This window comes from Cnephaeus nilssonii, assembly GCF_951640355.1.
Source record: "Cnephaeus nilssonii genome assembly, chromosome: 1".
Taxonomy (NCBI): domain Eukaryota; kingdom Metazoa; phylum Chordata; class Mammalia; order Chiroptera; family Vespertilionidae; genus Cnephaeus; species Cnephaeus nilssonii.
In genome coordinates this window covers 93,389,056-93,677,413 of record NC_137072.1, presented here as the reverse complement: position 1 = coordinate 93,677,413, position 288,358 = coordinate 93,389,056, and the positions used below count along the sequence as shown (strand labels likewise).

Here is a 288,358-nt window from a genome sequence, read left to right as displayed (position 1 = left end):
GTTGAGTGAGCCAGTTTGGCAACCTTGCTTTACTGCATCATTACATCATAGAACGGTTAGATATGCATGTATACCAGGTGTACCGGTTAATAATAGCGGAATTTGTAATCAAAGAAAACATGATAATTTCAAGAGAAACATCAAAAGTGCTTTATTCAAAGTATTTCCCCATCTTTCAGGCAATTTGTGGATACTGTCCCAATAGAACTTTTCTTGTTTTGAGGCACACCATTCAGAGACCCAATTTTCCACTTCTTCGTACGTTTTGAAGTGCTGCTCAGAAAGCTCGTGTGCCATTGATTGGAACAAGTGGTAATCTGAAGGAGCAAGGTCTGGTGAATACAACGGGTGGGTTAATACTTCCCAGGCAAGATCTTTTAACCTGTGTTTAACTGGTTTTGAAGTGTGTGATGGTGCGTCATCATGAAGCAAAATTACTTTGCCGTGTCTTCTGGAACATTCTGGTCGTTTCATGATCAAAGCGTGGTTCAATTTGATTATTTGTTGTCACTAGCGATCAGTATTAATGGTTTCACCTGGTTTTAGAAGCTCATAATACACCACACCTTCCTGATCCCACCAAATGCAGAGCATTGTCTTCTTTCTGAAGCGATTTGGCCTAGCAGTCGATGTTGATGATTGACCTGGATCAACCCATGATTTTGTGCATTTGGAATTCTCAAAATAAATCCACTTTTCATCACAAGTCACAATTCAATGCAAAAAACACTTTTTTTCCTGCCGTTGAAGCAACATTTTACTGATGACTTTACGGTTTTCCATTTGTCTTTAGTTCAGTTGATGTGGCACCCATTTTCCTTCCTTTAAAGCCTTTCCCATTGCTTGTAAATGATCGGAAATTGTTTGCTGAGCAACATTTAATCTTTCTGCAAGTTGTTTTTGAGTTTGACACGCATCTTCATCCAATAATGCTTGTAATTGTTGGTCTTCAAACTTTTTTGGTTGACCTGGACGTTCTTTGTCTTTCACATTGAAATCATCACTTTTAAAGCATTTAAACCAGCATTCACAAGTATCTTGAGATGGAACATGTTCACCATAAGCTTCCCGAAGTATTCAGCGGCACTTTTCTTCAAAATAAAGTAATGAATTAAAACTTCCCGCAAATGCTCTTTTTTTTGGCACGAAATTTGACATTTTTAAGTGTAAAAATATCTATGATGTTAACACCTTCAGCAAATTTGACATATGAAGTTTTGAAGCTTGTTGTCAATACAACAAAATAGCATACATATCTAATCGCATATATAGCAACATATGTGTAACTCCATCTATTGAAAAAAAATCCGCATTATCAACCAGTACACCTAGTATGCTTCTTTGCTCTCTTTCCTAAAACAATTCAGCTTGGGCCCCAAACATGCATAGCCAACTGAGAAAATATGAGTCCCTGGGTGAAGGAAATTCACATTCCTTAGCAAGAGGCTCAGAGACTACCTGACCCTTTTTTTGAACATGCCCCGTGCGGGCTGCACTCTTGACTCCAAGCAGTTTTTCAGAATATTCCTGCCATTACTTTGAGAGAAGCTATGGTAACTACTTTTCCCAATCACCTTAGTTTAGAGGTGAGGTTTTGGTGTCTCTCTTAAAAAAAAAAAGATTATCTTTATTATTGAAAGTATTACAAATGTCCCTCCTTTCTTCCCCATTGATCCTTACTGGCACCGGCGCAGTTGACTGACTGGCTGTCCATTGTTTTTGGCTCTGTACGTGGACAAGGTGAGAACTCTAGACCTTTTGGTGACAATGGATTCTTGTGCTCCTGGGAGTGGAAGGGACAGAGGGCAGGGTGGCTGGAACAGAGGAGGGGAAGGATGCCACCATCCCTGCTTGGCCTGGGGGTGGGAGGCACAGGGATCAAGCTCAGAGAGGCTTCAAGGGTGATAAATAGAAAGCTCAGGGCTTGGTGACTACGTTTTAATTAGACTATGATGGGTTAAATAGGCTTTAGGTTTAGGAATGTCAACATTGCTTAGATCTTTGACTCTGAAGAATATGTATTAAAAGTTGCAAACCAGCATCTTGCAAGCAGACTTTCAGAACAAAGTCAATTTAGAATTGGGATGATCTGTGCATAAAAAACAACAACTGATTGGAAAGTGATTTCCTTTTGTGATTTCGAGAGGAAACTTAATCATTATTTGTAGCAATTACAAACACTCTACGGAGGGTTTAAAGTAGGGTTGAGAATTAGTGAAATGAACTTTTGCAAGAGGAAACAAGATAAAACAATACTTGAGAAGATGTTCCTTGAAAAGGCAGTAACCTTATTTTTAAAAATACTTTTACTGGAGTTTGATCTACAGACAGAAAAGCGAACACGCCGTGGGTCCACAGCTTGATGAATTCTCGCACTAAACACACTTGTGGAACCAGCTTCCAGGTGAAGAAATAGCACAATTCTTGTAACAAATGAAGAAGTGGTTTATTTGTAGGAGCAGCAGGGACCTGGTTGGGAGGGATGGCTAAGAAAAAGTGTCTTGAAAATGGGTTTGCATAGGGAAGCGTAGCTTTATCTGAGATGCGCTGGGCAGGGCCGTGGGGAATTATGGTGTGTGGGTGACACAGGGACTCGCTGCAGCTTTGGAGTCAGACTCTGTTTAGAACTTTGCACTATGTGACTGTAGGCAAGATTCTCACCTCCTGAAGTCTGTAGTTGTGGAATGGTAATCTCCACGAGGAAAGCAGCTACCTCCTTCACTATTGTGCCTTAGGATCTGTTACAGTGGCCTGCCACGTGGGAAGCCCTAAACAAATGGTGTGTGTGTGTGTGTGTGTGTGTGTGTGTGTGTGTGTGTGTGTGTTTAAACAAATAAAACAACCAATGAATAATACATATGAAATATTTGGTACAACCCCTGGAAAATGCTCAGTAATGTAAATAAAAGTCACAGAATGACCCACTGGCCCTGTAATGCCACATTTGTGAATATGTTCCCTAAGAAAATTGTCCATATATGGCTTGCGTGTGTTTGTGTGTATAAAATGGCACAGTTGTTAATTATGATGAAATACCAGAACCAGCTCAAAGACGCTGCTAGCAATGGGGAATGGGCTGTGCAGTTGTGAATTTTTGAAACAACGGAAAGCTATTTGTCTCAAGCCTGGCAAGTGTGTAGACTATGTTGAAAATAATTTTTAAAAAATCTGAAGATGTGTTTAGAAGATGTATACAAGTGCATATTTATCAGAGAATAAAAACTGAGTAAGAGTTTGGAGTAATAACATTTAGAGACGGTTATTCTTTTTTAATGTTAAGTTGCATAGCATGATGATTCTCTTTCCTGGGAAGAAAAGAAACACAATGAAGCCCCTGACCCCCCCCCGCCCCCTTGCCAGATGGGGAGCTCCCTGGGTTCGCCCTCCCGAGCAAGGCCTGCTCCTGCTGTGGTGCTCCTGCCGGGCTGTGCAGGGGTCGCTGATGGCGGAGATGAGCTGCTGAGGAGCATGCCGATTTCCTAATCATCTAAATGCATTAGATTTATGACAGAATTACTTCAAAATATATATTTTTATTGATTCCAGAGAGAAGAAGGGAGAGGGAAAGAGAGAAACATCAATGATGAGAATCATTGATTGGCTGCCTCTTGCGCGCCCCCCCACTGGGGATCAAGCCTGCAACCTGGGCATGTGCCCTTGACTGGAATCGAACCCAGGACCCTTCAGTCTGAAGGCTGACGCTCTAGCCACTCAGCCAAACTGGTTAGAGCAGAATCACTTTCCTTAATGAATTGACTGCTGCCAGTGCAGGTCCTTTGCCCAAAGCGCTTTGGAGGAGCATGCATTTAGATGTACTCTCTGTATTGGACAGGCCACCCGTGGCCAATGGCTGCCATGGGCTCATATATATTTTTAAATAATATTTCTTTATTTCCATTTAAGATAAAAAGATTCTTAAATTTAAAGGAACACATTGACTTTATTTCTTTTTTATTGGGGAGACATCCTATATAATAAAAGGGTAATATGCAAATCAACCGAACGGCTGAATGACCAGTCGCTATGATGCGCACTGACCACCAGGAGGAGACGCTCAATGCAGGATCTGCCCCCTGGTGGTCAGTGCGCTCCCACAGGGGAGTGCCTCTAAGCCAGAAGCCGGGTGAGTGCAGCGGCCATGGCCGGAGCCTCTCCCACCTCCGAGGCAGCGCTAAGGAGCAGCGAGCAGGTGGGCGGTAAGGAGTGAGGACTCCCGGACTGTGAGAGGGATGTCTGACTGCCGGCAGGTGGACATCCCCCAAGGGGTCCCAGACTGCGAGAGGGTGCAGGCCGGGCTGAGGGACCCCCGCCCCTGAGTGCACAAATTTTCGTGCACCGGGCCTCTAGTTTGTTAATAAGATTATATAGCTTTCAAGTGTACATTTCCATGATATAAGATCTATACATTGCATGTGTGCCCACCACCCTAAGTCAAATCATCCTCCATCACCATATATTTAGCCTCCTTTATCCTTTACTACCCCTCAGTAACCACCATACTGTTGTCTGTTATCTATAAGTTTCAGTTTTATATTCCACATATAAGTGAAATCATATGATTCTTAGCTTTTTCTGACTTGCATAGCGTAATATTCTCACGGTCCATCCATGTTGTTGCAAATGGCAGTATTTCATATTTTTTTATGGCTGAGTAGTATTTCATTGTAAACATGTGCCACATCTTCTTTACCCAATCCTCTATCACTGGACACTTTGGTGATCTCCATGTCTTGGTCACCATGAATAATGATGCAATGAACATAGGGGTGCATATATCTTTGCTAATAAATGATTTCAAAATTTTGGGGTAGATACCCAGGAGAGGGATTGCTGGGACATATGGTAACTCTATTCTTAATTTTTTGAGGACCCTCCATACTGTTTTCCATAGTGGCTGTACCAGTTTACATTCCCACCAGCAGTAAATGACGGTTCCTTTTTCTCCACAACCCCTGCAACACTTGTTATTGCTTGTCTTGTTGATAATAGCCATTCTAACAGGTATGAGGTGGTATCTCATTGTAGTTTTGACTTGCATTTTCATAATGGCTAGTGAAGTTCAGCATCTTTTCATATATCTGTTGGTCATTTGTATGTCATCTTGGGAGAAGTGCCTTTTTAGGTACTCTGCCCATTTTTAAATTGGATTGTTTGTTTGGTGTTGAGTTGTATGAGTTTTTTAAAAATATATATATATTTTGGATATTAATCCCTTGTCAAAGCTGTTTGCAAATATCTTCTCCCATTTGGTTGGCTGCCTTTTTGTTTTGCTGTGCAGAAGCTTTCTAGTTTGATATAGTCCCATTCATTTATTTTTGCCTTTACTTCTCTTGTTTTTGAGGTCAAATTCATAAAACCTTATCTAAGACCATGGTCTATAAGCTTAGTACCTATGTTTTCGTCTATGTAATTTTTTGTTTCAGGTCATACACTTAGGTCTTTGATCCATTTTGAACTAATTTTTACATGTGGGGACAAACCACGGGTTCATACTTTTGAAAAAAGAAAACAGCTGAGGATTCCATCAGCATTATGAAGTAAGCCACCTCATAAAATCCAGATAACCTAAAAACTACTATAATAATTTTTGGTTAGTAATAGTCATAATTTCACCTTAGTTTTATATTGTGCTCTATTGTTCTAAAGGGGCTTTCTTACATAACAAATAAGAGAGTATTTCCAAATGTACAAAGTCTTGTGAGAGTCCAAGCACAAATTATTGCCATTTGTTATATATTTCCACTGAACCTTAGGAGCGCCCTGTGAGGAAGGTGGGTAGATCTAATTCCATTTTCACAGATGAGGGATAAACACAAGAGGACCAACATTTCAGCAGAGTGCGATGATGATGATGATGTTAGAGGTACGAGGAGTGGGGGTTAGTATGGCCACACAGAGGGGGCACCTGGTCTACCAGTGGGTTAGGTGATCAAAGAAGATTTTTCGAGACGAGATGAGAGTTGGCGGGTGGTGAGTGAAGGGCAGGTCTTTCCAGGCAAATAGAGAGGCACAGAGTGTATCTGAAGAAAGAGGGATAGTGAAGAGTGGGTATCTGTTAGTTGGGATGAAGATTGAGCGTTTCCTACTGGACAGCCCTCAGCTCTCCAGCAGATGAAATGGACGAGAGCTCATCCCTAAGCCCTCCCTGTCCTCTGCCTTTGGGCCTTCACTACACCTCTGCCTTTGCAGGATGAAGCTTCCTTTCTGTCCTCTCTCTGTGAACCACAGGGGCCTGTGAAGGCATCCTTTCTGTGAAAACGGTGAAAAGAGGAGAAAGGGACGAGAAATCAAGTTATTGAGACCTGAGAGGTGCCGGGGATGGGAGGTTCCTAAATTCCAGTCTGCTCTAAGTCCTACAAGGGTTGCTCATGGCGCTATCTGAAGTCACTCTCCGTAACTCTTCTGTTCTGAGAGACACATGATTGAGGCATCCCTCCAGGTAGCCACTTGTGAAATATCACTGAAATCCTGCTTCTGTTTCTCACTTGGTAACCCCTTTAGGAGAAATCCCACTGACATCAAGCTCATGAGCCTTCCACACTGATGATGTGACCCAGAGCGGCTCTATCTCGGGCACATGTGACACACCTTCTGAAGATGGTCTGTCATGTCTATATAGGGTATCGCTCTAGCCTGGGCCAGAGCTCCTCCCCGCCCTCCTCTCCCAGCTCCATATTTAGCATCTGCTAAAGGCTACGCATGTCATCGTATAGCTCTTCCGTCCTCCCTGCTACGGAATCATGCAGAGGTTTGTTCTTATAGCCACTGTGGCAGGCAATAAAGGTTTCTCCGTTGGCTTTAGTTTTCATTGAACCACAGAGAAAGCTAGTCTTGTTCAACCACTTTACTGTTTGGGAAACCGAGGCCCGGAGAGCTGACTTGATGAGCCTCTGAGTGCCAGATGGGCTGGGGGGGTGAAGTTCACTCGACTGAACAGAGTCTTTTTCTCCCGTCTGACTCTTTGGAGCTCTCTAGATGGCAAAGCTCAGACAGAATTTCTTTGTTCACGTATAGATATATTTTTATACTATAAAAATACCCCCCCTTTTTTGTAGTCATAACTGGATATAAGATATACAGAGTATCCTTTGCTGGAAAAATACCCTTTAGAGCTACTTCAAAGTTCCCACTTACTAATAATTATCATTATGTTTAGTAATTATTATCTAACAGTGATATTAATAAGGGCTACTTATTGTGTGTTTGCTATGTGTTGACTATGTACATATAGTATGTTTACATTATGCACTATGCTAAGGAATTTATACATCTAAGCACACAATACTCTCAACAACTGGTGATGTCGGTGCTATTACATTGATTTTACAGAGGAGGAAACTGAGGCTGAGGTGGGTTAAGGATGTCTCTTAAGGTTGTCACACAAGTCGTTTGGGCAGCCCAGATTCAACATCAAATCTACCCGACTTTGGAGCCCGTGTTCTTAACAATTTTGCCTCGTCAACTTCTTTTTGCAGATATTTAGTCAGGAAATTTGGCTTTTACTCAATCTTATTAGAGAGGTTTTATTTAATAACTAAAAGTCTGGCGCATGTCCATTTTTCCTAGTTCTGGTCCTGCTACATTGGGATCAGAATAAAGCTTAAAAATGTCTTAACAGGTCTTAGCTTTGAACTAGGTAACGGGTGTACGTGCATGCGCGCGCGCACACGCGCGTGGGTGCGTGCGTGTGTGTGTGTGTGTGTGTGTGTGTGTGTGTGTGTGACAAATGCATATATTTAAGTCATCAGTAAGTCTAAGGATCTGAAGTTTGAGACTGATGGAGCCCAAGGAGACTTTGCTTCAAGGTCTGGAGACAAAGATGTCCAGGACCATCCTGCATGACAGAGACCCACTATGAGTTTAGAGATAGAATCAGCTGAACCCTTGAGACCCTGGCCCAGGCGTCCTCAAACTATGGCCCGCGGGCCACATGTGGGTGTTTTTGCCGTTTTGTTTTTTTACTTCAAAATAAGATATGTGCAGTGTGCATAGGAATTTGTTCATAGTTTTTTTTAAAATATAGTCCGGCCCTCCAACGGTCTGAGGGACAGTGAACTGGCCCCCTGTTTAAAAAGTTTGAGGACCCCTGCCCTGGCCCCTGTGCTATGGACACTCAGTATTTGGTATTTTAAATAAATAGTAGTGGAAATTGGTAACATGATGGCTCTCTTTAGATCCTATATGCCTGGTTCTGTGCTGAGCCAGACTCTCCACATGCTGAATTCTTACAATAGTTACATGAAAAAGGCACTTTCTTGTTCTCATTTTTTTATGAAAAAACAAAACAAAACAAAAACAAGACTCAGAGAGGTTAAGTAACTTGGCTAAGTTACTTAAGTAACTTAGTAACCCAGCTTTTGTGTGGTTAAAAAAAATTGAATACATGAAAACCATGAGTTATTTATTTGATTAGCTCATTTGCAAAGGCTATTTTATCTAATTAAACCAACAGAGACCGTGGGTTGGCAAGGATAAAAACGTCTTGGAAGTGAATGGCAGGATTTAGAGGAGTGACCTTTAAAAGCTGAAGCAGACCTCTAGGTCGGCTTTACATTGCTTTGTGTGTGACCTGTCAGGAAGATCCCCGGTAGGGGAGTTTGTAAGCCCGGATTGTATTAATAAGCTGTACTCTGGATTTTGGTCTGAAAGACCTTCCCTTTGTCTGAAGCAGGGCTGGCCTTGTGATGATGTCCCTTGGCAAATAGGTCACTGTCTCCACCGCTGGTCTCATCGTCGGGGACTCGCTCACCTGCAGTGAATGAGAATTTATTTGCTCTTTTCATGAAATTCAGATTCTGTCCTATTTATGCAGTCCTGTTGAAGTGACAGGCACTAAATGTGGTTACTTTTAAGTTATTTTGTTTAACCAGGGGCCTACCAGAGTTCTGATATATAGTTAGCTATCCAAAAATGTTGAAAGCAATGAACTTGTGTGCATATATGCATAACCCGTGGACATAGACAATGGGGTGGTGAGGGCCTGGGGTTGGGATGGGGGCGCGAGTGGGCTGGAAGAGGTTAATGGTGGGGGGTGGGGGGGAAAGGAGGACCTATGTAATACTTTCAACAATAAAGTTAAAAAAAAAAAACCCCGCAAAAAACAACACACCACATTGAAAGAAAGAAATAATTTAACCCTCACATCTCTGAGGAGCAGTTCCTAAACTTATCATAACCCTGCAGATGTGCAAAATGAGGCTTGGAGACCAAGTAGCGCCTGTTCAAAGCCAGATTGCTGTGTAAGTGATGAGGTCTGAGCTCAGATGCAGAAATGCAAGGACAGTGCCCTTTCCATTAGATCAGTAGCCACTTTTTGAAAAAAAAAACCTCAAGGGAAAAAAAACGCCCCCAAAACAGCAAATTTTTAGAGTTCTGGTAATTTCTTTTCTCTGACCTCAACACACATTCCCACATAAACCAAGGACTGGCTGATTAATCAATAAATGAAAGGAGGTGCTTGTCATACGGTGGCTCAGTACAGGTCTCTCCCTTGCAGTTCCCAACGTGGCTGGGATCCATTAGAAACTGAAGCGAGAGAGCGCTGCCAGCTGCCTTCCCTGCTTCTTGGAGCGGAAGCCAGAGAGAGCTGTTTGAAAACGTCTCATTCACACACCAGGTTGCTATCGAGGTCTTTTTCATGTTATGATCAGAGCAGTTGCTTGTGTTTTTATCACTAGGCTGATTTTTTGAGATAAAATCAGCTTCTGCCTCTTGACTGGGTGGAGTTGTGGGTGCATGAGCTGGGGGATAGCAGACCCAAGCCCTCTTTGCTGGGGAAGAGTGGGTTAGATTAGTCGGGCAGGGCAACGACACTGAGGTGGGCCCCACGTTTAATCAGCTTGCCAGTGAGGAAGTGCCCAGTCATCCAAAAAGGAAAAAGAAAGACTCAATGTTCCCTCTTCTCTTTCTGTTCCAGCTGAAGACCAGACTTTGGAGCTTTTCAAAGTAGATCGAGATCTCCCTCGGATGCATGGAGAGAAGTAACGTTCTGCAGATTGCTGTTGGAGACCCTGGGACCACAGACCCATCTGGTTTTTATTCCCTGCGTTGAATGGCATTTGCTTCAGCCATTCAAGGATTCTGAACTTGTGACGAGGGATCCAGGCTGGGAAGATGCTGAGCTCCATCAAGTGTGTGCTGGTGGGAGACTCTGCTGTGGGGAAGACCTCCCTGTTGGTGCGCTTCACCTCAGAGACCTTCCCAGAGGCCTACAAGCCCACGGTGTACGAGAACACGGGCGTGGATGTCTTCATGGATGGCATGCAGATCAGCCTGGGTCTCTGGGACACAGCCGGCAATGACGCCTTCAAAAGCATCCGTCCCCTGTCCTACCAGCAGGCCGATGTGATACTGATGTGCTACTCTGTGGCCAACCATAACTCTTTCCTGAACCTGAAGAACAAGTGGATTGGTGAAATCAGGAGCCACTTGCCCTGTACCCCTGTGCTGGTGGTGGCCACCCAGACTGACCAGCGGGAGATGGGGACCCACAGGGCCTCCTGCATCGGTGCCATCGATGGGAAGAGACTGGCCCAGGATGTGAGAGCAAAGGGCTACCTGGAGTGCTCGGCCCTTAGCAATCGGGGGGTCCAGCAGGTGTTTGAGTGTGCCGTCCGAACTGCCGTCAACCAAGCCAGGAGACGCAACAGAAGGAAGCTCTTCTCCATTAATGAGTGCAAGATCTTCTAACCTCCCAGAGACGTCACCCAACACTCATTGACTCACCCACCTCAAAGACTAACGGGGACAGGGAGAGCAAACAGCAAGGGTTGATGCTCTTTCTGGGTACATCCCGGGCAGTGTTTGCTTTTGGATATAGTTCGTTGATGGGACTTGGGCGCTGGATGGTTTTATTAAGTACACTCTGCAAATGAACTCCTCGTCCTGTCCAACTAGGCAGTCTCTTGAGAAGCTGTAATGAATATTCTATCTCTGGTTAAAAAACTAAAAAGGTCTCCATAATTTTGGACAGTGAAGTGAGTTTTCCAAAAGAATTCTATATTTAAAGACATGTTTTATTTAAATGATAACAAAATTGTACATAGTTAGTTTTCATGCTTGGGAAGTCTTTTCCTACAGACTCACAAACACACCCTGGTGTATGCGTGAAATGACCTTGCAGGACTCCGCCATATGTTCGGAGGGTTATTTTCACCTGAAGTAGTAACTTTGTTGAAGCCACTTGCCTACCTGATTTTACTAGGTGATCAAATTTTAAAAGGACTGCCTACCAATCCTTGCTATTCATTTTCCACCCAGCTGTTAACCGATTTGTTTATAAAATACACCCGATAACATATGCTACTTTAATACTGCCTAATGATTTTAACAGTTATCCATCTGTTTGCCTGTAATTATACGTAAAAAAGCATTTCTTATTTATGATACTACCTTTCACTCAACGAACTCCCGTTATGCACTAAGTATTCCTCTTTCATTTACCAAAACAGATGAAAGGAAAACCTTTTGGGTAGGGAATCTGACTGCTCCAAGGAATAGCAGCAGAGCTCGGGACAGAATTGAAAAATCTCCCCTTCCTTTGGGAACCGCTGCACTTTGCCTGGGTTTCCCGACACTGCCCCCGCCTGGCTGCAGGCCTCGTGAATGAGAGCAGGCTCGGCATTCTGGGAATTGGTTACTTGAGCTCTTAACTGACCTGGAAGGGCAACTATAATTTATTAATTTTAGGATCTAATCAGAGTAATTACTAAGGTGTCTATGTACCTATGTGTGTGTGTGTAAGGGAACATGGGTACAACTTACAGCTTTTACTATTTCATCAATGTGAAGCACCAGAGTAAAAAAAACAAAAACAAAACAAAACCCCCCACAAATTCCAAGCACAGGGAACAGGAAAACTGTATAGCAAATTTTCAGATAAAATCTTATCAGGGAAAATACTGAATAATGACCCCCCTCCTCCCCTCAAACCGCATTCTATCTAAAAAGCTTCAAAACAATGGTATCAATCATCTGTTAAAGTTGAGAACAGAAGACCATGTAACTCAAGGAAGAAATTGCAAATGCTGGCACCGGGTACATCATTTACTCACCTACTCCAATAAAACTCAGAACCACTCTGGACCACGTTGTTAAAGTACATCATTGTTATGTTATAATGTGGCCGTTATATACAAATGGTAAGGCACTTGGCATAAATGACTATGATTAAACTTATGTTGACATAACCAAGCCAATTGTTGAGTTTCCTTATGTGGTCAAGTCTTGATAGCTATAATCAGTGTTAAAATCAAATGAGTGCTCATCTTCACACTCTTCTCTTCTCTCTCTAATCCACATCCAGTAAAAGGCCCAGAACCTGGATCTTAGTCTTTGGGGCCGAGATTCCCTCAGTTCCCGGGGCTGATGTATCTGCTTCTACCCAGCCTTCTCTAGTCCTCCAGTCCTGTGGCTTGTCCTCGCCTCTGTGTCACCTGTGTCCCTTGACTTGAGAACCCTTGTATCCAGCTCTCTGGATTGCACATCCAAGGGTTGGAGGGCTTACACCTGACCAGGCTGGGGAGGCGATGGGAGCTCACCTTCTTCAATATCCCTGTTGATCCTTGTCTTTTTCATCAACGGTCTTATATAACGCATACAGCTTCGCCTTCAGGACCAGTCGTTAGGGTGGAGACTGTTTAGCTTGTGAGCAGGAGTGAATTTGTATTCACTACGATGGGCTTTCCCCAAGCTTTTCTTCCTTTGTTGTTGAAGGGAGATGAGGGCAGAGGTATCTCTGAAATGGGAAAGCCCAGGTCCCTGATTCACAGTGAGGGACGAGGAGGTGATTCCATTCCAAAGGCGGAAGGGAAGGCCAGAGAGGGCATAGCCACCTGGACAGACACACCAGTGAGCCTTCGGCCTGCTGGCAGGAGCCACGCCTAAAGGTTCCCTCTGGGAACCCTCACACTGAGAACAAGAATCTGTGTGTAAACCTTCCTAGCGATGGGACCTGGTGGAAATCAAGGCTCATGGGTGTCTGTCTCCCGGACCAGACTGTAAGTTCTGGAAGGCAGAGCTACCTCCTATGTGTCTCGATGCCCCCAGGGCCAGCACAGAGAAGACACCGTAGCTCAACAAACTTGTGTTGGATTAGAGAGGGGAAAGGAACTGGGCTGCTGTGTCGCAAAGTGGGTCTGGGAAGGCAGCAGACCCCCGCAGGCCTTGCAGGGGTAAGAAGTGCAAGTAGGTCATTTTTGTTGGAAATCCATGTAATGTATGTTCTACATGCGTGTATATTTATGCTTGCCTGCCTAAACTCAGGCTCACGTTTCTTGCACTTCAAAACTTGCACGACCTTGTTGTAGGCTAGAGTATGTTGATTCTTAACTATTGCAATGTTAAATATGCTTTTAGTTTACATCAGTGATGGCGAACCTATGACACGCGTGCCAGCACTGACATGAGTAGCCATTTCTGATGACACGCGGCCGCCGAGGCGGCCGCATGCCGAGGATGAAACATTTGCTGCTCCTGAGGATGAAACATTTGCGAAATAGTGTTTTTTCCTCAGAGTGACACACTACCCGAGTTATGCTCAGTTTTTTGGCGAAGTTTGACACACCAAGCTCAAAAGGTTGCCCATCACTGGTTTACATTAAAGAGTTGATTGGAGTGGTGGAGTTAGTCATCCTCTTCTTTTTCCCTTTATACCGACTGTATAAATGGGAAGAGACTGTTGGAGTCTTCAGTGTGATGAAATCAGGCTGAATGACGAGAGACCTGAAAGCACCCTAACCATTACAGTTTGCCGAGCGCTTCGAGTGGGTCGGCGCTGTGCTCAGCACTAGAGTGCGCATCGTGTCACCCCGTGGTGTGTAGGTGGCCCTCTATAATGAGCATCACCCACTGAGGCCTGGCCCACTGACGTGACAAGTCCAGGCCGTACAGCAGCTGAGCGGCAGCAGCAGGACCGGAGCAGGTCTGTCTGTCTCCAAAGCCCTGCTCAGAGCCGCTGTGCCCCACTTCCTCCCAGAGCAACCCGACTGCACGGCTTTGCCACATCCGATCTCATGCAGCCTGTCGGCCTCACCCCCACCACTCAAGTGGCCTGTATTTTAAAATTACTTTTAATAACCGATTCCAAGTCTGAACTTAGTCCTCCCCTTTTCTTTCTGGCAATGAGAACAGGACCTCTCTGAGTCACAGAGCACCATATTGGCCAAGGTCCCTGATCCAGTCCTTGGCTTTTTACATTTTTATTTAAATATGTTTTTATTGATTTCAGAGAGGGAAGGAGAGAAGGAGATAGAAAATCAATGATGAGAGAATCATTGATTGGCTGCCTTCTGCACGCCCCACACTGGGGATCGAGTCCACAACCCGGGCATGTGCCCTGACCTGGAATCGAATGGTGACCTCCTGGCTCATAAGTTGATGCTCAACCACTGAGCCATGCTGGCCAGGCCAACCCTTGGCTTTTAAGTAAAACTTTGTAGGTTGATTACATGTGAATCGGCAGAGATGATATGCATCATGATTTGATGCTTTAAACAGCTTGGAAAATATTCTCTTTTTCTTCTCTCACTTTCCTACCCTCCGGGTTTCAGGTATTTCCTTTGGATAAGAGAGCGACAGGGAAGAGCAGAGCTGGGCTTTTTCTTTTAGGGGTTTGGTACCACAAAAGGGCATTTACCACCTAGCATGAGGTGTGAGAGGAGGACTCCAGTTTGGCACATTTGCAGGGTGATGATAAGACAGAGGGGACAGGGATTCTGTGAGTGTTCCACCTTCAACGCCAAGAAGGCAGTCGATCTTACGGGCTGAGTCAGATCAGAACAACTGAAGGGGAGGGACCTGTTTTTCCTTAAGCCGTCATTCTCCTGATAAAGCAAAGAAATGTCATCACTGGCTAAGATCTCAAGGAGTGTTTCACCAGAAAAGATAAAATAAACCATGGAAATTATTCGTGAGTTCATAAATAGTACTTGATTAAACCTAAAATCCACATTAGCTATTTTAGTCGGTTCTAAAATATATCCTGACAGCCCAGCCATCGTGGCTCAGTGGTTGAGCATCGGACCTATGAACCGGGAGGTCATGGTTGGATTCCCAGTCAGGGCGTGCAGGAGGCAGCCAATCAATGATTCTCTCTCATCATTGATTTTCTATCTCTCTTTTCCTCTCCCTTCCTCTCTGAAATCAATAAAAATATGTTTAAAAAATATATCCTGACATGGACTTAATACTTAATGGTAATTAGAGAGCCATGATGAGGGAGTAAAAGGCTACACAGTTGTGACACATTTTAGAGTCAGAAAGACTGGGTCTTGTGTCTTTCAGCCTCAGCTTCCCTATCTTAAGACAGAGACAATTCCTGGGTTACTCTAAGAATTAATTCAATAATGATTGTGAAAATGCCTTATACCTGTAAACTATTGTTCAAATGGTGGTGTTGACAAGTTTTTGGTGGATTCCTATGCAGATACATAGGCTGAATATACTAGATCAGATTAGAATATTCTAGAACTGTTGGGCCACATGACGGGATGCAGAAGCAAGCTCTGTTTGTGGCAAGGTTAGGTAGAGTGAGAGGAATAAAATGACACATGATAGCAGCAACAACTGCATTTGAATGTTCACTGGCTCCAGGTCCTGTACTAGGTTCTTTATATACATCATCTCTTTTTATCCTCAGAACACGTTCATGACGTAGAGAAGTAGAGGTAAAATTCCCTTGTGCAGTTACTTTTCAAAGTGTCCCGATTTTTCCATGTAATTTTGGCATAATTAAACTTGACGAGCTAAAAATCATATGATGAGTTGTATATGATGTCCATTACACTTGCTAATTTAGCTAAGAAGCGAGAATGACCCATTACACACCATAGGGGCTCGGCAGCCTTTTTGTGTGAGTTTTTTGTTTTTTGTTTTTTTTTGGTTATTGTTCCTGAGAAGTCTCAGGTGGGTCATAGACCCTAGTCCTGACTGGTCTCTGCTGGCTGTCCCCACTCCTCTCCTTTCCATTTTCCACCCTTACTGCCCCCCTCTGTGCCTGGAGGTTAACCCTAAGGACTGGAATCACTTCCTGGCTGCTGTCCACTTGTGTTCAGCTGTGTGCACTTGTTTCTGGAAGTCAAAGGTAGGAGGAGATAATGTTTTTTTGTTCTCATTTTTTAAAAAAATATATTTTTTATTGACTTCAGAGAGGAAGGGAGAGGGAGAGAGAGATAGAAACATCAATGATGAGAGAGAATCATTGATTGGCCGCCTCCTGCACGCCCCCTACTGGGGATTGAGCCTGCAATGCAGGCATGTGCCCTGACTGGGAACTGAACCATGACCTGTTTCATGGGTTGACGCTTTAACCACTGAGCCACACCGGCCAGGCCGTCCTACTCCTTTCCTGCTTTGGTGATGCATCTCTGTCAATAGCTGTGACTTGCTCCATGAGAAAAGCTACAGCTCCTGCTGGGCTGCTGCTCCTTTTTGGCTCTAATTTTCACTGGGCTCTAGGACAGTATTTCCTCACCTCTCCCATCAGCCCTGGAAGAGATAATGGCTTCCTGCTGGTGCTACAGCAACATCCCTCATGTGGTCCCTCGCCCAGACCTCTACCAGTAGTGCCTTCATTCAAATCTCTTCATCTGAACCATCTAGGATAAATTTGGTTTCCTACAGGATTCTGACTGATACACTCACTAAATATTAAAAGTAGTCTCTATGTTCTGGCATTAAGTGATTGTTCAAATTTCTACTGAAGGAATCGGCTTGCCAATCTGGGTAACTGCCTTGTTCTAGCTTCAAAACCCAGGAAATTTCACTCTCGATAGCTATTTGCTTGGAAGAAAAAGGAGGAGTATATTGATTAATTCTAATCTGAATAAGCAAAAGATTAGTTCTGGGATAGCAATGTTAAAAAACTGTGGGTCTTCTGTCTGGCTGGTGTGGTTCAATGGTTGAGCGTCAACCTATGAACCAGGAGGTCATGGTTGAATTCCTGGTCAGGGCACATGCCCGGGTTATGGACTCGATCCCCAGCAGGGGGTGTGCAGGAGGCAGCCGATCAATGATTCTCATCATTGATGTTTCTATCTTTCTCTCTCCTTCCTCTCTGAAATCAATAAAAATATATTTAAAAAAAGAAATTTCATGCTCAAGAGATACATTTGCATAGATTTCCTGGGAGACATATCTGAGAATGCTCTTAGTAGTATTGTGTGTAATAACAAGCACTAGAAACAATCCAACATCATCAATAAAGAATGGCTGAATAAATTTTGGTATATTCATATATGGAATACTATGCAACAATGAAAATGAATTGTGGCCATACATATCAATATAAGTGAATGTAGACAATGTTGAGGGAAAAAGTAGTAAATAATATATATAGTATTATTCCACTTATATGTAGTTCAAATACAAACAAAACTTTTTTTTTTATTGCAAATAAAAAATTTTTAAAGCATGAAAGTGATTAACACAGCATTTAAATAAGTGGTTACCTTTTCTGGGGAGGAAGGGAACGTGATTTAGCAGGGTCACCCCGGGTAGCACAGATATTGGTAATGTTCTATTTCTTGTTTGGGAAGTGGGTACATGAGTGACCATTTAATTTTTTTTCTGTTACTTATCCTTCAAAAATATTCTTACGTGTTTTATACACCACTTCCTGTGTCTGATATAATTTGTAATTTAAAAAGTTTTTTTAAAGTTCAGGTTCTACCGTCGAATTGCCTGGACTTGAAATCCAACCCTGCCACTCACTAGTGCAAAACAACTGACTTCTCTGTGCATCAGTCTTCTCATCTGTAGAATGGAGAAAATAATATCATGGGGTAGTGAAGATTAAAGGAATTAGTACGGGTAAAGGCTGTACTATGCCTGGTACATGGTATATGCCCAATAAATGGCAGCTGTGTTATTCAATTGTCATGTTATATACCTCAGAGCTGAGAGGACCCTCTGTGTTGTGTATGAGACACTAAAATTTTGGGACTATTAAATGACTTGTCCAAAGCTCTTGACCACCTCACCCTTCTTACCATTCTTTTAGGTGCTCTTTTCTCTAAGCTTCCTGAGTAGAGAGGTTTTTTTTAGTTTTTTTTAATCGGTTACTTTTCAGAAGTTCGTTTTCACTGCGGGTTTCCTGCACGTTGTAATTTGCAGTGTTGTTGCTTAGCACAAAGCAGGTGCCTTCAGTATCTTCCAGGGATCAACAGAGGCCAGTTCCTTAAGGAGAAACAGATCTCCACCTGCTTATTTACTCACTCAGCATTTATAAAGCTCCTGAGGTTCTCTATGGGGGTGATCCAAAGAGAGTAGAGGGCCCAGTCACGAAACAGATAATGACCCTCGCATACCTCCATCACTGGATTTACCAGCTTGCTTCACGAAATTTCTGTCTGTTTCCATTCCCCCATGGAACCATGACCATCTTAGCACTAAGACTGCAAATAGCCTTGGTGGAGTTGAGGATCTAGGTAGGTAGGGATGGGTGCGTGTGTGCAGATAATAATTAGGTAAACCAATCAGGTAAATGTGGATGGGTGATCAGAGCTATGAAGAAAATAAATTAAAAATAGGAAGAGAATATTTGGTAGTTTATTTTCCTAATTGAATGATGTAGACAGACTTCATTTAAAAATAAACAGGAAAAAAAATAGCAGGCTCAGCGTTTTCTCTGCTGGCCCCGAGAGACACACACACACACACACACACACATGCTTTTTACAATAATCAGCGTTCAATACCCAGGTCCCCCCAGAAGTGACTTCACTGGGGATTCCAGTCCACCTGCCTGTTGGGTTAGGGTTGTTCCAAGGAATGAGCTAGCGAATAGACTGGAAGAGAAAGGGGACATAATTAACAGAAGCAGAGTGGGGCTGGGGCTTACACAAGCAAGTGGTTTCCAACGGATTCTGAAAACGAGGAAGGAAATGACGAGGACTCAGGGTTAGCTGGGACTCAAAGTAGAGCCCAGCGCTTGCCTGCTGGGCACTGCGGAGCAGGTCCAAGGCCCTGTGGGCGTCTGTGGCCGCACGTGCCTGAGAAGCAGTGAGGTTGTGGCAGCTAGGGCCCGTCTGCCCATGCAGTTGGACGTGCTTGCCTTCTACAGCCGTGCTAACTAGAACATACTAAATGCCCCAGTCTGTGGAACTTTCACGCTGATAGAAACAGGCAGGGGTGCCATTTACAAGTGAGTCATCGGAATGAACCCAAGGGCAGTTGTTGGAGGCTACAGCTGCTGTCTCAGGGAACAGAAGATTTACTGAGGATTTTGACTAAAGGAATTTTTTTCTTTTTTTAAGTATATATATTTTTAAATTGATTTCAGAGTGGAAGGAAGGTGGAGAGGGAGAGAGAGATAGAAACATCAATGATAAGAGAGAATCATTGTTTGGCTGCCTCCTTGCATGCCCCTCACTGGGGACTGAGCCCGAAACCCGGGCATGTGTCCTGATTGGGAATCAAACTGTGACCTCCTCGCTCATAGGCTGATGCTCAAGCACTGAGCTAGACTGGCCTGGCTGAAGGCATTTTTTAAAAAGTCTTCAGAAAGCCCCAAACAAGTCACTGTCTGCATCTCTTCTGTCCTTCCTTTGCTCCTCTCCTCTTCATCATTTCCCTCTGCAGCCAGGTGCCCCCCTCACCCACCTGTGATTGTTCCAGTATCTGAAATGGTGCCCTGTGCACAGCAAAGGCTGGATTCTGTTTCTTGGGTGACTCAGTCCTCACGATCTTCATCTCAAACATTCATCCATGCCGCCTTTCAAACTGTCCAAAGCGCTTTTCCATGCCTCCTGGTAACCATTGCCAGGGTCTGCCTCGCATTCGCTAGTTTATCAAGGACTTTGTGCACATGGTCCCACATGACCTCACAACAATGGTGTGGATTGTTATTACCCGGCTTATTTTGCAGGCGAGGAAGCTAAGGCTTAGGAAGGCTACATGCCCCATGTATGTACCCTTAGCAAATGCTTGGCAGAACCAGGATCAGACTTGGATCTCTTAGTTCCAAACTCTCCTTTTTCCACTCCACCAGGCTTCCATCGGAGGTTCAAGATGACCCCGTGAAGTAGAAGTGAAAGGGGTAAGGCCCACAGAGGCGAGGCGATGGATGCAGGCCACACACCAGGAGTGAGGCCTCCATTTCCACGCCCTTATCATCTTTATTATCAGACACATATTTTTAAATGGGACCCACCACTGTGTGGTTGCCTGCAGAGCACTCATTAGGTGAGTTAAACAGACATAGATTATATCTCCGTTCAGTGAATAGAAAAGTCTGAAAGGAGGAAATTATCTGCTAATCCGGGCCCCAAACCATGTTTGCATTCATTCTCTGGATGCTGCCTATAGCCTCACACTAGTTTTTTCTCTCCTCTGTTAGTGTGTATACTTCCATCGAAGGTCTAATATCGAAATCAATATAACGGGAACATTTTCTTCTGCTTCTTTATTATTATTATTATTATTTTTAAAAAATATATTTTATTGATTTTTTACAGAGAGGAAGGGAGAGGGATAGAGAGTTAGAAACATCGATGAGAGAGAAACATCGATCAGCTGCCTCCTGCACACCCCCTACTGGGGATGTGCCTGCAACCAAGGTACATGCCCTTGACCGGAATCGAACCCGGGACCCTTGAGTCCGCAGGCCGACGCTCTATCCACTGAGCCAAACCGGTTTCGGCTCTTTATTATTTTTATTGTATTATTACTATACTATCTGGTATTATTACCTATAGTATGTAATAGTAATATAATATATTACTTATATTAGACTCACACTTTTGGAGTTGGAAGGTTATGTTAGATATAATATAAAATATAATTATAATATAATATAATATAACATAATATAATAATATAATATAAAGTAATACTCTTACTATTACCTGAGGACACACAACTGGCTTCAGGCAAAGCTGGAACTTGAGAGCCAGGTTTCAGCTCTTCCCTCAGGCCGCAGACTGTCAACCTCTACCTTTGAGCTACCGACTCTGTGTCTATTTGTTTCAGTTTCAATGATGAAAGTTTAAAGGTTTACCCTTTGCTTAAAATGTCAGCGCATTGGCAGATGATTAAATAACATAAGAAAATGTCAGAGGCAAAGGCCGGCATGTGAAACCAGCAACTGTAGTGGAGCAGAAAGACGCGGGACACAACAGCCAGCCAGCAGCGCTGCGCTGTTACTGACAAGCTCAACAGCCAGAGCCAGGAGCCCTGGACCACTCCGGGCTGGGGCCACGTGGTTCAGGGGGAACCTGAGGGATGCTCTCCTACCTCCTCCTACCTGCTCAGAAGGGAAATCTGCAAGCCAGCCTGGTTGGGGGAGGTTTAAGGAATCATAAAGGAAAGAGATTCTTGTGGGGCGTGGCTACAGTGTTTGGACAGGTTCAAGCCTTGGACTAATGAGAGGGCACAATCCTCTCATGGCCACGTGCAAGTCCCAGCCTGGAGGGCAGAGCCCTCCCAGCACAATTATAGCCAACAGCTGTAGTTGTCAGCTTGAACCTATGGTCTGAACATGTGGTCCCACGTGCCTGAGTGATGTGGGCTTGATAGAGTTCAGGTGTATGTAATTGAGTAGGATTGAAACCCACGAGAATGTTGTAAACATCTTGACCACGCCCTTACTTTGCCTTGTGGAACCTGGCTATAAAATAAAGACACGGCTTGTAGTCCGTGGCGCTGTCGCTAGCTCTCCATAAGAGAGGACAGCGTCCCACCGAGAACCCAGCTTTCTTTCTCTTGTCTGTCTTTTCTAAATCCTCCACCGGCCTCACTCAAAGTCACCGAACCTGGCTGAGCTGGCGCCGCACATAAGGCACCCTGGGGCTGAGTATGCCATGGCTGTGCCGGCTTGCCACAGATTCTTGATACAGATATATACTTGCATATCTGTTCCCCACCAAATCTTATAAATATTGCACACTTATTGTTGAAAAGATCAGAAAAAAAAACCCCCACAGCAATGCAAAATGACAATACTAAAAATCACCCTGATGTCACATCATTTTTTTTTGGTATTTATCCTTCCAGAATTTTCCTTGCACACATGTGTGTATTTTTACAAAAATAGGATCATATGGTACAATCTGATTTCCAATCTGCTTTCTTCGCTTACTATATTGTGAACAGCTTTCAGTGTCCGCGTGTTAATGAATATACATACGCCTACGCTGTTGAGTGTAAAGGCAGCATGCTAACTGCCCCAGATTTTCCCAACGAACCTGTAAGCACGCTTGTTAATTGCATCTAGAGGTACCTATTGAATTTCGTACTGAAAATGTATGTGCGTGTGCATGCTTGTGTGTCTGTATGTGTGTGTATGTGGCCTTGCTTAAAGCCATGGTAAAAACCACAGATATATCTAGCACCACGTGCTTTACTTGTAAGCACTCAAGAGAAAGGCACTATTATCCTCCCCATTTTACAGAGGTGGGAACTCACCCAAGGTCACACACCCTGAGTGTGTCAGAGTCAAGATTCAGTCCAGACACTCTGGCTCCAGCCTGGGTTCCTGACCACCACGCTTCCTATGATGCTTCGATCCGTTTGTTGCCACATGCTGGCTTCTCGGGTACATAACTGGGTGGGCCTGTGGGAGCATCCAGTCCCAGGAAGAAAAATCTTAGTATGACAGATGTGAAGTCCAACGATTTCTTTCCTTTCCTACCAAGTCACATGTAAGTTCATGACATAGTTTGAAAACCATCCACCCAGCTCTTCCATCTCTGGTCTTCTCTATCTTTCCGCAACTATCTCTCTCCCCCCCATAGCCCCCCATCTTTTTCTAGCTTTTCTGCCCTTCCCACAGGGCAGGGCTCCCTATAGAAGGTCCCTGGAGGAGGCTTACTAGTAAGCCCTTCAGAGGAAAACAGTTACGAAAAAACACACCTTGCTTTTGTTACTCTTGACACCTGTCAGAGAGAACAGTCACCTTCCTCCATCTCACCAGACTTCCTCCCAGGAAGGGCTGGGAGGGGGCCCTGAGGAGGAAGGACAGGAGGGGGTGAGGGGGGGGGAGAAACCCCCATCCTGCCACAACACAGAGCCCCGGATTTTGCCCTGCTTTGATGCTAACGTCTCTGATTCTCCCTGGTTCCTTCTGAAGTTGGGGGTGGGGTAGGCAGGAGTGTACGAGCGGTCCGGGCCTCCAAGCTACGGTGTGGCTCTAGAAGCTGAGGGCGAGGAGCCTTGGCCGGACACCTTCTCCCGCCCCCCACCCCCCGCCTCCCCCCAAAAACAAAACAAACAAAAAACAGGAGTAGTCATTTTGGGCAAGGCTCTTGTTAGCGCTGCTGGCTGAGGTCTGTGTAGGGCAGACTCGGGGTCTCTTTCTCTGTCCAAGTCTCTTTCTCTTTGAAATGGAATTTCTGATGTGATGGAGCCATCTGGCCGTTCCAATGGGTCTGTGATCACCTGATTAAACTGCTGTGGTAAGAGACCTTTCAAAAAAATTGTTTTCCAATCATTGCAGACCAATACTGTGTAAAAGCATAATGAATTCCTAGAAGAAGAAAAAAAGCAAAAGATAAATAGGAAAAAATGAGATGAAAAAAGGACATAAAAAATGCAAGTCCCATTTTTATTCTTAGATTCTTAGATTTAATAGACATTATCCAATTGCCGAAAACACATCTTTCTGAACGTACACTCCTGATGTCGGTGCTTATCTTGCTATGGCCGTTTTGCAGACCTACCCTGCCAGGTGTTTGGGCCGCACTTGGAGCAGCCTTGATATTATGATGCACTCATTGCTTCTCTGTTTGAGAAAGTTCATTTCTGTGACCATGATTATGTGCTATTGTTACATAATTCAGTTGCAATAGCCTCATAATACATTAGTATAATGTAATGTTCACCGTAAGTAGCATTAAAAAGAAAAACGGACCCAGACCTGGTCTGGAACAGACCCGCCTTTGTGTGGTGTAGTTCAAAACCTCTTTCTGGGAAGAAAATCCGTGCTTCTGTGGAAACGCCTCTGCAGTGTTCTGGTGGATTGTGATGGGATTAAGGCTTGTTCTGGGAAACTAGTCACCTACTCCCCCTCCAGTTGACTGTCAGATAACAGTTCAGTTGACCTTTAACCAGACATTCTTTTTTCATTTTTCCTGTGTCTAATCTACTAATAATTATCTGGCCATTCCTATCAAGTGTGAATCTTTGAGGTGGACTCCTCCAGGCCCCTGCCCCTGAAGAACGGCCGCAATACTGTTGGACACATGGTCACGTCTAAAGAGGAAGGAGGAGCGAATTCTGATGGGTTGGTGGAGTTGGTGGGAGCTGGTGACCCTGGGCAAGCTTTATGTTTCCTAGTCTCCATTTTTTTAAAAATTTTTATTAATTTATGTTTCCCCAACACCATGTATCCCTCTATGCCCTCTTCCACTTCCAGCCCCCCACCCTCCCAATCACCACACTGTTGTCCACGCCCATGAATTTTCTCTTTTTTTTTCTTTTTGGTTCAATCTCTCCTCTGCTCCCCAACACAATCCCCACCTCCACCAGAGCTGTCTGCCTGCTCTCTCTGAGTTTGTCTCTATCTGGCCAAGTCTCGTTTTTTTTTTTTTATTTTCATCTAGGAAATGAAAGAACAATACTTCAGGAAGAGGTTGTGAGAATTAGGTGAGGTATAGAATGGAAAGGCCGTGGGATAGAATCAAGTGCACCATCCATGCTCACCACTATTCAAACGATGCCTGGGGCCTGCTGGTCTCCTGGGAGTGACAAGCCCTTTTGCCATGTTCCTTCTTTGCTCTCACAGGAATGAGACTGTGAGGAGCAGGAGTCCAGGCCCTCAGGCAGGAGGGGGGCTGCCTGAAGCCCCTCAGTCAGCTGGGCTGGCATGTGGGGTAACACTGGTGTTTCCCACACTTTCAAAGCTGCCCCTAAGGCAGAGAGGAGGGGATCGGGCTAGAAGGAGCTTGGGGGTGACTCTGGCCGACAGACAGACTTCCCCGGGGCTGAGGCTGAGCCGCAGCAGGTGTGAGCTCTGGAAGCCAGCCAAACCCCAGCTCTCCCCACAGCAGCGGTGGGAGAAGGCGCGCTCGCCTGGGGCTCAGCTCTGCGGCTGCCACCCGGGCGGGCGCTGTTGATGGCCCTCCTTTCTCACAGCCTCTCTCTCCGCTAGGGCTTGGCAGGCAGGAGAGGGCGGCTGCTGTGTTCTGCTTGGGTCTCTTTTCTTCTTGCTGCTCGCAGCAGAAGCAGCCCACCTGCCATGGCGTGAGTCATATCTGCCCTTCACCCTCACTCCCCTTTCTCTGAGAAGGAAGCTCTGGGAGAGGCTGAGGGAGAGAGGGAGGAGGGGAGATGGGGGTCTGGCCAATGTTCCCAGCCCACATGAGATTGTGGAGACTACACACTCACCCTTCTCTGCATGGCCCCCTGTGGGGAGGGAAGGGGAGGAGGCAGGAGGAGGGAGAGCAGAGTGCTCACAGGTGGTGCAGGGCTGAGAATGAGAACAGGGCACCAGCTCTGGGGCACACGGCCGGCCGGGCCAGCCCAGAGCTTGGCAAGCGCAGCACAGGCCCGGCTCCCACCTCCTCTGTCCCCTCTGCCCAGAGCCTTGTTCAGGGAACAGCCTGAACGACTGGACCCGCAGCCCTGCCCGGGGGAAGGCCCGTCTCCAATGCTGCGGAAGGTGAGGGCTCGCAGGGAACGGCGATGGGTGAAGGGGTAAACCTGCCCTCGGTTACGGCTGCAGTGTCTGGGGAGCATGAAGGTGCAGACATTTCCAGAAAGAAAGCCTTGTCACTGGGCACTCGCTCTTGCTCATTCAGCGCAGCTCTGCCCTGCCTCCCTGGAGCCAGGGGTCAAAACCTGCAGAATCTGTTCCCCCCTCCTCTTCCACCGAATTTGGACTCTGGCCCTGTTTCCTCCCCTGCAGCATCGTCGTAGGGCTCCCCAGGCAGCTGCTTCCTGGACCTCAGAGTGAAATTCCTACCCCTAACCTTTCCGCTGCTGCTATTCACGTTTCTTATAGGAAAATGCCGGTGCCTTATTCTGCCGAAGGAATCCCTTGCCCCCCAATCAAATGACACCTTTTAGAAAGAAGGAGAAAAGAAGAGGTGAGGGTAAGAGAACACGAGAGTGGACAAAATCCTGCCTAGTCCAACACAATGTTTTTGCTTTAATTCACTCCCCGCCCCCCCCCCCTCTCCTAGGGGAGAATGTCTAAAACATTCATCAGATTCTCATAAGAGTACATGACCCTGAAATTTCAAGAGCTGGTGCTGTAAAATGAGTCAGACCATTCCAACAAAAAGGGCACAGAAAGTTCAGGGAGGGCTTATTAACTATATTTTATCTCACTGTCTTCTGTTCAGAGGATTATCTAATTTCTTTTAGACCATGGCCATGAACATGGCTGTGTATTTTGCTGCCTGGCTTGGATGACTTCCAGAATCCTATTATTCTAATTGCCAGCGAGCAGGTGCCCCGCTCTTCAGCCCCTCGCTCTCCCTTGTTTCCAGAGCTGTAACCCTAAAGCGTGCCTCAGCATATCTCCACCAAACTGCAAGCCGCTCGCTCATTGGGGTTAAACTTCTCCATTGTCTGACCCACCCAACCTGCCTGTCCTTACCTTGCTCTGTTCTCTAGCCAGCCCTCCATGCCAGCCAGGACTGCCCGCCACGAGGGCATCATGACCTTCTGCCTCCGGGTCATCACTCATAATATCCTGTCACCCCTTTCTACCTATCCTTCCCATTGTTTAAGGCTAGCTCTTCCGGAGTGGGGTGCCCTGCGTCTGCCCACAGCACCCTGTGTTCCCCATCACGGACCCCAGGGCTGTGTGCTGTAACTCTTGCCTGTCCTGTTTGTCCCTCCCACTGGCCTGTGAGTTTCTTCAGAATGGGCTTGTGTCTGGCCAGTGTCCTCAACATTGCCTGGAACTTAGTATGTGCTTGATAAATGCTGGGTAAACAAAGTCTTCTCTGACGATGGTAGTGCATCTCAATCCTGTATTTCCCCAAACTTCTATTATATTTATTGTTTTCACCAGTGACGGATGATTCTTTACTGGACAAGTTCTTAGGAAATAACAAATTCTCCGAGCCCCATTACAGCTCCACTGAATCAGAATCTGGAGGGGTGGGACTCAAAATCTGTATCTTTACAACGTTCCCCAGGTGATTCTGATCATCTAGAGTTGGCTTTGTATCTGCTGTTCTCAAACTTTTTGGTCTTGGTGTTACAGAGAACCGGAATAAATCAAGCAACGCTCGGAGAGTTTGGAGTCACACTTTATTCACCGCGGTGGGCTTAGGGAAAATGAGTTCAAATTCTAAGCAAAGCTGCAAGCAGAACTTCCCTTTTTATTAAAGAGCCAGCCCTGTGTGTGCTTAGTGGTTATCTCGCTGCTGGCCTTGAAAACAACACAGTACTATCCAATTAAAAAATATACCTGGCATGGCATTGAGAGTATGGGCATATCCAGTCTCTGGCCTACAAGGTCAGACAGCTAAGTTTATCTTCCTCATTATTCAAGCAGGCTAAAGCAGGCTAGAAAGCAGTTATTTTTTTTAGAATAAGAGGCTGTCTAAAAAATAGCAGAGAATTTTAAACAGTAGTTTTACAAAATAGGGGTTAGCCTTCTCGTTGGGACCACTTTACACTCTTAAAAATCATTGAAAAGCCTGGAGTTTTTGTTGATGTGAGTTTTAACTATTAATTTTAACCAAATTAAAATTATAACAGATAAATTATTCATAACAAAATATTTAGATATTAATTCATTTAAAATAACTATGATAAATTAATTTAATGTTAACATAAGTAACACATTCTTAATGAAAAAATAACTGTATTTTCCTAGCTAAAAATTTTTAGTGAGAAAATGCCATTGTTTTAGATTTTTGAAAATTGCTTTAACACCTAACGATAAATGATAGCTAGATCTCATATCTGCTTCTGCATTCAACCTGGCATAATTTGCAAAGTATAGTTTTGGATGCAATAGTTGAAGAAAATTTGGCTTCACACATATATGTACTTAGAACAAAGAGGAGTATATTTAATAGCCTTTTCAGATAACTGTGGATATTTTTCATTGATAGTACTCCAAAAATTGATATTGTGGTTTCTTAAAGGTTAGTTTCCATGTGGAATCTGGAAATCTTGTCAATCAACCATTTGAACTCTATACACTTGTAGAGACTGAGTGAAATAGACAAGTAAGGCCTTAGTATTATTATGAAAATAGTTTTGACCTCATGGTGTCCTGTAAGAGTTTTGGAGAGCCCAGGCGTTTCTGGATTACACTTTGAGAAAAGTTGCTGTATTCCACAATATTCATCACATCTTGTTCTCAGATTGTTTTATACTCATTCATTCTACAGATACTTGTTGAGTGCTACGCTAGGCAGCATTCTAGGCTTTGGGATCCTAAATGTCACTGATCCTACAACTAAATTATATTAAAGACCCAGGCCCCAATTTCAGGGCTGCCTCTCGAGAACCTAGTTCCCGGGTTGCTGCTAGGCATTTGGCGATTTTGTGTAAAATAGGAAAAAAATCCCTTCCTCCGAAGAGACGCATCTCGTGGGCACGCACTTCAGGTGGACATAACCTTGCCCTGGACACAGGGCTCGATGAGAGGAGTGTGGGCAAAACTGCACCCACCACTCACTCTCTGGCTGAGCACTTTTACGCAGTAAGTAACTTATACAACTGCTCACGGTAGCCTTGTGTGTTTTATATTTCTCTGGTTCTCTAAGCTGGTAAGCCTTGGAGCCAGAATTTCAAGCCAGACAGTGAGGCCTCAGAAGGCTCCAGTAAGTGTATGACCTTAATCTTTAGGCTCTGCAATTCCTGATGCATTGTGGGCTCTCAGCAAGAGGCAGGTATGTGGGTAGAAGTTGATGATAGTGTATCCTTTTAGGTTCAACAGATTTTCGTTAACAGATCTATACAGACTTTGTAAACTTAGTGCTTCCTAAGGACAACAAAAAAGCTAAGTTGACTATTTTGTGACTACTGGTTGGTGGTCACAAACTAGTCCTAGGGATGTGAAGTACAGCATCGGGAATATAGTCAATAATATTGTAATAACTATGGATGGTGCTAGGTGGGTACTTGAAATATCTGTACATTTGAAATGAATACAAAATAATATTGAATGTAAACTGCAATTGGAAAAAGAAGCTAAGTTAAGAAGAACTGAACTTATTTCATAAAGGGACCTATACATAGTTAACGTAAGCACACATATATAGGGTATCCCAAAAAATGTATACACACACTTTGAATAATTATAAAGGCAGTGTTTATTAAAATACATTTCATTTTTGCCCTAACCGGTTTGGCTCAGTGGATAGAGCGTTGGCCTGCAGACTGAAGGGTCCCAGGTTTGATTCCGGTCAAGGGCATATACCTTGGTTGAGGGCACATCCCCCATAGGGGGTGTGCAAGAGGCAGCTGATCGATATTTCTCTCTCATCGATGTTTCTAGCTCTCTATCCCTCTTCCTTCCTCTCTGTAAAAAATCAATAAAATATATTAAAATATATATATATATGTCTACCAATATATATATATAATATATATATATATAATATATATTATATATATATATTTCATTTTCAAAATTGAGCTGTCAGCTGTTGAAGTATGTATACATTTTTGGGGGGACACCCTGTATATTCAACAACTACAAAGAATGCTGGCCCGTTTTGGTGTTAAATGCCAAACCTTTGTCACTGGGGCACTGATGGGCCTCTCAGCCAAGTGACATCATTATCTGGACACTGACCCCATCTTCAGAGTATGGAGATGCAGTTCTGCAGATATCTCGGCTGCAGTCACCTTCAAATGTGGGGGGGGGGGGGGGGACGGGCACGCTCTGCAGTGGAGTGATGAGGCTACCTGGAGTGTGGTGACTAGCTGGGGTCTGGGGGAAGTCTCTCATCTTTGAACCAAAATTCACATCTGCAGCCCTTCCTGTGTGCAGAGCTCTGTGAAAGCGGAGGCCCAGCCAGACAGACAGCTTGACCATGACCCAAGGGCCCAAGGATGTGGTTGGCGGAGGTTGGGGGAGGGAGTGTGACAGGGAGGGAAAGGCAGGTGAATTTTTCAGTGCCTCCAAGAACCATCTGAACAGAGATTAAAGCTCCGTGGAAGGGGCCAGGAGGAAACTAAACGAGGCCTGGCAAAACCAGGCTTGGGCTGGAGCTCCGTGTGGCCTTGCCATGACCTCTGCTCTCCCTGGCACAGCGTGTTCCATTATGAAAGGAGGTGACTGGTCTCTACGACCGTGAAGATCCCTTTCTGGTGCCCTGAGCTGGTGTCACAGGACGGCAAGGTCCTTGGATTGAGAGCAATTTAAAAAACCCTTTTATTGTGTGTGCTTTTTCTCAACAAGCAGGGAAAAGTGCTTCAGAAACAACATTTATTTCGGAATCCAATACTACATACAAAGAATAATAAAATGAAACTGTCCTTTTGTTACTTTCCTAATATGTGTCTTTCCAGCCTTTTCAGATATTTAACATGCTTTCCTATGATGTTTTATAAATTTACATCAAGGCATATGGCATAAACGTTAAAAGCCTAGTTTTAACATCATTGGATGGATCTGTGTTTGAATTTTTTCATGGCTATTGGTTAGCTCTGTGACCAAAGGCAAATTATATAGCTTCTCCAAACTCCATTTTCTTAAATGTAAATTGGGGATAATACACATACCTTCCTCATGGGTTTTTGTGGGAATTGAGTGAGGTAAGTGTTAAGAGCTTAGCATTGGGTCTGGCACATAGTAGGCATTCATGAGCTGCTCTTACCCCCATCATCATCACCACCACCACCTGTGAAGTAGACAAGGGCAAAAAGAATCAGCCCATTTTACAGACAGGGAAAACAGAGTCCATGTTAACTGACAAGACACAGGAAGATACAGGAAGTCCCACCTCATTACCTAAGCTGTCTCCAGTCACTGACCCCCTTCCTCCATTCTTAATAAAAACCACAAAAGCATCCTAGCTCTCTTGGAAGAAACTCTGTGTTAGCATTCAGGAGAAGGAAGATATTCCTTTCCACATGCAACCAGAGGGGGATGTGCCGGAAGTTGAGTGTGACTGTGACCCAGTGGGTGAGAATGTTCCGTCACAGGGCATGGTGGGGGAGAGCTGGGGTCATGCTGTTCGTTCTGGTTGGCTGAACAAGCAACCTGCCCTCAGTGCAGAGTGACTGGTGAGGATAAACCTTTGTTTATTTCCCCTGATATAGTCTGATCTAGAGTGAGAAGTGTTGCAATTGTGTTTTGACTTGTTTGGTTTTCAATGACAAGGGGGATGAATGTAGGTTTGGGGTGGGAGTGAGGGACAGACTCTGAGTGAAAGTACTCAGATTGCTAGTTTTTTTTTTTTGTTTTTTTTAAAATATATTTTATTGATTTTTTACAGAGAGGAAGAGAGAGGGATAGAGAGTTAGAAACATCGATGAGAGAGAAACATCGATCAGCTGCCTCTTGCACACCCCCTACTGGGTATGTGCCCGCAACCAAGGTACATGCCCTTGACCGGAATCGAACCTGGGACCCTTGAGTCCGCAGGCCGACGCTCTATCCACTGAGCCAAACCGGTTTCGGCTCAGATTGCTAGTTTTAAGAGAAAAAAATTTGTTTGCTTATATAATACCTTGTTCTTATGTCTACCAATAAAACATGCTAATGCTCAATTACATTTATTGATGAATACCAATTAAATAAAATATTGTGATTTACTTTTAGAAATGACCTACAAATACTTAATCTTTTTTATGATAGTGTGATATTACAATCTATATTTTCCAAATTTTAAAATTATAGTATATTTGTTAATAATTTTATTAAAATCTCATAAACTTGTAATGGCAATAATTTGTATTATCTAATATTTTCTCCCAACCATTCTCAACATAGTTATAGTTTTTTAAAAATATATTTAAATATATAGTTTTACAGATATTTCCTAAAATATATAGTTTTACAGATATTTCCTATTTCAACATTGAGTTATAGTTTTATATAATTTCAATTAGTGTGTATATAGTATTTTGTGTATATATTTTTTCACTTAACATTATTTTCTGAACAAATTTCCATGTTTCTCGTGGTGCTATTGATTTTATGGCTAAATATTCCATTGTATGAATGGATGCTATAAATATCTATGTGCCTTTTGCCTTTACATAATTTCTCTGGGGTATTTTCACAAGGTGTTTATGCCTTGATCAGTAAGTATGAATATTTTATAATTCTTATAAAAGTTATTAAATACTTAGCAATTTGACATTAATTTAGTCCCTCTCAGTTCTTAAACATTTCTAAAATAATAATCTCCTTTAAAGCTAGCTTTGGTTGATAATAACTTACTAGCACAATGTAAAGATTAGAAATAATTCTTATAGGGGTAAAAGGCTAAATCACTTTATTGACCATCTGTTGAGGGCAGTTTGCATTTGTTCAGGCACTGTGCATGAATTTAGTTAGTAAATGGCAAATCTGGTTAAACTCTGGCAGTCCATGCTGTCCTGCTATACCTAACTCGATTCCTAAAAAATTATCTGTGGTATATACACTCCACCCCATGTTTCACAGAAAACTGAGACTGAGCAGGGATAAATCAAGAACTCAAACTGACTCACAAATGGAGTCAGTGTAAGAAGATATTTTGTTCCTTTACTTTCTTATTTTGCTTAAAATGTATGTATAGCTCTCTCAATCTCTATTGATAATAAAAACTATTTTTGATTACTCTTAGCCTGATGATGAGAAAAACAATAGCTCAAGAATAATGATTAATATAAACTATCACCCACCTAACCTGTAAAGAGACAACAGAGAACAATAGCAGGAACAGAGGGGAGCTGCAAAATTCATGCCTCATTTCAAGGAGCTGATCACCCCAGCTAAGTGTTGCCATGAGGGACAGACAGACAGCAGGCTCAACATGGCCAGGTGTATCAGTTAGCTATTGCTACATAACAAACCACCCCAAAACTCAGTGGCTTAAAGCAATAAGCATTTACTATTGTCCACAATCTGTGGATCAAGTGGGTGGTTCTACTAGACGTGACTGGATTCACTTATGCATGCATGTGCTCGGTCAGCTGGCAGGTGAGTTGTGGATTAGCTCTGCTAATCTTTCACAGGCCTTGGGCTTTGGCTTGTCTTTATCTGATACGATCTCTCCCTCCAGCAGGCTAACCCATGCTTGTTCACATGGGATTCTGGCAGGTTTCCAAGAAAGAAAGAAAAGTGTACAAGGCCTCTTAGCTACAGGATCAGAACCAGCACTCGGTCATTTCTGTCGCATTCTATTGGCCCAGGCAAGTCAAAAGGCCGACCCAGAGATAAAGGGTGGAGATATGGACTCCAACCCTTTATGGAAAGAACTGTAGAGTAACATTGCAAAGTGTGTGGGCAAAGGGAAGGGTGAAGAATTGAGGCCATTTTTGCAATCAGTCTACCATATCAGGTCTTCCGAGTTTTCAGAAAAAGCAGAAATTCAGATCTTTATGTGAAATTTCCCGAGTTTTAAGTATTGCCAACTAATTCACAAACTTTTAAGGCAGTGGTAGGCCAATACTCTGTGAGCCAAACAGATTATGTCTGAGCTGGATGTGGTCTGTGGGCCATCCGTCTGCAGCCTCTGGGTAAGTAATTTGTTCACGTTTTCACAGAAATTGGCCGAAAAGGAGATTTGAACTTAGGGCTGTCTGGTCTCTGGGTCCATATTCATTCAACAAATATTTGCATGCCTTCCAAGTACAAGGCTTTGGCAAACAATGATAAATAAAGCACAATTCCTCCCTTCAAGGAGTTTCTGGTCGTAAATGGGAGAAGATACATAAACAGTTAATTCATGTGATTAAACACTACAGGTGCTTCCTTCCTGTGAAGGGAACTTGATTAATATAACTCTAGGTCTCTCTCTCTCTCTCTCTCTCTCTTTCCCTCCCCTTTTGTATGTTCCACACCCTGCAGGAGGACTGCCTCATCTCATTTATAACTTTATGGAAAACAACTAGGTATGTTTACCTCACTTCTCTGTATTTTTGGGGCTGGACCTGGCCAGAATGTTCGCCCCTGATCCTTCATGCTAAAAGTCCTCCTAGAACTCTGGCTGATGTGGCTCAGTTGGTTGGGTATCCTCCCGTGCACAGAAGGGTTGCCAGTTCAATTCCCAGCCAGGGCACATGCCGGGTTGCCGACTCCATCCCTGGTGGGGGGCATGCAGGAGTCAGTGATCGATGTTACACTCTCACATTGATGTTTCTCTCTCTCCCTCTCCTTTCCTCTCTCTTTAAAAAGCAATAAAATATTTTTAAAAATTCTTTATTGATTAAGGTATTACATGTGTAATACCTTAATCAATACATAAATATTTAAAAATATTTTTTAAAAAATAGAATAAAAGTCCTCCCAGAGCAGGTTCCTCAGCCCTGGCCTCTCTCTGTCCGCGGCTCCCGGGGAGCACTGCTGAGAATGGGTGGGGAATCCACCTGATTCTGGGTTCAGGAAGCAAGCTCTCACACCAAGCTGTGGCTTCCTACTAGTTTTATCAGTAACAAAGGTGACATTGTGGCCTCCCGCTTTCCCTTCTATTTTATTTCTTAACTTGTTTAGGACCCAGAGAGTGAAGAAGAATGTTATTTGTTGGGGGACGGCTTCAGAGGCCTCCGTGGTGGTGTGATGATAATTCGAGTGCATGCGCATATCTTCTACAGGTGGGCCTGTATCTAGGCCTACACACATGCCCACGGGCCGCTGTGAGGGCTCTGACAGCTGTACCTTCAGCAGGCTGCCTCCCAGAGCTCAACCTTGACTTTGAGTTGTACCTAAGGGGGGATGTAAGTCTCGTATTCAAGCAAAGGAAACAGAAATGTTCTTAACTCACATAAAAGCTGGCGTTGACAACGTGGAGCGGCGCTTCCTATCACATCACAGAATTACCCGTTATATTGTGGCGCATACTTTGCCTTTGAGGCGCCTCCCTGAGGATCATCTGCTCCGGGCCCGCTCTGTTCCCAGGTTGCCGCACCTGTACTGTCATAAGCGGGGGGCCCATGTTTCTCAGGAGAAAATGGTTTGATTTCCAAGGACTCTTTAGGCTGCCTTCTGGGTCTCAGAACGTCACGAGTTTATTCACCAAAAGAGTCCTGAGCCCCCACCATCTGGTGGGCGCTGTGCTGGGTGCTGGGGGTCACGGCACAGGAAGCTACGAGGTCCCTGCCCTTGGGGAGCTGCCATCTCGGAGGGAAATGTGAAGCCGAGAGAGGGCAGCGAGTGACCTCATCCTGCTGGGCCCAGGCCCCCAGGAAGGCGCTAGATCCTGGGGTTCCCAGGAGGAGGCTGCGAAAGAAAACTCAGCCGGGGACCCTCTCATTTCTTCTGACAAGGCTCTTATTTCAGTGTTTCCTTCTTCCTGGTAGCGCTCCGGCCTGCTGTGCTGTGAAGGCAGCCTGCGGGGAACCGGCCAAGCTTCACATATGTTCCATCCGTGGAGCGTGAGTGGCAGCTGGTCAGGCTGCACAGGTTGGGGTCCCATCGCCCTCGCCAGCCGCAGCCAGGAGCCCACCCACGTGCTCACCCGCGTGCTCTCCTCCGTTCTCTCTGATGTTCTTCCTCCTCGGGGGCTGCGGCCAAGGGGAGTAGGAAGGAATTTCGTCCAGTGGAAGGAATTGTCTTTCTCTCGAGCAGCGTGGCAAGAGGAGCTGAGAGCAAAGCCACATCAAAGGAGGAGGCTGCTGTCACCGTTCGGCATCTGCCGCGCGTGCGCCCGTGGGAGCCCGGGTTTCCACGGGGCGCCTGCCGCCGGCTTGGGGACGGTTCAGAGTTTCCATTCGCGAGGGCAGCTGGGACCGTGCTACAGTATGTGTGTAATAATCCCCATGACACAACATGTTGACAAATTAATTCTGGGCCCCAAATAATTTGGGTCGAGTCTAGACCCAGGGCCAGTGTCTGGGGAAGGGCAAGCCATGGCCAGATGGCCCCAGTTTAAAGCCCGGCGTGACGGTGGGCAAGTTATGAAACCCCCTCTATGTCCGTTTTCTGTCTGTTAAAGAACAATAATGTGTTATCGGATGAGGGAGTAGCAGTACACACTTCCTAGAGTAATCAAGTTGAAGCGAGGTCATGCCCGCAGCACATGGGCGGGCAGAGGAGACTCAGTAAAACGTTCTCCCCTGTCAGTTCTGGGGTGTCCTCAGCCTTGCTGGTGCCGGTGACTGAGAGGGGTGGGAAGGCCTATAAGAAGGCTGCCCACGTGCCCAGGGTGCCGGGATGTGTCCCCCCCAGTGAAGGTCTTAGTGAACCGAGGGGAGGCCTAAGGGAGGCAGGGCACCCAGCTGCTGGGGTGTCTTCTCGTCCTGGAGGCGCAGGTGCGGGCAGGGCTCCTCCGGCCCCCACACACCTGGAGGAAGCGGGGAGAACCCGGGAGGCAGCCCCTGGGTTTTGAAGGTTTACGTCATGTCTCCAGTTCTACAAAAGGCCTGCATCAGGGCCTGTTTTAGCTAACCGAAAGAAACCCGAATTTGTAATTTTACGGAAAAAAGCAAAAAGCGAAAAACGGCGGTCAGCGTTTGTTTGGCAGCCGTCCTTACAGAGGCACCGAGCAGGTGGTGGCAGTGGCCCGGCCGAGCTCCTCCCCGCAACTACACCCGCATCTCAGCACCTGTGCTTTATCTACTTTGGGCGTCCCTCAGCAAGTTGTGTCCTAAGGCAACTGCTTCCTGGCCTTAGCCATTTCAGTTTTTAAAAAATATATATATATTTTGTTGAATTTTTACAGAGAGGAAGGGAGAGGGATAGAGAGAAACATCAATCAGCTGCCTCCTGCACACCCCATACTGGGGACGCGCCCGCAACCAAGGTACATGCCCTTGACCGGAATCGAACCTGGGACCCTTCAGTCTGCAGGCCGAGGCTCTATCCACTGAGCCAAACTGGTCAGGGCTCGCCATAACCATTTCAGTTAGGGAAGGTTCCATAGGAACCTCTGCTTTCAGTAACCGGGGAAACCTGTATTTCAAAGATTTTAGGCCCAAACCGCCCACCGGAAGGAGATTCCCCAGAGGCATCTTGAGGGGAAGGCTCCAAGGTCAAGTTGTTGGAGATGGTGCCAGGGAGAGAAGACCAAGAGCAAGAGTGGGAATAGAGAAGGGTTACCCCGATCCTCGCCCTCTGCCCATTCTCCTCTTTTTCTCGCCTCCTTGAAACTGGGCAGGAGACCACCTGGTGGGGGTGGGCTGTGTTAGGAAGGCGAGCCCAGTGAACGCCTGGCTCCTCCTTCAGACCCGAATCTCCTTGGGGAGAGAACCTCTCAGGAGGCGAGGGGCCCAAGAGTGCAGGGAAGTGCTTGCTGGAGCTTCTGCTCTTACGAAAGGATGAGGAGCAACCGAAGGACTTGTCTGCATGCGTATAAGCATAACCAATGGACGCAAGACACTGGGGGTGGGGGAGGCGAGGGCATGTGCGGGGGGGGGGGGGGGGGGGGGGGAGGGTAAGGGGAGGCCAGGGGAAAGTCAATGGGGGGAAAAAGGAGACATGTGTACTACTATTTGTAATACTTTAAACAAACAAAAAAAAAGGATGCGGAGTTTCTCACGGGCTGAAGGCCACCCTGCTGGGGGGTGGGGGCTGCTTTTAGCACCCCAGGGTGCTTGGTGAGGACAGAGCCAGCTGTGCTTGAGAGAATGAAACACCTCCTCACATTGATTCAGGCTGATTTTCACCGTTGGACTCTCTAATAGAAGCCCTGAGAGTGGGTTGCCATGGTGATGCCGCTTTGAACAGTTAGGGAATTAGGGATAAATGGCTTCCCCCAGGCCCTGCAGCTTTTAGCGGCTGTGTTTGGATTTTTAATTTCTCCTGGGCTGGTGGGGGTGGTGCGCACAGGCAGGCGTGGCAGGGGGAGGGGGGGGGGGCGGGGAGGGGTGCATTGGGAGGTGGGTGGATTTGATTGGAAAGAATTTAGGCTTTATCTATAGACCAGAGGTAGAAAAGGGTGGTGGTCAAGTGAAAGGCCTTTAGAGTCAGCATCTTCTGAGTCCCAGCTTTGTCAGATGCCACCTATGGGACCTTGAGCAAATGACTTACCCCACCTCTGGGAGAAGTGGGTCCTCACAGCATGCACTTCACCGGACAGCAGTGTGCCCTCAGGGGGTTAAATGAGATGACACGTGGCCCTTGGGAGGCTCTGAGGGTGTTGGTTCACCAAGCCTTCTCACTCACCTTCTCTCAAGGGCACAGAGCAGGGATGCTGGTGAGAATGCCATTCTAATTTTCAAGAGGAGGGAATGGAAGCAGGAGCTCAAGGACTTCCTATCCTGGCTTTTAGGATGGAGGTGTGCTCGCTTCTCTGACTTCATCTCCCTTCGCTGCCACGCCCAGGCCTGCCTGTCACTGTCCCCTCTCTTTACGCCACTCCCCTGGCTTTTCATGAGACCAGCTCCTTCTCTTCTTTTGGGTTTCAGCGGAGACCTTGGGAGGCCTTTTCTAATCACCTTAATTAACCACCCTAGTTACTGGTTAATCTCTATCACTTTATTTTTTTTAATGCTTTATTATTACCTAAAATTATTTTTTTATTGTCTTTCAACAAATCATGACAATCTGAATTATTGTGCTTATTATCAGTCCTCTTCAACTAGAACATAAGCTCCTGGGTTTTCTACCATAGTCCCCAGAGTTAACCTCATCTTGGGGACTCTCTGGAGTCTGTGGATAGAACTTGGGCTCTATGAATCTGCGTAGAAAAGAATTACATCTTTAGTTTTCACTACCCCCTAACTGAAATTTAGCATGTCCTTCCATCATGAACGTTGGCAACAAATCACAGTCCTTACAAAACAGGATATTCTCATTCTTACTGACTTCTTGGAATGTTGGTAGTTTGGTCTAGTTTGTAAGATAAATAAAACAAACATGCAGGGCAGTTCCTCTGAAATGGCTACTCCAGCTCTATTAAAAAAAATCTTAATCAGTTTCAGAGAGGAAGGGAGAGGGAGAGAGAGATAGAAACATCAATGATGAGAGAGAATCATTGATTGGCTGCCTCCTCCACGCCGCCTACTGGGGATCGAGCCCGCAACCGGGGCATGTGCCCAGACCGGGAATCAAACTGACCTCCTGGTTCATATGTCAACGCTCAACCACCACGGCCAGGCTCCATCTCTATTTTAATGTGGCTCTACTCATGCCATTTTTCACGACCATGGTGCTTGTGTTCTCCCTCTTGTCTGTGGTCCGGAGGCCCAGCGATGGACCCCATTGCTCTCCTTGATTTCTACCATGCCTCTTACTCACACAGGCCTTTATGTTTGTAACACATTTTTGCCAAAAGTCAAGCAATGAAGGACTTGCAGCACTGAAAAATACAAAAATAAAAAATTGAATAATAGTTATCTCTTTTTTTCAAAAGTGTGATTTGCCGTTGTATTAGTTAAGATTTAAGCTATGTCCCTGAAACAACAGAGACCCTCCCCGTGGCCCCCTGCTGAAAACCTGTGATTTTATCTCTCAGTCCAGGCTGAATGGCAGTTTTGTTCTTTACTGTCACGCCAACCAATATTCCTTCTATCTTGTTGCTTTGCCATCCCCTGGGCGTAGCTGTGTCTTCATCTGCATGGTCATAGCGGGATCAAACCACACCCACCAAAGGCCATGGAAAAGGGAAAAGAGGTGGGACTGGAGGCCAAGGATTTCCTTCTAAGCAATTAATTATACACATCACTTTCATTCTCATTCCTTTGGCAAGAATATAGTCATGTGATCACTCTGGCTGCAGTGAAGCCTGGGAAATGTAGTCTTTAACTGGGCAGTCATGTGCCCTGCTGAAACTCTATTATTATGCCAGAAAGGGAGAACAGAACAGGATTTTGAAGACCACTGGAGGTATCTGCTTCGACCAATCTGGTTTCCAGCCTCATACCTTGGATTAATCTTTTGCTCTTTCTTCTTTCCCTCTTTCCACTCTCCTTTAATCTCAGCTCTTTCTCCCTGCCTCCTGCCTGTGCCCCTTTTCTTATTTCTTTCTAATGCAAAACCATTTAGCCATCTCTCATTTACCCCCCAACCCCACCTGTTCTCTCATGTCTCAGGGACTCACTTCCAAGCACAAAAGACCTACAAAGCAATTGTCCTAAACAAAGACATTTTATATTCAAATTGGGAGTCTGGCACCACCTGTTAAGCCTCCCCGCCCCCCCCTCTTACTGCTCCATGGCAAAAAAAAAAAAAAAAAAAAAAAAAAAAAGACATCATTTAAAGACACTTTCCCCAAAAACACTGAGTTAAGATTCAAAAAGAAATCCATTGGTCTGTAATATAAACATCCCAAATCATAAGCGACTTCACAAACTCAAGAAACACAGGCTGCTCATTTCTTAAAATGAAACGATTTCACACTGCAGCAGAGCATAAAATCCAGACTTCCAAGAAAAAGTTTCCGAGCGGCAGCTGTTACTCTTATGACTTGGAAAGTCAAACAATCTTCGTGAGAGAGTTCTACACTCTTCTTCCCCATCTTCCTAGAGTCCACTGGCCCTCAGTTCAGCCAAACCACACAGCATTGGAAGTTTCTGGGAGCATGGGTAGATTTCACATCTGATTACATGTCATGGGGCAAAGCAAGTTATATGGACAAGCCCCAAGTCAACGAAGCAGGAATCGATCCTCTTCCTACGGGGAGACTGTAAGTCACAAGACAATGGATGTAGATGCACAACCTATTAGGAGATAGGGTGAGTACTGGTGCACATTGATCAATTTGTCCGTTGTAAGAGGTAGGGCTGGGAATGGATATTAAACCCAGGGCACAGAGAGCCCTGAACATTAGACCATGTAATTGGGGCTTTATTGGAAGGCTGCAGAGAATCAATGGAGATGTTGAGCAAGCTGGTGATGTTATCAGAGCATGCCTTAGGAATGACAATTAAGAGCATGACCTTCTTCTGCTTCTGAGCTCATCATCGTGGGAGGAACGGTGGTAAACTTGAATTAATAAATTATTACAAAAATAACTTTTTATTCCTGCTTCTATCCCCAGCTAGCTGGACAGTGTGGTGAGACATTGTATGAGTCAGAGTTCTCCAGAGAAACAGAAACTCTCCTCTTTCCAAAGCATAAATCTGAGCACAAACTTCTCAGACAAAACCCACTTGAGGTGCTTTATTACATTCCAAAAGGCTGAGTACATTAGGCTGTGCAAGACCCGGCCCCAGCCTGCTGCTACAGCAGGGTCACCCTCTCTGTCCTCTGTGCTACACCCAGTTCTACCCCCTACTGCACGCAGCCTTGGAGCCTTAGACCTTGTGAGGACACCTCTGAGGAGAGGTATCCACTGCTGCCCCTACACAGCTACCCTATTTTACCTGTTGTTTGAAGAAAGGAATCTGTGGGTGGTAACAAGTTTGAAGAGTACTCTTTTGGTAATACCAAACTGCTTGTACTTTACTGCATGTACCAAGTCATTGCACACTTCTGTTCCTTTATTTATGCTGTTCCTGCCTCTGGGAATGCCCATCTTTCTGTGCCTGGGACAGACTCTTCCTTTGCTATAAACAGAATGTTTGTGTTTATATATTGAATTTATATATTGAAGCCATAATTCCCAAGATAATGGCATTAGGAGATAGGGCTTTTGAGAGGTAATTAAATTTAGCTGAGGTCATGAGGGTGAGGTGGGGCCCCCATGATGGGATTAGTGCCCTTATAAGAACAACAGATCAGAGTCCCCTCTCCCCCACTACATGTGAGGATACAGGAAGAAGGCAGCCATGTTGAAGCTAGGAAGAGGACTCTCACCAGACACTGAATCTGCCGGCATCTTGACCTTGGACATTCCAGTTTCCAGAACTGTGAGAAATAAATGTCTGTTGTTTAAGGCTTAAACTTCAAGCCACCAGTCCATGGTATTTTCTTATAGCCTCCCAAGCTGATTAAGATATTTCTCAACTCTTAGCTCAAAAGCCAATCTGAACCCCAGAGTGTGTTAATGTCCTTTGTCTACTTTCCCATTGACACCTGTACATGTAGCTATGTTAGTATTTACTACATTAAATTGAAAGATTACTTGTTTTCGTGTATACTTCCATTATTAGGCAATAAACTCTTGAAGACAAGGATCATTTCTTTATTTCCTTAGCACTTCGTGTAGTTGGAGCTCAAAATTATGTGTGTGTGTGTGTGTGTGTGTGTGTGTGTGTGTGTGTGTGTGTTTGAATGGAACCAAGTCCTCTGGAAAAGATCCCCATTCTCCTATGTCTATCTTGATTCCCACCACTTCCAAGAAGCCTCCATGACTACTGCAGTCCTCATTGATCTCCATCTAACCATCTAAAGAAACTCTACAACAGGGGACAGCTTGCTGTTATATTACATGGCTGAGTATAAGTTCAGCCTCCATCTTCATTTTCCTAGCCCTAATAATTCCACTAATTAAGTCAATTTAAGAAAATTAGGTGGTGAACACACAGTGCAATGTATGGATGATGTGTTATAGGGTTGTATGCCTGAAGCTCACATGATTTTATTGGCCACTGTCACTCCAATAAATTCAATTTTAAAAATGCCCTAAATGTCCAGCCAGTGTGGCTCAGTGGTTGAACATTGACCATTAATCAAGAGGTCACTGGTTCAATTTCTGGTCAGAGCACATGCCCAGGTTGCCGGCTTGATCCCCAGTTGGGGGAGTGCAGGAAGCAGCTGATCAATTTCTTTATCTCTCTATCCCTCTTCCTTCTTCTCTCTCTAAAATAAATAAATAAATAAACAAACAAATAAATAAATAAAATCAACAACAACAAAAAATTTAAAACATTAAAAAAATTACCCACAATCCTACCATCCTTGCAGTAACCACCTCCATTTTTTTTACATTGTCCTTATAGTTCCTAGTGGAATGATGTTTTTAAAAAAATTAATAAAAGAAATAGAGGTTCTGCCCTGGCCGGTGTGCTCAGTGGTTAGAGTGTTGACAAATGCATTGAAGGGTCACAGGTTCCATTTCCAGTCAAGATCATGTACCTGGATTGTAGGTTCGAGTTCAGCACCTGGTCAAGGTATGTGTGGGAGTCAACCAATCTATGCGTCTCTCTCCCATTAATGTTTCTCTCTCTCTCCCCCCTCCCTCCTTTCTTTCCACTCTCAAAAAAGTAATAGAAAAAATATCCTTGCCCTAGCTGGTTTGGCTCAGTGGAAAGAGCGTTGGCCTGCGGACTGAAAGGTCCCAGGTAAGGTTCAGTTCAAGGGCATGTACTTCAGTGGCAAGCTTGATCCCTGGCCCTGGTGGGAGTGTGTGTGAAGGCAGCCTATTGATGTGTCTCTCTCACATCGATGTTTCTCTCTGTCTCTCTCTCTCCCTTCCACTTTCTATAAAAATCAATGAAAAAAATATCCTCAGGTGAGGATTAACAACAACAACCAAATATCCTTGGCCTGGCTGGTGTAGCTCAGTCATTAAGTATCAATCCATGAACCAGGAGGTCTCGGTTTGATTCCTGGTCAGGGCACATGCTGGGTTGTGAGCTCAATCCCCAGTAAGGGATGTGCAGGAGGCAGCTGATTAATGATTCTCTCTCATCATTGATGTTTCTTTCTCTCCCTTTCCCCTTCTTTCTCCAAAGTCAATAAAAACATTTTTAAAAAATCCTCAAATGAGGATTGGGGAGAAAAGAAAAGAAAAGAAAAGAAATGCAGATCAATTATAGGATGTTTTAAACATGTAAGTCAGTATAAAGGAAACAAAAGGCATCCATAATCCTTTCACCCAGAGATAAGCACAGCAACTCTTTGGGGCACTTTATTCCAGCCTCTTTCCATGTGTGCATGTACTTGTATAGGTTATTATAATCACTAATATTCATTGAGTATGCTCTATGCTAGTGCTCTAATCCTAGTATTCTAAACTCATTTACTTTTTAACAATCTATGAGGAAAGTATTATTATTATTTATTATTATTATCTCCATTATAGAGACAAACTGAGACAAGAGGGGTTAAGTAATTTGTTCACAATAGGCATGATAGTGGGGACTTGTGTATGTACTAGTATGTGTGTTTGTATGTGTATGTATGTATTAATATTCATAGATACCCATTTTTTTTGTAGCTGCAAATGGTTGGAAGTTTTATATACTAAGCGTTGAAGACACAGTTAACTTCTAGAAAACACTTGGCAGTTGGCTGATGCTTTGCAGAGAATCTCTGCATTGCTATTTCACAGCCTGATATGCTGGGCTGCCTAGGGATCATGGTTCTGCTTGTCTATTGGCTCTACTCCTGCTTCAAGGAGGACTTCAAGGGTCAATTTGTTCTACAGCACCCCCATTTCTTATGGCTTAGGGAGCTAACGAATCCTTCTGTTTTATTTGAGGGAAAGGCTACCTAGCTGCCTTTCAGGAGAACATATTAGCTGATTCACATTTCCCAGAGAACATACTGACTCATATTCCCAGTTCTTATTATAGAGTTACTTTTAAGTAAATTGATTAAAATTCTTACTGTGGATGATAAAAATAGTTGATACGTACCTAATAAAAATTATTATGCATCACGAAAATGTGCTAAACTACTAGTTTCTAAGAAACCACAACCCATCCTATCTAATAAAGAGGGAATATGCTAATTGATCATCACTCGGTCACAAAGATGGCTGCACCCACAGCTGAAGCCAAGTTCCCATAAGGAGCCTTAACAAGCAATCAGCAGGGACCTGAGGCTACGCCCTCTCCCACCCCCGTGGGGCTTGACAGGGGACCTCAAGGTGCGCTTCCTGTCCTGGTGATGGGCTGGGGGACCTCAAGCCGCACCCCCTGCCCAGCGGGGCTTGACAGGGGACCTCAGGCCGTGCCCCCCACCCAGCGGGGCTTGACAGGGGATCTCAGGCCATGCTCCCCACCTGGCAAGGCTTGACGGAGGACCTCAAGGCACGCCCCCCTGCCCCGGTCTGGGCTGGGGGACCTCAGGCCACGTCCCCCCGTCCTGGCGCTGGGCCAGGGGACCTGAGGCTATGCCCCCTGCCCGGCAGGGCTTGGCAAAGGTGGGACTGGCTGGGTCTGGATCTAGCCCAATGGGGGGGGGGCGTCAGCCGGGTCTGGGTCTCATGCGATTTTGAGGTGCATGTGGGTGGGCAGGGACTTGACTCTGGGTCCCGTGGTGAGCCCCAGACTCTGACAGGAGGAAAGTTTTCATATACATTTTATTAATTTCCTTTCATCTCTGACACTTCTATTATAGAGAAAGGGCAAATAGCAATATTAAATTATTTCCTCTAATCCCCTTTTAATGTGCATGAATTTCGTGCACCGGGTCACTAGTAGTAACATAAAGCTCATGGTAGCTACTGCTGACCCATAGGCAGAGCTTTGTGGAATGCATTGTAGTGCTCCAGTTATTTATTGCAGCACAAAAACCACTCCAGGTATAACAGCAATCATTTATTGTTGTCTGGGCTCAGGAGGCAGTTCTCACTTGGAGTCTCTCACGAGGTGGTGGTCAGGTGGTGACTGGGCTAGAGTCATCTCAAAGACTGTCGGTTCTCTGGGACTTCCCTTGGAGTTGAAGACAGGAACACCTATAGTTGGCCTCTACATGGTCCCTTGAGCTTCCTCATACCATGGCACAGCTGGGTTTGAAGATCAAGAATCCTGAGATAGAAGCAAGCTAAAACAACATTTACAACCTCGCTTTGGAAGTCACACAATGTCACTAGGTCCAGTCCATATTCAAGAGTAAGAGAATTAGCCTGGCTGGTGTAGCTCAGTGGTTGAGCATCATCCTATGAACCAGGAGGTCATGGTTTGATTCCTGGTCGGGGAGCATGCCTGGGTTGCAGGCTCGATCCCCAATGCAGGCCATGCAGAAGGTAACCGATCAATGATTCTCTCTCATCACTGACGTTTCTATCTCTATATCACTCTTTCTTCCTCTCTGAAAGCAATACAATTTTTTAAAAAAAGAGTAAGAGAATTAGACTCCACCTCTTGATGTGAAGCGTGTCAAAGAATTCACAGATATATTTAAAAACTGTCATATGTAGAAATTCTGCAAAATCTATGGTTCTCTTCAAAGAATGGTCATTCCTCGGTTCACTCTCACGGTGGACTCATTCTCTGAAATGTCCTGGAGCACACATAGATCTTTAGCACAGTTTGGCTTGTTTTCAGAAGCTCCCATATTAGGCACATTACCTTCTAAGACAAATAGCTCTATGATGCCATCTATCTCCTGGGTTTTGTCAGTGTTTTTAAAAACCCTAATGGTTCTGGAAGTGTTGTGTGGGGCCTGCCCTGACTCCCCGTAAGCAGCTCCAGAGGGGAAAGACTGTTGGAGGAGGATGGAGGAGTTTTTCTTTGTCTTATGGCTTCCCCTCCCCTGATTAGCCATTTGGGGTGGCTGCGGTAAAATGGAAGGCTCTGCTTTTGTCAACAGCTGGGAGAAACTAGAAAGAGGACAGGCATTAGAGAAGTAAAGAGGAAGTGATCAACCTTTCGAACCACCATTACGTTGCTAACAATACTCAACTTTTATCGAGCTCTACTAGCCTTAAGTAGGCACTTTATACATAAGAAAACAGTGGTCAGAGTGGTTAAATGATTTGCTCTAGATAGAGCCTGGATTTGAACTCAGGTATGTCTGACTCAAAAGGCGGCAGAGCATTTATGAGTTCAAACATTGGGGCCAGAGCCCTTGGGCTTGAATCCTTGGGTTGGGTGATCTTTGACAATTAACTTCTTTGTGTTTCAATTTTCTCATTGGCAGAGAGGGAACAATCAATCAGTTGATTAATCCCATAAGAGTTTTAGAATTAAATTGGATGTCAAGCACTGAACAAATGTTAATTATTCCTCCTCCTCCTCTATTACTTATGTCTGCTGGGGATGGTGATTTATTCAAAAGAATAATATGCCAAAAATCCGGAAGTCTGAGGAAGTACAGGATGAGGCATCTGCCATAGACTCACTATCAGACCTCAGCATTCAGTCACTCATTTCCGTTTCTAGTGACTCTGAATTCCCATCTACAAAGTGGACACAAGACTGGGATTTGGTGACAGTGAATGGAGGACCCGAAACTTCTGCACTATGGCATCCCGTCCTACCTCTATTCCAGGTCCAACTTAAATTTACCAGCCATTTACCAAATCAATACAGATGATAGGTGATGACTCAGGAACTCAGAGTCAAAAGGGAGGGCTAGTGACAAGCCTGCCACACCTCATTGCTGGGTTCAGAGCGCTGTCCAATCCACAGAGTGGCCAGATGCCAGGCTCTTCTTTCTGGGTTAAACCCCAGGGAGAGAAGAATGGGGGTATGGTTTCCTGACACGTGTTTACACTGTAGCAAAGGGGTGGGGTCTGTTACAGTAGGGTCTCACCCGTTGTCTCTGTGAGTAACATACAGTACATTATGTTATGGAGTATTGGGCTGGCATGGGCCCCGGGGAGAGCCCCACAGATGGTGTGGCCTGCCCGTCTCCATCCATGTTGCTTAGCTCTGGATCAGCACGGTCTTCCCCCGAAGAGGCTAGGAGGTTTTGACACAGAACCCACCTTGTCGCTGTGTGTGGTTCGGCCCCCTCCCAGGCAGGCTGATTTGTGAATGTGCTGAACTCGAGCGCGCTGGGTGGCCTAACCACAGAGCCGTGTTTTGTTTCTCTACCGGATACACCTGCCCAAAAAGCAGGGCTCACGCATGCTGCAGGCTCTGGCTGTTTTACTTTTGAAAGATTGCTCCCTCCAGATAAACCAGAGGGTACACTGTGTGCATTGAGGACCTGCGGAGGCTGAAAAGTAACTAAATTATTTTTTTTTGGGGGGGGGGCGGGGGAGCAAGGGACCATTATGAAAAATGGTTTATTCTTCACTTTCCAAATGAGCATTCTCCACTTTCACATCAGTCATTATTCCACAAAGCGTACCACCCAGGGACACACCACTAAAGAGCATCCAGTCACAGACTGAGATAGTCAGTCCCTTTTAAAATTTCTTCAACCTTTCTGGTTTCGTCAAGAAGAACAACCTTCATTTGAAGCTAGTGTGTCTTTAACATCTAACAGTTGCTAATCTCCCTTAAACACACACACACACAACTATAAATGAGTGCAGGCCTCAGATTTTATATCTTTAGTTATAGTATCTACTTAAATGTTATAATATTGTCCAGATAAAATTTGATAATACTGTTTTGTTTTTATTGTGGCAGTGTGTACATTATTTTTAGGATTGTCTTCAATTTACGGCAAGAGAGAGCAATTTACTATTTACTCTAGGACCGTGGTTGGCAAACGGCGGCTCGTGAGCCACATGCGGCTCTTTGGCCCCTTGAGTGTGGCTCTTCCACAAAATACCACGGCCTGGGCGAGTCTATTTTGAAGACGTGGCGTTAGAAGAAGTTTAAGTTTAAAAAATTTGGCTCTCAAAAGAAATTTCAATCGTTGTACTGTTGATATTTGGCTCTGTTGACTAATGAGTTTGCCGACCACTGCTCTAGGGATATTATGTTTTGTTTTTTTAAATAAATAAATATATTTTAAAATCGGTGGATTTAAAGAAAAATATTATATAAATAATTGTACAGGTACTGTTATTCATAAATAATGTAAGTTGTGAGGGTGGTTTGTGGTGATATTTGGATGCAGTAGAAATTGGGGAGGGATGATACAAATATCTGACATCAGAGCAACTGGGCTTTGGAGTAGGACAACCTTGGGTTTGAATCACTGTCCATCACCTACTAGTTGTATGACCTTGAGCAAATTATTTAATCTCATTCCACACCTGCAAAACCAAAACAACAGTTCACTACCTACCTTAGAATTCTTGTGAAGATTGCCTCGTCAGTGCTCAACAACGTTAGCTATTGTTATGGTTGCCAGGGAATCTATTTCTACTTCTCAGAACTGTGCTTGTGTAAGCGCAGGGCCTGGTACATAGCACACACAGTCAATTATAATTGCTTCCAGAATTGCTGTTGCTATTAGCACCATGTGTTAGTTCATGTCTGCTTTGAAGTAGATGTCAAGATGGGATTAGGCAAGGCGAGGGATTTATGATGGGGGGAGCCTGTGAAGGAGGAGGGAGGAGGGAGCAGAGAAAGTGGGGGAGAAGTTCTGCACCTGTGCAAGGAAGGGGGAGGGGCTGGAGGAGTCTCTGACCGCAGTACAACCACAAGAAAGGGTGGGCCAGGCGATGAGTAGTCCTGGAGCCCAAGTCAACCCTTGGAGAAGCGCCCCTCTGTGCTCACTCATTGGTTGGGAGCAACCACGGGACATGTGGTCTTCATGTGAACGTGGTGGTGGGTCCAGGAGGCGGCATCTGGGTTGACAGTCAACTATGCTCCCACAGCAGGAGCTCTGAGTGGCATACTGGGTGTGGCAAAAGTAGGTTTACAGTTATGAAACACAGTTTATTCTTGTGCTATTATTGATTAATTATTGTATTATTTTCCAGATGAACACCTGTAAACCCACGTTTGCCCCACCCTGTATTTTGTGGCTGCTGCACACGTCATCTCCATCTGACACGTGAAAAATGGAGCCTGAGCATTTCCTCCAATACGTTTACCTGGTTAACTAACTACCTGATTGTTGCAACCCAGAGAGAGATTAAAATGATTTCACACCGAAAAGTCAAATGTGATATTCGAAGGATGAAAATCAACTCATGATTTTCTTGTCTCAATGCCCAACTAACAAACCAAAGATATTATTAGCCTTATTTGTCTTTTAGGTCTAACTTTGGATTTCAAAAGTTTTGCATTTAAGGCAGAGAGTTAAGCACATTGGCACTTCCATGCAAATCATAGGGCTCCAAATGCGAGTCCACATATATGTTTGGCCCATAGAGGGTTTAAAGAAATTATTTTTGGTCAAAATTTTAAAATTGGGAGGTTGTATATATTTAATTGTTGATTTCTGGCTTCTCTTGAAAACCAAAGATCTGGAACATTGGGCATGAATTTCTGCATGACAGCACTGCTTGGGTAAAAGTGGCTGTGACTCAAAATGGGGCTCTCCTGTTTGCTTTAGGCTCCACCCCCCCCCCCAAATATGCATATGTCCTTGTACTCAGTAGACTTCACTGATTTATATTCCTGTTTGGTCCTTTGTGCAGAGAATGCTAACTGTCCCCCAATATTACATTCTCCCCTTGTTCTATAGCAGTGATGGGCAACCTTTTGAGCTTGGTGTGTCAAACTTCGCCAAAAAACTGAGCATAACTCGGGTAGTGTGTCACTTTGAGGAAAAAAACTAACTTCAAGACTCTAGTCGCAAATGTTTCATCCTCAGGAGCAGCAAATGTTTCATCCTCGGCATGCGGCCGCGTGTCATCAGAAATGGCTACGCGTGTCAGTGCTGACATGCGTGTCATAGGTTCGCCAACATTGTTCTATAGTAATGTTCCAGGTGGACTCATGACTACATTTCCCAGCCTCCCTTGCAGCTAGATGTCATCATGTGACTAGGTTCTGGCCAATGGTATGAAAGTGAAATTGATGTTTGGAACTTCCAGACTGTGCTTTTAAAGTAAAGCAGGGTGGCCTCTTTTACTCCCTTTCTTCTTCTTGACAGCTGGAATGTGGACATGGTGGTGGGAGCTGGAGCAGCCATCTGACATCACAAGATGGAAGCTATGTAATGAGAATAGCAGAGCATTAAAAAAAAAAAAAAATGGAGGAGGAAACTGGATCACCAACAAGGAGCCCCATACCTCCTCTGGAAAGCTTATGCTCGGACTGTTACATCAGAAAAATAAACTTCCACTTTTCTTTCTCTTTCTCACAGCAGCCTCAACTGTATCTTAATGAACATATCCTTCGTTAGTAGTTTTCCCTTGTAAATGGGACCCATGAAGGAAGTGTCAAATCAATTTGCACCAAGAGCTGAGATAAGGTATTGTTACAGAAAACCGGAGAAGAACCAAGCAATACTTAGAGAGATGGAGTTACATTTATTACACGTGGGTCCAGAGGAAAATGTCTCTCAAATTCTGGGCCCCAACATGGAGGAACTTTCCCTACTTATGTGTTTTTATCTTCTTTGTCTCCCAAATATGGGGTGTTTCCGGCCCCCTTTGCAAGTTCTTAAAGAGCCCCTGTGTGCTGGGGCCTTGAGACCTCAGCCAAAGGCCTGGCCTGGTGCCAACACTGATAACTTGCTCCGGGGAAGGTTTAATGGCCTCTCTGAAGTGGGAGTAGTCTCATTTTCCTTATTAAGCAAGCAAGCAAGCATTTACAGAAGCCAAATAGCAGCGTTAAAATTTCACACAGCAGTTTTTATCTAAGATGGATGCTTCAGTAGAACCCTCTTCACGGTACAAGCGTCATTGGAAAACCCTGCCCACGTCTCACAGGCTCCACTCGCAGGTGGTACCGCTTGGCGCTGTGGACGGGTTTGCACACTCGGCTCCTTAGGGGCCTCTGTTCCCCACAGCTGCACATCTCGGCTTCACCGGCCACTGTGCCCCATGCTCATCTCCACCTTGTCTTGGAAGGCCACGCTTGAGCAGTAGGCCCTCCCACCTTTGATCCGCAGTGCCCTCAGAGCGCAAGGCGAGGAGGAAGTTCTGGGTTGAGGTCGGTGCTGTTCTGGCTCCCAAGTGGCCGCCAGGGCTCCCTGGGCAAAGTGTGGAACCACAGAGGATCCTCCCAGTTTCGAAATGAGCAGCCACCGCTGCGTTCGGTGAGCCTGAATGACTGGTTCTGGAAATGACTTCTGACAAAAGAGATGTAACTACCCCCCCCTCCAGGGACAGCGCCCCAGACGACAGGTTACTGGGTTCCTTAGAATGATGCGTGAAAGCACTGAATGAGGGAGTCACGCGCCTGCCCAAGACGGCTGCACCCGTGCCCTCAGAGTGAAGGTTGCCTGAGCCTTAGGGCTGAGGAAGGCTGCAGGGAGAGCATAAGGCTCAAGAAGGAAAATCATGAATCAGATGATACTTTCAAGAAAGAACACATTGTGGACACCATAAAGAGGAAAATTAACCAACTTCCAGAAGCAGGAAGGAATCGACTTGAACATGGACCAACATATGTGGGGCTGCATGCTGCTCTCTGTGGCCTGATAGCAAACAGTCTTTTTTGACGCGTCTTGAATGTGACACAGGCTCGTGTAGCTGCTGGTTTACCAATGGCAGCGACCCCATTTTTGACAGCGGACGTATCTTACAAAAGTGTTGTAAGTTTACCATTGAACACAGGTGAATTGAATGGTGAAACCTGCACCGTAACCCGAGGTGGATTGGCTGGACTTGTTTTTGGTGGTCTGTACCCCGTTTTCTTGGCTATTCCGGTGAATGGTGGCCTAGCAGCCAGGTATGCCTCAGCCCTGCTACCAGAGAGAGGAAACATCTTAACCTACTGGATCAGAATTTCTCATCCTATCTTTAGAAAGATGTTATTCCCCATTTTGCTCCAGGCTGGGTTTTCAGCATATGGCAATGTAAACTACTTATAAAGGCTCTTCAATTACCTGAACCTGGCCTAAAAATTCAGTGGTTGTTAAGCAAATGTGTGCACAAAAATAAAACTGTAAGAATAAAAAGAAGAAAAAAAGAAGGTACTGATTGAAATTCAGGTAATAATAACGCCAGACTCTGTAGTATTGTCTGTGACAAAGAGTCCTCCAATCCAGGACTACTTTGGGGGAACAGACGTGGAAAGAGAAGAACTGCTGTTTAATAAGCACTTAAACCCTAGCTGGTTTGGCTCAGTGGCTAGAGCATTGGCCTATGGACCAAAGGGTCCTGGGTTCGATTCTGGTCAAGGCCACGTACTTTGGTTGTAGGCTCCTCCCTGGCCCGGGGCCCTGGTCAGGGCTCATGCAGGAGGCAACCAATTGATGTGTTTCTCTCACATTAATGTTTCTCTCTGTCTTTCCCTCTCTCTTCCACTCTTCTTAAAAATCAATGGAAAAATATCCTGGGGCAAGGATTTATTTATTTATTTATTTTTAAAATATATTTTTATTGATTTCAGAGAGGAAGGGAGAGGGAGAGAGAGAGAGGCAGAAATATCAATGATGTGAGAGAATCATTGATCAGCTGCCTCCTGCACGCTCCCTACTGGGGACCAAGCCCGCAACCTGGGCATGTGCCCTTGACTGGAACTGAACCTGGGACCCTTTAGTCCATGGGCTAATGTTCTATCCATTGAGCCAAACTGGCTAGGGCTTGGACGAGGATTTAGAAAAACAAATAAACACCACTTAATGTACCATAAATGTAATGTACATTTTCTCATTGAATCATCTCAGAAACCCTATGAGGAGGTATTATAACTATTCTTTCTTAAAGCTGAAATGCTAAATAAACGAACTTGTCAAAGATCACACAGCTTAGAAGCAAAAAGCCAGAATTTTGATGTTCTGGTGATTTATATTTAGTCCATATCACTCAGCCTCATGGACTCTAAGGTTAGCCTAATCAGAAGGTGGAGGCAAGCAAGATCATGGACAAATTGCTGGGGATGGAAGTATCTCGGTGAGGGGGCTAGTGTGTAATGGAGGCAGGAAAGCAAGAAAAGAAAGTGGGAGCCCGGCTGGCATGGCTCAGTGATTGAGAGCTGACCTATGAACCAGGAGGTCACAGTTTGATTCCAGGTCAGGGCACATGCCTGGGTTTCGGGCTTGATCATCAGTAGGGAGCATGCAGGAGGCAGCTGATCAATGGTTCTTTCTCATCACTGATGTTTCTATCTCTCCCTCCCTCTCCCTTCCTCTCTGAAATCAATTTTTAAAAATATTATGAAAAAAAAGGAAGTGGGAGACATGAAGAGACTGTATACCTGCATCCATCAGATCATCGTAAGGCCCCATAATTGAAAGAAGATACCAAAATAAGTGCAACTCTCTGATGCCTGAGGGAGGAGGGATTGTGGAAGAGGCAGGTGGCCGATATGCATGGGGAGAGCTGGCCTGGAGCAAGAGGAAATCACTCTGAAAACTAAATGTTACTGCCCTCTTTGCATATTGCAGGATACTGCTGTGTAATTGGTTGGTAGGATATGAAGTAGAGAAGGAATTACAGTTTAATAGGCAAGACAGAGGAGTTCATGTTTCTGCTTATTGAAATACGTGTGCTTTTCCCTTCCCTGGAAAATTCCTTTGCCGTATGTACCCAGGTTACTCTTTGATATGGAAGGCCTCTGTGTCCGTTCAGACTGTTCTGCAAGATCAAAAGGGAAAAAAGGTCCCAAAGCGCTCCCTGGGGCCCTGAAGGTCATCAAGCACCAGACAAAATCATGTCAACATTCCTTTCCTTATTATCACTTACCTTCTACCTCGTCAGAGAGGCAGTTCATCTTTACTTCCATTTAGTGCTCAGATGTTTTCTGACAGCATCAGCGAAAACCCACTCAAAGTCAAAGACCCGCTTTTTAGATACAAGACAAATATGAGCTCTGTTTGGCACAAAGTGGCTGCTAACAAATCTTTTAAGATATTTCTTTCTCTCTCAGCTATGGATGGGTGTCTGACAGCTCCAATTCCCTTAACTCTAAACCAATTTGTAAGACAGATAAAATCCTTAGCAATGGAGACGTTATCCAAGTTGCAGCTGTTTACACTTTAGTGGTGGTGGTGTTGGTGCGGGGAGGTGGGGGGTGGGGGACAAGCTGTGTCCCAGATATATTCCAGCTGCAACAAGAATGATGTCCTCTCCTCTGGGTCAGTCGAGCTCTATCTACAGAATGGGTCTCAGGTGAGTGAATAACATTCTCCAGACAGGCGCAGAAAAGGATATCAAATAGAAGCATCGGTGAGGCAGAGAGAATGATGCTCCCAAGGCTATCTGCAGTTCAACAAAGCTTATGCTTGTGCTGGCATGGCAGCAGGGTGGGGCTGGAGCTGAGATCTGCAGAGAGCTACGGGGGAGGGCAGGGGTCCTAAGAGGGATGGGGACATCTGGTTTTCAGAAGGCTTCTTGAGGATTTCATCGTGCAGAAGCTTTCCAGAGCTAGCATGTGGCTCCATGATGCTGGGGACCCTGTTCCCTTCTATCTTTTATTCTCTGCTATTTTCAATAGGTAGCTTCCTTCCAGTGAGGTCAGATGGTAGCTAGGTAGTAGTTAAAGGTTGCTTCACTCATCATTCTTTATGAACGTTGCTTTGTTTATGAGAACATGGACGCCTGCTAGACTTGGGGTCAGAGAAGGCGACAAAGGAATGTGATGAGGTACTAGTGCAGTTGGCAGCTTAAAATTCATTGCCTCAACTTGGGGAGGTGTAGGGGGATGGGTGGAGGTGGAGGAGGACACAGAAGGGATAAATGAGGATGGGAAAAATAAAATAAAACCAATTCAAAAAAGTTCATTGCCTCCCCAGGTTCTCTGAGTTAAGTCTCTTGCCTTCCTTGCTTTGATAAAATTAGAAATGCAGCCCTCAGCTCTCCATTGCTGTGACCTGGTTTGGTTGGGAGGAAGTGAAACTAATTTGGGCAAAGACACGTCCTGTCTGCGTATCCATGCTTCCTGTGAGGCCCTGAGGTAGAAGCAAGGGGTTACACATATTGGGCTAGAATATTAGGGAAAGAGGAAACAATGTATGAAGTAAGACTTTGAGGTCAAGGATCTCTATATATTAAAGCCTAATATGCAAATTGTCTATGGGAGTTTGACCAGGAGACCGATCACTCGCTATGATGTGTGCTGACCACCAGGGGCAGTGCAGAATGAAGGAAGGCCCTGGCCAGCAGCCGGAAGGCCTCGATCGGCCCTGATTGCCGGCCAGGCCTAGGGACCCTACCCATGCACGAATTTCATGCACCAGGCCTCTAGTAGTTCGATATTTAACCATTTCTTTTTGCTTTAGGAATTGCTCTTTTGTCTCAGTTTTTTTTTTTTTTTAAGTCAAGTTTCCAAGTAGAAAAGGCAATATTTGTCAAGTACTACAATTTGCTTTGAGCCAATTGGGTTCAGAACATGAAGGCCCTTTTTACTCCCATAGTAACTAAAAATAATAATAGTAATGGCATGTTTCTCCACTAATTTATAGGTTTCTCATTTAATGCTACAGTAACTCTCTGAGACAGTGATTGTTACTCTCTCTTATGGACAGGGAAAGTGAAGCTCAGAGAGGGTAAGTGGCTTCCGCAAGGCCACACAGCTGGCAAATGGCAGAGTGTAGGGTTTTCTCTTTCTATTATACCTGTTGCCATAATTCTCAGGTGTGAGCATCACTTCAGAGAAATGTTAAAGTTTCTATTCCCAGCAGCCCTCTGGGCTGGGATAAGTCCGCCTTACTGAGCTTCCCACAGGTGCTGTGAGACTCCCCCCAAACTCAGGCCTTCCTCTCTCCCACTGCACCCCAAACCACAAGCATGGATTTCTTTATCATCATTTTAGAAGTGACAAAATTACCAAAGGGAATTTTATTCCCAACATGGAGTTGGCAGCCTTTATACATAAGGAGTTCATACTAGAATGTTCTGTTTCGACGAGAGGGAAACATTCTTAGAAATTGAAGACAAAGAAGAAAAGGGAGGAACTGAGAGGGAGCCGAAGGGAAGATGTTCACATCATACTAGAAATCTTCGCTCTTTTTCTTCTTCTTTTTTTTCTTTATTTTTATTGTTGATACTATTACAGATGTCCTCATTCCTCCCCTCCCCCTTTGCCCACCTCCACCCAGTCCCCTCTGGCCATCACTACACTGTTGTCTATGTCTATGGGTTATGCATATACAGTATGTTCTTCAGCTAATTCCTTCACCTCCTTTCATCCAGTTCCCTCCTACTCCCTCCCCTCTGACAGCTGTCAGCCATGTATCTATGCTTCTGTTTCTATTTTTATTTTAAGTGCTTTTATTGATTTCAGAGAGAGAGGGAGAGTGAAAGAGAGATAGAAACATTAATGAGAGAGAAATATCAACATCAATTGGCTGCCTCTTGCATGCCCCCCCTCCCCCCACTGGGGATCAAGCCAGCAATCCAGGTATGTGCCCTCACCAGGAATCAAACCAGTGACCGCTTAGTGCATGGGTCAATGCTCAACCACTGAGCCACACTGGCAGAGTGCTTCTGTTTCTATTTTGTTCATCAGTTTATTTTGCTCATTAGATCACACAGATAAGTGAAATCATATGGTATTTGTCTTTCTCTGACTGGCTTATTTCACTTAGCATAGTACTCTCTAGGTCCATCCATGCTGTCTCAAAGGTTAAGAGATCCTTCTTTTTTACTGCTGCATAGTATTCCATGGTGTAAATGTACCACAGCTTTTTAATCCTCTCATCTACTGATGGGCACTTAGGCTGTTTCCAAATCTTAGCTATTGTAAATTGTGCTGCTATGAACATAGGGTTGCATATATTCTTTCTGACTGGTGTTTCAGGATTCTTAGGATATATTCCTAGAAGTGGGACCACTGGGTCAAATGGAAGTTCCATATTTAATTGTTTTGAGGAAACTCCATACTGTTTTCCACAGTGGCTGCACTAATCTGCATCTTCTAAACTTGGTAGAAATATAAATCTGGTGCAGCCATTATGGAAAACAGTATGGAAGATCCTCAAAAAATTAAAAATAGAACTACTATATGATCCAGGAAACTCACTTTTGGGCATACATATCTGAAGGAAATGAAATCATTAGCTTGAAAAGATATCTGTACTCCTATATTCATGCAAAATTTTTCACAATAGCCAACATAGGGAAACAACCTAAGTGTCTGTTGCTATATGAATAAACAAAATGTTTTGCGCGCATGCACACACACAGAGAAGAGTATTATTCAGCCTTAAAAAGAAGGCAATCATGCCATTTGCAACAATATGGATGAACCTGGAGGACATTATGTTAAGGGAAATAAGCCAGATAGAAGAACGAATACTGCATGGAATCACTATGTGGAGCAAATGGGGAGAGATTGGTGAAAGGGTATCAATTTGGTAAAACTTTCAGTCAAACCACAGAAAGAGAAAAGGTTTGGAGACCTCTAATTCTGATTCATTCCAGCCAGGTAAGGCTGCTGTTACCTTTGCCGCCATCTGTTTCCTCCTTCAGCAAAGGTGTTATGTGGATGGAGCAGTGTGGATTCAGACCCACTGAGGGAGTCCAGCTCACTGAATATGTATCAAGGGCATTAAGAAGTTCTGCCCAGGGCAGTATGTGATGATACATCATCTGATGGAATATTGTGCAATTTCTAAAAATAACAGATCAGTTTGGATTGATGTGGAAAGCTGTCCACGATCCAGTAAGTGAAAAAAGCAAGTGGGGTAGAATAATTATAGTGTCAAATAAAGAAATGATATAAATGTGTTTCTATATTCATAGAAAACTTCTGGTAGCAGTGGTGACCTATAGGAAATGATACTAGATAGAAATTTTACTTTTTAATGTACTGTTTAAATTTTAAAAAAATCATAAACATGAATTAGTTCATTTAAAAAATGGTTTAAAAATGTTCAGGCTTTTTGAAACTCCTTTTATGATTTTATCCTGAGGAAATAGAGATAAATAAATATTTTGTACTAAAATGATCATGACATTTATGAAGATGGTGTAAGATTGGAAATAACCTAAATGCCTAGCATTAGGAGAATGCTTAAGTAAATAAAGGAGAATGGACTGTAATATAATGTGGTCATTAAAAAAAAAAAATCAGGTTTCTGAAAAGTGTAGCCAGATGGGAGAAATGCTTACAATATGCTAAGTGGAAAAAACATAATCTATGTAAATTCAGTATTAATAGCAATGATATTTAAAATGCATAGAAAAAAAACTTGGAAGAAATATCCTCAAATGACAACAGTAGCTGCCTCTGACAGTGAGATTACAGGGAGTATTTTTCTTTCTAGACTCTTATTTTATTATATTCTTTTCAGAGAATATAAACATGCATGCATTATTATAAACATGCATGCATTATTTTGTAATGTGAAAGAAAACGAAAGTAAACCACTGAGAAAACCATGACATGCATTCCTGGCATGAGTCAGGAGCTGAATTTTCATGTTTAAATTAGTTTCAGAAACACGGAGTGGTTTCTAGGCAACCTGCTTGGGAAATCATGTTCCTTCCATTGTTCCTGGAGTGTGCGTGAGCCTCTCAAAGAAAATGTAAGAGATGAACCCTTGTGAAATGACTCCTGCTAAGGAAAAACAAGCTTTACCACCCAGTTTTGGTCATGGGGAACTGAGTTATTGTGACCTCACAGGCACAGTGGGGGCCTGAGGTTTGTGTTTTTTGTGTTTTGGTGTGTGTTTTTTTTTTTTTTTTTTGCAAATGAGTAATTGATTTTAACGAAGATTGCTGTAAGCAGGTAAAGTAGATAGATATTCAAGTATCTGCTTATGGTGTGGGAAACTGGGTGGGGGTGAGGGTGGGGAACAAGAGCCCAAAGCAACACCTCCAGGTGGCTGGCTTTGCCGAGAATCCAGGGCTGGGAATGCAGACAGTGGCAAGGATTTACAAGATGGATTGCAGCTCAAGATGTGAAAAAGATTGCCTCATCATCATGTGAGCCATTTACTATCATTACAGATCATCCTGCTGAGCCCAAGAGCTTTTAATCAGGAGGCAACGCTGAAAAATGGAATCAGAACTAAGAAACCCTGGCCCCCGCGTGATGGGCTGTGGGTGGAGGATGGGCTGGGTGAAGAATGCCTTTTAGCCTCCAGGGAGCCGTGTTCTGTACGAGGAGTTTGCAGAAGGTGCAGAAAGTATTGTTCTCGGCCCACTTGTGTGCTTTGTTGGCTTTGACTGCTGCATTTTCCAGCGAGGACCAGAGGCATTCTGCCTGATGAATGGGGTCAGAGCCAACACTCACTCCTAGGCCCCCTAGTGGTTCTCTTTCGCAATTAAAAAAAATAAGTGAGGCATAAACAGCGGGTTCCTGCCTTTGACCTTGACTCCCTCCAGGCCTCACTCAGCACAGTTCAAGGGAGAGACTGCATGTCAGGATCTCTGGCCTCTGGAACGATGTACCCTCTTCCTAATAGAAGGTGGCACAGGAGGCAGGAATTTTTCAAGGGGGAGAGTGAAGAAGAGCTTATTCTGCCTCCAAATAACTGACCCCATGCCCTGCATTCCACTGCTACCCTACTTTAAAACAATAGACACCTGGAGGGTAAAGGAAGAGGGGGAACCAATATTTACTGACCTCTCCTTATGTGGTAGCTCTTTAATATATACCGTATTTTCCGGCGTATAAGACGACTTTTTAACCCAGGAAAATCTTATACGCCCAGTCGTCTTATACGCTGAAAAATACGGTACTATCATCTCTCATCCATCAGTATAGCAAAAAAAAAAAAAAAAAACAAACAATTACCGTATTTTCCGGTGTATAAGACGACTGGGCGTATAAGATTTTCCTGGGTTAAAAAGTCGTCTTATATGCCAGAAAATACGGTATATATATATATATATATATATATATATATATATATCCAAATTCCAAAGCATCTGCTCATTTCTTTCCACCAAGATGCCCCACCCCCAATGCCTACCACCTTGCTGTCCAGCCTGTCAGGTAAGAGCCCCATGATCTCTGTATCCTTTGGGTCAGTCTGCCCTGGAGGCCAATGTCCTCTTACTTCTCTGAACCTCTCATTTGGCAGTGAGTCACCCCTTTAGGGCATATTCTTCTTATATTATTTGTTTAAATAGTTTTATATTATCATTCAACTTTTCTTAGAAGTTTGTCTTCAAATAGTTCATAAGCACCTTGAAGGAAGGGACAGTGTATTAATCCATAAACTCTCTGCCCAGCATTCAGTAAATATTTGCAGTTAGAGTGTAAGTCAGAACTTACCTCCCAGGGCCTGTTGGTACTAGGAAACTAGCAAACAGTTTTAATTTTTGTTTGAAAAATTTATTCTCATACAAACACACCTAGTCCTAGATGGTTTGGCTCAGTGGATAGAGCGTCGGCCTGCAGACTGAAGCGTCCCAGGTTCGATTCTGGTCAAGGGCACATGCCTGGGTTGCGGGCTCGATCCCCACTGGGGGCGTGCAGGAGGCAGCCGATCAATGATTCTCTTCCATCATTGATGTTTCTATCTCTCTCTCCCTCTCCCTTCTCCTCTAAAATCAATAAAGAAAAACATTTTAAAAAACAAAATAAAAAACCCCCACACACCTAACAAATGACATTTTCCCTGGATTGGGGGTGGGGGGCGGGGGTGGGCTTGCAACCTAACGTAAGTTAAATACAGATCTCTTTCTCCAGGAGCTTAGAACCTTGAGCACACATGTAGCTTGACTACTACGACACGGGATTTGGGCCACAGGGGGAATTCAGGTAGCTCCTTCTGTGCTGACTGGACTCTGTTGGTTCCCAGGCCAAACAGCACACCTTTCTGAAACCAGGTTCTGCTCCAACAAGCTGGAACCCGGATAGACCTGGGAACAAGTTGCTGGGTTGTCTCCCAGGAGCATTTACACCTGGGTTTGCTCATTTTGCTCTTAGGGCTGCCCTCCAGGGAGCCACACTCGGCGGCGCGGGGACATGCACAGTACGGTTAAGACCCTAAGCACTCAGCTCCCACCAGCCTCTCACAGTGGACAGCAGAGTGCTGCTCCTCAGGAGAGGCCGGCCGGCCGAGACTGCCTGGGGAGGTGTGGCGTGGGAGGAGGTTGACTGGCAGTCGGAGACCCCCCAACAGGCTCTGGCCACTACAGTCATGTATTTATTGGGCACCTCTTATGTGCCAGGTACCGGGGATACCAAGACAAATATAGCAATTGGGAGGTGTTTAGTCTGGTTGGGGGACAAACATGTCAACTATTAAACAATATGATAGATATTAGAATAGAAGCATGTAGGAGAGTACAGAGGGGGAAGTATAGAATTCTGCCCATGGAGGTTCAGAAAAAGTTTCATAGGTTAGGAGACTCTGCAAATGAATCTAGAAAGAGGAAAAATTCTTCACTGGTTGGGCAGGGTAGCACGAATATTTCCGGCTGAGGGAAAAACACGTGGAGGTGTGAAGGAGTGCAGCAAACCCACCTCGGCATTTATTTTTTTAAATTTTATTTATTTCAGAGAGGAAGGGAGGGGAGAGAGAGCTAGAAAGATCAATGACAAGAGAGAATCATTGATCGGCTGCCTCCTGCACACCCCACGCTGGGGATGGGGCCTGCAACCCGGGCATGTGCCCTGACCGGGAATTGAACCATGACCTCCTGTTTCATAGGTCAATGATCAACCACTGAGCCACGCCGGCCGGGCCCACCTCATTATCAAAGTGATGTGGAGATGGCAGGACATGAGTCTTATGGGGGAAGGCAGAGTTGAAAATATGAAGGGATGAGATGCTGTGTTTTAGAGTGTGACTCCATCCTGTGGACGGTGAAGGAACATGGGAGGATTTCAAAGGAGGAGGGGGGCGTGGCACAGTCAGATTTCCCAAAGATCAATGTCATGACAATGTGAAGGAGGTACTAGAAGAGGGAGAGATTGAAGAAGAGGGACCAGCCCTGAGGTGGTTTGCAATAGTCTGGTCACACTACCTTGATGTATGTCAGGGGAGATAAGAGAGGCTGTGTGGGTTTCAAAGATAGAACTGATCACGCCTGGTGAAAGATGAGATGTGATGCGTGAGGGCAATCTGGGATAACTCCAGATGGGAGATGGGAATGGTGGCTCCATTCAACCAACTCAGGAACAAATGGGATGGTCAGTGTGGAGGGGGAGTTAACTTTTGGCCATGTCTAAAGTGCATGTGGGCCATCCAAGTAGAGCTGTCTGGTAAGTGCTTGGTGTGTGGGAGTCTGAGCTCATGGAGGAGGCTGGTTTCTGATGGCAGAGGCTGGATCAGGCTTCCCTCTCTGTAGACATTCCATAAAGATTGTTTTGAGTGGCTAATTAATGATTACAAGGCACTGGGAAAACAGAACGATTTTGCAATGTAAATGTGGATGCTCTCCCGGTAATGGACTGATGGCTGCAGAAAAGCTCCAGCTAAATAACACTAATTTTTTCCAGCTATAAATAACCCTTCTGCTGCAGTCGGGTTTTCCATGACACAATGAAAAGAAATGCAGCAGGGGAAACGAGGAATGGGGCACAGGAGGGCACAGCATGCCTGCAGGGTACAAATGTGGGCAAATTCCAGCTAAAGGGGGCGAGGCAGTGATCTGATCTGGTAGAAAGAGATGAAAGTCTAACGTCAGGAGATGATTCCTTAGCTAACTACTTGGGTGTCCATAATAAATGGTCAGATGTGTAATAAACGGTTGCTGCCACTTTTACAGATACAGTAACAGTTTTAAGCTCTTTATATGTATTGCTTCATTCAGTTCTCAGAACAACTTCATGGTAATTCCTTTATTATGCCTCCTTTGATGATGAGTAAACTGAACACAGAGAGTATAAGTGACGTGCCCAAGGCCACTCAGCTAAACAGCAGCGGCAGATAGTCTGGGCCCAGAATCCTTATAGAGGCAATTAACGACTGTGCTTTCCTGCCTCTCCATGTAAAAAAAGCTAGGAAATATCACTTTACACGGCCTCTGATTTCTTATCAGTGCATGGATTCTGTAACAGGCAGGTGACATCATGTATAGTAAGGCCTACATTATAGCTGTATATTTTCATTACGTTCTCCCATGAGTGATCCTTCAAGGAAGCAGTGTTTAAAGATTTGTCCCAGTCTTTTTGGGGAAAGCTCTGGGAGTTTCTGTAATTGTGTGGCTTTGTGTTTGCAGACCGCAGCAGACTACTGAGCAGCATGATCATTCGGCGCTTGAGTCCCGTTGATTGGATTCAGCGCAATAATAATGATCAAGGGCTCGCGAGTAAGAGAAGCCTTGGTTCCATCCCAGCTCTGCTACTTCGACGTGCTACTCAAAACTCCCCAGGCTCCTTCCTCCTCGGTACATGGGATACCTTTTCAGGACTCTAAGGATTACAGTGGCAGAGAGTTCCGAGTCCAGGGTGAGAGAGCCGGGAAGCTAACTACGACGACACAAATAGACGTGCGAGCACTAGGGGAGCCCTCTCTAGGAAGAAGGGCCTGCAGGAGTCTTGCTCTGATGGGGAACTTGGGGTGTGGGTTACCCGCAAAGAAGGCCCACAGGGTGATCTCGTCAACTTATTCAACAATTAGCATTCTTTTAAATATCCAACAGTCAGCATCTCTCCCGTCACACAGTAATGTCTATAACTAATAAAGCAAAACTTACGATTTTAAGGAAAGAATTTTCTCCAAACATTTAAGCGTTGATTGCAAGCCTAAATTAAGTTCTTCTATTCATTTTTTTGCTACATAGACCAAGAGAAGAGGGCCTGAGACTGAAAGTGAGGAATCCAATATGGGAAGGGGGCAGACGAGGAGGAATTGCCCAGAAAGCTAGGAGAAAACCAGGGGAGCTTGACGGTCATGGAAACCCAGAGCAAAGACCTTTTAAGGACATCACATTTGTCAGGTCCCCTTACCACCCTGGCGAGCACGTGGTGAGCACTCCACGAACGCTAACCATTGACCCTGTTGTGGCCACTGTCAGCAGTAATTCAAAGATGAAGAGCGGGCACTCTTGGACAAGCTGGGGAAAGTCGAGAAGCATCATCACAGAGGTTTCCCACAAGAGTCACTTTCCCGGACCCTTGGAGGAAGTATCTATGGTCCTTCTTGGGTGTTGAATGAAAAGGGGCTGATTCGGAGAATAAACTCAGAAAAAAAATAAGGTCAGAGGAAGTAGTCTGTTCACTGTTTACACTTCCCTTTGAGGGTAGGGTGAGGTGGCGCGAAGGGAGGGGTTGAGAACACAACTAAGTAAACTTACTTGAAGGAATGAGACAGCTTTTCTACCACTTTGTTTTCTGGACCTTGACCATAGCTCTTCATGAGGTTTTTGTTTTTGTTGTGTGTGGTTTTTTTTTTAAAATTCCCTGCCTTGAAGGAGTAGAGCGATCAAACTAGGTGAAGATGGTTCCTCTGAGATGCCCCTGGGATGCTCTGTTTGGGTCTTGCAGGGTTGTGCTCTGTTAGAGATTAATCTGGTTGACGGATGAGGAAAGAATAATGCAGGAATATTCTAGAAAATATATTGACAAACTGACTCTAATAACCTATCTCAGAGATAGGTGAAGAGCTATTCTATTAAGCATTTAGCTATTAGCCAGAAATCCTGAGTAAATGGATGGATTCTGAAGTATTTGGTATTGGAGCCTGTTACATTTCAAATTGTTTTTGTGTGCCATCTCTTTAGAGCTGGTGACAAACCACAGATTTCACTTATGACGTCATCCTCAGCATCCTGTGCAGGGGCCTGCGGGGAGTTTACAGAGACACCTGGTGGCTGGTAAGGTGAAATACCCAGCTTTGTTAGAAAATAAAAGATGGGAATTATGTCTACAATTTGGTTTATGTTCGTGGCTGAGAATTTCATTCTGCCATTTATTTTCGTAGGACTGAAATTGTGTATTTAAAAATAGATTTTGATTCTTTTAGATTATTTTTTATAGCCTCCAGCCTTTCTTTCCTAAAGAAACCATCAACCAGGTGACCAGCAACATATGCTGGGCTCAATCTAACCAGGGCTAGGACTAGGGTGAGGCAAGCGTAAGCATAAGGAAGTGCCAACATTCGCAGTGATGAATATAGACAGTATGTAATGCACTATTTAAAAAAATCAAAATCCATGCAAAAATTTATGATAAACAAAAACATTAAAACTGTAAATACAGGACCAGTATTACTGATTTTCCCTTTTATCTCAGGCTCCAGTGTGGCTCCAGAAGGCACTGGAAGGAGCAAATGTAGCCAATGGCCTAGCGCCTCACCTGGCCCATTCATGGTCAGTGAATGTGTGTCTCCCCTCCCGCCCTCCCCTCCCCCCCCCGCACCCCGACATACACACCCCCACCTATGGTTTCCCTTGTCCTTGCTGTGGCTCTCTCAGTCTCCTCTCCAATTCAAGTGTAAGGAGTCTAGGTCAATGGCAATGATAGGTAAAAAGAGAAATAAAGAATAGAACATTTAAAAGTGGCCTTGAGGGGAAACATTGGGAATGAAATATTCGGGTTCTCCTGCTTTTCAGGACCCCCTTCCTCCCAAACATGCTTACTATTCCCACGGTGCTCTTTGCTCAGTGGGCCTGAGCCCATGAGACTCAGACACTAAGGACCAGTGGGAATGGGAGGTGGAGGAGGGTGTTGCTCTGGAGAGAGAGCCCCTTTCATTTCTTTCCTGTTTTAACACATCCCTTCAGTTCCCATTTACCAGGACCAGGGCAGGAGATGGGGCGGGATACGTGAGGATCTGAGACTAGGGGACATGTCACTTCTTGGGGTGGGGGACATTGGGGGGAGATGTCGGTAGCTGTATACCCCCAAAAGAGCCTGGGAAGGGTGTGCGTTTGGTCTGTGTGATGCTATCTCTGAATCTCCCCGTTCCTCTTCATGAGGATCAGCAACCCGGACGTTGAACTTCTGTGAACAGAAGAGGGTCCCCACCAGCCTCCTCCCTGAGTCTACAGGCTTGTCCTTCACCTAACTCATGCTTTGTCAATCGAACAGCAGGGAAATGTTGTGCAATGCAGTCCCACAAGCTGCTGTGAAAGAGGAAGTAAAGCCAGTGGGGTGAGAACAGATGGGGTTAGGAAGGATCAGGAACTCAAGAACAAAGGAAAATTTCAGAACAGCTTTAAGAAGCAAGTGGCTTAAGTACCAAAAGAATCTCATAGATGGGGGCTCCTCAGCACATGGCGAAGAAAGAACTCAGAAATAAGAGGAAGCCAGGAGGTACTTGCCTGTGCAACTGTGTAAACTTTTACGGCGTTCACATATATTCCCCTTGGGAGTTTTCAGGGAGAGTAGGGTGTACCCTCTGACAAGGCACAGACACCAGAGCCTGCCGCAGTCCCAGGATCACTCACCTGCACACATCGGATACCCCGTATCATGTATCAGCTGTTCTTCTGGCCCAGAAAATGGCATATCCCTTACCACCAGCTCATGACTCCGCATGAACTTGGCTCTTCTGTCGGCAACGGGTGAGTCTCTTTTTACCGATGGAGGTTGTGCTGGCCACTGGAGCCCATGTGGTTAGGTTGAGAGCCTGCTATATGCCAAGTATGTGCTTGGCACTTTAAGTTTTCTCTTTAATCCTCATAACACCCTTAATTGAAACCTGAAGAAATCTTGTGATTGCTGTAGCTCACATAATTACCGAGTGGTGGTTCCAGGACTTGAACCTGGATCATGGGACAACTCCTGAGTCTCTATGTTCTTTCTGTTGCATTGGGTCAGCAGAGATGTGGGGAGATGCCTCCACGCCCTCCTTCCGCAGCCATGGCAGGTGCTGCTAATTGAGCTTGGTACTTGTTCCCCTAGAGCTAGGACTGTGAATAAAGCACAGGCTACATACAGAGAAGTAGAAATTATGATCCATGTTCTCAAGGAATTTTGCTTTGACATGGGTGAAAATAGATACAGCAGTAGATTAGCAAGATAAGGCTATAAAAATCACCCCAGCCATGAGTGCTGAAAAGATCCCGGTAAGCTTATAAATCAGAGGAAATATATCTACCTTCTTTTGTCTGAAAGCTGGCCTTTCCGCACTTTTTGATTCCTTAGATTCCCCCACCTCCAACCCCCATTGGATATTACTCATTTATTCAACCAATAAAGATCTTCTCTACATCTGAGAGTACAGCCTGGAACAAGGCCAAGTTCCCATTCTCATGGAACTGAATTTCCATGGGGAGATTAGACAATAAGCAAGTAAGGGCACTCACGTGCACATACATCAGCTGGCCCTAAGTGTGATGAGAAGGTGAAGCAGGGAAGGTGGACAGAGGGAGTGAGGTGTTACTTTATGTAGGGTCAACAAGAAAGGTGGCATTTGAGCTGAACCAAGAAGGAAGAGAGAGGGGGAGCCAGCAGGATATGGCCAAGGGCACCCTGGCAGAGGGAACAGAAAGAGCAAAGGCCATGAGCAGAAGTGGTATAGTGTGTTTGTGGAATGCAAGGAGGCCAGTGTGGCTGGGGTGCAGTAAGCCAGAGGAGAGTGTTAGAGTCAGAATGTCCGGGGCCTTGTAGCTGTGGGTAGGATTTGGATTTTACTCCGAGGAACCTGGTATGGGCTCCTGGGAGCCTGTGCTTATTTAGTTCTCAAAACAACCCTAAGAGGCATTCACTGTTGTAATTGTCCCCATTTTATAGATAAAGAAACTGAAGCACAGAGAGGTTAAGTGATCTGCCCAAAGTTCCACAGCTAATGAGTGGCAGGTGGGCTTGAATTCAAGCAGTTTGACTCCAAAGTTTATGCTTTAAATGCAACATTATTCTGGTTTTCTTGGTGAAAACAGAGAAAGAAAGTTCTGCCTTAATGGGTAGTCCTTTGGGCATGACTTGGCATCCAGATACCAGCCCTTATCCCAAACTCAGGTGCATGGTGAAAGAATCGGGGGACTATTCCTTCAAAGAAACTTTAACTTTTTAATTTCGAGGCACATGCCCAGCACGAATCCAGCAAATTTAGAAAGCAGCGGTGAAGAGGTCCTCAGGCCCGGAGGCCAGAGATTTCCATGAGCTGGGAAGCAGTGGGAGCAGGTGTCCCAGCTCTGAGCACCTAGGACAGCTCCCCTTCGCCAAGAGCTCAGGCTCCTCTGGGGAACACTGAGGGTCTCTGACTTGGCTCTGGGTGGAATCAGAATCCTTTCCCATCTACGCACTCTCTGGGCCTCAGTTTTTCCATCTGTATAATGAGGGAGCTCAACTGGATGCTCTCCAAGAGCTCTTTATGGGTTAAACATATTCTGATTCTAGATTTAATGAAATGGAGAAAATATTCACACCATCTTTTTTTTTTTTTTTTGGGGGGGGGTGTCCTTTATTTAACATTACTAGAGGCCTGGTGCATGAAAATTCATGCACTGGAGCGGGGGTCCCTCAGCCCGCCTGTCCTCCTCTCACAGTCCAGGAGGCAGGAGGCGACCTGGCAATCAGGGGAAGGCAACGCCCCATCACACCTCTGCTGCTGCCACTGCCAGCAGCGCAAGCCTTGGCCTGCCCTGGTTACCTGAGCGTTGGGTGGCCCTGGGCAGCTGGGAAGCCGCCATGCTAAGCTTGCCTGTGTCTCAGGCTGGCCCTGGGTGACTGGGGGGGCTGAGGGGATTGGGGGACTCCGCACGCCTGCCGCCCCTGTGGGGCTGAGGAGACTGGGCGCTGCCATCTTATGGCTGTGGGCACTGCCATCTTTGAGGGCATGGCAGCCATTAGCATATTCCCTCCTTATTGGCTGTGGGTGCCACCATCTTTGAGGGCATGGTGGTAAATTAGCATATTCCCTTCTTATTGGCTGTGGGTGCTGCCATCTTGGTGATGGTGTGAGGGTCAATTAGCATATTCCCTCTTTATTAGATAGGATGTTTGAGTTTTGCAAGTTTTGTTAAAAAAAATTACAGGTAGCAGAATGAAGGTATTTGTCCTCTTCACCCCTTTGTCTTCTCCCTTTCCCCTCTGCTACTGGGAGAGGGCCTTTTAGCAGAAGAATTCACCAGGATTTTTTGTGGGGCAGGGGATCTCTCCCAAGGGACTGGAGTACAGCCTCCTGGAGTGGATCCAGGGGTGCTCCAGGAGGCATGACCCCAATGGCCAAGGGTTCTCAGCAGCTTCAACCCAGAAGGGTTGAGCAGGGACCCTGAGGGGAGGGGAGAGGGGCAGGAGAGGATGGGAGACCATTCAAGGTAGACCACGTAGGAGCTACAATCCAATCCCAGGAGAGCAGGAAAAAAATCCTCAGCACTTCCATGTGCTCATGATGGAGCAAGACAGAGATCTACTCATGATCTGTGAGCCTCCGGATCCCAAGGACACGGCAACACAGCCCATGAGCATTTTCAAAAGACAGCTGCCGCGTAAAACCTGTGTACCTCTGCCTGGTGGGACTCTTCCGGGTGACCCTTCTTTTCCTGCATTGCACTTTTTTTATACTTTCTAATATTCCTGCATGAGACATGCATTGCTTATGTAATAAAAATTGTGTTTAAAAATATTAAGAACTTACGAAATGTCTCTAATACCTCAATCTCATATTTGGCAATAGACAAGTGCCGATTGGTCCCCAGGGGAGGATTTGGCTCCCTGAAAATCTGAAATGGCTGGGCTATTTTACTGTGGCAGTAAGTGGTGCAGAGGTTGAAAGGATTATTGTGCTCTCTAGAAATTCTCTGAACTGCGCATCTCTTGTTTCTGGCCAGAGTATACTCCCTCGGGGGATGGTTTTGAGGTCAGATGCTGTTCAGAAGCTCTACCCATGAGCTGAGGAAAGGCAGCTGCTGGGATGAGGATCATGAACTTGCCAACTGGAAGAGTTCAGTGCTCTGTGAGCCTGAATTAACATGCCAGTACATAGGACCAGTCCTACATTCATGGGTGCTCAGGAAATGGGGTGTACTCAGGAGGTTCCATATTTCTGGATTGCTGACGTTTATTCAGATTCTTTTGGTTGTCTGAGCCCACATTTTAGAAAATCAGTCTAAAGCTTAGCTGCCTGATTTTCAGAAGCCTTATTGAACTCTAAATAGTAAATTCAACAGCTTTCTTCTTCCATTAGTGTCTTGCAAGCTATGGGATCACATTATAGGTCTCTCTCTCTCTCTCTCTCTCTCTCTCTCTCTTTCTCTCTCTCTCTCTCTCTCTCTCTCTCTCTCTCTCTCTCTGGAAGCTAAGGAAGAGCTAGTGACTGGGCATCTTTGGGCCTCAATTTCTCATGTGAAAAGGAGATGGTCAATTCAATTTCAACAGTGCCTTCAGCCCCTGAGATTGCAGAGCGGAGGTTTGCTGAGCGTGGGCATAAGGAATTGTGTCATTTGATGGGTGAGTCAGACTAGGGTGTCAGGAAAATAATGTCTTCACAATCAACACCACGGCCCAGGCAATTAAAAAACACATTTAGCTGATGGCTTGAGCGTCTGCTCCATTCGGAGGCTATATTCCTGAAGAGGGACAGGATGACTCATCGGCCGGCTGTCACCTGAGGAACGAGGTTATACCCAGTTTCCTTGCTTTGATTCCAGGCGACCGACGACAGAAAGATCCTAATTTGGGTTTCCAAGGCAGTTTCCCCAGGCAAGAGCAAGCATGGCGACTGAACATTGACATTCTTTTGTGGGAGCAAAATTAGATCACAGATGAGAAAAAGGCTTTAAAATTACATGAAGCAACATTCAATGCGAAGGGATAGATCATCCTTGGTAATGGCATCATTGCTTGTGAATCACTCTCATGAGGATGTGCTTAGTAGCCTTTGAGCCATTGTTTTTTAGAGCTAGCCAACCCTGGGTGACTTGGCAAATATGGAAATTCTGCATCTGCAAGGCTGATCCGAATGTAGTGCTTTACAGTTTTCCAAGTGCTTTTCCGTGCAGCATCCTGGGAGCTGGGAGAGAGGGCACGGTGTTTTCCCAGTGTCTGCCTCAGGAAGGCTCGGTATTATAGAGCTAGGAGGGGTTCAGGCTGGTCATCCAACCCAGGACCCCGTCACAGTCTGCTGCTTCTCCCACCCATCACCCCCTCACACATAAACTCACACATACCACCCCAGAGCCGTGCTCCAGGGGACAACCGAGGCAGGGAAGAGAAGCAGAAGGCAGAGAGGAAAGCCCATCTGTTCTGGAGATCACGGAACTGCTGCTCTTTCCGTCTCTACGTGCTGCTCAGAGCGCACATGGCCTTTCCAGATGGCTGCCCGTGGCTGGGTCTGTTCAGCTTCCCTTAGCCCCAGACACAGGCTGAGTCAGCCTGCTGCAGGGGTAGAAAGCACCCAGTCTTTTAAGACGGAATCGCTTCCCCTGAAAGTGTGGTCTGGATGTTCCTGCGAAGGCTGGGATGGCCCTCCCGGCCCTCCCAGAGCAGCACTGCCTGACCGAACCCTCCTGAGACTCCTGGCATTTCAGCTGCTGGCATTGCCCCTCTCCGATTACCAGAGGGGAGGGCTCTCAGGACCTGGGGCCCTCTGTGCAGTGCAAACCTGAACTCTCCGTCCGCTGCGGAGACTGCCTCAGAGCTGCGCCCAGACCTTTCCCACTCACGGCGGAAAGTGGAAGACAGCGCTGCCTGGCTGGGAATTTATAGAGGCTCAGAGAAAAGATGAACTGGCCCCATTCCTGCATCTCCTTTTGCTGGATTTGCTTTGCTGCCTCCAGACTGAGAGGTAAGAGACTGGTGGGTGGGTACCCACCTCTGCTCATCTGGGGCCACTTCTTTGGTGGGAGGTGGGGTGGGCCAGGACACAGAACCCGTGATCTAGCTCTAGGGAGGTGTCCCATGCTTCTTACTGACTTGCGCTGCCTGCTGTAGTGCAAGGTAGAAAAAACCTCATCCTCCAAACCTTGTCCTAGCTGGTGCTGTGTCATCCCCATTCCAGTCCTCCGACTGTTGTTCTTTGCCTTAGATACACACAGCGCTGAGTGTTGATCAGGTCCCTCTTTTTGAGCAGTTGTAGGAGCAGCAGATGGGAAATACGCTCAGAAGTTATTTAATGACCTTTTTGAAGATTATTCCAATGCTCTTCGTCCAGTAGAAGACACAGACAAGGTCCTGAATGTCACACTGCAGATTACACTTTCCCAGATTAAGGACATGGTGCGTACACAAAGTGGTGACTCTTCGGCATGTTGCTTAGAAGAAACTAACAGTACTTTCCAAAGAGATGTCTTCACCGGGGATTTGAGAGGGAAGGAGATCAGACAGCTCTGTGCGCAAGCTGGTGGGAGAGGGGGACCCCAGGGAAGGAAGCGTTCTACGAAATGAATTTTGCTAATTGTTACCTAACCCGGCCATTAACAGTAATAGTCTTAGATCATCTAAAGAAAGACGGTGTTACATATTGCACGATGGCATTTCTACAAAATGTCCAAAAGAGGCAAACCCACAGAGACAGAGCAGAGTATAGGTTGCCAGGGTTGGTGGGAAGGACAGAGGAGTAGAGAGTGTCTGCTTGACAGTCTTAGGGTTTCTTTTCTTTTTTAAAAAAATATATTTTATTGATTTTTTTACAGAGAGGAAGGGAGAGGGATAGACAGAAACATCGATGAGAGAGAAACATCGATCAGCTGCCTCTTGCACACCTCCTACTGGGGATGTGCCCGAAACCAAGGTACATGCCCTTGACCGGAATCGAACCTGGGACAGGCTGACGCTCTATCCACTGAGCCAAACTGGTCGGGGCTTAGGGTTTCATATAATGTTCTGGAATTAGATAGTGGTGATGGGTGCACAGCACTGCGAATATTCTGGAAGCCATCAAATGATTAAAATGTAGATCTCCTTTAAAGTGGTTAAAATGGTGAGTTTTATGTTATGTGCATATTATGTAATGTGCATTTTATTCCAATTTAAAAAACACAAAGGTAGTGTTTTAAGATGCCATACCTTATTTACTGCTTATATGTGTTTAATTACACAAAGTTATGAATCTTGATTTTTCTTCTGTCCATTGTAAATATTACCTGACTTTCTCATTCAAATGAATCACCTGATAATTATTTTTTGGAGAAAATTGGGCAGTGGATTCATGCAAAAATCTGATGTCTTAAATAGTTGCCCACTTAACATTCCAAACACTAAATAAAGCAGAAAAAATATGGCCTTGGCAGTCAGTCAAGGGGCTAGACTGAGAGAGCTCTCACTTACTGAAAACAGAGCAGTACTCTTGGAATTCCGCGTGAAGAACAAGTGTTCTAGAGATGGAGGGCGCCAGCCGAGGTGTCCACTGGACACAATTACATCTGGGTCAATTGTGCAGGACGAGAGAAACCAAATTCTGACCGCCTACTTATGGATCCGCCAAACCTGGCATGACGCCTACCTCACGTGGGATCGGGACCAGTATGATGGCCTGGACTCCATCAGGATCCCCAGCGACCTGGTGTGGAGGCCGGACATTGTCCTGTACAACAAGTAAGTGCAATTCAGTGCTTTCTCGGGAATGAACTTGTTGATGTAACTGGATTTAAACATAATGAAGAAGGAATATGTAAAACATGTGTAAGTCAGCTGGCCAGTGTAGCTCAGTGGTTGAGCATCGAGCCCGGAACCACGAGGCCATTGGTTCAATTCCCGGTCAGGACATATGCCCGGCGTAGGGGGCTCCATCCCCTGTGTGGGGCATGCAGGAGGCAGCGGATCAATGATTCTCTCTCATCACTGATGCTTCTATCTCTCTCCTCCTCTCCCTAACTCTCTGAAATCAATTAAGAAACGATGTTCCATCATTTAAAAACAAAACGAAACAAATCATGCGTAAGTCAAGTGTCAATTTCTGTTCCTAGGCCCTAAAATAATGGTCATAAAAATCTTAGATGATAAGATGATAGTTCATAAAAGCTTGGAGCTACATTCCCCTCTTCAGGTAAGAACTGTATTGAGGCTGTATTCGTTTTCTAGGGCTACTGAGACAAAGTACCTCAAACGGGGGGCGGGAGGCGGGGGCTTAAACAATAGAAATGTGTTGGCTCACAGTTCTGGAGGCTAGAAGTGCATGGTCAGGGTAAGGTGCCAGCCAGGTTGGTTCCTTCTGAGGGTCATGCGGGAGAATCTGTGCCCGGCCTCTCCCCTGGCCTCTGGCGGTTGGTACCAGTCTTTGTTGCTCTTTGACGTACAGAAGCATCACCCGATCTCTGCCTCATCTTCCCGTGGCATTTTCTCTGTACTGTCTGGGTCACATCTTCCCTTTTAATATGTTTTCTTCTTTAATTGATATCAGAGAGAGGAAGGCAGAGGGAGAGAAAGATAGAAACATCGATGAGAGAGAAACACTGGGGACTGAACCAGCAACCCAGGCATGTGCCCTGACTAGGAATCAAACCAGTGACCTCCCGGTGCCTGAGACGATGCTCAACCAACTGAGTCACAGGGGCCAGGCACACAAGTTTCCTTTCATAAGGACACCAGCGGTGCTGGATTAAGTATCCACCATACTCATCTTAACTAACTACATCTGTAATGACTCTATTCCGAATACGGTCACATTCTGAGGTGCTGAGGGCTAGGATTTCAACATATGAATATTGAGAGGGACACAATTCAACACATAATAGTGGTGTTCCCTTCTCCAAGGTCATGTTTCAATAACAAAGATGCTACTAAGATTAAATCGGATGGACCAGCTGGAAGCTGGCCTATGGATTTTGGACTTTGTATGGAGAGGAGGATGAACGAGGTTATAGGGTCACCAGTTGGCTGATCTCAGAGCAAGGGGCCTTGAGTAAACGTAGGTAAGGCTTATGTTTCTCAAACTGTAAAGCACACACAAGTCACCCGAGGAGCTTATCAAAATACAGATTCTGATTCAGTGGGTCTAGGGTAGAGTTTTTTATTCTGCATTTTTATAAGCTCCAGATGTTAGAGCTGCTGGCCCGTGGACCACATTTTGAGAAGGAGCCAGCTTGTTCTGTCACAATTCAGGCTCAGTTGCTCCACCTATTGTCGAAGGAGCTTCCATCTCTTTTTATTCTGGAACTCAAGTTTCTGTGGGCTGGGAAAGGCTCCTCCTGGGCTCAGAACAAGGTGAGTGGGGGGCAGCTCAGGGGATCTCTCCTAAGAGAGAGCTCAGCCTGCCAGTGGGCACGAGTGCCCCATCAGGAAGCCACTCTGGTGGGATGGATTGTGGGACTGAGTGAACAGACAAGTCTATGCTGAGGGTCCAGACACTCTGGTGACTGACAGAACTGGCTGACTCACTGCTCTCTCCTTCCCCAGCCCACTCCTCCGGTTCCGGGGCGGGAGTCTCACAGCCCCCACCGGGAAAGACCTGTGTGCACACGTGCACGATGACTAAGATCAGCTCAGTCTTTGATCAGCTCCAGAAGGGGACGAGGGGCTGCCGGAGGGCACTAAGGGGCTGAGGAAAGGGAAGAAAACAGGGAACCAAATGGCATATCCTCAGGGTCATCCTGTTCTGTCGACCTCCATTGTGAAAGCTGGTCCCTGTAATTTTTCATATTCTGGTTGAGAACATGGAGCCCAGGTAGAAACACAGGGAAGGGGAAGAGAAGAAAGTAACATACATTGGACACATACTATGGGTCAGGCAGAGTTGGGGCTTTACGAAGGGCGGTAGACAGAATAACCACCCCCAGAATGTCCACACCCTAATCCCGGAAACCTGTGAGTATGTTACCTTACGAGGCAGAGGGGACTTGGCAGGTGTGATTACAGGAAGGCTGTGAGTGAGGAGATTACCCGGCTGGGCCCAGTGTAAACAGGAGTTCTTATAAAAGAGGGACCGGAGGGTCAGAGTGGGAGATGCCATGAAGGAAGCAGAGGACAGACAGAGGGATGCCCTGCTCCATGGCATGCAGGCAGCCTCTAGGAGCCGGAAAAGACGAGGAAATGGATGGTCCTTCAGAGCCTCCACAGGAGTGCAGCCTTGTCTACATCTTGATTTTAGGATTTCTGACCTCTAAGAACTATAGAGATGTTAAATTTGTGTTGTTTTAAGATACTAGGTTTATGGAAATTTGTTACCATAGCAATAGAAATTAATACATACAATTTACTTAATATAATGTTTAAAAAGAAACTTTAAAGTATTATACTCCTTACTTTTATAGGTGAGATGTAACTTGCTCCAGGTTATAAAACCTGAGCCAGGTTTTGAACCAACATCTCTTGGTGATATTTCTGTGATGTCATGGCACTTTCTAAAGGAGAATGGGCCTCAATTATCCAAGCAACCCATTTACCTACTTACCTACCTCTCTTTGTCAAACCTTCCTTCTATGCAAGGCATTCTGTAGTGTGTTGAAGAACCAATTAGGATTTTAAACCTCAGTCTCTGGCCCGGCTGGCGTGGCTCAGTGGTTGAGAGTTGACCTATGAACCAGGAGGTCATGGTTCCATTTCCTGTCAGGGCACATGCAGGCTCAATCCCCAATGTGTGTGGGGGTATGTGTGCAGGAAGCAGCCGATCAATGACTCTTTCATCATTGATGTTTCTATCTCTCTCTCTCTATCTTTCTTCCTCTCTGAAATCAATTATATATATATATATATATATATATATATATATATATATATATATATATATATATATATCCCAAACGATGGACATTTTATCTGACAGGAGAGGCAGGGAAGGCTTCTCATAGGAGGTGAGTCTTTTTAAAAATTTATTTAAAAATTTTATTTATCTATTACAGTTGACATGAATAGTGTTTTAAGAGGTGGGTCTTGAACAATGTATTAGATTTGTTCATGCAAAATATTATAGATAGAAGAAAGCGTTTGAGTGAAGGAGGGAAACTCACAGGATGTGTTAGGGTTTTAGCCTTGGTTGGTGGAGTGTGAGTGAAGGAGACCGTGGGAGACATCAGGCTGGAAAGTGGGATGGGAGTAGATCATGGAACATCTGGGACATTAAACTAAGGAGGTTTGGGAGTATTTGGTGGACAATAAGAAACCATTGCAAGTTTTGAGCTATAAAACAAGATCAGAGAAACCAGGGAGATAAAACAATAAGATACTGGTCTTGAAGTAAATAAATAGGAATGCCTTTAAACTCTTCCCTCTGGCTTCTGGAGAGCACCAGTGGGCCATTAAAGGGAGAAAAGAAAGTGAGGTCAGAACATGCTGCCTTTCTATAGAGTTATCTTTGGCTGTCTGTCCCTGGACAGAAGGTCATAACTCCTATTATGACTTGATCAACAGTCAATGTGCCTTGCAATGGCGGTGGAGAAAGAGTTATCCCCTAAAGGAAAATAAAAATTCTGTACCCCAAAATGTCAGGCATAAATTTTGACAAAGCAAAAAGAACATTTATCCAGAATAAATTATTATATCTTAAATTATGGGTGAATAAAAATTTTTCCATGTTTTCCAAAAGTTCTACTACACATGTAAAACTTTCCCAACAGCAACAGAAAGTTGCCTTAATATTCTTGTGCCTAAAGTTAACAAAATCAGGTAAGCAGAACCTCCCTTTCAGATTTTAGCTTTGACAGGTTTACATTTTGTCTGGATTTATAAGTCATTATACCTGGACCAGCAGAGTGGCATTGAAAATAGAGAGGAAGAGACATAAAGCAGAGATGCTTTTGAGGAAGAGTCCAAGACAGCTTGCCCCTCACTAATCACAGGAGATGGAAGGAAAAGAGAAAATTCGAGTTGATTTCAGATTTTCATGCCAAAGTAACAGGGAGAATGGTGACCCACTGCCAAAGACATTAGAGTGATGGACACAGGGTGGGGGGCTGTCTGGAATAGGAAGTTGGTGAGTTATTCCAGCAAGCTGCTTTCATTTTCTTCCTCTAACTTTCAGGGCCGACGATGAATCTTCCGAGCCTGTGAACACCAATGTGGTCCTGCGGTATGATGGGCTGATCACCTGGGATGCACCAGCCATCACCAAAAGCTCCTGTGTGGTGGATGTCACCTACTTCCCCTTTGATAACCAGCAGTGCAACCTGACCTTTGGTTCCTGGACCTACAATGGCAATCAGGTGGACATATTCAACGCCCTGGACAGTGGGGACCTCTCTGACTTCATTGAAGATGTGGAGTGGGAGGTCCATGGCATGCCTGCGGTGAAGAACGTGATCTCCTATGGCTGCTGCTCTGAGCCTTACCCCGATGTGACATTCACTCTCCTTCTGAAGAGGAGGTCCTCCTTCTATATCGTCAACCTCCTCATCCCCTGCGTCCTCATATCTTTTCTGGCTCCCTTAAGTTTTTATCTCCCTGCAGCCTCTGGGGAAAAGGTCTCCCTGGGAGTGACCATCCTGTTGGCCATGACTGTATTTCAGCTCATGGTGGCAGAGATCATGCCGGCCTCAGAAAACGTCCCTCTGATAGGTGAGTTCAAGTGTCTTACACTTTGAGCCCAACTTTGTAGTGACTGTAGTGGTAGGTATGCCTTTAAACTTATAACAATTAGGCCAGCTTCACACTCAACACAGGCGCCACATACCTCATTTAGTGTCTTCCGTTGGCATCTTTGAATACAGGCGTGTCTGTTGCAAACAAAACTGGCCTTGTGGTCTCCAGATTGACCCAAAAGAAGATTGAGAGGCAATATAGTTTAGAGCAATGGTTCTCAAAGGGTGGTCCCCAGACCCACAGCATCAGCATATTTTTTAGAAACGCAAATTCTCAGGGTCCACCCTAGACCTAATGAATTAGAGACCATGGTGGTGAGGGCTGGCTTCTTTTTTAACAAGCCTTCTGGGTGATTTTGAATGTAAGGCCTTGATTTTTTTGAAGTCAAAGAAGTCCACATTTGAACTCTGACGTCACCATTCATTCCTTGATCAATCTTTGACAAGTTATTTAATCTTTGAGTCTCTGCTACCTCATTGGCAAAATTCATGGAACTGTTACCTCATGTGTCATTGCTTAGCTCAGAACCTGGCATATGATAAGTACCGAGTAAGGAGTGACTCTTTTTATCTTTTCACATCACAAGGGGTCTCTTCTTGGGAAGAATGGTAAACGTGTTAGAAATGAACTGGATTTTTAAGCCTGCCATCTACCCTTAAAAAAATAATTCTCAACCTTTATTGGGTATAATAGGTGTGGGAGGGCTAGTAAAAATGCAGGTTCCTATATCCAAAGAGTTTAATTTAGCAATCTTTGGCAAGATTTGAGAATCTGAGGTGATTCTAAAGTGGATCACATTTTTAAAAATCTGCAATAATGAACTATCGGCCTATGGGTAGAGTGTAGACTGAGACTACCATTCCTGTCTCCTGTATTTTTTTACCTATCTCATTCTGAGTTCCCTCCTAACACCTTTAATATCTACACCCTGCCACCAAAGATATCACTCAGCTTCAACACCTCTATGTCAATGCTGTGTTATTGTAAAAGATGCTTAACCTTCTCTAACTGGTTTGACTCAGTGGATAGAGTGTCAGCCTGTGGACTGAAGGTCCTGGGTTTGATTCCGGTCAACGGGAAATGCCTGGGTTGTGGGCTCGATCCCCACTAGGGGGTGTGCAGGAGGCAGCCTGATCATGATTCTCTCTTAATCATTGATGTTTCTATCTCTCTCTCTCTCTCCCTTCCCCTCTGAAATCAATAAAAATATATTTAAAAATAAATTTTAAAAAAGTTGCTTACCCAAATAAAAAACTAGACCTATTTTTTTTAGCTCCTTAAAGTAGGCAATGAGGAGAAATTTCAGAACAAGAGACTTACAGACCAATATCAAAGGGATATTGCATTGCCCTTTTACCCTCCACTGAATCCTGTATTATTTAATACTAGAGGCCCAGTGCACAAAATTTGTGCACTAGTAGGGTCCCTAGCAGCTGCTGGCTGCTGGCCAGGGCCTCCCTCTCTTTCCCCAGCCAGCCCTGCCCCCTGGTCGAACTCCTGGATGAACTCTCGGTGGAGGGGACAATTTGCATACTACGTTTTTATAGGATTCAGATGTTACTACATTGATTTCTCTGTTTGGAGGTTTGTTTCTTACATCTCTCCAAGCAAAACACAGAGGCAGACATACACACAACTTTTTAAGAAAAAAACACAGAAGGTTCTCTAATCCCAATCCCACCACTAAAGAGGAAGAGGTATATTGGCATTTTTTATGACCTCTTCTGAGAGGCAGAAATGATGGACAGTGATGACATCCAATCATAACCCTATTTGAGGCAGCACCAGTTGGTAGATCCCTCTCTCTTCTTTAGCAGTGACATTCAACAGCAAACTGGCTCAGTTCTGAAGAGCAATGTCTCAGGACATGTGTTGGAAATTTTGCAAGCATTACTTCTTCTATTTCTGTGATAGTATAAAAATGTATTTTTTTTAGGAAGGGTGCACACAGATCTGGAGAATATTTATTAACAATCACAATTTATTGTAGCACTCATGAAATGAACTTCTAGTCATAGAAACGTGTTCAAGTTTTCTTCATAAGTATAGCATTTGATCTGGGCATCTGGCCCTTAGCCTTTACCAAGTTCCATTTAGTTTTAGTTTACTCCGAGCTTTTAACAAATAATAAACAGACGATGAATATTATTAAATCTTATCTCCACCTGTTAAGATATGCATGTGAGTCTTCTCTTTTACTCTATTAATGTAGTGAATTAGGTTTTCTGATGTTGAACTAAACCCTCCTTTATCATGATGAATTATCATTTAAAGACACCAATTGAATTAGCTTGCTAATAATTTTTATAGGATTTTCTCAAATATGTCTGTAAGTGAAATGGCCTTAATATTTCCTTTCTTGTTACTTTTGGAATCAAGGTTAAATTGACTTCACAAAATGAACCAGGCAGTTTTTCCTCTTTTTCTATTTCTGGAACAACTTGAATAAAATAAATTATCTGTTCCTTAAAAGCTTGGCAAAACTCACCTACAAAATCTTTTGGCCCTAGAACACGCATGTCAGCGAACCTATGACACGCATGTCAGCACTGACACGTGTAGGCATTTCTGATGACACGCGGCCACTGAGGTTTATTAAATACAATTATATATAACAATTATACATTTATGTTATTTAAACTATAAATATCGCGAAATAATGTTTATTCCTCAAAGTGACACACTACCCGAGTTATGCTCAGTTTTTTGGCGAAGTTTGACACACCAAGCTCAAAAGGTTGCCCATCACTGCCCTAGAGTATTTGGGGGTTAGATATATTTGATTAATTCCACTTCTAATCAAGTGTTCTTTCTTCTTACACTACGTTTAACATCTGATATATTTCTAGAAATTTGATCTAGGTTTTCAAATGTAGTATCATGCAGCTATTTATAAGATGATTATATTGTTTTCTCATTTTTGATTCTCTTATTTCCTCTTTTGCATCCTCTCTCTCTCTCCCCACTACCACCTGCCTCTATTTTATGTGTGGTCTTACCAAAAGTTTATCGATTTCATTATTTTAAAAAATAGCTCCCTTTCAATTTTATTCATTTTCTTGGATTTTTTTTGTTCTATATTTTATAAATTTTTACCCTTATCTTTGTTTCCTTCCTTCATTTTTTTCAGGATTATCCACTTTATTATATGATCACATGTTAAAGAGATAGGGATACAGTGTCTCTTCTTATTCAATAGTAATGAGCTTTCACATTAGACAATGTGACAATTTGGAGACCTGGCTGAGATTGTTAATTGTTTGTTTGTTGAAAGTGAACATTTTTCACATCATGATCTCAGCAAACATTTACAAACCTTTTAGGTAGGTATAAGGGACAGTTTTGAGGATTTCACATGAGTCACCTCAATTAAGCTTCACTATATTCCTATGAATTAGATACTAGTATTATACTCATTTTGCAAAGAAAGAAGCTCAGGCTTAGCAACATTATATAATGCAGGCCACAAGTCTAGTAAGTGACAGAACTTGGATTTGAACCCAAAAAGTTTGATTCAAAAGTCTGTACTAGTACTCATCAGTGTATACACTGAGTGGTCAGATTATTATGATCTCTGAATGCATAATAATCTGGCCACTCAGTGTATGTATATATATTAGAGGCCCGGTGCATGAATTCGTGCATGGGTGGGGCCCGGCCAGCCTGGCCAGGGGGAAGGGACATGGGTGGTTGGCCGGCCTGCCTGCTGGTTTAACTCCTGGTCGAGGGGACAATTTGCATATTAGCCTTTTATTATATAGGATATACACTGAGTGGCCCGATTATTATGCGTTCAGAGATCATAATAATCTGGCCACTCAGTGTATAGCTTCCTTAGAAAAAGTGCTTGTTTTTTTAGCCAAACATGAGGACAGTTTTAAGCTGACTTGGTTGTTGATATTTTTCAGGCAAATACTACATAGCCACGATGGCCTTGATCACAGCCTCCACTGCCTTGACCATTATGGTGATGAATATCCACTTCTGTGGGGCTGAGGCCCGGCCAGTGCCACACTGGGCCAGGGTGGTTATACTGAAATACATGTCCAGGATCTTGTTCGTCTACGACGTGGGTGAGAGTTGCCTTAGCCCCCGCCACGACAGGGAGCGAGGCCGCCTCACGAAGGTTTATGGCAAACTTCCAGAGGCTAATCTGAAAACAGCCAGGAACAAAGACCTTCCCAGAAAGAAGGAAATGAACAAACTCTTAAAGAATGACTTGGGGTACCAAGGTGAGACCCCTCAGGATGCTGACAATTACTGTGCACGGTACAAAGTGCTGACGAGGAATATCCAATACATTGCCAAGTGCCTCAAAGACCACAAGGCCACCAATTCCAAGGGGAGTGAATGGAAGAAGGTTGCGAAAGTCATAGATCGATTCTTCATGTGGATTTTTTTCATTATGGTGTTTGTGATGACTGTTTTGATCATAGCAAGAGCAGATTAATGAGCATGTGGTATGTGGGAATAAAGTAATAGAATTCTCTGTGATCTACACTAATAATTCCTCCAAGTCTTCTCCATTTTAATTGCAGAAGTACTTTTACCAGTTCAGTTGCATTTGGCTGCAAATAACAGAAAACCCACAGGTTGAGAACCGCTAGCAGGGTCGCCTAAGACCATCGGAAAACACAGATATTTACATTACGATTCATTAACAGTAGCAAAATTACAGTTATGAAGTAGCAACGAAAATAATTTTATGGTTGGGGGTCACCACAACATGAGGAACTGTATTAAAGGGTCACGGCATTAAAAAGGTTGAGAACCACTGACTTAAACAGATAGAAACTACTCATCTATACAAAAATAAATCTAGTTACTAAGTCCAGGGATCTTTCCATTTTTCCTGTGTTGTTTTAAGGCATTAAATTTGTGGTAATTGGTTACAACAGTAATAGAAAACTAATATAGGAACCAGTGAGTAACTCTGTGTATATAGCTTTTCCCATATTTTAGATTATTTGTTTGGGATAGATTTGACTATAGCAAGATTGAAATGATTCTATTGAGCCATTTCTAGAAATTTCATCTAGGTTTTCAAATGTATTATCAAGCAGCTATTTATAAGATTATGATATTGTTTTCTAAAATTTGATTTCTAAAAATTGAACTTTATCCTGAAGGGATCCACAAAAGGATTAAACCAAGGGAATGATAGTGTCAGATTTGTGCTTCAGAAATAAGGCTGTGGTGGTGACTATGAGATTGTAGAGAGAAGATAGAAGAGGTAGAGAGATCTGTTGGAATGTGTTGTTTTTGTTTTATCAATTCAGGAAAGAGATAATGAAAGCTTGACCCAAGATGGGGGGAATAAGAAAATGAGTCACAATGTATTTATGACCTAGAATAGACAAAACTTGGTGACTGGTTGGATATCTGTTAGGGAGAGAGTGGTATTGAGAATAATTCTGAGCTTTCTATCTCAGACAACTGAGGTGAGGAATAAAGGAAGACGAGGTTTTGGAGGAAAGAATGCTGTTTAGGACATCTTGAGCTGGAAATGATTCTAGGACATGCTGGTAAAGATATCCAATAAGTAGCTGAATGTACATTTGGAACTTTGGATATAAGTGAAAGCTTAAAAAAAAAAGATTACACGCAAGTTCATTGTTAAAATATATATTAAGTGATTTCAGTGAGTAGGACACAGTGCTATAAACCATGAGAGAGTCAAAAGAATGAAAACACATTCTTTGCCAGAATTCCAGAAGCTTAGAACCATCATACATCATTAAAGCATTTGCCTTGTTAAACTGTCATTTCTCCATTCACATATCTGCTTCCCCAAGTATATTCAGTTCCTCCCCAGGCCTAGGGCCCAGCAGCTCTGTCATTATTCTCTCTCTCTTTTTAAAAATATATATTTATTGATTTCAGAGAGGAAGAGAGAGGGAGAGAGAGATAGAAACATCAATGAGAGAGAATCACTGATAGGCTGCCTCCTGTATGCCCCCCACTGGGGATGTGCCCTTGACTGGAATCAAACCTGGGACCCTTCAGTCCACAGGCTGATGCTCTATCCATTCAGCCAAACCAGCTAGGGCCATTATTCTCTTTTTAAATTTTTATTTTTTAAATTGTTGACAGTATTACAGATGTCTCCCATTTTCTCCCCCTTTACTCTCCTCCACTCAGCCCCTACTCCCCACTCCCTCCCCCCAAGGTCTTCATCACTCTATTGCCTGTGTCCATGGGCTATGCATATAAGTATATAATTTCTTTGGTTTATCTCTCTTCATCCCCCCCAAACCCACATCAAGGTATGTCAGTCTGTCACATGCCTCCATGCTTCTGGTCTTATTTTATTGGTCAACTAGAGGCTCGGTGCAAGAATTCATGCACTGGTGGGGGTCCCTTGACCTGGCCTGCGTCCTCTCGCAAACCGGGAACCCTCAGGGGATGTTGGACAGCCAGTATCAGCCCAATCCCCGCAGGCTATGCCGAGGGACCCCACTGGTGCACAAATCCATGCACCAGGCCTCTAGTATGCATATAAGATCTTTGGTTAATTTCTTCCCGCTCTCTCCCCTTCCCCCTTCCCTCTGAGATTCATCAGTCTGTTCCATGTTTCCATGCCTGTGCGTTGAGCATCTGCCCCCTGGTGGTCAGTGCATGTCATAGCTACTGGTAGAACAGTCACTTAGGCTTTTATATATATAGATTCATTTTGTTCAGTAGATTCCACAAAGAAGTGAGATCATGTGATATTTGTCTTTCTCAATTTGGCTTATTTCACTTAGCATAATAGTCTCCAAAAGGTAAGAGATTCCTCTTATTAGTCTCTTCTTATCCTTTGTGATAAGGATCTTCTCTTTTTATCCTTGTGTACAGTGAAGGGCATAGCACAAAGTCACTAGTCACTAAACAATCATTGAATGACTGAGTGAGGGAAAGGAAGAGCTGTAGGAGGGTCCAACAAAGAGCTAGAGAAGTGAGGACTGCAACAGGGTGCCTATTCTATCCCACATTAAAAACAAACAAAAAATAGCACACCAGATGGATTAAAGAGTTAGATGTAAAAATAAACAAAAAGCTTATAAGAAAATATAGGAGGATTTCTAAATAAAATTCTCCTCCTCGCCCAGCCAGTGTAGCTCAGTGGTTGAGTGTGGATCCATGAACCAAGAGGTTGCTGGTTCAATTCCAGGTCAGGGCACATGCCCAGGTTGCAGGCTGGATCCCAGGGGTGGGGGTCATGCAGAAGCAGCTGATCAATGATGTCTCGCTCTCATTGATCTTTTTATCTCTCCCTCTCCCTCTAAAAATCAATAATAAAAATAATAATAACAATAAATTTAAAAAATTTTTCCACCTCGCCCTAGCTGCTTTGGCTCAGTGGATAGAGCGCTGGCTTGTAGACAGAAGTGTCCTGGGTTTGATTCTGGTCAAAAGCACATGCCCAGGTTGCAGGCTTGATCCCCAGTAGGGGGCATGCAGGAGACAGCCAATCAATGATTCTCTCTCATCATTGATGTTTCTATCTTTCTCTCCCTCTCCCTTCCTCTTGGAAATCAATAAAAAAAAAAAAAAAAGTAAAATAATTCTCCACCTGAATAAATTTTGAGATGTGGCTGCTATGGAAGAGAAGTGCAGGGCCCTCTGGAGGAGATAGCAAAGGGGGACTGGTTGGTTGGGCAGTTGGCCTGCTGAGGAAGTGGTGCTCATATGAGATCTGAGGGGGAGGAGTTGGGAAACGCCAGGCTGCAAGCAGTGAGTGGGAAGGACAGAGTTCAAGCTTCAGTGCAGAGGAGAGCTTTTATTATTTGAGAAAGAGAAAGGAGGCCCGAGAGTCAGAGCAGTGTGATGAAATCGTGACCTGCAGAGACACAGAACAAGGCCGGGTCAGGCAGAGCCTTGCAAAGTTTCAAAAACATCAATGACTCTGTTTATTGTCTGACTGTCTTGGTCCACCGAGGTGTGCCAGGGTTTGTTGAGTTCCTGACCTTTGTTCTTTCTCCTTCGTCAGACTGTCTACTTTTCCATCAGCTCATTGCTCAAACCAACACTTGCCAAACCAGCCACAGGCAAACCTGGCAGATGGACTGTCTTGGTCAAACCAGAAACACAGGTTTTGGAATGTCTTGAGCAACAGTGGTGAGGCCACTTGTAATGTCATCAACTCCAGAGGCTCACAAAGAACTCTCTACCTGTGTCTTCCCTCCGCTTAGATCACACCTTTGAAGAAGGCTGTAGAAACCTCATAAGCGTGTGAATATAGTCAAGCCCCTCCAACCCTTAAAAAATAAACCCCATGATAAAACCACCCTGCCTTTCTCTTTACCGTCCCCAGCCAAGGTTTCTCCCCTTATTGTTCAGGGTTCCAGCAAGACATGGATGGTGTGTGCAGATTAGGATAATTCGTGGCAAGTTTAATAAAGAACTCTTTATAAAGGTGCGGGCAGTATGTAGCGAAACACAAAGGGTGATAGAAGACCCCAGAACTAGCAGAGCACTCTGAGGCCTGAAAGAAGGAGGAAGGTTGCCTGAACCCAGCTGGAGAGAGCTGTAACCTGGGGTTGAGTGAAGGAAGCAGACTCTGTAAGGAAGGAATTGGGGGGCTATATGTCCCCACCTCACTCTCCATCTTCCCTCTAATCTCCAGGGCTCACTGTTGGCCAAACTCAATGGAGTCATGGGAACCTTTTGATGTTGCCTTATATCTGGGACAGGGAGCAACTGAAACTGCTCTAGCCAAATTCACTATATGGTAATTGCCAAATCCACTGGATATGTCTGAGGCCTCTCTACTGCCTCCAACACAACTGACCACTTCCTCCTTCTTGAACCCTTTCTCTCTTACCTTCTGTGTTACTATTGTCTGCTTCTTAAATGGCTCATTCTCAGAAACCCTGGCTGGCTCCAGTTCCTCCTTTTCTGGCAAAGTTTGATGTCCCTCCGTGTTCCGTCCTCAGATCTTCTCCTCCATGCCTTTTACTATTACACTAGAGGCCCAATGCATGAAACTCGTGCAAGAGTTTCCCCCGGCTGCCGGCACCAGCTTCGCTGTGGCACCTGGGACCTGGGCTTCCCTTGCAGCCCCGGCTTCGTCTGAAAGGTCGTCTGGTCTAATTAGCATGTTACGCTTTTATTATTATAGATATATCCTGATGGTTCTCAGAACCATTGTGCAGTCTTGTGCTCTGCTTAGCTCCAAACCCAGTATAATCTTCATGCCAACTGAGTATCACACCTAAATGTCTCATAGACTTTCAAATTCAACATGTTCCAAACTAAGCGCATTATCTACGTTGCCATCCAAGTCTACTCTTCCTCCTGTGTTTCTGTGTTATTTAGCTGCACCAACACCAACTCTACACACCCAGGCTAAAAGCCAGGCAGTCATTCTGGATGCTTACCTAACCCAGCATAAAGCCTGTCACTGATCCTGTCAGTTCTACCTGCTAAGTGGTTTTCAAATCTGTCCTCTTCTTGCTATACCCTTTATTGCTTTATTTCAGGTCTCTGTCATTTTTTCCTGCGCTATTGCAGTAGCCCTTCAACTGAGCCTTCTGTCTCCAGTTTCTTCCCTTTCTATTCCATCTTCTTCCCCAATGCCAAACTGATCTTGTGACTCTCCCACCCAAAACTTTTAAATGGCTAATTAAATACCTACACGTTGGATAGAGTCCCACTTCCTTAATACGATATAGCAGAGATTAAAAATGTGTATACTTGTGCTTTCTTTTTTGCTGCTCTACTAAGAGGTGTTCCTTTGTTCATTCACTCCGAGGCTATAATTCATCTTTTTGGCATAGAAAGGAACCACCCTGCTATCTCTTGCAAGAGAAGTAATCAGACCTTTTCTGTTGTGAGAGTCTGAAACCTCTGGGAGCAATTGGGGTCTTCATCATGAGAAGATTGATAGAGATAAGACTTTGGGTGTTTGATGGTTCAAAAAGGAGGAGCGAAGCTGATTTCCCACCTTGGGCATGTGATTCAGGCTGAGCTAGACATAGACCCTCAACGGAGACCTTGAATCTTAAAGTTTATGTGGAAAAATGAATACTAAATACCAAAAGCCAAGAAAAATCTGCAAAAGAAAACTGTGAGAAATACTTGCCTGAGAAGATATTAGAGGCCATGATAAGCACATCAAATTAGGATTAGGCTAGAAATAGACAAAAGCAAGCAAGCAAACAAACAAACAAACAAACAAAAATAAGTGAAAAGGAGTTGAGAAGTCAGACATTCTCAGTGTAAGTGCGAATTGGATACATGATACTGAGGGTAGTTTGAATCAGTGGGGAAAGGCTATCTATTAAAAAATAAATGGGACCTCTATCTTAAATATTAATTCAAGATGGATTAAAGACTTAAATGTAAAGAGCAAAATCAGCCCTGGCCTGTGTAGCTCAGTTGGTTGAGCATTGTCCTGTGCACCAAAAGGTTGCAGGTTCAATTCCTGGTTGGGACACAATGACCAGGTTTCAGGTTCGGTCCCCAATTGAGGTGTGTGCAGGAAACAGCTGTTCAATGTTTCTCTCTCTCCCTCTCCCTTCCTCTCTCTAAAAAAATCAATTAAAAACATTATTTTAAAAATCAAACAATGTAAATCCTGTACGAAAACTAGGTTATCAGCAAGATGGTGGAATAAGAGATTCCCCTACACATGTCTCCCCTGAGCAACAATAATTTGGCAGCCATTCATAGTGCCTTTGTGGGAGTGCTGTGGGATCCAGATAGGAGACTGTAAAACCCTGGTGGAGCTGATGAGAGCCATTTTGAGATGGCAGGCACATGGCCAGATGGCAAACTCACCAACTGTGGTCCTGGCTACAGAATTGGAAACAGCTGGTTGGCCCTGCCACCAGCACCATCTGCCAAAGGACCCCACAGGAGACACCCATCTGGTAGGTGTGGCCTATCAACCTCAGACTGATTGCAGATCCTGAAATGGCCCATAACTGGGCTCCAGCCCCTCTCAGTCCAGGAGCAGTCCTGCCTGCCCAGGGATCCTGTGGGAGACATCCTCCTCTGTGTCCTCCAAGGCAGGCCCCCAACCTTGGTCTAAATACAGATTCTAAAACAGACCTATGATTTGGTTCCAGCTCCTCTCAGCCATGGTCTGGGGCCACTGTCTGCCCGGGAACTTTATGCCTCAAGGCACTAAAAAAGAACAGACAGAGCCCAAAGTTAGCAGAAGGAAGGAAATAACAAAGATTAGAGCAAAAATAAGTGAAATAGAGACTAGAAAGACAATAGGAAGGATCAACAAAACTGAAAATTGGTTTTTTGAAAAGATAAACAAAATAGACAGACCTTTATCTAGAATCTAGATTAACCAAGAAAAAAAGAAAGCAGACTCAAATAAATAAAATTACAAATGAAGGTGGAGACATTTCAGCTGATATTACAGAAATACAAAGGCTCATAGGAGACTGCTATGAATAATTATACAACCAACAAATTGGACAACCTATAAGAAATTCCTAGAAACATGCCGAAACCGGTTTGGCTCAGTGGATAGAGCGTCTGCCTGCGGACTCAAGGGTCCCAGGTTTGATTCCGGTCAAGGGCATGTACCTTGGTTGCGGGCACATCCCCAGTAGGAGGTGTGCAGGAGGCAGCAGATCGATGTTTCTCTCTCATCGATGTTTCTAGCTCTCTATCCCTCTCTCTTCCTCTCTGTATAAAATATATTTATTAAAAAAAAAGAAATTCCTATAAACATACAACCTACCAAGACTGAATCCTGAAGAAATAGATAATCTGAAATGACCAATAACAAATAAGGGGATTGAATTACTAATCAAAAACCTTCCAATGAAGGAAGTGCATGGCCAGATGTCTTCACTGTGAATTCTATCAAACGTTTAAAGAATTAATATCAATCCTTCTCAAACTCTTCGAAAAAGTAAAGAGGAGAGAACGCTTCCAAATTTATTTTACAAAGTAGGCATTACCTTTACATCAAAGCCAGATAAGAATGTAGCAGGAAAATTACAGGCCAATATCCCTGATGAACATAGATGCAAAATTCTTGGACAAAATCCTAGCAAAAATGGATTCAACAGTACTTTAAAATTATCATGCATCATGATCAAGTGGGATTTATTCCTAGGATGCAAAACAATAAACACGATACACCACATTAGCAGAATGAGGGATTACAGTCTTCCTATTAAGTGTTCTTGACACACACACACACACACACACACACACACACACACACACGGTAACTATGTGTGTGGATGGATGTATTAATTAACTTGATTGTGGTAATCAGTCCACAAGGTGTGCATATATTAAATCATCACCTGATATACCTTGAACACCATGGTACTACATATATATATATAATTTTCACTAGTTAATTATACCTCAATAAAAGCTGTGGAAGGAAGAAAATTTAGGAGGTTACATATAAGTGTCACAGGAGATCCTGTTTTTAAAATTGAGTTATAATTGACATATAACATTATATTAGTTCCAGGTATACAATAGAATGTTTCTATATTTATATATATTGTGAAATGATCACCACAATAAGTCTAGTTAACATCTGTCTCCATAGTTACAAAATATTTTCTCTTCTGATGAGAACTTTTAAGATCTACTTTCTTAGCAACTTTCAAATATACAAACAGTATTATTAACTATAGTCACCATGACTTATTTATTGAGATCTTCTTAACACCAGAGTTATAAAATCTATGAAAAAGCTAGAAATCAGGAGCTATAAAAGAAAATATAAACATATTTGATTATATAAAAACTAAAAATTCCATATGATAAAAGTATAATGAATATAGTAAATGAAAAAGTCAAATGATAAAGGACAGACTTAGACATACCATTAATACTGCTAATAGCCATAACACTCTTACAAATTGATCAAAAAGTGTAAGCAACCCTATCAAAACAATGAAAAAACAATATGAAAAGGCAATTCACATAAAAACAAATTAATATGACTAAAAAACATATAAAAAGTTGTCAGAACAAAGGAATAGTCCAGGAAATGCAAATTTAAAAAATGCTATGCCATTTTCACCCAACTGGCGGCGAATATTAAAAAAGATCTTGACATCTATGGATAGGTAGGGGAAGGCAGGGCTACTCTTTCATACAACATAAATAGAAATGTGAAGTATTATAATATTTTCAGAATACATGCTAGCAACATTTTTAAGTATTAAAAGTATGTCCTGGAGAAACCAAGATGGCAGCATAGGTAAACACCTGAACTTGCTGCCTGGCACAACCACTTCAAAACTACAACTAAAAGCCAAAACGGACATCATCCAGAACCACAGGAAGGCTGGCTAAGTGGAAATTCTACAAATAGAAGGGAAGAGAAAAGCACACTGAGACTCAGAGTAGGTGTGGAAGTAAAGTGCAGAGGTACAGAGGTGCGTGGAGAGGGCTGGCAACTGAGGAGGCGGCTGGCTTTTTCAATCCGGAGGGAGACACAAGCTCCCGACTGCTCTGAACTCCAGTTTCGGGCGAGACACTGGGGACCCAGACTCATACGGGGAGAAACTGGACTGTCTGGCAGTGGGCGAAACTCGAGGGCAGCTTTCTCTCAGAGGTGCTTGCAGCGACTACCAAGGGACACTCAGAACCAGGGGCCTCTTAGGGCAGGGCTGATGGGAAGCCATTGCTGTTTGCTCCACCCTGAGACTCCGCCCCATCCAAGCTGTGTGCAAAGGCTTTTGCATATGAATGGCCTGTTCCTTTGAAATCTAAACTTACCCAACAAACTGCAGCTGAGTCAGAGAGACCCAGAACATCCAAAAGAAGGCCCAAGGCCCCACAGCAGCTTGCATTGCTTCACAGCTTGGCCTCATCTGGGCACCTCCAAACCCCAAACAAAGAAGAGGAATCTGCAGATCTCTCCATAGCTCCTGCTGGGTGGCCTCAGGCAGAGGCTAAATTAGCACCTCCTTGGAGATCCAAGAGCCAGTGTACCCAGGGGTCAGAGTAGGACCATCCAGATTACAACTCCTCAGATCCATAAGTGACACACTCAGGGGGCAGACTCAGTGAGCACCAAAGCCCCACTGAAGCAAGTCTTGCCTCATAAGGGTGTCTCCAGCACAGAAGTTCTCCTATCGTAGACACAGCTAATCCTCACAGCCGTTTGGCCTGGAGGTCAATTCCTCCCAGTGATTCCAACAACAATCAAGGCTTAACTACAACAAGACTGTGCACACAGCCCACAAAGGGGTGCACCAAGAGTGTCCACCTCAGATAACTGGGAGGCTGAGCCACTGGGCCCTATAGGACACCTAGCACACAAAGCCACTCTATCAACTCAGGGAAGCAGCCAAGATGCAGAGACAAAGAAACAGGTCACAAATGAAAGAAATGGAAGAAAGCAAACTACTGGATATAGAGTTCAAAACCACGGTTATAAGGTTTTTCAAGAATTTTCTAGAAAAGGAGGATAAATTTAGCGAGACCCTCGAGGATATGAAAAAGGACCAACTAGAAATTAAGCATACACTGACTGAAATAAAGAATAATATACAGAGATCCAATAGCAGACTAGAGAATCACAAGAATCAAGTCAAAGATTTGAAATACAAAGAAGCAAAAAACACCCAACTGAAAAAGCAAAAAGAATACAAAAAGTTGAAGATAGTGTAAGGAGCCTCTGGGACAACTTCAAGTGTACCAACATCAGAATTATGGGGGTACCTGAAGAAGAGAGAGAGCAAGATACTGAAAACCTATTTGAAGAAATAATGACCGAAAACTTCCCCCACCTGGTGAAAGAAATAGACTTACAAGTCCAGGAAGGGCAGAGAATCCCAAACAAAAGGAACCCAAAGAGGACCACACCAAGACACATCATAATTAAAATGCCAAGAGCAAAAGACAAAGAGAGAATATTAAAAGCAGCAAGAGAAAAACAGTTAGTTACCTACACGGGAGCACCCATACAACTGTCAGCTGATTTCTCAACAGAAATTATGCAGGCCAGATGGGAGTGGCAAGAAATATTCAAAGTGATGAACAGCAAGAACCTACAACCAAGATTACTCTACCCAGCAAAGCTATCATTCATAATTGAAGGTCAGATAAAGAGCTTCACAGATAAGAAAAAGCTAAAGAAGTTCATCACTGCCAAACCAGTATTATATGAAATGTTGAAAGGTATTCTTTAAGAAGAGGAGGAAGAAGAAAAAGGTAAAGATAAAAATTATGAACAAATACATATCTATCAACAAGTGAATCTAAAATCAAGTGAATAAAAAATCTGATGAACAGAATAATCTAGTGAATATAATAGAATCAGGGGCATAGAAAGGGAGTGGACTGACAATCCTTGGGGGGAAAGGGGAGTGGGGGGTGCAGGAAGAGACTGGACAAAAATCATACACTTATGGATGAGGACAGTGGGGCGGGGGGCGGGGTAAGGGCATGGGGTGGGGTGGGAACCGGATGGAGGGGAGTTATGGGGGTAAAAAAGAGGAACAACTGTAATAATCTGAACAATAAAGATTTAATTTTTTTTAAAAAGTATGTCCTTTGCCACAAAAAAATCCCCCTTCCTGGGAATTTAGCCCATAGAAATAGAAGCAGCAGGCAAAAATACATGTCCAAAGATGTCTATTGCAACAATGCTTATATCAACAGGGAAATGGTTGGATAAAATATGGTATACTTACAGGATGGAATATTGTGAAATAATATCAATAGAAAGAATGATTTATAGTTATACTGACTGAAATGGAAAGGTTCTTATAAGGTTTTATTGAGAAAAGAAAGATACATAAAATATCTACAACATTATTACATTTTTGTAAAATGAACAAAAACAACATATATATCTATAGGAATATGATTAATTACCTAAAGTTGGAGAAAAATATGGAAAAATAAATACCAGAGTGTTAAGAAGATTAACTAGGGTAGGAGGATGCTGATTGATATGGGTTGAAAGGAAAAGAGAAAAGGAAGGAAGCCAAACCAAAGGGCCAGTGCTTTTGTATATAAAAAATAATTATTTTAAAAATTCACATTTTTGCAGTGCTTCTCTTGTGCTCCCAGTTTATTAATTACTCCTTTGTGTTGTCTCTATAAGCATGCACAAATTTCTATATTTACCTAATGGCACACTAAAATTTTGGAAGTTAAAAATATCTACAGCTGTGTTCTTAAAAATTGTATCTTATTTATCTTTCTATTTTGTCATTATTTGGGTGTTATAATCCTGTCCAAGGGCTGCTATTACAAAGTGCCACACACTGGATGGCTTAAAACAAGGGAAATGTATTGCCCCACAGTCCCAGAGGCTACAAGTAACAAATCCAGGTGTCTGCGGGGCCATGCTCTCTCTGAAGTTTCCAGGGGAGAGTCCTTCCTGGCCTCTTCCAGCTTCCGGTGGTTGCCTATAATCCTTGGTATCTCTTGGCTTGCGATGGAACACCCCAATCTCTGCCTTTGTCTTCACGTGGTGTTCTCTGTTTGTCTCTGTCTCTGTATCCAAATTTCTCTCCTCACAAGGACACCCAGCCATTGGATTTGGGGTCCTAATTCAGTATGACCTCATCTTAATTTGATCTGCAAAGAAATTTACACTCATAAAATCTTTATATTAAAAGAAAAATTCAGCCCTAACCAGTTTGGCTCAGTGGATAGAGCGTCGGCCTGTGGACTGAAAGGTCCCAGGTTCGATTCCAGTCAAGGGTATGTACCTTGGTTGCGGGCACATCCCCAGTAGGGGATGTGCAGGAGGCAGCTGATTGATGTTTCTCTCTCATCGATGTTTCTAACTCTCTCTCCCTCTCCCTTCCTCTCTGTAAAAAACCAATAAGAATATATTTTTAAAAAAGAAAGAAAAAATCATAGAACAAGCAGTAAAATTTTAGTGATCTAAGGGGAAATGTAATAAAAGCAAAGTGTACATTGATTTGTAGCCAATAATTCATGCCAAGCACAGTAATCATCAGACAGATAAATACAAGAGAAGTAAGGATGGTGCTAGGGATCATGAGAGATATAACAAACGATCTCTTTCTTTTGTACATGTTTCCTTATCCAAGTCAGAGAAACCCAAATATAATAAAATTTCCATTTTACACAGTGTGTGCCTTCATCAGATTTAGAAATAAATGACTCCCCACAGGTTAAAAGTGCAAGGATTAGACTTGTTCAAGACTAGAACATACATTCGCAAATCAGGGAAGGGGCCCTTACCTCCAGGAAATGCACAAGTGTCTTTGGTTCAGAAAAGATTGTGCCATACAGCTAGTGTTTTTCCTTAATCCATCTACAGGAAGCAAACCTGACTAAATCTTGGCTGGCAGGGATATAAAAAATTCAAGGTGAGAAAGCATTGAAGGGGGCCTGAGCAGGGCGGGGTGGGAGGGGGGGGGCAGGGAAAAGCTGAGGGACACTAGGCAAGAAGAGACAAGAAACATAATTCCGAATCATAAACTCTAAGTCACAGGGGTCCTCAAACTTTTTAAACAGGGGGCCAGTTCACTGTCCCTCAGACCGCTGGAGGGCCAGATTATAGTTTTTAAAAAAAACTGTGAACAAATTCCTATGCACACTGCTAAGTCGGCTGCTAAGCAGGACAGGCAGCAGCGGCAAAAACACCCAGCGGGCCGGATAAATGTCCTCTGCGGCCTGCGGGCCGTAGTTTGAGGACCCCTGCAAGACAATTCATTGTTCTCATGAAGACAATGAAGGTCTGATTCTTTAAGTTCAAGGGGAACAGCATTTTGACAAATTCTGTCTGTGAGGTCCCCTTTCTGACTATAAACCAAGAAAAGGTTTCCTTTGTCCTGTCTCTGGCCTGAAGGCTGTGGTTGAAGCCTGTTGACTTCAGTCATTTACATACTAACAATTCACTTGCAGGTCCCAAGGTTAGAAGGTGGATATATAAACCCAAAGCAAAGGAATTGCCTTTCGAGATCTTGGAGATTTGAAACAGGGCTCTGCTCCCCACTCACCCCATGTTCCTTCATCCTCTCTCATGAGTCTGGGCTGGGTTGAAATGAATTCCAGGCCCAAGTTGATATATTCCTTACTTTCTTAACTGATTAAATTATTAAGTGGCACATGGCTGTGGTAGGAATTGAACAGTTGCAAGTAGCTAGATGTAGCCCACAGGTGTCCCTGTGATCCTATAGATAGGGAATTATCCTGTTCTACACCAGCCACATTAATTGCTTAATGGCTGTGTTGGTGGGAAGTTGTTTAAGCTGTAACACACTCTGAGCCTTCACATGTAATTTAGCTGTAGAGCCTATAGCAACTGAGATCCTCACATCAGATAACCAGGTCAAGGTCCAGACCCCAGCTCCTAGGCAGGGAGCTGGCACACCTCCAGGTGTTCTTTGTCCCTAGGAGTAGACCTGAGCCTTCCAATTTCTGCCCCGTCCTGGGCAATGACTGAAAGGTCAAAACTACAGAACTCCAAGCATTCTCTCTTTTTGTGGGAACCTGTTCTAATGATTGTTTCAACTCTTTTTTTTTTTTTTAAAGAGAATTAAGCAGTAACTTCTATTATTCTAAAAAAAAGAGTCGGGTAGCTCAGTTGGCTAGAGAGTTGTCACGATATGCCAAGGTTGTGGGTTCAATCCTTGGTTAGGGTACATACGTAAATCAACAGATGAACACATAAATGAGTGGAACAACAAATAGATGTTTCTCTCTCTTCATCTCTCTCTAAAATTAAAAAAAAAAGTTCTGCAAATATAAGGACTATAAAAAATTAGCAATGAGAAAGAATAAGTAGAATAGCTTTTCTTACTTTTATGAGGGAGCAAAATCTGTCCCAGAAGCCCCAACAGTGTTCCTTCTGTATCTCATTGGCCAGAACTTGGTCACATGTACATCCCTAGACCAATCATTGACAGAGGTTAGTGTATACAGTTGCATGGCTGGTAGTATTTTTTTTTATTGGTTAAGGTATTACATGTGTCCATATCTCCCCATTGCCCCCCACCCCACTCCTATACATGCCCTGATTCCCCAGTGTCTTGTGTCTATTGGTTATGCTTATATGCATGCATGCAAGTCTTTAGGTCGATCTCTTACCTCCTCCCTCCTCCCCAACCTTCCTGTTGTAATTTGACAGTTTGTTTGATGCTTCTCTGTGGCTGGTAGTATTTTATTTTATTTTTTAAAATAATATTTTTATTGATCTCAGAGAGGAAGAGAGAGAGAGAGAGAGAGAGAGAGAGAGAGAGAGAGAGAGAGAGAAACATCAATGATGAGAGAGAATCATTGATTGGCTGCCTCCTGCATACCCCCTACTGGTGATCAAGCCTGCAACCCAGGCATGTGCCCTGACCAGGACTCCAACTGTGACTTCCAGGTTCATAGATGGATGCTCAACCACTGAGCCACACTAGCGGGCGCATGGCTGGGTTTAGAACAGTCAGATTTATTCCCTGGGGCTGGAGAACGGGTCCACTTTCTCTCACCTCATTGCTGCACTCCCAATGCCTGAACAGTAGGGATCTGTTGGCAAGAAAGATTTTGTTTGGATAGCCAACAGTGTGGACCACAACGTTGGGAAAGAATAGAAAATATGGCACCAGTTAACCTAGGTATCTACATACCACTCTTTCTGTAACAGGAAAAATATAAATTTGTCCTTATCTCACCAGAAAAGACAGCAACCTTGAATGAGGAACAGAAACTCTAATCTGGGTCCATATATGTTACAAGTAGCCCAATTTCACACCCTGAGACCAATCAGCCAATAATAACAGCAAGTTGATTCCCAGAGCCAACTGAAAATCTGAAATTAAACCCTTGACTAGTTTTTCTCAGAGTTTGTCTGTTGATAAATTGTGTGAGAACACAGAAGGGAGAACAAGAACTTTAGAAACAAAGGAAAAAATTATGCCAGCAAGACCATTTAAAAAAGAGAAAAGAAACAAACTCAACAAAATTTTGAACAAGACTTTGAAACTACATCCATTAAGTCATCCTAATGACTGTGAATGACCACATACTACCCAGTTATGACAAAGGTAGGATAAAATGAAAAACACTGCCATGGAGGTTAAAATGTTTGTGTTCCATGCAGGCATTAATTCTGTTTTTGAACATAAAGGTATATGTGTGTGTGAGTTGGTGTATAGTTCTATTAATAGAAAATCCATGTCTCCCACCTCCGGGAAAACAAACAACAGACAAGTACTTACTGAACATTGCTTTGAAGAGGTTCCCAGCTATCACCCTGCCTAGAGCCCCCGGTCTAGCTTGTCAGTGAGCAGTGGGTGTAAAAGACAAAGGCTTAGGCATTCAGAAAACTGGTGTTGAACACAGGCTGTAGCACTTGCACTTCTATGAACTCGAGCAGGTCCTTAATCTTGTTGATTCTCAAATACTCAGTTGTAAAATGGAAACAACCTGACAGAGTGTTCTTATAAAGCACCTGATTCATGGCAGATGCTTGTGGCATAGTAGTTACCTTTAACTCCTGGCCAGGTGCAGATCTTTTCAATGTGTGGTCCCCAGACCAGCGGCACAGCATACGTAGCAATGTGTTAGAAATGCAGCCTGCTGGTGTGGCTCAGTGGTTGAGTGTCAACCTATGAACCAGGAGGTCACGGTTCAATTACCTGATGGGGGCAGGCTCGATCCCCAGTAGGGGGCAGCGGATCAATGATTCTCTCACATTATTGATGTTTCTACCTCTCTTGCCCTTTTCCTTCCTCTCTGAAATCAATAATAATAATAATAATAATAATAATAATAATAATAATAAATTTTTAAAGAAAAAATAAATGTAAATTCTTTGGTTTTACCTAAGAATTAAGTCAGAAACTCTGGGGAGGGCCCAGCCATCAGGGTTTGAACAGGCCCTCCTGGGATTCTGGTGGGCATTCACATTGGAGAACCACTGATGACAAGCAAGAGTGCAGAGCCAGATTGCCTAAGTTGGAAGCCAGCTCGACTTCCTACTATCTGTGTGACCTTGAGCAAGTTACTCAGCTTTTCTGTGCCTCGATTTCCTCATCTGCAAATGAGGATAATGGTTATAACTGTGTCATAGAGCTGTGAGGATTGAATGAGTTAATGCACATAGAGTGCTTAAAATGTGACCTACTCCATAGTAAGTGTTTAATAGATAACGGCTGGCATGATTAATTATTGATAGTCCTATGTAGTTCTTGTTCTGCTATGAGCACTTCCAGGTCAAGGGTCATTTAGGAGGAGGTGACAGGCACACTGTGATGATGGTTTGACATCCCTAACCTTCCCCCTGTTCTGTAACTTCTTCTCCCCCACCCCCACCCAGCCCCAGATGGCTTGAGGAAACTTGGGATTGGTAGGAACATACAAAAAAAATATGTCTGTGCCAAGGAATTGCAATGTCTTGTCATGTTGGGACATTTAGTGAGCTGATTAAATCATGTTTGAGCTGTTTATTGTTGCGCATCATGGGATTGTAACCAAGTGGGACTGGTTCTTATGAGTTCAATTTGTTTTGTAAGTGCTAACAATCTTTTTAAATTTAGGAAGTAATTAATAAAAAAGACAGATACTGTATGATTCCTCTTATACGAGGTACCTAGCTAGAACAGTCAAGTTCGTAGGGACAGAAAGCGGAATGGTGGTGGCCAGGGGATAGAGGGAAGGCGGAATAGTGAGTAACTTCAGTGGCTACAGAGTCTCAGTTTGGAAAATAAAGAAAGTTCTGGAGATGGATGCACAACAATGTGAATGTACTTAATGCCATAGAACTGTGCACTTAAAAATGATTAAAAAGGTAAATTTTATGCTATGTGCATTTTACTACAATAAAAAATTAAAAACATTGATAGAAAAACTAAAATGTGGATTTGGGGGGAAATATCCAAACCAAAAGGATTTTTAAAAGAAGCTCATGATTCTGGGGCGCAGGCAATGTTCTATTCTTTCACCTAGTTACAGAGGTGCTGATTTTGTAATATTCCATCGAGCTGTTTATTTATGTAATTGGATGTCTTTGTGTTATATTTCATAATAAAAAGGTGGGACAAAGTGTGGGAGTGATAAATACTTAACCACTGTCATCCTTTGTCAGGGTTGTTGTGACACCCTTCTAACTGATCTCCTGGCTCGGTCCTTGAGAACCTAGAATCTATTCTCAACCTGACACAGAAAGTGATGCTCTTAACATGTAAATCAGTTATTATGGGTGAAATATGTCCACTCCAAATTTGTGTGTTGAAGCCCTGACTCCCAATACCTCAGAATGTGACTGTATTTAGAGATAGAGCCTTTCAATGTGTGATTAAGTTAAAATGAGCCATTAAGGTGGGCTCTAATCCAATCTGATTGGTGTCCTTGTAAGAAGAGGAAGAGACAGGAGGAGTGCATGCACACAGGGGATGGACCATAAGAGGATCCAGCTAGAAGGCGGCCGTCTGCAAGCAAAGGATAGAGGCCTCAGAAAAAAACCAACCCTGCTGACATCTTGATCTTCGACTTGTAGCCTCTAGAACTGTAAGAAAATAAATTTCTGTTGGGTCAGCCACTCAGTCTGTGGTATTTTGTTAAGGCTGCCTCAGCAAACTAATATATCAAGTTAACCATCCTCTCCCCAAGTCTTCCCCTGGCTGTCTGTTTTATTCCAAGTTCAAGCGGAAGTTCTTACAGTGCCCTACAGAGCCCTGTATCATCTGACCTTTCACCCCCTTTGTCTAACCTTACTCCTATTACTCTCTCTTTTGCCCATTCTATTCTAGCCACTCAACTTCCTTGCTGTTCCTTGAACGTGAGGCTGCACTTTTGCCTCAGGGCCTTTGAACATTCTGGCCTCTACTGAGAAGCCCTTTCCCCAGATACCTCTGTGGTTCACTCCCTCAACTCTGTCAGCTACTTACCCAACCCCTGGCCACCTTATCTAAAAGAGCATGCCCCACCCTCCAACCTGAAGGCCCTCCCCTTCCTGGCTTTACTTTTCTTTTTAGCACTTATCTAAGATATTATATCCTTTATGTATTTTTTTATTGTCTGCTTCCTATACTAGCACGAAATCTCTAAGAGGGTGGGATTTGTGTCTGCTTTGTTCAATGCTGAAGCTCCAGGGTCTGAAATGCCTTGCACATAGTGTTTATTTGTTGAATAAATGATTTTATTGAGATATGATTGACATATAACATTATATTGGTTTTAGGTGTACAATGTATCAATTTGTTATCCTACCTAATAATAGACAAATATGCAAATTGACCATACCTTCGCTATGCTCACGATTGGCTAGGAGGCGCAAGGGGGTGGGACTGGGGTGGCCGGGGTGGCTGATTGGGCTGGCGGGATGCTGAGTTCGCGTCGCCAGTGGCGGCGCAAGCTCAGCGTCTGCACCATGGCTGTGCTGCGGCACAGAAGGGGCCTCTGGGGCAGCGAGCTCACGTCCTGTCGCGGACCATCAAAAGCGGGGGAGCTGGGTGCCTGTCCGCTGGTGCACCAGCAGACAGGCACCCAGCTCTCCCGTGATCGAAAGTGAAAGCGTGTAGGGGACCCTACACGTGCATGATTTAATCATGCACTGGGCCTCTAGTTTGTATATATTGCTAAATGATCACCACAATAGTCTAGTAACATCCATCACCTCACAGTTACAATTTTCTTCCTTGTAATGAGAACGTTTAAGATCTACTCTCTTAGCAATTATTAAATATGCAATAAATATGAATAAATAATTTGACAGGCAAATAATTTCTTAAATTAAAATTTATTCAGTTATCAGTGATGTAAAATATTTCTTCCAAAATTCTTTTCATCATTTATATATACTCCTCTATGTCTTATCTATTCCTGTTCTTTGGCCATTTTTAAAAATTAGGGTCCAAAAGACATTGTTTTCTCTGTATTGCTACTGCTTCTTCTACAAACATTACGAACTGGTATAGTTATATATTAAAGAGGTTAAACTATTTGTTTGTGATATTTTGTAACATGTTTTTAGTTTGTGGTTAGTGATTTTAAGTGTGTGTTTTTTTAAACAAAATAATTTAGATTTTTTTGGTATAGTTAGATCTGTTGTACTTCCTCTGATGCAAAGTTAGTCTTAAAACAGCAGCTTTTAAAAACTCTGTCTATTTCTCAGGAAATCTCTTTTTATCTTATTTCCGGAGAACCCTGTGATGCTCATTCATCTGAAACTCACTCACCTGGAACGGGTGACAGAAAGCTGTTTTACTGCAAGAAGTGACAATGAGGAGTTTTTATAGCAATAATCACATGTGGATTTTGCCCTCATGAAATTGTAGTGGTCAGCAAACAGTCAAGTGAATTTAGGATTTTTTTTTTTATGGTGCTTAACAGATAGGCCTTAGGTTATAGGTTGATGGACTATTTCAGCACCAATATACTGAACTAATTCATTTTCTAAGTTTCTTCCTACCCATCTTCAGGGGCCAGTTACTACAATAATAGTCTTCCCTACTCCAAGCAAAGGAATTTGTGAGCTCTTGCAAAAAGATGAAAAAATGGAGGCCCCAAAATGCTTAAATAATGGGCTAAAACTTACACACTGAGTAGAGGGTGATATTCAAAGCGTTTAATTACCTGCATGATTTTGATTGAAAACTCTCAAAAACTGACCAATCAGAACAGAGGCCAGCATGAATTCTAACCAATCAAAACAGAGGTCACTGTGAACAACTCCAATGGTCCCACTATTGATAACACTTAAAACAAACAACATCCCTAACCGGTTTGGCTCAGTGGATAGAGCGTTGGCCTGCGGACTGAAAGGTCCCAGGTTCGATTCTGGTCAAGGGCATGTACCTTGGTTGCGGGCATACCCCCAGTAGGGGGTGTGCAGGAGGCAGCTGATCAATGTTTCTCTCTCATTAATAAAATATATTAAACAAACGAACAAACAACCAAACAACCAAATAAAACATGGATCCCCTGGCCGGTGTGACTCAGTTGGTTGAGTGTCCTCCCAAGCACCAAGAGGTTGCCTAGTTTGATTCTTAGCCCAGGTTGTGGGTTCCATCTCCAGTCGGGGTCATGCAGGAGGCAGTCCATCGATATTTCTCTCTCCTGCTCCCTTCCTCTCTCCCTAAAAAAACACACACAAAAAACAATAAAAACATTTATAGCTTGGGCTGGCTCAGTGGTTGAGCATCAACCTATGAACCAACAGGTCACAGTTTCATTCCCTGTCAGGGCATGTGTTTGGCTTGCAGGCTCCATCCCCAGCAGGGAGCATGCAGGAGGCAGCTGATCAATGATTCTCTCTCATCATTGATGTTTATATCTTTCTCTCCCTCTCTCAAATCAATAAGAATATATTTAACAAATATCTATATATATAAAAGCCAAGTGACCAGTCGACTGGTTGCTATGACATGCACTGCAGCGGCCAACCAGCCCTATCAGGCCCTGATTGCCCCCCCCCCCCCCCAACACACACAATCTCCCTCGGCCCCTTCCCCTGGCCAGCCCGCCCCTGACCGCCCCCCCATCCCAATTGGGGAGTGGGCCAGCTGGACAACCTCCTGTGTCCCCTCCCCCGGGCTGGCCTGGCCCTATCGGCCCCAATTGGAGCAGGCTGGCTGGACCCCACCCATGTACGAATTTGTGCACCGGGCCTCTAGTACTTATATATTATGTTTAAAAAGCAAAACATTGACATCAACACAGCTTTGTGCAATCAAGCAAACAAATATGTAAAATAGAGTAGGAGGAAATGTACTAGAATCTTAGCCATTCTACCTTTGCATGTACTTTTTTCTCCGTTTCCAAATTTTCTTTTAATAATAAACCTATTAGTTTTGTAATGGCAAAATTTTATAGTTTTAGGTAAAGATAGCTATGAAATCTGAGAGTACTTGAGAGGGACAGTTTGCTGAAGAAGGCTGGTTTTTATGACATGGTTACGGGTGAGAGCCTTTCTCAGGGCAGCCACCGAAACATCATCACAGCAGGAGCCCAGTGCCACTGCTTGTGGTCAGGGGGACGCCAACAGGAGTCAACAGAGCACTCCAGAGGAGGTTACACAGAAGTCCCTGTCACTGGCTTCTAATAAAGAGGAAGCACAGCAGCTAGTGGGCCTCTGCAGACACTGGAGACAGCACGGACCCCATCTGAGCGTCCTCTGAGCCACCTCCCACGAGGGGCCCTTCTCAGCTCAAGCATTAAAAGCTGTCCACCAGCCTGGCCTTGGGACCAGCTGGTCAAGGGAGAACGGCACACACTACGGATGCCGATCTTGCTGCCTCCCTTCTCCTTGTGCAGTAAAGCGCTGTCCCAGCCAGCATGTGGGAGGCTGAGCCCTCCTGGGGGACGTGGAACTACAGGTGCTCCAGTGGGCTGATGTCTATGGGCTCCTCATTCTGGTGGTTGGCATTGTTAAGCTCCTTGCCGTTCTGCATGCGGTGGGAATCCTCGCCTCGGACCGGTAGCTGGACCTTCCTTCATGGCGCTCCACGGGCCTTCCTGCCACTGAGCAGCAGGCACAGCTAGGTCAGGGGCAGTCCCGGCCACAGACTGGAGCCTGGTACCGCGGCTGGACGATTCCAACCCACATCCCCACAGATCCAAACAAGGGGACCCCTGTGCAAGTTGCAGGGGCACAGGCCCCGCCTAGGTGCAGTCTATTAACACTTGGGCTCCAGAGTACTTTTGCATATGCCCCGCTATACTGCCTCATCCCCAGACTTCCCAGCTGAAGTCTGATCACCTCAAGCCCACCTATTCTGTCCACTAATAAGCATCTGTTCCCCGCAAGCCTGCAGCAAAGTGAACTATATCCAACTCGGGGTGTAGGGGTGTCATGAAGGGAGAAGGCAGAGTGAGGCTGTGTGTACATAGGGAAGCAGATATTGTTTGGGTGTTTGGGGTGAGCCACCGCCTGCAGAAAAGTTATGAGAAGGCAGGAGCAAGCCACAAAGCAGCCCAGAGCAGCTGTCTATAGTGAGGGGACAGCATTCTCCATTCCTCAAGATTTTGAGAAATCTTTGGAAGGGAAATTGATTTCCTTCCTGCGAATATATAAAGTGTGATTTCCAGATCTGATGATGATGATGGTGGTGATGATGATGATGATGATAATGACGTGATGATGACGACATGATGATGACGACGTGATGATGATAATGATGATGTTATTAAAGGAAGGGTTGAGTGAAAATGTTGAAATGCTTGGCTTGGATTGAAAACCCAAGGGGAGGTTTAGGGACATCATCTTTGGAGTCAGACATTTATCCAGGTGTGGCTCTGCCATTTACAGGTTAAGTGACCTAAATCAAATCTCCTTCCCTAAATCTCCTTAATCTGTAAAATGGATATAATAATAGTGCTCATCCCACAGGCTGAGGATTAAGAGGACACATGTATCTAGTTGCTGAGCACAGTGAATGGAATGTTCAGCCAATGCCAGGTATTACTGCATAAAGCAGTGGCGTCATCACCATCACCATGATCTCTGAAATATTTTGAGTCCTTAAATGCACACACACATGCCGTGGAAGAAAACTCCAGTGTAACCCAGCTGGTGTGGCTCAGTGGTCGAGCATCGACTGAGGAACCAGGAGGTCACAGTTCGATTCCAGGTCAGGGCTCATGCCCAGGTTGCGAGCTCAATTCCCAGTGTGGAGTGGAAAGGGCCAAATTTGAGAGCTCTAAAGAAACCCGAGTGGGCAGGGCACTGGGCTCTGAGCTCAGGACATTCCTAAAGAGTTAAAGCAGGGAAATTCCAAAAAAAGAGAAATATGATTTTAGGAAATAGGAGAAGCCCTGGGGCATGGATTGATGGGCCACAGATCCAGTAAGAGAACTGGGGAGGCGGTTAACGGAGGTTATAAAAGACCAACACAGATAATGAGAAGCACTTTTTGTTAGACTAAAACGGCATCTCAATCTGTCAAATTTTATCCATTGCCTTTTGATGGCCTCTCTGGGAAGTTTAAGGTAGTCAGAGGGTAATGCCAGTTGATTTCATATGTTTACACTTTTTTTCTTAAAAGATTAAAAATTTTTTAATTTACAGTAGGCATGTAATATTATATTAGTTTCAGGTATACAACATTACACTGTGTCTTGATTCAAATGTTTTCAAGGTGCTTTTGGTCAGCATTGGTGAGGTGAGGTTGGGTGAGGTGAGGTGAAGCCAGGTGAGGTATGTATTCTCATGCCTTGCTGGAGGGAATGCAAATTAGCATGACTGCTCCGGAAAGCGACTAGCCAGTGCATCTCAAAGTGCCTTAAAAATGATCATCCATTGGAGTGCAGATTTTGCAGCAGTGTCCTGTGGAAGTGATCAGAACTCTGGCCAGCACAAGGAGGCTATAGTGTTGTTTACATGAATAACAAAAAAGCACATAGGAAGAAGACTGTAAACACACACACACACACACACACACACACACACACACACACACACACTAGATTTGAGCAGTTGTTATATCTGGGGAGTGTGACTCTAAAAAAATTGCTATTTGCTTCATTTTACTTTTAGGTTTTCCTAAATTTCTCCAACATGTTACTTAAGAGAAATATGTTTAAAAATGAATGCATTAAACAAAAATACACTTCTTCCCTTGCAGTCCTCCTCTGCCTTACTTCCTTTGAAAACCAAGAGTCTAGTTATTCTGGTATGACAGGCACAGGATGACCCGTTGTGGGTTCTGCCCTTGACTCTCCTCTCTTCCTTCGTTGATTTTGCTCTGGGCTCTGGGCTGGGATTGGGTGGCTTCCTCCAACGTGGATGGAGCTCTGCAGGATTTGCTCTCAGTGGCACTGGTCCACATCCTGCATCACTGCTTCTCAAAGCCAGACTGAGCAAGCCACCTCGCGGGGCAGGGGGTGGGGGGTGAGGGGGGCCAGTCAGGGTTAATTTAGGCGGTTAAATTAGCACACTTTGCTTAGAGTTCATCTTGCTTTAGATATACTGGAGTAGGGCTGGGAAGTGGGAGGAAGAGGGAGGAGACAAGAGTATTTTTTTTCTATCCACTGATACTTTTCTTTAGCAAGTTAACAGTCATACCTGGTGTCCTCGGGTGGATATAGTACTTGGCTGATGATAATCTGTTTTGTTTCATACACTAAAAAAAAAAGATAGTGTGGCTGAGGAGAAATCCATCTATTCACAGTTATTTATTAGTTCCCTCTCTGTGTCAAGCACTGTTCTAAATGCTGGAGATACAGCTGTGAACAAACCAGGAAAAATTGCTGCTTAGATGGAGCGTCCATTCTCCTGGGGCTGAGAAGTCGATGGGAGTCAGTAACGCAATGAAGAAAAATTAACCAAGATAATGGAGATGGAGAATGAGGGGGTGAAATATGTGTGTTTCTTTAGGTAAAGTACTTGGGAAAGGCCTCTTAATTTGAATAAGGACCTGAAGGAAGTGGGGGAGGGAGGCATGTGACTAGTGTGAGGAAAGGCTCTCTAGGCAGAGGGAACAGCAGCGTCAAGACCCTGAGGAAGAGCTGACTTGGTGTGTTTGATCACTAGTGAGGAGGCCAGTCTGGCTGGAGGTGAGGTTGGGGAGTTATGAGAGGGTCTTTTGTGCAGAGGTTTAATATGATTTCAAATCCTCGTGTGTGTGTGCATGTGTATGTGTATTCTCAAAAAGAAATACCAGAAAGATAACTCAGGAAGTAACAGAAATTATTTATGAGAGGGCGAGGGACAGGAAGAAGAGACAAGGATGGAAGTGGGTATTATAAAAAGAAAATAAATTTAAAAGTAGAGCACCAGGTACAGACTAAGACAGGCTTGGATTTAAGTTCCAATTCTGCAGCTAACTACCAATTGACTGTGGAAAAGTTACTTAGTCTCTCTCAGCTTCCGTCCTATTAATAAAATGCATAGGGTTGTTGGGAATACAAAGTGAACTAACACTTGCTAAAACTCTTAGCCCAGTGCCTGGTGAGTGTAGGCCCGTGGTCAGCAAACCGCGGCTCGTGAGCCACATGCGGCTCTTTGGCCCCTTGAGTATGGCTCTTCCACAAAATACCACGGCCTAGGCGAGTCTATTTTGAAGAAGTGGCATTAGAAGAAGTTTAAGTTTAAAAAATTTGGCTCTCAAAAGAAATTTCAATCGTTGTGCTGTTGATATTTGGCTCTGTTGACTAATGAGTTTGCCGACCACTGGTCTAGGCTATGGTTAGTCTTGGTTCAACATGCAAGAATCAGGACAATGGGAACCTTGTAAAATTCTTAAGCTCTCTAGCTGTCCTTTTTCCTGAATGCTTAGGAAGAAAATCCTTAAGAGAGCAAGGGCTTATAGTTGTCTTGGGGGTGGGGGGTGGGCAGATGGAATGAGATGTTCTTACTCTAGCCATTTTGGGGTGGGGTGGAGGAGTAATAAGAACTCTAGGGGATAGAGTGGGTGGGAACAAATTTGGAGAGGAAATGGAAACAGACATTAAAAAACCAAAATTAAACCAAGTAATTCTGAAGATCTAATTGGCTTTATGAAGTGATTCATGACTTGGGCAGCATCTCATCCAGCAACTAGAAGGGTGCTCCAAAAGGTTGTACAGCATGGAAGGTTTTTATCAGCAGAAGTGTATGGAGGGGAGTCATTAGAGTCATTAGCAAAAGAAAAGTGGGTTATTTTTTAGACTGGGGCATTTTCTTTTGGGGGGGAAGGGAATTCAAGGGTTTTATCAAACAGATGGTCTCTTCTTAAGAGAAATGGAGAGGGCCTACAGGAAGAATTATCTTATTGGTGCTTGACTAAAAATCCCCGACTGCTCAACTACAATTATATTTCTGGGAGTGGTTGAAACTAAAATTAAATTGGGTATTAAGTCTAAGTCTGGTCTCACGGGCTCTAGCATGAGTGACGCCATTCCGGGCCTGTGGCTTCCTTCCTAACACAGGGGAATCCCTGGGGTTTGTTGCAAAGAAGGCACGGTGAGCCCCGGGCCTGGACCTAGGAAACGGCAGATCAGAGGGTGTTTCCCCACGTCTGCCGTGGATTCCTTCCTTCTTCCCCTCTCCTGACGGGCATGGAAAGGCAGGGGGACAGGCGGGCTCTGTAACTTTCTCAGCGGGGCCTACAAATCCCAGGTTGTCTTCTTTGTTCCCACCAGGAAGCAGCTCTCCACTCCCTCTCTCCCGCAATCAATGCCTCATTGTTTATGGGACTCAGGAAGTCCTTGGTATGGCTTGTATAATCCCGACCAGACCTTTAGCACCCAATGCTTCTTTTTAAAAGGAAGCAAAGCCTCTTTTCTTCCTGACATTTCAAAGCTCAATGGAACCCGACAGCTTCCAAGCATTCTGCCACTTGGCTACCTGTGTGACCCTGGGCAAGTTTCTAAACCCCGCGAACTGGACTGTGGGTCTGTCCCTCAGGACAGCAGCAGAGGCAGGACTGTCTGGTCCAGTCTTTCCCTCCACATCCTATAAGTGGTTTTAGCAAGAACAACGGATGGTTTTAAAATGTTTCCATGCCCAGCTGGTGTGGCTCAGTGGGTGAGCATCGACCTATGAACCAGGAGGTCACGGTTCAACTCCAGGTCAGGGCACATTCTGGGTTGCGGGCTCGATCCCCACTAGGGGGCATGCAGGAGGCAGCTGATCAATGATTCTCATCATTGATGTTCCTATCTCTCTCCCTCTCCTTTCCTCTCTGAAATAAATAAAAATATATTAAGTAATAATAATAAAATAAAGTAGAAATTTAAAAAATAAAATAAAATGTGTTTCCTCAGTGTGTCCCACTGTGAAGCTTTCTGTCTTCCATTGTGCGCTAACATCGTCTGCCTTCGTGAGATTCACAACGGAGCTGAGCCACAGCCTTCTAAAACTCTGTGGCTTCTCCTGGTGCAGGTGAGGAATGGTGCCTGCAGGCCAACCAGGGAGTGGATGCTGTAGTGAATGCTGGCCAAGGGTGGCAGAAAATACATGAATGAAATGTGATGAGAATGTCACCATTATTGTCAACCAGGGTCACTATCCTTGGACATTGATTTTTTAAAATATGTTTTTCTTTAAATTTATTTCAGAGAGAGGAAGGGAGAGAGAGAGAAACATGGATGAAAGAAAAACCATCAATCGGCTGCCTCCTGCACGCCCCCTACTGGGGATCAAGCCCACAACAGGGTATTTGCCCTGTCTGGGAATGGAACTGTGACCTCCTGGTTCATAGGTCCACCTTCAACCACTGAGCCACACCAGCTAGGCTAGACATGGATTTTAATGACAGAGCACCTCAGCGGCCACCACGGATCCAACATCACTATTTCTTTGACTTTGCATAGTTCACAGTCCTTGGTGGTGGTGACCTAGAACCTGTGTGGTCTCTGGCATTTGAGGGCAAAAAGGGCAAGGATTTCTGCCTTTTCCATGCTGTGCTGTGTAGCATTGGCTAACAACCAGAAGATATGGCATAGTTACCCTGGGTTCATATCCTCTGGTTAACTCTTGAGGTGTTGGTTCTAAAAGAGTGCTTTTTTCTTGCAAAAGGAGGTTCCTCAAAATTAGGATGCTGGGCAGCAAGGAAAAAAAAAGTCCACTAATGTGATGGAATTGTGGACAGTGTTGCAAAGTGAATTTTTTTTATCCAAGCCTTTTGCTCTCCCCTCCTGTGGCTTCTCTCCTGCTGGGGCCAGGGCTGCCCAAGTCCTGCTTCGCTTCAGTACCTGAACAGGTGCATTTGCTCCCTTCCTGTGCCTGGAGTCCCGCCATCCGTTGCTCAACTCCAACCTCGTGTTGTTTTAACATTGGGCCTCCATCCCCAGGGCCTTCTCCTGGCTGCAGTTCTTGGAGTCAAGTTTCTTTTCATGAAGCTGCTAGTTGCCAGCTAACCAATCATCGATCTTGGGACTTGGATAGAAATGACCTTTTTTTTTTTTTTTTTTTTCCTTCCTTGGCTCTTCTCTCTGAGGGTCTTGTCTCTAACCCGTGGATTTGGAAAGAGTGCCCGATGGAAGCTGGGAGACCCAGATTAGTTAACTATGGACTTGGGCGTGTACTTTGACTTTCTGAGCCTCAGTTTCCTTATCTGGAAAATCAGAGGCGTGCTGACTGGAAAGATCTCTTGAACTGCTGAATCACAGGGATTATGGTGCGAACTCGGGTGTCCTTTTTTCTCCATTCTACTTCCTGGATCCCTGACTTGCCTGGTTTTTCCCACCCCTAACCCTGGTCTGCATTATTTCTATCTCTTTGGTTCATTTGTAACTCACCAGTTATGGAACCACCATGAAAATGGGAATTTTCCACTCTTCAGTCAACCCGAGTCCTCCCACTCAGTATCTTGCATAGATTGCCCCAAACCACTCAGCCTGAGGACTTGGACTTTTCGGAGCCACAGAGACAGTAGAGGGGCTGAGCCTTCAGCATGTGAACCTCACCCTACAGCGTGGGGTCAACTATCCTTGTCATTTTCTTGGTAAAAACCCAGATGACACTGGTTACATTATGTTCCTTTTTGACATGGACTGCAACCTCAGAATCATATCTTTGCTCCTTGGTTTTACCCAGAAAGGAGGGGCGGGGGGGCGGCATACAAAGCGATCTTTTGTTTATTTTATATACCAGAGGATCCTCCTGCAGGTTTCCCCACTTTGCCTTCCCTGTATTATTTTTTTCGGGGTTTCACTAAAAATAATGGCAGTTATAAAACAGCTGTCATTTACTAACAATGGGCTATGTGCCAGGCCCTGTGCTGGGAGCAGGGTATACATTCTCTCATGTAACCCACTCAGTAAATGTCAGAGGTGGGCACCAATGCTCTCGTGCTGAGAATGAGGAAAACGAGGCATGGAGAAGCCAAGTGACCTTCTTCTCTCTCTCTCTCTTTTTAAAAAAAATATATTTTATTGATTTCTTACAGAGGAAGGAAGAGGGGAGAGGGAGAGAGACTTAGAAACATTGATGAGAGAGAAACATCAATCGGCTGCCTCCTGCACACACCCCACTGGGGATGTGCCAGCAACCATGGTACATGCCCTTGACTGGAATCGAACCTGGGAACCTTGAGTCCTCAGGCTGACGCTCTATCCACTGAGCCAAACCAGTTAGGGCGTGACCTTCTTCTCTAAAGCCCTATCAGTCCCCATAGAGTCACCAAGCAGGCCCCCTGGTGGAGGTGGTTCACTCTCCCCAAATCCCCTCAGCTTCCCAATCTCCAGGGCTAAAGGAATCTCTGTTGCTTTTCTTCTTCCCAAAGCCTCCAAGTCTCCTGAAAGCTACTGAGCTTCAATCCACTTGCTAAGAAGGATTTCATAGGCTCTCTGTAGAACCAAAATCTTTTTGCCGCTCTCACAGAGACCACCATGCTGGGTGTGGCCTCTTTGACCACACGCATACACTGGGCTCCATAAAGATGGCTCCAGCATCATCTCTGGGCCTTCTCAGGGTTGGGAGAGCAGGAGGATTGTCTAGATGAGATTTGCAGACGTCATTTCGTTCATGTCTTCGTCTTTGGCGGGATTACCCTTCCCGATCCAAATCCCAAGTATGATTACATGCTCAGCCTCTCTCAAACTGCTCAAAACAGTTTCCATTTCAATCCAACTCAAATTTTCATTCTTCTACCCTAACAAAACAGGGGATAATTAGTGTTATCATATATATATATATATATATATATATATATATATATATATATATACACACACACACACACACGCACATATGGTTGTTGTTGTTAATCCTTACCTGAGAATATTTTTTCCATTGATTTTTAGAGAGAGTGGAAAGAAGGGAGGGGGAGAGAGAGAGAGAGAGAGAGAGAGAGAGAGAGAGATAGAGAGAGAAACCTCGATGTGAGAGAGACACATCAATTGGTTGTCTCGAGCATGCACCCGGACCTGGGCCTAGAAAGAACCTGAGACCCTTTGGTGTGCAGGCCAACGCTCTAACCACTGAGCTACACTGGCCAGGGCATTATCTTCAATATATTACTTTTCTTTCTCCTTTTCTCTTCCATTTCCTAAAAAAGCATTAAGCAAGATGTTAGGGAATTGCCATTGCCCGGCAAGTACGCACACACTGCTCGAGTGGGAGGGGAGATTCCTGTGCTTCCGTCTTCTGCTTTTCCCTACTGGCTGCTGGGCCCTTTTGTCTGGAGAAGTGAGCAGAATGCTTCCTGAAGGAATTCAAAGAGAAAGAGAATTAGTATTCAGTTTCTGACATTCAAAATAGAGTTCACAGCACAACGATGACTTGAATGCTAGGCTTGGGGTGAGAGAAAACATTTTTCTAAAAATATCTTCCAGTTGGTCTAGACCCGTGGTCGGCAAACTGCGGCTCGCGAGCCACATGCGGCTCTTTGGCCCCTTGAGTGTGGCTCTTCCACAAAATACCACGGCCTGGGTGAGTCTATTTTGAAGAAGTGGCGTTAGAAGAAGTTTAAGTTTAAAAAATTTGGCTCTCAAAAGAAATTTCAGCCGAAACCGGTTTGGCTCAGTGGATAGAGCGTCGGCCTGCGGACTCAAGGGTCCCAGGTTCGATTCCGGTCAAGGGCATGTACCTTGGTTGCGGGCACATCCCCAGTAGGGGGTGTGCAAGAGGCAGCTGATCGATGTTTCTCTCTCATCGATGTTTCTAACTCTCTATCCCTCTCTCTTCCTCTCTGTAAAAAATCAATAAAATATATATTTAAAAAAAAAAAGAAATTTCAATACTATTGATATTTGGCTCTGTTGACTAATGAGTTTGCTGACTCTAGACCATAGGGTTTCTCTGATAGGACAGAGAAGGTACTGGTAACTCTGTTTATGATTTAGGCTTAGGTTAGAGCCAGGAAACGACGAAGCTGAGGAAGAAAATGAGCTCACTGCCTCTTCTTGTCCTGGGGCATCATGGGAAGAGGAGGCCGTGGACGGAGGCCAAGTTAGGAGGGGAAGTGGTGAGGTCCATGCTCTGATGTCCCTATGAAAGGCATGTCCCACCAGCTGGGAGGCAGTAGAAGACAGGTCTCTCCCCCATGCCCAGTTTGTTAAGACTGAGGAGAGCTCTTGTCGCAGTTTCTGCTCTGGGACGGGTGAAGGGTAGAGTGGGCAATGCAACGTGGAACAAAATCAGGCTGCATGTCAAGCAGAGAGAGGGTTCACTTTCCAGTCCCCGCTGGAGAGCGGTGAGCCAGCCCTGACCCCCTGCCCCGATGGCAGAGGGAGGCTGGGGCAGAGCTCTGCAGGCTCCGCAGCTTCAGGAGCAGTGAGGTTAGTGAGGAGGCCCCGCAGGGCCCGAGGGCCAGGGAGCCCAGACCAGGGGCTACAGCCATTGCAGGCATCAATGGTGGGGCGAGCTGAACTCTCAGAGACAAGCACCCATCTAAGGGCCTGCGTAAAACCAAGGTGCCTTCTTCCCCACGAGCAGGCCACGGGCCAAAGGCTCAGACACGCTGAGGGAGAACGGGGAAGAAGCCAGCAGAAGTAGAAGACCCTGAGCAGGACCCAAAAGGGACCAATTAAATGACTGATTTAAACTCAGGTTGAAGCTGGATCGGGCACCCAGTTATTTTTCTCTAGCAAGTAACAACAGATCAGATGACGACAACACAAGGAAAGTATGTCCCCTGCATAGCCAGGTTGTATGGTGAGCATACTTCAGCCTGACACCTGTGTTTCAACCAAAGAAAAACAGCCTTTTCTATTTCAGGCCCAGCGATCTGAGCTATTTTTACTTTTCTTCTGATTTTGCATTCTTGGTTCTGGTGGCTAACCCCTGGATAGTTCCTGAATGTTTGTATCCCTTTGAAATTCTACAGTGTCCGTCTTTCCCTCCTCAACAGCAACAAAAGAAAGCAGGAAGCTCCCTGTTGTGGGCTGAAATGTGTCCCCTTAAAATTCTATGTTGAAGCCCTAGCCCTCAGTACTTCAGCATGTGACTATAGTTAGAGATAGGGCCTTTAAAGGGGTGATTAAGTTAAAATGAGGCATTACGAAGCACCTAAATCCAATCTGACTGGTGCCCTTCTAAGAAGATGGAATTTGGACACACCAAGAAACACCAGGGATGCCGGAACACAGTGGGAAGGCCGGGTGAGGACACAGCCACAAGATAGCCACCCGTAAGCCAAGGAAAAAACCCTTAGGAGAAACCAAACCAGCCGACACCTTGGTCATGAACTTCTAGCCTCCAGAATTGTGAGAAATAAATTCTGTTGTCTAAGCCACACAGTCTGGGGTGTTTTGTTATGGCAGCCTCAGGAAACCATTACACTTACATTTGTTGGTTTGTGCCAAGATAATAGAATTGTGCAGGCGGTCAAAGAGAGCCCTCCCCAAGCTCCTTGTGGGCATTCTTTTAAAAAAATTTTTAACTGTATTGGGGTAACCGTGGTTACCTTGATATAATTTTCAGGTTGGGCACACTGTTTAAGTGGCGATGCTGAGTGTACTGCCATTACTTTGCATGAAAGTGTGGCCACGGTGTGATGATCAGTGGGCAGGCTGGGACTGAGTGGGACACCTGATCCCTAGGGCCCCTTGCAGCCCCCACTCTTCTGAATTCGGGCAGGAAACGGCGTGACAGAGGCACGCAGAGATGGCAGCTGGATTGTGGCTGGGTGGGGGCTGTCCCTTGCCCACTCAAGCCCCTTTTCTGTGACAGATGCTTCTTTCTCACTGCTGGGCGGGGGGAGGGAGAGGGGTTGGAATTAGTGGCATAAAATGAGGGACAGTATTAAAAAACTGAAACTTGACCTTGAAAGTTTATCACAGCCCAAGACACGCAGGGGAACACTTCAGGAAGCCTGCCATTCAGCAGAGACCTTCCAGCTGGGAGGGTGACAGAAACCCTGTGAGCTGTCATCCAAGGGCCTGAGGTCTTGTGACTGTTCCTAATGAGCAATGCTCTCTGCCAGCTGGAAACCAGCTCCTTAACCGACATCTGGAAGTCACTAATGGAAATTAGGGGAGGCCCCTACAGAAATGAGGCTCTGGGAAAACACAGATGGGAGCAAATGTGCCCTACACATACTCATAAGTTGCTGTTATTTATTTATTTATTTATTTATTTATTTATTTATTTATTTATTTATTTTTGTTAATCCTCACCCGAGGATATTTTTTCCCTTGATTTTTAGAGGGAGTGGGAGATACAGAGACATTGATGTAAGAGAGACACATCGATTGGTTTGCTTCCTTCATGTGCCCTGACCAGGGCGTGGGCCAGGGACCAAGCTTGCAACCGAGGTACCTGCCCTTGACTGGAATCAAACACGGGACCCTTCATTCTGGGGGCCGAAGCTCTATCCGCTGAGCCAAACTGGCTAGGGCTGTTGTTGTTGTTTTAGTGCAGACGGGGCTGACCCAAGGTATTCTGGGAATAAGCCAGCCTGAACTCCTTGGAATCCTGCGTTAGGACCCAGGTCTGAGGAAAAGACTTCCCTTCTGTCCTGGGTCCAAGGTACTCAATCCTTGTCCCATTACGTACCTTAGTGAAGGACATGAGGGCAACTGGAAATGTTAGGCAGGGCTAAGGGCCTGAGCAGGGTTCCACCTGCATTCAACCTTTCCCTCTGTTTCCTCCAACCTGGGGAGACAGGCTTTGACTTCACCCACCCATTTCTCTGGCTCTCACTTTATTGGAGTCGCTCACAGGGCTTCGATGGGAAAGAAGAGCCTTTGCCTCATTCAACCAGAGGCCAGAGGGAATTTTATTCCGGAAGTGGAGAGCTGGCTCTTCCCCTCTCCACCACCACTGTTTTGGGGGTAGGATCTCAGGAGAGGATGCTGGGTCCCCCAGCAAATGTTGACATGTCTGTCATGATCCCCCTCTAGGCAGCATTTTGAGGGCATTGTTTCCACTGCCCTCAGGCCCTGCTGCCTAGCACCCTGTCCCTCTTCTAATCCTGTGGTTCGAGAAGCACCCTGGTTTGCTCTTTGTCCCAGAGCCTTGGAGCTCTGGCAAGGGCAGGAGTCATCAGGCCTTCTGTCAAAGGTCTTTGCTATCTGAGCATTGCAACAGCAAAAGCAAACGGCCTAATCTCTCACCACAGATAGGCAGGGCCAGAGCGGAGGCAAAGAGTCTTGTTTGTCATGGAATAATAGGACGCTAGAACTAGGGGCGCCTGTGAGCTTACCTGGTCCACAAGACACAAATGAGGGAACTAAGACCCAGGAAGAGGAAATACCTTGTTGAGGTCACATAGGTAGTAGGAATACACCAGCTGCTCCAATTTACCGAGCACCTGCTACAACATTCCCTACGATTGGGCAAAGCATTTTACTTGCGTTGTGTCACCCCACAACAACCTTGCAAGGTAGGTTTACAGAAAGGATATGGAAGCCTAGAGAAGCCGGGTGACTTGCCCAGGGACCCCCAGCTGGGCACAACGCCAGGTTTCCCAACACACTCTTGGCCACCACTCTCTGAGATAAGACCCTGTTTTGGTGGGGTTGTCAGAATGGTGGATTTTCCATACCTAAAACAAGATTGACAGGTTACAACTGCTGTTTGGTAAATGACCAGTATTCCGGGAGGGTGGGGGTGGGGGAACCCACCTGGCCTCCCCAGGGCGAAAGGATTATACCTCTTAGCTCATCTTTCCACAGGCTTCTCCAAAGAGGCTGCAAAATGTTGACAGACGAGTTGAAGGTGGATCAGGTGCCAGCCACTGTGGTTTACTTCCTGATTAACCATATCCCTGGCGCTTGCAGGTGAGGACACAGAACAGTGGAGAGGGTGGTAGCTTTCTCACGGGGTGTGCGACATCCGAGGCTCCAGCAGCTCTGGGAGGTGGGGCAGAACTGGTTTTGTGTCTCTTTTTGACCCTTCCTTCTCACTGCTGCTTGGTATCTTTCCCTCCCTGCATGTCCCAACAGCCCCCAGCAAAGCCCTACTCCACGCCAGAACCATTGGCCCAGTCCCCTGCGCCTGTCCCACACCCACACACCTGCCCCGGGTGACATTTCTCTGGGGGCCTGCTCTCTGCCAAGCAGGCTGATTCATCAACTGAGCCTTGTGGTGTGCTCTGGGCAAACCCTCACTCCCTTTAGGTAACGCATTTGAAATTTAAAGGGTAAAATTGTCAAGTTTTTGAACAGTCTGTTGGGAATATATTTGGGGGGCCAGGAAGGCCTTGTAGGGGGGGGGGGGATATATAATCACCGTCTGATTATGTCACAGCCCAATTTCTAGGGTTGCCAGGAGCCTGATACTCTGCTTCTCCTTCTGCCAAACTCCCCGGGGCAAGACTCCCAAGGTTCTGCCCATGCAAAGTGTATAGTAAGTGAAGCTTATTTGCATCTATATCTTCACAGGAGTGTCATACCTAATGTTGGACTTGGTGACTCCCAGCTGTACCCTGGGTGACTCTCCAGTGTCTTTCTGTGTACAAAGGAAAAGTGGAGCTTTGCTTAAAGCTATGGGAAAATAATACTGAGCTAGCATTTTGAACACCTCTTACGGATCAGACTCCATGTATTTTAATTTTTATTACAACTTTGAAGGAATAATATTATCATCCACTTAATTGATGAAGAAACTGAGATTGAGTGACTTGCCCAAATTCTCATATGATGTCGGTCTGAGAGAAGTCTGTCTGTCCTCATGGTCCATGCTTTCCTGTGACACAAGGTCAAGTCCCTTCGCTCAACCTGTGCCTCTAGCCCAGACTGAAGCTGACTTGTGCTGGCTGGTGAGAGCTGATGGTTTAATTTTTAGGAATTTGGTGAGTCAGTTGTTAAACATAGCCATTATTAAAAGCCAAATTACATTGACTTATAGTAAAATAAATTATATTAAACACAAAAGGAAAAATACTCAAAGCTTGCCGCTGTTCTTTATGCTGTTAAAGTTAATTATGCCTATTTTATCTGTATGGGGGAAATACTGAGTAAAGCTGAGATATGGCACTCTTCTTCCCAACTCTGCACTCAGTGGTAGCACCTGTGTCTTGAAATCAGCCATGGTGGGACGATTTACACCATGGAAACTTGCGAAGGTGACAAATCAGGGCTGTTTCTTTCTGGAGAGCCAGTTGGTAAACATTTATTAGCAAACCACTGCCTTACCCCATTACCTCCTCAACACAGACACCAAACCTTTAAACCTTCAGTCTAAAGGAACACATCAATGTAATTTCATGGTCTCCAGACTTATTTTATAGTGGGCAAAACTAATGTGGTCAAATGCCAGGCAGAAGCCTAGTACCGGACATGACAACACAGACATGGCCTAGTTGTTGTTTTAAGCCTGTAAGCTTTGGGCTGGACTTTGTCATAGGAACATACAATGAAACATGTAGTTTCTCTCCTATTTCTCAGGCCCTTTATGGTGACTCTTCTTCTGACTGTCCCCTAGTCATTGGTGTTCACCAAATTCCATTCTTGACCCCTCCCTTGTCATTGTGCACACTCCTGTCTGACCTTCATTCCGTGTCCTCAGACACCAAACATAGGTGTATTTGTTGGTTTCTGAAAAGGTCCCAATAAATAGCACCTCTTTTTCCCTGCCTTGTTCTGAATAAACTGAGAAATGAAACAAGGAGTTAAAATGGATGCTACAAACATACAAAAATCAGTTGCTTTCTACACACTAGCAATGAATAATCCAAAAATAAACCCATGTACAGTAGCATTAAACATAATAATCTACTTGGGAATAAATTTAACTAAGACTTGTATAATAAAAACAATAACACATTGCTGGAATAAATTTTAAAAGACCTAAATAAATGGAAAGACATCCTGTGAATGTCTTGCTATGGACTGAAAAGAATCTGGTAGTCAAAGCTGAGGAATGGCTTGAACTTTTGGCTGACATCCCACTCTCCCCTGAAGCATTGAATCCTATTGATCACAGTTATAGGGAGTCCCAGAACACCACGATTTAAGGCAAATGAAAAAATACATCTATTGACATTTTTCAAAAGTCATACCCTTTATATTTGCTATAAAGGGTAATACTTTAAAACCCATAGATTCAGCTCCTCCCCTCGCCCCCATATATCCAACTACCTTTTGAACTTTGCTTGGCATCTTAAGCTCAACATGTCCCAAACTGGTCTTGTCTTAGGCTCAACCAAATTTACGACTCCCTCTGTACTGATGTCAATAAATTGCAGTCCATGTCCATTGGTACTGGGTAAGAATGTGGATTCTGGCCCTAGCCAGTTTGGCTCAGTGGATAGAGCCTGTGAACAGAAGGGTCCCGGGTTTGATTCTGGTCAAGGGTACATGCCCGGGTTGTGGGCTCGATCCCCAGTAGGGGGCATGCAAGAGGCAGCCAATCAATGATTCTCTCTCATCATTGATGTTCCTACCTCTCTCCCCTTCTCCCTTTCTCTCTGAAATCAATAATAAAAAAAGAAGAAGAAATGTGGATTCTGTACTCAGGCTGCCTGAGTCTAAATCCGGATTCTGTCACTTACTAGCTGTGTGACCTTGGGCAACATATTTACCCTCTCTGTTCCTCAGGTTCCTTATCTATTAAATGGGGATAAGAATAATCTCATGGAGTCATTAAGAGGATTAGATGGGCCAATTCATGCAAAACACCTAGCACAGTGATAAATATTAGCCATATAAAATTGCACCATTATCCACCCAATAATCCAGGCCAGATGCTCAGGTGTTATTCTTCATTTCCCTTTGTTCCATCACCAACTAGTCACCAGCATTTATTGACGTTAACACCTCTTGAGTCCATTCCATCTCTAACTCCTTTGTTAGCCCCTTAGTCCAGCCCAATATCATCTGACACACAGTAGAGGCTCAGAAAGACATTTGTTGAATAAACAAATGAGTGAATAAATGAAGAGGAGGAAAAGAAAAAGAAGGAGAACAATGCCTTCTGTAATTGTCTTAAGGATTATCATGAGATTCAAGTGAGATAGAGATGAAGAAAGCCTTTGGTGGACACTGAAATCTATTCAAAGATAAACTAATTATATTAGTGCTGTAGAATAAGGGAAGTTCCTTGATTAGAGTTTCTTTCCAGTATTTTCCTCATTATTAGCATTGTTCAATTAACTCTCCAGAAGGTTAATTGATCTTTTAGAAGATCAGTTAATGTTAATTGATCTTTTAGGAGATCAGTGTAACTTCTAGAACAGACAAATGACTTTACTAGTAATTCCTAAGCTGAGCTCCCTAGACTGGGCTGCTGTGTTTTCTTGTGCTTGTTTTTTTAAAATATTTTTATTGGTTTCAGAGAGGAAGAGGGATAGAAACATCAATGATGAGAGAGAATCATTGATTGGCTGCCTCCTGCACGCCCCCTACCGGGGATCAAGCCCACCACCTGGGCATGTGACCTAACCAGGAATTGAACCATGACTTCCTGGTTCATAGGTCGATGCTCAACCACTGACCCATGCTGGCTGGGCTAGACTGGGCTGCTTTTGTGGTACAATGTCATGGGCAGGTAGAGGACTCCTTGAAGCAATTCTCTTTACTTGACTGGCTATATGGCCTTAAATTCCAAAATTAGGGCTTTATTCCTCTGTTTATTGAATAAGGGGCTTAGTGAAAAACACACAACTCACCTCAATGTGAATTAGTTAATTTCTTCCTTTCCTGAGAGAAAATTTAATGAAAGGGGCAATAGGGTGCAAGAGATCTGGAAGCCACCGGGAATATGTATGTATATATTTGTAATCCTACAGTGGCTGGATACTCCAGGTTTTGTACCTCATGTTCTGCCATGGTTGATTTTTTTCCCTCGCCTTTCCAATTACCTGTATGGTGAAGCAACTCTTTTAGGAGATCAGGGTAACTTCTAGAACAAACAAATGACTTTAAATCCTTACAAAATGGGTGGATTACCCCCATCCTTATGAGTGACCCCTCATGCCCATCCTTAGCTCTGGAGTTATTTTTGTTTTTGTCTCTTATGCTCACAACACTTCCTTCTATAAATGCGAGAGCACATTTAGAATCAGTCACATTTCCAGAGTTTCTCTTCTTAGGGGAGCACCCCATTTAGGAAAGGAAGTCCAGGGGCCTGTCGGGAAGCTAAGTTTGCATAGCACTTTGTATAAGATTGAGAAAGTGTCAAAAGACCATATTTGAATTGGGGGTGGGGGTGAGTCTGATAGAAATCCCCTTCTCTGGTGCCACCACTCTTTGGAATAAAGTTTCTGGAAAAGAAATGGAAAAATCCCGGCAAAACCAAAATTGCATGGGCTAGTGTTATCGTAATACCATACACTCAACATGTCTTGACCCAGCGCCCCCAGCAAGGTCATTTCAGAAACAACTGAGCTTCAGCAACTTGTCTTACCTGCCTCAGAATGACTAAGGCCTATTTGAATCTCGTGGTTGGTTAATCATTAATGAAGATTTTTTGACAAACAAAGTAGAGCAAGCCAAGAAAGAAGGGTAGCTAAAAATTAGCTCAGGAAAGGTCATATTTCTTGCAAATGCAGGGTTTGGTGCTGCTTTTGATTGTGGGCATAATCGTGTGGAATGGGGTGGCAAGGAAATATAATCCCACTGAGGAGGCCAGTGCACCTCTGAAGGTTTTACGGGGGACCCTCCTCTGCCCTTGCAGTCGTCTGGGGGACTGTAGACTCCATCACCTTTGCTGAGAAGCCTGTATTCCTGGAGGGCTACCGGAGGGAGAGGGGGAACAGCCCGCCTGGCCAACACATGTAGCTGCTACATGACTCCAGAAGGTGGAACCTGGGTCTGAAGGAAGGTGTGGGAAACCCTAAGAGCCTTCGCTGCCCCTACAGACTCTCTCACCAGATCAGGGTGGGCGGACATCACCTGGGGCCAGGAAGGCTGAAGGGAGGGAGTTGCCCACTAGGGGGCGCACTCAGATACACCTGGCTGTTGGCTGGACAATCAACCCCTCAGCTTCTGCAGTTGAGATACTAGTCAATACTGAGCGCCGCCATTTTCTAAAAGAAACTCAAAATCCTAAGGAGAAATGATTTTAGGGTTCTTCCCACTTCCCTGTTATAGGGACCAATTCCCTTTCCTCCACAGTTCACACAGGCCCATGAACCGTGTTTAACACAGAACGGAACAAAGGTTGCGTTTCTTCATACCCTTTCTCTTTCTCCTGGAGGCAGCAGATTGGAAGATACCACGCGTTTTCCTCTGGACCTGGCACCTTGTGTCCCCTCTCTTTCCTCCTCACCGGCCCTAACGCCTACTCACCCTGTAGTCATGGCTCACATGCCACTTCGTCTCCAAATGTTTCCTAACCCCTGGGCCAGGCCTGTGTGGGTGCCCCCAGCATTCTGTGGCCCTTGCAGCACCGTGTGATCATGCCTGGGAGTATCTGGAAGGCAGAGAGGTCGATTTTGTGGCTCACTGTCTCTCCAGTGCCTCACGCTGTGCCGGCACACAACTGGCACCCAGCAAACCTTTATTGAATAAACAGAAACAAAAGGAATAAAAAGGCATAAAATGAAAAGGCTTACTGGAGTTGCCATAGCAGAATGCATAAGGAAAGGAGGTGTGTAAAGAAGGGAAGTGTTTGTTGAGTGCCTACAACACACCAGACTTTTTCAAGATTCGTTAACTCACCTGGTTTTCAATAACCGTATGAGGTCAGGATTATTATCTCCGCCAGTTAAGAAACTGGTGCTCAGACAAGTGAGGCATCTTTCCCAAGGTCACGTGGCTGACAAGGGGCAAAGCTGGGGCTTCACCTCCCAGGCATGCCCACTGCAAACTCAACCTCGTTCCACTAGGCCATGGTGTTTGCTCACAGAGCTAAGTGTTTGGGCAATCGCATTTTTTTCCAGGTGTACTGGTGTGAGGAGTTAGGCAATAGAGGAATACTGGGTACTTAGGAAGGTTAAACTAATGAGGGAAAAGAGGGCAAAGAAAAGGCTATATCCAGTCAACATCTTAGTACTTGGAATTAGCAAACACTTTGTGGATATCTCTCGAGTCTCATTCTATATTTAAGTCTAATCCTGCCCTTGACCTTGAGTGGTCAGATGGGGAATGGGTCAAGGTGTGGTAGGGCAAGGATCAAGTGGGTGTATCTCTACCATCCTACCTACCCAGTAATTTTTTAGAGTCATGGTGTCAAAATGCCATTTCATCAAAGCGACCATGCCACATTTTGTGCCCACAGGACTATTAAAAAAAAAATCACATAATACTTGAAGTAACATACTATACATTTCTTTTAAAATGTCAAAGGCCCTAATATCCTTAAAACAGGGTCTGGTAAGCCAGTGAAGTCAATTATAGCTGACAAATTACACCTAGCAAAGCATATGCCAGCGATGGCTGCTGGCCTGTCCACAGGGTCCTCTTTTGCTAATTGTTCTGTCAACTAAATTAGTGCTTATGTATGTTGTCATGACTGATATTTTTGGAATAAAAACATGCGTGGGGCACCTATTTTAGTGGAGGATCCGAGGGGATTATCTCCCCGTGATCATTCTCTAGCCTCCTCCATCATCTCTGGGATGGCCTCACAGACAGAACGCCTTCAATCTACCAGAGAACACCTGTCCAGCAGCCTCACTTAGAGCTGCTATGTCTTCATGCTGAGAGTATGCATTTTCAGCCATTCTACCTTCAGTTCCCATGCCCCAAGAAAAGAGGTTGCACATGAAAACACACCTTTTAGCCAACAACAACAAAAAAAAAGCTACCCTTGTTAAAAAAAAAAAAAAAAATCTGTTCTTTCCTTTTTCTGGGCTCTGAAGTAGGTGGTTGGCATGACTGGTTTTACCCATTTCCAGGGTCAGAGTGCTGTTAGAAAGAATCTGGGAACTGGCGTCTGAGCTCAGGTTGCAGTCCAGGTTCCTACCAGCTGTGTGACCTTGGCCAGTCACCTTGCCTGCCCTGCCTTCTTCACTGAGTTATTCTTCACTGAGTTATTGAGGTCCACCTGAGCCCAGGAGCCTAACGGATCATATAATCGTAGCATTTACCCCACCTGCTATTTACCTGTTCCTTCTGTCTGTGTTCTCCCACAGGAATGTAAGCTCTATGGGTGCAAGATTCTTTTTGCTTTTGTTCACACTGTAGCCACCGCAGCACCTAGAACAAAGCCTGGACCCTAATAGAGTGCAATTCACATTTTGTAGGATGGTTCATGCTTTTTCTAAGGAGACTGATCAAACGCCGTGATTCTGTAACTTGAAAGGCATCTGGACTCTTCTCCTAGGACCTAGGACAAGAAGAAATCAGCAGATCTGGTTGCCCCTGAAAATACTGCCTAATGATCTGTCATCCGGCAAATTTCCAAGCCTCTAAAAGGGCCTTTATCTTTTTAAGAGGAATGTGGATCCGGACGCTGTAACTCAGGCAGCTCAAGACTAAGAAGGTAAAATTCTTAATCAATGGCAGAACCATGTGAGGCAATTTTTAGAAGTAATTCCATTGACAACCCGTCACTTTCCCTTGAATCATTTGATTGGCTCTGCTGACGGGCGCTGTCCGAAGTGAGTGATGAACTTCAGAGAAAGGGGAAGGAAGTGTTCCGCTAACCTTGCTGAGCGTGTGGAAAGGAGGAACAGAAGGTGCTGGTTTCCTATGCTGTGACCAACATTCAGGCCACCCCAGCGCTTTCACGAAACCACCGAACAGCTCAATGTCACACCAACTGCCTCCATTTAAAGTTGAGTGTAAAGCCTAACAGGATCATAAACAAACTTTAGTGACCGCTGTGACAGGCTCTGCCACATCCTATTCCAATCCAGATGCTGAGTAGTGTCCAAGAGTTCAACTCTCAACCACCCGAGCTCAAGTCTGACCTAGGAGTAATTCACAGTTATGACTACCCCATCTACAACGGTAATTCCAAATGAAAAAACATGATAGCAACTTGCTGGTTTTCCAGCTGAAAGTACGGAATTAGTTCACTCCTTCTGTGGTGTTAAGGGTTTTTCTAATTTTGTTAGGAAGAGAGAGAGAGAAAAAAAGAGGTTATGGGTCTCTAGTATGACATAAAAAAAAAACACAACTTAGAATAAGGTCTTGAAATTGCTTTAAAGAAAGCTTTATTTACTACATACATCCTAAGAATGTATTGTAAATGGAGCAAGATCTAAATAAGTTTAAAAGCTTTTCAAATACAAAGCAACTAAAGAGAAGTAAACCGCTAGCATGTTTGACAACAGAAAACTCTAAAGCTTTTTTTTTTTTTACATTTATATCGTTTGTTCTTAACCCTAAAAAAAAAAAAAAAAAAGAGTTCACATTTCAAGTTATAAACTTACCTCAGTAGTGTATGTGAAATGGGTTTGAAATAGAAACAGTTATAAGAGGCTCACTGATACTTAACTGGCTGTCACCAACATTGGTTTTTAAGGTAGTCTGGCATTTGCCATGTTAAGGTATCATTTTTTTTCCTTTTCTTTTTATTATTCTTTCCCCCCAAAACAATGTACAGGCACATGTAAAATACAGTAAGACCGCTGGGTCAGAGTCTCATCCAGTGAACCTCGGTGACAATCAGACGCTGGAAGGAGGCCACTTCTCTCACACGAAGCCAAGGGATGGGGCTCTGATCCAAGCGGCATTCGAGTTTGGGTGCAGCTTGCTGGGTACATCGTCAGGAACATTGCACAATTACTTTATGTCATTTAGGAATGATGGAAAGAAATGCTAGGCATGTTTAAAGGCCTGTGTGAGCGCTCAATAATTTTACACAATAAATAAATATTGCTTATATATAAAAAATTCATCCCACTCTAAATTGGCGGTGGGTGTTGGGGTGGGTGGGGGGGCGGTGCAGGATTTGGGAATCTCTTAATTTAAAATTTAAAACAAAACTAAAATATTTGTTAGAGGCATGATCCTATTATTAATCCACAAATAAGAATTCAGCCACCAGCAAAAATTCAGCGCGTGGGAAGATTTGCTGGGTCTCCAGTATTATATAAAAACACAACTGTGTTACTTGCTAGTTATTGCACACCTCACTTCCTTGGTAGAGCCTTTAAAAAAAAAATTCCACGTCGATGTATTTCATAAAGTAGATGACAATCTTAACATGTTACTGTATTTTACATTCACTCTGCTAAACAAAAGCCTTTCAACAGGCACAAAACACTGCAACAATATATTTACTTCCTAATAAAACAAAGCGCTTAATTAACATTGAAAATAAAAGGGTTTCCTTTTGCATTAAACTCTATACCATGAACTTCTGCAACATAAAAAAAAACTAAAGAGTCGCATTAGGAGATATTTACAAACTATGTCTTCACTCCCGCAGGTCTCCCCGCTCCTCCTGGGCGTGCACAGCCGCGGAGGAAAGCCCTGTCCAATAAACATTCTATTTCTAACGCCACTGGCGACCACAGACATTGTGCATGAAACACAGACATTTTGCATGAAACACGGTAAGGCAGCTAGAAGCGTCACTTTCTGCAACAGGAGTCTCTGGGGGGCCTTGCTACCATAACATTCATCGTCTCTACAAACTCACGCTTCCAAAGCAAATAAAATACAAGCGTGAGAAAAGGAACTGAAGTTTTATATCGGGCAATTAAATAGCTATGCAAAGATGTCTTATGAAAACTATTAAAATCTGTGCTTACACATACTCGGCTACTGAAAATACGTCCCCAACCAAAAACAAAAATCCCCAACAAAAACCCAGGAAGAAGTACAAAAGCCACCCATGTTTTCTCTACCAGAGTCATTCATCTGCTCTAGACTTGCCACACTGGGGGTGGGATGGGGGTAGAAGGAAGGGATGAGCCGGGGAGTAGAAGGCAATGTTAAGTTTAAGAGCAAAGACCCAGAGAGAACGAGCTAGACCGGGGGTAATGGTGGCAGGGGAGAGCTTTCCAGTGTTTGGACCCAGAAGTGTGACAAGTCTTTCCAACGTTGGCTTTAAGGAGAGACCGGGTGTTTAATGTCTTTAAAAAAAAAATAGAACCATCGTAGATAACACATGGTAACCCCGTCAACCCTTAATGCCAGCAAAAATAGAGGTTTTACTCATTTTAAAATTGCACTTTCCAGTATAGTTTTTAAAAATAACGTTTTATGTGATAGTTTTAAAGCACTATTGTTTGTATCTTTAAATATTGAATATATTTTTCAAAATAGTTCCCTAGCTGCTCAAGTGTGCTTTTTAATATATAGTTGATATATTATTGAAGATACTACAAAATAGAAATCTCTGGAGTGCAGAAGTTAAGAAAATAACCTTCATACTGAAAATATATCCTTAAAAATACAAAAAAACCCCAAAAACCTCTATACAAACGAACTACAGCATACACATTTTTTTTTAAGAGATGGTCTTAAGGCACAAACCATTACAAGTCTCTTAGAAATGTATGAACACAGGCCTGCTAAGTTGAAAATAGTCTTAAAAAAAAACTAGGGAAAACTTCATGTATATAAAATATTCCAGTATGGTACTTGACTACATTCTTCACTTTCAGGTTTCATATGTGTGCTGATCCACCATGCTCTTTCTTCATAAATAGTAAAGTGTTCCTTCAGTGGTAGTTTCGTGGTTCGTCTCCGCTCTCGCCCCCAGAGTCAGTATGTCTGGTAGATGTCATGAATGGGAACCTGAATAGCAGCAGCAGGGAAGGCCTGAGGTATATAGCCCGCGTATCCTCCGTAGACGGCGGCGGCCGCTGCCGCGTTCTTCTGTAGTGTGGCGATCGTGGCCGTGGCCGGAGCAGCAAATGGAACGTAACTGGCCCCGTAGATCCCGGCAGTGGGAATTCTCTGAATGTTTGGAGCCACCGTGTATACTGGAGTTATGGGGCGGCCCTGAGGAGGAGAGAAAAAGAAGCCTTACTGACCAGGAGCACACGTTTCCCCCCATTTAGTCAGCCATTCATTTAACAACTCCATTCTTTCCTTCAACTCCCAGATGTGAAAATAAAGGTCCCCACTCTCAGGGATGGGAGGTAGAGGAGTAAACAGAGAAAAGAGCCATTAAGATAAGGCGGAGCTGCATCTCAAGGCTCATTCGAATTCCACAGGTGAAAGTGAGAACCAGAATGCTGAAGGAATCTTCTGCCCACCATTCACTCCATCAGCATATGCCCAGGGAACTAGAGAAGGAAGCTGAGAATCCACCCTTTACTGCGTTGATCTCACAGTAATTAAAAATTTCCTTAGCTCTGGCCGGTCTGGCTCAGTTGGTTCAGCGTTGTCCTGTGCACCAAAAGGTTGCTGGTTAGACTCCCGGTCAGGGCACATGCTGAGGTTGTGGGTTTGGTTCCTGGGGTGCCTACGGAGGCAACCGGTCGATGTTTCTCTCTCTCCCTTCCTCTAAAAGTCAATAAGAACATATTTTCCCCCTAAAACAGGGACCTAAGATACGTGCCAGCTGCCTCAATTCATACTTAACTGAAGGAACATGATATTTCAAAAACAAGGAGAAAGGACTGACAACTTTACGGAAAAAGTATGCAGACCCCCCCAAAGGGGCAGCTTCGTAAGCATTTCCAAAAAAAAAAAAAAAAAAAATCGACCATACACAATTTTCAACAAATGTAATGGTTTTAACCACCTAAGATGCAACACCACTATACATACAAATTGTTGAAGAAACTTACAAAAGGAACCCACTACTAACCTGGGAAGTTGGAGATAGTATCTCAGAAGTGGAGACATTGAGCTGGGTTTTGAAGGGTAAGGGGGAGTTTTCACATGAATCAGGAAAAATAAGCTAACTAAAGCTGCCTCGATGTAGCTGCCACCACCGACTGCAAAAGTCCCTGCTACTTCCTCCTCTCTACCTGAAAGTGTAACATACTATGTTTTCAGAGCAAATATGAGCAGAGAGGGCACACTGTGGTTTAGTATTTCCCCAAGTGTTTGCTACAGAGAAGGGGCTTTTTGGTCAAATAAGACACACATTTGACAACATATCTGGAGCACTTTGTCTTCCACAGGATGCTCCGTGGCAAATGCTGCTAAGGTCTCTGTGTCTTAATGCATCCACAAACAATTCAGGATACATGACATGGAGAATTACGTTTAAAAAATTATTTCCTCCTGGATTTTTAATAAAGGAATATCAGCCCTAACCGGTTTGGCTCAGTGGATAGAGCGTCGGCCTGTGAACTGAAGGGTCTCAGGTTCGATTCTGGTCAAGGGCACATACATTGGTTGCGGGAACATCCCCAGTAGGGAATGTGCAGGAGGCAGCTGATCGATGTTTCTCTGTCATCAATGTTTCTAACTCTCTATCCTCTCCCTTCCTCTCTGTAAAAACTCAATAAAATATTTTTTTTTAAAAAGGAATATCATTCCTTTACAAAATCTGCAAATCAGAGTGACAAAATTATGTTCAAAGGAACTTCATAATCTAAGAGTCATTTTTTTCAACTGTAACCAAAATAATAATTATACTAATGATAATAATAATAACTGAGATTGTGGTTTGCCAGACACTAGTCTAAGTGCCTTATTTGTATGACATATGGGATCATTACGACCACTAATGAAGCTGGTGCTGGGATTACATGGAGAGGTTAGCATGGGCTAAGTGGCTTGCACAGGGAGGAACGGCTCTGGAGCGGTGGCACTGTGACTCCAGAGCCTGCACTTGAAAGCCTGCATTATCTTGCCGTCTGTCACCTAAAACAACAAACACCTCTTTGGCAGCATTTTACAACCCGGGAGAGGAACTCTGGAACTGGGAAGACTGGTTCACAGCAAGACCTAAGCAACCTTTTCCAAATGTGTGGACATACATTTACTGACAAACGCACAAATGGGGGGGGGGGGGGGGTTGTCAAAGCAGGGAGAGTGACATCAGAGAGAAACCTTTCCATATGCTACAGTCCAACCCAACACCTGGGCTTAGAAATGTGTTCTATCCACCTACCAGGAGTGTTTAAAATGCTCCTTGCTCTGCTGCGGTTTGGCAGAGAACACCGACGGGGCGAGGATGGAGTGGCAGAGAACCCAGGTCAAAGGCCAGAGAGGCAGGACACGGAGCACGTAGGTTTGAGGGGCAGCACCAAGGCCACGCACACCCAAAGGAGCCACTGCCAGGTTAAAACAGTTAGTAGCACCAGGCATTCTGCAGAATACACTGAAGGAGGGAAAATCCTCCAAAGGAATCAACTGATTGATGATTGTACACTGAGCAAATTCTTTTTTTTTTTTTAATTTTTTTTTAAATTGATTTTTACAGAGAGGAAGGGAGAGGGACAGAGAGTCAGAAACATCGATGTGATGAGAGAGACATCGATCAGCCGCCTCCCGCACACCCCCCACCGGGGATGTGCCCGCAACCAAGGCACATGCCCCCAACCGGAATCGAACCCGGGACCCTCAGTCCGAAGGCAGACGCTCTACCCACTGAGCCAAACCAGCCAGGGCAACACTGAGCAAATTCTTAAGCAGAGACATCAAATAAAGACCCTGAAGGTGACATCCAGTGCAGAGTGACAAGAGATAGCAACAGCCTGCTAGTCAACACGCGTGTGAGGCCTGGAATCTGGGCCTGACCAGAACCGATGCTACATGCCAAAGACAGAAGTTCACACGTTGCTTAATGAAGAGGAATTAGAAATTATTACAATAATTCCACCAAGCATCACTTGTAGATTACTGTAGATATTCACAGCTCACAAGAAGTAACGACACTCGGCTGTCATTCTACAGTGTGAATCAATGACACCTATTCCTACTTTTGGCTGCAGGAGGGCCTGAGTTAGAGAACCCTCGGTGACATATTAGTAGGTGAATACACTTTCGCCTTTCTGAGTAATGCAGTCCCGACTGGTGCTCAAGTGGGCAAATGCAAGCGAACAGCATCCCACTGCGGCGCTCACAAGCCTGGCTATTGCAGCATCACCGAGGAGCTGGATTCCAGAACCACAGCGCAGTCCTGTGAATTGGAATCTTCTGAGGTTTGAGTCTAAGAATCTCTGTTCCCTGGGTAACTCTTATCCAATTAGATAAGAGACCCCAGGCCAGAGTATTTGTGCTTGTTGACTGGGAAGGCATTTCACTGCCTCACAGAGAATAGCTTTAACAAGACTTTGTTTTCTGATTGGATAAATGGCTATCTCTCACTGTGCTACGCACTGAAGAGACAAAGAAATGTAAGATGCAGCCCTCGTCTGGAGGAGCCTAAGGATATTTATTCTATTGATTTTTAGAGAGAGTGGAAGGAAGTGGGGTGGGGAGGGAAGGAGGGAGGTAGGGCTGGGAGGGAAGGAAGAAAGGAGGGAGAGAGGGAGAGAGAGAGAGAGAGGAAGAGAGGGAGAGAAGGAGAGAGAAAGAAAGAGGGAGAGAGGGAGAGGGAGAGATTGGTTGCCTCCTGCACGTGCCCCAACTGGGGCCAGGGATTAAACCTGCAACCCAGGTACATGCCCTTGACCGGGAATAGGCAGTCCGAAGCTCTAACCACTGAGCATACCAGCCAGGGCTGGAGGAGCTTCATTTTAATTGGGGAGATGGAACATACTGACAGTCATATGCCAAGTAATGCTGTAGGCAATGAGACTTCCAAGGCCAGGTGGATGGGGAAGATGCTGCAGCTGAGATGAGATGGAGGAAGCCACACATAGGAGAACACCGTGAGCAAAGGTGGGGGAGGGGGTGAAAGGTGAGGGCGGATTGGGAGAGACGTGGGAATAGTAGGATAGGCTTGGCGGAGGTGATTACGGGCAGATTGTATAAAGTTTCACATATCTCTACCGCTACAGATATTTCTCTCTCCATGTACATACGTGCTTATATATGTATACACATATACAAATGTACATATTTATACACAGAGAGGTTTAAAAACAAAATTCTTCATTCAATTGCAATTCGGAATGTGAAGCTGGGAACTATCTCCCTGACACTGGCACCTTAACAAAACAACATGAGTTAACAATTATTGTGTCGCCGAAACCAGTTTGGCTCAGTGGATAGAGCATCAGCCTGCGGACTGAAAGGTCCCAGGTTCGATTCCGGTCAAGGGCATGTACCTTGGTTGCAGGCACATCCCCAGTGGGGGTTGTGCAAGAGGCAGCTGATCGATGTTTCTCTATCATCGATGTTTCTAACTCTCTATCCCTCTCTCTTCCTCTCTGTAAAAAATCAATAAAGTATATATTTTTTAAAAAATTATTGTGTCATAAAAAAATAGTAAGCACACTATTGTGACACTGAAAAATTACACGGCATTTGTGTATATTGCTTCCCATCTTTCACACAGTGGTAACAGCAGAGTAATGCAATTGTTATTGAAACTTGTTCTGTCCTGTCACGGTTTATGTTAAACGTGTTTTCTGCCCCCCGATTCCATGGTTCTAGCAGAGAGCTAGGCACACAGTGAACGCCCCTGCGGAGCAGGAAATGAATCCACGCAAAGGGAGGCCTCACACACAAAGTACGGCGACTGTGGCAGGAACCGTACCTGGAAAGGCGGCGGCGTTGACACCGCAGGAATGACGGCGGCAGCGGCGGCGGCGGCGGCAGCGGCGCTGGCTGGGTCTGGCTGCACGGCGATGGGGCTGATCATGTGCTCCATTGCGTGGATTTTGCCATCTTCAATCATTTTAGGGGCGGGAGCCGCCTGAAACATGGAATACTGGGCCCCAATGGCAGGGATGGCGACTGCAAGAGAAGTAAGAGGGAAACAGGTGCATCACTCTGTTACCTAAAAGGTCCCTCACTTTCTTGATGTTTTTTTTAAACCAAGTTTGGCAGCCATGGGCTTCCCCCTGCTAACTTAGGCTTTCTCGGTACAGGTGAGGCGGTGCTAGCAAAGAAGAAGAGAGAGGAGGTGGCAGGTACCCACGCCCCCGCCCCCGCTGGTCTTTCTAAAGGAACCACGTGGGCATGGACGAAGGCTCCCAATAGATCATCACGGGAGGAACGTACGTCTAGGGTTAGGTTTCTGCACCATTTCCCTGTCAGTTTCAGCTGCACGGGGGCCGGGGAAGTAACTCTGGGTTGAAAAACCTCATTTTGAATCTTACTCTTGATGTCCTACAGAGCAAGAAGGGGCCTTTAACTGAGAAAACGGGCTCAGAATAAGAAATGAGAACAGAGGCTGGAGGCCCCACGGGGTGAGGAAGCCCCTTTCTCACTCACTTCTCCCCTATCAGACCGCCTGCCCTTTCACTCGCCCCGCGTTCCATGAAGCAGGCGCTGTGCAGGTTTCATTCTGAGCACTCAGAGCTCTGTGTACATCCCCCCCACCCTGTGTTTCAGATTTCAATATTACTGACTCAAGGAAAAATGCACCATAAAAATGAAAAATTCCCTAATTTTCTAATGTCCACTCAATAGTGAAGCAGTAGTGACTTTTTTTTTTTTTTTATGGGACCTGCCAATTCGAAGAGGTGTTTCTGTGAGTAAAGCCCACCTCATTTCACAGAGATTCAAACAGATAGGAGTTATCGAATGTCAGTGTATGATAAAGAGCGGAAAAAAGAAAAATATACTATCCCTGGTTTGGGGGCATTTGTGCGAGTGCGTGTGGTGTGTGTGTGTGTGTGTGTGTGTGTGTGTGTGTGTGTTGAAAGGATAAACAAGAATATGAAATGCACACACAATTATCCTTTCATTTATGGTTTTTCTCCAACAGTAGGTACATTTATTCTAATAAAACCTGACTTGATATATAAGGCAAAGAAACAGATTTGACTGTAGGTAAACAATGGCATGGTCATTCAATAAAATCTACCTAGAGCTGTAACCAAATCTTTTATCTGCCTTTCCAACCATATGGTCTTGTGCCCAGACACTTCATCACTGCACGGGTGGTTCTCCTCCCAGGAGAAGTTCTAATTGTCTGAACAGGAACTAGAGGCGAGGGGCGGGGGCTCGGCGAGGGTTGTAGTGTCAGCCACACTGGAGTTGTGCAGAGTAACTCTGGCTTGTTCTGGTGATCCGCCCACAGGAATTTCTACCCGGGGCCCCAGGACACGACTCTGCCCTGAAAGATGGTTTCGAGAGTTCTCTTCTCTAGTTAAACCTTAAGCTCCTGCAGCTTGCCAACAGGAGCCCCCTCTCCAACAAGTAGACGTGGCCACTCCTGTCTCCAGGCTCTGCTTTATGGAATCACAGGAAGACACGGGATCGGCTTTACAGTGATTATGACATCAGTGGCATTTATACGGAAAGCCAGTCTAAGGAGTCACTTAGTTGCAGAAATTGCAGATTTTTCTCACAGGCCCAAACAAACAAAAACCAACAAATATACATACATTCCCCCCTCCAAAACAAATACCCAAATCATAGCACTGAATTAAATTCAAAAGGACGTTCTACTGGGAAAATGCTTTTAAGCCCTAGTTGGCCTACGCAAACCTTCTGCCCCAAACGAGCAGAGCCCTTGACTCTTGTTAGCTAGAAGGACCAGAAGGAAATCAGAGTAGCTGAACTTCGAAGTGAGGGGTCTCTCTAAGAGCTCTTCAATCTACCCCCAGGGAAACCAGGAAGCGGTCTGGAGGAGGATCACCCCGATTCCCCACTACTGGCTTTGTGCTGTGCTCACACAGTGGAGTTCAATCAAGTTCCTTGCAGGTTAGGGCCAGAAAGACCTGTCTCACCAATGGGCACAACAACACTGGCAAACTGGTTTGAGAGGCCTGGAGGTGAAGGCAAAGTTCAAGGTTCCTGGCTTGAATCACTTGAGCACCCCTACACCAATCTACTGATCCAGCGAGAGGAGGAAATGAGTGCAGGGAACTGGAATCCAGGCAATTAGCAACTGCCTTGTTCTCTTGTTCCCGAGACATCCAGGTTGGTTAAGTCCATGAAAAGGGACAAGCAGTGCTAGTTGCTCCAGAAGGGGAATTTTCTACAACTCTCAGAATGGCAATAAGCTAGCTGCACCCTCTGGCTTCTGATGGCTGGAGTAGAAATCGGATTTAGTAAAGGAAAAGACAGTTTTTAGCTGATAGAAGATATAGAACAGCCTCATATTCTTCCATTACCCCCCTCCAGCCCCCACAACTCTGCCAACTCAGTCATAGATTGAGAAAAAGCCTAACAACGGATGACACACATTTGAAAAACCCACTATTGGGAAGTTGGACTTGAGCATGGTCAAAGCTAGACAGTCCTCTTAAATTCCAGGTTAAGAACAGTCAGGAGGCCACATTCTTTGCCTCATCTCTGGCTGCCTACAAGAGGAGAAACCCACGTGCATGCACCCGAGGTAGGCTTGGGGTCGCTGCAAAAAGAGGGTTGGGATTTAGGCGGAATGGATGCATTCTCGCTCTCATGTATACTGACCTGCACCAGGTTTAATGGCAACTGGGTTGACAGTAGAGATTTCCAGATTCGGTACAAGTTCAAATCCTTTTTCTTGCTGCTTTCCTTTCCCTTCATGATATCGGCTATATATGCCACGGCCAGCGGAATATCCCCCGAGGTAGGAACCCCTGGGCCCGGGGGCTCTGTTGCCAGCTGCACCTCGACCCCGGCCTCTTATGCTGCCTGCTTATAATAACAACACAAAAAATGATGAGCAACCAACAGTGACAGCACAGGAGGCAGACCTAAACTCAAGGTGCTTGGCGTTCAGATGTCTGCCCCGGGTCTAAGCGGCAGGGGGCTACGCCTTTCGCTGTTCAACGAGCTGGTAAAGATGCTTCCAACATTCCCCTGCAGCCTAGATTCCCACCCTAAGGATGCCTGCCGGATGCAAGAGATGAACTTGCAGGGCGAGTTCCTAGGATTGCAACTGTCACTTCAGTAAAGAAAAATGTCATAGATGGTAAAAAAAAAAAAGTGAGAACTGGGAGGGAACTGCTGGTTCATCTTCCTCATTCTGTGAGTGAGAAAACCGGCCGAGGGAGGTGGGAAGGACGGACTGAAGTCACAGAGCTATAGTCAGTCCGAGGGCAGGACCCAGAATCTTGGTATTCTGTTTCCCGATGTAATGCTTGGTTTTACTGTACCCCGTCAAGTGACCGAAAAACAAACAAACAAAAAAGCAAACCAACAACGTTGTGCCCTCTACCCCCCAACATTCTAAAGATAGAATTTCACAAGCAGGCTTTAACCTGAGTACCTGGAGACTAGACCCCCAACTGGGTAGATCCCAGACAGGCAGCATGCCAGAGCTTGCATGCCCCCACCCCCCACCCACCCCCGATTTTACTGCTCACTCCATACACAGGATCCTTCTGCATGCCTCTCAATGCTATAGAGGTGAATTCCTTAAGTGCCAGCAAAGAACAGAACCCAGAATGACATCTAAGTGAGGGTGGGTAGGGGGTCAGCATCCACCAGCTCAGTTACAGCCACAACACCGCCTAGCAGACAGGGCTCTGCGGGGAGGCCTACCCAGGAGAACAGTCCCCACTAACCTTTCACGAAGTATTCCCTGTTGGGCCCGATGAGCGCGTTGTAGGGGTAGCCATAGTAGGCCAGCGTGTAGGGGTCGCACGAGTACACGTAGCTGGGCTGCTGCACGGCCGCCGCCTCGGCCGCGCCGCCGCCGCCGCCGCCCTTGGCCGCCTTCTGGTAGCGGGAGTACTGCTCCTTGTCCACCGGCTTGGCCAGCGTCACCTCGAGGCACGAGCCCTCCAGCTCGGTGCCATTGAGCTGGGCCATGGCGTGCACGGCGTCCTCGCGGCTGGCGAAGTGCACGAAGGCGTAGTCGCGGATCTTCTTGACGCGCTCCACGCAGCCCGGGTTGAACTGGCCGAAGACCTTCTTGATGGTGTCCTCCGTGGTCTCGATCATGAGGTTCCGCACGTAGAGGATCTTCACCGTCTCCATCACGTCCTCGTCCACGTCGATCTCGGGCTCGGCCCAGTCCACGGCGATCTGGTGGCCCCAGAGCTGGATGCGGCCGGGCATGAGCTTGCGGCGCGCCATGGCCGCCGCGCGGTGGCTCTCGTACTCCACGAAGGCGAAGCCGCGGTTCTTCATCTTGTCGGCGGCGCTGGCGTAGACGATCACGTCCAGCACGCCCTCGGTGACCTTGGAGATCTCCTCCAGGATCTCCTCGCGCTTCTTCATCTTGGGGATGCCGCCGATGAAGAGGCGGCAGTTGTCGACGCTGCAGCACACGCCGAGCAGGCGGCCCGGGCGGATCTCGTAGTTGTTGAGCTCGCGCACGGCGCGCTTGGCCTCGGCCTTGTGGCAGTACATGACGAAGGCGTAGCCGCGGTTCTTGCCGTCGAAGTCCATCATGAGGCGCAGCTCGTAGATGCGGCCCACCGTCTCGAACACGGGCACCAGCTCGTCCTCGTACACGTCGCGCGGGATCTTGCCCACGAAGACCTCGCAGCCGCGCTGCGGGTGCGCGCCCTCCCAGCCGGGCGGCGGGCCGCCGTACTTGCGCTGCCCGTTCTCCTGCACCATCGTGTAGCCCGTGCGCTCCAGCAGCGCCAGCAGCGCCGCCTCGTTGGGCGCGCCCGCCACGCCCTCGGGCACCCGGGCCGAGGACGCGGGGGCCGAGTCGCTGCTCATGGCTGCAGTGGAATCTTCTGCAGTCATAATGTCAGAGGCATCCACGGCTGCTGGAAACCTGGGGGAGGCAGAGGGAGGGGTGAGCGTGGCATCTGCACCGAGGGCAGCCAGAACCTGACTCCTCCTCCTCCCCCCCCCCATCTCCCCCCTCCCCCCTTTTTTGAAGACATACAAGGCTCATGCTTAACCATCGGGTGGTTATATGAGAAATAACGTGGAGACCCGCTCTGGAAACACAGCAAATCGTCTAATTAGTCAAGTGGTATTGCACGAAAAAACCAGAAGTGACTCGGGAAAACATTCAGAATGAATGAGCGAGTACTTCCGCTTTATCAGCTAACCTTACGTTCTTGCAGCAAATGGCAACATCTTTTGCTTAATTCCTGCACTGTCAACTCAGATCGATTTCCCTTCAGTGACAGCACTTCACCCACATTTATTTCTTTGGCAGACAAAGCCTCTTTCTTTGCTTTCGTTTTAAAATACAGTCTTTTTCATTTGGGAATGGAAATAGAGCAATGCATGTACACTGTTAAGAAAAACTTTGAGGTGCTATACAAGATAGATGCAGAGCTGTGCGCTGAAGCTTTTCACAAGGAAGAACTGGACCATTCACATTGCCAAGGACTTGGCCGAGGAGCGGTGGTAAAAGAGCGGCTAACTGTGACTTTAATGGTGCCATTCAAGCAAAAGTCCTGGATTTAGAATCAGTCCTCAGAGAGATTAAGCTCAAACCGGGAGACCTGTGAAGCAGCAACTACCTGGTAAGCCACACTCTAGTTTTCACAGCAGTGTCACATGCACTATCTTATTTGATCTTAATCGCCTTACATGGTAAGTGATATTATCATTAGTCCCAATTTGTCTGTGGGGAAGTAAGCTCTGAGAGGTTGAGTAAATTGCCCATTTCACATAGCAAGTACCAGCTAGTACTAGGACTTGATGCCAAGTTGTCTGGCCTCAGATCTGTGTTCTTCTAAACCGGTGCTGTACCCTGGCCGGCTTGGTTCAGTGAATAGAGCGTCAGCCTGCAGACTGAAGGGTCCGGGTTCGATTCCAGCCAAGGGCACATGCCTGGGTTGTGGGCTCAATCCCCAGTTGGGGGCTGTGCAGGAGGCAGCCGATCAATGATTCTGTCTCATCATTGATGTTTCTATCTTTCTCTCCTTCTCCCTTCCTCTCTGAAATCAACAAAGAAATATATTTTTTTAAAAAATAAACCAGTGCTATGCAATACAACTTTCTGTGGTGATGGAAAAGCTGCCACTAGCCACCTGTGGTTACTGAGCAATTAAAATGGGGCTAGCATGACTGATAGATTGAACTTACCATTATATTTAATTTTAACTAATTTAGAATTAAATAGAATTAATTAATTTAGAATCATATATGAGAGTACAGGTCTAAACTGTGCCACCTTCACTCATACAGCTCAGGGGCCTGTGGAAATTATATATATTCCTCACCTGAGGATATTTTTCCATTGATTTTTAGAGAGTGGAAGGGCAGAGAGACAGAGAGAGAGACACATCGATTGGTTGCCTTCCACATGGGCCCGGACCAGGCCTGGAGATTGAGCTTGCCACCGAGGTATGTGCCCTTGACTGGAGTTGAACCCGAGACCCTTCATTCCATGGGCTGATACTCTATCCACTGCGCCAAACCGGCTAGGGCATGATTTTATTTTTTATTGTTTTTCTCAGTAGAAATGATTTTAAATTATACAGTAAGATTATCACTAGGAGCTGCATAGTGTGTCTTTGTAATGAAAAACTTTGATTGGCCTTTTGAAAAATGAAGTTATTTCATTTCTTGGACTATAAAAGTATTCAAGTCAATTTTATGGACTATCGAGAAAAGTAAATAAGAAATCATTCTTAATTTTGCTACTCAATGATAGCTAAAACTAAACTTATCTTTTTTTAGATAGGTTTTTTGGGGTGAGGGGTTTTTTGGCTTCTAGTAAATTTATATCCTACATTTTATAAGCATTCCTCCATGGTCTTAAAACTCTTGGTAAAAACATAAAAATTAATGGCTGCTAAGGTTTCATCGTTTAATAAGGACCTGGAGCATCATTAATTTTTTAAAAAATCTACCACAAGGAATTATATACAAGAGTATTAAGGGAAATTTGAAGGATAATTAAATTTATCTAAAGAAAAACAAACAAAACAAATTATAATGACACAACAGAAATCAGCATGGCTCAGTGATTGAGCGTTGACCCATGAACCAGGAGGTCACAGTTCAACTCCTTGTTAGAGCACATGCTTGAGTTGCAGGCTCTATCCCCAATGGGGGTGTGCAGGAGGCAGCTGATTAATGATTCCCTCTCATCATTAATGTTTCTATCTCTTCCTCTCCCTTTCTGGGAAGGAAGGAAGGAAGGAAGGAAGGAAGGAAGGAAGGAAGGAAGGAAGGAAGGAAGGAAGGAAGGAAGGAAGGAAGGGAGGGAGGGAGGGAGGGAGGGAGGGAGGGATCTGATCTGTTTATTTGCCCGTTGGCCAAACCGATACTTTCCTGGTTTATTTGCTGTATCATCTAGATCCAGTATAGTTTAGTGGGGGAAGGGTGGTCTCCTGAGCTTGTATGTGAATCCCAGCTTTAGCAGTTCCTAGTTGTATGACCTGGGGCAAGCATACACAGCTGCTCCATGCCTCAGTTTCCTCATCTATAAAATGGGGATACTGATGATGGTATTAAGTTTAGAAGACCGACAATATATACAAAGCACTTTGAATTGTGCTCAGAGCATTGCAAATGCTCAGGAAATGTCATTATTATCTTTCATCCAAACTTCTGGGTAAAACTTCAGACCAATTCTCTTAATTTTAGAGCAATTTTGACACTTTCCCGGTTCTTTACAAACATCTGTTTGATAAGGCTTCTATTCTTACTTTTTAATTTTCTTTGCTCTTCAAGTGCTTGGAAGCTAGTTTGGCAACATATCTAGTTATCATGAAAGATTTTGTTTTAGTATTCATTTGAAAATGAGATGTTAATTCCTCTAGTTTCAAGTTGAAACAAAAATTTCAATATCAGATTTGAATATGAAGGTCTTCTCCTCCTTTCAAATGGAAGAAAAGGGCATATTCTTAAGAATACTATTTGTATAAACACATGTGTGTTTATAATCTTTGCCCTGGAAAAGAAATTCTAAGTATATATTATAAACATGTATGAGGCAATTCAAGATCTTATGTGTTACATTACTAAAACACTGACTAAAGTCCAAAGGAATAGATAGACCCTATAACTCTCCTGAGCTATGTGGAGTTGACTTTTTGTTTTCCTAATTGTACTTGAAACTACCATTTACAAAAAAAAAGAAAAAAAAAAAGATCTTATAATGGTCAGGCTATGGGAGTTATTTTCAATTCTAACCCCATTAAATTCACCCCAAATTCTGTTTGTTTTCAGTCTGAAATATGCTGGTATCAGTAACCTAATCATTTTATTTAAAATAGTTATAGCTTATTTCTTACATCTTTGAGCCAAGAAAAGCCTTTCCCTGACCTCCTGAACTTACATCATCTGGAATAAATGAATCACGTTACTGGCCTTCTTTCCCTTTTTTTCTTTGGCCATTAGGAAGGCCAGGACTGAATTTGTCACTTCAGTTTTAATAACTGTATAGAACATTACAACACACTCTCATGCTCATCTAATTTTGGCTATAGTTGTTTTTTTCAGCCTTCTATATTCCCAATGCCAGGAATTTAGCTATTTATATTATTAATCTTATTGTTTACATGTTCTTAAAAGCCATGTCACATCATTTGGGAGCTAGGAGAGGAATAAATGCACACACACAAACCTCATTTGCACCAGACGTTAATTAAACTATTACATTAACTACAAACATTGACATAAAAACAAGTGAGAAGCGCAGTGAGATACAATTTCACACCCATTAGCATGGCTATTATTTTAAAACAAAATACATGTTGCCAAGAATGTGGACAAATTGGAACACTTGAGCATTGCTGGTATGAATGTAAAACGGTTGCAGCTTTAGAAAACAATATGGTGGTTCCTCAAAAACTTAAACATAGAATTAAACATATAATCTACCAGTTTCACTTTTGGGTATATACCCAAAATAACTGGAAACTGGAACTCAAACAGATATCTGTTATACCAGTGATCACAACAGTATTATTCACAACAGTCAAAAGGTGGGAAAAAACAAACGTCCATGGCCACTTGAATGGATAAACAAAATGTGGCATATACACTGAGCGGCCAGATTATTATGATCTCTGAACGCATAATAATCTGGCTACTCAGTGTATATCCTATATAATAAAAGGCTAATATGCAAATTGTCCCTCGACCAGGAGTTCGACCCAGCAGGCAGGCAAGCCAACCGCTCATGTCCACTCCCCTGGCCAGACTGGCCGGACCCCACCCATGCATGAATTCATGCACCGGGCCTCTAATACACACACACAGACACTGAGTGGCTAGATTATTATGCGCTCAGAGATCATAATAATCTGGCCACTCAATGTATACACAATGGGGTATTATTAAGCTTTAAAAAGAAAGGAAATTCTGACACATGCTACAACATGGATGAACCATGAAGACATTATGTAAGTGAAAATAAGCCAGACACAAAAGTACATACTGTATCATTCCACTTATATGAAAGTACCTAGAATAGTCAAATTCATAGAGATAGAAAGTAGAATGGTGGGTGCCAGGAGTTGGGGAAAGGGAGAATGGGGAATTGGTGTTTTCTGACTTTGTTAGGGATGATGGGAACAACAATGTGAACTATACACTTAAAAAAATAGTAGTTAAAAGGTGACCTGGCTGGTGTCGCTCAGTTGGTTGGGTACCAATCCCATGCACCAAAGGTTGCTGGTTCGATTACCAGTGAGGGCACATGCCTGAGTTGTGGACTCAATCCCCAGCAGGAGGCATGCAGAAGGAAGCCAATAGATGTCTTGCTCTCACATTGATGTTTCTCTCTCTCTTTCTCGCTCTCTCTCCCCCTCTCCCTTCCTCTCTCCCTAAAAATCAATTTTAAAAATCTTTTAAAAAGAGGTTAAAATGGTTCATTTTGTTATATGTATATTTTACCACAATTTCTAAAAACAAAACAAAAAAAGTGATGCAAAATGGTCAAAAATAAGATTCCATAAAATTAGAATTTCATTGGAAGCCATAAAAAAAGATACATTGAGTCAGTTCAACACATTCAAGGAAAATTTATGGTTTATAAACCCTATTCTCCTATCTTCATAGCTATTATAACATAGTTAAAAAATTATACGGTATGCTGTGCAATGAATTTGAGCCCAAAGGCTTGGATATATAAAGAATAATGTATTCAATGCCTTAAAAGGGGGAACTATACAGCTAACATGACCTTTTCTCTTAGAGATGTAACAGAATGTGTAACTTACTATACAATTAGACATGCCTTAGACCAGGCCTTGGCCAACTATGGCCTTGGCCTGCCCTTCGTTTTTGTTGGGGAACACAGACATACACCCCCCCCCTTTTTTTTAAGTATCATCTATAGATGCTTTTGTACCACAATGGCAGAGTTGAATAGTTCAGAGACTCCATGGCCTGCAAAGCCTAAATATTTACTCCCTGGCCACGTACAGAAAAGTTTGCCAACCTCTACTCCAGGAGATGTGCAGAGAACATCACTGAGGATAAAGAACGTACATTCCTATTGTTAAGAATTACAGCCACTTTTCCCTCTGTTTCCTAGGCTGAGCAATGACTTCATTTCAGGACCAGTTTTAAAATTCTAACATATTTTAAAGACAGTCTTCCTGACCTGCCTTTCCCCCCTCATTCTAAGCTGTTTTCCATTTAACTGCCTGGCCCAATGGATGGTGCCTGGAAGGAAGGACAGCTCCTAACACACAGGTAAACAACCATTCCTTAAGATTTCAGAAGAGACACGAATAGAAGGGTTTGTGTCCACCTATGCATTCAACTCAACAAATATTTATTTATTGCACACCTACTATGTGTCAGGCACTGGTACATCTTGTCCTCATGGAGTTTGCCTCAGAGTTAAAGGCACTAAAGAATGATGCTTCAAATACAAAAGAGTTAAGAATGAAGGCGTTTCGTACTCATGCTCAGTGTCCAGAGACTGCTACAAAAGAGCTGTGCCTCAGTATCTTAAATTGTTTCTCACAGGTGATCGCTCCTCAAGTTAAAATTCAGCCACCGTCAGAATTATGCTTTAAAAACCCTCCTTAGTGTAAATGTGTGTGTGACTAAGGAACAGTGAGAAATACTGCCTCTGGAATGATAGTATTCTCCTGGGGATGGAGGTGTGGACACAATGGATAAGCAGCCGACTTCATGAGATGAAATTTGTATGTGAATAATAATTTTAAAAATCTGGATAAATGGCACAGAATTACCCAGTTTCATCCCATTCAGGATAGGACAGTTTTTAATGGACTGGACAGTCTGATTTTGGCTGCTTAGCACACTGAATAGAGTCTCCAGAGAGACCTAGTTCCAAATCTTGGCTCCTCTGCTTACTAGTGGTGAACTTGGGGGAAAAGCCATTTAACTACTTTAAGCCTCAATGTTCTCATCTTTAAAATGGTGACAAAAATAGCTAATGTTTACTTAATGTCTATTATGTACCAGGTGGTGTGCTAAGCTCTTTATATGTATTTAATTCACTTCAATCCTCACAATGTCCATATGGGACATTAGGATCTCTACTTTATAAAGAAGCCGAGGTACAGAGAGAGATTAAGTAGATTTTCGGGCCATGAGCATCAGAGCTGGTCTTGAAACCCTGATAGTCTGTTCCGGCGGCCCCTCAGTCACCCTTCATGGAATGATCCGTGTAAAGCTCCCAGTGTAAACCTTGCACTATGTGCTCAAGAAATCTTAGCACGAGAAATTCGAACTAAAAAAAAAAAAAAAAAAGATATTTGAATTTGTAGGAATCTTGCCCCTCTGTCGGATGCTTCTATTTACGAGGAAACAGGCGAGAGGTTATTTTAGTCGGCTTTAAACCAGTCAGTGTGAAAAGTCCAGCCTATGAGTTCTGGTAGAGACCGGTGTACCAGAGTCCCCCAGATTCCACTCATAGCAGGAAGCTGCCTGGCAGTGTGAGTCTCCGCTGGTGGTGGGGCTCAGGCATCCAGGTGTAAGCCTGTTTCTCATCTAACCCTTGGCCAGAGCACTGTGCAAAGGCTCTTCCAGAATGAACCTGAAGGGACTTGCTGAATTGGATGCAAAAGGTCCAATCAGTCATGCACAGGGATGCCAAATCCCCTGAGGCAGGACCCTCCCAAGCCACAGCCATTCACACACACACACACACACACACACACACACACACACACACTAACACTGCATTAGTGTTCACTGAAGACTGCTAGCATTAAACAAACATGGCAATATATTTGAAACCAATCACTTATGCACGGTTTGGCAAATTAAACAGAGAAACCTATCCTTTCAAACCAAGCTCTCATTATTCTGAACTATTTAGCTAGAATTTTTGTTGTCCTTGTTGGATCTTGCCAGGGTAAAATAAAATTTCAGGATTAACTCAGACTTAAAGCAAAAATCATCAGGGGTTCAAATTCCTTTCTTAGTACTGGTTCGGAGTACCTTTCAGTAGGATTTTAAGTTTGAACTGGGATGCTTTAGGGGCAAGGGATACCACTGTATTGCGAAATATGTCTGATGTTTGTCAACCCATCATTACCTAGGATCCAGAACAGGCATGTGTTTACTGTAGAATTATCCCAACTGCCAGTTAACTTTGGTTCACTTCTCTAGGGGTGCGCGCGCGCGCGTGTGTGTGTGTGTGTGTGTGTGTGGGGGGGGGGGGGGTTAATTTTGCAATTTGGAATTTTGGGGAGGGTTATTTGCTGACCAGCAGACACATTGCAATTTGAAGATATATTCGGTGGGGAGCAGGGTCTTCCAGCACTAGCTGGATTTTAATTCAATGGAAGGTTTTAAAATGTATTTATCCAAGAGGTAATTCTATCCCTGTTTGCGATTAGATTTCTATTTTCATGTCCTTTACTCACGCCATAATATTTTGTCTTTCCTAATAGTCACTCCTTAGGCATGACCTGACACACACAATGTGCACAGAATAGAATACATACCACACTGGTTAAGAGCGAAGACTTTGGAGTCAAAGAAATGTAAGTTCAAATCACGACGGTGCCACTTACTATCGGTGTCACACAAGGTGAATTACCTCAGTTCCATCCCCACATCTCTGAGATGGGTCTAGGGACAGCACCCATTGCAGATGATCAGTTTCAGGAGTAAAGGGCATTTAATGCCACAAACCGGGGGCGGGGGGGGGGGGTTGCAAAAAGTTTCCAAGATTCGGCCTCACCCTGAGCGGTTATCTTAACTGCCTGTGCCAAGCTGCCACCACCCACTAGAGTAAACAGCAGGCAGGGCACTCCCCAGCGGGCAGGCCTCCGGCAGTGGGACATACCCCGGAGTTAGAGTGTAAAAGTTCTGCTGAGGAAGGAGGCAGGATACTAGGAATTCACCTGAAGGCCCAAGCACTAAGCTGAAGACTGTGGTTCAGGCTCTTTTCTTTTTCTATCTCAGCCAGCAACCTCCTTCTATTTGAGGGCATGACCCTCGGGACCCATAAAAACCCTTCCACGACTCTCCTCTTTGGGTGAGATCCTGAGAGGATACCGAGGTGGTGGAAGAATGACATTCTGGGCCATACCTCTGTCCACGCCTGGCTAATGTGAGAAGAGTTCATTCCTACTGGGCTTTAGACTGTGTCGATGCCTGTATGGATTTCGTGATGGCAAAGCACACGCTTCAATGAACGATTGTGTCTGATAAGCAGATGCAGAGCCAAGGGGCTCACTTTTCCCAGGCATTTCTATCAACACACCCCTGAAAACGAGGCCTTTCGCTGTGGGTTCCCAGGGATAAAGTCACCCGCCCCAAAGGGGAGGAGGGGGTTGTCCACAGGCGTTTGGCAGCACACCAATACCCGTTGAGAATCTGTTATCTTGTTCCCTTTAAATAAGCATTACACACACTTTTTCTCAACAGGTTGATGGGGTAATGCTGAAAATAATGAAACCCGTCAATTCGGCGCACATCTGCCTCCTGGATTAACATTTTCCCAAACTCTGAACGAGCAGGAGGAGAGATTTCTAGTTTCACCCCTTATTTTGGCTCCTTTGACCTAAACCTTTGAGAATCTGCCAAGGAACAGAAATGCTGACCAGAAAGGAGAAGGAAGAGAAAAAGCAGCTTAAATGTTTACTGTGTTTTGCAATTCATAAAATGATTTCATGTATACATCTTATTTAATCAAATCCCAAAGTTTAAGCTGCAAATGGGACTTAGGTATCATTTACTCCAGGGTCTCTCAACCTCGTTCCCTAGGAATATTTCGTGTGATAACTCTATGCTTTGGGGGAGAGTCCTGTGCACCGTAGCGTCCCTGCCTTCTACCCTAGATGCCAGGACCATCTGTCCCCCATTCTGACAACCAAAAATTGCTCACTGTTGAGAATATCCGATCAAGTCTTGGAGCTATAAGCAGATTATATACTTGCACATGGCAGGTACTAAATTAAATAGTCGGAGAAGTTATTATTTTATATACTCTCCACCCCCAGCATGGGCTCAATCTGTCTTTTACTGTCACGACTGAGAAATGTGCAACATTTTTCAAAAGTCCAAGGTAGTGTCTCTATGATGCCAAACTACTCATTTAATTTGGCTGAAAACCTACCAATTTAATTTTTCAAACCAAACAACTGCCACCATCAAGCCCGATCAGACGGATTCCGATGTCGAATTGATTTGTCATCACAGACAAACTGCGAGGCCTGGGTCACACACTTTTGAAATTAGGCTGAGGATCGGCCAAGCTGCAGAAGTGCCTCCTCTAAGTTCAGACCCCTTTGCTTCGTGGACACATGAAAACTGCCGACAATCTGGTTTTAAAGTCTTGGACTTCACTCAAATGCCGTTGCTGGTTTCTTCAATAATGTAGAAAGCTGCATTGAAGGTTCAGAGGTTTTTTGTTTGTTTGTTTTTGTTTTAGATATACTAGGAATAGTCACTAAAAATGTGCTCCTGGAACATAGTCAACTCACTGGTACTAAAACCAACCTCCCTAGCCCTTAATGGTCTGATAGGATAGATAGATAATATTTGTGTATGCGTTCATTCATTCACTCATTCAAACACTGACTGGACAGTTGCTGTATGGCAGGCTGTAGTAAGGACTTGGGGATACAGGGGTGACCACTGTACAGTCCTAGTCTACCAAGAGTGGATGAAGAAAGAGGGAGAGGGAGAGAGTGCAGAGGGACCACCATGAGCTAAGATGGGCAGACAAATAAGGTTATTCAACCCTAGGAGGTCACATCTGTTCTTTCAACCAACATTTTATTGAGTGCCAAAGCAACAGTGGACCATGGGTCAAAACAGAACCCAAGGAGTGACCCAGCTGAAATAGTTGGACAAGGACTGAACATCTGTACGTGCCTAGTTTTATTATGTTTACAGATGGAAAGTCTGCAAGCGTGGAGCTCTCTGTACCCTCCCGCACTTCAGCACGCATTATGTCATGTCACATTATTGCAAACATAATACATAAGCAATGATGCCTTAATGAATGAACTAAATCATGAAAATCAAAAGCCATTTAATTGAGCATCTATAGGAGCCAGTCTGCTGATGCAATCGTTCAGCACAGAGGAGGACACTGTCCCACGGCAGGTCCAGACTGTACTTCACTCATGTGCTAAGAAGAGAATGGCGCTAAGAGTGTAGATGAGTTAAACACAGTTCTCCTTGGTGGGAAGGAGATAGACTAGAAATAATCTCTCAAAGAGTTTCCTTAGTGTACAGTTTAAAAACTCTTGAGTTAAAAGGTACCATTTTTGAGCACTTATTGTATGTATAAAACACCGTGAGGACAGGATAGTTATCTGATTTTTATGACATCCCTATGAATTCAAGTTTAAAATGTAGACTCTAGAGTGGGGGATCAGCAAATTACCACCAGTGGGCCAAGTTTGACCCTCTGGCTGTTCTTATAAAGTTTTATTGGAACACAGACATGCCCCTCTGTTTACACTTGTTAGTGGCTGCTTTCTTGTTACAATAGAAGAGTTGAGTTGCAAAGTGGGTGTGCAACCATCGTCCCCACTGCCTCATCATAGTCCCAAGTCTCACTTAAACATTTGAATTATGTGGATTCTAATCCTTAAACGTGTCCATTTAAGAATTTCATTCAGTAAATTTTTACATCTAAAAAATATAAATTGTCTCGTTGCAACGGAGACAATGAGACCTGTAAAACCTGAAATATTCACTGCCTGGCCTTTTACAGCAGAAGACCCACGCTCTCGGGTCAGATTTCTTCAGCTGAAGCCCCAGCTCTTCACCTGTGTAGCTGTATGATGTTGGTAAGTTATTTCAAGTTTTAGTTCCTCAACATCCTCATCTGCAAAATGAGAATGGTGGTACTAATAATCACTGTGATTATTAACAAGGCGTCACTGTGAGAAATAAGTGAGATAATATATGCCAAGAGCTTAGAAAAACCAAGTCTAGCAGGTCCGTGAATAACATCATTTTGCTCAATGTCGTTTTGTTACAATGTTGATGAGACAGGCAGGAACTTAATTCTTGCTTTTATCAATTAATCTATGGTAAAATTGATTTTGTTATACATCGTTTTCCTTAAAATTGCAGAATCTATGGACAATGTTAAGTGAGGACTTAGTGGATTAGTAAGTGTTTGATAAATGTTAGATATCCATGCCCCGTTTTAAAGATCAGTGAGAAATGGACACTGGTGGATATAGTTGAAGGAAACCCAAGCACAGATCCACAGTAAAGTTGTTGGGAAACCTTTCCTTTCTACCACATGCCTCACTGCACCTCACCACCCCTCTTCTAAGCTTTCAGAGAGTTCTGCAAACTCTTCCATAACCTATTTTTGGCCCTTTATAATGTAGTTTACATGCTCAATTTATGTTTTTTAGATGTAAAAATTTATTGCATTAAATTCTTAAATGGAAATGTTTAAGGATTAGAACCCACATAATTCAAATGTTTAAGTGAGACTTGGGACTATGATGAGGCAGTGGGGACGATGGTTGCACACCCATGTTCTGGAGCCAGACCGCCTGCCTTCATATACTGGCTTTCCTGCTTGAGAAACAAGTGCCATCACACAAGTCACTTAATCTCCCGAGCCTCAGTTTCACCATCTATAAAATGGTGATAATACACCTCACCATGTGAGGATTATATATAAGACACTTAGAAAAGTACTTGGCTACAGCAAATGCTCAAATCTCTTTATCATCATCACCAACACCATCATCTCAGTTGGTCAAAATAGTACATGTTTTTCAAGGATCTGCTCTTTGTAGAGAACTATATAGTCACAGCTTAGAACCACAAATTTTCTGCCTGACAATATAATTCCAAGAGTTACAGAATTTTCTTCCAAAAAGTTGTGGATGAACTGGAAGGGAACTTATATAGATAGCACCTTCTATATTGATATGGAAAATTGCTTTAAGACACTGCACATGTGCAATGCGTGATAATAATGAAGCATTCTTCAACCAATGCTTATACAAAAAGCAAATACCATGTCCTTTTGATATTTGTCCAATTCTGTATTATATAAATACTACTTGTTATACCCACACGATGTTTATTTCCTACCCATTGAATATAGTAGGTCCTAAATACTGTTTATTAACTGTAAGATATTAAAATTACCAATAGAGGTTTAAGAAAGAAACCTAGGCATAATATTCTCAGAAAAACTTTATGTGCCAGCATTTGAATATATGAACTGGCAGTTTCATGTATGATTCTTTTTATTATAAAAATACTCTTTAATTTGCAAAGGGATTTCTTTACATAGGAAATCTTGCATGTCACTTAGAATGATTCAAGTTATCTATCTATCTGTTTATTTATCTATCTTTCCAGTATATACTTTGCCTGTATATCTATATATACCCACAATACTATGCAAAAGTATCAGTCCCATTTTCTTGATGGAGAAACTGAGAACAAAGGTGATCATCGTGTGCTTAGCTGAAAACACAACTAGATAATAGTAAAGTTGGGATTATAATTTAATAAAGAAGCTTCATCTTTGGGGTGATAGTCTCTAGTTTAACTTATATTTGACAGTAGAGTCTGCTTATGTTCAAAACAAAACAAAACTCTGACAGTCCATATAGAGTAGAGATCCGCCTATAAGTAGGTTCTTAAAAATTCTAAAATTTTGTATGTAAAGGGTATTTTTCATTTGTTTGATTTCTTGAATTTATGCCAAAACAGATTTGGAAAGCGAACTTTCCCCAAGATAAGCTTTCAATCTCTATGATGTGTAAATGCTCTTCTTCCCAATTGCAAACTGTATTGGTAGTTTGCAAGTAGTAATATAGTATTAGTATATCTACTATTACTATGCCATGTTATACATGAGTACATACTTTACAGGATATGTTCTTTTATTACCTTCTGGCAGTGTCAAATAGTAGTATACAAGAATATCACAGGTCTCTTTGTACGAAAAATGACAAATTGCCTGTCCTCAAACAAAGGCTCTGAAATAGAGTGACATAGTCAAATATTGGCTACAGTTCTAGGTGTGACCTTCAGATTTGCATTGGTTAACATTAGTCATTTCAGTTGTGACTGTACAACAATATCTGCTACCATAGAAAAAACAGATCCTATTTAATGTGATTTCCTTGTATTTCATTGACAAGTACACCTCAGGGCAATAGTTACAGTGAAAGAGCATTTGGTCAGGAATACTCTCAACATTGAATAACTCATGGGTTACTTTCTTCTATGAATGTTTAAGTTGATAGTGGGGTATTTTTGAAGTTAAAAATATTTTCAAATAGCCCAATAATATTTCTATATGACTATATGACTATAATAGGCTCTTTATGAGAAAAAATGTGAAAGGAAACTTACTCTCCAGTGGGAGACAAAGACAATATGCATTAAGATGCAACTTGAAAAGAATCCAGGAAGTACATTTGCTTATTATTCATTAAATGTTTAAGTATTGTTCTCCCTTTACCTAGCTTTCCAGCTTTGTTCCCTGGTGCTATTTGGACTTTAACGAGAAACAAACAGGTAGGTCCTTCTAGCAAAAGGATGGCTAAGGTTAGACCCTAATACCCAATAACTGAATTCTTTAATGTAAATAAAAACATGGAAAAGAATGGAAGACTATAAATTCATTGGTCTGAGAAGAAACTTGTGACAGGTATTTGTGAATATTTTGGCACGTTTTCTCAATGATCTTTGTTTTTCAGTCTTTTCTGAAAAGGACTCTATTAGAAGTGGGGCCATCTGAGAGAGGTACCTTAATAATAGAAAAGATAAAATTCACCTTCTATTATGAAGTAGATTTTAGATATTTGAGGCTATTTCCACTTCTACATTGTTTAAACTGTATCAGAAAATGAAAGCACTATGGGTTATCTTATTAGCTATGATCGGAGCTTTTCAAAGGCAGGGACCCTTATTTTGGTATCCCCTGTGGCTAGCACTGAAGGAAAGAACGTTTCAATAACGGAAGGAATGAATGAAAGAACCAATGAATGAGCAAAACATGGTAGGACCCAATTACAAAAATAATTTTATCATCATTTTAACTACCAGTAAATTGCTTTGAAAAAAATTTTTTTTCATGTATCTATTTTATTTAACTTGTGCGGTGTAACTGCATCCAGAACTGTGTACAAATCGTCATTCTAAGTCTTGTCCAGCAGTGTGTCTGTATGACCAAAAGGGGCCCATTAAAGAACAGATAGGCCAGCTCTGTATGGGAGCTGGCGTTCCTAACACTGAGCTCGGACCCCAGCAGTGTCAGGGGAAAGCCACTACATTGGATGCAAATGTGAACCCCCTCAGAGCGTCCTTGGCAAAGCAGGCACCGGCCAGACAGCTGTAGAACACCAGGACTCTTTTGCCTTAGTCCATATGCTTAGCTTCTGCTACCCTGTCTCGGGGTTTAGTAGCGATTTCATGCCACAGGAAAGAGGCACAGTGACCAAAGGCATCTTCCAAATGCCATTTTACGTGCAGGCATTTCTGGAAGCTGGGTACTATAGCGCTCGAGCTGTGCACACTCACTGGCGTTGGGAGGGATCCTTTTGTCCCTGGTATTTCTCTCCTCCTGGGCAGTTAGTTCTCTACCAGCAGTGGTGTGTCCTGATGAGGTGGAAAGGAGATCACAAATTAATCTGATACTAACAATGTAATAGCGAAGTTCACAAATGTCTGTCTATGAAATCCAAGGTTCTCGATCCAATAAAGTCACTCATTTATCTGTTGTTCCGCTTTCTATGGGAGCGTGCCACCAGGGAAGCAACCTCGTGTGCAGAGGGGAAAGACGGGGAAGACGCACACCTTTCAGTGGGCAAAAGCATTACTGCTTGTCGTCCTTCCTCCTCATTCCTCTCCTCCACCTTTTTTTTCTTTCTTTCTCTTTCTCATCTTAAATTCTCGTTTAGTATCCCTGGTTTTTTTCATGTAATGACCTTGGTTAATAAGTACCCAGAGTAATGTATAGGAATAGAGCAATGCTACTGTCTGATTAGCCGTTTGCTTTAATCATTGTTTAAATAAAACACACACTGCCGTTTTTAACAGGTATTCACCATTTGAACAAAATGTAGTAGTAATATAGTTTAAATCTAGGGAAGGGAAAAGAGTTTGTCAATTACAAATTACTTCAGTGCTAAACTCATAATTATTTTTGAGGTAGAATTTGCAGATATTTGGAAAAGACAAAGTTGTTCTATTTAGAGGTGAGACGTTTATTTTAAAAAGGAGAAGAAAGGGAGGGAAGAGGGAGGAGAACCAGTTTTCCCAGTCTCTATAAGTTAATTAGACAGTTAAAGTTAGTTGAAAATTTACAAAAAAGTTACATAGAAAGCACAATGAGATTAATGGAAGATGCTCATGAAATTTATTAGAAATTAAATGGATATCCAGAGTCCTGCCGAACCCAGAGCATTTAGAATGAAATGTTCAAGCGAAAGGAAGCTTATGAGCTTCCAGGTATATTAACTCCTGGGACTAGGGTTGGAGTACAATTGTTCACGCCTTATGTACTCTGTCCTTTCATTGTGTGCATTTGAGCTAACATTTCAGTTGAAAAACTAACGTACCAGTAAAAATGTCCCTGATTTGAGCTAGTCATTTATTCCCAGTCTCACAGAGAAATAATGGATATTCTTTGAGTTAATAAAGTGTGAAATGACTTTAATGCTTCAAGGGAAATACAATATACCACGCCAGTCTTGCAAAATGTTTTTTAGAAAGCACAGTATATCTTAACCCACCTGCATCAGAAAATTTAATTGGCTTCGTTATTTCCTGTTTCTCCAAATCCCCTTTTATGGCAAAGAGAAAATGAGGACCTACAGCAGCAAACAGAGTTTATCCCTCATAAGGCTGTCCTCCTGAAAACCAAGCGGGGGCTGCCTGGGTCCCGTGTGTTTCTCATAGGTCCTGAAGCCAGAGTCTTAGTTGATTTAACTCTAATTCGTTTGGGATTGGGACACCCAACTGTTAATACCATGTTCAAATGTGGAGAATCTAATTCACGTGAAGAATCCTGCAGCTCTGAGTTATATTCTTTGGGCTGTTATCTCCAAACCCATCAGAGAGCAGCCAGTCAGCACAGACCTTGGAGAGGCAGTTTACACAGCCCGGTAGTTCCTGCTCACTTTGATTCTGCAAGTGAAGGCTAGGTGGGCTACCCATTTGACAGAGTCCACAATAAAACAGAACTAGGATAGCTGTTTTGGAAAAACTGTTTGGAAACGTAACTGCGGCTAATCTAGACCTGTTTCCCTAAAACAGAATGGAATTTATTTTCATACAAAAAAGTAAATAAATATTGACTGTAGCCCCTAATTCACAGCCACATCCAGTGTGGTGTGTCCTCTCTCTTTCCCTCTGCTGCCACACAGATATGCATACATATCACACACACTTTTTTCTTTTTAGTCTAAAACGTTATCGACCTCTGCTGTTCCTTTGTTGGGGATTTCATCAAGCATGTTTACATCAAAATGTGTCCCGATCCCAGCCCACTGCCTCCCTGCTGTATCCTAGTTACAAGAGCTGAGACAGCTCTTAGTTCCCCGATTGCTTCAGCTTTGTCTCACCTGTTTGTTGGGAAACCACCAAAGCCAACACTAGAGAGAAAAATAGGTAAGGATGAACATTAGATGTCAACATGTGCCATGTGTTTAACTGGCTGGCACACATCTTCACTGAGAGTTAGTGGGATTGAAAAGTACCTCTTTAAAAATAATCCTAGCCCTTACCATCACCATATGCAAAAATTTACTCACAGACCAAAATGAAAGAGCTAAAATTATAAAATTCTTAGAAGAAAATATAGAGGAAAAGCTTCATGACATTGGATTTGGCTTTGATTTCTTGGATATGACACCCAAAGCACAGGCAACAAAAGAAAAAAAATAGATAAACTGGACTACATCAAATGAAAAACTTTTGTGAATCAAAGAACACTATAAGCAGAGTGAAAAGGCAACCTTTACTAAGGAATTAATATTCAGAATACACAAGGACCTCCTACAATGCTGTTAACAAAATAAATCAGCCAATTTAAAAATGGGCAAAGTGCTGAATAGGCATTTCTCCAAAGATGATACCCAAATAGCCAACTGTCAAATGAAAATATGCTCAACATCACTAATCATTTGGGAAACACAAATCAAACCACAATGACATACCACTTCACACCCATTAAGATGGCTACTATTTAAAAAACAACAAACAAAAACCCCCAAAATAACAAGTGCTGGCAAGGGTGTGGAGAAATTGGAACAATTGTGCATTGCTTGTGGGAATGTAAAATGGTGCAGCTGCTATGGAAAACAGTACAGTGGTTCCTTAAGAACTTAAACATAGAATTATCATATGATCCACCAATTCCACCACAAGGTATATACCCAAAAGACTTGAAAGTAGGGATTCAAACAGATATTTGTACACCCATGATAAAAGCATTAGTAACTACATAGCCAAAAGGTGGAAGTAACTCAAATGTCTATCAATGCATTAATGGCCCTATCCAGTTTGGCCCAGTGGGTAGAGCATTGGCCTGTAGACTGAAGAGTCCTGGGTTCAATTTCAGTTAAGGGCATATGCCCAGGTTGTGGGCTCAATCCCCAGTGTGGGGTGAGCAGGAGGCAGCCAATCAATGATTCTCCCTCATCATTGATGTTTCTGTCTCTCTCTCCCTCCCCTTCCTTTCTGAAATAAAAATATTTTTTAAAAAAATGCATTAATGGATAAACAAAATATGGAATATAAACACAATTCAATATTATTCTGCCTTAACAGGGAAGAAAATTCTGACACATGGATGAACCATGAAAACATTAATGTAAATGAAATAAGGCAGACCCCAAAAGACAAATGTATAATTCTACTTAAATGAGAAACCTAGAATAGTCAAAGTCATAGAGACAAGGAGTAGAAAGGTGGTCACCATTGGGAAGATGAAAAGTTTCCGTTTGGGAAGATGAAAAAGTTCTGGAGATGGATCGTGGTATTTATATAACAATGTGAATGTATTTAATGCCTCAGAACTGTACATCTAAAAATGGTTAAAATTGTTAATATACATATTTTACCACAATAAAAAGAGAGTCATGGAAAACCAGCAGAGATTATCTATAATAATAAAAGCGTAATATGCTAATTAGACCGGACAGCTGAACGACCTTTCAGACATCATTTCGGACAAAGCCGCGGCGCGGGGGCAGAGACAGAGGCAGTTAGGAGTGATCAGGCAGGCAGGCAGAGTGGTTAGGGGCAATCAGGCAGGCAGGTGAGTGGTTAGGGGCAATAAGGCAGGCAGGCAGAGTGTTTAGGGGTGATCAGGCAGGCAGTCAGGAGAGCGGTTAGGAGCCAGCAGTCCCATATTGCGAGAGGGTGCAGGCCAGGCTGAGGGACCCCCACATCTCCTTGCATGAATTTTGTGCACTGGGCCTCAAGTCTATAGTAATAAAAGCATAATATGCTAATTAGACCGGATGACCTTTAGGACAAAGCTGGGGCTATGAAGGAAGCCCGGGTCCTGGGTGCCAGAGGGAAGCCGGTGCCGGCAACCGGGGGAAGGAAGGCCTACTCTTGCACGAATTTCATGCATTGGGCCTCTAGTATGAAATTATTTTTAAAAATGCAGATTTTTACAAGATGGGAAAATCAATTAGAAAAATGATGTTCTAGGTTATACAGCTTTTTCTTTATGTTTGCAATTCAAATCGCAAAGCAAGACAAATGACCAATATATTATTAGCAAATGAGACTTTTTAACTGTGAAATATAGTCAAAAAGTGTCTGTGTTGTTCCAAGATTGAGATTACAGCCAGTTGGGGAACTATTACAATTCCTTCATGCTTTTAGGTTTTGGAAGTTGTCCCAACATATGTAAATATATATTTTTAAAGTACAAAGCCAAACGGGTATTACAAAGTGGCAAAAAAATCTGAGTAGAGAGGAATCCAAAAAGTATTTATGAAGTATGTACTCTATGTTAATATGCAAGGGACAGTCTACCTCAGAGAGAAAGATTAGTTGGCAAGTGGCAGACTTTCACACCAAGTTTGGCCTAGTCTCCCTGAAATTGCTCAGTATAGCTTAATAGTTTAGTCACACAATTTTAACATTTCTGGCAGGTGTAGGTGGTGAAGGATAGCTAAATATTCATGCAATTATTATTATTTTTTCTTAGAGAGAGAGAGAAGAGGGGGGGGAGGCGAGAGAGATATTGATTTGTTGTCCCACTTATTTATGCATTCATTGGTTGATTCTTATATGTGCTCTGACCAGGGATCAAACCTGCAACCTTGGCGTATTGGTACGACACTGTAACCAACTGAACTATTTGGCCAGGGCTCACAAACTTATTTACCCTTTAAACCTGTTTGGTATGTTTCAAATGTAGACTTTTAGTGTATGTGTGCTGGGGTGGGGCGGGAGGCAATAGGTACCAGGATGAGGATGAAGATTAGACAGAACTGTAGAATCTATCACCTTTAAAATTCTGGTCATGATTCTACAAACCTTTCTGTGAAGCCCATTGGCCATTCCTTTGCTTTGGGGTTCTCATCCTTTGGTAGTTTACCTGCTATTTAGGAATTACAGATGTTAGAGCTAGAGGAAACCTTAGAGGCCACACTGAAAAATTTTCCTAGGGAAACTTTCTCTCCTAAACTGATGTGCTTCCATTGCCCAAGAAGTGAGAAAACACATCATGGTGTTCACAGTTAAGTTCAGACATCTAGATGGTGAATGGCCTTAATTGTACACACCTCTGTTTACTAATAACGACTTCAGATATTCTTTAGATAGAGACAAATTGAGTCTCTCATGTAAAAGAAGAAACAGGCCTTGAGAATGTAAGTGACCTATCCAAGGATAAGTATTTTTAAGTTTGCTGTTTGGACTCCTAACTGAATTAAGCTTCTCAGAGACAATGAAAAGAGGAACTTTTGTTCCCCTGAAGCACATGATATAGAAATGAACAAAAGTGGTGATAATAGCCACCGGATAAATGCAAGCCTTGCATATGCTTTTCCCTATAACAGATCTGAGAGATTGATGCTGATGTACAATGTCAATCAAATGACACTGTCTTCTACTTCAGAGTCCTGATATTGGCTAAGACTGGGGTGTGCCAGGGGGAGGGAACAGGCTTTTATTTCCTGAACTTCTCTAGAAATATTTATGATTTTAAACCTCCTTAAAATGATAGATCTCAATCATTACATGCGTGCAGTGAAATGAACAGTCATATGTACTGGGAGGACAAGTATAATACGTAATGGGCTGCTCATTTGTGGAGGACAGTTTGAATATATCAAGAGCTTTACAGTGTTCATTCTCATTAGCCCAATGATTCCATTTAGGGTAATTTACCCCAAGAAAATAATCAGAGACACAAGTAAAATTTATAGTCAAATTTGTTCACTACAGTGGTATTTGTAACATAATGTAATGAATGTAATAGTATATATTTATATGTGATATATCAAACATAATGTTCAACAGTATGAAAATGGCTAAATAAATTATGCCATAGTTGTAGGCTAGAATATTAGAATATTAATTTCATGTTCTCAACTATATTTACCTTGTAAAATCATATTTTAGAATATATATGAAATAGTTAAAAAAAAGAAAAAAGAAAAAAAAGAAATACATTTGCCATAATGTTAATTGTGGTTTCTTTGGAATGTGGGATTTTAAGTCATTTTATATTTTTTCTTTATTTTCCAGGTTTCCTTTAATAAATATGCTTTTATAAAAAGAAAAAATTTACAATAAAAAAAAATTTTGGCTCTCCAAGTCACTGAATTCAGTCCAGATCTGCCCAGCCTAGAGGATATGTGAAGAAGGGACTTGGGGTTGGGTTGGGGGTGTGAGGAGTTGTTGGGCACCTAAGTGTCACCAGGACTCCTCCCTGACATACAAGGATCTACGGCCCCTGCCTTTCAGATCTAGGTGAGGGCTGTGGCTGCAACTGGGGAGGGCTGGCCGTGCAAGGCTCCAGGTGAAGGTACAAGTTACCTCTTTCTTTTGTTTCCCACCCCTGCCGTAGCGTACATAAAATTATCACCCACAGAATAATAATGCCTCCTATCTGTAGTGAATTATATAGTTGTGGAAGTGTATTTATATATGTTGTAATTCATTGGATTGCCATGAGTTAGGGGTTCTGATAGTTACTTTGACATCATCTGACAGGTGAGGTAACAAATGAGAAAAGGCATGAGGATTGTTCAAGAAAATACAATCATCTTCCTTAGCTTGTACCAAGACCCTTCCTTGTGTCCAACCCTTTTGAAAGACAATGCTGATTGACATATCCTTGACCTCTATTTGTGGGTGTAAAAGACAAACTATAAGCAATACATAATTGTTCCTCATCTCTCCTAAGATGCTCACACATGCAGACAGCAGCAGTAGTTTTTTCCTCCTGGGCCACAAAGATATAAACTAAACAGAGAAATAAGGATTTATATTGTGGGTTCAAAATAACGTATTGTGTATAGCCACTCGTGTTGCCACAAAACGATACACCAGGTGCACATTGTCTAAGCAGCAGATACCTTGGTTGATAGGAATGAAAAAGTATGGTTTTCCTTAAGAAGAAAAGGATACCAGCTGGTGTACTCACCAAAAACACCACCAATTTGACTTGTCTGGTCCTTTACAGGATGTAGAACAAGAATTCAGGCAAATTCAGGCAGCTTGCTTGGGATATCTCAGTTCAATTTTTGGAGTGATCTTTGAGCAAATCCTATGGGTAAAAAAAAAAAAAAAAGAAAAAATTGCTAGAAATGTTTTCTATTTCAATACAATTTTCATACATGCATTACAAATTTGGGGCCATTTTTTTTTTCAAAAGAAAATGGACTACCATTTCTCTATCATGCTATCTACAAACCAAGAAATGCAACCCTTTTCTTCTTCCTGTCCTTGACTAGGGAACCATAATAAGAAAATGACCAATTTCTTCCATTTCTTGTATTTTCCCCTCTCCCTTCTTTAGAGCGCCCATGACTTCAAGATGAACAGTATATGTTTAGGAAGGAATACAGATATAGCCTATATTGTATGCTTATAGACCCTTAAAAAGTGAGGTGGTTCACTTTACAGGGCTGGTAAATCTAGCTCATGGGTGCCCCTCCTCATTTGGGGGGCTCTGCTACTCATCACTGATAGATCATCACACTCTTTCCTGTTGAATCCAGGGAGGATCTCAGAACCACTGAAGCAAGAACCACCATCACTGCCAACTGATGAGAGTTGCTGTGAAAGTGACTTGGTATTCTGCCCTAAATGTGTAGTTGAGACGCTGCTGACTATGTTCTTTGCATGGAGAGTCCCACAGGATTTGGGATCTGAAGATAAACGACTTTAAAGTCACGATACAGAAAATATTCAAATTTAGGAGACTTAAGTTCAAGATAAGGGTTATTTTGAGTGAGACATTAAAATATATCTTAAGCACAAAACTTTTCCCTTTATTTCACATCTAGATACATAACCAGCCCAACCTTAAGAATGTTCCCTCCCAACAACTGAGAGCCCTCCTCGAGCTGCATAAGATTCAATATGGCACAGCGCTGAAGCACCAGACTGGGAACTAAAGGACTAGTTTTTTTTATGTTTATTTTTTTATTTTCCCAACTTTATTGACAAATATAATTGTATATAAATACAATTGTATATCAATGTAGAACATGATGGTCTGACAGTTTTAATTTGAGCTCTGCCATGACTTTTTCTGTGTCCTTAGGTAAATCATTTCACCTATTTGAGCCAAAGTTCGTTCCCTTAAAGAAAATAAGGAGTTGGGTGACCAGTAGTTTTCAAACTTGTTTTTAGCTTTTGTTTTGTTGTATTTCTTTAGATATAGCACCCTTTCTTCCATCAAACATGTGCCTAGATGCAGGAATAAAACTGAGAAAGCAGGGGCTGGCTGAAGTGGAGGTAGGGGTGATATGGGGAGGACCCTCCAACTCATCACCGATTCTGCTCCATCATCCACGGGAGCCCTGAGGGGACCCCGCAGGACCTTTAGGACTGCAGAGAGCACAGTTTGGAACCTGCCGATTAAATGGCCTCTGAAGACATTCGCAGCTCCAAAATGATTCTGCCCTATCTTTATATTGCAATGATTCTGCCCTATCTTTATATTGCAATTCAGTGGGATTCATACCTTGATGGGAACACATGCAATAAAACAAAACAAGGAGCTGATTTTAATCCTTATTATCAATGATTTACTGGGGGGGGGGGGGGAACTACCACACCCTCAAATAAATCATAGAGTAACAGCTGTTAAGCTACTGCTTACAGTATATGACCTACACCCCCGTCTGTATCCTGGATAACACCTAATGATCAACATCACAGTGTTTGATAAGTCAAAATAAACGTGCGAATCACAAGCTGCTCCTGAAATTAATCCTACCCTGCTGAGGCAACAGAATAAAATTTAGACGCCCGCACTATTCATCTACTAGCTAAGTGACTTCAGACACATTTATTTAACTTTTCTGAGCCTCACTTTCTGAATCTATAATGTGGGTCATATCACCTTCCTGCTCAAACCTCTAAACAATATTCCTACTGACGTAGGATTAAGTCCAATATTCTTATAAGGAGACTTTGGCTCCTTTTGTCAGCCTCATCTTGCACATGCTGTTCCCAACTCTTCAAACCCTTGCTAGTCCCCATACCTACCCCTCCTCCCCTTACCTACCCAGCTTACCCTCATCCTTAAACCTCAGAAGTCATCCCTGGAGTCCCCGAGACACGTTCCTGTAACATCATGTAATCCCTCATAGCACTCCTCATAACACTAGGTTGAATCACATGAAATTGCCATTTTGGAGGAAAGAAATGCTAGCCTATTGGCAATTTTATATGGTTTAACCTTACAATAATTGGTATAATAGTGGTCCCCTCCAGTCAATTGTAAACTTTACTAGGGCAAAATCTAATTCCGACTCACTACTATAAACCCTGTGTCCCACAGCCCTTCCTAGCACCCAGTAGGTGCTTAATTTTTAAATTAACGTGTGATGTTATACTACCTTTTTAATGCTAACCATTGTAACTTTTATATTGTCATTGGTAGTAAAAATTATGTTTTTATTCAAATGCTACTTCTAAGTGTCAAGGAATAAAAATGAAGAAATGGAATGAAAAAAATAACTTTTTAGGATTTTCATTTCTGGCATTTCTAGAAAGCATGAATCCTAGTAAGTATAATACACATCATTAGGGATAAAATTAGCCCACTCGTGTGGTATCACTCATGAATTTTTTAAAACTCAAATGTTTCTCACTGAAGGGCAGAATGAAAACAACTCAGAAAGGCAACCAGATGGTTTGGATGTCTCTCTTTTTACAGCTTTTTCGTGCAACAGCAAATCAGTTAGTGGGGAAAAGATAGCATCTAAAAGAGTGCTAGACTTGCAACAGGAGTTTTAAAGTACACTTCCCCATGATATTCAAAAGGAATGCATCCTAAAACTTATCCAACTATGCCATATTTAGCGTCCTCCATGAAATGGACAGAACAAAGACCAAGTCTAAACCAAGTTGGGTTGAGGTATGTGGTGGGTTAGGCTTCTTCACAAGCTACGTACTTTAATGATATTAATAGTGTTAATGTCAGCTGGCATTCAGTGAGTGCTTATTATGCTTTTCTCGTACACTGTCTTATCTAAACACTTCCACAGCCCCAGGAAGCAAATTCTGAGGTTGTTTTCATTCTGGAGGCTGCGCATTGGCTAAGGCCCCTTAACTGTAAGGGACGAAGCTGGGATTCAAACCCAGGAGTTCTGAGGCCAGACTCTGTGCTCTTAGCTATTCTGCTCTTTGGAGGAATCCATTTGCTGCTGCACCTGAGTCTGGAAGAGGAGAAGTTGTGCTGTAACAAAAATGGTGAGTTTTTATGAATTTATATGGCAGCTTCGGAGTCATTTATGACTCAAGGTCTACCGTCTAAGAATTTTTTTTCAAGAGTCCCAGAATTCACCTTTAAGCAGTAAAAGATATTCTCAACCTGGGTTAGAAAGGTAGGAGTTCAACTTTTTGGTTGAAGAGTAGAGAATGTCGGAGACTCGTAATATCACAGATTCAGAAATCCCTGGTTATCCCATTTGTTCCCCAGCTTCTTGCAAAACCTGTCACATTTTGGAAAGCGTTTGAGAAATCACAGAGACCCACAAAAGGAGTAAGCAGAGCCCGCAATTTCACTTTCTACTGCTCAGTCAATACTTTCTAATCAGACTATTCTTTCTTGCTACATTTTTAAAAATCACCTACCTCTTTTAGTTGCAAAGGAACATACTAACATTCACACTATAGAAACAGAATTTTAAAAATAAATACAAATTACTAATTCTTTACCTATGATTCATAGATGGTGGTTATTGAGCTATCGCTCCCCACCCCCCTCAGTCTTTGTGCATTAACATTTGACCCTTTTTATAATATGCACCTTGTACCAGTGAAACCTAAGGCACCAGCTAGTTACTCATTAAACTTGGGTGCCAAGGGCCGACTTGTACAAATTACACTGTTAACTGCCTGGACTGGCCTGTGTGCAGAAGTGGAAAAAAAGCAATCACCATAGCTGTGAAATTCTGTCATATCGGCAGAATTGAACTACAAATTGCAGCAATTCATGCCTGACCTCTGATCTGTGAAGTTAGTCTAAAACCTTTGACCCTCAGTTTGGAATTGAGAAACAGCATTTACTTGTGCTGGAGAAGATGGCTAGCAAGGATTCTCTGCTGTGAATTGTTAACTCTGCGATTATTGGTCAATCCCATCCACCTCCCCCAAAGGAGTCAGCCAGAGCAAGACTACCAGGAAGATCTTGAGAGTGACTTGCCATAAAGTGGCATTTTGGACAAATCTAATAAAAGTAAAAAGTTTCAGGATGCAAACATCTTTTAAACGAGTATGTAAAAATAATAAGAAAAGGGGGAATCTGAGATAATTTAAATTATTGGGCATTTATACTTAGTGATACATGCGTTAAAAAAATTCTCTCTATAAATTAAACAAAAATCGCATTTTAAATAAATACTTTAAAAAATTTTACCAAATGGTATCATCTCTTATACGTTATATCTTTAAATAAATGTATTAGTTTATTATTAGTATTATTTCTGTTACAAAATACAACCCATATTAAGCCATCTTTGGGATAAAGCAATAATGAGAAACCAGTTATACTTTTTTTCAAACTCAAATTTACCTTCTAATAGTAAACATTAGATGTAGGCTTTTGACAATAATAAAAACATACATTTCTTATGTATACATTTTGTTGCAACACTGATTTCTCATTTCATTCATAATGAGGAAGGTTTTTCTTTGGAGGATTAGCTTCCAATGCTATTAAAATTGCTCCATTTTCAGGTAGCAATCTAACTCTATTTTTCTTGTTTCTTCAAGTCAATATTAGAACAAATCTCAAATAGCATATAAAATATAATTAACCTACTCTTTATAATGAAAGTGAAACTTATTTGTAGTCTTTAAAGCACATAATCTACACGTAACTAATTCCATTTCATAAACTTTACTATTGGTTTTGAAAAAGTGATTGATTCAAGCATCTTCTTAAACCAGAACGTTTTCTCAGAGAACTAACCTTTATGTAGTAATTATCATAATGCTGATTCCATTAACTTGTTTTATTTTCATTATCTCACATCTTAAAATCACAGATTTCTTCTACAGAGACAGACTCTGAAAAGATTATGGAAAACAAGTGTGTGCCTTATTGATAAATTCTTGCTTTCTATCTCACAGTTAAAATAGCAGCAATTTATGAAATAATGACTTTGCAAAGACCTAGCTTTTAGTGTATTTAGCTGCTGGGTGAACTGATTTTGTTTTTTTAGTTCATAACTTAAGAATTTTGGTTTTGCTGCTAGAAGGTAAATGGTACAGTATTTGACATCCTCACAAACTTCACTTTTGGTTTTTTTCCGGTCTTCAATGAAAAACAAACAAAACGGATCATTTGTTTATTCGACCTGATCTAAATTACTTGAATCAAACACAACCATCTCGTCCTCTCATACAATTTAAGCAAATAAGGTGTCCCCCTACCTTTCCAGTCCTGAAATCTGGATGCGGCAGGCTACTAGTAACAAAAGCTTTGCTTAAGCAACCTTCGCTCCTGATCCCAGGAACTGCGTAACTCTGCTAATAGGGCACACGGCTCCTCATTGGTCAGTGAGCTTTGGCCACTTTAATGCCTTGGGAGTCATTTGCTAAGGGCACCTGGAATGAGCTTGGAGTGGGTGGTACGGAAAGAAGGGAGGTGTTAAAACTGCCAGATACAAAATGCTCAACGGCAGCCTGAAAACTTCATGGAAATGCTACTCTAAGAAAAGACCCAAGAAGACAGAGAAGGAAATTTAACTGAAATATTTTATTCAAACACAAATACTGACTAAAAGGAAACAAATGATGTTTGAAATCCACCTTCCTAGAATAAGATGGGTGCCCACAACCTGTACCGCTTGACGCAGACAAGAAAAACAGTCATTCCTACTTCCCCTGGGTTGTTGTTGGGGTTGAATGAATGAATTCATGTAAAGCACTCAGAACATTTCTTGGCATACAGAAAGTTCTCAAAAAATGTTACTATGGCTTCTTAGAAATGTTATAGTTTTAGCAAAGGTTGCCTTTTTTATTATTATTATTTCTAGGGTAAATGATCTGGATTGAGGACCCTTTATCTTTCCTCGTAATCATTACCAACAATCCTGTTTATGATAAGCCTGGAAGGAAAAGGATACAGGCAAAAATATGGCATAAACAAACTCTCATTTTGTTTTGTCAATTTGGAGCTGGATGTGGATTTACTGGTAAAAAAACAAGTAGAGAAAAATAGAAGGGGGTGTAGAAAGAAGAAGAAGGGAGTGGTTAAGACAGGATTCATTGATAACAAAAACAGTCCGTACAAGACAACCGACCAGAAGGACTTGCGGCCCTTAAGCAGAGTAAATACACCCCTTGTCAGGCAGTTAGGAGATGGAACCTCATCTAGAGGCTGAGTCTGTGGGTCCAGGCAATGGGGAGATCGTGGGACAGGGGGACTCAGGAGGGCTCCTGGATGCCACGTGACATCCCGGAGTACAGACCTTCTGAACCAGGAATAAAATGAGCTCCGTGGCATATAACGAGAGAAACACATCTGTAACTCTTCCTAAAACAAAGGTTTCAAAGCGGTGGTCTCCAGTTTTCCCTTAGCGGTTATTCTGTAATTGTTAACCTTGCTAAATTCTATAAACCACAGCAATTTGAAGTAGCCCGGAGGGGAAGTAAAAAGGCCAGAGTGAACAAGAAAGTTTTAAATTTATTTACCTACCTCTATTTCTTTTTTTTAAAGAGACAGTTTTATTACTTCCAAATAATATAATCTAAACCTATCAACAGTAACTAGAAAATGCCAGAATGTTAGTACAGGGTCAAAATCCAGAACAAGTCTAAGATTATAAACATGTTAAATACTGTTTAAAATGAAATTGCTAGGTTCTGATGAAAGATATGGTCTTTGCAAGAAACTAGTTCTAATGACTTCAAACAATATAGAAAAATACACATAAAAAGTAAAGGTCTCTCTTCCTCCACTGCCACTGGCATTGACTCCTACTACACAGTCCCCAACGGAGGCAAATGCATAAAACTCCATCCACGGCATCATGGTGGGCATGTCATTCTTCTGGTAGATCTGACTCACAACAAGCTTAAGTCTTCCTGGAGGAGTGACCTTTTGTCTTAACAAGCCACCTTTTTTTTAGAGTGGAGTGACAGCAGGCCAATCTGAGGTCTGAGGCTGTAGAAAAAAAGAAAAAAAAATACAGGCACAAAATAGAAGCTTGAGACCAGATAAGCTCGATGGTAGATTTGAAAAAAGGAACAATAATACTCAGAACCTTCTGGGAGAGGAGGAAGTGCAGCCCTGGTGAATACATAATAGGAAAGCAGGAAACTGTTCTGTGGTCTATTTTAAATAGAAGTAATAATTAGTAAGGTCACTTTTACATCCTACAATATATATTTTTTAGTATTTTAAATTACCTCGAGGCTAAGATAAGACTTGATGTAAAGATCAAGTGAATGTGTATTTGCTTTCTATATAATTGTATATACTTTTCCAGAAGTAGATTTTACACTATTTAGAATTTGAAAACCTTTGCTGAAATTGCTTATTGTATTAATGTGTGACTACAGCATAAGAGGAAGATGCTGTACACACACACACACACACACACACACACACACACACACACTGAAGTACTAGTCTCCATCTGAAAAGGTGTCCAAGATTGGCACGAAAGCCATGTAACTGTACTGATGGAATCAGCAATAATGATTGACCATGAAACTCACCAACCAGCACTAGGAAAGTAAGCTCAAAGAGATGAGGGCATGCTATCCATTGGAGAGTCCTAAAGAATGTATATGGCACACAGAACCCACCAGAAGAATGGCAAAATTATAACAAGGACTTGGCCTCAGCAATAGGCACTGTTTTCTTATATTTGGATTTGATCTCGCTTACGGCATTCAATATTCTAGGACAATTATCGAATTTCCACACTATGCCATTTCCTATTTTCGGCACTCGGGATGGTAACATTTAATAATAAAAAATCCCTGCCCTCTGGAGTTGTATTCCAGTTGGGAGACAGATAATAAATAAACTCGTAAAAACACCAATAATGCCAAGGTAGTCAATGAAGCTGTATGCTTTGTTTACATCCCTTTACCTGCCCACTTCCATCACGACTTCAGACCAAAAGCCTTCAGACCATAAACCGGCATATCATTTCATAAACCTGTATGATTAAAACCACCGTAGTCTATTAATTTGTTAAATACCCCATCAATGATATCAGCAGGAAGAATTAAGTAATTGCCACATCTGGGATGAAGAGTTTATCTGATCTGGACATTAGGAAAGGATCTGAGAGCTTTCGTTTTAAACTTTAAAATTGTATCTTCTCAATTGGTACAATTGTTTTAGAGTAAAATTATAATAGTAACTAACATTTGTGATTTCATTCACTCAGTCAATATTATCAAGTCCCTTTTAAATGCCAGGCACTGTTCTAGGTACAGGGGCGACAGCAGTGAGCAGAACAGATAAAAATCCCTGCCCTCATGAGCCCTACAAACCCATGGGGGAGAAGGCACTGAATGGCTAAATCACTAAAATTATAATAGTAACTAAATCAGTAAAATTATAATAGTAAATATGTGAAAGAGCTAAGAAGAAAAGGCAGCAGGGAAAGAGAACAGGTGTTGTTGTTGTTTTTAATTACAAAGTGAACAGAACAGAAAAATGCATATCTTAAAGTTGTGTTTTTGTGTCTTTCTTCTTTCCTCCTTCTTTCTTTCTTCCCCACACCCATCCCTCTATTTACTTACCCACCCTTCACCTTACTTCTCTGACCCTGCTAGTGACAGGCATTTCTGTACTTAATAGGAAAAGCTTGGGAATTTTGGAGATGGTATCTTTGGAGCCAGATAGGAAAACCTTTAATGCTTGGGGAGTGAAACCATAACTTTAAAAAGCCACAAAATCTAATTTAAATCTAAAGACAATTATCTTTGTCTTCCCCCCCACCCCCAAACTCTTCCTCCATTCTAGGCAGCATTTGTCATTGATTCTCAGAAACCTGTTAGGTTTTATAGTGATTCCTTTCTGCCCCTCTAACATAGCAAACTGTAGTGTCTGATAAGCTATGCAATTACCAGTCTTTATATATCCTGTGGTAGTTTACCAGACTTTCTTTTGAAAAGAGGAAGTTCAGAATAAATATTGAATGTAGGTGGAGAGGAGACACCTATTGCAAAGTCATATATGATGTGTACAAGTTCAAACCCATGTTCCACTAGAGAAAAGCCAGCTACATTAAGTCATTATATGGCAGCAGATGTTCCCTCCTTAGAATGGGCAGTCAGGTTAACAAGAGCTCAGGAAGCGTGTGCTTTAGCCAAATATTGTTCATAATTAAATGGTGTTTTTACTAATTTCTACTAAATGGCCACAGAAATCCCCTAGCATTCTAGATTTACCAAGTAGAGTGCTTTTCCATTCCAGTAGGTGTTTACTGAGTACTTCCAATAATAACTCCAAGGTAGATTCAAGCTCTGGGTGTGTGTGGGAAATGCAGTCCCAAGACCTAGACCTGATGTGATCTCTATTAACGAGGAGCTAATAATCTTCTTGGAGAGACAGTTAAATGTCAGTTAGGACATATAAAATACTAGGCAAAACGAAGCACCCTGTGCTGTGTGGACAGGAAGAGCTATGGAGTCGGGTGAGAGCATTGTCAAGTGACCGTGGGGAAAGCTTACGGAAAGAAACGTCTGGAACTGCAATTGATTTACAGTAGTTTTTTTTAGGTTACCACCATGGGCAGTCACAAACCCACAACTTTAAGATATGCATTTTTCTGTTCTGTTCACTTTGTAATTAAAAACAACAACAACACCTTTCCCTGAAGAATTTTTTTTATTTTAAGAATTAGGTATTATCAATACTGGTATTAATCTTAACTGTAGTATATTTTTGTAAGTATGATACCTTAATCAACCAGGAAATGGAATCCTGTCAGAGGCTTGAATAGCTGGCAAGGTAATGAGTAAGTTATGTTATCTTTAAAAGACTAAGAACGCTTTTTTTTCTTAAGATCTCTGGGTTCAGTTCTTGTTTAGGCTGAATTATCTGTTCAACATATTATTTTACTACTTTCTTAAATAAGCTCTTTACTTTTTGAGAACATAAAAGTAGATATTCTAAAGAAATTTTAAAAGAATATGGATGGTGAAGGCCTGTGGTGGAGGTGACGGGGGCGGGGGTGTGGGGGGAGGTCTAGAAGGGGTCAATGGGGGGAAAAGGGGACATATGTAATACTTTCAACAATAAAGATTTAAAAAAAAGAAATATGGAAATAGTAGAAACCATGCAAAAAATATCTAATGGATTAAAACTGGCTCCTGTGGATCTGTGAGCACAGGTTAAGTCATCGCTTAAAAACATGGAAGGCTGATCAGTTTAAATAGGGTGCTAAAATTAGCAAGGAGTGTGTGTTCCAAAAAAAAGAACAACATAAAATAGTACTGGAGCAAGTCATTGAGACACAATGCACCTAATTTACTATGAGCAAATGGTAACTTTGCAAGGCATCCGATTTTGAATTGGTTATATGAGTTATTCAATCATTCAACAGGTAGTTACTGATCCCCTGCTGTATGTGGCTTTGTTCTAGACCCTGGAGACAGTGCTGACTAAGAGAGACAAGGTCCTTGCCATCATGTTGGGGAACCATACTAAACAAGCAAATATATATGTTTTGGGGGAGCAGAGTGATAAATGCTATGAGGAAGAATAAAGCAGGGTTAGGAAGTGGGAATGGGGGCTGTTTTGGTTGGGGTGGTCAGGGAAGTCTTTTCTTGAGTAGGGACCTGATGTTTGGAGACCCAGAGCAAAAGGATTCCAGAAGAAGGAAGGAGAGACTACGGCAGGGGGTAGCTTGGGGTACCTGAAGAACAGCAGGAAAGGGGCAGGGCAGCAGGAGAGGGTCAGATGAGGGCCTTATACAAAAGGATTGGAGGATTCTGAGCAACGAAGTGGATGTGATGTGATTTTCTTTTTCTTAAGATCACTCTGGCGGAGAAGAAACCAGGGGCATGCAAAAGAGGAAGCAGAGGGGCAGTTTGGGAGGTTGTTCGGGTCATCCAGGGGATGGGACGATGGTGGCCTCCCCGAGAGTGGTAATGCCGGGCTGGTGAGAAGTTAACTTTGGGTTACATTTTAAAGGCCGAGTTGACAGAGCTGGTTTAATGGGTGGCATGTCTGGTGACAGTGTCCAGGATGACTAATATTTTCAGCCTGCGCATTGAGAGAAGGGTGGTGCCATATTACCACGTCAAAATGTTTTTTTTTATGGCATTGCATTGAGTCATAAACAGTAAAAACACACACAGACATAAAGTGTGGGTGCTGCTAATCATCAGGCAGCATATTAAAATGTTATTTTTAAAAATGTAGGTTTTAGGCAACCAGTGCCCTCTGTCCTGAACTGCATTGCTAAATATATTGTGCATGAATTCGGCGGTTTCTCCATGTCCAGTTTTCTCTGGTACTTCCATTGTTCTTTAACCCAAAACAATGTGAACACTATGGACAACTGATTTCAGGGCCAAGAAGCAACAAAATACCAAAATATAGTCACAGCGACTTACATTATTAAAAGGGTAAGACACAAATTTAAGAGACACTCTGGATAGGTTGGGGTGGGAGTGATCATACAAAAGGTCCATACTCTGGACACTGCCAAATTTGACGGAAACAACGATGTGCATAAATAAGAGCCGGCCTGGAAAACTCTTGGGAAGCTCCCAAGGCCTCGTGGACAGCAGAGTTGGGGGATGTAATGAGTGGGCCCCTCCCTCATTCTCCACTCTGCAGGCCTCTCTAGTCCATACTCTTTTCACCTTGGGCTTCATAACCCTATTCTTACTCGGTCCCCCTCATAACTGTGACCTCATTTTGCATAATTTTTGTTATTGACCCCGTTTCTCTCTGTCCTTCAACACCGACTGAGGTCTAGAATCTTCTTCTCTTGCCCCTGTACGCCCACTCCTCACAATTACATTACTTGCTTTCCATTCCTCCATTAAAAAACATATTAGCCCTAGCCAGTTTGGCTCAGTGGATAGAGCGTCAGCCTGTGAACTGAAGGGTCCCAGGTTCGAGTCCGGTCAACGGCACATGCCCTGGTTGTGGGCTCGATCCCCAGTGGGGGGCATGCAGGAGGCAGCCAATCAATGATTCTCTCTCATTGATGTTTCTCTCTCTCTCGCCCTCTCCCTTCCTCTCTGAAATCAATAAAAATATATTAAAAACACACACATATTATTCATCAATTTATATATCCTGTTAGCTAATAACATAAAGAATGTCAATTAATTTATATGTGATACACACACACACACACACATACACACACACACACACATATGGTATATATATGGTATTTATATTTTAATGTCTCTCTTTAGAAATTACAAATGACTTTCAAACCCAACAAAGTATTCAATCTCACATTGGTAAGCAAATAACGTATATTAAAGCCAAATATTATAAACAATTTCACTTTTAATCAATAAAATAAACAAATATTTTTAAAATAATAGTTTATTGATTTTTTTTTTTAAAGAGAAGAAGGGAGAAGACAAACATAGATGTGAGAGCCCAACATCTATCAGTTGCCTCCTGCACACCCCTTACTGGGGATTGAGCCCAAAACCTGGGCATGTGCCCTTGACCAGGAATCAAAACAGCAACCTTGCAGGGTACAGGATGACACCCAATCAACTGAGCCACCACACAGGCCAGGGTGAATTAGCAAATATTTAAAGTGAATAATGCTAAAATATCATTATTCAGTAAGGTAAGTATAAATTGTTCAAAAACATTCTTTTAAAAAGAGATTTTCTAATACATATGAAGAGCCATGGAAAATGTTCACTGTCTTCACTTACTAATTATGTCTTTAAGAATCCACACTAAAGAAATAATAACAAAATGAAGTTTATATACAAAGATGTTTATCTTGGAATTTTTAATAAAAACTTTGAAACTACCCAAATCCTTGACCTTAAAGGAATAGTTAAATAAATGGTGGTACATAAGCTACTAAAAATTACATTTATGAAGAATTTTAATGTCATAAGTAAAGGTTTTAGGTAAGACTAAGAAAATACACATAAAACTGCGTGGATCGCATAATCTCAATTGATACTATGGAAATAAAAACTAGAAAAATATAACAAAATATTGACAGTGGTTGTCTCTGGGTACTAAGAGTATTGAATATGGGTGATTTAAAATTTTCCTCTTTATGTACTTCCGCATTTTAACATTATACACACATACATTTGTTATATAACTTTAGCATATACAACTTTGATCATCCGACAATTTAAAATGATTTGATAAAATAAATCTCTTCATTTAAGCCCCATTCTCTCCTTTTCAGCCCGTCATTAAGTTCTGCCAGTTCTCTTCCTCTCCTCTTTCAGGCGGAGCTCAGCATTAACCATGCACAACCTCCCACCTCCACCCCTTTGCTTTCCTCCTTGCTAACCACGTTCCCTGTAACCATCCTGAGAGTAGTTAAGAAGAAATGTCTACCCTAAGTATGGTTGGGATCATGTTACCCCTATGAAGGGAATTCGATATGATCCTTGGTCATCCATAACACTCCAAGCTTTTGATCATGAACTGCAAATCTTTGGTAATTTCCCTTTGTTCCTCTCAACCTCAACAGATCCACACCCACACGCAAAATCCCCAGGACTACCATCTATTTTCTCTCAGCAGACCCTGTCTTCCTTCCTAACTCCTTCAGAAAGGCTTCTTCCCCAGGTATCTACTTTTCTGCAAACAACTCTACTGCCACGTTGCTGAGAGCATCCCTTCCCTTTTTATACATGTGGCAATGGCTGTGCTTGTCATTTGCAATCAGACTTGCAAAATGGATGGAAATTCCTGTTTCATCACAACGTTGCCTAAATAGCAATTGCTTCTGGTATACATAAACTCTAAGTCCACATTTGAAAATTAAAACTTATACACAACGTTTAAGGCAGTCGTGTAATAAATGAGATACTGGACACCGATAGTCAGTTTTTTGTTTGTTTGTTCAAATAGTTGTCATTTGCTTTCATGACAAGATGGTAGCTACCTCTGAGGTCTAGCCAAGGCATTTGCTTTCAACCCCTCTCCCCTGCCCAGCGAATACACACAGAAATTCACTGAATTGGGCTCAATAATTGCTTGTGGTAAGAATTTCAAGCTATTAGTAAAATATTTTTGAGTTACAATATGGAGCCAAACATCATAATAAGAAATTTTAGCTTAAGAATCACTGTGAGCTCTGGCCAGGTAGCTCAATTGGTTATAGCGTTGTCCTGATAAGCCAAGGTTGCGAGTTTGATCCCTGGTCAGGGCACATACAAGAATCAACCAATGAATGCATAAATATGTGGAACAACAAATCAATCAATCTCTCTCTCTCTCTCTCTCTCTCTCTCTCTCTCTCTCTCACACACACACACACACACACACACACACACACATTAATCCATAAATAATAAATAAAAGAATCATTGTGAAACAAAGACCTCAGTGTTCAGTCTCTTGAGCTGTTTGGTGAACAGCTATGGAGTCATTAGGAGGAAGGAAAAGCATATTGCCAGTTGCTGTCTCTGACTAGTGGGAACATGCGTGTATGAGCCTCTTCAGTGCTACCGGATTGATTCCAGGCTTCTGATTTGAAATGCATGTGCCTCTGACACCTCAGTGATTGAAAGCACCTCATTTCTCCAGCTCTGTTTTACAGACAGGGATGCCAAGAAATGGCAAGGAAGCAGCTTATTTAACAGCATGTTTTTAGAAATGCCAACACTGAAATCATCAGTTCCCGAGCTCCAAGTGAAACTATGAAAAATTTATATGAAAATCACTTTGATCTGAAGTGTCAATGAAAATAATAGAATAGTGTCATGACTCCTTGTAATTACTCAAATGGACAATTTTTTTAAATTGGAAATACACCTTTCTGTGAAAATATACTTTTATGAAGAGGAAGTAGATACATCCCTCAAACAGAGAAGCATGTGATTAACAGTAACTAACTAAGTTTCTTTTGAGTGGCTGTCACTAATGCATTGATTGGAAGTAAAACTACAAAAAAAAAATCATAATTAATTGATGAAAGAGAATGCCATTAATGGTATTTACTTCTCTTATAGAAATGAAGAAGTAGAAATTATTATATTAAAAAATCTCCATTTAGGCTCTATAGGAACATACATATGTGCCAGAAGAGACATCAGTTAGTAATTGAACTTGGGTTGAAAAATTAAACAACCAAACATAGTAGCTAAGGTTGACACTGAGAATTTATCTAAATTTCAACTTAAACTTTTCTTTCTATCAAGAACTGAGCATTAAACAGAATTTATAGAAATATTTACTAAAATGAAATAAAAGACAAACTACAAATGAGGTGGGTTGCAGCACATACAACGAAGAGTAAATTTTCTTAATATGTAAGAGCTCTTACAAAACTAGGAAAAAGATAACAATAAATATGAGCAAAGATAAGAATGGACAGTTTGCAGAAAAATAAAATTATATGGCCAATAAACATAAAAAAAATATGTTCAACTTTATTCAAATGGAATTTTCAAATAGAAATCTAAATAACAAACAGGGACTCGGATTCTTTTTGGATCCCAGAAGTTAGTGCCAGTACTTCTTTAAGCAGTCACTGGAGTGGAAGGAACCTAAAGTCCCAACAGCCACCAAAGCTTAGTCCCTGTGTTCCCCTGGGAGGGAGCAACCTTAGATGGTCAAGGGTCATCTCTTAGCTCTTTTACACCGGAGTGGAACTTTTATTGAGGATTAGCAGATGAAACTGGATGACACAAAAAGGAAACCTGAATGAATCAGAGTCTCGGGAACTGAGATGTTCCTTGTGGTTAGTGATTTCACCTCTACACAACCTATTTCTTTCCTATCAAAACCCAGTGTCTAGATATGATGTAGAGTACACACACACACACACACACACACACACACACACACACACCTTTACACCTGCCTCAGTGTGTGTGTGTGGCTTAACTTGGTATCTTGTCATTCTTTTTTCTTTAAAAAATAGAATTTATTGATATCAGAGAGGAAAGGAGAGGGAGAGAGAGATATGAAACATCAGTGATGAGAGGGAATCATTGATCAGCTGCCTCCTGCATGCCCCACACTGGGGATGTAGCCTGCAACCCAGGCCATGTGCCTTGACTGGGAATCGAACCATGACCTCCTGGTTCATAGGTTGATGCTCAATCACCTAGCCATGCTGGCCGGACTAAAAATAATATAAAGTGCTAGTGGCCTAAAAGTTTTGGGAAATAGTTGACAGCTAATATTGAACTACAAACCTGGAGAGATATGTGCGCTGCTGATCCCAGGCCACACTATTTGTCTAATTTTAGAGCCCACGACCCGCAGGCTCCTCAACACCTCATGTGCCCATCTTTCACATCCTTACATAATTATTTGTAAGCATGGCTAAGCAAAGAACATATGGCATGCTACACATATGAAGAAATAAATGAAATTTGTTATTATTAATACTTCTGATTATTTATACTAAATTCAGTCTTCCAAAAAACAAATATACTTTTCACCCATCTTTGGATATAATTCAACTTCTTGATTTATATACCAAAGAAAGCTAATTATCAATTTGTAGATTGAGTTCTTTTCTTCATGTTTTCTCTAGTATTTTATAATTTCTCTGCACCTTCAGGGCCAGAAAAGAAAAGCAGGTGTAAAGGTGTGTCTTTGTGTGTGTATGTGTGTATCCACATATTTTCTACTTAGTGATGTTTTTGATAAAAATAATATTTTATTTCTTCTTCCTATAGGTAAGATGGAAATAACTATTTCCCTATATCAACTTCAGATATGTTGTGAGGAAAAAATATGCATGAAAGTACTCTACATTTTCAGGAAGAGAAGCAACTTATTATTAAAATAATGCTTGCCTATTATTTTAATATTTAATATTTATATTCAAATGGTAATAACATAAAAATACCTAGCTATAGTTAATAAAATATTGCTTTGTTTGAAGGTTTGAGATTATCTTAGCTAATAGCATTCATAAATAACTACAGGTAGCTATATTTACATGTTAAAGGAGGCTAACTCAAAGTTCCAGAATAGCATTGATCCATACCTCTTTTCTTATTGTGAAAGTAATGGTCATTCTTTGGTTGAAGGATGAAAATAACAATATTCGTACTTTTTTTTATTCCCGAGAAATGCCCGTCAGGCACATAATGGCAGCCATGAGCCTTGAAGCTGCAATGAGAGCATGCTACCCCCACAAAGCCGCAGATAACAGGACTTGAATGTGAATTCCCAAAGGGGGTTCAGAGAAGGGCATTTCTGCCCCCACCTCAGGAGGAGAACCTGAGGTCTTATAAAACTGAAATTAGAATTTTTCAGGGATAGCATTTTCTTTTTTAAAAATATATATATTTTTGTTGATTTCAGAGAGGAAGGGAGGGAGAGAGAGATAGAAATATCAATGATGAGAATGAATCATCAATCAGCTGCCTCCTGCACACCCCACACTGGGGATCCAGCCCCAAACCTGGCATGTACCCTGATAGGGAATTGAACTGTGACCTCCTGGTTCATAGGTTGATGCTCAACTACTGAACCACACTGGCTGGGCTAGTGATACCATTTTCATAATTTATGGTACCCCCATCCTGAGTTTGTTTCAAATTTGTTTAGGAAAATATTTCCTGCTGTTGTTCTCATCTCATCATTGAAGTCTGGATGGATGGTCAAATAAGTAATGTCTGTGCTCATTCAAGAAAAGAGCTCTTGTTTGAAAGTAACATCCAGGGCTGCCACATCCCCGTAGGAAATCGGTCTCAGCACCTGGTAGCAAACAGAGGTGAGGTTCATCCAGGTAGCATGTTCGGGTGAGGTCATGGATGGTCAACAGTGTACAAACTAATGGAAATACAACCCAGGGCTCTGTAGCTAACTTACATAGAGTTAGCTCAGCATAAATCCATCTGACCTAACAACAACTACAACAAAAAATAAGAATAGCTAATCCTTACTGAGCATTTGCTATGTACCAACTCTGGGCTAAGTACATCACATGTTAGTGTATTTATTTCTTACAACAACAGTACGAGGTAGTGACTATCTTTCAGGTTATTTTACAAATGTGTAAATTGAGGCTTAAAGAACTTAAATGAGTTGCCCAAAGCTTCACAGCTATTAAGTGGCAGAGACGGAATTCACACCCAGATAGCCAGACTCCAGAGCCCATGCTTTGACCCCAGAATCACAGTGCCACAGGGGCGCCATCACAGTGAGAGGCCAGTGTTCGTCAGCTCTCCTCTGTGTACCTGCTTCATGTATTCGGTTGCCTTGTCACTATCCTCAAGGAGGAAGTCTGAAGGCACTGACTCAGATTCAGCATTGGTCATTTAAGCTCACAAATTGTCTTGTGAGATAGAGAAAGAAAGCAATTAAAAGGCAGTCAACAACCTAACCTTCCACTTTAGGAAACTAGAAAAAGAAGAGCAAAGTAAACTTGACACAGCAGGAATGGAAATAAATAAGAACAAGGATTTAAATAAAAATAAAGGAAATGGAGAATAAAAAAAACAATAAAGAAAATAAATGAAATCAAAGTAGGTTCTTTGAAAAGAGCAACAATATTGACAAACCTTTACCTAGAATGCCAAGAAAATAAGGGAGAAAACTCAACTTAGCAAACTTAGGAATAAAAGAGGGGATATCACTACTGACCTCAATAAATACAAAAGATTATAAGGGAATACTATAAACAATTGTATGCCAGCATATTAGATAACCTACTTGTAATAGACAAATTCCTAAAAAGACACAATTATCAAAACAGACTCAAGAAGAAATAGAAAATTTGAATAGACTTATAACACATGAAAAGATTGAATTAGTAATTAAGAAATATTTTCCACAAAGAAAAGCTCAGGAACCAGCTTTACTAGTGAATTCTACCAAATGTTTAAAGTCTGGTTATCACCAATCCTTCACAAATTCTTCCAAAAAATAGAAGAGATGGAACACTTCTCCATTTAATGAGGCCAGTATTACCCCACCACACACCCCAGACACAAGAAAACTACAGCAATTTCTCTTATGAATACATATGCAAAAGTCCCCAACAAAATACTAGCAAATTGAATTCAGCAACATATAAAGGATTATACACCACGATCGAGTGTGATTTACCCCAGGAATGCAAAGTTTTAACATGGGAAAATCAATGAATGCAAGATACCACTTCACAACCAATAGGATAACTATAATAAAAAGGACTGATAACAAGTTTTGTCAAGGATGTGAAGAAATTGGAACACTCATACACTTCTGGTGGAAATGTAAAATGGTACAGCTACATCAGAAAACTGTTTGACGGGCGCTCAAAAGGTTGAACACAGAGTTACCATATGACTGAGCAATTCCACTTCTAAGTATATACCCAAGACTTATGAATATTTATGACCACACAAAAATTTGTACATGAATGATCATAGTGGCATTATAATAGCCCCAAAGTAGAGACAACCCAGATATCCATGAGCTGATACATAAATACATAGATAGGTAAAATGTGGTATATTCATACAATGGAATGCTACTCAGTAATAAATGGAACAAAGTAGTGATACATGCTATAACATGGATGAACCTTGAAAGCTAAGTGAAAGAAGCCAGTCTCAAAGACCACATATTATATTGATTCCGTTTATTTGAAATGTTCAGAATAGGCAAATCTATAAAGACAGAAAGGGGATTAGAGGTTGTATAGGGCTTGAGAAGGGGGTTGGAGGTAGAGGGGTGGGAAGAAAAGGGAAGTAATTGGTAGTGGGCACAGGGAATTTTTAGGGAGGTGATGAAAATGTTCTAAAATTACTTATAATGTTGGTTGCACAACTTTGTGAATATACTAAAACCAATTTAATTGAATTATAGTCAATTGTAATAGGTGAAGGGTATGTAAATTATATCCCAAATAAAGCTAAGATTTCATTTTATTTTTTGTTAATTATCACCCAAGGATATTTTTTCCATTTTTTTTAAAGAGTCCAAGGGTGGGGCGAGGGGGGGGGAGAAGGAGGGAGGAAGGGAGGGAGGGAGGGAGGGAGGGAGGGAGGGAGGGAGGGAGAAACATCAGTGAAGAGAGAGAATCATTGATCGGCTGCCTCCTGCCTGCCCCACACTGGGGATCGAGCTTGCAACCTGGGCATGTGCCCTCACTGGCTATCAAACCATGACCTCCTGGTTCATAGGTTGATGCTCAACCACTGAGCCATGCAGGCTGGGCTGTTTGTTTAAGCCAAGCACATGAGAGTGGACATATGGCAGATGCAGCTTTCCCTAAATCTCTTCCCATTCCAGCCATCATGTCCAAGAAATTAAATTCAAGTATGCAGCTGTGGGAACTATGATGTTCCTGCTACATATTATTCTCTAATTTCATTTCAGACTGGAACCTCAAGTGCAAAAATCTCACCACACAACATTACAGAGAAGGTTCCAGTATGACAATAATATTTTTATGTCCAGGTGGATGACCTAGTGCTCCAGCTCTTTGTTACAGCTTTCCAAGGAAATGCCTTCTCTGGCCCCTGCTCACTCAGCACTCCTTCTGAGACGAAAGTCCCCCAAGGTATCAGCGTGCACAAGTGTGTGTGAGGTTTGCTGGGGATGGGGGTCTGGGGTCAGACCACTGCCAAACTTCCTTCCCAGCTGCGGCAAGCAACAACTCTCCTTCATCTTCCCCGCATACCTCCCTTCCTCAATCATCCTCTTCACCCAGCCAACCTTGCTTTCCCAGAGCAGGTGAACAGAACAAAAACAATCTGTAGAGTCTGGTAGACACGAGCTCAACTAACCGTATCACTTTCTATTTAGAAACCTTGGACAAGCCTCAGATGTCAAATTTGTACCATGAAGATCACATGTTTCTAGAGTTCTCACCGTGAGCTGGGTATTGAGGATACACACCTGAAGAAGACACAGACTCTGTAGTGGAAAAACTCATAGTCTAGTGGGAGACACAAATATAAACAAATAATGACTACAATGCAGGGCGATAAATGCCATGGTGGATGGTATCATGAAGAAGAGAAGGATTAATTCTCCCCGTGGCTGAGAAGGAGGCTTAGGGAATGGCTGTGAGACTTCAATAGACAATGTGTCCACAGAACACTGGGCACATACCAGGTGATCAAAGGACTCTAGGAATTTAGAAGAAAAAAAAAAAATTGTACTGAAAAGGACTCCTCACCACACCAGCCAGAGTATTATCAAGGCCTAACTTAATTAAAGAAAGCTGGGCATCTGTTTTTATTTTTGAAGATATTTTTTATAATATACCTCTATATTGTATTATATAGGTATTATCATAAATTTATATTATAACAACAAAATGTGGATATCGGGAGGTTAATACTGTAAATTTTAACTCATGATTCTAATTTTAGCTAATTAAAACAACCAGTAAAATGGTCCACAAGAAAATCCTTGCCTCTTCCTTCAATCACTCAATACATATTGACTTCCTATTATGTGGTATCAGGCAACAGAGAAAGAAAATTGAACTTTCAACAAGTATGCAAATGAGTAGGGAAGCTAAAGCAAGTCCTTAGTAATTGTAATACATGGCAGAATACCACACTGCCTATATTTTCCCTCAGTATTTGCTCAGGAGGCTATCTTGCTCTTGAAACAAAACAGGGAGATAATGCTGATAATGTGGGTTCCTTCTTGATCAGACCTGTACTTTGACACTAACTTCTGGAACTAGGTATTTGCAAATGGGCTTCCTTTTGGTTAAAAGAGAAATGATAAAGTTTCTCAATAGAGACAAGTCAAGCACGCAGTGTTCTCAGAGCAAACTCTTGCTGAAATGATAAAACCTCCAGCAGTTATCAAGAGGCTTAGCTGCCTAGATAAACAACCCCGAGAGTCAGTAAATCTATGCATGCAAGGAACATGGTGTAATTCACCTTCGGAGTCCCTGGCATAAGATTCTTAAGACAGAAATCAGTGAAGCACCTGCATTGAGGAAAGGAAGCCCAGGAGCATAAAAGATACCTACTTTCTCCTGCCCATCCCCCTTCCCACAGAAGACCCCTCCACGTCCCAGAACTCAGGTGCGGGGCACCATGCAGGTGAACCAGAGTCCCTCTGGGCATAAGAAAGCTGTAGGGTTTTCCTTAGGAATGAGAGTTGTATGAACAACATAAGCCTGACATTTTCCAAAAATAAAGCCAACAGTGAGGACAACAGAGATAGAGATGGGGGGAAAATCCTGATGACCTAGTTTGAATCCTTTGATCCCATCATGGTCCACCCTTTGGAATTTCTAATGAAGTAAATATATACAGGGCAAGGCAAAAGTAGGTTTACAGTTGTTAGTATGGAAAATAATACAATAATTAATAAGTAGTAATACAAGGAGAAACTGTGTTTTGTGTCCTTACAATGATAAACCAACTTTTGCCCCAACTTTTGTGTGTAATTTGATATCTTTGTTTGTTGATTAATTCCTTAAACTATTTGAAATTGGGTTTCTGTCACTTACAACCAAGAGTCCTAATTAACAAAGGGTCTCACTAGACCTCTTTTCTTTGGTATATATTTTTATGGGGATGGGGTAGCCAAGTAGGTCACACAGTAATCTCACCTGACCCATTCATTCTTCCTATTATTTTTTCCAGTTCAACAAACATCCTCTCCAGGTCTCATAAAAAGCTGCCATTTTCCCTCCTAGTAAAATTTTACTTCATGCCTCTTTACCCTTACTGAAAAGGGCATTTTATTTTTGGTATATCAGAAGAGTGGTACTAATCTGATGCATCTTTGAAGAGAAGTGCTGGCATTCAAACGGCAAGTTGACAAAGGACACTCCAATTAAAGAAGGTTCCTCCTATAAGTTCCTTATATTTAACCTATGGAAAGTTGTCAGGTGTGTGTGTGTGTGTGTGTGTGTGTGTGTGTGTGTGTAGTAGTAGTAGTAGTAGTAGTAGTAGTAGTAGTAGTAGAAGCTTACAGAAAATTCTTGTTCATGGATAGGGCTTTTTTGCAATGATCATAGCCTAATGCCACTGAAGTGCAGTCCCTAAAAGGCCCTGTCATCTGTGGATATCATATCTGTGTCTGCTGTCCTGAGCTGTGTTGACTGGGATTGCTCAAAGGACTCATGTGTACAAATACAGTTATATGATTACTAGAGGCCCAGTGCACAAATCTGGCCTGACCTGTGCCCTCTCACAATCCAGGACTCCTCCGGGATGTCGGAGGCCCAGTGCACAGATTTGGCCGATCCCCACAGGCCAGGCCGAGGGACCCCACCAGTGCACGAATCCATGCACCGGGCCTCTAGCATGCATATAAGATCTTTGGTTAATCTCTTCCCACCCTCCCTCTCCCCTCTTCCCTCTTCCCTCTGAGATTCATCAGTCTGTTCCGTGTTTCCATGCCTGTACGCTGAGCGTCTACCCCCTGATGGTCAGTGCATGTCAAATGATCCAACAGTCACTTAGGCTTTTATATAGATTTTAAAACTAATGAAAACTAAGAGAATACAAATTCAAAACAAGTTTCCTTCATTTTATATGATGAACTGTAATGCTCATTATTTTAAAACAATTCTCTAATTCTAGAAGGCAGAGACAAATGTCCAGAGCTGTTACCAGCCTACCTTTAAAACTCTAATGTCCATTTCAGTTTGAATTACTTCATGAGCAAGCTGGTTTTGCTTTGTCTGGTAAATATGCACTTGGTTTGCACATGTAATCAGCAGTGAATCCTCTAGTATATATATATCTCAGAATGCCAGTTACCTAACATTGATGCTTCTTTAAATTCCCTTTCCTGAATGTACTTAAATTATTGCTCAATCTAGAAATCCCCTTGAGGGATCCTTGGAAAGCAAACACTAGTACAACATTCTATTAAAATATAAGTCTGACAGTGGATATAATAAACTTTAATTGCTAGAAACATAACATGCACACACACAGAGGTTTTCATTTCTAACACACTATAAATGTGGCTGTGACTGGTATTTTAACAAACTGGAGAGGTTGTTACAGTTAGCTTTGGATGAGTCTATTCAGTTAGTTCAGGCATTACCATCTCTATGCATTAACAACTCACACCTCATGTTAATAGTAGATACTCAATAAACACTTATTAAATGAATATACAAATAAGGGAGGATTGCAATGCAAAAATTTTCAAACAGAAAAGCCTCATGGTCATTAAAAAATACATCAAAGTGGGTAAAATTTAAGATATACAGTAGTATATGGGTTTTATACATTAACAAGAAGGCCTTTTGATTATAAAATGTCATTTATTTAAATTTTCGGGTGCCTAGAAATAGCATGGAGAAGTTTTCCTACATCAGAAATGCAACTTTGTGCCCTAGCCATTTTGGCTTAGCAGATAGAGCGTTGGCTTGCAGACCCAAAAGTCACCGGTTTGATTCCGGTCAAGGGCATGTACCACGGTTGCAGGCTCCTCCCCAGCCGTGCAGGAGGCAACCAATTGATGTGTTTCTCTCACATGGATGTTTCTCTCTTGTCTTTCCCTCTCTCTCTGCTCTGCCTTAAAATCAATGGAAAAATATCCTCAGGTGAGGATTAACAAAAACAAAAAGATCAAATTATGTTGTATACCTGAAAGTATGTTATATACCAACTTTACCTCAATTTAGAAAAAGAAAAAAGAAATGAGACTGCTGTTTATTTAGACTCTTTTCTCCCTAAAAACTCTGTGTGGAAGCAATTACAACTTCAGAATCACATCTTCTTTAATCATTTCCCTCTGCTGTTCCCCAAGCACACTTCCTTACAACAGACAGCATATTGTGTCTACGTTATGGCTGGTTATAGGTACACCGGTGACCACAGATATATTATAATGTCTTGACATTGCTTCCATCCATTCACTCATCTATTGAGTATACTGTGCTTTGCCCAACAGGAGGTATATAATGAATCAGCAATATAACAGACATGTCACAGCTGGAGAACATCATCTAGCACTTCTATGCTATAAACACCTTGAAGAGCAAAATATATGTCTTATTCCTACCTGTGTCCTCAAAGATTAGCACAAACTGGAGAAATGTTTGCTGACTTGAAACACACCTTAGAGATCGTCCAGCTCAACAGCTCATTTCCTGGTGGTGACTGGATTATTTCACAAGGTGACAAAGCTATTAGTTAGTGGTGGGGCAGGACTAAAGGTCAAATTTCTTTTCTCTCAATCTAAACTTCATGTAAAATTCATTTTATGATTGATTCCAAATCAATTTATAATTCAAGTGGCATTGTGATAGTTATTTTCTTTTAGCTCAAAGCCCACTAATGTATTAAGGAATCAGGTGTCCTTAAAGCTCCAATTTATTGATGAAACACTGCAATTTAATGGGCATGCTCTTCAAAATTGAGCATTATGAGTTTATCCAGCTACGTGAAGTTATTAAATACCATAATGAAGATTAATAATTAGTTATGCTATATGTTAATATTCTGGTTAAAAGCTTTGTTTTATTTTTAAAATGTATCTGTACTCCTAGGTGTTCATCCAAAAGAAATACAAACGTGTTCACAAAGTCTTATACAAGAATGTTTATAGCCCTAGCTGGTTTGGTTCAGTGGACAGAGCATCAGCCTGCGGACAGAAGGCTCCAGGGTTCGATTCCTGGTCAGGGCACATGCCCAGGTTGTCAGCTCCATCTCCAGTGGGGGGCTTGTAGGAGGCGGCTGATCAATGATTCTCTCTCATTATTGATGTTTCTATCTCTCTCTCTTTCGCCCTTCCTCTCTGAAATCAATAAAAATATGTATTTTTTTAAGTATGTTAATAGCAGCCTAGCTGGTTTAGCTCAGTTGTTGAGCATCAGCCCATGAACCAGAAGATCACGGTTTGATTCTTGGTTAGGGCACATGCCAGGTTGCGGGCTCAATCTCCAGTGGGGGGCGTACAGGAGGCAGCCAAAGATGGTTCTCTCTCATTGATGTTCCTATCTCTTTCTCCCACTCCCTAAAAAAAAAAAAAATTATATATATGCATGTTTATGGCAGTGTTATTTATAATAGCCTACAACTTAAAACATCTTAGTCATCTATCAATAGGGGAATGGATAAACAAACTGTGATATGTCATACAATGGAATGTTACTCGGGAACAGAGGAAATAAATCAGATACATGAAACATAATGGATCTAGCTCATTAGCATAAAATTGGGAGTAAAAGGGGTCTTACACCAAAGAAAAGCACATACCGAATGAATTCCATTTATATGAATTCTAAAACAGGAAAAACTAACACGTAGTGGAAAAATTTCACATCAGTGGGAGGTAGGGGGTAGGGATAGGGATTGACTTGGTGGGGGCATGAAGAGAACTTCTTTATCATGATGGGGATGCAGGTTACACAAGGATATGCCTTTGTTGAGGCTCAGTAAATGTATACCAAAGTTTTGTGCATTTCATTATATGCAAACTTTATCTTTTAAAAAAAGTGTAAACAAATATTGAATTTTAGTTAACAAAATATTGCAGGAGAAGTATCCAATGTTCAGCAATTTATTTTGAAGGCCATAAAAAATATAATGAATTCATGGATAGAGAAATGGATTGATGGGCAGATACATAATAAAGCAAGTATAGCAAAATATGGCAGAATCTAAATTTGGGGTATGTGAGTGTTCACCATAAAAATTCAAATTTGCTGTATGTTTGACATTATAATAATAAAATGTTGGTGAAAAAGATACTTAAAACAAGCATTCTCTGGGAAACATAATGAAAACAACAACAACAGTAAAAAGAAATTATTAAGACCACTGGAAAGTATATGTGATCTGGGTATTAGATGATAACAAGGAATTACTGTTAATTTTGTTAGGCATGATCATGACATTGTGATTATATAAAAATATCACCATATTTTTAAAGATGCATATTAAAGTACTAGAAATCAAAATAATAGATGTCTTTGATTTGCTTTAAAAAAAACTTTAAAAACAAAGTGGGAGGGAATGATGTCACAGCATAGCAAAATCTTTAAAGCTATTAAGTCTGTGTAATGGGCATATTGGAATTTATTATATTTATTCCCTCTAAACTTCAATGCAAATAAGAAATTTTTAAATGTTCTTTTGAAACCAATTAGTACACACTTATATTAAGACTACAAAAATCAGATGGCTAGTCCTAAAATTTTGAAATTATAACACTGTCATAGATGTAATATCACACCTCTTTCATTAAAAGTACTGTTATAATAGATTTCCTTTTTAAAATTAAAGTGAATGTAAGCTCAGTTTGTTACTAAAATTTCAAAAATTCTAATGTAAGTTCCTTTACATTAGAATTCTCCTTTGAATGAATTAGAAACATTCAGGTCATAACTGCAGGTTTTAGAATCAGTGGACTAGTCATATTAAATTAGAGATAGTATTCATCCATTCATTCATTCATTCATTCATTCAATCATTCAATAAATGTCTCTTTTGCAAACTCCATAGTAATATAATTACAAGTATCAATAAATATTTTTTAATATAAAGATGGCATAATACCCTTAAAAACCTTTAAAAAAAAAAAAAAACACCTCTACAGCTATTGCCTATGCCTAAACATTTATGACACATATGGTTCTGACATTAAGAAATGCCACCAGAGCCCAGGCTGGCTTGGCTCAGTGGTTAGAGCATCAGCCCATGGACCAAAGGCTCGTGGATTCGATTCCTGGTCAAGGGCACATATCTTGGTTGCAGGTTGGTTACAGGTTCAATCCCCAGCCACTCTCATGTCGATGTTTCTCTTTCTCTCTCTTTCCCTCCCACTTTCTCTCTCTTCCACTTTATAAAAATCAATGGAGCCCTAACCGGTTTGGCTCAGTGGACAGAGTGTCGGCCTGTGGACTCAAGGGTCCCAGGTTCGATTCTGGTCAAGGGCATGTACCTTGGTTGCGGGCACATCCCCAGTAGGGCGTGTGCAGGAGGCAACTGATTGATGTTTCTCTCTCATGGATGTTTCTAACTCTCTATCCCTCTCCCTTCCTCTCTGTAAAAAATAAAATCAATAAAAAATATATTTTAAAAAAATCAATGGAAAAACTATCAAGTGAGGATTTAAAAAAAAAGAAAAAAAAGAAATGCAACCAGAAAAAATGTTTAAGAGAGAAATATAACCAAAAAAATGTTCATCTACTTGACCCTAAACAACGGGACTTAATTTTGTATTTAATGAACTTGGCCTTACTAAGATAACCATACAACACATGAGCTCCTGAATTTACCAAACAGATAACTGGAAGGTGGTTTATGTCACCTAACAAAATAATCCTTTCCTTTACAAAATGATCTATCCCAATATTCTCTTATGCTTCTTCAATGCATTTAAAACTCGATTGGTTTACTGGGTTTTCCTTTAACCACAGCTTTCCAGTAACTAATCCATCACAGAAAACATGGACTACGGTCCTTGACATTCTTTGGTTCTGTACCACGTCTCTCTTTCAGGTTTCACTTGTTTATGAATTTCAAGTTCTAGGTTTTGAAGAAATGTCTGCAAGGTCAATATTTAAACTGGTTTCTGGTAACAGTTACCTTCTTCATTGAATTTCACCACGTCGAAAAATAACAACAATATAAAACAAGAGATCCCAGGGGAGTGAAATTTTAACTCAAGAGTCCAAATGTGCATACAAGCTCAGCTGATGGTTTTGTTTATCATGAAGAGTGAAATGAACACAGGGAAACACTCTCAGTCTTAATTCGAGCATAATCTAAACTTGAACTTGATCATGGCAACTTGAGGCCATACTTTTAATGAAGATTGTAAGGCAAAGAAGATGTGGACAACAGAGAGGAGGGTGGTCTGTAAAACAGATCTAGATTCTGCTGCTGCTTACAGTTCCAACCTCGAGGCTAGAGGGATGCACAGCCCATACTTCATACTGTCAGATCCTGAAAACAAGCATCTAGATCAGTGCTGTCCAACAGAATTTTCTCTGATGAGGGAAACATTTTATCTGCACTGTCCAATACAGTAGCTACTAAGCACATGCAACTGAACATTTGAAATGTGCAAACATGGAACTAAATTATTTATTTCATTTAATTTGAATTAATTAAATTGAAATAGTTGCATTGGCTACTGGCTGCCACGTTGGAAAACACAGGCCGAGCTGGATCGATAGAGCAGCTCCTGGACAGTAGATTTGGGGCAGAGTCAGACCAGTAAGACTTAGAAATGTTGTGTCCACTTTGGTAGAGGACAAGGAGCTAATGTAATCAATGCCTTTTCCATTTAATGCACTTAGAATTCTTGGCCACCTTTTCCAAGATTCAATAAAGAGTCAGATGAGCCCTGGCCGGGTGACTCGGTTGGAGCATCGTCCCATACTCCAGAAAGGTTGTAGGTTTGATTCCGGGTCAGGGCACATACCCAGGTTTCAGGTTCATTCCCGTTGGGGCGAGTATGGGAGGCAACGGATCAATGTTTCTCTCACATCTCTCTCTCTCTCTCTCTCTCTCTCTCTCTCTCTCTCTCTCTCTCATCAATAAAAACATACCTTCGGGTGAGGATTACAAATGTTTTAAAAATAATAAAATAGAGTCAGATGAAAGTTAAATGAAGCTCAGTAGCTCAAGTGATGTGTGTTTTTCTTTTGGTCTAGCTCTTCCCCTCCAGAGGCTGAACTCCCTCCCTGCACCAGCATTAAACACCCACAAAACCACTTCCAGTGACTACACACACGCCTTCCCTACAAGCCCCAGCATACACACATGCTTTTCCACCCCTCTCCTGCCTTCCTCAGTTCAAAGGTTCCACCCAGACAGTCTTAAACGCTCGCATGGTCCACGGAAGCAGGTTTGCCGGTCTGACGTCTTGGGTGGAGATGCCAAGTTGGACAAGTCACCTGCTGTATTGTAACTATTGTTGACATATTTCCCAAGCATATTTGTTTGATGAGTCCTTGTTACTTTGTTCAGAAAAAGAAGTGCAGACCTACATTCGATGACTCCAGCCTGGCTTGAATTGAGGGGAAGTCAAGCATGAAGGAGGAAGTGGACTGGACTCCCCAAGAGCTGTTGACAAATGTGCTCCCCAGCTAAGATGGTATTTTTTTCATCTGGTAGGGAGGGGAGGCGTGGCAGGGAGAGACGTTAATGACTACGTGTGAATCAGTCAGTGCTCAATGATACAGAACTTGAGAAAAAGTTGAATTTGTTAAGCTTCAACAGACATATCAGTGACTAACATCTGATATTTATATCTTCCTTTTTTCACGCCTTGACTTTGAAACAAGAACTACAAAGACTTGAAATCAGAACCTAAAGCTGAGAGGGCAGAACAGACGAAATAGAAGTCTGATGTGTCTGCACTGGGCAGGGGAGTCCTCCCTGCCGGTGACCTCAGAGCAGGAGGAGGCTAGGTGGAGGCGAGGTCTGGAGAGATTTTGGGTGGTGCTGATAGCCAGCAGTAGGAGACGGAACTGGGAGGAGAAGGTATACTCAGATCATGCCTGAGGATTACTCATGACAGGTGAATTGCAGGTTTGCCTTGGGAGAGTGGGGAGCAAAGGGGAAGCCATGGACACAAGCAATGCCAGTCCTGGACATTCTGAAAAAGCTCAGAATCCAAGAGCTTGAAAAGAGCTTGTATCCTACTAGCAGCAAACAATTGGAAAGTCAATAATCTCCCCATGGTCACTGCTTTCTGCTGCCCTTCACCTTGGACAGTGTTGACAGTCATTATCTTATGGATTTGCCAGCAGGAGACTTTAAATTTCAGTAATTATTTTTAGAAATAACATTTATTATTATTATTATTAGAAATACTAGCGTTCCCGCTGCAGGAAAAATCCTGCAGTAGGGTTTCCTGCTGCACTCTACCCCACCCTGCCTGCTCTCCTCCCTTGTCCCCCGCCCCGAGATCTCTGCCAGCCTCCCTGCTTTTCTAACTTCTCCGACAGCCCGCTCTCCTTCCTTCTCCCCCGGCCCCGCCTCCGCTCCTCCCTTCTCCCCCGGCCCCGCCTCCGCTCCTCCCTTCTCCTCCCCCCGGCTTGCTTGCTTCTCTGCAGCTTTGCTCCCTTCTGCAGCTCTTGGCTTCTTACTACGCTGTCGCGATATGCAAATTAGCCACCATCTTTGTTCGGATAATTTGCATATTCGTCCTGATTGGCTGGTGGGCGTGGCTTGGCTGGTGGGCGTGGCTTGGGCGTAGCGAAGTTGCGGTCAATTTGCATATTTGTCTATTATTAGATTAGATATTTTTTATTGATTTCAGAGAGGAAGAGAGAGGGAGAGAGAGAAATATCAATGATGAGAGAATCATTGATTGGCTGCCTCCTGAACAACCCCTACTGGGGACTGAGCCCACAACCCAGGCATGTGCCCTTGACTGGAATCAAACCAAGGACCCTTCAGTCCACAGGCCGATGCTCTATCCACTGAGCCTAACAGGCTGGGGCAGAAACAACATTTTTTATATGCCACTCTGATGATACAAGAAATCCATAAACAAAGAGGGCGGGGGAGGAATATACACATACATTCATTCTCATTATCGCTCTCAGAGCTAGACCATAGGGAAGAAAGAGGAGCTGAGATAGAAATATAACATAAAATTATAAACCTCTCATTGGTGGAAATTTGGGGGTTCTGATTTTTCAGGTGTTCCTCTGTTGCATTTTTTTTAATTATTTCTAACCAGGATCCCACTGGTGTGAGGACTGATTTAAGCATTCCTAAGGTCCTTGACATACATTGCCAAACTGTTTTCCTGCTAGTGCATAGCAATTTGTGTGGCCCCAGACATGTATAAGTAATTAGATTCTTTCATGGCAAGGAAACGGTCAGCTCACTGTTGCTTTAATTTGCAGGTTATTTGTGATGTTGGCATTCTTCCTTGTGTTATACACCCGAATTCCTCTTTTGTGAATTAGACTGTTTCTTTTTACTTTTATTTTTCTGTAGTTTTCCCTCTCAGATTCTATGATAGAATCTTGTTACTAGAATAATAAATTAATAGAATACTGGATTACTTCTTTGTGTCGAAAATCTCTACCCACCAAAAATTATCCCCATTAACTTAATTTGTTCACATTACACTCCTTATTTTGGTCACTCATTTTCTGTGGACCAGAAATAGGCCATTTTTGAGATATTTGCAAATAGCAGGTTCTCTATCAAAGAATGCTTAGGGAGGGCCAAGGACTACCAACTTCTGAAAGCAAATCATAAAAATGAAAAAGATTGTTATTTTTTATTCTTCAGGATTAAAAGAAGATTCCTTAATTTTTCTTACTCCAAAGGTAAAGAGTGGTTTGGACTATAAGCTTCATAGATACTAGGATCTTTTGATATTGAAGTTTTCTGTATATAATCCTATATAATAAAAGGGTAATATGCAAATCGACCAAATGGCAGAATGACTGGTTGCTATGAGGCGCACTGACTACCAAAGGGCAGACGCTCAACACAGGAGCTGCCCCCTGGTGGTCAGTGCGCTCCCACAGAGCTCATGGCTGGCGAGCACAGTGGCAGTGGTGGGAGCCTCTCCAGCCTCTACCGCAAAGCTAAGGATGTCCAACTGCTGGCTTAGGCCCGCTCCCTGCCCCCGAGGGCTCCCGGACTGCGAGAGGGTGCAGGCCAGGCTGAGGGACACCCCCCCCGACACCCTCCGAGTGCATGAATCGCATGCACCAGGCCTCTAGTAATAATATAACATCCAAATCAATGTTATTTCCTAGAATTAAAAACAAAACACTTTTCATTGCACAAACAGCAGAATACTCCTGAGCAACATATAATGTGAGGGGATACAGCTGAGGGAGCAGCTCAAAGCATGAAGAAGTTTCTTGAAGTCACAGACCTAGCTCGGAGGAAGACCCAGAATGGATCAATTCCTCGATTCCTGGTCAAGTGTCTTTCCACTCCCTCAGAGCCTGATAATGTTTTCTACGGAATTCAATTTCATTTTAAAATTCCAATTAAAATACTTAACTATCATTTTATGTGGCAAATAAAGCCCTCATCACGTTATACGTACATGGGATTATATTAAACCATCTGTGTTGATGTACGTGTGTGTAGATGCATCTTACTAAACAACATCAGGGACTGTACACATGAAGTGCTCTAACATTTTTAATTTAAAAATTAAATTGGAAATGAATTGGAAATAAATAAAATTAACTGGAAAAAGTAAAAGCAGGCCTTTCTACGGCTTTACAATAAGAAGCCATTTTATTAGAAAAGCAGAATGAAAGCTTTTGTTTCTACTCAGAGTCCAAGTTTGCATTTGTGATTGACAGAGGCAGCACTTACTTTAACAATGGCTCATTTAAATGTGGATGTTTCATGATCCTTAAAGAAAAAAAAAGTCCCAGGTGACAGTGTTTGATTTTCTGAATTCACTGTTAAAAGTCCAGCTGCATTCATATGGGAATCCTGCTTGAGGGGAAGGTAAACTAAGAGCCTCTGGACACCCATGATGTGCCAGATACTCTCACGCACTGCACCGCATCTCAGTTAATCCTAATAGTAACAGCCGGAGACTGGGAAATGTGTGGAAAGGTAAGTGCCACATGGAAAAGGCTTCTTTATTTCAGCTTTCTCATATACAAAATGAGTATATTTTACATCTCAGAATTCCTCTTAAAGGTAACCACAAAAATTATTTGAGAAAGTATTTTCAAAAGCATACAAATACAAGGTATTGTTCCTGGGGTTATGTTCCAATACTTTATGTTCCTCATAAGGTTAAAAAGAATCAACTCTAATCCTTGATGACCACTTTGCAAGGGGCTTTCTACTAACATGAAAATGATAAAGCTTTTGATAAAGCAAAGATTCTGGGCATCTCTTGCTCTTTCTAGAAGTGACTTAAAATATTTGACTGAGATGCTATCGGGGATAGTTTCTTGTCTTCCATTGCGAAGGGTAGGCTCAACAGCTTATCTGCAGCCTCCCCGAAATGACAACCTGGCCACACTGATGTGCCTCGTGATATTAATGTGAAGTTAACATAACTTCTTGCCCTATCTGGTTTGGCTCAGTGGATAGAGCACTGGACTGTGGACTGGAAGGTCCTGGGTTCGATTCCGGTCAAGGGCACATGCTCGGGTTGCTGGCTCAATCCCCAGGAGGGGGCTGCAGGAGGCAGCGATCAATGATTCTCTTTCATCATTGATGTTTCTATCTCTCTCTCCCTCTTCCTTCCTCTCTGAAATCAAGAAAAATATATTTTAAAAAATAATAACTTCTTTCATCCACAGCTATAAAAATACTCTAAAAGGTATATAATCCCTTCTGTTATTCTAAAGGAAGCACATTTAGAAGTTGGTGGTAACTTTTGAAGTAAAAATAGAATATTTGTGATTGTGAATGCATATATTTGTAGAATGGAAAACTGAGGAAGGTCGTAATGAAAAGGACATTTTGAAACTTTGTTCATTTCTGAGACGGTCAGTTGAATCAGAGACTTTGACACCTACTGGGTCAGTATGCAGAGCCGCCTGTGAGTTAGAGTTTAAAGTACTTCAAACCCCACTTTGAAAGACCTGATATATGCCTCCCCGAAAATTTCTCAGCAATTTTGATTTGAAATTTACCAACCTTTCCTATGGTGATTGAATATATCTTTATGCACAAATATTAATACCTAATCTTTAAAAAGAAAAACCTCAAAAGTATTCTAAATACAGACTTTAGAATATATACCATGTGCATCTGAAAATAAATTATTCATAAGCAAAAAATATATTCATGAAGGTGAGAATAAAAAATACACAAGGGAGCCTTCTTTTCAAAACAAAACAAACTTTGAAGGGAAAGAGAGATGACCTAAGAAATGTCAGGCCAATGGCTGGCTTTTGACAGGAAATACACAAGTGCGTACTAATTATATAAAAGCCCAGTCTCCATTAAGGAGGTGGCACAGCCTCAGCAGCCACCTGGCACCGTCTTTGCCAGGACCGGATTTCTGTCTGCTACAGCTAACAGCTTGTGTGTTCAGTTCAGCCCAATGGTGAAGTCATGCATCTTTTCTCAGACTCCGTTTCCTCATCTGCAAAGCAGTGGCAGCTGCCTCCATGGGCAATGGTTCCCGTTTAAATGAACAGCCCATGCAGAGTGCTTGGCAAATACACTCCCAGAAATAGATTCCTCTCCTCCCACCCTTTCAGGTGATAACGCTTCCACCGCACCCTTTATGAGATCATTTAACTTTAAGGAGCTGGCACACATGGGGAAGGATTTTCAGCTCATATAGTCATGTTTTCAGTGCCTCCCAAATTTATTAAACTGTGGCCCATTCTTACAAAGGAATATTATGCATCAATGAAAGAATAAATTAGAGTTACATGAAACAATGTGGATGAATATCTCAAGATATAAGGTTGAGTAAAAGGAGCCGGATACAATTGAGCACATACTGTATGATTCCATTTTTATGAAGTTCAAGAACAGCCAGAGCTCATCAATGGTGATAAAAGTCTGAATAATGGTCACCTGCAAAAGGGCGCGCGCGCGCGCGTGTGTGTGTGTGTGAAATTCATCAATCTGTATATTCAAGAGTTGTGCATTTTACTGCCTTTAAACCTCAACATATAATGTTTAAAATATTATTTTTTCAAAGCACTTACTTGACTTAATCCTATTACATAAAGTTTTCTTTTATGCATTCTTCCATTCTCTTGTTACATTTTTACGAGTGAGAAATGTATTCATTGGTACCTTATAACTGTCGGAATAAAGAATTAGTCATATATGAAATTTTCCAAAATAACTGAATTTAAGTATTGAAGTAAGAAGACTATTACTTTCTTGGATAAAAATCTTTATAAAATGATTTGTAGTCTTACCTATTATTTTAAACAGATGCTACTGAGCACATTCTTCTTGGTGAACCAAAGTTTTTTTTTTTTAATATATTTTATTGATTTTTTACAGAGAGGAAGGGAGAGGGATAGAGAGTTAGAAACATTGATGAGAGAGAAACATCGATCAGCTGCCTCCTGCACACCCCCCACCGGGGATGTTCCCGCAACCAAGGTACATGCCCCTGACCGGAATCGAACCTGGGACCTTTCAGTCCGCAGGCTGACGCTCTATCCACTGAGCCAAACTGGTTTCGGCAAGGTGAACCAAAGTTATCCTTAGAAATGTAAATGGTTGAGCTGGGCTGAAATGGAGGGACAGCTTCAAGGCTCCTGTACTTTCTGCCCCTTCCCTGTTATCTGGGGCTGTTTTTCCCTGTTGCATGGCTGCCTCTAACCATCCCGGTCCTTCTCATTTACTTTCTCTTACTCCTTTATTCATATATCTGGCACCTATTTTTTAAATACCTAGTATGTGCTAAGCACTGGAAATATAGTCGTGAATGAGACACTCATTACCTAGAGGGACTGACATCTTAGCTTAAAACAAGTGTGATAACTATCTTAAAGGGGGAGGTATTGGACCGAATTTAGGGGGTTCCAAAGGTCACCTTGAGGAAATCACATCTAAGAACTGAGAGATGAGAACCTAGCCCAGAGTGAGACCTAAGTATTGGCTGAATGAATGAATCGTGCGTGATGGTTAGCCAGCTAAGAGGAAGAGCTCTGATTTACTATGTCCTGGACTTTCATTCAAAGGCGTTTAAACCAACTGGCAATAGGCACTGGGTGGGGCCCTGGTGGACTTAATGGCATTACTTTTGGCTGCTGTGAGCACTGTTGTTTGCCTTACTTAAGGCCTTGGGTTACTAGTCAACTGAAGGATTTGTAGTAATTGCTCAGCTAACCTGCACAGGTTCCGTTTTTATTTCATCCCGCCGAAACAAAACCAGCCAAAAATACCCAACTCATCCTGGTGACTCCTCCATTTTGCCTTCATAGTTCTGACCCAAGCTCACACAAATGTGACTTTTCTGGCACAGTCACCAAAATCACCTTGAAAGATAGTTACCCAACCAGGCCTTTGTGTGACAGCTCTGTCCAAGCCCAAACTGCCCCGACTCCTGGGGCATTACCGCATGTTGCAAACTGCCACCTCGCTGGGGCCGTTATTGTTTCCAGAGAGTTCACCTTCATGATACATTACAAAGCAAGAACGCACTGTCTAAAGGACAGAAGGAACAGATAGCAACCGTCATAGAGAGGCTTTACTCAGTTATATGCCTGTGAAAGCAGCCTGATAGAGAAGCATTACTACATATCCTCTGTAAGAGCAGCAAAGTTTTATTTTTTAAAATATATTTTATTGATTTTTTACAGAGAGGAAGGGAGAGGGATAGAGTTAGAAACATTGATGAGAGAGAAACATCGATCAGCTGCCTTCCGCACACCTCCTACTGGGGATGTGCCCACAACCAAGGTACATGCCCTTGACCGGAATCGAACCTGGGACCGTTCAGTCCATAAGCCGACGCTCTATCCACTGAGCCAAACTGGCCAGGGCAAGAGCAGCAAAGTTTTAAATGCCAGAGATATGGGCCAAGTTATTCAGGGCTTAGTCTGACATGTGACTTGATCTATCAGCCAACTATCATGGAACCGCGAGAACCCCCAACATGAGCTATAAATGTAGCTTTTGGTGATCTAGGTTTCTTACAAGTCCATATAGATCTTTGAGACTTGACATTTGGAAAAGCTAAACAAAGAAACACCGAATCAAGATTTTCCCAGTGCAATAAAGGGAAATGAGGAATGACAAATATCTGGAAGTAATTTATTTTTAGACTTTTTTTTCCAGAATCTTTCTGTTCCTCTGATACAATTCCAAGCTTAAAACGGCATCGATCCCCTTCACTGTCCAGGGTCTATATTTTGAAATTACGTGGTTTCACAGAAGGTCAAAAGATTCATGAAACAAACAAGCACAGAGCAAGTATTCTGACCACTATTTCGAAATCTCAGCGGTAAGAAAAGGTTCCTTCCCTTGTCAGAAGGGACAAGCTTTCCGTGGTCAGGGTAGTGACTGAATTTTCGGATACCCGTACACAAGCAATCAAAGGCGTTATCCCTCCACAGTCTGTTAGATTTAGTCCTATTTGCCTACATACACAGAGCCACAGTGAGGTTTTGCCCATGAAGGACGTTTCCTCCAATTTTAAAACAACCATTTCTCCCAGCCGTTTTGCAATGAGTGGGAACTTGTCGTCGGGAGAAAGCAGGAGAAAGACTGCTGGCTTCTTACTGCCCCTGTCACGGGGCAAAAATGTACCCAAACCAAGTTCTCTCATACTCCATGGGCTCTTAAACTTCAGCACTGGCTTCACTTTTATGCCTCCTGCCATCAGACCCAGTCCATGGCCAGAGTCCCTGTTTGCCATACTGCGTACATTACAACGCAGCCTCTCTCCCCAGGAGGTGGCCGCTACAGAAATCTTCTGGAGCTATTCTTTTTCTAGATTTTCCTATTTGCTGTTCGGTTTTTAGCCACTAATAACATGGCTGACGTATCTGTATCCAGGATATCATCACTACAATTGCTCAAAGGTAAACATTTGATTAAGGCTCCCATGTTATTATATATGCTCATATTTTTTATATGCAAATATTTTCTGCAACAAAACCAGCTAGAAAATAAATACGCAGTATTTCCAAGATGTATTTAGTCACCGGTTCCTCCAAAACTATCTAGGACCAGCTTTATAGTCGTTTCTAGCACTGAACGCATTCTAAAAACACGTATTTGACGGTAAGAAGCAGCCTTTCAAGCTGACCTTTAATTTGTTATCTAGTGGGAATTTAACAGGATGGGGTGTGGGGTGGGAGTGGGGGTGGGGGAGGAAAGAAAGTTTGAAAGTATTTTCATGAAACCAGAGCCACCCTTTAGCGAACGCTTTTAATGGAATGCGTCACGGGGCACACTGAAGTGCAAATCACAAGGTTACACGTCGCCTCCCGGGGACACCACACCTGGTCCTGAATTCTGTGCTCAAGCAAACGCCGCGCACATCTGATTCAGACACCGACAAACCTCCGGCGCAGGTACATGTTAACTCACTCTCCCTGACACGCTGGTCTCTCTAGTAAAACTGAAAACATTTGCCTGAAACCGATGATCACAGCTCTCCCGGGACTGTGAGCCACTGAAACACACAGTTTGCGAAGAAATGACTTTGGCCCCTTCCCTCCCCTCACCGCCCCCCCGCCCCTCCAGTAGAAGGGGACCCGGATCGCATGCAATCTGAATTTTTTAAACATTTCTAAATACTAAAGTACGAGACAAGTACCTGCAAACACCTGGAGCTCTTTCCGCGGCTGCTCTCTCCTCCCACACTCTGGCAAGGGAATGCCCTTCAAAACCATGGCTCAGTGCTTTTGGTAAATGTTTTACAAGACACTAAACAGCCTGTGTCCCACCCTCAGAGCAAACACCATAGAGAGAACACAATATAATGGTCGCAAAGACAGCCTGTGAAGTACAATAATGCAAATGAACAGGCGGGCTCTATTCACAAGGGGGTGGGGATCCCAAACTTTCAAGGGGTGGGGGGTAAGCAGGCAGAAAGGCGAGAAGAAGTAAACTCTGACACTGGAAGTGTTAGAGTTTTGTGTGTGTGTGTGTTGTTTTTTTTCTTCTTCTTCTTAAAGCGGCCTTATGATAAGCTCATTGTTCTAATCCCCAGCAAGTCTCAGCTTGCTAAATCTAAAAAAGTGTCAAAGGCAAGAGTTGGTAAAGGGTACAGTTCACCGGTGAGTCTGTAGACACGGCAGTAACTATACATTGACCGTCTATTTCTATTTATCGGCGCCACTGCAATTCACACACGCTTTCCATAAACCATGTTCCACAATAAGCAGAATGTACTCCCGTTTTCCATATCCCTCAAGTAAATTCACAGTTAAAAACCGAGTCTGCTCCAAACCAGAAGTTTTGCATTCCATTCAAGTTAACAATTACAACGGGAGGATAACAGAAACTTGCTGGCTCCGAATTATTAGCAGACCCAGAGTGTCAGGTGCCTCTTGGTACCACCAGGGTTAACAAATAAAGAGGGTGTCCAGGGATTCCCCCGCCTGGCTTTACAGAAACTACCCAGATGGCTGGAGTCCGAAGCCCCTGTGGGCAGCACACACCTACTGTGAGTAGGACAGTCTGAGAAAGAAACAAGTCGTGTTACTTAGCAACCGCCAAACCTACTCACTAAAAGGAGACCAAGGGCATCTAGAGAAGGAAGAATTGACTTTGGTTCCAGAGCCACACACGAGGCCAGGTTAGGAGGTAAGAAAGCCCATTCCCTCGTCCTCACCCCCTTCCAGGGAAAATATTCCAAAGAGCAGACAGCTGTGCCAATCCCAGAGCCTAGAAAATGGCACAGAGCCGTTCTTTACATTTTCAAAACATCGTAAGAGTAGTTGCAATTTTTTTTTTTTGTCCCCCCTACCTTAAGTACATGGGTCCATCTTGTTTCTGTTTCCTCATATACAGGTGCCTCAGGCTAGTGCTGTGACTCAGGGCAATTGACTTCACTAATCTGTCTTGGGTGGGATCCTAGAGGACCAGCTATCTGCCTCTAGGGCGTGGTGAGGGGCCTCCCTGGCCTCCGGCCCAGGCTGCCATCTCTTTTACTTTCACATTTTTTACTCCCGCCTCCTAACCTGCCTTCTGGTCTCATCCTGGCCTCTCCTTCCCTTCTCCCTTTTTCGCTCCTTTTCTTTTCCTCCTTCTTTCCCCCCTTCCTTTTCTGCCTTGCTTCCCTGAGAGAATTCTCATCCTCCCATTTCTCTGATTATTTTATGCAGCAGATCAAACCACTTGGTGAGGGCGAGGGCGGTAAGACAGCTGTTCTTATCATACAGATTCCACCCAAGTGAGACCCGAGATCCAGAAAGATTCCACAGCTGGCCAAGGTCGCGGGGAAATGCTGGTGGGCTGGACTGAAGCTCAGCTTCGCTGACAGGCCAGGACTACCCTGCTGCCTCTCAAGCCGGACCCGCTCCCCGCCCTCAAATGCACCTCTTTACGTCCCAACCCAGGGGAGTCAGTTCTCCCTGCCAACTGTAGTGTAGTTTCCTCTCCGGTGGCTCTTCTTATCTCCTTCCTTCTTCCCCCTGGGCTGGGCTGCCTCTTATCCTATTTTTAGAGCCTGTCTCACCTGACCTCTATTACCCACCTTCTGGTTCCTGCTGTCCCAGTGTGCCCCTGGGCAAAGCCAAAGGAGCACGTCTCCACAGGGACGTACCTGCAGGACTGGGGATAATGACCACTTCCCAGGAGTCTCTCCTCATTAGTGGCTCTCTGGGGTCACGTATTTGTGTGTATGTCGATTGCTGTCTAGGCCACCAGAGCATCCACCTCTGCGCCCCTTAGCATGGAGTCCCGTGCTCACTGTCAAGTTAACATACTTGAATTTCAATGAAGAAAAATGGGAAGACATAATATAATCCAAAGCAGTGCCTCCATGGATTACACTCCAGGTGTAAGTGGGAGCCTGAGAGTTTACGGTTGCTTTGCCTTTTTTTTTTTTTTTTTTTAATTCAAAGGAGTATGATAAAAGTGAGTTATAAAGACAAGATAGCAAAAAAGCTAACTATCACCTCACACCATGAAATCAACAGCCACCTGCGCATTTTCTGCAGCTCTGTGCTCAGAACCTGTTTGGCCCTGTTCAACTACTCTTCCCCCGCCTTTTCTCCTTATCCCAAAGACAATCTGTCCTGTTCACTTGGAAATCCATGAACAAACCTATTCATCGGCAGTATGGATTCCCCCACTTCATTTCAGGGAAGCCTTTATGTTCATTTCTTTTTTTCTCCTGTGGCCATAAAATTGAAGCTTGACTTTAAACACTGTAGGTGGTGTTACAATTCCTTGGGTTACATACAGCACTCGGTGTGCTATTGTATTCAAATATGATATCTCATGCTGCTCGGAGACTAAATTCTGTGGCCCTGAGGAAGAACTGTGCCTTCTAGACAACATGAATGTTTTATAACAGCGTTTTCCCACTTCCGTCACGCAAATCTAAGTTGAGTTTTTGCTCCATTGTTTTGGGCACGCCAGCATGCAGGGATACCCTGGGACTTTCAGCTGCTGTGGTCTGACAGGCAGAATGACCAGCCTCTGGGCCTGCCCCTGCAGCTCCCTGGGCCTCGTCCCGGGTCTCTGTCAGTTCTAGGGGCCTACTCCTAGTCTGGGTATCCTGGAGTCTAGCATCCATTTGGTCTGCAGGATGGTCCCAGATTCTGAAAGGGATTTTGATCTCCCTTGGATACTAGGAGATAGGAGAGGAGGAAGCAGCAGGAGGGTTAAGAACCTGCTGAAGGCCTCGGCACTCCCCCGATTCACTGGAGCCCCTTCCGTTCTTCAGAGCCTCAGAATGTGGCCCCCCAAAACTGCTCATCGCCCACTCCAGCCTAAACTCAGACCCTACGCAGGGTCCCAAAAGCCCTTGGTGTTTTCCCAAAGGAAAAGTCCATTGATATGGTTGCAGATTCTGCAGTGCAACTACCCTTTATGAAATTCTTTTCTAGAGTTTGGGTTTAGAATCAAAGGAGAATGTTCACAATGATCTGAAAAGGCTACTAAAGTACTCCCCCTTTTCCAACTGTATATCTTTGTGAAGCTAAATTTTCTTTATATATTTTGATGAAAACAACATATCTCAACAGATTCAAAACAAAGCACATATAAGAATACAGCTGACTTCTATCAAGCCAGCCATTAAAGAGATTTAGGGAGGGAAGAAGATTTGCAAAAACATAAATGATGCACTCTTCTCACCATCCACTTTGTTTGGAAATATACTGTTTTCCATAAAAATGTTATTTATGTCAATGTGAGATTTTACTATTGTTATTTTTGAAGGATTTAATAAATAATTTTAATTTCTTAAGTTTGAACTTCTAATGTGACAAATAGCAACAGATACTGCCCACATAAATAAGAGCACTTTGGGTTTCTCAATAATTTCTAAGAATGTAAAGATAGGGTTGCTAAATTTAGCAGTGAAAAATGCAGGGCATCCAGTTAAATTTGAGTTTCGGATAGACAACAAATGATATTTTGGTATAAATATCCATGCAATATTTGGGACATACTGATACTTTAAAAAAATGTATTGCTTATCTGAAGTTTAGATTTAATTGAGTATCCTTTATTTTATTTGCCTGATAAGATATGCTGAGCCCCAAACATTCCAGAAACACTGCAGTAGCCCATGCCCCTCACATTTGTGCTGAAGCATTCATTACAATATTTACTAAGCCTCTGCTGTGTACCAGGCCCAGTGCTAAATCCTTGACATTTATGACCTCTTCCATCATCTCCAAACCCTAGGTGGCAAGCACTACTATAATCCCTATTTTATAAATGAGAAAACAGAAACCCAAATAACTCAAGTGAAGCTAATAAGGGAAGACTGGAACCCACCTGCTCAGACACCAAAATCTTAGTTTGCAACTATAAGGCTTACACTGAAATCTGAATAATAGAGATACCCAAAGATGATGGATTTTTTTTCTGTATATTTGCATCTCAAATTTTAGTAAATCAATTTCTATCGCTTACCTTCTCTCTCCCTCTCTCTTTGTCTAAAAGCTCTGTGGTCTGCTATCAGAACAATGGTGAAAACCAAGGCTGTAAGTCCAATGTAAAGGAATTCTACCCAGAACTGGCCATCAGCATTTTTACTTGGTGCCGACTTTCCTCGCGATGCTTCTCTGGGCTCGGAATTCTAGAATGGAGCAATGGTGCACAGGCTCTGCTCATTACTATTGACTGAAGCCACGGTTAGCTTGGTGCTGAGCTAGACTATCCTTGAGAATAAGCTGGGAATTTCCCCAAAAGAATCTGTACCAATGAAGCAAACGCATAAACTGCTGTTAAGTGAGCCAAGGCCCTGTCTTTTGTATGATCATGGCCCTGCCAGTGGATATATTTAAGAAGCTCAGGCTCGACAGTAACCACACCAGGGAAAGTAAATTTTTAAAAAATATATATATACTAGAGGCCTGGTGCATGAAAATTCATGCACTGGACGGGGGAGGTCCCTCAGCCCAGCCTGCCCCCTCTCTCACAGTGTCCGGGAGCTCTCAGGGGCGGGAGGCAACCCGGCAATCGGGGAAAGTGACGACCCCATCACACCTCTGCTGCTGCCACTGCCGGCAGTGCAAGCCTCGGCCGGCCCTGGTTACTTGAGCCTCAGGTGGCCCTGGGTGGCTGGGCAGCCACCACCCGAGGCTTGCCTGCACCTTGGGCTGGCCCTGGGGGACTGAGGGGACTGGGGGACTCAGGAGGCAAGTGTGCAAAGTGGCCGGACCCGCCTGGGGGTGGGCCCGGCCGTGCTGTGCACCTGCCACCCCGGTGGGGCTGAGGGTACTGGGTGCCGCCATCTTGTCATCTTTGAGAGTATGGCAGTCCATTAGCATATTCCCTCCTTACTGGCTGTGGGCACCGCCATCTTTGTGAGGGTGTGATGGTCAATTAGCATATTCCCTCTTTATTAGATAGGATATATATATGTGTATGTATGTGTGTATGTGTATATATATATATATATATATATATATATATATATATATATATTTCAGAGAGGAAGAAAGAGAGAGAGAGAGAGAGAGAGAGAGAGATCAATTTATTGTTTCACTTATTTATGTATCCACTGGTTGATTCCTGTATGTGATGTGCCCTGACCTGGGATTGAACCTGCAACCTTGGTGTTTGGGGAAGATGCTATAACCAATTGAGCTACCTAGCCAGGGCTGGGGAAAATTTTTTTTTAACAAAGGGAAGATTTACCTTTCAAATAGTTTTTGTTTTGTATATTTGGATTTTTAGATGAGGCACACTGGATTATACTAAGGGCAGTTGTGTATACAGAAGCCAAAGGCAATAAAAAATAAAAGAGAGAAAGAGAGAGAGAGAGAGAGAGAGAGAGAGAGAGAGAGAGAGAGAGATAGATAGATTTGTATAAAAGATTTTGCAAACTTTGAAAAATAGCCTAGAAGAGAGAGTGGAACAAGGAGAAGAGAAAAGGGGGTAGACCAGAAAACAAAAGATGCCAAACTGATGTATTTGATAATTATAGGAAAGGTGCATTTTGGAAACCAAGACTGGTGAGAGAGCGGGGGGAGAGAGAGAGAGAGACAGCAGGCCTAGGAGGAAAGAGGGTTTGGGGAAATCCAAGGGCTGGGACACCTGGCCATGGGGCATTCAAAGGAAAAAAAAAAAAAAAGAATAATTTTTTATTTTTAAAACTGCCAACTTTGCAGTTCCTCTCAGACCCATCAGGCAGGCTTCCCTCTCAGTTCAAGCCTGGCCCAGCCCTGCCCTAAGCTTGTTAGTGAGGCTCTTTATCACCCAGTCAATCTAGATCCCTCAAGTGCTGAAAGGCTGTCTACGGCAGGAAAAAGAATACAGTGAGATGCAAGGCTGGGCTCCCTCCTAGATCAAGTCAGGAGGCCAAGGCTTCTGAGAGCTCTCCCTTTGGAAGGGCCTTCAGAATCTATTCTTGTGAATGCTGAATGTCAAGGAGGACACAGCCAGAAACGGACTCCTCACATTTCCAAAGGCAAGACCAGAACACATAGACTCTGGAGCCAAGGCCTCACTTTCTAGCTTTAGAACAGAGTCAAGGGCCCTGCCTGCTTCAGGTGTAAGTGATGGGCCAGGGTCCCCACCAGGCCGCTGCCTTTCCCCATCTTCGGGATTCTCTAAAGCACAATAACAGAGTTTCATATCCTTGTGTCTGAGCCACAGGCCCTATGACATTTCTGAAAGCCATTGCCCTTGAGAAGTGGTTGGATCTGGACATGAAGGTCATTAGCCACTAGTGTAGAGCCAGATGGTGCATATTTTAGCTTCGAAGGCCATATGGTTTCTGTTACATATTGTTCTTGCTTTTCCTTGTTTTACAAGCCTTAAAAATGTAAAAACCATTCTTAGCTACATATAAAACACACAAAAACAGACAGCACAGCGGGCCATAGTTTGCTGAGCCCTCACTTAGAGCAATGGCACGGGGTGAGCAGCGCATTCCAGTGAGTGACTTCTACCTGCAGTTCTGTTGAATAATATAGTGTTAAAATGCTAGGTAGCTATTACACCCCCTTCTCACGGCAAAGTCTACCTAATCCTCCATCACAACTGCCCAAGTCTGACATTCTCTGCTTGTGGAGTCATCTCACCTTTGCTAGGATCCTCTTCAAAAACAGAATTTAGCAGTAGATCTGGCAGAAAATAAGCTAGAATATGTTTTTAATCTGCTAGTGTTTATTCTGTGTGTGTGTGCATTTTTGCTTAAAATTAAGCGAACACTCCATAGATATCACAAAATTCCAAATGAGGAAGAATCCTCTGATATTGTCTAATTTAATTTATAACTGTTTATACTTGCAGAAACTATGGCCTACTTCAGTTAAATGAGATATTCCAAGTCACATAGTAACTGGCGGGAAAGCTGGGACCAGAAAGTTGGTATCCTGATTTCCAAATTAGCTCTCTTTCTACTACTCTATTTTACAGCATGTTGTCAAATTAGTACTAAAAATTCAGTTCAACAAGTAGTTATAAAGCTAGGTGCTGTAGGGATACAAAAGAAGTGTAAGAGGATTCCTGCCCATAAAATGCATTTGCTCTCACTGAGAAAAGAAGGCACACACACACACACACACACACACAAATACATTCTACCTTACATTGTTATGTGACTATTTGTCTAAAACAAGGCTAATAGAAATTTCTGAAATGACAGAGCAGTTCTCTACCCTTGCTGTACACAATACAGTGTCCAGTAGCCACATGTGGTTATTGATCATTTGAAATGTGGGTAGTGCAACTAAATGTGGAAATTTTCTTTGTATTTAATTTTAAGAAATCTAAATTTAAATAGCCACATGTAGCTAGTGGCTACCATGTTGGACCTCACAGGGTCTAAAAGAATGATTACAGGCCTGGATGGAAAACGTGTAATACACATTCTGTCATTCCTCCCTCTCATGCTATGGCACAAACCACTCCTGATCACAGAACTCTTTCCCTCTGAGCACATATGGGCTCTCGGGAGTCTCCATGCAACATATTTTCAACTGCCTGGACCTGATATATAACACAAAACCTATCTGCCATCCCAGATACAGATAGAAGGTGACAAAAGTGAGCTGGAGGAGAAGTACTGGAGTTGAACCTAGAAAGACAACATTTGGACGGGTAAAGAGGAAAGGACAGAGTTGGCGGGGCGGGGGGAGGGGGGGGCTCTCACGTAGAGAACAGCATGAGCAAAGGAACTGGGTAGTGCTCTCCTGGCTCTATGCTGGGGTGGATGCTGGCAGGCAGGAAGGAGGATTGTGTTGGGTGTGGCAGAGATAAGGGGACAGGCAGACGGGTGGGGCTAGATTAAGGAGACCTTTGGATTCCAGGAGTTTGGACTTTTCTCCAGAGCAATAGGTACCCTGAACATTTAAGCAGAAGCATGTTTTAGGAAGGCAAATCTGATAGCAAGCCACAGAATGGGTTTCCTAATGGATATATACACTCAGAGACCAGTAAGGAGGCTATTCCACTATGGTTTTTGGTTTTCCTTTAGGAAAAAAATATTTATTGAAGAATATGTATAAATCACAGAAAAGCAAATATAGTTACACTAGACCTCTACCATTAAAACTCAACCTCTTTGGCATTTTGATGTGGTTTCTTCAAGTCCCCCACCGCTCCCCCTTTCCAAGGCTATTGCAATAATTTAGGAATAAAGTTAGGACTAGGGCTAGGAAGGTGGGAGTGTGAATAAAGAGGAAAGTCTACAAGATACATTTTTTAAGTAAGGCAGCAGGGTAAAGAGGGAGGGGCCTGAGTTCTAGGCATGGCGTGGACTTCCTCTCTCAACCCCCAGACTTGGTTTCCTCATTTTAGAATCAAGGTACTAGTCTAGGTTCCTCTGGTGTCTAATTAAGGGTCAGATGAGATTTTTTGAGACCTCCCCTCAAGACCTAAAGAGGAACGAAAATACATGTATGTGTATGTCTATGTGGATTCTAAGTGAAAAATACATATAAATAGCAGGGGTTGTCATAAGACAAAATTGTTCCCTAGGTCTTTAGGTTGCACCAACAGCATATAGCCCATTGCAGCCTGCAAGATTTTAGGTGTCAAGTAATTGAACTATATATTCTGGGCAGTGTATTGTGAGAATGTGCAGATGCAGTTCCCAGGATATGTAATGGGGCCATGTACGCAGGTAATTCATTTTCAGAGAGGACTGGGCCAAGCAGGGACAGCATCTTCCAAGGAGCCAAAGGTTTTTAAGGCCCAAGCCATCTTCTCAGACAATAGGAAAAGCAAAAACAAAAACAACTGCTAGCAAACACAGATTATGCTCTCTGAAAAAAGCAATACAGAGCCCTGGCCTGGCAGCTCAGTTGGTTAGAGTATCGTCCCTATATGCCAAGGTTGCGGGTTTCATCCCCGGTCAGGGCACATACAAGAATCAACCAAGGAATGCAAGTATAGGTGGAACAACAAATCTCTCTCTCTCTCTCTAAAAAATAAATAAATAAATATATTTATTTAAAAAAAAAAGAAAAAGAAAAAGGAGTTGCAGCCAGTTCCTTAGTGAGGGGGATCTGGAGACCAACCTAGAACCCCCTTTTATAATTTGCATATTCAACTATATACAGTTTCTACTTCAGAGTGTAGAATCTGTCATTTTTAATACATTCCTTTGTCTTTTCACTGAACCATGCATTAGAGAACTCCTAGGGACTCTCACCAGTTAATGAACTCTGGTTAATGAACATGCCTTTTCCCAAGGATCACTTGGCCCTCCAAGAGGCTAGTAGTTAAAAAGTGTACACTCTTGCCCGGCCGGTGTGTCTCAGTGGTTGAGCATTGACCTATGAACCAGGAAGTCACAGTTCCATTCCTGGTCATGGCACATGCCCTGGTTATGGGCTCGATCCCCAGTAGGGGGCATGCAGGAGGCAGCCAATCAATGATTCCCTCTCATCATTGATGTTTGTATCTCTCTCTCTCCCTTTCCCTTCCTCTCTAAAATCAAGAAAAATATATTTAAAAAATAAATAAAAAGTGTAGGCTTTGGCCTTAGACTGACCTAGGTGTGTGTACCAGTTTTGCCATGTACTAACTGTATGACCTTGCACAAGTGACATATTCTCTTTCATTCCTCAGTTTCCTTATTTGACTAACATCTTCCTTATGAGATTACTGTAGAAATTAAATGAGGACATGCAAGTAAAAGAGACAATGTCCAGTAATCCCATTTCTAGGAATATATCCCATGAAACTAAAAACACCAATCAGAAAGGACATATGAAAAAAAAAATGAAAAAAAAAAAGAAAGAAAGGACATATGCACTCCTATGTTCATAGCAACACAATTTACAATAGCTAAGATTTGGAAAGAGCCTAAGTGCCCATCAGTAGATGAGTGGACTAAAAAACTGTGGTACATCTACACAATGGAATACTACACTGTGGTAAAAAAAAGAAGGAATTCTTACCATTTGCAACAGCATGGATGGAGCTGGAAAGCATTATGCTAAGCAAAATAAGCCAGTCAGAGAAAGAGAAATATCACATGATCTCACTCATTTGTAGAATATAATGAACAACATAAACTGATGAACAAAAACAGATCCAGAAACAGAGAAGCATCGATCAGACCATCAAACCTCAGAGGGAAGGTAGGGGTAAGAAGGAGAGATCAACCAAAGGACTTGTATGCATGCATACAAGCCTAACCAATGGACACAGACACCAGGGGGGTGAGGGTATGACTGGGGGGTCAGGGGCAATGGGGGGATAAGGACACATATGTAATACCTTAATCAATAAAGAGAGAAAAAAAGAGAGACAATGCAAGTAAAAGATTTCTTTTGTGCCTGGCACTTAGTGAGCACTCAATAAATGTTATCATTATTTATCATTTATTTTCACCATCACCTCTAGAGTTCCTTTTTAACTCTAACATGTTATGATTCTAAGAATCATTTAGTGGCTGTCTGCACAAACGGAGATGGACAAAATCAGTAGGTACTGACCTGCCTAGATGTAAAAGTCTGTTCAGCTCCCTTTCACCCCAGCCTGAGTCTTTAATAACCACTCCATTCTTTGTTATTCTTGATGAAAGCAATGTGCTTGTTCTGTTACTGTTGTTTCTTGGCAGCCTAGACACCCGTGAGTATGGCCGAAGTGTACATCAGACATGCCATTTCTGTCTGCCCTTCCGGAAGCAACTGCTGACACCTGGGGGCAACCTGCGTGAACCAAAGCACAGCCTTGGACGAGGCCCCAACGCAGCATAACGTTGGTACACGTCTAATGCCTGGTTCGAAGACCTTGTTCTTGGAAATTTCAGGGCTGACTTTTGAGTGTTGCCTATGAAATCTGCCTAAAGGGTCGATGCTGACTTGAGCCACAGATTTCAGCCTCATAACCTTGGAGAATTCTCCTTGCTTTCCACAGCATCTAATACCCTCCGACAAAGCGTAAGGCCATCGCTGACCTGTTATTCTGCCAAAAGACACACACATCTTGTTGATGCCCACAGCTTTCCTTTTCCTTGTCCTTCCTGGGAATAAACCTCTTCCTTGTAGAAAGACAGTCCTCCTTTTGTAGGGGTGCGTCCGCTTGTCAGCCGTCATGTTATTGGCTGAGTCGTGGCCCACAGCCACCACGCTACCTTTTCAGTTTTAAAAATGGGTTAGGTTGTTTTACAAACAGCAAGTCATCAAGGAGCAGACTGCCAAAGGAACGGCTGGCTCTATGAACTTTTGCCCATGTGGATGAAATAATTTTAAAGGGAAATCATCCCCCCTGGGAAAACTTGTTATTCCCTATGAAAATCAGTTTTCCCAAACCTATGTCCATTTGGCTCTGGAAAACAACCTCAGGATCATCTTAGTTACAGAGATGCCTCGTTATGAAGTCACTGGTTGACAGTATCCACAACGGGCTATGGGTGAGCTGGGCCCAGTTACTCTGACACTAAGTCTTTTTGGAAAGTTCTTCAGCTTATATCACCGTGGTAATTACATATGGATCATTATAAACTGCAAAGGACTTCAGGGTTACTTTTGTTCAACTGGATCAGAGATCAGAAAAAAGTAACATGTCCAGACAACAGAGTGATGAGTTTACTCTCTGGTAAATGTGGATACAGATGAGAAAAGAGGATCCATTAACTTCCACTGCTTTTTCAAACGTGCCATTAAATATTTGAGTTATGATGTTGCTTGTTCTAACTCCTGTTTTATTACTAACTAGAAGCCCGATGCACAAAAATTTGTGCAAGAGTAGGCCTTCCTTCCCCTGGCTGCTGGCACCGGCTTTCCTCATCCGACCGCTGGCAGGCACCCGGGACCCGGGCTGCTTCCCTCCTCTGGCCGCCAGCAGATACCTGGGACCTGGGCTGGCTTCCCTTGGGCCCCGGCTTTGTCAGGAAGGACGTCAGGTCTAATTAGCATATTACCCTTTTATCATTATAGCCATTTCCTCTTAAACTCTTCTGGGGCAAAGATCATGTCTGAATCATCTTTGTATCCTTATACACCTGCCCCAATATCTTCCATATCTTTTCATGTGGGGGGTCCTTTGTAGGTCTATTAAATTAAACTACAGGCCTTTATTCCCCCTCTGTGTAGTAATAAGTTACATGGTACCAAGTAAATATTAAAAAGTAACATGTGATGGAAAAACATCTCTTCTATGTTCAAGTGAAAAAGCAGAAAAATCACATTTAGAACCTGCTTTTAGGGATTGTCTTCAACATCCTGGTGTCATTTTGTGACAGGTCCTGATTAGTAGCTGATTAAACAAAAGAGAATCTGTTTCAACTCTTTTGCTTGACCTTTGTGTGTATTTGTTCTTTAGTAAGTTTCCTTCATACAGACCACAGGAGTTGTACAAAGCTTACCTTAAGTCCTCTTTGAGTTACAATCTGCCTTCTTGGGGGGAAAAATGATGGGAAAGTCATTTTCTAAAATGTCTACCTTCTGATAAATTTTAGGGATTTGGGGGAAATCTGTTTCTAAAGAGGATCTGCAACCGCTAAATGATAGCTATCATTCAGAAGCATGAAGAGCCATTCACCATAGAAAACAATGTCTTAAGCAGCCTATCTTTCCTCCTTTTCAAAATCAACTTGTATTTTCAATTTGAAGATTAAACAATGTCCACTTTTTAATTTATTAACTGCCTTGGAATAGAAATCTAGGCTATGATGAGTAGGAAAGGGTCAGCATTCAAAATGTTTAGCTATTTAGCCCTAACTGGTTTGGCTTAGTGGATAAAGCGTTGGCCTGTGTACTGAAGGGTCCCAGGTTCGATTCTGGTCAAGGGCATGTACCTTGGTTGTGGGCACATCCCCAGTAGGAGGCAGCTGATCCATGTTTCTCTCTCATCGATGTTTCTAACTCTCTATCCCTCTCCCTTCCTCTCTGTAAAAAATCAATAAAATATATATTTTAAAAAACCCAAAATGTTTAGCTATTTAAAGTTTCCATCAGGAACTCCATGATTTTTTTCTCTTCCTCTTTCCCAGGAACCTCCACCATCTGACTTCCGATGCCCATATCTTGATGGGGAAACAGAATTGCTGTGGCTTGAGAAAAATCAAGTAATGATCTAGATATTAACTTTTCAAGAGGACTGACCCAAGAGGTCACCAATAGTTAATACTAAAACTTAAAATTTCTTTATATCAATCATAGCTAGTGATATACTCTTTCCTTTTGTATGGGGAAAACAGAACAACCTTATCTCGGATTGAGGTAAATAAGCCCCCCACCCCAAATTTTTAGGCCTGTTAAATAGATTGGTCTTTAAAAAAAAAAATCTAGCTAGTTCTGGTCAGCCCCAAATTCAAGAGACCTCTCAAAAAATGACCACATCGGCCCTAACTGGTTTGGCTCAGTGGATGGAGTGTCAGCCTGTGGACTGAAGGGTCCCGGGTTCGGTTCCGGTCAAGGGCATGTATCTTGGTTGCAGGCACATCCCCAGTAGGAGGTGTGCAGGAGGCAGCTGATTGATGTTTCTCTCTCATCAATGTTTCTAACTCTCTATCCTTCTCCATTCCTCTCTGTAAAAAATCAATAAAATATGTTTTTAGAAAATGACCACATCAAATTCACTCATGATTAAGAAACAAGAAATCTTGAGATGGCCAATCCATTGGAACTGGGGTTCCATATGTATGTGTGTGCATACATGCATGCACATGCATGAATTTCTGAATCTGTCAGTTTAGTTACTGGTCAAAGAGGCTCAGCTCAGCAGTACTCTTGATATAAAATGTCAACATCGAGCACCAAGATTTGAAACTTGAGAATCTCATAATGATCCAAAAGCAGAAGCAGGTTCAAGTAGCTGGTCTCTGTCTGTTCTATTTAAACCATCTATTTTCTATTTTGAAGAATCTGGCCTTTGGGTGGGGGGAATCATGCCAATGATGACCCTTTCCTGATACCATCAAGAAAGTAGAGAAAAAGAAGAAAACAACACATTTGTTGATGAAAGCAATCTCTCACTGGAAGCTGATTGCGTCCCTGTTGGAGGGAAGTGAGGGAAACTCAGACACAGATTTGGAGAGAATTCAAAGGACTGGCAGGAAAACAGGGCTTGAGATCCAGCTCGGGGAAATAACGCTGATAGAGAAGAAAGAATTTATGTCTGAACCACACAAAAACAAAAAAATCTGATCATCAGTTTGAAATAAATCTCTAAGTGGTTTTAAAGATTCTTCCTGAAATTTGACCAAGTCCTTACAATAGACATCTGTTTATCTGAATCCTTTCCTCATCAGGTTCATATTAAACCTTGAACCTGACACTCGCTTGCCTTTTATGAGACCCTCAGGAAAGGCTGTTTCTCACTTGGTGCAGTCACTATCATCTGCCCCCAATCTCCCTATGCCTAGCAAACCATTCCTTCTCCTTCAGAGTCTCAGTTAAAATACCACTTAAATTCCAAAAAACTTTCCCTGATAGCTGCCCCTCCCACTGACGATTAGGTTAAGGCCTCCAATTTCAAACTTCCTTAACTCCTTACACTTCTTCAATCCACTCATTATTCTTCTATTATTTAATGTCTGCCTTGAGTACTAGCCCAGCTAGCTTCCTGGGGACAGAAATCCAATCCCTTCTGTCTTCATCTCTTAACTACCCAGTGCCTAGCACAGAGCGTGGCACATAGCAGGTGCTCAGAAAATGTTTGTTAACCCATTTACCCGTAGCCTACTGATTTCAGCATTAGTGTTCTATCCTCCAGAGGGGAGGTTCTGCAAATCTTCAAGTCCATAAAAATCAGACCCATGTAGCTTGGGGAATCCTGCCCATTCTACATGAATGCTGGCTTGAACTCATTCACAGACAAACAGGTGCTGACAAATCATGCTGAAGGCACAGCACAGTATTTTAGTTGCAAGTCCTGTGATGTGGACTGCTGGAGGGGACCTGGCTTTGGATAAGAGTGTCTGATTCTGGGCTGTTCTGAGTGCCATCACCGCTGCTTGTGAGGGCCCAGGGCCACTAATCTCACAATCGTCATCTGAAGTCACTGAAAAAAATTGTTTTTTCTCTCAGTATGAGAATCCTAAATTCTTTCTTTGGTAAGTACAAAATTTTTATTGACTTACTCTTTAACAGAAAAATATTCACTTCCTACCTTTAAAAAAAAAGGCATTTGACCTCTGTGGAAAACAGGAGGTAGAAAACACTTGACATTGGTCCCTGGGGATGATCAGAGAAATGCTATGTTTCACCATGTCTAAGTTCCAGAAGATGCACCTCAATTTCAGACATGTTAAACTGTGGGATGGAAATGCATTCTTTTTTTTTTTTTTTGCAATTTCTTTTTTTTTTTCTTTCCAATTTTTGTTATTAAGGTATTATATGTGTACATATCTTACCATTGCCCCCCCACCCCACTCCCATATATGCCCTCACCCCCCAGAGTTTTGCGTCCATTGGTTATGCATTATATGCATGCATACAAGTCCTTTGATTGATCTCTTGGAAATGCATTCTTGAGTTGATGAAATGCAGTAAACACTACAGGAAAAACTCGTTAGTAAAAGCGTTGAAGCAAAGTCATTCAAATATAGCTTCTGTCATTCTTTGTGACTATGGAATCTTCTGGAGACATTCATGCCTATAAATATACAGAGCACTGTGGCCTAGTAAATTAAACAAACACCAGAAGCAGAACCATATGTGTTGGTCAAAAAAAAAAAAAAAAAAAGTGGGGATTAGCCTGTGAATGTCACTATGCAATGTTCAGTACTTTTCTCCACCCCGGGATTATGTTCATTTGAGCCGAGGTGAAGAGGTAGCTTACCAAACCTCTCCGTGAGCCCAGGAATGGCTGATCTCTGCGGGGTGTCCTGATGCAAAGTGTCCTTCCAAGGCCTCTGTTACGTGAACTGTGAAATGGAAAAGAAAACACCACTGAACCAGAGACCGCTAATAAGGGGTATGCCATCGATGACCGCTAAAAGGGATGGAGAAGGAGGGGTTAGATGAAGACGGTGTTTAATTATTATCACACATCTCAGTGTGTGCATGGATCACAGGGAAAACTACATAACCGGACAGTATAGTAAATTTCTACTGGCCCACATACATGGAGAAAATAGGTCAACTGTGCAAGGCCATTCAGGTTCATATTAGCTGAAGGACATTCAAGAAAGAAAATCTTACAAGGAGAGAAGAGGAAAATGTATCAGGAGGTGGTGATAGGGAAGAGAAGATCGCAGGTTTTCCCAGGCGCTCAAAACTCAGCTCTACTACTTGCCACCTGGGTGATCTTGGGCATTTTACTCAACCTCTCTGAGCCTCCTTTAACTCATCTAATTTGGGCCTAATGTAACCCACCTGTTGAGGACATTGTGACAATAAATAAGATGACAGATACAAAGCCCTTGGGGCCCCATGTGAAAGAAAACATTCATGGAGGGCAGCTATGAATATTATATTCATTTCCATTTCTTTCTGCAGAGACACATTAAATTGTGATCTTAAATCACCAAACACTCAAAATTGCTTAAAGTATTATGAGCTGTTAGTATTTTAAATGTTCCTTTATTTTTGGCAGCCCTGTATATCTGGCTATTTTGCCCATATATAACTAATCCTATCTAATAAAGAGGGAATAGGCTAATTGACCCTCATGCTGTTACAAAGATGGCGGTGCCCACAGCCAATAAGGAGGGAATATGCTAATTGCTGCCCCACCCTCAAAGATGGTGGCACCCATAGCTAATAAGGAGGGAATATGCTAATTGACTGCTCCACCCTCAAAGATGGCGGCGCCCACAGCCACAAGATGGCGGTGCCCAGTGCCCTCAGCCCCCCAGGGCCGGCCCGAGGTGCAGGCAAGCCTCAGATGGCAGCTGCCCAGCTGCCCAGGGCCGCCCAAGGCTCAGGTAACCAGGGCCGCCCAAGGCTTGCGCTTCTGGCAGTGGCAGCAGCAGAGGTGTGATGGGGCTCCCGGACTGTGAGAGGGGGTAGGCCGGGCTGAGGGACCCCCCCGCTCCAGTGCATGAATCTTCATGCACCGGGCCTCTAGTATTCTATAACTATTCAGCTCATCTTTAAGTAAATACACTTGATTAGCTAGCCCTTGTACAGAAGATTTTCTTATGCTACTTCCCCACGAAGAGTGAATAAAACTCCACAAGAATCTCACTCCTACCTTCTCCAACAAAGACCATGAGTCCACAACCTACCTCTGGGAAATGAAACACTGAATTCTGCTAACGCCTGTGGTCCAACTCAGCAATCATTTGTTCCAAAGTTCTCCCCAACTCAATGGCCTAATTAACTAAGGTTGAGCTTTTGATTAACATACAGTGGTTGAAGGAACTTTGACCCACAGAAACTTGGCATTTGCCTTGCTTCTCTGAGTCCAACCTGTGTCACGAATGCCAGTTTCAAGGGTAATAAAGGACCTAGCTGTTTGCTTATTGCAAATGGAGGCGGTGCCATGTCATTATCTGACTTTTACCTCTGCTGTCCACTGAACCCTGGACAAAGAAAGTTTGCAGCCTGCATGTCAGTTTTCAGAGTGAACGGATATATATTTCCAAACTGAAAAGCACCTAAATTCTACCTGGCATATTAATAACTAAATGTCAGTTGTTTAGGAAACATGAACATGGTCCCAAGATCAAGGGGATCAGAGTGTAGACCAGGTGTTGGGCAGGTGCAAGTGACGTCTGTCCAGATTCTGCCTTGGTCAAACTGTTCTCTCTGACGGTTCCTGAGTTCCTCTTTATTAATGTGTTACCTAAAACATACATCAGACACAAGGCAGAAGCCACAGTACTTGAGAGTTCGTGTGATTGCCTGTAACGAGATTAATAGTGTTCACCAAATTCATGTGTTGAAGCCCTGGCCCCCTGTATGTCAGAATGTGGCTATATTTAGATATAGAGCCTTTAGAGAGGTAATTAACTACTGACAAGAGGTCATCTAGGGGAAGCTAGATCCCGGGTCCGGGTGAGGCCGTGTGCCCCTGGATCCGGGTGAGGCTGGGTCCCGGGCCCGGGTGAGGCCGTGTGCCCCTGGGTCCAGGTGAGGCTGGGTCCCGGGTCCGGGTGAGGCTGCACACACCTAGGTCCGGGTGAGGCCCCGCGCCCCTGGGTCTGGGAGAGGCCACGCGCCCCTGGGTCCGGGTGAGGCCACGCGCCCCTGGGTCCGGGTGAAGCTAGATCCCGGGTCCGGGTGAGGCCACGCGCCCCTGGGTCTGGGAGAGGACACGCGCCCCTGGGTCCAGGTGAGGCCACGCGCCCCTGGGTCCAGGTGAAGCTGGATCCCAGATCCGGGTGAGGCCGTGTGCCCCTGGATCTGGGTGAGGCTGGGTCCTGGGTCCGGGTGAGGCCACGCGACCCTGGGTCTGGGAGAGGCCACGTGCCCCTGGGTCCGGGTGAAGCTGGATCCCGGGTCTGGGTGAGGCCGTGTGCCCCTGGATCCGGGTGAGGCTGGGTCCCGGGTCCAGGTGAAGCCGCGCGCACCTGGGTCCAGGTGGGGCCACGCACCCCCTGGGTCCAGGTGAGGCCACGCAGCCCCTGGGTCCAGGTGAAGCCGTGCCCCTGGGTCCGGGTGAAGACATGCCCCTGGGTCCGGCCAAGATCAAACCAGAGGGAATCGGACCTGCATTACCACCATTTGCCCACCATCCAGAGCTGAGGGGTCAGTGCCGACATGTACACATAAGGAACTGATGGACATTGATATTGGGTCTCAAAAGAACTGTTGGTCCAGAAAGAAACTCACTACAGACTGATTCATTTGCCTGTCAGCATAACTATTATTGCTCATCTCACATTCAGTTCATATAAGTATATCTCTAGTGACACATGATCTCGCTCATCTAGGGGAAATGATGAACAACATAGACTGATGAACAACAACAGAACCAGAAACAAGGAGGCATCGATCGGACTATCGGGCCTCAGAGGGAGGATAGGGGAGGGTGGGGGGAGGGGGGAGAGATCAACCAAAGGACTTGTGTGCATGCATATGAGCCTAACCAATGGTTACGTTCAACAGGGGGTTGGGGCATCCGTGGGGAGGGGTGTGGGATGGGAATGGGGGGATGAGGACAAATATGTGACACCTTAATCAATAAAGAAAATTAAAAAAAAAAAAGAGGTCATCTAGCTGGACCCTAATCCAATATGATTGATGTTCTTATAAGAAGAGATTAGGACACATTCACACAGAGACTACGGGACAGCCATGCGAGGGCCCAGTGAGAAGGTGGCCATCTGTAAGCCAGAGCGAGAGAACTCAGGAGAAACTAAACCCACGGACACCCTGATCTTGGACTTCGAGCCTCCAGAATTCTAGAACTGTGAGAAAATAAATTTCTCTTGTTTAGGCCACCCAACCTGTGGTATTTAGTTATAACAAACGAGTACACTGCCCTACTCCCTGCACCTCTCAACTGCATGTCCCAGGACCAAGCCAGCAACAAATGAGTGAAGTAGATAAAGAGCAAGATACTGAAGTGGTGTAGACAGTGGTAAACAGGAGAGGATATGTTCTATCTACAGCCATCAAATTTCAAAACTTTAAAATACTGTGAGGCCACAGAAAACAAATTCAGAGCCCAATTATGCTGGTGACCCTTCAGTTACAATCCCTGGAATAAACCATTGTGGTCTGACATTTAATAACAATTGATATTTAAAGACACCCACTACGGATGTTCTCCCTCCAGGGAGCACACCTGTGCCATTCCCTTCCCCTTCCCTTTCCCCCACAGGCATGTATCCTCTAATCTCTAAGGGACCCCATGAGACTTACCACCAGGGGGGAAATGGTCCTTGTTTCACTGTCCTAAGTATGACCCTAGGCCAGACACTGGGCATAGCAGTGCTGAATAAAACAGGTGTCTTCTCTGCCTTCGTGGAGTGTAATGGCCTGGAGAGGCAGTCTAGGTATTGAGCCAGGCTAGAAATAACAAGTTGAAAAGACACAGTTGTCACCCTCTAGGAGGGTACAGATTAGCAGGGCATAGAGATGCAACAAGAACATTATAAGACAATGTGACCCCAGCTTAATACACAAGAAGCAATGCAAAGTGGGGAGAAAATGACTCCAAGTCAGTCAAGGTTAATCGAAGAAGATGTGAGCCAACGCCTGAAGGATGAGGTGCAGCTTGTCTGGCAAACCAGGGTTGACGGACAAGGAGAGGGCACTTTCTAGACAGAAGGAACACCCAGTTCCTGGGTCCGGGGACATGAGGGCATGGCATCGTTGGACAATGACAACTAGTTGGACTGAGGGTGAGCTGTGGAGGGCTGCAAGGCATGCCACCGAACAAGGCTAAGAACCAGGAGCTCACATATTAGTGCACAGTGAACCACGGGGGAATCTTAATCAGGAAGGTGACATTGCCAAAATTCCATGTTAGAAAGATCACCCTGACCACAACTCAAAAAGGGCCAAAGGCAGGGCAATCCATCAGAAGATGAAGGCAGGAACCAGGGAGACAGATGAGGGATGCTTGTTGGCCAAGGTCAGGGATGCAGAACTGGAATGGTCATGGTGTTCAGCCATGGCCCTGGGTGACATTGCCCAAGGACATTATGTGCGTAAAGAGAAGCACTCGTTTTTTAAGCTGGGTACTTTGGTCAATGAGAACATGCATTTCTTAAGAAGCTCTTCATTTCATTTATCTTACATTTCACACCAGGAAACTAACCCTACTCACTCTTTTTATCCGTCAAGGCCATATGTGAGTGTACCTCAGCTTCCCTTTCTATGAATATGATAACAATGACCCTCCCCTGAGAAGGATTCTTGGAGTTCATTCATACAAGTAAGTACTTAAATGCGACAAGTGCTAGCAACTAGTAAGGCGGAAATAAACTTTAAAGAACAAATGCATAATTAATGACTGCAATTAACAGTCCTCCCTCTCAGTGAACATGAGCCAGGTTAAACCAACAGCCCAACCACAGACTAAAAACTTCTTCACTAATTGTCTTGGAAAGGAGCAGCCTCTATTTTCTTGATCTCTAGAGTCCGTCCACAGCCTCTTAGAAAGGGCCCCAGTATGTGTGCATGATCATGACTTTAAATTTATAAAATGCTTTGTCTCAGGTAAAATGTTTTCAGAGATCCAAGATTCAAGGAGCCACGGGACCTGCTAAGGGAGAATGCAAAGGGGCACAAGAGAACTTTCTAGAGTGATGGAAATTTCTGTCTTGACTGGGGCAGTGATTCCAAGGCTCTGTATGTTCCAAATATCACTTCAAATGTGTAAATTTTATTATACGGAAATTAAACTTCAACGAAGATTGAACAAAGTGGAAGATGGGAAGAAGGGGAATTCACATAAAAATTGATATTTATAGTCCCAAGAGAAGGGGGAAAACATATTTGCATGAAAGAACTTGTCTTAAAACTTACAATTTCCACCCTGGCCAGGTAGCTCAGGTGGTTGGAACGTCATCCCTTACACCAAAAGGTTGTGGGTTTGATTACCGACGGTCAGGGCACATACCTAGGTGGCAGGTTCAATCCCTGGTTGGGCAGCATATGGGAGGTAACTGATCGATGTTTCTCTCTCTCTCTCTCTAAAAATCAATAAAAACATACCCTTGGGTGAAGATTTAAGAAACACACACACACTTTCAATTTCCAAAAACATCAGCTGGCTAGGAGTGTAAAAGAGCTTGCTTATGCAAGAAACATTTTTAAAATTCACCCTCATCATCCTACATCTAGAGAACAGTACTTTTACCCCTAGTTTCACTGGACAAGCTGCCCTCTGGTGGTTCTGATATATATTTTCTGAGCACAGAAGTGGGCAGTTATTAAGCTAATAGGGTGGCAATCCCAGCCTGCCCACAAATATTTATTTATCAAGGTAACTGAGAGTGGGTGTGCTAGCCGTTTCCACCAAGAGAACACATGGGCCATAGGGGCTGTGCCACAGCTGAGCTTTCCATAACTAAGAAAATAGACTTGCCACAAAACATATATGGTTTGAGGTTGATGAATTCAAAAGACACTGCATCTCCATTTAAATTGTCGGTTAATTTTAATGTACTCCAGCACACACTTTCACTTTTGCAACACAGAATGTGCATATCACAAGCAAGCATGTGTCTCAAACAAGGGGACGGCAAAGAGAACAAGCAAAGTTTCAATCCCAGCATCTGTGAGTATTATTCAACACTCCCAAGATATCTTTACATGAACAAAGAAAACAACAACCAAGCAAATACAACCCAAAACACTGGGCTTTATTAACACTGGCACGTGGGGAATCCAGGTGTCTTATGAAACATGAAGCATTTGTTTAATAAAAGCAAAGAAGGAAGGACAGAGGGAGGGAAGAAGGAAGTAGACAAGAAGAAAAGGAAGGGAGGGAGGAGGGGGGGATCAAATGGCATATGTTTCAAAAGTTGAACGAATAAGGAAGATAAAAGATGGCACAAGCATGAACAAAAAAAAGAAATGGCAACATCTTCTCTTTAGAAAGCAATTCATCTTCATACAAGGCCTTTTGTAAAAGAAATCTAGAGAGAAAAGATAGGCTATAGAGGAAGACATGCCGTATTTCAACGGTTGAGATGTTAAAAATTCATCGAGTCCCTGCCCTAACTAGTTTGGCTCAGTGGATAGAGCATTGGCCTGGCCTTCGTACTGAAGGGTCCCAGGTTCGATTCCGGTCAAGGGCATGTACCTTGGTTGCGGGCACATCCCCAGTGGGGGGTGTGCAGGAAGCAGCTGATTGATGTTTCTCTCTCATCAATGTTTCTAACTCTCTATCCCTCTTCCCTTCCTCTCTGTAAAAAATCAATAAAATATATTTTAAAAGAAAATTCATCGAGTCTAGATCAGTAGTATAAGGCTGGACTACATTAACTTCTACAGGGCTACGTCCATGCCTGGTGAATGACTGCGAGTCCATATTCTAGCACAGCGACCTTTCTTTCTAAATCAAGTCATGTCACTTCCCTTCTCAAAACCCTCCCATGTCTTCTGCTCACACTTGAAATAAAACCCAAAATCCTTCCCAGGGCTCCATGCGCTCTCCCCTGGCATTTCCTTTCCTAGACACAGGGCTCTGCCCCCGATTCAGGTCTCAAACATCACCTCCGAGAAGTCTTCCTTGACTAATCTTTGACAACAAACTTCCAATCACGAACCCTGCACCCACTCTCCTCTTGACCATCTTCATTTTTTGTCTCTGCGTTTATTAGTATCTGACATTACATTATCTGCTTATTTACTTTTATCATTTTTTATTATCTCTCTGCCCCACTGAAATGTGAGCTCCATGAGAGAAGGGGCTTTTTCTCCTCAAACACAGCGGCCAGTACTTATTATTTGAGAAATGATAATAAATCTGCTTGGGGAGATGATAAGCCCTAATAAAATATGCTGTCAGTATCAACACGGTCTGCGTCAAGTCTCTCCTATGGCAAGAAACGCCTATATCCTTTACTCGAATTCCAGAGTGATGGACAGTGGCTGACCAACATGCTCTGCTGAATAATTCTTTGGGACCACAGACTTTGGAAGGTAAAATGGGGCCTTAGTTTTACAACCTACTGCAGCCCTCTAGTTTTGAAGATAAGTACACAAGCTCAGAGAGGTTGGCTGGTGCCTCCAGACACACACAGAAGCAGCAAACATCAGCAAATACCAGACCGCTTAAAGGATGTACAGTGCTTGCCTTGTTCGTCTCCATAATCCCAGGGCCCAGCACGGTACCTGGCACAGAGAATGCGCTCAGCACAAGTGCGCCTGAATAACAGCTCCCATAATCCTGCTCTCAGGGCTCTTTCGACTGCTCTGTGTACTTCCCCTCTTCTCTGTCTCAACTACAACTTCCTATCCGAGAGCCATTTCCAGTTACTGTGTCATGTGTTACTGCTTCCTGTCCTCTCTCCCTTTAATATGCAGTTTGACAACATATGAGGCCCAATAGTACATCTGGGGGCTGGTTAATTCTAACATAATTCAAATAGCACAGCCTGGAAATACCAAGGAAAACGTGGAATATGAAAAGTTGGGATATGCAAATAAGAAAGGGAGGGAGGGATGGGTAGAGGGAGGGAGGGAGGATAAGCTGGCAGTAAACTGGTCACGGCCTTAGGTGCCGAGACCGTACTGCAGGGCAGGAGCCCGGTGTGGGTCATATTAGTTTCCCTGCGGCACCTAGCAGTGTGCCTGGCACACAGTCATGGCCTATTTGCTGGGAGGAAGAAGAGAAGAAAGTGACAGAGCAGATTCAGTTTATACTCAGCCTACAGGGGTTTGGTAATAACAGTAAGTTCGCTTTACTAGTATAACCACAGCTTACACGTGCACGGTGCCTTCTGTTCTCAGCACTTTACATACCTCTCCTCCTTGACCCCTCCCAAGACAAACACCTCACCCGTGGAAGAGATACTACAAAACCCAAGTCCCTTTCAGAAATCAATGCGCAGCCAAATCTACACTCTAGTCTCTACCGAGACGCCCTGCAGACTTCCTTTGGTCCAGAAGGTCTGCATACCCATGCGCTTTGCTGAAGAAATAGAGAAGTGTTTGAATAGGGGGCGTTGCTACAGACTTGGCAAGTGGGATTAAGCAATGTGGAGTGCATCAGCACATTATCTTTCTAAGATCTGAAATACTCTGGATTCCAAAGCACATCTGACCCAATGGGTTTCGGGCCAGGATGTCTCGGGTTTACCTTAACGCAGAGAAGCAACCTGTCCAAAGTCACACACGTAGGTGGTGGCAACGCTGGGAGTGCAATTCAGTGTGACAACAGGCTCGTTCTGCAGCTGTGCTTGGGGCACATTATCCTGCCTCTCCCATCGAGGATGCCGATGTGACCTGGAGAACAGTTATTGCCTCAACTATTTTTCTGGTGCGGCTCCAGGAAATAAGATGCAGAGGTGAATGGCGGGGGCGGACTTGTGTTGTCACCCATGAAGACGGATTAGGACTAGCGATGACCCCAGCTAAAGGAGGGCTTGGGGATGGTAACCCGAGCACAGTGGATTTCCTAGGAGGTCATGGCCACGTTCAGAAAGAGGGCGTACAAAGCTTTTTGGTGATTAAAACATTGCCTTCCCTGAATGCCTCTCCAGGAGCTTCTGGGAAACACGGAGGCAAACCTGCTAGGGATCTGGTATGATCTTCCCACATTCTTTCATACGTTCTGCACAGTGGCGTGGGAGAGCCGTAGGTGGAGCGGGAGGCTGTGCAAGCAGAGATGGTGTGTGTGTGTGTGTGTGTGTGTGTGTGTGTGTGTGTGCATGGAAGCACGTGCTCACTGCACAATGACTTCCCCAATGTCCGGAACACAGAGCAGTGATAAATGTGTTTTGGCTTTTTATTTGTGGAAATAAAAGATGCTAGTTAGTCTGGCCCAGCAGGGTTCTCACTTCACCAAGTACGTGAGGTGGATTCCAGTCTTCGGATCTCGGTTCAAATGCAACTTCCTCAGGGAAGCCTTCCCAGCACCCCAAATTAAATACCCGCCCTGGTTCTCTCTCACATCTTGGTGTTAAGTCTTCTCTCGCAGCACCCATCATGATCTGCCCTTCAATACGTGTGAGTCCATTTGCCCACCTGCCTGGCTGTCCCCACCAGGCTGCCATCTCCATGATGGCAGGATCCTTGTCTGTGCTCCCCTCTGCATCCCCAGCACGTAGCACAGCACCTGACACATCCTAGGAGCGCCATAAATATGTGTTGAGTGAATGAGTGAATGAATGAATGAGTCTTGAGTTGCACAAAAGAAAGCCAGGGGCCGGCAGCACCTCACAGCAGACACACACGAGGTCCTCGCCAACCTCTGAATTGTGAAAGCCTCCATGCCTGGGCAATGCTGTTTGGAAATTCATCATGTGCTGCCCAGTGACGTGCTATCTCTATCGTTCTGGGTGGTTACTTCACTCTATTATTCTTAGCATTTAACTTTTAACCCGTTTAGATCTTGTCTTCCCAGCTAGATTAGGAACGCACTGAGTGTAAATCATACTGTCTTGAATTTCTCACAGCTCCCTCGCCAGTGTTTGGCCTCTGCCCTATTTAAACGGTCGCCTTTTTTAGAGTTCAAAACAGGTATTACTGCAGGTGGGGAAACTGGGGCCCCAGAGTGCAGGGTAGTGTCAAGTGAGAAAATCTGAAGCAAACATTGTGGATTTTGTCTGAAATGTTTAAAAAGTGAGTTGAGTATCTGAGAAGAGAGACTGAGTGTTAAATATAAAACACTGCTTCTAACTTTGCTTATGTGAGTGACCAACACAGGGGCAGAGAAAACCTGAATTGAGCAAAGTTCTTTCCTAGCTTCATGAAATATCGCCTCCGCCATCCTGCGGATCCCACCCACATCGGAAGGCTCTTGGTGGCACAAAAGCAGGATTTTTGTTGCTTTGCCAAGTCAGGCCCCTTATTACAGGGTAGAAAGAACACTTGTTCATGATTTCTCAATTCCTCATTCCTGCTGGCAGCACAAAATATGCCCGGCCCTGACTCTCAAGCCCAGCAAACCACAAATGAAATAGATAACTCCGTGTTCCTTCAAATCTATATATTTCAAGCAGTTCTTAATGTTCACTCTCCAAAATGCCCCCCCTTCTTTTCTTTTCAAATTAAATATGATAGATGCTAATGAATTATTAGCAAGCAGGTCTTTGACTCATTCACCCATAGCCAGGCACTCACTTTCAGGCATTACCCTGTTCTCTCTCATTTCTGCCCCAACCCTCCTAGAGGCACAACAGTTAAAAACCAGACTAGTCAGCTGAAACGCTGTTGTTCAAACACAGCCAAACCACTCAGAATTTTCACAATCACTAGGAATTTCCTAACATGGCCAGGGTCACTGGCAGTAAAAGGTCCCACCAACATCACTCGCAGGATCTGAATGCACTCCATGAAAAGCGCAGAGCCCCCTAAGATGCCTGAAGCCCTCGCTAAAGTCAGCCTTAAAACACAAGTGCTCGCCGAAACCGGTTTGGCTCAATGGATAGAGCGTCGGTCTGCGGACTGAAGGGTCCCAGGTTCGATTCCGGTCAAGGGCATGTACATTGGCTGCGGGCACATCCCTGGTGGGGGGTGTGCAGGAGGCAGCTGGTCGATGTCTCTCTCTCGTCAATGTTTCTAGCTCTCTATCCCTCTCCCTTCCTCTCTGTAAAAAATCAATAAAATATATTTCAAAAAAAAACAGAAGTGCTCATCTCCTCGTCCCCCAGGCACAGGAGTGAGATTTCGCATGGCCCAGCACTTCCTTCCACCCTCGATGACCAATGGAGCTCAAGGCATTCTTTGCAGGTTCAATTTTTTGAAAACCCAATTGGAGCTTATAATTAATCCCTCGGTGAAAGGACAGGTGCCTGGCTCTGCAGACTCCCCCCCTCCCCTCCAGTGCCACCCTATGTCACAAGCCTGAGCAGCCTGGAGGTAGGGCTCAACCTGCTCCCTGATCTTCCCTGCCTCCTCGGCATCTCAAGTTCAATATAGTCTGTACAGTGTCCCCTTTGACTGCTGACCACTGTACCAAATCAGAAGTGGATGCTGTTCCCTTTTCTTTCACTATTTGCCATGTTTTTCACACTGGCTATGTGCCAGACACTGTATTAACACAGACTATGTGTCTGGTTTTAATCCTACAACCAAACAAGGTGGGGACTGTTAAGCCTGCTTTCAGTGAAGAAACTGAAGCTTGGGGATACTGTCTTGTTGGGGAAAAAAAAAAAGGCTTCTAAGAGGTAGGCTGAGACTTACACCTTGGTTTTTCTGGCATTATTCCATTGTTTTAAAATAAGAGATCCTTCTATTAGGAGATCAGAAATCTCTTGTCATCCTTCCTTCCATCCATCCATCCATCCATTCATTCATCCAATCAGTAACACTTGCTAGAGGTCCACAACGCATGGTCTGCTCATCTATATATAACTTGAAACCTGTTTCTTCTACTCTATTATACACCAAACTTTATGTTTGGTTATATTTACTGATTTTTAAAGCTAATATTAAATCCATTGCATATTTTACAATCTGTAATTAGACAATCCAGGGAACTAGCCCCTTGAAATATCACCTTCAAGACCCACTAGATTGAAAGATACGCAAAGCCAACAGAAAAAGGCCACCTGGTCTGTCTGGCTCCAACACTGCAAGAGGAATGTGATCACAGAAACAACGTGACTACCGGAAGGAAGGGTGGTCCCTTTTGGAAGCCTGGGAAAAGCCGGCCAGGTGAAAGCCGGCAGAGCACACGGAAGCACTGATGGGGAGAGGGACTTTGGAAGCCACTGGACTTCAGAAGGAAGAGAAGGTCGGCCTGCTGTGAAACAGCCCGGGGTCATCCCGGGCCAAGGAAGCTCTAACTCCATGCTCACCCAGAGGTCTTCTGAATGTGATTTGCCACTCCCTGGCCACCCAAGGTCGAGAGTGAATGTCCTCATTTCCCAAAGTAACCTTATTTTCAAAAGTCAACAAATACCGATAGAGGGCCGGCTCCAAGCCATCTGTAGTGCGAGATGTTTGCTCAGATCTTCTGCCTCTGGGCCTTCTAGTAGGAGGACTTATGCCCACTATAGAGAGGCCCTCTTCTGAAAGGGGGGGGGGGGGGGGGGGTGCCCTGGCACTGCACTCAAGCTTGCTCAGTCACCTGGTGAGCTTGCCTTGGATCTTCTGCATCAGCACCATTAAAGGAAGGGTCTGGAAATCTCTCATTTTATTTCACTTTTTAAAATATATTTTTATTTATTTCAGAGAGGAAGAGAGAGGGAGAGAGAGACTGAAACAACGATGAGAGAGAATCATTGATCAGCTGCCTCCCGCAGGCCCCACACTGGGGATCGAGCCCGCAACCCCGGGCCGACCAGGAATCGAACCGTGACCTCTTATAGGTCAAAGCTCAACCACTGAGCCATGCCGCTCAACCACTGAGCCACGCTGGTCAGCTGGAAATATCTAATTTTAAATAGTGTCCCAGTAAGTCTACTCATTGGACAAGACTGTCAACCACAGTTCTTTGGCAACGGACTGAACCTCTTTGTGGGTGTGGGCCCAGTAAAAGGCAATATATTCAATGCAATGGGATAGAGTGGGGATTCAGAGTTTTTGAAAAGTCCTTTGAGAATTGTATAACAGCTTTTATTTTCAAACCAAGGCCCCCTTTTCCACATTCCTTTGCCCAAAAATCCTACTTAGTGAAGTCCCAGAAACTTAGATCCTGACCCACAGAAATCCCACAGGACATGATATTCAGAAGACCAGTTCATGCGAGATGGCCCAAGCAATGTTAATATTCTGAAAGCTAACGAAACCCTTAGCCCAGTGCTTTCAGCAAATGAGCACTCAATATTTTCAACAGCCTGGTCAAAGCCTAGAGAAATTTTTAGGTACACAATACTTTGTTCCCACAGTGGACAACACACACACACACACACACATACACACACACACACACACACACACACACACACACACACACACAACTTGCCCACAAAATGCTTCCTTTCTATTTATGACGACTCCCTGGAAACTAGGACCTAGTTCACGAACAATATATTTTTTCCTGCTGAGAAGTTTAGGTCAATATATATAGGACTGCTCAGAAGTAATGTTCTTCTTAAAAGAGGCATCAGTAAAGAATTCACTCCAGGGGATGAGAGTCATATTTTGTGGGTGTGAAAGCTTCAAGTGTCACATCCCAGAGAGAGGTAAGTTCAATAATAAGGCAGCATAAACATGTGCTTTAAAACTATCCAAAGTGAATGAATCCGTGTGTTATATTAGGTTGGCAAATCTCCCAAGCACTCACCCTCACTAAAATCAAAAGTACATTTTAGTGTGATTACTGACCTCCGAACTGTTCACCACTCAACAATGCTGGCTCCAAATAAAACCTTTTTACTTCAGAAATAGCATTTAAGCAATGAACACTTTGAGGCTCTGTGGTGCTCTTCTTTTCATTTTTTTTTTTTAAAGGATTAAATGGCCCTAGCTGGTTTGGCTCAGTGGATAGAACATCAGCCTGCAGACTGGAGGGTCCCAGGTTCGATTCTGGTCAAGGGCACATGCCCGGGTTGCAGGCTCGATCTCCAGTAGGGGTCGTGCAGGAGGCAGCTGATCAATGATTCTCTCTCATCATTGATGTACCGATCTCTCTCTCCCTCTCCCTTCCTCTTTGAAATCAATAAAAATATATTTTAAAAAGAAAGAAAATATAAACGGCCATTAAACATTTAAAAAAAAAGATTAAATAGCTGTAACAGCTACAAAATGCTCTCCAAACTTTATGACTGTTATAATTATGCAGGATCACCAGAGGCCAAATTCTTAAAACAGTGAAATACCTTAGATATCTACTAGTTGATGCAGATAAGGTCACACCACCCAGACCTGACTGAGGCCTCTCCCACTGCGTGTACAATGGAGAGGGTGGTGTCCCGTAGGCAAACCCTGGTGGGCTCTCCCACATGCTGACCACCCGCCCACCTGACCTACTCTTTGTGCTTTCCTAATACAGAGGTAATAAACACTCCTCCCAGCGAGGCTGTGGAGCCAAGGCTACTTCTTGAAATGAAAGCAAAAACGTGACAGAACTGTTGCAGCACACGTCCTACGTATGGCCTTCAGAATGACACATTTACAAGCACAAATGCCAGATGTATTTGAAAGTTATGAAAAACACAAGGTGCACAGGTTGCTCCCTTCCTTATGGAGCACAGTGAGGTCACCGTTCCCACACAGTGAGGCCACCGTTCCCACACAGTGAGGCCACCGTTCCCACACAGTGAGGCCACCGTTAGGAATGACCGTTTGACTGAGCTCTGGCCAATGGATGGAGAGGAAATGATGTGAGCCAAGGTGATGCAATGTGGGCCTGGCCCTAAAAACCCAAGTCCTCTCCTCTGGCTTCTTCCTTCTCTGGCTGACGGGGAGAGCAATGCCCAGGCAACCCTGGACACCAAGGTCTGGAAAAAGCAAAGCCACTCTCAGTCCGGATCTCCAAATAAGATCATGGAGATGAGGCCCCACTAACGTGCACACACATCAGGAACGACGAGAAATACATTTCTATTGGGTAAGCCACTGACATATGGGGGTCTAGGTTACTGCTACTTAGCCTACCCCAGTGGTCGGCAAACCGCGGCTCCTGAGCCACATGCGGCTCTTTGGCCCCTTGAGTGTGGCTCTTCCACAAAATACCACGTGCGGGCGTGCACGTACAGTGCGATTGAAACTTCGTGGCCCATGCGCAGAAGTCGGTTTTCGGCCTGGGCGAGACTATTCTGAAGAAGTGGCGTTAGAACACTCAAGGGGCCAAAGAGCCGCATGTGGCTCGCGAGCCACGGTTTGCTGACCACTGGCCTATCCTAATGAAAACAAGGAATCTCTGAAGATTGGGGAAGGTATGGCTTTAAAGTAAGAGAAATAGACAGCACAGGTAACATCTGTTGTTTATCATCGACCACAAAACAACAGGATTTGGGGAAGAGTAAAACATAGGCTAACGAGTTTCCTTCTAGAATATAAGAGAAATCCCTATCTTGCTTTCAGAACAGTTCATTTATAAATTGCTTTTTGAAACACAGAATGCCTTTTTCCAAAGAAAGGATGTTAGAAATGATGGTCACAACCCCCGACCCTTACCAAAAAACCTTTTTGCCCGAGTGCAATAGAAATGATTCTAAAAGTCACAGCAGTCTTACGGGCCCCTGAGGCCTGGGGATCCTTGGTGAATGGAGGGGCACAGACAGGCAGAGGAGCTTCTAAGCAAGGGCCCCAGGGCCTGACGGCCTAGAAGGAGGGCCCTGGGTGGGTGGCTTGGGTTGGTTAGGTTAGGTAGCAGGAGTGGGACTGGGCAGGGGCTGAGGAAACGCTCCCTCCAGCAACCTCAGTCTTGGTGAGAACACAAAATCCAAAGCTGTCCACAGATGCAACGGTCTTCACCCTGTACTCGATCAAGGGAGGCAATGAATTAGCTAAGCTTCCACAGTGTTTCTGATTTGATCCCGAATGGCAGTTTCCTTAATGAGCTGGGAAGTTATTTTCTCATTCACCCTGAGCAGCCCCAGTGCTGTTCAACAGGACTCGGCACGATACGTGATACTACATGCAGGGGGGTGAGGAGCAAGAGGAACTCAAGGGCACACATCTGCGCGGCAGCCTTGGAGCTGGAGCAGGGGCCTTGCTGCCTTGGCTGGGCTGGACATTGACCTTGTACTTGCTGGCTTGTGGGCAGGTCCAGGGGGTCCTGGGGAAGCGGCCAGGGGGGTCCCGGCTGGCGATGATGGGGACACGTGGGAGGCTTGGGGCAGCAGCTACCCACCAAGAGGTACAGAAAGATTTTTGATCTTTTAAAACCAGCGTGGCTGTACCAGTGCACACAACTATCAGCCCTGGTAGGAAACAGCCCTGGGCTCAAATCTTAATTCAGTTACAACCCTCCTGTGTGAACCTGGGCAACTTATTCCTTATATTCTCTGAGCCTTAGTTTTCTCAACTGCAAAATGAGGGTGAAAACATGGATAGGAAAGCACCTGATACAATGCCTGATGTTTAGTAGGCGTTTAGTGAAAACTAGTCTCCCCGAACCCCTCCCAGCTCACATCACCTTCACTGTAAGCATAAAACACATAGATTAGGATAATGAAAAAATAGAGGCTACATGATAAGGTCGCAGAATGAAAAGGATAAGCAGACTGAGGGGGAGACAGGAGAAAAAAGAAGGCAAAGAGGAATCTAGTCCTGCCCAGTTTACTCAGTGGTTAGGGTGGGTTTGATTACCTGTCAAGGGCATGTACCTGGGTTGTAGGTTCCTCAGCCCCAATAGGGGTGCATGTGGGAGGCAACCAAGCCATGTGTCTCTCTCATGTGGATGTTTCTCTTTCTCTCCCAGTCCTTCCTCCCTTTCACTCTCACTAGAAATCAAGGGGAAAATATCCTCAGGTGGGGATTTAAAAAAAAAGAGGAACCTAGAGGATGCCACACATTGTTGAAGAGAAATGCTTCAAAAATAGGGCAATGCCCCCAGTGGAGGTACTATCAGCCCAAACTAGAACTTTGGGTTAAGCAGCTCATTCTCACTCGCAGTGACTAGAAGCCGAGCATCATATTAGAAACTGGACTGCAGAGCCAGTTCTGAGGCCTCCATCTTAGTTCAAATCCTGGCTCCATCATTTACTAGTTATTTGTAAATCATTTAACCTCTCTAGACCTCAGTTTCTTCATTTATACCTAGGAATATTCATAGTACCTGCCTTCTGACTCATAAGGATAAATTGAGTTAACATAAATATAGTGCTAAGAATGGTGCCTATCTGGGTTAAGGACCACACACCCTTAGTTATTCTTTATTCTTATTATTCATTGGTGGCACCATGAAAAGAACACTGGACTCAGAGACAAAAGCTCCGCCATTTCCTAACAATGCAGGGGTTTTAGAAAAGTTACTTAAGTGTCTGACCCTCAGAAGTTATCTATAAACTAAAGGAATTGCATTATAGCTAAAATTTATTGAGCACTTAGTATATGCCTATTACTGTACATACTCTTAAGTTTTTTTCATTTAATGTTCACAATGATACTTCGATGACGATTTCTCATCTTTTCTTCCATTTTTCAAAGAAGAAAGCTGTGTCTTCAAAAGGTTAAGTCTCCAGCCCAAGGTTAAAAGGTTGGGTATCCTATACTGGTGTATAGCACAGCAAATGCATTTGAAGGAAAGAATGTGGTCAATGTCCATAAAAACCAAAGAAATGTGGAGCCAGCCCAACAGCATCCAGATAAAGGTCAGGGCATTTGGTTGTCCCACAGGACTGGGGATGGAACGAGACGAGAGAGGTATGGAAACAGAAGCTATATTGGAGAACCAAGAGGTCAAAAATCTATTATCACATCATTCCTAATGTTACCATGCTTTATAAATGAGACAATCTAAAATAATTATTTCTATATTAAATACCCTAACACTGGCTTCAGTGACCTCAGATAACGGTTTTAATTTATGCAATTTATATCTAAGAATCCCAACAACATTCTTTTTCGAAGTGTTTTCTCTCCCATACTCTTGAATAGAAAGATTAAACATCAGAAGATGCCATTTTTAATTAATGTATAAATTTAACATATTCACCTCCAAAAAAAAAAATAATAGAGTTTTGTTGTTGTTGTTTTGTTTGTTTATTTGTTTGTTTTTTAAGCAAGGGAGGTTTGGCAGTAGACAAGTTAATCCCGAAGTTCATAAGCAGGACAATTCTGACTAAAGGACAAGCAGCACTATCAGATATTGAAACATAGTATAAAGCTTCAATAAATAAATAGTGTGATCCAGGAGGAACACCACACCTCAGATTATTTCTATAAAAACATTTCAAATATAAAATCTAGCATCCAGTCAAAGAGAACCAGACAACATGAGTGAGAACCAGCAAAAATATAGAAAACAAAATTAAACTCACAGGGACTTCAGATATTGAAATTATTAGACAAACTATAATAATTATGCTTATTATATAAAATGCAGTTATTATCTTCAAAGGACTAATAGTTAGATTGACAACTGCCTTCTTGGCACCGATAAAGAAACCCAAAACACAGTAGAATGTATTCAATATGGTGGAAAACAAACCAAAACTATGAGCAGAGAATTTCATTCTCATCCAAAATCTTTCAAAAATGAAACTGAAAATAATGACATACTCGGTCAAATTAATAGTGAGAGTTCATCACAAGTGGACGGCCACTACAGGATGCTCTTTAAGCAGAAAGAAAATAGTCAGGAGGGGAAGTTAGAGAATACAGGATAGAATAAAAAGCAATAAAAATGATAAAATTAAATAAACATCAGCTATATAAAACTTTCATGGTAATGTCTTATGAGGTTTTAATATAAACAAAGATTTAATAAATTAAAAATACTAATTAAACATGGCAAGAATAGCACATAAGTCAGAAGGTAGGTAAATAGACTTAAAAGCAGTCCAGCAACCTATAAGGTAAATGCTATTGTTTAAAAAGACAGAATTCCAAATTAACGAAGTAGAAAATGGGATGATAAAACACAGATACTTATACAAAAAAATAGAACGCTGGCACAGGGTAGTTGGAACAATGGAATGGAAAAGAAAATCCAGAAAAGTATGGATGGCAATTCAATAGATGATGAAAGAGGTATTATATACCAAGTAGAGGCCCAGTGCATGAAATTCGTGCACTCAGGGGGTGGGGGTCCCTCAGTCTGGCCTGCACCCTCTTGCAGTCCAGGAGCCCTCAGAGGATGTCCCGCCACTGCCACTGCACTAGCCAGCCATGAGCCTGGCTTCTTGGCTGAGCGGCACTCCCCCTGTGGGAGCACACTAACCACTAGGGGGCAGTTCCTGCATTGAGCATCTGCCCCCTGGTGGTCAGTGTGCGTCATGGCGACCAGTCGTTCCACTGTTCAGTTGATTTGCATATTAGCCATTTATTATATAGGATAGAGACAGGACTTGGTGTTGGGACATCTAGATATTCATTTAGCAAAAAAAAGTTAGATTTGTACCTCATATCTCATATCTGATATCTAATAAATCCTGAATGGATCAAATATTTAAATGTGAAAAATTAAATCACAAAAGTTCTACAAGAAAACATAAGAGAATTCTTTCATAACTTCGAAATAAGAAAGACCTTTCTACCATGACTCATAAACCAAAAGCCACAGCAAAAGTCTTATAATTTCAAGTCCATACAATAGTTCTTAAAACTACAAATAAAATCAAAGGATAAATGATCAACAGGAAAATATTCATAATTCACAACACAAAGAGCTTGTTCCTGTAATATATAAAATGCTTATGCAAATAAATGAGAAAATGCTTGATACACCAATAGAAAAAAATGAGCAGAGAATATGGACAGATAGTTGACAAAGTACAAATTACCTTCAATTTTATTAAAATAGGCAAACTGAAAATAACTGAAATATCATTTCTCATCTATCAGATGGCAAAAATCCAAAAGTTGATAGTAATTTATTAATGTGTTAATACATTGTCAAAGATGTGGGGAACCTGATACTCTCATGCATTTCTGATGGGAATATATGTATATTGGTACAACGCCTATGGGGGACACATGCATTTTATTATGTATCTATTATAATTACTATACGTATATTTACACTAGAGGCCCAGTGCACAAAATTCGTGCATGGGGGTGTGTGTCTCTAAGCCCAACCTGCACCCTCTCCAATCTGGGACCCCTTGAGGGATGTCCAACTGCCCATTTAGGCCCAATCTGGGCAGTTGGACATCCCTCTCACAATCCAGGACTGCTGGCTCCCAACCGCTCGCCTGCCTCTGCCTGATTGCCCCTAACCGCTTCTGCCTGCCAGCCTGATCACCCCCTAACCACTCCCCTGCCAGCCTGATCAACGCCTAACTGCTCCCCAGCAGGCCCGATTGCCCCTAACTGCCCTCCCCTGCCGTCCTGGTCACCCCTAACTGCCCTCCCCTGCCAGTCTGGTTGCCCCTAACTGTCCTCCCCTGCAGGCCTGGTGGCTCCCAACTGCCCTACCCTGATGGCCCGGTCACCCCTAACTGCCCTCCTCTGCTGGCCTGGTCACCCATAACTACCCTCCCTTGCCAGCCTGGTCGCCCCTAACTGCCCTCCCCTGCCAGCCTGGTCTCCCCCAACTGTCCTCCACTGCAGGCCTAGCCCCCCCTCAACTGCCTCCCACTGCAGGCCTGGTCCCCCCAAAACTGCTGTCCCCTGTAGGCCTGGTCCCCCCAACTTCCCTCCCATGCAGCCCTGGTCCCCCTCAACTGCCCTGCCCCACTGACCTGGTCTTCCCCAACTGCCCTCCTCTGCTGGCCCGGTCACCCCGAACTGCCCTCCCTGATGGCATGATCGCCCACAACTGCCCTCCCTTGCAGGCCTGGTCCCCCCCAACTGCCCTCCTCTGCTGGCCCGGTCACCCCTAACTGCCCACAACTGCCCTCCCCTGCAGGCCATCTTATGTCCACATGGGGGCAGCCATCTTTGACTACATGGGGGCGGCCATCTTGGGTCTTGGAGTGACGGTCAACTTGCATATTACTCTTTTATTAGATAGGATTATAATTACTACGAGAGGCCCAGCACACGAAATTGTGCGTGGGTAGGGTCCCTAGGCCTAGCCTGCGATCAGGACCATCTTCTGCCCGCTTGCCACTCCCCAGTCCTGCCCCACCATTGCCAGCCACCCAGTTCCCGTCCCTGGCCCCCAGTCCCACCCCACCGCCGCCAGTGGAGCCTGCAGGCCAGCAGGGGGGCAGGGACCGAGAGGTGGTCAATGCACCTCATAGCAACTGGTCGAGCGGTCGTTCCAGTCATTACGCCATTATGGTCCCTGGGCTTTTATTATATAGGATTGCATATATACTTTGGGGAATTTATCCTATAGGTATATTTAATACTTGCAAAATGACATAAGTGTAAGAAAAGTTAGTTGGCTTTTTTTTTAATTGCAAAAGACTGAAAACAAACCAAATGACCATCAACAGTGAACTAGTTAAATAAATTATGGTAAATATATACAACTGAATATTATGTCATTTTTTAAAGTTAATGTGGAAGTTCTCAATGCATTGAGATTGAGAGATCTCCAAAATGTATTGCCAAATGAAGAAAAACAAGTTGCAAAACTATTCACCTAATAGTCTACCTTTTGTGGAAAAGGAAGGAGAGGAGTAGAAACTACAAGTATATCTGCCTGCGTAGCATGAAAATATTTCCAAAAGGATAGATAAGAAACTAAGAACGTTGGTACCCATGCCCAGTTTATTTGAATAAAACAACTTAATAAAAAAGTGTTGTGTGTTCATCATGATGCATTCCTTGTTCATTTAATTTTCCTATAAAACTCCTTATTTATTCATTTAAAAGTACAATAAATTAAAATTCACCACAAAATTGTGAAAATGTTTTCTATCCCTAGAGAGAACTGAATAGGAGAAAACCTGATGAACATATATTACATGCATTTTAAAAAGATGTATAATTCCAACACCATTATCTCTGGTTTGTGCAATTACAGATTATTTTTATTTTCTCCTTTGTGTTCCTCTCTGTTTCTTTAGTGGCCTGCACCATTTTTATAATTAGATTAAAATTTGTCCTAATAAAGTAAACATTATAAAAAAGAAAATTATCTTCAGTGGTTAAGAAAAGGAAAACGGTTTTATTTTGAGGGTGATTACAAACTGGGAACAGTTTACTAATAGATCATTGGAATTTCTATTTCTGCAAGAGTTTAAGAATTTTAAAATAGTATTAGATAGCTTTGGTTTAAATACTAATTTGTTAAAAGCTAAAAGGTCAATCAGATGATGTTTTGCCACAAAGCTGTCATAGCAACTGAAGAGCAGTATTTAGAATATTTTTCCATTAAAGAAATTAGAAAGAGTAGTGCCAAGTGAACAGGTGGAAGAATCCACATTGTGCAGGTCTTCTGTTCTGCAGCCTCCTGTGGGTGTTGTGGGTTACTGGACTTCTGACATCTACGATCTTCTCTAAGAATGCAAGAGGCTCGTCCTAAAGTGCCTACACAGAACATCATTGCATTATTTCAGAAACAGCCCGGGAAAAGCTTCTACCACGAGAGAAACAAGCTTTCTAATGAAAACAAAACAACAATAAAAACCACATAAATTTTAATTATCATTTTTCTAAGAAACCTTGAAGACCTATATTTGCTTTATTCCAGTGAACCTCAGGGGACCCACCCGACTGAGACAAATGAAATAGAGGTAAGAAAGAATCTCCAGATACTTTTCTTTTAAATATATTTTATTTTTTTACAGAGAGGAAGGGAGAGGGATAGAGAGTTAGAAACATAGATGAGAGAGAAACATCGATCAGCTGCCTCCTGCACACACCTCCTACTGGGGATGTGCCCGCAACCAAGCTACATGCCCTTGACTGGAATCGAACCTGGGACCTTTCAGTCTGCAGGCCGAAGCTCTATCCACTGAGCCAAACTGGTTAGGGCAGAATCTCCAGACTCTAAAAAACGCAAAGAAATGACTCCTTCCAGGCTGTTAGACAAACCTGGATTCTGTAGGTATGTTTGAGAATTTCATAAGTAACCACAAGCTCAAATACTGTAGGAGGGGAGAAGAAAAGAGCAAGACCACTATCAAAATACTGGAAGAAATATAATTGAAGGAAAAAAACACAAAATCAAGAATAACTCAGGGGGGGGGGAGGGGAAAAAAAAAAAAAAGAATAACTCAAACAGGTTACACAGATGACCAGGTGGTCATTTTCCTAAAGAAAAAGCCTGATCAGGGGTTGGAGGGAAGTCTGGGTAGGGAGGGTATTGGCCCCACAGAAAGAAACACTTATCATTCACAAAGGGAATATTACTCCCGTAGCTACCTTTAAGGAGTCTCACCAAGTTACCTGGCCTTGGCATCTGAGTAATGGCTTTGTCCTTAATCTGCCGTGGGCCACTTGATCAGGGCCGCTGTGTGCCAGGTGACCAACCCCTGAGGGTTTTCCTGGGACTGTCCTGGTTTTAGCCCTGAAAGGACCAGTGAAGCCACTCTGCTGGCCAAGAGCACAGTGCCACTTGGTCATTTGGAACTTTTCTCTTCTGAAGAGACAAATCTGGTTTGCTTCACGGCTTTCTCGGTGCCTGGCCTCACGTATAACAAGCTCCCAACGGGCAGGCCAGGCCGCAGGAGGGGAAGAAAGAGTTTGATCTCTCAGATGCTCTCTTGGCAAATAGCCCCAGTGGGAAGGGTGGGGTCTCTTGGGGTCTCAGACTTGTCAGTAGTTCCTCTGGTTCTATCCCCACCCAGTTACACCCACCCGGTTCCCCGTCCAGGGTCCAGGTTCTCCTTGGGAGAGGGTCCTGGGGAATGGCGCCTGCCCTGGGGTCCACACAGCCTGCTAAGGGACAGGGCGTGCAGTCAGCCTTGGTGGGACCGCCTCTCCTAAGCTCCGCCTGGGGCGGCACCTCAGGCAATGAAACTCATTCCTTGAGACCATTCCCCTTAGCTTTCCTAGATTATACTCTCTCATCAGCCTATTATAAATGTGGGACATATTCTAGCTGCTCTCTATCCTCTGATCACTGGACATAACACATATGAAAGCATTTCACAAACTGTAAAATAAAAATAAATGTAATGGGTTAACATCATAATGAGAAATCATTTGGGTTGAGGGTTAGCGGTTGACGGCGGCTTCTCTTTCTTTTATAATGACCACGATGAACTTTTATAATTACCACGGGGCAGATACTGTTATAAGCACTGTGCATGTGTTAGCTCAGATAACATTCACAAAAACCTTTTGCAGTATTATGAATCTGATGCCCATTTTACAGAAGAAGAAACTGAGGTAGAATGATATTAAATAACGTTCAGATTCAGGCAGGCTGGCTCCCAAGGGAATGCTAAATGTTTAAGTGTCACTCACGCCATTCCAGGAGAAAGAAGGGAGTTGTTCAGATAAGGTGCCCCTCCTGGAATGAATCAGTAACTTTCAGCCCACCCCAAGCATTTGGTGGCCTGAGGGTCACGTGCTGAGTAGAAACCCTGAGTGAGTCACTCGTGAACACATGACTGTGTTAGTTCCTTCTGGGTCTGCTTCCTGGAACAGCCTTCCTCGAGTGCTGAGCCGACAGATGGGACCAGTTTCAGTTCTGGGAAAGAGGCTAATTCCAATCGCTGCGTCCACACTCCCGCTCCTGCATGCTGGTGACCCCAGCCTCACACGGACGGCCACGGAGACTTCCTCAAACAGAAATGCCTGCTCACCATGGAGGGTCCCTGACCCACAGGCTGTCTGAAGACTAAACTCCCGGCAGGTGGCCTCAGAAAGACCCCGGCGTTAGTAGCTTAGTGAAGACCGTTCTAGAAACAGCTCACGGGATAGTCCAAACACATGCAGAGAGTGTAATAGGCACCTGGTCAGATTCTATACAAAAATAATGATGTTCCTCTCTGCCAATTATTTTCTCCTCCTGTGTCCCAATTTAAAAATAATAAAAATAAAAAATCCTGAATTCCCTTTCCTGATCCTCTCCTATGGTGTTTCGTGCTTTTTTTAAAAAAAGGTCTGGAATAACCTTAGAATTACAAAGAGACAGGAATGTCGCCAAACAAGAAACCGGAAGCCTCAATCTCAGCCTTATCACAGACACTCTCAAACTGGCGTTTTCTCCTACTTCAGCACAAATCTCCTGATTAGATAGCTGTAGGACATTGTGCTTGTCCCTGGTCAAGAAACCAACACGCACACACGCCCCGGTGCCTAACAGGTATTTGTTGAATAAATGGTCTCCCTCTGATTCCATTTTCTACTTCCATTCATTTTCAGTGTTCTTAGCTTTTTCTTTCTATACCCTTACCTAGTGTCAACGCCTACTTGAAGTTCATTGTTCTTACATCTAAAAGCTTGTATTTGGGGGCCTTTCCTATAATTTTCTCTTTTACCTTAACTTCGAGAATTACCATGCTACATAGGATATCAAGAGGTTAAGAGACTTAACGTCTCTGTTCCTCCGACCCTCCACCTATAAATGGTGTGAGAACAGTCCGTGCTGTGAGAGGACTCACCAAGATAATGCTCCTAAGATACCTGGCACGATGCCTGGTGCACAGTGCACAGCTCAAGCAGCCTGGCGGCCACCGATGAATAAAATCCCTCCGTTAAACAGGATTACGAGTTCAGATTGTCTCTGTCGTTAAAATTTTGTCACTTTTACAGAGAGGAAGGGAGAGGGACAGAGAGTTAGAAACATCGATCAGCTGCCTCCTGCACACCCCCTACTGGGGATGTGCCCGCAACCAAGGTACATGCCCTTGACCGGAATCGAACCTGGGACCCTTCAGTCCGCAGGCTGATGCTCTATCCACTGAGCCAAACCGGTTTTGGCTTAAAATTTTGTCACTTTTAAAAGTAATGATGAAAACTAAGGTCTGACTTCAGGGAGGACGAGATCACTCGCTGCCCCCACGTTGTGGAGGTTGTGCCAATCAGAGCACTTCGCCACACGTGTGGGTAAATGCACACTAACCAGCAGCTCTGGGGAAAGCCTACGAAGCATTTTCTCTGTGGGCCATTTCTTTGCTGCCATGTTTTTGTTTTGTTTTTTTCTCAGTGATTTTGGAGGTACTGCGTTGGGAAAGTGGACTTTAAGGTAATTACTGACCAGCAGGAATACAAAGCATTTTCTCCCACCCTGATCATTACTGTGCAAAAAAATCGTATGCAAAAATCTAGTATTTTTTTTTTTTTTACCCAGAAATGTTTTCAGAGTGCTCCCAAATTCTAATTCTGTTGAAATGCCAGCATGCTGAATATCCGCCAGGAAATCTTCCTCCACTAAACTTTGTTTAGTTAGCAAAGTCAAATGATTCCACCTCATGGATATTTTCTAAGTTTGTTTACTTGCACTTTAAAAAAAGACAATCTTAGAATCCCAGTGACTGACCTGTATGCTTGAATCCTTTTCTCTTTCTCATTTTCCTCCTCCAAGTCTCCAATACCTCCTCTCAGGGAAAGAGAGTCAAACCGCTCGACCAGTGAGTTTAGGTTCCTCATTTGGAACCAAAACTGTAAATCCTCTTTCCGGTTTCGGGGCTCCAAGAATTCCTGAGAACGCTACAAGATAACCTTTGGGTACAAAATGAGGAACTCAGACACATGGTAGAGGCCCTATGGCCATAGGCACAATGACAGCTGATTTACACGCTGGAAGAAGAGGGGCTTGAAATGATGGTTGCCAAGTGCCCCCCAATGAGCCAACCAACTGGGGGCTGCATTCACTGATGGTGTCAGCGGCATTCCTCATGGCCCTTTCCACGCCGCTCATCCTTCGCCGTGGTCGCTTATTTCCTACGGCACAGCAAAGCGAGAGAGCGACTCGTGACCACCTCAGCCCGGTCCTCCTCGCTGGCCAGCTCCACAGTCCCGCCCTTACCCTCTGCAGGCTGCCGACGAGGGTCCCGGCAGTCCTCGCCCGAGGGCATCTGTACACGCGGCAAGAACCTGGCCCCTGGCTTCAGAGAGGTGCCAAGCTTGAAACCTGAATCTAGCGTTCCTGATGATGACTTAAGTTTATTTCAAAAATAACACTGCACTGATACCAACTATATGAGACTATTGGATTGCACGTCAGGTAGAGTCCAGAGTAGGAGCTCAAAAGAGGTAGCTATTATTTTCTGTTGCGTTTTAAAATTCAGGGTCTACATCATGAGCGCTCAACAAATGATAAAGAATAGATTATGTTAGAACTTAGCTTTGCCTTTTAACATCAAATTAAATCGCTTTTTTGTTGTTGTTGTTCCTAAAATACATTATTTGATAGGACAATGCTGAATCACTAAGCCTTTAGGAATATAATCGAGTGAGCTGAGACAGAGAAAGGACCCTAGAAGGTTCATCCATCATCCACTTCCCTACAGAGAATTCTGTCAGGCCTGGGAAGCAAATAGAGTGCCATGATTGTGGCCATAAATGATGCACTTGAACAAGCTCACCAACACACAAAAATAACCATCTATCATTCTTGCATACCAGGCGCTGGGGTACTACGAACAAGCTATCATGGAGGGTTAAATTGTGGCTTGTCATTCCTAAGATTTACTCAACATATTCTGGTTTCAGAACATAGTCATTTCACAAGTTTTCACATATTATTCAATTAAGACTCAAAATTCACACATATTGAGGAATAACCCCCATCACATCATTCCAGGGTCCTAAAGGAGCTATAAGCATGTTCCCTGTCCTCAAATACCTTTCCCTTATCGGCATCATATAAAATAAGCAACATATAAAATAAGTAACAATGCAAAACAGTGTTTGATTAAGGAACAAAATAATTGGCATGGCACATTATATGATTTACTCTCCTTGTACTCTGCACCCTTCCCCTCTGCTGGAGGCTGATCCATGTGGAGTTGTCTCCCGTGCCCTCTGGCACCCCACTGGGCTAAGCCAATGGGGGCACGGGCAGAAGATGAGAGACTGGGAGCAGAGAAGGTCAGGGCATTCATTCAGTGGGTTCCCTGGCTTCCGGGTGACAGCAGGGTGGCTGCGGGCCTGCTCCCTGCAACTATTTTCTCTCTGTTTTTGGAGTACTTCACAATCCCTTCTTGGTTCCCCTAAACCTCGATAACCCCTTTAATAATCGCTCCTCAATTATCCTGTTGAGTGTACATCTCTTTCCTACCGGGAATCTGACTGACAGAGCTGCCTCCCCTTCCTCCCACAAAAGATACAATCACTCCAGAAACCAGCACTTGTTTCACAGCAACTGAGCTAAAGTGACTGGGGAGAAGAACACCTTAACTTAGGGGTATTTCCCCCAAGAATCAAGCTCTTAGAACAAGTGCCTACTGAGTGCCTGCGATGTGTCAGCACTGTGCTGGGTGCTGGGGGTAGGCGGGCACCAGGCCTCACACGCTAAAGGGAAAGACGGACCATACACGAGTAAACAAGATGCTTTCAGACAGCGGTAGGTGCTGGTAAACACAGCGGGGCAATGGGTGCAGCCTGACAGGGATCGGGGAGAGAAGGCCGCTCGCAGATATCCGTGCTGAGAACGGAACGAAGAAATGAAGGAAGCCTAGCAGAGCTGACGGAAGAACAGTCTAGATACACACAAGGCAAACCCCTGGTGCAAATGCCCTGCAGCAGGAGCAAGTTGGTTGGCTTGTTTTGTGTTTCATTCCAGGAACAGGAACCTGCAGCTGGAATCTGGTGATAGAGGCAGAGGAGAAAGAGCCGAGTTGGGAAGGTGGCCCGGGGTCTTGGGAGCCATGGAAAGGAGTTGGGGTCTTATTTATTTATTTTTAATATATTTTTATTGATTTTTTACAGAGAGGAAGGGAGAGGGATAGAGAGTTAGAAACATCGATGAGAGAGAAGCATCCATCAGCTGCCTCCTGCACACCCCCAACTGGGGATGTGCCTGCAACCAAGGTACATGCCCTTGACCAGAATTGAACCTGGGACCCTTCAGTCTGCAGGCTGACACTCTATCCACTGAGCCAAACCGGTTAGGGCTGGGGTATTATTCTAAATACAAGGAGATGCTACTGGACTGACATTGCCTGAACACATTACTCTGGCTTCGTGTTGTTTCTTGTGTCTACACTGGGCCCTCTGCCTGTTTCTACTCCAACTTTATGCCCTACTCTCAATTCCTGCTCATTCATCAAAACCATTCAATTGTCACTTCCTCTAAGAAATCTTTCCTAATCACCACCCTGGTAGAATCCATGGTCTCATTCCTGCCTCTGCCCACACTGGACTCTCTTCCAACTTCTATGAGGGTACCTGTGACATTTATTGTCCTCATTTACAAACTCTCTCCCTGGACTAGTAGTAAGCACCTTGAAGGCAGGAACTTTATATTCATCTTCGTATTCCTAGCACCTATCAGAGAGCCTGGCACATAGTAAGTGCTTAGTACATACGCATAAATAAAACTTTAGTAGAGATATGGAATGTGCCCACTACAGAAAGGACAAAGTAAGAGAAGAGAAACTCTGGAATCAAAAGCTAATTGCAGAATGGGGCGAAGAACAAGAAAGGATAAAAGGAAAACAAGACAAGGTCAAGGATAAGCACAAGAAGAGCAAGTAAATTTAACACTAAAATAACTTTAACAACTTGCAAAGGAATGGCAGCTCTGACAGAGCCTTCCAGATACAACAGCAAGAGAGCAAATTGGATAATAATAATAACAACAACAGCAACAACAACTTTGTGATCAGCAACAATTATCAAAAACTGAGTGCATCTCAGATGCCAGGTAATTTATGTGGGTTATAACTTTTAATACTTGTAACAATGCTTTTAGGTAGGGACTATTATTGTCCAATTCTATAAATAAAGAAACCAAGACTTGGCAAGTTTAAAATACTAGTCCAAGGTCACACAACTAGAAAATGGCAGACCTGGAATTCAAGCTCAGGTCTGCCTGACTCCAAACCTGAGCTTTTAACTACAAGTATTTGGTGTTCATAGCATAAAATAGTATTTAAGAGCTTTATAATGTTATCTATAATTAGATTCACTTAACCATACTGTTGAACAGCTCTTCACCAGTTGAGTTGTTTAAAATTTCAAAGTTTATCCCTAGCTGGTTTGGTTCAGTGGATAGAGCACTGGCATGAGGACTTGAAGGGTCACAGGTTCAAGGGTGTATGCCTTGATTGTAGGCTTGATCCCCGGCCCTGGTCCGGGAAGCAACCAATCGATGTGTCTCTCACACTGATGTTTCTCTCTCTCTGTCTCTCCCCATCCCTTCCACTCTATCTAAAAATCAATAGAGAAATATCCTCGAGTGAGGATTAACAAAAAATAAAATAAAATTTCAAAATTCAAATTATGATATTTTCCATGGTAAGTAAAAATAAATATATGGTGCAATTTGGCAATCAAAAATTATCCAAGACCCTCTGGCTTTGACAAGCTTAAAAAACCAAATTACTACATATGTTTTGTGATTTGCTATGACATACACTTCGTTGTTTGTTTTTAACTGAGCTCATTATGATGTCCTCACAAAGTAAACTGGTGAGAACCCTGTGGCCCATCGTGGAACCTTTTGTTGTGATCCATCAGACCAGTGCTCTTCTGTATTAACATCATGAGAAACACTTACATATGATTTTAAATTTACGGCAGCCACATGTTAAAAGTACAAAAACCAGCTGACATTAATTTTAATATATTTTCTTTAACCTCAACATATCCCAAACATTACCACTTCAAAATGTAATCAACATAAAAAATGAATTACTAAATAAGATAGCTCACATGATTTTTTTTTTAACCAAGTCTTCAAAATCTGGGTATATTTTATGCTTAAAGCACATCCCAATTTGGATGTTAAATGTTCATCAGAAATAATCAGTATAACATAAAATTTACAGTTGAAAAAGTAGATTCACACATCCAAGTTACTCCAACATACTTTAAGCTTACCAATAAAGCTGTGTTTAATAAAAAAATACTTTACAGGGCCTCCGTTTTTAAATTAATTAAAGTTAAAAATTCAGCTCAGTCACAGTAGCCACATTTCAGAAGCCACAAGCAGCTGGTGGCTTTGGACTGCACAGAGCAGCGGCAGAATATGAACTGACTGCCCTCGACTTACAGGGGCAAACCACTGTGCATTCACTACTTCCATTACAGCTGCACAAAATGTGGCTCAGAAACAAAGCAGAGAAAATAACCAAGGGACATTATTAATTCATTACTCTGCTTTTCTAATAGTTTGTACTTGAGGTCATTACATGAATACCTACTCCATGTGACTGGACTACTTAAAGATTTTATCCCAACAAATCCTTGCTCGAAAAACCAAGAAAACTAAGAGGATTATGTGTTTCCATGTTAGTTAAACTAGGAAAACAGAGTTGCTGCTGTTTATTTTAAAACTTTATTGTACACAGGGGAAAAAAAAAACTGGTATGGGATGAAATTCATGAGCCAAATAAAAATGAAAAGGGGAAAATAAGATCAAATTCCTTTGAGCCTAATTCTTTTTTTAAGTATATTTTTATTAATTTCAGAGAGGAAGAAAGAGGAAGAGAGAGAGAGAGAAACATCAGTGATGAGAAGCATCGATCGGCTGCCTCCTGCACGCCCCACACTGGGGATTGAGCACACAACCCAGGCATGTGCCCTGACCGGGAATTGAATGGGACCACCTGGTTCATAGCTTGACACTCAACCACTGAGCCATACAGGCCTGGTGAGCCTAATTCTTATGTATCCATTTCATTTCCAGGCACCAGAACAAATCTGCAATCATCACAAACTGTGACATTTATTGTAGAAGTAAAGAAGCAACTAAATTACCCCATATATACCTAATTGTTTCATTAGGCTCTAATAAACTGATCTTTAAAGGTCTTAGGTAAAGATAAAGTGCATACATTACACAACTGCCTATTATTTTCTTGCCTCAAACTGGTAGTGTTGGTTAACCAGGGTAACCACATTGGTGGGGCTCCTTGGGCTAAACCCATCTTAGCATCCATACTGCACAACAAAATCAAGGAAATCCAGGCATTCCAGGAGACAGAGGTGTTTTAGCACATGATCACGCATGCCTTACTAACCACGCTCCTACTGTTACTAATGAGATCATGACAGGTCACCCACCAAAGCTCTCTAGGGCATACACAAAGGCTATTTTTATTCATGACTGAGGTCCAGGACCAAATACAATGCCTGGCAAACAACAGGCACTCTAGAAATATTTGTTGAATGAGTGAATGAATGAATAAATACATTCTGGAGAACAAAAGTGGAGTAGTCATTCTTTAGTATTCTGGAAGGTGGGAAACATGATGGCACTCTTTTAAAAAAAATTTTGTATTGATTTCAGAGAGGAAGGGTGAGAGAGAGAAACATCAGTGAGGATGTTTCCTGCACACCCTACACTGGGGATCAGCTATCTCCTGCACACCCCCTATTGGAGGTCAAGCCCAAAACCTGGGCATGTGCCCTGACCAGTAATGGAACCATGACCTCCTGGTTCATAGGTCAACGATCAACCACTGAGCCACACCGGCCAGGCATGGTGGCATTCTTTATCTCTTCCCATACAAACCTCTTCCTCCAACCCTAAGCCCCTTCCCCAAAATACACTGATATGTCAAGTCCACTCGGTTCAAGTTCACTAAATGCCCAGCACTGTGGTAAAGGCTAATGGACCGGCAATTCATAAGAGAGGGTTCCCGTCTTAGAGAGCGTGTTAGGAAGACACCATAAAAGCTGCCTCCCACCTCCCACTCCTGCGCAGACATGTTGAATGTAGGGATCGATGTGTTATAATCTGCTGGGTTCATCCTGTTGAGGTTTGGGATCAAGAACCCTTTGGGTAGTGTGTGTGTGTGTGTGGGGGGGGGGTCCCCTAAAGAATGTAACTATGAAAAGAAGAGGCTCCTCAAACCAGAAAGAGAATCTGGAAGGTGAGCCTTTGATCGCCAGGAATAGAAACTCCTGTGTTGGGGTGTTTGCTTGCATGTCAGACTTTGGAGGATGCGCCTGGGTATCAGGGGGTTAGTAACCGCCTCTGTTTCATGGAGACGAGAGGGAGACAGACCTAGAGCAGAGGCCCACCTACCAGCAAAGACGGAAAAGCCTTCTCTTGTCAATCAGAGAGTGTAGTCTGCATGCAACTTTGTGTTTATTCCACCCCCTCAAGCATCTGCTATCCAGCTTGGACTCAAGTTTTAAAGTGGGAGTAGAGCTCCTGAGAACAGCCAGGAGGGGGTGGGTAACAGTAATGGGTAAGAACCATTCAAGGGTTAGGTGGTCCTTGGAAAAGAGTCACAGGGAGGAGGACCAGGCACCCCAACCACTGATGACCCCCTCCATTGCCCATTTGGAAGATCTGAGTTCTTTTAAGGGTGTTTTCTGAGTTTCCTTACAGAAAACATGCATAAACACACACAGTAGGTGAATATAAGATGGTAACATGAAGGGATGGACGGGAGATTCAGAACAGCTGTGTGCAGGCAATGAACAAATATTTTAGAAAACAGTGTACCTTGGGCACGTCACATGACTTGCTTGGGCCTCAGTGTCCTCATCCATAAAATGGGGGGTTTGGGCTGAATATTTTTACCAAAGGGATGTCCTGCTCTGACATGAGCTACTAACCTAAGTACTAAAAGGTGTGATACACACTAAGTGCTCAGAGTTCAGAATGGAGGAGTCTACTGTGCTGGGTGGTTGGAAGGGGCTTTGTGGAGGAGGCGGGACTTGAACCGGGACTGAGGATGAGGAGGATTTGAGTATCTAGCAAGACAAGCAGAGGGAAAGGGCAAAGGGAAGAACAATTTGACAAAGACTCACAGCCTTAAGTTTGGGACTGTGTGTGGTGTGTTTGGGGAAGTCCTCACTGCTGAGGACTTGGGAGGAGGGTCTTGGGAGCTGGAGCAGAGGCACAGGGACCACAGACTGTGCTGGGGGAGGAGCTGTGGGCAGGGGTGGGGAGTAACGGGAAGGCAGAGACCAGAAGCCTTGACTCCCTTCACTTCTCCCTCTGGTTCCAAACATTTACCCAATACATTCAATCAACATGTATTAAGACTCTGTGCCAGGCATTAGACGCTACAGAGAGGTAGGGGTGGTAGAGGGACATGGACACGCAATATGAAGACAAAATAAGCCTTTTCCTTCCACTTCTATGAATTCTTTTCCCTGCCAAGCAAGTTTTAGAGTTCATTTTAACTTGATTTCACTAAATAAAATATTGGAGAGGTGGGGTGGAGCATTCTCAGCATTTTAATTCACAACTACAAGACCATCCTTGGCATTTTCCTTAACCATCAGAGCCTCTGTCTATGTAATGGGCATAATGACACCCTTGAAAGTAGCTGTAAAAACTAAATGAGATGCCCAGGGCACGGGTGGGGGGTGGGGGGGAGGCCAGACTAATTAGGGTTGTTAATTAACATAAACAGCAAGCAGCAGTGCCCTAGACCAGTGGTCGGCAAACTCATTAGTCAACAGAGCCAAATATCAACAGTACAACGATTGCAATTTCTTTTGAGAGCCAAATTTTTTAAAACTTAAACTTCTTCTAACGCCACTTCTTCAAAATAGACTCGCCCAGGCTGTGGTATTTTGTGGAAGAGCCACACTCAAGGGGCCAAAGAGCCACAAGTGGCTCGCGAGCCACGGTTTGCCAACCACGGCCCTAGACAAATGCTGGTTACTTGGTATTTTCACTGTTTTCATTTCAGGGAAGTAAAAAGGATGAAACTGCAGTTCCAGGGAATTGTAGTGACTTGACCAAGTGACAAAGCCAGGCTCTAAAACTGGACCTCTGCCAGGCAGCACCATGAGTAAGTCACATTGCCGTCTATGTGTTTTCCATTTGTCAGTAACTGGCCAGAAACTCTTTTGCCTGGCCAGTCAGGAGACTTTGCTGTGTCCACTGGGACAGGGACCCCAGCCCAGTGCCCCTCCCCACTGAGTCCCCACTTCTCCCAAGGTGTGCAAAACCCTCCCAGACCTGGACTTAAGGACCTGCAACTCAAAGGACCAGTGACACACAGCAAACACGGAGCCATGGCATGAACTGGGGTGAGGCCAGAGGAATGGCAGATAAACTTGAATTTCAGATAAACAACCAATAAAACTTCATTTGTTTAACTATGGCAACCTTAGGTCAACAGGAAACTGAAGACTGCTTGCAAGGTGAGTCCCCCAGGGTAAGCAGGGAAACTGTCCAGCCCCTGAGGCTTTTCCATTTAAACTCAAAGCTTCTTGCCCGAGGTCATCATTGCTGGGGTGGTTTCCCTTTCAGGACTCAAAGTGTCACAACTGAATACACAGTAAGAATAAGGGCGACACCTGGACCGTCCTTGCACATGTCTCATTAAAACTGAACCTTTCCTCAAAGGATGGCCAACCATAGCCAGAAATGTTCGGGTAGGGCAGGAAGTCGTGACACTCCCTTAAAAACACTCAGGCATAAATGAGTTTGTTTCTGAAGTTCATATAGAAATCCACTGGCCAGGGTGAGAGCCTAGAAGTTTCCCACGTGTGGCAGTAACTAGACTTTGATCAAAGGGACAGATTGATTTCGTTCCAACTATGTCCATCCTCTCAGATGCCTGGGTTGGGCTTGGAATGTAGTGATGAGCTGCTCACAGCTGTAAATTATTTTTTGAGAATTAAGACTCCAAAGAAAGATCCTGTATTGACAGGGCGGGGGGAGTGGAGAGGTGCAACATCTATACTAATAGAAGGGTAATATGCTAATTAGACCAGGTGTCTTCCAGACATCCTTCCAGACAAAGCCATGGTGGCAAGGGCCAAGGCAGAGGTGGTTAGGGGTGATCAGACCAGCAGGGGAGAGAATTTAGGGGCAATCAGGCCAGCAGGGGAGAGCAGTTAGAGGCGATCAGGCTGGCAGGCAGAGCGGTTAGGGACGATCAGGCAGGCAGGCAGGTGAGTAGTTAGGAGCCAGCGGTCCTGGATTGCGAGAGGGATGTCCGACAGCTGGAAGTCAGACATCCCTCAAGGGGTCCCAGATAGGAGAGGGTGCAGGCTGGGCTAAGGGAACCCCCCATGCACAGATTTCGTGCACTGGGCCTCTAGTCTATAATAATAAAAGCATAATATGCTAATTAGACCAGACGTGGGATCGAGGCAGCCGCCGGGGCTGCGAGGGAGGGATCCAGGCAGCTGTGGCTGCGAAGCCCTACTCTTGCACAAATTTCGTGCATCGGGCCTCTAGTGAGTTAATAAGAGACTGGGCAGGGCAAAAAGCGGGGCTAGTGGGTGACAAGAAAGAGCAATAACGAAGAGCTATAGTCCCTCTCCACCCCCTTGTTGGCAATGGGAGACACTGCCATACTCCAACAGTGGTTGCATTGGAATTTTCACTGACATGTAAGTGTTGTGTTCTCTTTCAATCTCTTCCAATCCCTTCTACTGTATCAAAAATTCTGATATTTGATTAGTGGTGGCTTAGGTCTGAGGGGAAGGGGGATAGAGCGGTACTAGCCAAAGGTTTATTTTTGAGGTGATGAAAATATTCTAAATTGACTGTGGTGATCATTACACATACCTGTGACTATACTAAAATTCATTGAATTGTACACTTCAAATGGGTGAATTGTATGGAATGTAAATTCTACCTCAATAAAATGTTTTTTAAAAAATTCAGGTACTTAGGAAGGTCAAATGGAGGACAATGCTCCTAAGTGCCTGAGGGGGCAAGGAAGGCAATTCGGGAAGCAGCGACTTTCATTTCTTTTTCTATTTTTGGTAGGGGCCATCTTTCACTTTCCTCTAGCTTCACTATTAGAAAAAACAGCAACTCAAGAGGTCTGACCTTTGGCCTCACTAAAAAAAGGTGGGGCTAGGACAACCCGGAGAGGACTTTCCCCAACCACCAGGGGCAGAATGGGGCAGCCCACACTCCACTGTGGTTGGCAGTTGCCAGGCAGATGTGTCAGGTACTGATTAAAGCTTTGTTTTGTGTGTGTTTTTGTTTTTGTTTTGTAAGACAGAAATTCAGATGTGTGTGGAGGGCGGGGAGGATCTCTTACATTTTAAATGTGGGCAACTGATTCAACTGTTCACGATTGAGCAAGACAACAATGCCTGGAAGAGGAAACCTAACATATCTTGGGGGCCTCATTTTGCCCATTTACAGCCTCTTAGCTAAGATCAAAAGCAACGGTCCATGCCTGGCCGGCATGGCTCAGTGGTTGAGCATCGACCTATAAACCAGGAGGTCACGATTCGATTCCCAGTCAGGGCACGTGTCCGGGTTGTGGGCTCAATCCCCGGTGTGGGGCATGCAGGAGGCAGATTCTCTCTCATCACTGATGTTTCTCTCTCTCTCTCTCTCTCTCTCTCTCTCTCTCTCTCTCTCTCTCTCTCTCTCTCTCTCTCTCCTTCTCACCTAAAACCAACAAACAAAAAAAGGCAACAGCCCAAAGGGTGGAAACAATGCAAATGCCCATCAACAAGTGAATAGATAAACAAAACGAAGTAAAGCCAGGAATGAAGTGCTGATACATGCTATAACATAGACCTCAATAGATCGTGCTAAGTGAAAAAAGCCAGACATAAGACCATCTATTGAATAATTCCATTTATATGAAATATCCAGAATAGGTAAAGCCATAGATACAGAAGGCAGATGAGTGGCTGCAGAGGCTAGGGGAAGGTGGGATGAGCAGTGATTTCTTAAGTAAACACAGGGTCTCCTTTGGGAGTGATGAAAACACTTGGAACTAGATAGACGTGATGGTTGTGTAACATTTCGGATTCCCGGCCTCACACCCAGAATGTCCTGACGCAGGACTCGGGCTGCTGGCACACTTGAGAATCCCTGCCCCTTTGCATCAACACTGAAATGGCATTCAAAACCTTAGTCTGGTTTAATAACCTCCCCATCCAACTTAGTATCGATGAAAACAATTTGGGACATCATCTATTATAAAAACATTAAAGAATGCCGAAACCGGTTTGGCTCAGTGGATAGAGCGTCGGCCTTCGGACTCAAGGGTCCCGGGTTCGATTCTGGTCAAGGGCATGTACCTTGGTTGCGGGCACATCTCCAGTAGGGGGTGTGCAAGAGGCAGCTGATCGATGTTTCTCTCTCATCGATGTTTCTAACTCTCTATCCCTCTCTCTTCCTCTCTGTAAAAAATCAATAAAATATATTTTAAAAAAAAAAAAAGAAAGAAAAAAGAATGTTTTTACTCTATGAACTGTCTTCATAAATAGAAACCTTAAACAATGCCTGACTAAAGGAAGGAGACCTGTGGAAGGCCACGTTAGATGTACCTGAACCCTGGCACAGGTATATCCCCACCAACCAAAGGGAACAATTCAGAAAATCATTCTTCTCTTTTCCCCTCCTCCACCCACTTCAGATATGAAAATTTCCACTCTGGCCTCTTTTTAGAGCGGTGGAAGCATATTCCACTATACTCAGGGATATTCCTCTTGATTTGAAAGTGATAATGGAGAGATGAGGGCCTTTGTGCAATGCTTCACAGATTGGTTCTCTGGGAGATGTTTTGGAAAACAGCATGTTCCTGTGCCTTTCACTTTTTTCTTTTTTTCTTTTTTTTTGAACTGAGATAGCACATCGGCACAGAGTGACATTGGACCAAGACAGGAAAAGCCAAAGCCTGTGGCATGCCAGTCTTCTGGAACGGAGGACAGAGCTCACAGTCAAAAAGCTATCATCGTGCAGGTTTACAAATTGCTGGTGGGAGTATATACACAACCATGGATACCAAACGCCTCTACCTGGCATCAAGGCCTTGACTAACAGACCTTAAACCTCATCACCACTCTCATCCCTCCCTCCATTTCCCTTTGTATATGGTCCAACGGAATCATTCCTTGGTCTTCGCTTGCAACCTGATTACCTCTGCCTCAGTACCTTTGCTCACGCGGTTCCCAAGGCCTAGAGTTCTCTTGCTCTGAATTCCATTGTTGTTTTTCCTGCGGGTCCTCTAGAAGCCCTTCAGAGTGTCCCCAGCATGAAAACACCTCTCCCTCCTTTCCGCTCCAATACCTTTGCTGTACCTCCCTTGTAACCTTTATCACACTCTACCTTTTCTTCCTGGAGTATTTATCATTTTCTGTTGTTCATTGTTTCGTTTCGCTTGCTCACTTGTGCCCTGAGGTTGAAGACTGAGTATTATTATTCTTTGTATTCTATCTGTCATCTCTGCAGACACCCAAGATGACCATTCGCTTCTTCTCTGCTAAGAGAACCCCCAGGTCTCACTGCTAATACACAGACCGCCTGGCTTCAAAGCCGACGAAGCTCACCACTGCGCATAGGGCCCCTTGAGTGCACAGCACCATTCAACACTCAGCGACTATTGGAAAAGGAAGTAACCAACTGGGACAATGACCTACATAGTTTTGGCTTGGGAAAGGAGAAGAATCTTCGTTAGAGAGACAAGGAAGTGGTATATTATCATTATTAATTTTTTTTTCAAAAGAAACTGAAATATCTTCAACTCTTCATAGTTTTTGTTTAGAAGTTCATTCGCTCACTTACTCCTGCTGACCGTGGCCTGTCTGCCTTTGCTAGTGTGGACGTGATCTCTTGCTGCGCCATAAGTGGGGATTTTAAGAGACAGAAGGCAAGGGAAGTGCAAGGGAACTCCATGTGCCTAATCAGAGACACAGGCAAAGCATATCGCTAAGCAAGAGCTTTCAGGAGCGGGGAGGTGACTATCCTTGGAGGGGTTCTTTCTGTCACAGGACAAATGGAATTTGGTTTTGTAGGCATGAGGGTGGGAAAGTGAGAGCAAGAGGAAAAGAAGCTTAAAGCAGAAGAATAAGATCTAATCATTCAGGGGGTGGGGGTTGGACGGGGAAAGTTAATCATTCTTGGTCTCCTGAGACAAGAGAAGAGGAAGGGAGAATTTCTGGGTTATTACAGAAAAGCCTTTTGTCCACTGCAGCCTTCTCCTGGCCAAAGCACATATACCTACATACCAACCTTCCTCTAGCCAGATTATTTACTTTGTGTATGTGTGTGTGCAAATGCTAGACAAGGGGTTGGCAAGCATTGTTTGTCAACGGTCAAATAGTTAATACTTAGGCACTGGTGACCGTACAGTTTCAGTTCCAAAACTCAAATCTGCCACATTACACAAAAGTAAACATAGGCAATATGTCTTTTATTGTTGTTGTTTTTACATTTTTAAAAATGTGTCTTTATTATAGATGTCCCCTTCCTCCCCTAGTGGCTCCTTCCAGGCCTTTACTGCACTATTGTCTGTGTCCATAGCACAATACGTCTTTACACTGTGTGCCAATAAAACTTTATTTATGGACACTGAAATTTGAATTTCATATAATTTCCAAGTGTCACAAAAGGTTATTCTTTTTATTCCCCCTCCCCTCCATGATTAAGAATGTAAAAGCCACATGTTATTTATGAGTATATACCATGTGTAGTAAAGATAAGAAAACATAACAGGGAATGATAATCCCTGCATTTAGGGTAGAGGCCACTCCTGTGAAGGTAGGAAGAGGACGGGTAAGGTTCACAAAGGGCTTCAATTAGCTCTCTAATGTTTTTATTCTTTACTAGAGGCCCCGTGCATGAAATCTGTGCACTGGGGCGGGGGGGGGGGGGGGGATGGCGTCTCTCAGCCCAGCCTGCACCCTCTCGCAGTCCGGGAGCCCTCGGGGGGTGTCCGACTGCTGCGGAGGCAGGAGAGGCTCCCGCCACTGCCACTACGAGCCCAGCTTCTGGCTGAGCAGCGCTCCCCCTGTGGGAGCACACTGACCACCAGGGGGCAACTCCTGCGTTGAGCGTCTGCCCCCTGGTGGTTAGTACATGTCATAGCGACCAGTGGTTCCACGTTTGGTCGATTTGCATATTAGCCTTTGATTATATAGAATGTTGGATCATGGACACAGGGGCATTGGGTGTACCATTCCCTATACTTTTCACTAGGTCCGAAATACTTCAATAAAACAGAGTAAAAGGGACATAAAATGAGATGGCTCAGGTTCATTTCTATTTTTTCTAATGACTATGTCAGTAAAAAATAACAAGTAAACAAACAAACGCTAACATGTGTCCATGAAAAACCTATTATTTCAGCTTGTAAATCCCCATAAAGACTTTCCTCGGGAGTCTGAGCCGTAGAAAAACAAGGCACCTTGTTATTGAATGAATTGACCTCTCTTATCCAAAAAATCTCAATTTTACTTCTGCACATGGCGTTTTCTGCTTTCTAAACCTGCACTTTTTGGTCAATTTAGCATGCCAGCTGCTAGCATAACTCCACAAAATGGCAAATTCTTAAAGCAGGGAGCTACGTTAGGTCCCTGACAGTTGCTTTCTGGAAATTCTTTAGTGTATTATTGCATAGCAGAGGAGTGTGATAAGGATCAAAAGATTAGAAATAATTTCAATTAACCCCTTCTGATAATATAGGTAGAGGAATAACCCATTGAATTTTGCCTCAATTTCCAATGGAAAACAAAGTACACATATCATTAACCCAAATTACAGTACTTTAAAATGCTGTTTTAAAGAATCAAAATGTCATACATGCTCTGTGGGGCTTGAAAACCGAAAATTATGTAATAGGATAAGAGTCTAAAGTAAGCTACTTCTAAGAATCCTTTGATGAAGGGTTTCTACGTTCTTTTTCCACCCAATCTCCAGCATCCTTCTGTCCTCTGCTCATATGTGTATAAATTTCAAATGAATTATATCAGAAAGTCTTTTGCCCGGCCAGTGTGGCTCAGTGGTTGAGCACTGAATTATGAATCAGGAGGTCACAGTTCGATTCCTGGTCAGAGCACATGCCCGGGTTGCGGGCTTGGTCCCCAATGTGGGGTGTGCAGGAGGCAGCCAATCAATGATTTTCTCTCATCGTTGATGTTTCTATCTCTCTCCCTCTTCCTTCCTCTCTGAAATCAATAAAAATATATTTTTTAAAAAAATAAAGTCTTTTGTCCATCAGTCTGAAGGAGGATCTATCCTTGTATGATTAAAATATTAACGGGCTCATCATCCTTAACTTCAGCAAATAATTAGTACTGATAAAGATTGTACTATATAATTAAAATAATTATTAGAACAAGTCCCAAAGTTCAAATGCCTCAAAGTAGAAAAAATAAAATGTTCAGCAGGATTCTCAAACCAAAACAGATAGTACCAACCCAGGAACATGGGGATTACGTGAGGCTGATCCTTAGCATGGCAGATCAAAGGTGGCACTCCATTGAGAGTTGGGTCTATGTCCCTCCACTTGAACTGGGTGTGTTCTATGCCTGCTTTGCCCTGAAAGTGACACTCTTTCAGCTTCTAAGCCCAGACCCAAAGAGGCTAGCTTTGATGGTCTTTTGACCCTTGGAATGCTTAGCTGATATGGAAGTCCAACTAATTTGCAAGAGAGAACTTATGGAGAGGCTTGAGACTGACCCTGCCCAGGATCCGTGGGCCAGATTAGCCACAGGTTGAATATCACCAAGTGATCCCTGTTGATGCATGTATTACAGAAGAATCTCCCAGCTGAGATCTGCCCAAATCATGCCCAAACCATGAGAGAGATGGTACTCACTGGTGGGTGTTTGACCTACTAAGATATTGGGCAATTTATTGTATATCAAGAGATCATTGGAATCCATGCACCATTCTGGAAGCTACAGAGTAATGTGACTCTTCACTTTAAATTTCTAGAGGGGTGCCTTTCACCCCAAAAGAGGGATCTGAAGTAGTATTCCTCTTGAGAGCAAAACTCGGCCCCATGGGTGAAATTTATGAGAAAGAAGATTCCAGATAAATGTAAGAGCTTCCCAGTAGGGTTTTCCATTTCCATGCTGAAGTGTCTCAGGGACATAATGATGCACCCATCACTGTAGGAATTCAAGGCCAACATGGAAGCAGTGAGACCTGTGTCTGGATCTGTTTTGCTATAACTACCTGTGTGTTATAGCCCCTCTCAGACAATTTGCTCATCTGTAAAATAGAGATCATTTACATGGGAAGCTCAGTGAACATATTTATCAGATCATGGTTATCACTAATGCTGCCGAGGCATTCCTGCATTGGATGGAATGTCGAACCAGAAAGTCCCTGTGGCCTGGTCCAACTGAAAACATGCTAGATGATCCCACGACCACTCATGGCAAGTCTGTGTCAGCTGAAAGCAGCCAAATGTTTTTCAATTAAAACTCCATCAAGACCACAACATTCTCTTTTTGTTAACTTGGGGTCATTTAATTTGTACTGAAGACCCCTAATTATATGAGCAGAAAAGCAGAAAAAGAACAATGGATTGAAGCTACATGTCAAAAAAGCTTTGTTTATTGGCTTGAAATAATTCGTTATAAAATGTTCATTATGGATTTTATCACATAGCTAGCTCACCACTCCTTCTCCGTTTATTGCCAGCCTCCTGCTCCTCTCTGATCCTGGAGACTCATAGTCCAAGCACAACTGCCAACCCCAGGTGGCCCTGAGTCGTGGACAGGACTTAGAGGAAACGGTTTCAGACAGTCACTTACTAGCCCTGATTCACAGCCCTTTGGGTCTCAGTTTCTTCATTTGGAGAATGGGGATAATAATGAACCCTCGTAGAGATGTTCTAAAGATGAAACAGAATAATGACTCCATATGGTTTACATGTTGTAAAACAAAAGGCAATTGTTAGTAGCCATGACTTTTAAAGCTAAAATGTGGCAGATAAAAATCCCAAGCTCACTGAATGAAAACTCATGAGAGAAACAGCTCAGGATCTGAGAGTCATCATTAGTTTATTTATTTTTCATTAAGTATATTTCTTTCTTTCTGGAACAAGGCTTTTTAATTTTAAAAAAATTATTAAGTCCTTTTAGTTCTTCCCATTTTAAAAAAAAAAATGTATTTTTATTGACTTCAGAGAGGAAGGAAGTGGGAGAGAGAGAGAGAAACATCCACGATGAGAAAGAATCATGGACTGGCTGCCTCCTGCAAGTCCCCCACTGGGGATCGAGCCCACAACCTGGGCATGTGCTCTTGACCGGAATTGAACCTGGGACCTTTCAGTTCACAGGCCAACACTCTATCCACTGAGCCAAACCGGCCAGGGCATTTCTTCCCATTTTTAAAAATATAAACTTTTCATTGACATTTAGCATATGTTCAGAAAACGCACAGGCTAGGAGGACACCTCTCAGTAAATTTTCACAAACGGAACAGGTGTTTCACCAGCAGCCCAGAAGTCCCCCTCATGGTCTCTTTGTAACCAGCTGCCCAAGGTTTTTGAACTCTATGTAAATGGAGCTTACAGTGGCTACTCTATAGGGTCTGGCTTCCTTCACTGAACATCATGTTTGTGAGCTTTGAGCACATTTTTGTGCAGTAACAGTTGTTCATTCTCATTATATATGGAATATCCCACTGAAGGAATATACCATAGGTGTGTTTTTTTTTTAATTCATTCTATTATTGATACATATCTTTGTTGCTTTCAGTTTGGTCATATTTTCAATAATGCTGCAAAGAGCATTGTTAAGCTTGTCTTTGGTGAACATCCTATATAATAAAAGCCTAATATGCAAATCAACCGAACAGCGGAATGACTGGTCGCTATGATATGCACTGACCACCAGGGGGCAGATGTTCAACGCAGGAGCTGCCCCCAGCCCACAGGCCCCAGGCCAGCCAAGGCAGATGCCAGTGGGGGCCCCACCCCAGCACCCCACCGGCTATCCCACAGAGGGAGGCAACCGGCGGGGCCAGTGAACAGGCGGTGCCAGGCCAGCCAAGGTGGGTGCCAGCTGCCCCCACCATCCCTCCACCAGTCGTCCCACAGATCGGCCCTGATCGCCAGCCAAGCCTAGGGACCCTACCCATACATGAATTTCATGCACCGGCCCTCTAATATGTACATATTTTTATTGGGTACATTCCTAAGAATCAAGTCACTGGCTCAAAAGGTATGTACTTTTTTAGTTTTAGTGAATCCTTTTCTTTTTTTTGGCTCCAGACATTTTAATTAGTGCTTATTTCATATATGTCTCCCTGCCTTTAGGATCTCACTCCTTCTTTGACCTCCACACAACCAACCACACTTCACAATGTTAAAAATAGCCCTGGAGATGTTTGTTTCAAAACATTCTATGATTTAGGAATGCTGCATTCAAGATCACATTCAAGGTCTTTACCCTCTGGCCCTAACCGATCATTTACTCATTCAACAAATAATGTCCCCACCCTTGAGGCACTTCCCAATCTGATAGGGACGCACTAAACAAGTAACAGCAATGTAAGAGAAGACCTTATCTCAGAGCCAAGTTCTGGAGGAACCCAGAGCATGTGAGAAGACTTAACTGAGGATGAATTAGCCCAGCTGTCACGGCTCAGTGGTTGAGTGTAGACCTATGAACCAGGAGGTCACAGTTTAATTCCTGGTCAGGGCACATGCCCGGTGGTGGGCTCGACCCCCAGTGTGGGGCATGCATGAGGCAGCCGATTGATGATTCTCTCTCATCACTGATGTTTCTCTCTCTCTCTTCCTCTCCTTTCCTCTCTGAAATCAGTAAAAATATACTTCAAAGAAAAATAAAATAAATGTGGAGAAATTATTTGAACTGATCCTAAGAAAGGATGGACGAAGAAGAGGTAGGACTATCAAAAGAACAATATATTACAATGAAAAAGCATGAGTCCAGGGAGGAGGGAAGCCCACTTGATGTCATAGCCGCATGAGGTGCTGATGTGTGGGAACCAGATGTGGGGCTGTGGTGTGGACTGAAGCCAGATTTTGAAGAGCCTAGTGCAAGTGTTAGACCCTTACCCTCCAAGCCCCAATTTCTCAATACTGTATGCGTGACACACCCTGCTGGTGTGCAAGCTGCTTTTGGGTGGTAATGACTGAAGGAAGTTCATTTAAATGGTTTGGTTTATCTAAATGCAATTAGAAAAATACTGCCTTTCCATTTAAGGTAGTGAGATAAAATTTCACTTTAAATAAATGCATTTAAGCAAAATAAAAGTGAGTTGATACACAGGAAAGTATTAATGAAACAATGATACAGGTGAAATACAGGTCTGGGGAAAATTGCAAAAGTAGTAGGAAATGGCTGTTGTTAGGAAGGTAAATAGAAAGATGGAGAACCAGGGGCAGTTTTTTGATAGGAAATGATATGGTCAGATGCGTCTTTCATAGAGACAACTGCTGAGTGAGGACACCTGGTCCCTGACCTCATCTATCACTCTCTCCTGTATCCCCATTGTGCCCTTGAACCCCATCTAGACAGCTGCACTGATTGGGCTCGCCTTGCCCATGACCCTGCCTTTGTAGGAGACTGGGTGCCTGAGAGATGAACTCCAGAGCCAGATCGCCTGGATTCAGCCCCTAAGCTCTCCACCTACTGGTTGGTAACCTAGCAGATTTTTGCCTCTTTGTGCCTCATATGCCACCTCATAGGGTGGTAGTGAGAACTCAGAAAGTTAGTATTTGTAAAGGGCTTGAAATGTGACTGGCATTCAGTAAGTAGTACTGTGCTACATTCCATATGTATGCATTAAAATGATGGGTTTACCTGCTCCAAAATGCACCCTCCCTCTATGCCTGGCAAAACTTTCTATTTGTTCCAAATCCAGCTGAAGTCAAGTGATGAATGAATAAACACAATGTGGTATATCTATATAATGGAATATTATTCAGCCATAAAGAAGGTAAAGTACTGACATGACACAACATGAATGAACCTTGAAAACATGCTAAGTGAAATAAGCCAGACACCATAGATCACATATTATATCATTCCATTTATATGAAACTAGAGGCCCAGTGCATGAAATTCTTGCACTGGGGGGAGAGGGAGAGGGGGTGGACCTCAGCCCGGCCTGCACTCTCTCGCAATCTGGGACCACTGGCTCTTAACTGCTCACCTGCCTGCCTGCCTGCCTGCCTGATCGCCCCTAACCACTCTGCTTGCCTTCCTGATTGCCCCTAACCACTCTGCCTGCCTGCCTGATTGCCCCTAACCACTCTGCCTGCCTGATCGCCCCTAACTGCCTCTGCCTCAGCCCCCTGCCATGCTTTGTCCAGAAGGACATCCAAATGACATCCAGAAGGTCATTCAGCTGTCTGGTCTAATTAGCATATTACGTTTTTATTATTATAGATGTCCAGAACAAGCAAATATATATAGATAAAAAGTAGGTTAGTGGTTGCCAGAGGTAGGGGAGAGGGAAATGGGAAGTGAGTACTTAACAGGCCTGGGTTTCTTTTTTGGGGTAATGAAAATATTCTGCAATTAGTGGCGATGGTTGCACAATTTAGTGAATATACTAAAAACCACTGAATTTTATACTTTAAATTATGAAATTTTATCTCTCCCCTAAAAATATAAAATAAAAAAACAAAAAGTCCAGCCAAAAGACCATCCTCTGACAATCCCCTCCTTTGGGCTCCCTGGTGAGATCACATGCCCTGTTACACCACAGTAAATGGGCACTGTCTCTATAGAGGGTGAGCAGATCAAGAGCAGGAAGAGTGTCCATCTGTTCATCTATAACTCCCCAGAATTTAGCAGAATGACCGGTAAGTGTCCAGTCATTGCTCTAGGCATTGCTTGTCAAGATAATAAGCAGAACACTACCATACAAAACTTAGAGAGAAACTTATTTCCTTAAGGGTGAGGCTCTAAAGTACCAACCAGTAGCAAAAAATCTCATATGCCCTGGCACGGTGCGGGGCTGGGGTGGGGGTGGGGGCACCTCTGCTGAGTATTAAGACTGTGTGAAAACAGCATAAAAAGCCCTTTCTTCCGCTTGAGAATGAAACCAGCTTAGACTTAGTTTTCTTTTCTCTCTTGTCAACTAGGCTTGGTATGCTGGGCAAACATGCAAATCCCAAATTTAGATACTGTGGGACTATAACAATCTCTGCTCTGGTGACCACTGTCCTGCCAAAGCCATTGCTAGTAAAGCAGGTACAATTCTAAGATCCTGGCATGGAAGCCACACTCTGGGTGAGCACACGCTATGAAGTAACTCTAAGCTGCAGAAATTCCACGAACGTGGCACCGTGCAATGAAGCTGAGGGTCTTGTACGGACATTCCTTAGGGCCAGTCTGCTAATCCTGCTGTCATTACTGCTTCGGAAAAACAAGATGACACAAAATAAGTGAGCTACCTGCGACGCTGGGATACATTTCCTTACCTCTTCTTTTTATATCCACCTTTGCTGGGGAGGCAGGTGTGAAACAGAAAAAGACCAGAACCTTGATTTAGAACACCCAGGTTAAACTGTGGGAGAACACCCGGGTCAAACTGTGGGTTCCATATGAACTAAGCAGATTCCTCACGGAGCCTCAGTGTCCACCTCTATAAAATGGGGACTGTGAGTATCACAGGAATGCTGTGAGGATTAAGTGAGATCAAGGGAGGGACAGTAGTGTACAGAAGTGCCGTATGGTTTGAGGCCAACGATGTGAAAAAATGCAAACATATTCAAAAGGGCTTAAAGGAGAGGCACCAACAAAGCTAATGTAGCTCTCTGAGTAGGAGCCCAGGTGATTTTCCCTTCTTTGATAATTTCCATTTTTCTATACTTTCTATAAAGAACATGCTTTGCCCATGAGACGAAGTCCTTGTGATCTGGTTTCTCCCCACCCCTTCAGCCTCATCTCTCTCTGGGCTCAGGGATTCCCCCTAAATGGCAACTACTTGTGTTTCAGAGTCTCTTCCAAGACTCATTCAAGAATTACCTCTAACTCTGCAGCCAAGCTGCCTGGGTTCAAGCCCTGGCTCTGCCCTCACTAGCTATGTCATCTTAGGCAAATTATTTATCTGAACCTCAGTCTTCTGGTCTGTAAAATTACAATAACTGTATGTATCTCCTAGTGTTTTTATGCAGATTAAATGAATGAATCTTTGTAAAGTACTCAGAATAGCACCAGACACCTAACACGTGTTATGTAAATGTTAAGTATATTAAAGGTCTTATCTTTATGAAGAGTTCCCTAAACATCTCCCTTTTCCCCGGCTATGCCTCCTCAGGTTGAACTGATGCTACTGATTCCTAATAGCATCTAGAATATTTTATGGAACTCATTTAAATATACACTGAGTGGCCAGATTATTATGATCTCTGAACACATAATAATCTGGCCACTCGGTGTATATCCTATATAATAAAAGGCTAATATGCAAATTGTCCCCTCGACCAGGAGTTCGATCAGCAGGCGGGCTGGCCAACCGCCCATGTCCCCTCCCCCTGGCCAGGCTGGCCAGACCACACCCATGCACGAATTCATGCACCAGACCTATACTGTATATATACATACATATATATGTGTGTATGTGTGTGTGTGTGTGTGTGTGTGTATATATATATATAAATATATATATAAATATATATATAAATATATATATAAATATATATATAAATACACACACACACACACACACACACACACACACACATATTTTATTGGTTTTTAGAGGAGGAGGAAGGGAGAGGGAAAGAAAAACATCAATGTGAGAGCAAAACATCAATCGGCTGCCTCCTGCACGCACCCCCACTGGGGATCAAAATGTTTTCTTTGGTTGTAATAGATTTCTTATGGAAACTAGGTAAACTCAGCTTCCCTCAGCCAGGAACAACTGCAAACCTAAATGCATTTATCTTTCTTTCCCAAATCTACAGGACATCAAATATTGACCAAAATGTTTCCGCAGAGGGAAATATCAGCCTAGTACATGCAGTTCGTTTCTAGCCATCCTTTAATGTTTATCGTTTTTCCAAAGCTGTGGACAATGCATCTTTATCCCCGTATGTATTCATTTACCCATAGCTCTTCCCTCTCCAGAGTTTAAAGCACAGTACAAAGGTTTTTCATTTTAAATGACTTTAAGATACAGACTTGATAAAGCATAGAACAACTTCATTCTACTTAATCTCAGGCTTCAAACTTTAGGTCCGCAAAGATTCTACTAACAAGCTTTCTCAAAGCCCAGCTCTGCTAGAAATTTGTAAACAACAAGACACCTCTCAAAAACGAAAGTCCAGCTGGTGTGGCTCAGCGGTTTGAGCATGGACCTAGGAACCAAGAGGTCACCGGTTCAATTCCAGGGCACATGACCGGGTTGTGTGATCAATGCCCAGTAGGGGGCATGCAGGAGGCAGCCGATTGATGATGTTCCTCTCTCATCAGTGTTTCTCTCTCTCTATCCCCCTCCTTTCCTCTCTCTCTAAAAATCAATAATATATATATATATATATATATATATATATATATATATATATATATATATTTAAAAGTCTAACAAATTCTGGAAATATTTAGTGACATTTGACTAAGGACGAATTCTCAAAACTGGAGAAGGAAGGAGTGAAGTGACTCACATTAGTCACCAAACCCACGGCCAAGGGAAAAATAAACTATGAACCGAGGCCTTCGCTGGCAGGCTGCTGGTGAACCCCAGCACCCAAAGGACAGCGTTCGATCCAACCTTGTCACCGACCTCCTTCCCCAAATTCCTTCCCAGACTCTGGCTCTTCGGAAAGAGATAAGGGAACCCCTAAAGCAAGTTCGAACACTTCTAATTCAGGTTCTGTAAGACTGTAGTGGATGTGGGAAACGAAGGCTCATCTAGAATGGGTTATCCGAAGCTTGGCACTATGAACATTTTGGACCGGATAATGTTTTGTTTGAGGGGCTGACCTATACATTGCAGGATGTTTAGCAGCTTGCTGGCCTCTCTGCCCACAGATGCCAGCAGCACCCTGCCCCTCCCAGACGGTGACAACCAGTAACGTCTTCAGGTATTGCCCAAGGTCCCTTGGAAGACAGTCTCCACTGGGGAACCACCGGTCTAGAACCACCCCATACACCAGCTACATCCACTACCTTGAATGGATTCAGGAGTCAGGAATCAAGTCTGTAGGAACTTTGTAAGATTTGGACACACCATCTAACCTAGCAATTTCCTTCCTGTGATTTAACGTCAGGGTGCCTGCCCTTCTAATCCCATAGCCCCCGTCTACTCCCACCACCCTGATCTTTCCTTTGGACATCTAACGAATAGCAATCTATGATAGATTTGAACCATGAACGTAAAAAGACTTAGAAGTCGAGAAATTTGGGGCTGTGCAAAACATGTCTAGTCCAAAACCTCCCTTCCCTTCTATCCAAGTTTAAGGACAAGGAAATTGAAAGCCAGTAAAACATACCATGTCCAAGGGCACTTGTCTGCTAAGCCAGCAACAGATCTCAGTAAGAGGACTGGGTTCTGGTCCAGGGATTTTCCCAGCCCTTACTTCGGAAGCCTTACAACAGTCTGAAATCCTGACCACTATTTACCCTGGTCAAGCTGCTTGACCTCTCAGTGCCTCATTTCCACATCTGTCAAAAGAGACTAATAGTAGGGCCTGGCTGGCGTGGCTCAGTGGTTGAGCATCAACCTATGAACCAGGAGGTCACAGTTCGATTCCTGGTTAGGGCACATGCCTGGGTTGCAGGCTCGATCCCCAGTGTGGGGCATGCAGGAGGCAGTCGATCATTGATTCTCTCTCATCATTGATGTTTCTATCTCTCTCTCTCTCACACTCTTTCTTCTCTGAAATCAATAAAAATAAATAATATTAGGACCTACTTCTTAAGGGTGGTTCTGTTGATTAAATAAGGTCATGCCTAGCATACAGAAAGTGCTTATTCAATGTCAGCCATTATTCTTAGTCATTATTATTTTGTTTTTAGCTACCAACCTCAAATATTTAGTTACAGACAGCCGTTCAGCAATTACTCAGACGCAAGCCTCCTCCTTTCTCCGTGAGATTATTGTAGGCACACATTAACAACTCTTCGCCAAAGTGTATTTCTTATCAAAATCAGAATTTGAATAAATGTGAAACCTTCAGGCACTACTTTTGGAAACTGACCCATCTTATACAAAAACAAAACGTACACCATTTGGCTCAATTAAGAAAAATAAATTTGATTATACCCCATAGACTCACTGGTGTTGACATACCAGAATGAAAAGCTACAGCCGTTGACAATTCCTATAGCTATGATTGCAAAATAATACCCATCTACCATCCATACTGGTTTATGACTTTTTAAAACATTACTTTTTTAAACTGAAGTTTTCCAGTGCGTAAGACCAAAATATAGCATTTTTTATTCCTACAAATTTGGAAATATATGCTCAATCACTTCCCCCCCCCCCCCCAAATAACCAATTTTTTTTGGGGGGGGGGAGGGCTTGCAGTGGTGATGCGATAAGCAGATAAAGCTTCCACTCCTCTAAGCTCCAAAAGGCTTGTGCCTTATTCACCATCATATCCCCAATGCTGGCTCTAGAACAGTGGTTCTCAACCTTCCTAATGCCGCAACCCTTTAATACAGTTCCTCATGTTGTGGTGACCCCCAACCATAAAATTATTTTCGTTGCTACTTCATAACTGTAATTTTGCTACTGTTAATGAATCGTAATGTAAATACCTGTGTTTTCCAATGGTCTTAGGCGACCCTGCTAACGGTTCTCAACCTGTGGGTCACGATCCACAGGTTGAGAACCACTGCTCTATAAGCTCAAAAGATGAGTGTGCCAGAGAAATAAGTCAGCCTTTCACAACGTAGTTTACTAGTAAAATGAGTCTGTACTGGCTTCCAGTTTCCACTCACATGTCATGCAGAAGTGCGGCAGGCCCTTTGTAAAGTTAGGTAAGGAAAAAAAAAAATTTAATTGCATGTTCTAAACGGATCCATTTTTATTGTCAATATTTACAGCACAGATGGGCATGCCTCTGGGTGATTGTAACTCAAGGAAATCCACTGTTTCATCCTGCAATATTTTCTTTTATCTTTTGTAATGTGGGTGAATTTTTGTTCATGCATGATTTACACTTTGTTTTGAATATCAAATATGTTGTTTAATGTATATTAAATATGTATTCAAGTTTTAGAGATCATTAAGTATATTTATATTAGTACATAAATTAATGTTAAATAATATAAATATCAAATATACATTTAAGGTTTCAATATTATATATAGGATTAATTTGAATTAGAAGATTGCTTGGTGACTGAAACTATACTTAAGATTTTTAAAAATATATATTTTTTTATTAATTTCAGAGAGGAAGGAAGAGGGAGAGAGAGATAGAAACATCCATATGAGAGAGAATGATTGATTGGCTGCCTCCTGCACACCCCCTACTAGGGATCGAGCCCACAACCAGGGCATGTGCCCTTGACTGGAATCGAACCCAGGACCCTTCAGTCCGCAGGTTGACACTCTACCCACTGAGCCAAACCAGTTAGGGCCTTAAGATTTTTTAATGGGGGGGGGGGGGCAAATAGGGACGAAAAGAGACTTTACTTTGGACGAAGGGCACACGATGCAGTGTGCACATGATGTTTTGTTGAGTTGTACACTTGAAACCTGTATGGTTTTGTGAACCAATGTCACTCCAATAAGTTCTATAAATTCTATACTAATAAAAGGGTAATATGCTAATTAGACTAGGAGACCTTCCAGGAGACCTTCCGGACGTTCTTCTGGACAAAGCCATGGTGGCGGGGCCAAGGTACAGGCGGTTAGAGGCCAAGAGGGGAGGGCAGTTGTGGGTGATCAGGCCAGGATGGGACGGCAGTTGTGGGTGATCAGGCCGGTGGTGGGGAGGGGGGCAGTTGGGGGTGAGCAGACCAGCAGGGGGGCCAGTTGGGGGTGAGCAGGCTGTCAGTGGGCGTCAGTTGGGGGTGATCAGGACAGCGGTGGGGGGGGGGCAGTTTGGAGTGAGCAGGCCAGCAGGGGGGGGCAGTTGGGGGTGATCAGGCTGGCGGGGGGGGGGGGGGGCATTTGAGGGCAAGCAAGCCGGTGGTGGGGGGCAGTTGAGGGCGAGCAGGCTGGCAGGCAGAGTGGTTAGGGGCAATTTGGCAGGCAGGCAAGTGAGTGGTTAGGAGCCAGCAGTCCCGGATTGCAAGAGGGATGTCCAACTGCCAGTTTAGGCCCGATCCCTGTTAACTGGCAGTAGGACATCCTTCGAAGGGTCCCAGATTGGAGAGGGTGCACCAGGCTACTAGTAAACAAATAAAGATTGTTAAATGTTCGATCCTTTAGCCCATCCCCCATCACAGTTTCCTATACACGGTAGCTGCTCAATTAAAAATATTATTTTGTCACTTGAGATTATTATATAAATAAAGGTCACACACCTTACCTATATCTGTAAACCTGGACCAAGTGAGAAAGAGAAATACTGAAATATAAAATAGTTGCCTAGAAGAGGAACCTCCTGCTCTTGTTGTAGGTGCTAGATACCAAAGGGAAACTTACAACATCTCCTTGGGATTTTTATGAGGCATCTCGGTAAAGATGTTCAAAACTGAACTCTTGATCCGCTCTGCCCTCCTCAAACCTGTTCTCCCCCATTGCACCCAGTACCTCAAGTCAGAATTCTTATTTCTCTCCTTTACCTCTACATCTGGGTTATCATCAAATCTTGCTATTCCTGCCAGCCATGGGTGAAACTCCTGCCAGGGCTGAACCGAGGCTGTAAAAATGCAGTTGGATGCACAGAAGAAATTGCACCCCTTTGACCAGCTTCTTTCCACCTCCACGGCTACCCTCCAAAAGGAATTCAAATATTCATGCTTTGTCTGCTGGGACAGCCTCCCTCCAGTCCAATGTTCACCCAGTTGTCAGTTAGCTCTTGACAAGTATATCCTCTTTAATGGCTTTTCCGATGGGCTTAAAGAGCAACACACATACTCCTTTCCGTGGTCCTGAAGAGCCTACATATATGGTCTCAGTAACCCCACAACCCTATCTCTTATCCATCAACTCCTCGCTCCCAGCACTTACATCCCTCAACATGCCAAGTTTTTTCCAGCCTTAGGATGTTTATAAATGCTACTCCATCTGGCAAGGACTTTTCTATTCATCACAATGACCTCCCTGGAGGAGCCTTCTGGGACCACTCCAGTTAAGAATCCCATCACTATTGTCTGGTACCTGCTGGTTCCTTCTGAGTACTGAATCCCATCTCCATCACCAAAGAAAGCCCCATGAGAGCAGAGAACTTTACTCTCCACTGCATACCTAGTACCTAGTGTTTGGCACATAGCAGGTACTCAAAAAGTAACCGTTGAGTCTATGTCTACATTAGAAAAGTAGGTCCTTTCAATGTCCAGTTTAATTAATAATCATCTTTATTTTTTTACAAGTGGACCTATTTACTCATTCTATATTTGGATAAATTTTTCTAAATCATAAGTAATTACCACCAGCTCCTTCTGCATAGTATATTGTTAAAGACAGGTCTGTCTAATTTAACATTTATATGCTATTCATTTTTAATTTCCCATTTGGTAGCTATGGTAAGTAATGAAATGATTTGCAGAAAGTGCCATAAACATTAGTTGTTTATTAAATATATTTCTTTTTTTTTAAATTCCTCAGCAAATTGTCCAGTTACTATCAATTGTGATAACAGTTTCCAAATCAATTTAGAGGAGAAAAAATATACAATAATTCTAAATCAGCCACAAGCCATGATCAACAAGTCAGAAATAACCATAACCAGGATCTTCATGTACCTTCAGCAGGATTTATATAATATTACTTTTCTTACTGCAAATAACCTTCCTGGAGTATATACTCACCTTCAGGACTGGCTCTAGGGTCCCCAAGCCTAGAAGTCACGGGATTCTACCCACCACGGGGGAAGCCCTTTCCGGTGCCGAGTTATGGATCTAAATGAGGCAAGTGGACACACAGAGGGAGTTGTACTTCCAAAGATCAAGAAATGCACTTTTCACAAACCAAGGTAATGGTACAAAAGGAGAGAATGAGGCCGGGGCTAGCAAACAAGTGTGACAAATCAGAGAGTTCCTTTGCCACTCAGTGAAAGGCAAGACCAAGGTTTTGTGTAAAGGTCTGGGGCACTGGTCGGCAAACTGCAGCTCGCGAGCCACATGCGGCTCTTTGGCCCCTTGAGTTTTTAGCAAAGGCCAGCTTAGGAGTACCTTAATTAAGTTAATAACAATGGACCTACCTATATAGTTGAAGTTTAAAAAATTTGGCTCTCAAAAGAAATTTCAATCGTTGTACTGTTGATATTTGGCTCTGTTGACCAATGAGTTTGCCGACCACTGGTCTGGGGAAATACTAAAGACTCGGCCAATGACACCAGCACTCTTATTTCATGTCAGGTCAAGTTAAAATACCTAACTGAGCTCTGCCATCAAGGAAAATCTAGATGGAATCCTGTAGCAGCAGTTGGCATTTGGCAAAATCTCAAAGGTCAGAAGAGATAGTTTAAAACAAAAAAACAAAACAAAAACAAAAACTTGTCTTGACAGTTAACTTTCAGAACAATCATTAATTATAATTAAATGACAATAGAAAAAGTGATAAACAATATAGTAACATGAGTTAGTTAAGTGTAATTATCTGTAGGGCATGCAATTCACAAGCCCGGTTCAAACCAGAGGGCTGTAAGAATTGGAAATCACAAAAAGATTGCCAAAGACCAGGTTTTGATTTGGAAACAGAGAGAAGTGCTGAAATGATTGCACCATCCCCACACGGAGACCTGCCTTGCTCACTACTTAGTCATCAGCCTCCATCAGGGGCTCTGGGTGGCACAAAAATAATGAAACGAGAGAAAACAAGGCCGCTTAATAGGAGAGGTGTGGGAGGAAATCCATGCTTATTCAGAAAGGTGTGTTCAAGGTTGTATTTTGAGTAGAACACACAAGTTATATGACACTTTCAGTCATACTTGTGCTGTGTAAAAGCCTGTGTTTTATTCCTTCATTTAAAAAATGTTTATTGAGTGGCTACTCTGCAGCAGATTGCGATAAGATGCTTGAACTAAATGAAGCAGACATTCTAGTGGGGAAGAGACAAGCCATACAATTATGTAGTATGCTAAAAACTAGTTAAGTATACAGTATTTTAAAAATAGAACAGGGTAGAGAGATAGAGAGTGCCAGCAGGAAGGAGGAATTACTGTTTAGATGGAGGGAGGAGAGGAAATACCTGAAGGAGGTGAAAGGGTGAGCCATGCAGGTATTTGGAGAAGCTGATTCTGGGAGAGGGAGCAGCCAGTGCAAAGGCCCTGAGGCATGAAACTGGTAAAGCAGAGTGAATAAAGGGTGATAAGAGTTGAGATTAAAGAGGTAATTAGGTTAGAAATACAGTGGGTACCTCACTGGCTTTAGAGTGCGATGGAGAAGCACTGGAAAGTTTTCAGCAGAGGACTCACGTGACCTGACTTCGGTTTTGAAAGAGTTGCTCTGGATCCTGTGTCAATAACAGGTGTGGATGAGGGCAAAGATGGGAGTAGGGGGAAAAGATAAACAGATTCTACAATCCCACGGACTAGTTCCTTCACTAGCTATAGCCAGTGGGAAAAGGGCAAGACCTTTCACACCTTACTAGGTAGGATGTGTGAGAACATGGACATTAACATTTATTTGTTTGTTTAAAAAATATTTTTATTGATTTTAGAGAGGGAGAGGGAGAGAGAAACATCAATGATGAGAGAGATCTCATGATAATCTATCAGCTGACTCCTACACACCCCCTACTGGGGATTGAGCCCACAGTCCAGGCATATGCCCTGACCAGGAATCAAACCAGTGACCTCTTGGTCCCTGGGTCAACCCTCAACCACTGAGCCACACCTGGCTGAGCCTGGGTGTTAACATTTAATTTCAGGGTCTGTGTGCCTCCCATAGTTCCCACCGAGGGAGTGACTCCTGATTTCCGCAGTGGGAATGGTACTAGAAGCATATCCCAAGAGCCCTGCCTTCCCAGGCTCGGGTGGTTATGAAGATGGAGCAACCCCACTTGAAAGGCACAAATTCCATTAAAAAGTAAATATGTAAAAAAATCAAACTCAATAGAAATAGATAATAGATTGGTTGTTGCCAAGGGATGAGTGGGGGGTGAGGGGGAAATGGGTGATTATGATCAAAGGCTACAAACCTGTAGTTATAAGAATGAGCCGAAACCGGTTTGGCTCGGTGGATAGAGCGTCGGCCTGCGGACTCAAGGGTCCCAGGTTCGATTCCGGTCAAGGGCATGTACCTTGGTTGCGGGCACATCCCCAGTAGGGGGTGTGCAAGAGGCAGCTGATCGATGTTTCTCTCTCATCGATGTTTCTAACTCTCTATCCCTCTCTCTTCCTCTCTGTAAAAAATCAATAAAATATATTTTAAAAAAAAATGAGTAATTCTGGGGACCTAATGATGACTATCTATCTATCTATATATATAAAAGGCTAATATGCTAAGTGTCCATCCGCCCATCCAACCAGTCGCTATGATGTGCACTGATCACCCAGGGGCAGACTCTCAACACAGGCGCTGCCGTGACGTGCACTGGCCATTTACAGAGAAATGGCAGTGTGGACCTGGCACCGACAAAGCAATACTCGGCTTCCTGCACAGAGTGACAGCCCACCAAATTGCAGCCGACACTGCCGAGACCCCATGGCACAAAATTCGACCCACAGCCCAACCCAGCCCAGAAATGGTGGCTGTGGGCGCCAGGTAATGATGTCACATAGCAACACCTGGCTTCCTCTCCCTAGCGACTAGCCTCCTTGGAGTTTCTTCAGCCTAGGAACACAACTTGCTTTATAGCCAGGTGCAAATATTTTACAATTTAACCAAATGTTTGTGAAGTGTTTTCCCATGCCTCATCTCATTTGACCCTCACGGAAGTCCTGGAGTAGGTAGATAGGAGACTCAGTAGAATCCTATTTTCTTTTCATTAGCCAGAAAACAGAGATTTAGAAAGCTTAGAAACTTGACCTGACTGAAAAGAAGTAAGAAATGGTGGACCTTGAAAATGACTTCAGGTTTTCTCACTGTGCAAAATATAGTCAAACACTGCTCAGTTAAATTTTTTACCCTTTGTTCTCCCTGAGTGATCTCAATAATAATATGCTTTGTGTTGATATTTACTGCTGTGTTGCTGACAATTACCTGAAAGAGAAGTTGGGGTGCTTCACTGGGCTGGAAAAAGTTTAGCTTAATCAGAAAGCAGGTCTAATTAAGCAAGTTTATTCTATATCTATAAAAGGCTAAGTTGACTCGCGCATGCGTGATACATATAAAGCTCTCGCTGGCACCAATCACACATGTGTGTTTCCATCTGTCATTGTGGATCATGAATTTGGTTGACACTACTATTATAGAGAAAGGGTGAATAGCGATATTAAAATATTTCTTCTAATTAATTTCCTTTCAATATGCATGAATCCATGCACCAGGCCACTAGTAAATAATACACTATTGGATATTTGGAAGTTGCTAAGCAAGTAAACCTTAATGTTTCAACATACACACAAATGGTAATTATGTGAAGTGATAGATGTATTAACTAACCTTATTAGTATAGTTATTTTTCATTATATATGTGTATCAAATTATCACATTGTACACCTTATTCTTACACAGTGTTATATGTCAATTATATGTCAATAAAGTCCCGGGGGGCGGGGGGAGAGACGAGCATAAATTCCACTCATCAGCACTATCTGAGGCGGATTTTGAAACCTACAATGTAGGGCAAAGAGCAAAGATGGTCCCTGGGCCAAACTATTGTTTGCACCAAGTGGGAAGAGCTGACTTATTACTGCATTCTCTTTGCTCTGCAAATAGGATTTCACTAGAGGCAATTGTCTCAATACTTCTTTAGCCAACTGTCCTTCCTCAACTCTTTCCTTTAGCCAAGAGAACACCAGCCCACCAGGAAAACCGCACCACTGGGCTCACAGACCTGAACATTCACCTGATACTGTTCTTCTTCACTTGGATTTTGTTGTGGTTGTTCATTTTCCCTAATTTAAGAATATGCACATTTTTCTATTCATTATCTAATAAATTCCTTCTAACTCTGAGAAAATATATTTTCCTCCCTTCTCATAGTTACCTAGCCACAAGGCTGAGCCTTTTAAAGACTGGTAAAGTACAGAAAAAGAGGAGCTTTACCTAAGCGCTGTAAGAGATCGACCCTCCCTATCCCAGGCCTCCCCACCCTGCCAAGCTTTCCGAGGCGGGGCTGTGGATAGGGCTTAGGTTCTCATCCATTCCTGCCTGAGTTCATTACAAGTCATTCAGATAACTACGATGTATAGCACATACCATGGAATGCAAAAATGCTTTTCTGTGTGTATTTGGACAAGTAAATTCTTATATTCTTTTATGAGCACTCAACTATAAACTAGGGACATTGAGGGATGCAAATGTTATTCAGACACAAATCCTGCCACTAAGGAACTTCATCTCTGTCTGGTAGAAAAAACAGTATAGGAACCAGTCAGAAGTGATATAGGTGTGCCATGAGAAGTACACAGATGAGGCACTGTGGCAGTTGAGAGAAACTCCCAGATTGTATATTACACTTATGACTAGTTAATACTAACCCATAAAAAACATAGAAAGAACTACTTAAGTTCGATGCATTAAGCTCTTTCACACAGAAAATGTCTACTTTGCATCAGTCATCTTCAGAATCGTGCAGTCTCACACTTGACAGATATGATATAGCATCATTCCTTTCGTTTCTGACAGATCTAGTTTACTAAGGGAGGGAAAATGCACCTGGATCATTCTAAGTAACATTTTCTCCAGACAACTAAGATACAAAAACCAAAACAAACAGCAAAATAGTGCCTGCCTACAATGCCAATGGCCATGTGGTCCAAGCCAAGGAGTTATGCTGGGAAGAGAATCCTGGATTCCAACCAGCAGAAGAGGTCATGAAAGACAACTCTTCCATGGTTAGAAGAGTGAGACAAGAACTCAAACCCAGAAATGCATTCAAACCTGATGTATATGCACATCATACTGAGTACATGCCAGGCACTGTTCTAAGCTCTGTTCAGACAGTAGGTTAATTTATACTAATATATTAGTGTATGCCACGTATACTTTAACAACAACCAAAAAAAAAAAATCTTTTTAAAGAGAGAGAGATTACATAAGTTTAATTAATATCATCAGAAAGACTCCAGGAGATCTTGTACAGACTAAGATCCTAAAACAAGAATAGTCCGCTAAGAAAAATGAGTTATGAGCGAATAAACAATATAAGACACATTGCAAATAGAAGGAGGCAATCTAAGAAGTTGAATATGCCTCTATCAGGCATTTTAGAAAGAGAAAAGAGAAATCTAGGAAGTATATACCAAAAAAAAATTTTTTTTACGATCAAAATTAATTAATTCAATTCTTACCAGACCCTGCCAGGTAGGTGGTTTATGTTTGGGGAAACTGAGTCACAGAGTGTTTTGTCTTGTGTTTAAAGAAAACCTGCCTAAAGTCCCACAGCATGTGAGGGGCAGAGCCAGGATTTGAACCCAGGTTATCTCTGCTCCTAGTCACTCTGCCAGGCAGTTTGAATTTAAAGCCACTAGTCATCCCTTTCCCCCAAAATTGTCATTTTTCACGCTGGCTGACGCCATTTTTTTTTTTTTTTTCTTTCCACACGTGATCAAATTCTGCTGATTACCCTGAGAACAAACTAGCTCCTGAGCCGAGCTCTCCTGGGCATCGGCATGCTGCAGCTTTGGCCTTTTGTAATCTAACTAAACTCCACGGTAAACCCGCAGCCACCACGTCCCTCCTGGGCAAGTCTACACAGTCAGACCATCTGTATGGAGAAATACAACACAGAGCTTAGCCCGGAGAGCATAGCAAACAACACAAACATGAGGCCACTGGGTTTTCTGTTAATAATAAGTTGCAGTGCCCCACTGAGTTTTCTGTGTCACCAAATCCTCCCGGCCGCCGTTATACAAAGGCAACTTTGTCTTAAGAAGGCTACTGCGAAGATGGGCCTAATCTTGGCAAGGGCTTGGTGTCCCAAGAACCATGTTATTATTTCAAAGACGAAATGACAACAAACAAAAAAAGAAATATGATTTAAGCCATCTTTTTTCAAAAGGCACACCGTGCTATCACGGGCACGGATCCTTACTTTCAGAAACACGGATATTTCCCCTGAGCTCGAAAGGCCCAGATGTACATTTTTCAGAACGGCAATCAAGTGGATCTAAGAGAACGAACAACCTGAAAAAAACATCTTCATTTTAGTAAATAGTTCTTTATGTGTTTTTGGCACGATGTGCAATGTTTCACAGGAATGACCAAGCCGGGCCTCCGTGCTCTGAAGGCTGAATGCTTTTTGTTATAATTTTCACAGGTTGGCATTTCCTTGGTCAGGTAGAGGCGTCCTGTTCCCGTTTCACCGGCACAATGCCCCGCATTCATTGTGCACCCACCCGCTGCCCGTTGGTACCTATAGTTAACTCTTGCTCACCCAAGTGTGGATTAGCCTGGGATCAGCTGGTCTCTCTCTCCCCAGCTGGTGGAAGCTTCCATGTTCACAATATTGACTACTATCCAAAGCCAAGCACAAACAGGAGGCTACAACGGTCAGCAACTCCCCTTTCTTCAACGTACACCCACCAGGCACTTACTATGGTCCTCGGCACTAGGCCACCACGTTCATAAGAACCACAAACAGGCACTCTCCCCCAAGACAAACATCGTGATTTGAAGAGAGCAGAGATTGTTTTCTTGATTAATAGGAATGGCTACAATTTGTAAAACAAAGTATATATTTTGCACTACCAGGAATCTGCGGAGACCAAAGGACTGGCATTGTCCCCGAATCACAAAGAGTTTTCAGGGTTACACTAGCACTTCTCCGATGTCATCTCTCTTACATGGATGGCCTTCAGCAAGGTGGGGAATTGTACTTCTGATTTCTAAAACGACTCTCTCAAAAACGGAGAGGGTTTGCCCAAAGGGCAACTATAAACTGTAGCTAATGATTTCTATTAAAGTATCAATTTACTGATGTTTTGTATTTTACAAACGTATAAACTGCATACATCCAAGCACATTTCACAAATCATTCTGCACGAACTAAATTCAGATAATGACAAAAACTGCATATCCACAACAGAAAGAATGCTCACATTCTATACATAAGCTATAAAAACTAAGCTGTGGGTTTGGTGTTGTTTTTCAGTTGTCCTTAAATCACTGCAGAAAGTAGAGGACAGACACAGTGGGAGGGAGGTTGGGAGGCTTGTGCCTTTTGTAATCAGTTTACTTGTGGTTGTACCAAGAGATGATATCTTCAGCTCATTCAAATTATCTATTGCACTGCGCTAGGAGCATCTGAACTACAAAAAGTGAGGAAACGAGCTTCACATCCCTACAGGTGACAGTTCACCTTCAATTTCAGAGGACATCGATCACCTCCATGCCAGCTTGCTGGTGAACTCTGCATTACTAACAGTGTTTGCAAATCACCTGCTTCTTGGCTCTTTATTCCTCCAGGCACGCTCTCCCCTTCTACTTTCACTGGAAAATTCTCCTTCACCTCCTTTTCAGGGCAAAATATAAGACGTTCTGAAAAGAGGGGGTTCACTGACTTCAAAAGGAGGATATCCCTCCCCTCCACCCGCCGCCGGCTCTCCCGCATACAGATGCTGATAGACTAGAAAGGGAAGCAACTCTGACAGAAGTGGGAACACTCAGAAATCCAGGCCAGGTGACCTCAGGAGTGTTTGACTGACAAGACGATTCAGGACCACACACAAGAAGTGGCAGGACGCCATCTCCCCCTAAATCCCTCCAGCATGAGAAGTTTCCAACAGATGGAGGTGGCAACCGAACAATGAATTACTGCTATTTTTATGACAGTTCTTCTCCAGAGATCCTAAAGGCCCCCTATCTGCATTGCCATTATTGAAAACCTTTTCCCGGTTGTTCTTTGAAGCAGGTACTCTGAGCAGGTGGTTGACTAATGCACACCTCTTAAGATATTAAACCAGAAAATCAACATCATCATAAGACACAGAGACTGCTCCCAAGAGGAAAAATATATCTCTTAATCAGGCCAGCAGCTGTAACGTTCCCATATAACCTTTAACTTGGCATCATTCTGACAACCACTTTTGAAGCTGCATTATACCTTCACTTCAATGTCACAAATGTTTGGTGCACAATACTAGAGTCGTGACAAAATGTATTGTTTCTCTAAGTCTTAGGAATCCCAAATTAAAACCCTCTTCAGAGTACGTTTTTTTTCTAGGATTACGATTTCTCTGGGGAAATCTAATCCCAGTTTCACTTGAACCTGGGATCTGTGTGGTGAGGAGCTCTCCTTTTCCCCACCAGCACCTCGGTCTCCATTCCCCTGCCTGGTCCTGAAAACTCAGAAGGGGCTTGAAATGTGTCCCTCAGAGGGTGGGAACCTTCTCTGAAATAGTCGAATACTTTCCTGTTTCCTGTGGCTCAATCACTGGGAACGCGATTTACTTTTAATCTTCAGATCAAGAATCAAGTTTGGAAAGCAAACTCATTTTGTAAAAGAATTCCATCTACTTTAACTCTCTAATCTTTGTTTAAATTACCCAGTAATCAAGTCGAAGAGGCCATCCATCAGGGAGTGTATCAAAACAGGGGGAAGGGTTAGGTGGGGAAGAAAGGATACAAAACCCCAAACTTCTTTCTTTCCCTCCTCCCGGGTTTCCCTTTCAGACCAGGTTGGCTTTGTCCCCTTCCAAGATTCCAGATCATCCATTTGACAAAGAGGATTATTTAAATTAATAGCGACACAATTTCCCACCAAGTGTTATCTCATTGCCCAGGTGGGGTACTTTGGTTTGCCTAGGGGTTGTGCTTTATGCCGCTGACAACACCTCACTTTTAAGAACTGGCACCTGAAATTCTCAAATGCTCTTGGTCTAGTTGTAACTGTGCTTAAATCTGCGGTCACCTCTTCACGTCGGTGTTGTCAACCCTTTGCTATCCCTCCTCTGAAAAATGCATGTGATCCAGCATTAAAACTTTTAAAGAATACATTTCTAACCTACATTCCTGCTAAAGAAAATGGAGTGCGTCATTCAAATGCCACTGGGAAGGAAAAAACAATTATTTGATTTTTCGCTTCAGAGCAGTATGGCCTATTAGAAGTACCTTGAGGACACTATCTTTCTATCACTTTGATAAGCCTCAAGACAGAAGCCACATCCCCAAAGGCCTTGAGACAGTAACCAAGAGTAACCGAACATTTACCTAATTAAAAAAGGAATAATTTATTTGAAAAATTCCATTTCATTTATTGAAACTGATTTCTTAAGTATCTGGTGACTTGTGATTGGCCAGCTGTCATAATTCATCAGTCCCACACTTTTATGATTGAATTTTTAACTTTAAACAACTAAGCCTCCAGCCAGGGTTACCTTTGGAGATAAATGACTACAGGAAGGCATCCCCCCTCTTCCTCAACATTTAAATGAGATGGCCGTCTGGTTTCCTCACTCTCACTTCAATCATCTGAGTCTAAAAAGTCACCTGTGCCTCCAGCATGTGTTTTCAAGGGTGACAAAAATCTGTGTTTTGGATGAAAAGATTCCACCACCGCAGGAAACATGAAGCGGGTGACTGTGTATGACTTTCTGCTTTTCCAAAAGCTGACGCTTTTAAAATCTTTTTTTTTAATAAACCATTTCTCTCCCACTAAATATATGAGAGTCACAAGGAAGGTTTCGGAATGAGGGATATAAGGGCTAAAGAGAGAAGAAAAAGAAAAAAATATATATATATTTTTTCAAAATAGGGACCCAAATGTAAGATGAAACAGTAGTTGGAAGGATTACCAAAAACCACCTTACCTTTGTTATGTATTTGGAGTCGCCCCACTTCAGAAATTAACACCATTCATTCACAGCCCCGGTGGCAATTGACAGGGCTAGCAAGTCACCTACTACATCTCCCCCGGCCTCGCTCTTTTTAATGTAAAACCAAAATAAGGAGTGTCCAGCTACTCCCCACCGCGCCGCTTAAAGCAACAGGTCGTTTTCAGGCTGAACTCCCAGGCCCTGGGAATTCCAGTTGGTCAGAATTTTTTTTTTTCACTTTGGAAACCTGCAGAGAGAAGCTCTCAGCGAGGACAACTCCCCGAGCCCGGGCTGCTCGCCGTCCCCAGCTGCACCCTCCGCAGCGGGAAGCGGGAGCGAGAACCAGAAGGCAGCTAGCTCTCGGTGTGGGGGGGCTCAACTCCGGGCCGGAGCGAGGACTGGAAGGCGCGGCGATCCTCCCGGCAGGACGGCGCCCCGTGCGCACCCCGGGGAGACGCGGCCCGGGAGCCCAGCTGCGTGCGGCGGGCGCAGCGCACGGGAGCGCCCAGCGCCTGCTCCCCGAGCCCTTCCTCCCGGTCCCCTCCTCCCTCCTCCCGCCGCCCTCCCCCGCCGGGGCCGTTCGCCTCACAGTAGCAAGGTTGTCTCCCGTCGACTCCCTTCCCTTAAACTCACCAAACCAGATTTTTACTCTCAACAACCGAGAACTTCCCGTAAATCTGCACTGAAATTTTACCCTGCTCGCTGAGCCTCCCCTGGCTGGAGGCCAGCGCAACATTCCTGTTGTTTTAGGAGCCGAGATACCTTTGCTGAAGGTTAAAAAATGAAGCCCGCCTCGATTGGGAGAGGTCGGGGGACCTCGCCGCAGGCTGCCCTCCCCGCTCAGAGAGCCACTTCCATTCCAGACACCCAGACGGGACCCCAGAAGGGACACCTGCTCCACCTGAGCACCGCGATCCGAAACAGCCGTTCGGAGAAACCGAGCAAGAACCACGTCCGAGGAATCAGGAACCTGCAGCTGAATCACGAGCCGATCAGCACCCCCCACCCCCATGCCGGCCCCCAGTAAAGCCGTCGTCCGGCCAGGTAGGATCCGAGCGAGCCCCGCGGCCGGCCGGACGGAAGGGGGACCCCCCCCCCCCCCCAGGGTGTCCTTACCTGGAGGCGAGCGCCCGCTCGGACCCGCGCAGGAAGGAGCGTCGCGCGGACCGAGGCCCGACCTTTGCCGGGGGCCTGGGCAGCACGGCCTGGGGCCTGGGTGCAGCTCGCCCAGAAGTGGCTCAACTTGAGTGCGCCCTGCCCTAAAGTTACAGCTGGCTTCTAGAAAGGGAACCAGAAGACGCCGGACTTGAAAACGGCAGCAGCCGAGGCCTCCCTTAACCTTTCCTGATCTCGGAGGAGTTGGTTCTAACTCCCACCCCCATCCTCATCCCCAAAGAAGCCGGCAATCCGTGCCCCACCCCGCCGCATTACCTGTTTACACAAGAGTTCAGGAGCCTCACGCATTTCAATGGAGCGCTAAGCTTGTTTACAGGCGCGTAATCGGCCAACAGGAATCGAATTCTGTGACTAAACAAACTAGAAGAGGAAGCAGGAACCACCAGGAACCTAAAACGGAGTTGTGATTTCTGGTTGCAATGTCATGCAACTGAGAAAAAAGAGAGAGAGAGAAAAGTGCTGTTTCTCTTTGGGCTACTTTACTGAAGAACTAGTTCAAAAAAATGTTTTTTGATGGTTACATGAATTCATACATACAAAGAGCTTGCAACAAGTACCTGCCACATAGCATTAGCTGTCTTCATTGTTATTAATTATTATTATTATTATTTGTACTATGGCTTTTTTTCTGAAGAGGAGAGGGAGTGATCAGTTAGGTAAGGCCATGAGCAATTTTTTTAAAAAACATCTCCTAGGGTCAGTTTCTGGAAGATTCCAATGATGAGGTGTTTTTTGTTTTGTTTTTTTGGGGGGTCTTTTTTTGCTAACAGTTTACATTGGGGAGAAAGTTCATGTCAAGGAGTGTCCGACTGATTTTCATCTCACTGAAAAGTTGCAAGATTGACAAGATACGTGGAGATAAGTTGGCCTGTGCATTCCAAGAAGCTCACTAACAGAGGGGAAAGCTGGACCCAGCAATCAACCCTCCATGTGTGCTTCATTCTAATATGGATTTAGGCATTTGATTTGCTCTCTGACCCTGGGAGGAGGGTTCCTTATCCTATTCAATTAGAAACTGATGCTAATAGTGTGAAATAGGGGTGTGAAAACCAGTATGAAATAGGGGGAAATAATCTTTAAACCTCTCGTGATTATTGAAAAGTGATTATTGGAGGCTAAAATCTGGTCCGTGTCTACAGAACACCCTTTTTCCTCCTCTTAGCTTCACCTTTAAAGAAGAAATCCATTTACATCAATGAGGCCCTTTGTACTTGACCAAGCACTTCACCCACCTCATCTGATCTGATCTTACAAATCAATCATAAGAGCTACTTTATACCCCTTTTGTAGGTAAGACACTGAGGTCAATTAGTTCAAAGTTTCATTTCATGGTGTGGCAGAGACTAGCTCATGGTTCTAGTTAAATCTAAAAAACAGCCTTTGCCACCCTTAGGGAAAATGATTCCTTAAAATTAGCAATGAATTCTGAAACATTTTCGGTCCCTTTGATTATGTATGTATGTATGTATTGTTAATCCTCACCCGAGGATATTTTTTCCATTCGTTTTTAGAGAGAGTGGGAGGGAGGGAGAGGAAGAGAGAGAAATTTTTGTGGGGGATTTTTAGAGAGAGTGGGAGGGAGGGAAAGGGAGAGAAAGAGACACACAGAGAGAGAGAGAGACATTGATGTGAGAGAGACACATGGGTTAGTTGCACACATCTGGACCAGGACCAGGGATCAAACCTGAAATCCAAATATGTGCCCTTGACCAGGAATCAAATCCAGGACCGTTCACTGTATAAGCCGATGCTCTAACCACTGAGCACAATGGCCTTTGATTTTTTTATTTATTTATTTATTTTATCTTCCTCAAATGGCAAAATTTAACTCAGGTCAATTAAACATATTCTGAGTTCTAGATTTGTTCCTGGTCAATACAGGCCAAAATGAACTATCAACAACAGGGGCTCTGAATATTCCCCGGTCTTCTCACTATATCTAGGGGTCGACACTAGCAAGCATGAACAAGGGCTCCACACTTAAAAACTCCAGTTTCATATTAGCCTTTCTTCTCTTTCCCAGAAATATCTGGATTGTGGCCTTAAAAGCCTCTCACTGTCAGGGACCCTCTGAGTTAAAAGATTCAAGGGGGGACATTCCCAGTCTCACAGATTTTTCCACCTCAGAACAGGTTTTTCAGTAGGAGGCACTGGGCCAAAGCCTGGGGAATAATGAGCAGAAATAATAAAATGAGCTTGAAAGTGTGAAGGTCAGTGACTCCCGGTGACCTGGAGCTGGAGTCAGGGAAGATGGCCCTGGAGGCGCAGGTCCCTGGAAGCAAGTCCTGATGGCAGTTCCCAGTCGATTACTTTCAAATGTTGTCTGGAACGTCTGCTCCTGTTTTCTCAGTTTTGCCCACTGCCACCTATTAAATGGGTGTAGTTTTTGTTCCTAACTACTTCTCACTGCCTTCCCCAGAAATATGTCACAAATTAAACAGGCTTTTTAAAGTGGAAGGCTATACCAAAAGAAACGTGAGCTTTCATTATTTCTTCTTTGTGGCAAAACCTTGATGCCTAATAATAATAATAATAATTGTTGTTATTATTATTATTATTATTATTATTATTATTATTATTATTTAATTATCAGACAAACCTCATGCTCCTGGGGTATTTTAGGTGTGCAAAACCCTTCCTTTCCTTCTTTCCCTTCTGTCTGGGAGGCAATGTGCTAGAGTGAATGCAAACCTCATGCAGATTGGTTTCCCACAGATTTGAGTTTGAATCTTCATTTTATCTCTTAGCTATCTGATGCTGGGCAAATTGCTGCTTTCATTATAAAGTAATAACTGCCACCTCTCTAGATTTCTAGATCAGTTAAATGAGAGGTGAAATCTTAGCACAATTCCTCGCACACAGAAGGTATTTAAATAATGGTATTTCTGCCCTAGTCAGTTTGGCTCAGAGGATAGTGCGTCGGCCCGCAGACTGAAGGTCCCAGGTTAGACTCCGGTCAAGGGCATGTACCTCATGTACCTCGGTTGCAGGCTCGATCCCTGGCCCTGGTCGGGGGCATGTGTGAAGGCAACTAATTGATGAGTCTCTCTCATATTGATGTTTCTCTCTCTCCCCTTCCCTTCCACTCTCTCTAAAAAAAAAAATCAATGGAAAAATATCTTGGGTGAGGATTAACAACAACAACCCCCCCCCCCCCCCCACCCACAAAAACAAATAATGGTATTTCCTTTTGTACCTGGGGTGGGGTGGAGGAATCTACTTCACAGCTCACAAAGAATTCTTTCCCATATTTAAATCTTAGATCAAATAACATTATTCAAAGACACCCTCAGTAACAAAGGCAAGCCTCAGAAACTTGTAAAGAACCAAAGTATTATAATAATAACCATGTACATCGCATTTCCAATGAGATATTATCATCTTTGATCATTACCGCTGTGTGAGCTGAGGTAACTATAGGCAAAGCTCAAATCCTTTGTATTGCCCCATTGCTCAGATTAGGAAACCCAAGAGTTGTTCCAAGTTGCTAGTAAGTAGCAGAGCCAGGTTTTCTCTTGTTTTGTTTTTTAAAAACATGTTCTTATTTATTTCTGAGAGAGGAAGGGAGAGGAAGAGACAGAAACATCAATGATGAGAGCAAACCATCAATAGGCTGCTTCCTACCCGCCTACCCGCCCCTGCCTCCCCCCTCCACCCCCGCCCGCCCCCCCCCCCCCCCCCCCCCCCGCCACTGGGGACTGAGCCCACAACCTGAGCATGTACCCTGATTGGGAATTGAACTGTGGCCTCCTGGTTCATGGTTGATGCTTAACCATTGAGCCACACCGTCCAGGCCAGAGCCAGTTTTTTATTTGTTTGTTTGTTTGTTTGTTTGTTTTTACTGCTTTTGACTATTCCCTACTATTAGAACTGTGATTACTTTATGGTTACTTTATTCCTACTCCCACTTAGGGAGAAGAATCAAGGAGTTCCAAAAGATTGCTTTAGTTTGTAGTTGTGGGGAGAGAGCCAGGAGATTCTGGCCAGAGTTTCTGGACACTTCACATTTTGGAGGCATGGAAAGCCACAAAGAAAACCATCAAAGGTCTGTGCTCTGCGCAAGTCAGGTGTGCTGACCCTCTGGAGTACGCTTCCAGCTCTATGACAAACAGAATGGCAGCAAGGTAAAGAGCTCGGGCTTGATGTCAGCAAGAGCGAAGCTTATTTCCTGGCAGCTGTGGGGTCCTGGGCATAAACCTCAGTTTGCTGCCAATGGCAGTACCTAACTGTAGGGTCGTCATGATGCTTAAACAAGATGATACACATAAAAGATGATACAACGTTCAACACACTCTAAGTTTTCAATACATGCAAGTTATTTTTCTAATCAAATAACAAGTACTAAAATGGTACATGTGAGGCCTAAATGAGGAATGTAATAAATAAATGCAACGCACTAAGAACAATGCCTGGCACAGAGCAATTGCTATTTGCTATTAATTATTGTTGTTATCATTTTTCTGTATAATAATTTCCTGTGACTGCAGTCAGGTCCTGGTAAACAATCTACTTTTTAGGGGATAGGAGCTTCTGTTACTTATTTCTTATGAGAGCTGACATTGTAGGTACCATCTTATAGTGTGACAAAGGATAATAATACCCTCTCAATGGTTTCATTTTCCCTCTGTTTCCCTCATTTCTCCTAATTTTACCTGAAACAGAAAAAAATTATTGCTGGATGGGATAAAATTACTGGCGTGAACCCAAACTTTCTATTGAGGCTGCTGATATTTTTTCCCAACAGAAATCATTCAGACAATAAGCCCTATTTTAATCTAGACCATGCACTTGACCCAGAGAGACCTTTCAACTCCATAATTTCCACAGCCTCTTTCCCTCATATGGTAGCCACTAACTTCTCATAGAAACCTCTTTTAAAACCGTTTAT

The 288,358-nt window shown here is 43.4% G+C and overlaps 4 protein-coding genes across 11 annotated transcripts; 3 read left to right on the top strand and 1 right to left on the bottom strand.

Annotated features, from left to right (window-relative positions):
- The first annotated feature begins 9,510 nt into the window (after positions 1 to 9,510).
- RHOH (ras homolog family member H) lies at positions 9,511 to 12,131 on the top strand. The gene is made up of 2 exons (XM_079774090.1): positions 9,511 to 9,616; positions 9,917 to 12,131. The coding sequence occupies exon 2, from the start codon at positions 10,114 to 10,116 to the stop codon at positions 10,687 to 10,689; it is 576 nt and encodes a 191-aa protein (XP_079630216.1). The 5' UTR covers positions 9,511 to 9,616; positions 9,917 to 10,113; the 3' UTR covers positions 10,690 to 12,131.
- A 39,935-nt stretch (positions 12,132 to 52,066) lies between these two features.
- LOC307103308 (transmembrane protein 126A-like) lies at positions 52,067 to 52,393 on the top strand (the record flags this gene model as incomplete). Its single annotated transcript, XM_079777544.1, has 1 exon — positions 52,067 to 52,393. One exon carries the CDS (start codon positions 52,067 to 52,069, stop codon positions 52,391 to 52,393), a length of 327 nt encoding a protein of 108 aa, XP_079633670.1.
- Positions 52,394 to 71,749: 19,356 nt separating this feature from the next.
- CHRNA9 (cholinergic receptor nicotinic alpha 9 subunit) lies at positions 71,750 to 83,155 on the top strand (the record flags this gene model as incomplete). Its single annotated transcript, XM_079777826.1, has 5 exons — positions 71,750 to 72,040; positions 72,326 to 72,471; positions 73,634 to 73,788; positions 78,149 to 78,681; positions 82,614 to 83,155. The coding sequence occupies exons 1-5, from the start codon at positions 71,977 to 71,979 to the stop codon at positions 83,153 to 83,155; spliced, it is 1,440 nt and encodes a 479-aa protein (XP_079633952.1). The 5' UTR covers positions 71,750 to 71,976.
- Positions 83,156 to 126,438: 43,283 nt separating this feature from the next.
- RBM47 (RNA binding motif protein 47) lies at positions 126,439 to 283,862 on the bottom strand. 8 transcript variants are annotated; one of them, XM_079777762.1, is made up of 8 exons: positions 283,411 to 283,696; positions 216,448 to 216,532; positions 161,090 to 161,212; positions 153,994 to 154,071; positions 137,721 to 138,889; positions 136,642 to 136,848; positions 133,811 to 134,010; positions 126,439 to 129,204 (listed from the first exon to the last, which is right to left on the bottom strand). In XM_079777762.1, the coding sequence occupies exons 5-8, from the start codon at positions 138,856 to 138,858 to the stop codon at positions 128,965 to 128,967; spliced, it is 1,785 nt and encodes a 594-aa protein (XP_079633888.1). In that variant the 5' UTR covers positions 138,859 to 138,889; positions 153,994 to 154,071; positions 161,090 to 161,212; positions 216,448 to 216,532; positions 283,411 to 283,696; the 3' UTR covers positions 126,439 to 128,964. The 8 variants fall into 8 exon arrangements, with proteins under 8 accessions (XP_079633888.1, XP_079633890.1, XP_079633887.1 ...); XM_079777764.1 differs by lacking the exons at positions 153,994 to 154,071; positions 283,411 to 283,696 and adding an exon at positions 283,726 to 283,862; XM_079777761.1 differs by lacking the exon at positions 153,994 to 154,071.
- Between the last annotated feature and the right edge of the window lie 4,496 nt (positions 283,863 to 288,358).

What these genes read in the sequence shown, in the direction of transcription:
- RHOH (XM_079774090.1), top strand. Translation starts at nt 10,114, where the DNA reads ATGCTGAGCTCCATCAAGTGTGTGCTGGTGGGAGACTCTGCTGTGGGG.
- RBM47 (XM_079777764.1), bottom strand. Translation starts at nt 138,858, where the DNA reads ATGACTGCAGAAGATTCCACTGCAGCCATGAGCAGCGACTCGGCCCCC. An exon ending in CAGGGAATACTTCGTGAAAG is followed by an intron (nt 136,849 to 137,720) that starts GTTAGTGGGGAC and finishes TGTTATTATAAG; the next exon opens with CAGGCAGCATAAGAGGCCGG. An exon ending in CAACGCCGCCGCCTTTCCAG is followed by an intron (nt 129,205 to 133,810) that starts GTACGGTTCCTG and finishes TCTCCTCCTCAG; the next exon opens with GGCCGCCCCATAACTCCAGT.